Source organism: Armigeres subalbatus, chromosome 1, assembly GCF_024139115.2.
Source record: "Armigeres subalbatus isolate Guangzhou_Male chromosome 1, GZ_Asu_2, whole genome shotgun sequence".
Taxonomy (NCBI): Eukaryota; Metazoa; Arthropoda; class Insecta; order Diptera; family Culicidae; genus Armigeres; species Armigeres subalbatus.
Genome location: NC_085139.1, coordinates 232663313 through 232951670, shown reverse-complemented (window position 1 = coordinate 232951670; position 288358 = coordinate 232663313). Strand labels below are relative to the sequence as shown.

At 40.6% G+C, this 288358-nt stretch overlaps 3 protein-coding genes and 1 long non-coding RNA gene across 13 annotated transcripts in view; 2 read left to right on the top strand and 2 right to left on the bottom strand.

Moving 5' to 3' along the window:
- LOC134205863 (metabotropic glutamate receptor 1-like) overlaps positions 1 to 106667 on the top strand; it is a 143209-nt gene extending 36542 nt beyond the window's left edge. The window contains exons 2-12 of one of the 2 annotated variants that reach the window (XM_062681521.1): positions 2300 to 2721; positions 54534 to 54809; positions 54865 to 55174; positions 55617 to 55696; positions 55823 to 56158; positions 66287 to 66371; positions 74124 to 74293; positions 74387 to 74463; positions 90575 to 90737; positions 104687 to 104819; positions 104878 to 106667. In XM_062681521.1, coding sequence (XP_062537505.1) covers positions 2449 to 2721; positions 54534 to 54809; positions 54865 to 55174; positions 55617 to 55696; positions 55823 to 56158; positions 66287 to 66371; positions 74124 to 74293; positions 74387 to 74463; positions 90575 to 90737; positions 104687 to 104819; positions 104878 to 106523 — 3549 coding nt within the window. In that variant the 5' untranslated portion in view covers positions 2300 to 2448 and the 3' untranslated portion in view covers positions 106524 to 106667. Of the gene's footprint in view, positions 1 to 2299; positions 2722 to 7513; positions 7865 to 54533; positions 54810 to 54864; positions 55175 to 55616; positions 55697 to 55822; positions 56159 to 66286; positions 66372 to 74123; positions 74294 to 74386; positions 74464 to 90574; positions 90738 to 104686; positions 104820 to 104877 lie in introns of those variants that run through there. The other variant, XM_062681522.1, reaches the window with a different exon arrangement.
- On the bottom strand, positions 14809 to 16644 carry LOC134211746 (microfibril-associated glycoprotein 4-like). The gene is made up of 2 exons (XM_062688921.1): positions 15510 to 16644; positions 14809 to 15224 (listed from the first exon to the last, which is right to left on the bottom strand). Exons 1-2 carry the CDS (start codon positions 16475 to 16477, stop codon positions 15110 to 15112), a joined length of 1083 nt encoding a protein of 360 aa, XP_062544905.1. The 5' UTR covers positions 16478 to 16644; the 3' UTR covers positions 14809 to 15109.
- LOC134205868 (uncharacterized) lies at positions 94360 to 95044 on the top strand. Its single transcript, XR_009978220.1, has 3 exons — positions 94360 to 94640; positions 94719 to 94822; positions 94893 to 95044. It is a non-coding gene; the product is annotated as an uncharacterized LOC134205868 (long non-coding RNA).
- Positions 106668 to 126849: 20182 nt separating the features above from the next.
- On the bottom strand, positions 126850 to 287603 carry LOC134205861 (neuroglian). Of its 9 annotated transcripts, none has more exons than XR_009978211.1 (10): positions 287454 to 287603; positions 286564 to 286843; positions 204386 to 204630; positions 188815 to 188941; positions 146659 to 149469; positions 146267 to 146598; positions 145985 to 146195; positions 130295 to 130413; positions 128700 to 129369; positions 126850 to 128618 (listed from the first exon to the last, which is right to left on the bottom strand). XR_009978211.1 is itself a non-coding variant. In XM_062681520.1 (9 exons), the coding sequence occupies exons 3-9, from the start codon at positions 204468 to 204470 to the stop codon at positions 128488 to 128490; spliced, it is 3798 nt and encodes a 1265-aa protein (XP_062537504.1). In that variant the 5' UTR covers positions 204471 to 204630; positions 286564 to 286843; positions 287454 to 287603; the 3' UTR covers positions 126850 to 128487. The 9 variants fall into 9 exon arrangements, 1 of the variants encoding a protein (XP_062537504.1); XR_009978214.1 differs by having other exon boundaries at positions 128700 to 129366; XR_009978215.1 differs by having other exon boundaries at positions 130295 to 130395.
- Between the last annotated feature and the right edge of the window lie 755 nt (positions 287604 to 288358).

Here is a 288358-nt window from a genome sequence, read left to right as displayed (position 1 = left end):
AAAGACAGTGGTGGGCCGGGCACGTAGTTAGAATGTCGGACAGTAATCCGGTGAAAATGGTTCTCGACAACGGTTCGACGGGAACAAGAAGGCGAGGTACACAGCGGGTAAGGTGGATCGAACAGGTTGGCGATCAGGCGTGGTTGGCGACGTGCAGCCATGGACCGTGCTAAATGGAGAAGACTTTTATGTATTGCACAGGCCACTCCGGCCTTAGTCTGGTAATAAATAAAAAAAAACTTCACAGCTACGTATTTTGAGTCGTAGTCGAGTCGAGTCAAGTACGAGGAAATGAAGACGGCCTGTTACTGTTGAGGTCAAAATACGTATATGTAAAGTTACAATCAAGTGGTTCAACTAAATGTGATAGTAATAACTCGTCCTGTGAGAAGGGAAATTTTCAAAATTTCCAAGCCGCTAGGTTTTGATCTCAGTTCTAGTAATCCATTGAAAACAACTGTTTTAATCTACAAACTAAAATACTGCGAATAACACCACCATATCCAGCCTCACTCACCAATTCCAAAATCACTGCAAAAGGCAAAAAAGAAATCTTCCCAAAGCGTGCGAAACCCTGTGCATAAATCAGTGTAATTAGCACTTTAATGCCACCCGACAGCGAGCGCGATGATGACCGTATCTCCTCGCGAGTTGGTTAGCCGGCACTTAGCACTTGGCAGTGCAAAAAGCATCCATCCATCCTGCCTTCGTCCTTGTCAGTTCTACCGGGAGGATGCCGTGAACAGAAATGCGCTCAGTTTGACAAAAGCGCGGCAGCACAAATGCATACTTCAACTTTTTCGGAACTTTTTCCTCTCGACTATGATTTCATATTCTCCAAGAGGACAGGCAAGTTCTGTAACAACCCGCTCAGATCTGTTTGGAAAACTTGGCGGGCCAGCAAACTATGGCATTTATTGCCAGAGCGCTATAGCGAAAGCCGGTATAAATAACTATAGTAAATAAATTTTTCCCCTTTTTTGAATCTGATCCAACAAACAACCGTTGTTGGCTGGATTTGAGGATCCGGCGTGAAGCCTGCTCGAGAATATATTTGAGGTTAATGATAGTTTAATAAATGAAATGCGAACTTTGGCGAACTATGGCCGTCAAGTTGAGAGAGGTGGCTATTTAGCAAACTGCAAATAACGACTGCTAAAATGCAACGAAAACATAAGACTTTGAGCCGGAACAAACAACCAATCGCAGCTAATGAGTTCACGGAATGTTGATAAATGTTTATAGTATAGCTACCGCAACTTTGAGCAAAATGAAGTTTTCGGAAGTATATAGTTTCTCACCGCTTGTACAAACTATTTTCCAAACCATTTTTTTCTTTATTCACATTACATTCCCCATTCAATGTTTATTAAATACATAATTGTCAACCGTAGGGTTTCTAGGCAGAATGGAATTGCATTCGGTTGGGTATTTTGCTCAGGGCAGCACGGAGTGTACGACCATCATATGATAGGATAGGAAGGTTTCTAGGCCAAGTTACCATTTTTGTATTCGTTTAGCATGAATATGATGCTAATAAAATGATATTCTATCCCTTACTATACCCAGATAAGCCGAAAAGATTTCAAATCCAAATATTCACTACCTTCAGCATTCCCTTGCTTTGTAGCCTTGCGTCTTATCACAAGCAAGGCGAAGGAGAGGCCTAACTTTCCATTGTTCAATACATTTTTTGTTTTAATTTTTTCATTGCTTATTTCGTTTTCGTATTAGTTCTTTTAAATTTTCCCAGTTCTTAATTATGTTGTTCTTTCTTATTCCTTAACTTTTATTCGCTCATTCCTGCAATTTAGTTATTTTTTGAAAAGTTGAAATTGATACTCATTTTGTTGTAAAACTTTACATTGTTTGAGAATAATATATTTAAGATCACTAATGTATAGAGTCACTCAAGTGACTAAATTAAATAAAGTATTCTAAAAAAAGATTACTGAAAGTGAAAAAAATATAATGTTTAATTTGTAAAAGTAAGACTATAAGTGATATAAGAACATCCTGATTTGCGGAGACGAGCCAGCCTCGGGCTGAAAGTCTCTTTAATAAAGACACAAAAAAAAACATCCTGATTCCATATTATTTTGCCAAACCAGTGACACAAACCCAAAAAAAAAAAAAATAATGAATTCAACTCACCACTGTTGTTACATTATTCATCAAAGAATCGATTGATGTAATCATACAATGAACTGAATTATGCAGTGATTTAAATTTTAAGATGTGATCCACTATTATCAATTAGGACAAAAGTCAATAATGCCATTCATTTCCACCAAAAAAGGCAGCCAACATCCAATTTCGCAAGGATGACATTACATACAAATTCATGAGGTTTTCAATGAGCATCGAACATATATCTCAATCAGTTACGCAAGCAGTGAGTGAAATCGAAAGTGATAACAATTGAAGCAACAACAATCTGGAGAAATAATGCACTCGTCGTTACCGGCAGTCGGCCTCCCATCGCTACCAATAGAGATACTCACACTGTTCACCTTTGTCCTTCTCAACGCAGCGGTAGTGACGTTTGCCGATAAGCCACCAGCCACCGTTGCGCCACTGTCCGCCACTCTGCCGACCGAAGCATCCAAGCGTACCTCGGCACACATTCCGGGAGATTTTATCATCGGATTGCTGTTCTCGATGCATCACCAACCGCGGCAGAAGCGGTCCGGTCCGAACCATTTCCTGGCTTGCGGCGAGGTAAGTAACACTTAGATTAAAACACTCGTTTCGATTTGCCGAATGAAATGTGTATTGGATATTGTTCATGAATATGTATTCTTCCGAATATGGCGCCCTCGTTCTTATCAATACATTTGATGAACGATGAAGACGTCATTGAAGCTGCAAGGTGCTCTAATAGAGCCTCTAATATTTTTGCCTTTCTCGTACACTAAGTGTACCGAAAGGGTATATGTTCGTTCCAAAACCAAACTTTTTATAGAAGGTTCGGAGACCCATAATTTGATGTGATGATTGAGGTGATGTCTGTGTGTGTGTGTGTTTTGTTTTTCTTCCTAAGCAATTGAGGGGGAATCTGCTCAACAGACTTCCTGGGTTCGACGTCCACTAAACCGTTTCCATTGCCGCCAAGCCCATCGTCACTTTGGTACAACCAGAAAGTAATGCTTCAAAGGGGGGCCAGTGCACAACGCACCCTCGAGGTTAGCTGCGTGTCCTTGCAGCATCGAATATCGTGACTCGCTTTTTTAGAAGAACACCATGGTATCGTGCCAGCGAATTGCCGGCTTTCCAGGTGGTCTTACCACGCCCTATGTCCTCGGAAGGTGGGAAGGGTCGACTTCACGCCTGCTTCCCTCTGCACGACTGGTATCAAGAATGATGATGCCGCGTGCACCCCAAATTGACCTCTCTGCGATAGGGTCTGTTCGCCAACACACAGAGGGACTTGCTGACGCGGTGCCTACGCCTACCCCAGCCTTGACGAGGACCCCTTTCTGTCCTCGGGCTCGGAACCCGCCCGGTTGACCGACGCCGCGAAAGCGACGATAGAATGTTGTCGCGGCCACTTAAAAGGATCGAGTTCGACCACAGGGCATGACCACCGGTATGACCCATGAAGCCGACTCCGATCCCTTGGACCACCTCTTATTTGCACCTGAACTCGCCATCCTTGAGTCCACGCGCCACCTTCTGTGTAGCTCCGAGACGATTTGGACGATAGCCGATAAAACGGCGTTCCAGCCAACTTCATCTTTACACATTCCGCCGTTTCCTCACAAACACTCGGGCGAGGCCGAGCAAGCCAGCTGCGTTACCTGCACTGTGATTTTGCAGCACGCTTAAACGCCGGGCACTTCGAACCCCCCATGGGGTGCTTGCTGTTAACAGCTTTGCTGGAACAAATCAAACAATTGGGAGGGTTCGTGCAACATTGTGCCTTACGTCCCTCCAATCCACAGCGTCGGCAAAGATTGCTTCTGTCAGGGCCTTTGCAGTCCCATTGCTTGTGCCCCGGTTCCAGGCACTTGAAGCAAACTTCGGGTTGCTCATATATGCCCACAGGGCACACCGACCATCCCACCTTGACGCTCCCTAACTTGACTACCTTGGAGGCGTCCGCTGCAGATAGCCGAACCAATGCTACCTGCGTCCCCGCCGGACCTTTCCGGACTTCGGTGATCTCGTCCAGGTCTTTAACCCTTAGATTCACCTCCGTCGTGAGTGCCCTCATCTTGACCGTCTCGCCTAGGACTTCCTCCGCCAACTTCTTCTAGGCGGCGCCCTTTTGCGAGACGCCCCGCTTCAGCTCGAGGATCATCTCGCCCATCCGGGTACGTCTTATTCGACGTACGTCGGCGCCGAGTTCACCGAGCTTGACGTCACTCCCCATCACCTTCAAGGCGTCCGAGTACTTAGCCTCGTCCGTCTTGATGACTAGGGCATCGCCCCTGGAGCGATTGGCGCCTATCCTAGACTTCTTGCTACCCTCATTCGCCTGGGCCTTCTTTTCGGCTCTTGACGTCTTCGGTTTCCTCTTGTTCTTGACTAGGGTCCAGGAGGCGTCATCCCCCTCTATTTCCCTGGTCTGGGGCGGCTGAGAGCTCTCAGCCTGCTGTAACCCCTTACCCCTTACCGAATGTTCTGGCAACTCTGTTACTGGTTACTAAGTGCGATTTCTACCGGCTCTCGAAGTTCTTAAACTAATCTCCGTGAAAGTGAATTATAAATTCGCGAGTGACAAGTGTACTTAACTTTCAAGTGCTAGGAATCATACTCTGTATGTAAGTACAGAGATTATTGCAAATAATCATAAAAAACAGTTTATCTCCCAGAAAGTGCTTCTATTATAAAGGAGAAAACAAAAAAAAAGTGAGCAACAATTGCGAACAATAAATAGCATACAAAGTGCTTCGTGTCATTGCATGCAAGTTATGTTCATTTTTTGGTGAAAAGTGAGAACACATGAACACAAACAAACAAATCTTCTCGTTCCGATTCAGATTGCTTTGCCTGAACCTGGAATTTGTTGTGATTTGCCTAGCAATATTGCTACAACATAGCAACCTTGGCGTGTAATTAGTGTTAGATCTGTTTTTTTTAGACAAACTATTTAAATTGCATGCATAATTACCATATTATTCGCTCACTAATCCATTAAATAACAAGTTAGTGATTAACAGTGAGACCGATAAACTCACATTACTGCAGTATGGTGGCACATGATTGCCATCGACTGCAAATCATGCGTTGGGGAGACTGGACAAAAAATGCTCTTGTGAGGGGCATAAACAATAATAAAAGAATATAACACCTTAAATAACTACAATAAACTTTTATTTGAATATTTTGGTATTATTTCTTTACATTTTTTTTTTATCATTATTTTTATTTTTATCTCTTAATTATTTTATTGTTCTATTTTATTTTATTTATTTTTTTAATTATTTATCATTACACTGTATATTATTTATTTCCTTTAAAACGATAGAATAAAACTTTGGTCGGCTTAACTATTTTAATTACACCAATAACTCTCTTTTAATTGAATATCATACAGTGTCCGTTACCTTCTCGTAGTGAAAATATTTACAAGTTGTGACCATATTATTAATTAAAGTCTTCAGTTTTCTTTATTTTTTTTTTTTTTTTAAATTTATTTTCTTATTATTGATTATTTAAATAGATTATTTATTCTTTAATTGATGACCTCATTATCGTTTTTTTTTTGTTTCTGGAAATTGCTGTTCGTTTTTTATTTATTTATTTATTTTTTTTCTTTACTTTATTCTGAGTTGTGAGTGTTGTTGTGTACTTCAATAGCGTTTTTTTTTTTCAATAAATAAAGTGTTTCTTACCATTTACTAGTTTTTTTTTACCTTTTTTTTTAATTTTTTGTCATCTTTGTTCATTTTAAAACCCTTGCGTGTGTGTGTTTTGTTCTTGTAACAGTGATCAACGCAACAATGAGTGCATCAAAAATGGAAATCGACAGAGAAAGGGAAGACGAGATTCTACAGCTTCAAGGCGATTCCGTCGAAGATGCACTTTCCTGTTCATCGTCCATTCTGAACACGGATAATGATGGTGCCGAAGACGCTGATGATTACGATGATGATGATGACTTTGAAGATGGCATCAACGTAACATTATTGTCTTCACCACCACCAATTATTGTCCCAAATACCTCCGATGGGCAGAAAAATACACCATCTCAGGACAACGGCAGAACCACAAGAAAACTGAGCGGTGCTGGACAAAAGCGCATACAAAAACTGTTGGATCGTGGGATTAGCTATGAGGAAGCTTACCGTCTGGCTGAAAAACCACCTCAATCATCGGATCCCTCCAAGCGCCCAAGATAAATGGACTTGAATGGATCAAATACAAGCGGAAATCCAACACCCGCTAAAATTGCTCGTCGGAACAAGGGCAGTAGAACCCAAGCCAAGACCAGCTCAGTGCAACATAGAATCGACACGGCTCAGACAGGACACTCGGCACCTACAAAAAATTCCGAGGGTAAAGTCAAGCCGTCATATAGAGATGTTACGAATTATGTGAAGCTAGGGATACTCTCGACGGGATACCCTGAAACAGAGCTCACAACCGAACAGTTGAAAACTACCCAAAAAGCCATTCTGGCGAAAATAGTTGGGCAACGGAAGGAACAACTGAAACCAAAATTTGGTGACTGCCTGTTCAAATCTGGCTATTTAGTAATAGTCTGCAAAAACAAAACAAAAAACAGTAGACTGGCTGAAGAGCATACTTTCTACAATAACTCCCTGGCCTGGGGCTGTACCCACAGCGGTTGATGAAAAAAATATCCCGCAACCTGAAATATTGATCGGCTTATTTCCGTGGAGTACAGCAGATAAGAATGAAGAATTTCTGGCACTCCTGGAAAGCAAAACCGATGGGCTAGCAGTTGATGCATGGGGGATTGGGGGATACTACCGCGCAGCACCATTAGCCAAAGACATGTCGAACTAGTATTCACAGTCGATGGAGCTTCATTGAACTCAATCAAGCAATGTGAATTCTCACTTGACTACAAATTTGGGAATGTAACCCTGAGGAAGAAATTCCGCAGAAAAAATCAGCAAGAAGGTAGTGAACGACCAAAGCATAGGGATGAAAATGACTCTCATATGACACGAGAAGGAACTGGAGATGACAAAATGATCGTCGATCAATCTGTCCAGATCGCTGGACCGTGTGGAATAGAGAGTCATTATGCTTCTGGCCACACTGCAAGCACCGACGTCCATAAACAGAGCGAGCCTCGAACGTCAAACATGCGGATTGAATCGATGCACCGAGACATTAAAGTCCGAGTAGACAAAAATCCAATTAAAGGAGGCCGCGAAACCAAAGACAGGAAGATACCAAATCCCCATGCAAACGGTAAACATAAAAAGGACCTTCAATAAAAATATCAAGTTCATTCAAGTGAACCTCCATCACGCAAAGGGGGCATCAGCCGTACTTTGCAAAAGGTTCACGGAGAGCAAACTGGATGTCGCAATAAATAGTAGGATACTTGGAATAACTACAAATTTCAGTAAGCTAATTTACTATGAAGGGCAACTTGCACCAAGAGCTGCCATTTTAGTGAACGGAAAAATAAACATAATTCCAATTACAGAATTCATCAAAAGAGATATTGCTGCGGTCATGATGGAGGTGCCAACAGCCCATGGGACAACGGTAATATATGTTGCTTCAGCATACTTTCCCGGCGACGTGGGCGATGTACCTCCACCAGAAGTAGCAGCTTTCGTTTCTTATTGTAAGAAACAAAATAAGTCGTTCATAATTGGCTGTGATGCCAATGCTCATCATACCGTATGGGCCAGCACGGACATCAACAACAGAGGTGAGTACCTTTTGGATTACATTTCTAAAAATGAAATAGATATATGTAATAGAGGAGATGCTCCAACATTCATGAACGCAGTAAGGCAGGAAGTTCTTGACTTAACGCTGTGTAGTCCATTCATTTCGGACAATATAAATAACTGGCATGTTTCAAGTGAAGAATCCTTGTCAGATCATAAACATATCATTTTTGAGTATGAGGCTGGAAAACAACTCACACAATATATCAAAGATCCCAGAAAAACTGATTGGGAGCTATATAATTCTAAGTTAGATGCCGAAAAAAATAAATTTGTATCTAACTTAAACTCTTGGGATGAACTTGTGTAAGCGAAGCCCTATAAACAAACAGTGAATTGCTCACTGTAGAACCATTGCACAATAAATACATTCTCACTCTTCAACTCAATCCTCAAATTACATTCGCATCATATGCTTGCCATGCACTCCTCAAGTGCAGGTCATTAAATCATTAAATCATTGCACCCTGCCGAGTACATTGTACCCAGCAGAACCGAGCAAACAGAGGATCAAATTACAGACCTCCACTGTTGTCATCGAACTGCGCCTTATGCAGATGTTGCATCTTTTTTACAGCAATTACAACTTATTTACCGATCGCCGCTGATTGGTTAAATCGATGCTTAGCACCTCCTCCACTCAGGAACTATTATGTATTAGTATTTGGATACATTTGTAACGAGACTAGCTGTAAACTGAATATGAAATAAACCGACACTCTTGTCTTGAATCTAAAACGGTACGGACCTTATCAATGCCAATGTCCGAACAACACACTTGAGAAAAGCTCAAACCAGCTTTCTAGGCTAATCCAAAACTCTTTTAATGAAAGTTGTACCCTTAAGTTACGCTCTACAAATAGAGACATACCATGGTGGAACAACAGACTACAAAAACTGCGCAAAAGAACCCGAAAACTTTTCAACCGGGCTAAGCGAACACAACAGTGGGAACAATACAAACAATCCCTCACCGATTACAACCGAGAGATTAGGCGATCTAAAAGGATACATTGGAGGCATACATGTGAAAACAAAGGAAATACTCCAGCAGCTGCCAGGTTGCAAAAATCCTAGCCAAGGATCATTCTAATAGACTCGGTACTTTAAAAAGATAACGGCTTATTCACTACATCTGTGAGTGAAACTTTAGAATTGATGATGAACACTCATTTTCCGGGGTCTATTATCAGTTCAAATGAAGACCTAAATGCGAATGCAATAGGAACTGAAATCATTGAAATCAGCCATCAGATTCATGGAACAGTGAACGAAATGACTGAGCTAGAAAGATCCAGGAACGATGCACGTATTCTGGCCACACAAATTTTTACTGAAAGTAAGGTTGAATGGGTAATAGATTCCTTTGAACCTTTCAAATCACCGGGTAGTGATGGAATTTTTCCTGTACTACTGCAAAAAGGTAAGGCAATTTTAATACCTATCCTCACAAAGCTGTTTCAAGCAAGTTTATCGTTGAGCTACATTCCATCAGTTTGGCGACAAGTACGGGTGACATTTATCCCCAAGGCAAATAAAAGTCGAGTCGAGTCAAGTACTAGACACTTAAGACGACCTTACTGTTGAGGTCGATATACGTATCTGTCAAGGTACAATTAAGTGGTGGAATTAAATTGGATTGTTTGAACTCGTCTTATGACAAGTGAAGACTTTCCACTAAAAAGCTCAACATAATTTTCTTAACCAAATAAAAAGGATATAACCTCACCAAAATCCTTTAGGCCTATAAGCTTGTCCTCCGTTCTACTGAAAACAATGGAAAAAAATAATAGATGAACATATCAAGTCATCATATTTAACCCAACTACCGTTAAGCAAACACCAATTCGCTTATCAGGAAGGTAAGTCATCAGTAACCGCATTACATGCAGTTGTTACAAAATTAGAAAAATCTTTTGAAGCAAAAGAAATTTCCCTTGCTGCTTTCTTAGATATAGAGGGAGCTTTTGACAACACTTCTCATAATTCCATAAAAAGGCAATATCAAATCGTGGCTTCGATAAATGCATTGTAGATTGGATTAAAGAAATGTTAACAAAAGAGAAATATCAGCTAACCTTGGAAACTCTCACATTAGTGTTAGAGCAATCAAAGGGTGCCCACAAGGAGGCGTATTATCACCTTTATTGTGGTCTTTAATAGTAGATGATCTTCTCAAATACCTTATAGCCCAGGGCTTCGAAGTAATTGGTTTCGCTGACGATATTGTCATAATAGTACGAGGCAAATGCAATGACATTATCGCCAACAGAATGCAAACTGCTTTAAACTATGTCTCCACATGGTGCGATAGAGAAGGATTGAGTGTAAATCCGTCCAAAACCACTATTGTGCCCTTCACGCGTAGGAGGAAATTCTCACTAAACAACATGATATTGAAAGGTACACGATTGGAACTTTCAAATACAGTCAAATTCCTTGGCGTAGTTCTTGATAGCAAACTTAACTGGAACATGCATTTAGAACACGCCATTAATAAAGCGACAAATGCTCTATGGATTAGTAAACGAACTTTTGGTAGGAAATGGGGACTTAAGCCGAAAATGATCCATTGGATATATTCAGCTATAGTAAAACCAAGAATTACCTATGGTTCGTTCGTCTGGTGGCCAAAGACGAAGGAGAAGAGTGCTCAGATGAAGCTCGAAAACTTCAACGATTAGCGACTATCTCAATTACTGGTGCAATAAGCAGTACACCATCAAATGCACTAAATGCTTTACTATAAATGCTTCCACGACATCAAATTGTACAATTAGCAGCTGAAAAGACTGCTTTGAGGATCAGAAGATCCGAAAATCTTTTTGGAGGTGACCTTAAGGGTCATCTTAGCATTCTAAAAAACTTCAGTATAAACTCCCTAGTAATAAACAATGAGGACTGGATGGAGAAAAAATACAATTTCAATAGACTATTCAAAGTAATTGATCCTGGGCGCAATACATGGTTGAATGGAGGACCCACACTTCGTTCAGGATCAATTACGTTTTATACTGACGGTTCAAAATTGAACAACCATGTGGGAGCAGGAGTTACTGGCCCTGGGATAGACATATCGCTTCCCATGGGAAGTTGGCCATCCGTATTCCAAGCGGAAGTTCACGCAATTCTAGAGTGTTCTGTAATATGTTTGCGTAGGAACTACAGACACTCAAATATATGCATAATGTCCGACAGCCAAGCAGCTTTGAATGCTCTGAAGTCGGCAACATGCACTTCAAAACAAGTTTGGGAATGCATTCAGTCCCTCCAAAAATTGTCTTGTCGGAACCAAGTTAATCTATATTGGGTTCCAGGACACTGTGGAATAGATGGTAACGAAAAAGCCGATATGCTGGCGAGACTCGGATCATCAAGTCGGTTTACAGGACCGGAACCTTTTTGCAGCTTACCAACTTCTTCTCTTCGTATGGAGCTGAAGGTATAGGAATCTATGAAAATAGAAACCAATTTTAGGAACGCAACTAATGCCACACACTTAATTTTTTTCGCCGAGATCTCAGCATTTTTTGTTTATTTTCCCGAGGTGGGCACCGCCGAATTTCAGCAAACATGATTTTTGCCGAGATCTCAGTAAAAGTGACGTTTCAGTTGCTGAGATACAGCAAATATTTTGCTGAGAATCAGTAATAAACGAAATTTTCTACCGAAGTTCAGTTTTAAAATTTACTGAGCTACAGCGGTGCCCGATTTTGCCGAGCTCGAAATAGAAAAAGTTAGTGTGCAGGCAATCGAAACGTTTTATCACTCCGAATGTTTCCATGACTCGCAACATCTTAGAATTATCTAAAAGAGACCTAAGCACTTATACGGGTCTCATTACAGGTCATTGTCCGAGTCGATATCATTTGAAGCTTATAGGGAAACTTCAGAATGATCTATGTCGCTTCTGCGACATAGAAAAAGAAGATTCGGAGCATCTGTTATGCCGTTGTCCGGCAATTTTTCGAACAAGACAAAAGTTCTTCACCAAGGGGCTTATAGAACCACTTGGGCTTGGTAGAACAAATCCCAATTCGGTGGTGCATTTCATTCGAAAAGCTGAGCCGTGTTGGGGAGAAGCTGTTAGTCAAACAATGACGATCACTTCCAATAGCGATACGCCATAATGACATAGCAAGAAAAAAAGGGGAATATATTACAATAGATCAAAAAAATGGTCGCAGTAATAAAATATACCCGACAAGGAAAAAAAAACCCTTACCACCGTCTTTCCTGGGTGGACGGACCTTTCCAGGTCCTTCCTACCCCGATTTTGGAGGTACCTGGCCGGGGTTCAGCTTCCCAGCCACACTACCCATGTTCGGGGTAGTAACCCTCCGCGTTTTGGAGCGTCCCCCAGGGAACTCATTCCCTGGAGACTGTCTCCCACGTTTTGTGTCTGCTCCGTTGGAGCAGTCACCCCCGACATGCCCGCGAATACTTGAGCCTCAGTCTGGGTAGACTTGGGCACCACCGTCTTCGCTGGCACGCCCTCGGTCGATTCGACCTTGCCCGAGTCCGCGAATCCTTGGGCCTCAGTCTGGGTAGACCTCTACGGATTTCACGGGTTTACACTTGGCCGTCGCGACCGCCCTCTCCAGCTTGGCGTCCAACATCGACTTTCGAAGTTTCAGCAAGCTCCTCATGAGGTCCTTACTGATATTATGCTTCGATGACGCAAAGTCGATGATGGCGTCCAGCTGTTCCGTCGCCACCTCGAAGGCCGAAAGCCCATCGCGTTTGCGATTCATCGCTTTCACAAGCCATGGGCCGTCTATAACCTCTACCGGCGGAGCCTGGTAGATGGTTAAGTGACCCACGCTGGCGCTGCGCACTGAGCTGCTGACTATTGCCTCTGGCCTCCTAGGCGGAGACCTGAACAACCAACCTCTTGCGAAGGGGTTGTCGCCTACACTACTACCACTAATTGAAGAATTGACTTGGTTTTCCATTTTGGTCCCACGAGTTGCTCGGGAAAAGAGGTCCACCACGCCAGGGCCCAGCATGACGCGGTAAAGGACAATTACTGTGGAGGGTGCCCAGGTACCCCACAGGCTCCGTTAAAGGCCTAGCTTATTATTCCACCCCCCTGGCCATGCATCCCCTCGGTACGGATCGCTAAACGCCTTGGGATTAGGGGTTAGGGACGATGGTCCCCTTGGTCGCACCTACTCACTCTAGCTGATGTCAGAAGGACAACAGTGCCCAGGAAGACCCGTGGAAGCGTGAGATTGGAACTTGTGAGGACCAGAGCTGTGTAGGTCGCTCCTTCCCAGATGTCAGCTCACCATTTCGCAGCCCGTGCGTGTGTTTTTTTATTGAGTTATGACACTTTCGTCCGCACTTCCTCGCAAAACTGCTTAGAAACATTCACCATCTCCCCTTGCGGCCTGCTAGGGGGATTGGGCTCTGGGGATCACGCCTGCTAAGTTACCTTCCACAATTAGGTAATCTTGCTTCTATGGAAATTTGCTTCCAACGTGGTGGGAGGAAAAACCCTCGACTGAGGGAAAAAACCTCCTTTACTTGTGTTGTTACCTTGCTTCCCCTCGGACCGCAAGATAAACTGTCTACTTCATGGATTCTACCATTCGAACTTTCCATCATATTCGTGTCTTTGCCTAAACTTCTCCAGTTCTACCAATATGCTTTACTTCGGAAGCCCGTGTGTGCGTCACTAATTTTTTTGGCACTTATCTTTAACCGATTTGCTCGACGCGGAGTTCTGTCCCATTGTTTCCTTTTGGAAATTGGCCAGATCGGACTATGGGCTTCGGAGCTATGGCCAAAATACATTTTTTACATGAAAAATTCTCACTCATTTTTAGGTCCTTATCCTTAATCGATTTGCTCGCAACAAGTTACATTCGACGCAGAATCGTATCTTATTGTTTCCTGAAGAAAATTGGCTCGATCGGATTATGGGATCAAAAGTAATGACCAAAGCATTTTTTTTTGAACAAAAATCGCGTAAAAAAGGGGTCACTCATTTTTTAAGACACTTATCTAGTTTGCTTGCAACAAGTTGCATTTGACGGACGTATAATCCTATCCCATCTTTTTTGAAAAAAGAGTTTTTTCTATTTAAAATTGGCCAGATCCGACTATGGGCTCGGAAGTATTGGCCAAAATACTTTTTTTATGGAAAAATCGCGAAAAAAAAACAAAAAAAAAATTCAATGCTTCCCCGAGTAGGTCAAAATAATAGATTCACATCATGTCATGTTCCTGAGTTTAACAATTTTCCTAACAAGGTAAGGCTGTTTTGAACTTGAACTTCTAACAAAATTTCGAAACAGTATCAGTGTTGTTATATTTTTGTAAAGAAAAAAAAAGCCGATTCAAATTATTATAATTCAGTTATATCAATGATTGTAATAAATAACTGAAGAAGTTATTATTGTGTAACAATTTTGTTTAGCATCCTCTCTGATTTATACGATTTTTTCGTATACATTTGTTTTTTGGCCATAACTTTCCCATAGTCCGATCCGGCCAAATTTCAATAGGAAACAATGGGAAAACAGTTTGTATTGGAGCGATCCAATAGCCTTTACGTATACATAGTACTTAGTATACGAGAAAGGCAACAAATACACCAAGTGATTGGAATGATTTTGAAGGAAGAAGAAATGCCTTCAAGCTGATTTGATGACCCCATAAGTCCTATTTACAAGAAAAGGGATAAGACTTGATTGTGATAACATTCCTTAATACCGCCTACAAGGTAATCTCCTGAGCTCTGTTTAGCAGACTGCCTTCGTCCCTTTGCGGATGCCTTTGTCGGCGAATATCAAAACAGTTTCGTGAAGGACGATCAACAACGGACCAGATGTTTACTTTGCGACAAATCCTTGATAAATTCGCTGAATACAATTTGTGGACACATCATCTGTTTGTGGATTTTAAGGCAGCGTACGACTCACTGGAACGATACGAACTGTGGCATATAATGCTAGAACATGGCTTTCCGGCAAAGCCTATTAGGCTGGATCGTGCGACGCTGGTTGGATCCAAATTGAGCGTCAGGGTGAGTCATCCGATTCGATCGTAATGTTAAATGGATTGAAACAATGCGATGCGCTGAAATGGTTTTCGTTTTTAATTTACGAACAGGAAAAGATATTACACGTCAGTCAAAATCCGCTTGGTCCGGTTTGGCAGAATGCCGACCAATTGAAAAAAAAATCATGCCAGAATTGATTTATTTTCAAAATTTATCACATTTGACGTATCATCATTCGAGAGTATTTCAATCCAATGTGTGATTGTTTAATATGATACCAATTCATATACGTTTCACCCGTTCCATCTTTATATATTGCGTTAAGATTGCTACAAATAAAAAAAAAATCTCATTAATATATGCATTGTACCCGGTAGAAATCGTTTACTCATTAATGGGTACTTTTTCTCTGCTATCTCTTTCACTCTGCTGAAAAATTTACCCATTTTAGGAGAATATTAGTTGATTTACTCATTTAAATCAGTAGATCTACTTATTATCCCAAAATGGGTAACATTTTCAGCAGGGAGAAAGAGATGGCAAAGAAAAAGTACCCATTAATGAGTAAACGTGTCTCTCCGTGTAATGATACTGGAAATCATCCTTTTTCCTACCTGTAATAACAGTCGTTGAACCACCATGCACCCTTGAATTTCTGAGCACAGCTTTTTGAATGGGCATCATTATCCCTGTCCAGAGTAGAAAATTTCATGTTTCTATGATAATCCAGCGAATCCCCTGCAGACCCACTGTAGGTTCCCAATTTCCTTAATGCATAACTTTCATTCTCGCTTCCAATTCCGAATTCATCATACTGTGCATAATAGTATTTATCATCAAAGTCTCTCAACTGCACCATCAATTTATAGCGTCCTGCCTTCGTCAAACGGTGCAATGTTTCCAAGCCGATCCACATTTCTCCATCGGGACTCCCGAATCCATTCTTATACTCAGTCCAGTTTCGGTTGAAGTCGACTGATCCATCAAACCGATACTGAATAACAAGCCATCCTCCTTCATTAAAGTCTTGTTCACAGTACGCTTCAAACGATTTATCGAAGCCAGATGGATGGATGAGGTACTTCCCGGAAACCTCCGCTGGAGCTTCCGCGCATGACTTGTACGGTTTTGGAACAGTGGGGATCCGCTTCAAACAATTCAGCAAACTTTTGTCAGCAGCCATAGACAACATTGATTGCTTCCAGTTCTCATGATTGGAACAACTCAACTGCTGCTGCAAAATCTCCCACGAACGGCCCATTACGGTCGATAGATTGTGACCCACGTCTTGCTCAAATCTCGTCAGCATCCATATCACACCCTGATGAGTCTCCTCAAGACGGCTGTGATTGCGCATAAGCTGTTCGTTTTGTTCCTTCATTTCGATCCACATGTTCCAGAACTTACTCTCTAGATCTTCTAGTTTTGTTAGAAGCAATTCGTATCCGAAGCTGCCCTCTTTAGTGACTGCACAACCAGCGGTTACTGTTTCATTGGCCACTTCCGATGATTGTAGCGATTCATTACAACAGAACACTTGGAGCACATATAGAACGAACACAAATTTCCCTCTAATCATCATCGAGCAGCAATGGTGATATCAGACGTATTAGGAAGAATGACTGTCAGTCAATTAGAGCTGATGCATTTATATGCAAAACTTAGCTCGATTGCATACTGATAATAGAGTTTATACTATTTTTGTGGTTTCTGTTTTGTGGTCAACCTCTTGTTATCTACTGTCAGTATACGGTGAGGTAATTTTGATTCAAAATTAGGTAGCTTTGAAGGAGCAGAAAAATGTGGTGAATTTGGTGTATGGATCTGTTGGTAACGAATTTATGACAAAAGGTCGAAGGACTTAAGGTCGAATGAACAAAAGGTCGAAGGGACAAAATGTCGACGGGACAAAAGGTCGAATGGACAAAAGGTCGACGGGACAAAATGTCAAAAGGACAAAAGGTCGAAGGGACAAAAGGTTGAAATTACAAAATTGTTTAAAATTGAAGAGCCATAGTATTGCGAACAATACAAAGGAAAACTATGATGTAAGTACCGTCATCAGGGGTGACACTTGGACAAATATGGATCAGGATGGCCCATGTTTTCAAAAAATTCAGCACAAGGTAAATGTAATATAAGATACCTTTTTGAGCGATTCAGATAGCCGACCTACAGACTGTTCGTGAGAACGATGGCCACAACCTCTAATTTTTACACAAAACTCTACCACCAATATGCATAAGCACATTCATTCATTTATTTAGTTTACATTTAAACAGAAACCACTGAATCAACAATTTGACGCCACAATACACGAGTTAATAATCCGAGAACAAGGAGTTCTTTTTTTTTTTTTAAACTTAAACGCCTAACTACCATCACTGTTCACAACCAACTGATTTATTATCCTCAACTTAACTACATTACAAGTATGCTGAGTCTGCACTGCCTCGGTAGGCACAGGTTCGATGATCGCCCTCGATATCGTTCGCCTGGTTCTGCTCGAATGTGCTCGATTTTGCCAACTTTAAAATGCTGACACCGATGGGAACGTCGATGGAATTCCACAAAGTCCGGTCGGCAACGACGTTAACTCACGGTTCGAGGCCGCATCTCTCCATCCTCGAATGCGCCCCACGCTCGCCAAGTCGTTTTACACTTGGTCTTCTCACCTCGTTCGCTGTGCTCCACGCCGTCTCGTACCTGCCGGATCGGAAGCGAACATCATCTTTGCAGGGCAGTAGTCCGGGTTACTTGCAACATGCCCTGCCCATCGTACCCTTCCGACTTTAGCTACCTCTGTCTACTGGGTTCGTCGTAGAGCTGATCTAGCTCGTGGTTCATTCTTCGCCACCACACACCGTCTTTTTGTACACCGCCAAAGGTGGTTCTAAGCACCCGTATCTCGAATACTCCGAGTGCTTGCATATTCACAATTATGATTACATCCTGAGAGAGATTTTTTCGTCAATGTTGTACAAAATACAACATCACCCATGTCTGAGTGTTAATTAAAATGATTCGTACGGTTGAATCACCGAATAATGTGCATAATGTAAACTGTTATGTACGGCTTAAGGCCAGTCTTTGTGTACATGCTTCAGTGTTTATTTCTTATTTAAAACCAATAACAACGTCACGTTGAATTAAAACCAATGACATCCCCATCTAATACATGATGATGAGTGGAAAACGAATTTGACACACATTTATACAAGAGACTGACAATCTTTTGATTCTCCATGATCGACATCGGAATGTAATGTATAGGAATGTATAGGAAGTCGCGTTGGCGAAATAATTAATTATACGACACTGACTCAATAATACCAAAACCAATGTATTTCACTCAAACATGGACTCGAAGCGACCCGTGTTACGAGAGCACGATCTAACAAGTATTAAATTTTCAGTTCTCGTCCCGAGAACTAATCAAAATCATACAATGCTTGCCCTGGCTGCTGAATATTCACTGTAAATTGGTTAAAGAACTGCCCATGAAATAAAGAAGGAGGAATCTCTGGAAAATGTAGTAAGCTAGATTTTTTTTTCAGAAACATGTTTTTAATCTTGTCGTATATTTAGTATTTTTCATGTATACAGAATTATAGATTTTTAAATTTTGTCCATTCGACCTTTTGTCCATTCGACTTTTTGTCCCATCGACCTTTGGTCCCTTCAACCTTTTGTCCCGTCGACGTTTTGTCCCCTCGACCTTTTGTCCCGTCGACCTTTTGTCCCTTAGACCTTTTGTCTCTTCGACCTTTTGTCCATCGACCTTTTGTCCTTCGACCTTTTGTCTTTCGACATTCTGTCCCAAATCCTTGGTAACTGTGTATTTTATAATTTCGTAAAAAAATGTGTTAGAGAATGCGATGTGTGGCAGTCACATGTACCAATGCTGCTCCTCGAAGAGCCGGTCCTAGAAAGGCCCAGCATTACACAATAATGGATTTATATGGTAAATGTTCCAATTATTCTTACTGAGATTTCAACTATAAAAAAAACTATATACGCGCTGGATTTCAAATCCGGAAGTTTGTTTATAGATTTTTTTTGCTAATGGTAGCATATATTGTAAGCGAAAGTGGCCTCGGACTGGTCATGAAATACCAGGCAGTCTGAAATGGGTCACACGAGCTGCAGTAGAGCTAGCACCTTCTAATTCTCGGATCAAATCTGACTGTAAAACAGTCAGCTTTTTGCCTTTCTCGTACAACAAAGTTGTACCGAAAGGCTATCATTTCACTCCAAAATCGAACTTTTTATAGAAGTCTCGGAGACCCATGATGTTATATACCAATCGACTCAGCTCGTCGAACTGAACAAATGTCTGTCTGTCCGTGTGTATGTGTGTGTGTGTGTGTGTGTGTGTGCACACGAAAACCGAAAAACATTAGCCACTTTTTCATATAGTAATTCTTAACCGATTTTCTCGCAACAAGTTGCATGCGATAGGGGACAAAGCCTTGTTGATCACTATTGAATTTGATAACGATCGACCATTGCGTTTAAAAGTTATTAAGAAAATGGGATCGAACTATATAAGCGCCGTATAAGGTTGGTGTCTTGGCTAAATGCGAGAAAGGCAGTATCACGACTCGGTGAATTAAGTTGTTTTTTTTTTCATAACATCACTGCCAGCCAGTGGGAGTTAGAATGGAGACACACACAGACCTCTTGTTATCAGACCTGTCAGAGTTGGTAATTTATAAAGTTTTAATTTTTTTTATTCTTATTTTTATTATCGAATGGGGAGAAACCCGTTGAAGTGAAATCTTTTCGAGTTACTTCTTCAATGGGCATAAAACCCATATTTTTGCCTTTCTCGAACAACAAAGAACTTTTGATAGAAGGTCCGGAGACCCATAGTGTTATATATTGATCGACTCAATCGAAATTGTGGCAATGCGAGATTTTTGACATTTCAATTTTTTTCAAAATATTTTATAATGATCGAGAAAGGCATCATCACTGCTAGATGGATTAATCTGGGTTTTTTGTTTTTTCATTGAATGGACTCATCGATTCATTGTCCCATCCCCATGTCATACTGTTTGGTATGGTGGCTTTTATTGGACATGAAGGTAGAATGTAAAATATAACAACTGACCATTAAAAAATTTACTATTTTGTGCCAATAACGTACAAAAATCGAGCAAACCCTTTGCAATCATCCCGCACTTCCATAGCAAGGGGAGCACAATGGAGTTGAATGGTGGTTGCATGCACGAAATATTTTTTTGTGTGTCTTTATTTATGTGAATTTGATTTCAGATTTGGATCAGTTTTTCACTCGGAATCAGGAGATTTTCGCCTTTCATGGGCACTGAACTGCCTTTTTACGCATAATTGTTCCATATTACCTTTGATGAAAAAAAATCAAACTCGAGTCAACTTGTCCCACTAATTTAAGAATCGGTTGGATCTGAAAGTTTTGCCAATATTTTTGGAATGTTATTAGCGTGTTATGAATGTTATTATTTCCAGGACATGATATGGATTACTACTTACGTAAACGTATTTCAGTATCCATTATCATCAAACGACAACTTCATGTTGTTAGTGAGACAAATTGACTCGAGTTTAAGTTTTTTCATCAAACGTAACATGGGACAATTATGCGGAGAACGACAATGAATGTAGGTGAAGGCTACTGTCGGAACGAACTTTAAATGTGAGATTGCATTGTGTTATAAATTCAAACCTCTTTTCCGCCACTTATTGGGGCAACGTAAAAAGAATGCGAAGAAAATAGATTTTTTTCATAAAGATTTACTTGTTTTCCAATGATCTTTGGACAATTTTGAATTGTGTATCATGAATCATAGCAATCCAAAGCCCAAATTGGATATGTTATTATCACTTCCTGCAAGAATCCTTCATGCTGCCCGAGGTGTGCTGGTGATCATCAGGTGAATGATGTAGAGAAACGGGATCAGGAATAGGCCAAGCCAGGATATTCTTTACACAAACACAGAAATAACCGGATTTATAATTTAACGTTTTATTCCACCAGACTGCATTACATGCGTCCTACTAGTTTTGCTCTTCCTCACTGGCTAACTCTTGTTCTAGTTACCGCCTACTATTCTCTTCCCCTACAATCCTCCCTTACTTTAATTGAATTAATATTGAATATAGTCCTTATATTTCTTAGGTTCAGATCTCACTCTTTTTGTAGGTCTTTGTTCTTCCAGTTGTTCGAAATCACTTTGTTTGTCACTTAGTTCCGTATACTGTTCATTACTATCAACTTCTTCAGCGCATTCTTCTGCTTGCTTGTTTCTTGTTCCAAGTTTCTCTTCCACTGAACAACGGTTCTTCAATCCTCTGGTATTAAAATCTGCAGCTGTAGATGATTCGGGTTCACAATTCTGATCATTTGATTTTGTGGCTCTTCGCTCTTCATATTCTTCTATTGTTGTCACATTTGGTAATTGAATCTTCTTCAAATGTGCTACATTTCTCCTGTATTCTTTTCCTGTATCGTATGACCGTACTGTAGTATCCCCTCCAGTTTTACGAATGACTTCAAATTCTTCCGGTGAATAATCAGACTGCAACTTATGGATTTTCTTCATTCTTTTCACCACCACACGATCTCCAACATCAATGCCACTCTCCTTGGCAGATCTTTTCTTGTCAGCATACAAATTCCTCTTTTCCTTTTGTAATTTATCGCGATCACGAATTTCTTCGTCCATTAATTCTATGAGTGGTACGCTAGGTAGTTTGTTACGTATCTTCCTTCCCAACATGAGTTCTGCAGGTGATTTTCCTGTAACACTATGATTCGTTGAATGGTATGTTAGCAAATATTGTCGTAGTTCTAATCTCCAATCCTTTCCTAGCTCTTGTGCAATTCTTAGCCTTTTCAGTATAGATCTGTTTTGTCGTTCGACCTCACCATTCATTGCCGGCCAATACGGAATCGTATTTATGATCTTGATGGCATTGCTTTCACAAAAATCATTAAATTCAACACATTTTGCATTGAACTGTGGTCCGTTATCCGCGCGTAGTGTATCTGGCAGCCCATAACGACTGAACACAGTAGACAATTCCTTGATGGTATCTGCAGCTGTTATCTCTTTCATTTCACAAACTTCCATGTATCGACTGTAATAATCAATAATTACTAACAAGTATTGACCTTCCGGTAATGGCCCTAGGAAATCTACAGCTATGTCTACCCATGGCTGGTCTGGGAGTTCGCGCCGCGTTATTGGTTCTGGAGGATTTGGAGCTGACACCAATGTACATCCTTTGCAAAGCTTAACAAATGTCTCCACGTCATGATCCAATTTAGGCCACCAAACATTGGTCCTCAAATGACTTTTCATCATATTCACCCCTGGGTGTCCTTCATGTGCAATCTGTAGTACTTTTTCTCGAAGAGTTCTGGGAATGACAATTCGATCAACCCTCAGCAATACAGTATCAATGCAGCACAGTTCATTTGCTATGACTCGGTATGCTAATGGCAAATCTAGCTGATTTCCAGTTTCAAGAAGTAGAACGACCTGGGCGATTTCGGAATCCTTTCCACTTTCCTCTTTTATCTCGTTCCACTTCAGGGCATATGTTGTTCCGGCTTGAGCTGCTATTTCGTGGATGACAATTTCTTCTTCTGGATCAAATGCAGCAGATGATACAGTTCCTAATCGAGAAAGACAATCAGCAATATTCTGATTTCCAGGAATATGTACGACATGATAATCGAATGCTTGCAGTCGCAATATCCACCGTTCGATCCTAGCACACGGCTTCGAACGAGGAGTGAATAAGAACTCTAACGCTTTACAATCGGTCATAAGAGTGAACTGCTTTCCATACAAATACATTTTGAATCGTTCGACGCTCTACACTAATGCCAATGCTTCTTTTTCGGTCTGGCAGTACCGACGCTCCGTGTCGGTCAATGATTTCGATGCGAAAGAAATAACTCTGCGATCACCTTCTGAGTTTTCTTGCAACAACACAGCTCCCAACCCAGAGGGACTAGCATCAGCTACCACTATCGTTTTGTCTTCTGGATGATAAAATCCTAATGTTTTTGCTGAAACGAGCTGCCTTTTGATGGTTTTGAACGCCGATTCATGAACGTTTGTCCAAATGAATCTATTCTCCTTTTTTGTGAGATCCCGAAGAGGCTCAGCGATCGTTGCAAGGTCCGGGATGAACTTATTCAAATAGTTCGCAAGGCCCAAAAAACTTCGTACTTCCGATTCGTTAACAGGCGAACGAAATGAAGAAACAGCATTCACTTTTATATGCGATGGGCTTATACCAGATTCAGAGATGCGATGTCCTAAGAACTCAAGTTTGCAAACCCCAAAAGCACATTTTACCCAGTTTAACTCAACACCTCTTTCTCTCAGCTTATCAAGCACCTAAGAAAAAAATGAACAATCCAATGTGTTTATTTTAACAATTTCAAAGTTTTATTAAGCTAAAGCACTACCTTTTTAAGATTTATGTCATGGATTTCTTTAGTTTCTCCTTCAATGATGACATCATCGAGATACCAGAATGTTCCTTCGCATCCCGTTAGCATTTCCTCCATGATCCGCTGGAAAATCTCAGGTGCTGTCACCAGGCCAAACGGTAATCGCTTGAACCGAAACAGTCCTCGGTTAGTGATAAACGTTGTAGCATCTCTTGATTCTTCGCTTAACTCGACTTGATGGAATGCTTCGCGTATGTCCAATTTACTCCAGATCTTTCCTTTTCCCAGCCGCGCAAGGTATTCATCGACAACAGGCATCGGAAAGTGTTCCCGAACGACTGCTTGATTCACTCGCCGTAAATCCAAACAAATTCTTGGTTCTCCTGAAGCTTTTCCGACAACTACTAGTGGTGACACCCAGGAAGCTGGTCCTTTCTTGACTTCTATAATATCACGAACCAGCAACTGCTCAAGCTTGCTATTTACTGCTGCTTCTATCGGAATCGGTACTCGGCGTAATGGTTGAAACACAGGCCTGATATTCGGATCCATTTCTATTGTCGCTTCCACACCTCTGATCTTAGAAAATGGCTTGAGCTCTACGTTGACGTTATTCACTCCTACGCCTACCTTTAGCACGCCCAATTTTTTAGCTGTTGAATCTCCGAGAATGTCTTTCTGGCCACCATTGACAACGAAAAATTTTGCAACCGTCGATCTGCATCCGATAGTAACTTCTGCTTCAAAAGTTCCACCAACGTCAAGAGGTTTATTGCTGCCGTATCCTTTCAGAATACGAGACGATCCTTTAGCTGACTTCACAATCTTAATCTTTTTCTCTTTCAATTCCTTCCATGTTTCAAACCGCATCAAGTTTGCATCTGCACCTGAATCAATTAACACTTTCACCAAAATTCCTCCTATTGTGGCATCCAGAACGTTGCTTTCATTTCCGCCATAAAACGCATAATACACTTTCTCTTCGGTTGAAATATTTTCCTCATCATCCAGTTGGTCGATATGTCCAGGTAGTTTATCTATTTTATACACTTTCTTTGGATTTCCTTTCTTCGTGATGTTCGCGTTACGTTTTCTGCACACAATTTCAAAATGTCCCAACTGCTGACAACGACGACAAGTACGACCACGAGCTGGACATTCCGGCGAAGTTGAGAAATGTCCCAGCTGTCCACATGAAAAACATTTAGCTATTTTGCTGCTTCTTGCCAGTTGCTGTTGATTGTATCGACGTCCTACTGCACTAAATGGTTGGCTTTTCCGTTCGTCAGGTTTTGCAACCGCCGCAGTGGTCTTCTCACTTCTTCTGATTTCGCAAACGGATGCTTCGCGTATTGCATTGTTGTTCTCCTTTAGTTCTCTCATTTGTTGGTCGGTGTCTTCGATTGCCGCCGCAATTTCTTCAATTTCCTTAAGTTTGCGGTCCCGTTTCAAAATAGCCTTACGTAATTCATCTGATCGACAATTTTCAACGATAACATCAATGAGATAGATTTCCTTGAGTATTTCATTCACTTTGCCTGGATACTTCTCGAAACCGCAGTTCATACATTGTTGGCGAAGCCGAATAAGAAAATGAGAAAATTTTTCGTTTAGCTCTTGTTTCAGCTTACGGAGCTTTCTGCGTTCTATAACATCTTGCCTGCCTGCTTGAAAATATGAATCAAGCAACTCGATAGCCAAGTCATAGACTTTCGGATCAGTCGTAACCAGAGGTATTTTATCATGATCCGGTAAACTACGAAAAATTCGTTGGAGCTCAACTCCACCAAGATGCAGCAGCTTCGCACGCTTCATCTTCTGTTCTGTTATATTGAACGCTTCGAAGTAGCATTCGAGAGACCATTTCCAGGTTTCCCATTCTCTGGAAATTTTTCCCTTTTCAATGACATCACACCGAAACGGTGGAATTTGACGAGTTTCTTCCATCTGTTAATCCTCGTCGCCAGTTGTAGAGAAACGGGATCAGGAATAGGCCAAGCCAGGATATTCTTTTCACAAACACAGAAATAACCGGATTTACAATTTAACGTTTTATTCCACCAGACTGCATTACATGCGTCCTACTAGTTTTGCTCTTCCTCACTGACTAACTCTTGTTCTAGTTACCGCCTACTATTCTCTTCCCCTACAAATGAGTGCTTTGCTGATTATTTGAAATGTAATAACTGCCATGTGCTGAACACAAAACGGAGTTCCCCCTATGACCAACTGCTCGACGTAAACCACGCCTCTTGGAGTACTGACTGTCCCATTTTCGCCAAGCGACTTAAATCGGCACGGCAACGAATAGATTTTTCGACCTAGCAATTAGAAGAATATGCTGATAGTGGGAAGCTCCTTTATTCCGGTTATAAAGCGGCAGTGCATCATTCATCAGAATATCCTCTTGATCGGACACCGGGACGCACTCTTGCCTCCAGCCTTGTGGAAGGTCCCTGTCCGCTCATCACAGTCGAGCCAATCCAGCCTGCGATCATCAGCCGTCCCGGCCCTGTGTTTGAGACCGGTGAAGGGACCTTCCAACAGCAGTTATCAGGCAAGTACGCTTTCAATGCATTCAGTTCATCCTCCGAAAAGTCTCCTGTTTCCAGCCAATGCGCAGCGACGTTTCATTCATCAGAATATCCTTTTGACCGGACACCGGGACGCACACTTGCCCCCAGCCTTGTGGAAGGTCCCTGTCCGCTCATCACAGTCGAGCCAATCCAGCCTGCGATCATCAGCCGTCCCGGCCCTGTATTTGAGGCCGGTGAAGGGACCTTCCAACAGCGATTATCAGGCAAGTATGCTCTCAATACGTTCAGTTCATCCACCGAAAGGCCTCCTGTTTCCAGCCAATGTGCAGCAACGTTTCATTCATCAGAATATCCTTTTGATCGGACACCGGGACGCACACTTGCCCCCAGCCTTGTGGAAGGTCCCTGTCCGCTCATCACAGTCGAGCCTATCCAGCCAGCGATCATCAGCCGTCCCGGCCCTGTGTGTGAGGCAGGTGAAGGGACCTTCCAACAACGTTCATCTGGCAAGTTTCCATTCAACGTGTTCAGTTCATCTTCTGACAAGATTCCTGATTCTAGACAACTCGCGACCACGCTTCTTCCGTTTGAAAATGATGCTCCCCAACATTCCAGTACTCGTCACTCCCACATCAGCAACGAAAACGGTGGTCTGTACATCTACTATCATAATGTTCGCGGGCTTCGTACCAAAATCGACGATTCCTTTTTGGCGGTATGCGAAGGAGATTACGATGTTGTTGTATTAACCGAAACTTGGTTCGACGACGCCATACAATCAGCACAGCTTTTTGGACGCCACTACTCGGTGTTCAGAACTGATCGCAATCCTTTGAATAGCCGTAAAACCCGTGGCGGTGGTGTACTAATCGCAGTTTTATCTAAGTTCAATTGTGCTCGCGATTCTGCTATCGTTAGTGATACCCTCGAACAATTATGGGTTCGAGTCAATATGCCTGAATTCATTATCAGCATTGGGATTGTGTACTTGCCACCTGATCGTATGAACAATTTTGATGATATTCAACGCCATCTAGAATCTATCGAAACGGTTAATTCTACACTCAGGGCTAACGACAATGGCCTGCTGCTCGGTGATTACAATCAATCTGCGATTCGTTGGTGTTCGGTCGAGAGTTCTCACCCGACTGTTGACTTGATACGTTCTCGTCTATCAGAATCCAGTTGCGCTTTATTGGACGGATTCAACTTTCATGGATTGACCCAGATCAACTCAATCGTTAATTCAAATGGTCGTGTACTTGATCTCGTTCTGGCAAACGATGCAGTGCTGCCTAGTTGTGCAATACGCCCTGCTCTTGAACCGCTGACACCTGTTGATGTCAACAATCCTCCGCTTACCTTGGAGTTGTCGTATGCACCGCCAATTACCTTTGAGTCTGGACATGATTCGAGCAGTTATAATTTCTGAAAAGCAGAGTACTCTGCATTGAATGAAATGCTACTTGCAATGGATTGGGATTGCATCAATTCATTTGATAACGTCGACGGTGCTGTGGACTTTTTCACCGACAGTATCGTTCGTGCATTTGCTATCCATGTTCCGATTGTTGGAGCTGCATGAAAGCCCGCGTGGTTCAATCACAGATTACCGGTCCTCTGCACTTCGCCGGTCCTCTGCACTTTGGGGATACTGCAATTATCGTTCCACTTACAACAAGCAACAGTTCAATAGTGCCAGCAGTGTATACAGAAGTTATAATCAGTTTTTGTATTCCCGATTCATCAGTCTCACACAACGAAATCTACGTCTAAATCCCAAGCAATTCTGGACATTTGTTAGGTCCAAACGGAATGAAGATGGTCTTCCTACGTCAATGCAACTGAATGGTGTTTCTGCTGACACTCCAGCTGACAAATGCAAGCTCTTTGCTGAACAGTTTAAAACCTCCTTCAACGATTTCTCAGCTCAGCTATCTCTTGTCATCGAGGCTTCTCGTGACACTCCTCGAGATGTTCTGGACTTAGGCATCTTTCCCATCAGTGATGAAGATGTGTGCCGAGCGATCCGGAAACTGAAATTTTCGTTCTGCGCTGGACCGGACGGGATACCGGCTGCTTTGCTGCGCGGTGTTCGAGCGCTCTTATTAAACCGTTAGCAAAAATCTCCAATCTTTCCCTTCGAACCAGAACGTTTCCCATGCGCTGGAAGTCGTCATACCTTTTTCCAGTTCATAAGAAAGGAAACAAATGCGACGTGAGCAACTATCGTGGAATAACCACTCTCTCCGCTTGTTCGAAAGTTTTTGAAATAGTAATGAACGACACGCTCTTCGCCTGTTGCAGGCAGTACATCTCTACGGACCAGCATGGATTTTTTCCTAATAGATCGGTCGCGACCAACTTGATAGAATTTGAGGCTCTTGACAATGGGCGGCAAGTGGATGCGGTATACTTAGATCTTAAAGCTTCTTTTGACCGAGTGGATCGTCGTATTCTACTTGGCAAACTTGAGACGTTGGGAGTTTCCATTGCGTGTGTTGATTGGTTTCGATCTTACCTGACGGATCGAAAATTGCGTGTGAAAGTCGGATCATCTCTTTCGGATCCTTTTGTCACACCATCTGGTGTACCACAAGGGAGTAATCTAGGACCATTATTGTTTTCTATATTCGTCAACGATGTGACACTGGTGTTACCACCTGGTGTGAGACTGCTCTATGCTGACGATGCAAAGCTTTACATTGTTGTCAACAGTCTTGAAGACTGCATTCAACTACAAATGCTTTTAACCCGTTTAGAGGGGTGGTGCGTGCGTAACTGCTTGTCACTCAGTATCCATAAATGTCAGACAATAACGTTCAGCAGAAAACGAAAACCTATCATCTATAATTACACGCTGTCTGGGACAGTTCTTGAGCGAGTGAACCACATCAGGGATTTAGGAGTTACACTTGACGACGCACTAACCTTCCGTTTCCACTACGATAACGTGATTTCTAAGGCAAACCGACACCTTGGCTTTATACTGAAAATCGCCAAAGGATTCCGTGACCCTTATTGCCTGCGATCACTATATTGTGCGCTTGTACGATCAATTTTGGAATTTGCCGTCACTGTCTGGTGCCCTTACCAAACCACTTGGATTTCGAGGATCGAATCTGTGCAAAAAAAAGTTCGTGCGCTTTGCATTGCGCAATCTCCCTTGGCGTGATGGCCAACATTTCACTCCGTATGAAAACCGCCGTCGGTTGCTTGGACTGGATACCTTAGATGTTCGACGCCGTGTGGCACAGGCCATGTTCGTAGCGAAAATCCTGAATGGTGCTTTTGACTCGCCAGCAATACTTAACAGGATGAATTTTTACGCTCCTATGCGTCCGCTGAGGAGGAGGGATTTCATTCAACTTGGTGCTCGAAACAGTCGTTACGGTCAGCATGATCCAGTTCGATATATGTCGTCCAGTTTCAACGAAGTGTTCCATCTCTTTGATTTTAATCTATCGCCAGCTACTCTACAGCGAGTTTTTACAGCATACTTTCGTGACACAAACACAAATACACACACTACAACCATAAATTACTTAGTTCAGTTTTATTATAGTGATGTATTTCGTGTGTATTATGATTGATGTGTTATGTGTATGTTTATATATAATGATTAGATAACGATAATTTTTACCCTTTTACCCTTATAGTCATTGAGACAACAGATGTCAGATGACAATTGTTATGAAATAAATAAATCATAGGGCTGCAAAATGATTAACATCAAGGAAGGAGCATCCAATATAGCTCTGGTTGAAACCATCCAGGGGATATTCTCGAAATTTAACTTATTCGGTGACTTAGTCTGAAGTCTGTTTTCGAACACTAAAGTGTCTGTAACTCGGAATTGGGATAGAATTTCGCCTATCCCCACTGACAATCTCTTTGGAATTTATCCAGGAATGTTCCTAGACAATTTCGTGGACCGACTATTTGCCAAATTTGAATTAAGCTCTAAATACTGAACTAGTGAAATTTTTGCTTCTCAGTACCTCTCTCCGATGATTTGAGGCATAAAGAAACAGAATTTTGCAACACCCAAACTGACAAAAGTTTTGAAATTTTCCAATGATGTAGTAAAAACAACAAAACAAAGCAACCTCATTAAATTTCTAAGGAAAGTCTTTTTACTTCAACCAAGTTTTCCAACTTCCATACAAAAATTACCATTTAGGGAGAGCAACAAACAGCATATTTTCTCTCGGCGCACAATAAGGAAGCCCGGGCAGAAGCCATGAACAGAATAACAAAACATGATATGGACTTGATTGATATAAGCGATAATAGATCAGACAACAACATCAAAAATTTGCACCGAAATATCATTTAAATAGCAAAATATGCTATGGATAAGAACAAACTAATAGCACATGATAATCATCACTCAATACAAATAGCATAACTTGATATTTAAATGATATTTCAGTGCAAATTATTGATATTGTTGCCTGATCTTTTATCTCTTATATCAATCATGTCCATATCTCATTTTGCTATCTTATCAACATTTGATATTATTAAGCTATTTTCGTCTACTCGGGAGGAGCGGTGAGAGTGATTAATTTTGTATCTACCGTGACACTAGAAAATAGCACATTTACATTTGCAAATAAGAGTTTATCAAATATGTATACAATTTGAAATCAAATATAGGAAATGGTCGAGATAAAAAACAAGACAAATAAGACAAATATGTAAGACGAATAAGCGAGTAAGACAAACAAGACAAATACGGCAAATACAAACAAATAAATACGACAAATAAGACCAATAAAACATTTCTCCAAGAATTCTTTCGGACATTCCTCCAGGAATTCTTTTGGATATTCCTCACGGAATTTGTCCGGATATTACTCCAGAAATTTCTACGGACATTCCTCCAAGAATGCCTCTGGATATTCCTCCATGAATTCCTCCGGATATTCCTCCTGAAATTTGTTCAGTTATTACTCCAGGAGTTCGCCCAGATATTACTCTGGATGTTCCTCCGGATATTCCTCTGTATGATGTTCCGGAAATTCCTCCAGGAACTCATCCAGATATTCCTCCCAGAATTCTTCCTGATATTCCTCCAAGACATCCTTCGAATTTTCCTCCAGGAAACACTCCGAATATTCCTCCAGGAAATTCTCCGGATATTTCTCCAGGAATTCCTCTGGGTGTCCATCCGGATATTTCTCTAGGAATTCATCAAGATATTCCTCTAGGAATTCCTCTGGATATTCCTCCAAGAATTCCTCCGGATTTTCCTCCAGTAATTCCTCTGGTTATTCCTCCAAGGATTCGTCAAGTTATTCCTCCAGGAATTCCACTTGATGTTCTTTTGGTGATTTGTCCAGATATTCCTCCAGGAGTTCCTCCTGGTATTCCTCCAATAATTCAACCAGATATTCATTCAGGAGCTCTTCCGGATATTCATCCAGGAATTCTTCCGGCCATTCCACCAGAAATTCATCTGGATATTACTTCAGAAATTCCGCCAGATATTTTTCCAGGAATTCCTCCGGATAGTCCTCCAGAAGTCACTTCAAATATTCGTCCAGGAATTCAACCGGATATTCCGGACATAGTTCTTATTTGTTATATTTATTTTTTATTATTTATATCTTATTTGTTTTATTTGCCTGATGTGCCTTATTTGTCTTATTGGTCTTATTATCATTATTTATTCAGACTAAGGCCGAAGTGGCTTGTGCGGCATATTAAAGTCTTCTCCATCCGGCTCGGTCCATGGCTACACGTCGCCAATCACGCAGTCTACGGAGGGTCCGCAAGTCATCTTCCACTTGATCGATCCAACATGCCCGCTGCGCATCTCGCCTTCTTGTGCACGTCGGATCGTTGTCGAGAACCATTTTCACCGGGTTACTGTCCGAAATTCTGCCTATGTGTCCGGCCCACAGCAGTCGTACAATTTTCGCGGTGTGAACGATGGATGGTTCTCCCAGCAGCTGATGCAACTCGTGGTTCATTCGCCTGCTCCACGTACCGTACGCCGTCTGCACCCCACCATAGATGGTACGCAGCACTTTCCTTTCGAAAACTCCAAGTGCGTGTTGGTCCTCCACGAGCATCGTCCAGGTCTCGTGTCCGTAGAGGGCTACCGGTCTAATGAGCATTTTGTAGATTGTTAGTTTGTTTGTCAGTTTCGGCAGTCACCAGTGAGCCCAAGTATACAAATTCTTTTACCACCTCGATGTCGTCACCACCGATGCAAACTCGAGGTGGGTGGCTCACATTGTCTTCTTTTGAACCTCTTCCTATCATGTACTTCGTCTGCGACGTGTTGATGACTAGTCCAATCCGCTTAGCTTCCCTCTTCAGTCTGATGTAGGCTTCATCCATCTCCTCAAAGCTACGTGCCATAACATCTATGTCGTCGGCTAAGTCAAATAGCTGGACGGACTTATTGAAAATTGTACCACTAGTGTTAATCCCTGCTCTTCGTATTACCCCTTCCAAAGCGATGTTGAATAGCAGACACGAAGGATCATCACCTTGCCGTAATCATTTGCGCGTTTCAAAGGGACTCGAGAATGCCTCTGAAACTCGAACTACGCACATCACCCGATCCATCGTCGCTTTGATCAATCGTGTCAGTTTATCCGGAAATCCGTGTTCGTGCATTAGCTGCCAGAGCTGGTCCCGATCGATTGTATCATATGCGGCTTTGAAGTCGATGAATAGATGATTTGTGGGTACGTTGTATTCGCGGCATTTCTGCAGTACTTGGTGAATGGCGAACGCCTGGTCCGTGGTGTAGCGTTCGCCCATAAAACCCGCCTGGTACTGCCCCACGAACTCTCTTGCAACTGGTGTTAGTCGGCGGCATAAAATTTGGGAGAGTACCTCAGCAATGTGATTGCGCGATAGTTTCTACAATCCAGCTTATCGCCCTTTTTGTAGATGGGACACACGACACCTTCCATCCACTCCTGCGGCAAAACTTCCTCCTCCCAAATCTTGGTAATTAGTGCAGCGCTCTAGCCAGTGCCTCAACACTGTGTTTAAATAGCTCTCCGGGTAGTTGGTCAACCCCAAGAGCTTTGTTGTTCTTCAGCCGGCCAATCTCCTCCTGGATTTCCTGGAGATCCGGAGCCAGTAAAATTATGTCCTGCGCGCGTTCTCCCAGGTCACCATACCTTCCTCTGCCACATCGCCATTCAGGTGTTCTTCGTACCTTTGGATCACCTCACGTTCGTTCGTAAGAAGGTTCCCGTTTATGTCTTTCCACATATCAGGCTGGGGCACGTGGGCCCGTTTATAACGTGCCTCGTTCGGCCTCGTGCGGTGTTGCAGCAATCTCGCTCATGCTGCATTCTTCTCCTCAACTAACTGTTCACATTCGCCATCATACCAGTCGTTTCTCTGATCTGGAGCCACCGTGCCTAGTGCAGCGGTTGCGGTGCTTCCAATGGCGGATCGAATATCTCTCCACCCATCAGATTCTGCGCCTAGCTGCTCTTCCGTTGGGAGTGTCACTTCCAGGTGCTGCGCATTGTCTTGGGCTATAGTATAGCGTCTTGTAGCTGCCTAATGTTTAGCCGCGGTGGACGACTTCGACGCGTGTTGTACACCGTCGAGAGCTTTGAGCGCAGACATACCGCAACGAGGTAGTGTTCGGATTCAATATTCGCACTGCGGTAAGTGCGGACGTTCGTGATGTCGGAAAAGAATTTACCGTCGATTAGAACGTGGTCGATTTGGTTTCCCGTTATTTGATTAGGTGATTTCCATGTGGCCTTGTGGATATTCTATACTATCCGGTCCGCTGACCGGTCTATACATTTCCTCCCTTCTTACCTGAGCGTTCATGTCACCGATGACAATTTGGCATCCCGCAGTTTGCATCCATCGTATGTCTGCTCCAGCTGTGAATAGAACGCTTCTTTCTCGTCGTCGGATCTCCCTTCGTGTGGGCAGTGCACGTTGATGATGCTATAGTTGAAGAAACGGCCTTTTATCCTCAGCTTGCACATCCTTGCGTTGATTGGCTGCCACTAAATCACGCGTTGGCGCATCTTTCCCAGCCCTATGAAGTCGGTTTCCAGTCCGTTGGTGGTGCCACAGCTTTGGTAGAATGTAGCCGCTCGATGCCCGCTTTTCCACACTTTCTGTCCTATCCAGCAGATTTCCTGCAGCGCTACGACGTCGAAGTTGCGGGGATGTAATTCATCGTAAATAATCCTGTCGCAATCTGCGAAGCTTAGCGACTTCCATGTTCCAAGCTTCCAATCGTCATCTTTTATTCGTCGCCTAGGTCGTTGCCGATTGTATCGAGTCGTATTATCTTCTAAATCGTTCGTAATGGTTGTTTTTAAAGGCGGCTAATTGGGCCTGCGCAAACATCTGTCTTGTTGGAGAGCCGTCGTGTCAGGGCTGTTTAGCGTCCCACCTAACACCATGACTTGGGCTTGTGCGCTTTGAGCGGCACATGGTCGCTTTGGCGGAGCCTACTTGCGGATACATGCAGCTTTTTATAGAAGTTTAACAGGGCCCACTCTCAAACCCCACCACATCCTAGGTATACACCACAACTCGCAGATGGCCTGGAGAGGGATCATCAAGCCCTTGGACATAGTTCCTGCTGCCTGCTAATTCCTACCGTACCACAGTGGTTCCGTTCCCTTAGAAGGGCGGTCATAAATATAAATTACGGAAGTTATACGGTAAAATGGTGTATTTTTAATATTTTTCGGGTTAAACAGCCTATTTTTTAATTATTTGGTAGGCTCAGTCTACCAAAGTTACGGAGCCGATTTCAGTATTGTATGCAAAAATCCAACAAACAACGTTCAATATGCATTATTGATGAAGATGCGTGGGTGGGAAGATGCTTGTTATTGTGAAAGTAGTAAACGAAAATAAACCTGTTTTATACATCTAGCCGGTGTTAATGCCTTTCTAGTGCATATGAAAAAATAGTATTTTTGCCATAACTTTAAGACCCATTGTGCGATCTGACCAATTCTTATTAGAAAACAAATGGATATGATTCCACGTCGAACGCAACTTGTTCCGAACAAATCGGTCAAGTCTAGATCAACATTTGAAAAGGACGTAACAGCCATTTTTTTCCTTCTGATTCTTCGTCTTCATATATAGCTATATATGTGGACCAAGAATCAGAAGGAATAAATTTGGGCTGATACGCCCTTTTCAAATGTTGGCCTAGAAATATTGGCTGTTACGCCCTTTCCAAATGTTGGTCTAGAAGTATAAGTGCCTAAAAATAAGTGAGTTTTTTTTGCGCACATACATACGCACACATACACACGCACAGACATATATCATCTGGTATCTAATACTATGGGTCTCCGGGCATCTTATAACAGTTCGTTTTTGGAACAAACGTATAGCCTTTACGTATACTTAGTATATGAGAAAGGCAAAACAATTTAATATATCAATTTAAAGGTAAATATAATACTATTATACCACGCTATACTATTTAATAATCTGCACCCTGATAGCTCTTAAATGACAGCGTAAAATTTAAATATCTTCTCAGAGATGCCTGAGAATGAAAATCGGGGAGGAATATGCTTTTCAGTCTCAGGGGCCCTCCTTAGCCGTGCGGTAAGACGCGCGGCTACAAAGCAAGACCATGCTGAGGGTGGCTGGGTTCGATTCCCGGTGCCGGTCTAGGCAATTTTCGGATTGGAAATTGTCTCGACTTCCCTGGGCATAAAAGTATAATCGTAATAAAACATAATACTCGTGTTCATCAATTTTGGTAATTTTTTACCATCGATTATTTATTTCCAAGCTCAATCGCAGACTGTGGTAATTGAAATGCCATTTAGGCAGCAGCCAGAAATATGAATACACCTAAGGGTTATTCAAAAAGAAATTGAAGCGGTACACGATTGAATTGAGAAAAAATATGATATCTGTTAAACAAACATAATTTTGTTATTTGTTTACACTTAGCTTTCTCGTGGACGGTTGCAGCTGAAATAGCCTTTAGATGAAAGGTAGGAGTATAAATATTTACTCAGAGGATGTTTCTGGAGGGGATTTGAAGAGGAAACATACTTTCTTAGTGGATGAAGAAGATAACAAAATTGAGTATAAAATTGTGTTTTCGTCAAAGAAACATAGTAATGCTATTTGTTTACCATTTGCTTGGTCGCAGTTGGTCGCAGCTGAAATAGCTTTTAGACGACAGATTAGAGTGTAAATATTTACTCACAGGATGTTTCTGGAGGGAATTTCGAGGGGAAACATATTTTCGTAAAGGATGAAGATAACAAAATTTAGAAGAAAATTGCTTTTCCGTCGAAGAACCATAGTAAAGTTATTTGTTCACCATTTGCTTGGTCGCAAACGGTCGCAATTGAAATAGCCTTTAGATGACAGATTAGAGTGTAAATATTTACTTAGAGGATGTTTCTGGAGGGGATTTGAAGGGGAAACATACTTTCTTGGAGGTTGAAGATAACAAAATTTAGAAAAAAAATGTTTTTCCGTCGAAGAAACATAAACAAGTTATTTGTTTACCATTTGCTTGGTCGCAAACGGTCGCAGCTGAAATAGACTTTAGATGACAGATTAGAGTGTAAATATTTACTCACAGGATGTTTCTGGAGGGGATTTGAAGGGGGACATATTTTCGCAAAGGATGAAGATAACAAAATTTAGAAGAAATTTGTTTTTCCGTCGCAGAAACATAGAAAAGTTATTTGTTTACCATTTGCTTGGTCGCAAACGGTCGCAGCTGAATTAGCCTTTAGATGACAGATTAGAGTGTAAATATTTACTCACAGGATGTTTCTGTAGGGGATTTGAAGGGGAAACATATGTTTGTAAAGGATGAAGATATCAAAATTAAGAAGAAATTTGTTTTTCCGTCGAAGAAATATAGAAAAGTTATTTGTTTACCATTTGCTTGGTCGCAGATGGTCGCAGCTGAAATAGCCTTTAGATGACAGATTAGAGTGTAAATATTTACTCACAGGATGTTTCTGTAGGGGATTTGAAGGTAAAACATAAGTTTCATGAGGTATGCCAACATTTTCACGTATAGTTTATTTAACTGGATTATCTTCAATTCGAAGCCTTATACAGATCATATTAGCTCAAATTCTACAAAAATGACGATTGAATCTTATGTTTTATTTATCATCAGACTAAGGCCGGAGTGGCCTGTGCTGCACATAAAATACTTCTCCATTCAGCTCGGTCCATGGCTGCACTTCGCCAACCACGCAGTCTGCGGAGGGTCCCCAAGTCGTCCTCCACCTGATCGATCCACCTTGCCCGCTGTGCACCTCGCCTTCTTGTTCCCGTCGGATCGTTGTCGAGAACCATTTTCACCGGATTACTGTCCGACATTCTGGCTACGTGCCCGGCCCACCGCAGTCTTCCGATTTTCGCGGTGTGAACGTTGGATGGTTCTCCCAACAGCTGATGCAACTCGTGGTTCATTCGCCTCCTCCACGTACCGTCCGCCATCTGCACCCCACCATAGATGGTACGCAACACTTTCCTTTCGAAAACTCCCAGTGCGCGTTGGTCCTCCACGAGCATCGTCCAGGTCTCGTGTCCGTAGAGAACTACCGGTCTTATAAGCGTTTTGTAGATAGTCAGTTTGGTACGGCGGCGAACTCTATTCGATCGGAGCGTCTTGCGGAGTCCAAAGTACGTACGATTTCCAGCCACTATGCGTCTCCGAATTTCTCTGCTGGTATCGTTATCGGCAGTCACCAGTGAGCCCAAGTACACGAATTCTTCAACCACCTCGATTTCGTCACCACCGATAGAAACTCGTGGTGGGTGGCTTACATTGACCTCTCTTGAGCCTCTTCCTATCATGTACTTCGTCTTCGACGTGTTGATGACTAGTCCAATCCGTTCAGCTTCACTTTTCAGTCTGATGTAGGCTTCCTCCATCCTCTCAAAGTTACGTGCCATGATATCAATGTCGTCGGCGAAACCAAATAACTGGACGGACTTCGTGAAAATCGTACCACTCGTGTCAATCCCTGCCCTTCGTATTACTCCCTCCAAAGCGATGTTGAATAGCAGACACGTAGTAGTATGTAGTATACCATAACGTAGCTGTTTTGGGATAACTTGTTGAATTTCGATAAAGTCATGTTTTTGGATTTATGACCCATGGGGAACCACTGTGCGTACGTAGTGTATTTTTTTTCAATTTGAAGTGGCCATAAATTTGAAATAAATCAAAGGGCTGCCAGTCTTGCTGTCACTTGACAGCATGATTTGTAAGCTAATTTTTGACAGCAGTTCATTTGAGAACTGTCACATAATTTAATTGAAGTACTGGACCTAGGGAAGTATGTGCCAAGTAGTCAGTAAAATTTGCTGTCACAATCGTACCGGTTACTTCGATTGGTGGCGGTGCCGTGCGAAAACTTCTCTCTGTTAGTTTTACGCTTCTCTTACATAAGTAATGGATGGAACGGAAAGAAAAACATCAAGTTTTGATATATGATACTTGGAAGATTTTTTACCAAATTACTTTGGCTGCACTGGCGACCACCTCGTCAAAGCAACCGACTAAAAAACAACAAGCCTGTCTCAATTGCAATTAACCATTAACATTACATTATTTGGCCTAAGGTCATTCGACATGCAGGACACTTGAGATAATTAAGAACAGCATCAGAAAAATCATGCATAGGAAGCAAGCATTTGCTGGGTATAAAACAATCATAATTGTTACCCTTCATTGGAATAATAGTATCCCAGTGAAAGGCAATGATTAATGTGTTTGCTTCTGAATGGTGGATGTGTTGCTTCTATAAAAGTAGGCATTTGCCCGGAATAAGGCAATGGTGGGTGTGATCCCTTCTTTAAAAATATGTGTTTGCCCTGAATATGGCATCGATGGATGTTTTTCCTTCTTTAGAAAAAGACGTTTGCCTGGAGTAAGGCTTTTCAAACCCACGATCCCTTCTTCAAAATCAGTCAGTGTTTCCAAAAGCCTTCTTTTAATTAAATGATAAAATATGAATAAGTAAACACAATTACCCTGTTGACCAATTGGTTTTATCATTTATCATTTATCATTGGTTTTATCATTTTTAAAAGAAAACTGCAAACCAAACTGGCAATTCCGAGCAAGGCCGGGTACATAAAGCTAGTATAGATATATTTTTTACATTATTTAAAAGAAGTATTCGAAATTTGCAAATTTAGATTCTATTTTTTAGATTAATTTTTGATTAAAGCAGAAATTAAAGCCTGTCCACGTTAAATTTCGGACACCCATCTTCCAATGCGATTTTTTTTAAATTTTCACAAACCGCAGAGAAGATCAATTTTCGCATAGCTGAATCTATCCGCTTTATGTGATACATCTAGCACGTTTTCATCTTCGTCCAAATTGATAAAATGGCTGAAAAACGTTTGGATATTATCTCAGTGTCCGAAATTTAACGTGGACAGGCTTTAGTACTTTATTTGTATGGGAGAAGAGGAGGGGTCTAATACCATCATAAGAATCTTCATCGTTCCCAAAAACCTCTACATACAAATGTTCATGCCGTTTCCTAATCTATAAGGGCAGACAGACAAAAATTAATTCTTATGTGTATATATTTGGTTTTACGTAGTTTACGTTGAGCGGTCGTGTCTTGTACACAACCACCATGATTTTTTTTTATGAAACAAACATATCACGTAAGGACCGCAAAGAGCAAGTTGTATATTTGAAACTGGTTGATAGACTTTTGCTTACGACTCTAAGGCATTACAAAAGACAAAAGATGTAAATCTTGGCAGCGGACAAAAAGCATATAAGTTCCCTTCTCCAAAATGGCCAACAATATTCAAATAGGTTGAAAATGGTAAAAATTATGAAAATGTCAATATCTGAATACACTAGTACCCTATCTGTCATTCACGTCTGTTTTTTGTTGGCCGCATAAGGGTTAAATTTGTTTTACAATGTGTTTAAATGATTTTGCCTATCTGTCTACATGACATAAAATTGATGCCAAGGCTAAAAATTCATGTTTTGTTTTAAGCCAGTTTTGATAAATAATAAAGTTTGTTCCAAAATTGAGTGAAGCGAGATGAGCGTGCGGCCGATTAATATGAATGAATTTTACTACTGAAGGATATAAACAACCAGCATTTGGCACCAATACATTACCAGTTTTCTACTTCCATGTCTAGTTGCTAAAGGGAGCAAACTCATTGCTGATAATAGAAATTGCTATGCCAATAGAAGAAACGTTGACCTGTTGCTTTATATTAAATTGACTGAGTTTATGGTAAAAGCTGCTATATTTAGTGAATACCAATCATAAAAGAAAGAGCATACAAATGTATATCAGTTAAACTGTACCTGTGTTTTTGTGTAATTATTCATTATTTTTATCATTCAATTTGGTGAATGTCTTAGACTGCCAAGAATAGGTATTTTCCCCTAAATAAACATTATTTTACACTTTGGTTTTCGTTTTCTGGGAAATTATATTATTAAGCTTGACTTAGACTAGAAGTTTGGAGCCAAAACATTAAATATTTTTTCGTTAACGTATTAGCAGTACCTCTTCTATTTTAGTAGGGTCTCGGGTAGATGAAAATAGCAAAATAATAACTAATTTTACCATTAATATAGGAATAACAGAATAGCAAAATCTGATGTTAGTTTGTTTGATATAGTTGCTAAAATAACTAAAATAATAACAGACATTGCTCTAGCAAATAACTCATAAATAACTCATTTTGCTATTATAATATCAAACCAATAGCAAAATATTCGAAGAAAAGAAAATATCAAAATCAGTTATTATTGATATGTTGAAAATGAAAATGACAAATTAATAACAAACTTTGCTATGATTGCAAAATGTGTTCTTGATTTGCTGTTCTGCTTTTTCTCACAATAACATATAAATAACAAATTTTACTATTATAACAAAACTTGTTGTTGGGATGCTATTTTATGTTATTTATGAATAACACAAGAATAACATAATCTGATATCACAGCAAAATTTGTTATTATTATGTTGTTTGTTTGTTTTTCAGCTCTACCCGGGGTTACTTCTTCTTGACTTGTTTCTTATTGTTGGGATTTTTTCCAGCAATAAGCACGTATGTTAGCTAAAAGAAGCAACGAAATTGCTGCCTTATTTTTTGTTTGGGAAACGGAACAGTTCCCCTAAAATAGCACATTTTGCACAAGTATGAATATTTTATTAATAGAATAGCTTTGAATACTATCGTCAATAAGAAATCTATAAATTCCCTACATTTGCTAGAGTAAATAAGGGCTTAATAGTTAGAAACAAAGCATTTTTATGCATACTACAAAAAATCACAAAAAAATAATGTATTTAATTATTAGTTTTATTTCCAAAAGTTTTGAATAAACAAATAGCTAATAATTCTACACAGCATGGAAGCTGTCGTTTCCAATATCAATACCTATAATCAAACTCCATAAATCAAAAGTTAAATGTATAAATGTAAATGTTATACAAGTCCTACGTCTACTCGCGGTTATGTTAGAAACATTACCCATTGCTCGTTTTTATATAACGTGTATCAGATGAAACTGTACTTCTTTGTAGTTTTCTTCCCGAGCCATTCTTCGCATTTCCGTTATATAAACACAGAGAACACTTTTACGAGATGTGATATCTTTTACTCAAACTTTGAAATGTCCCATTTTCAACAAAAATCGGGTACGACGCAATTTTGAGTAGGCCCATTTTACACTACAATAAAACACGCTCGAATAAGCAACATGTGATGTTCTGGAAATCCTGCCCCATAGTGCGCTAGTGGCGCTGTTGAATCAAATTCGCTGAGTGTGGCATGGTCGTCAAAACTGAAACATTCCATTTCGGCGGGACAGAGCATAAAAGCACTTTGTGTTCCGTCGATGGCTTTTGTCTATTCGATGGATTCATTTATTCGTCTCTGTGCAAGAGCGGACAAAAGATTCGCTTTATCCGAAAAGCCAAGTTTCCACACGCAGCCATTTCCACTCCTTTCTTGAATTGTTTCGATGAAACGAATTCGGAAGCATTGAGTGATTATTATTGGTAGTGCGACGGGTGATTTTCCTTCGTATCAACGGGGTCACCATAACTGGGTGCTGCAAACGGTTCTCAATTGTTTTCTTTGTTTCGAGCCAAACTTTCTACCGATTGACACAAGAACATTTGACTGTTAAACCAATTTGGAGAACGATGCATTTCTCCATTGAAATGACTTCGTTGGTATATTCCGGGAATAGGGGAGAGTGTTACAGAACGGATAACTTTGAAGGATTTTCTAAACCATGTTTAGTTTTCCGCAATGATGCAAAAACAAATTTAATGATTATGCTTTTCTCATCCTACCTTTTTAAATGAGGTAATTTAAAAAACACATAGGTTTCCATAAAGAGCGATTTATAAGCAACCACGCGTCTCCTTGTTTCGATATTTATTTCATTGAGGCTAAAAAGAAATCGGTTTTAGACTTGAGAATGATTTCGAACTTCATAATGCTCTGTTTGTGTTGTTTTATATAAACGGTTCTCCCTCGTATGTTAACGCATGTTGGTTGTTTTGTATCCGATTGGCAAAAAAAGTGATATATCCAGTGCGGCTACCTATCGGTGTGCCCGTCCATTTCATTTCAGTTATGGTCAATCGGTTATCGGTCAGTTCTCAGTTACGTATACGGTGGTCATAACAAAAATGCAAACAGAAGCAAATCAATCCAATCCAATCCAGTGCGTTTGGTTAGCAGCATTGTTTTTAGCTGAAGGAAACTCGATTGAATGGAGAGCATATAAACTTTTACTGCAAGTGATGTTTCCATTCAGTCTGTCAATTCAAATTGAGCTAAAGTTGAAAACTACAAAACCGAGAAATACGAACAGAATTGTTCTTGTGGAAGTTGATTGACTTGGTCAAAATATAGAACACTTCAAATTGTTTAGCAGCTTGTAGAGGACAATTCATTTCATTTCCTAATAACTACAGAAGATGTATGATTGTGGAACGACCATAAACGAAGTGAAAAGGATAACATTGCTAACCAATTTCCAAAATCCTCCGGATAATAAAATATGCTCATAACAGCAATAACGGAAGAATTCCCAAAACAGTAATGCAATTGAGGCGCATACATAGCTCGTAGATTATCGTTATCTACTGTACCTTCTTAGACCAGTAAACTGCCGCGGTTTGCGGTAGCGAACAGCAATAAGGAAATTCCTGTTTTAGATTACGACGAACAGTGAGTTTTGATGTTATACACCTTGTGGTGGGCTCGTTTATTGGTGTACTGCGAACATCAAAGCACTCAAGTAAGCAGTCGAGACAGGGCGATTTTCCACGAGGCATAGATTGATGTACACATTTTGAGCCGTCGAGCCGCCGATGAAGCCTCAGGTGAATTAAAATATCACATGTTATGAATACCAGCAATTTACGAAGCGTCTTACCACCTAACGCAATTATGGAAGGTGAAATGACGAACAGATAGATCGGTTTTCCCACCATAACTCAGAGAATTCTCGTTTTCAATTAACGTTGCCAATGATTCATGGATGTGCCATATTGTATACCAATAGACCTTTGTTATTTTTATTAAAATATCTCACGACACTTCTAAAAATGTATTTTTTTAAGATTGGTAATTGAATTGATTTTAATATAGTTCTACATCTCGGGGTCTTCAGTAGCTTTGCGAGCAAAGACGTAGGATTGCCAATCCGGAGATGGCGAGCTCGATTCCCGGTCCGGTCTAGGATGTTTTCGGATTGGAATCTTTTTTGACACCCTGGGCATAATGTATCCATTGTACTTGCTACACAAGATACATACTCATGCATTGGCGGGCATGGAAAAGCTTTCAATTAATAACTGAGGAAATGCTAATAGAAAACTAAGTTGAAAAGTGGGCCAAATTCCAGTTGGAATGCAGAGCCATTGAAGAAGAAGAATTAACATTACCCATATTCAACCTCACAACATAAACTGTTAGGCACTTATCACGCAAAGTATCACCAGCAATATTAACATCAATCAACTTGCACGACCTTTCTTCATTGAATGGACATGAATCAACAAGCGACCACGACACTTCTGAGCTTCTGAACTTCCTCCACCATCAATCTGAACCCACCTTTTTCTTGCCGGGGGAAAACGTCGATTTCCGCCTGAATCTGCCTCCACTCGCTTGATTGAAACTTTTCCCCGTCAACACCATCATCACCTCGTTCGCTCTTCCTGTCATCAGCATGGCGGGGCCTTCATTCGCAGTCGGAAGGATGTGGCAAAAATAAAACGAATAATGAAGGAGTTTTTCCCGCGCGTCGAAGGTGCAAATTGAATGGTTATTCAGTTAAGGGGGCTTGTTCCGTTGTTTCTCTTGATCACAGTGGATAACGGCAGAGTGGCAGCGGATTATAAAGCCAAGACAGGCAAAACGGATGTTGGAGGTCAGCTATAGCAGATTGCTTTAGTAGGGATGAAGCAACTTGTTGATTCGACGGAGATTTTTTTTAGATGTTTGTGGTTGTTTATTATACGTCTATATGGTAGATAACTTACTCTTCACTACATTAAAATTTGTCTGCTCGTCAGTTAAGTCAATGTTCTTGACAAACGATGCATGGAAGTTTTTCGCCATCCTAAATAGATCTCCTAAATCAGTGGTGCTCAGCACTTTGGGCTTTTTTCCTTAATTTGCTTCTCACACAATAAAAATGAGGTTTGACCAAATTAGAACTTGGTCGAAAGCTTTTAAATATATCTATCAGCTGAGGGTGATAAAACGGATACTGGTGTTTAATTCACTCCGTACAAAACGATAAAAGCAAAACAAAGGTGCGGCCTGCGGGCCACACTGTAATTTTCCTGTAATTTTCCTTTGAATTTTTCTTATTCGTTTTAATATCCTCAGCTGATAGATAAACAAGTTGTGTGACCCCTTCTTGGTATATGCTTGCATTCCAAGAGGTTCTTGTTGTTGTCATGGGTTTCAGGTAATCTACGAACTTCATAGAGTTAAGGACTGTGGATCAACCACCATAATGGAGGCAGGTTTTAAAGAATAAACAACTCGTGCAACCCATTTTTAATATATGTTTGCATTCCAAGTAGTTCTTGTTGTCATTGTTTCCAGGTAGTAAACATACTCCATTCATATCACTTATACGAAGTAGTTTATGCCGTTAAAATGCAAAATGTGAAGAAGTTGGGACGAGATAACTTCAAGTCGAGAACGTGTTAAACAACGTGTTAGACAAAATCGGCGAATATCGAATATCAAAGCGCATGTACCACATTTAAAACCGGTTGATAGACCTTTAGTTACTCATGTCAATCTTTCTCCAGAAATATTTTGGATGACCATTAGCATGAAGATCTTGAAGCCTTACTCAAGGTGCTTCTGGCCATGAACACATTCTATCCTATGTCTTGCCTTGTCTTAGCACATGCACAGCCAGTATTGAAAAGCATCGTGGAAATGTCGGTTGTATTCCCGAGCATTTTCTTGTCTGCATTAATATTTGCAGCATATCATAAATATGACACAATATTAAACAGCCGAGCCCACCGTGCAGGCTTGACTTTGGGAGAAAATCCAGAAATCCCCGGCAATCAGATTATTTAGTCATAAATAACAGATCAACGAAGAGTTTTGAATATACGAAAGGAAGAAAGGGCAACGTACCAACCGTTTACATTCAAGGGAAAGATGATTGACGAATCGTTGGGAGTGACTTTGCTAAGAAGATAAATGTACACTCCATGGGTCCTCGACGTCTTGGGATGGGACACAATTTTTAGTCTAGTGCCCTGGATTATACACTGATGGGTAAAAGTATTCCATAAATTCAGATAGATTATTATGAAAGTATGACGAATCTTATGTACATCGATGTACATATAAACCTAGATTTAAGCGCCATTACTCGCTCTCTGGAACGAGAGAAAAAGAAACAAAAGCGATGAAAACCAAGAAAACTCAAGACGATAAAAATTATATTTTACTTACAACATCTCCATATTGTCCGTGCTTGGAATCGTTTTTTTTATTACTCCCGTCAAAACACAATTTATTGAAATTGCTTACCACAAATGTTTACGAAAAGTGAATGAGGATTGACAATGAAGAAACGAAAGAAAAAATCATCAAGAAAGCCGATTTTTGTTTATCTCCCGAGCTCATTCAAGAGAGAGGAATGTGTTTCATCACAAACTACGAAACATTCTCCATCGACCAGAAAATTGCAGAAATATACTTTTTGGGATATATCATTGTCCTAAAGACACTTTTACCATCTGAAGTACCATCTTAACAAAAATGTATATAAAAGAACAAGTTTGGTTTTCGTTTCAAAACTTCTCGTAAATTGGAAAAATAATCAAGAGGAAATTTAATAAGCCACAAAACTCAATTACAAATAGGTTTCAAACACTTCCAGGCCAAACGTTTTCAATTGCGATTATACGTGGCGATGTTCCAGGTATATTCTGACAAATAATAGACAGTTGTGAAGTCAAGACTCAGAATATCTTAATAATCTTGACAAAACTTATGGAAAAAGTATGGATTTTGTCATTTATTTGTTAACACAGGAGTAAGGGTTCACGTTTCCAATTTATCCAGTTCTCGTAACTCAATTATGGTATTGTGGTATATAATCAATGAGGTAGATTTCGAATTACATCCTTTAAACCTATTATCAATTGTTCACTATATTAAAATTGGAAATAAAATGCGGATTCAATATCACATTTGACTGATGTATATAATCAGTTTTTAATTTAAACATGGATAAAATTATTGTTTTTTTAGCCTTACGCATTACATGTATATGTGCATCGGTAACCGATTCAGTTTAAGGCAACAGAAATAGGTACATCGAATCTATTATTTACACACTGTCATATACATGAATGTGATCTGCGTAATTCGAGTTTCAGGGGCATTCTCGAGTCCCTTCGAAACCCGCAGAGGGTTACGACAAGGTGATGGTCTTTCGTGTCTGCTATTCAACATCGCTTTGGAAGGGGTAATACGAAGAGCAGGGATTAACAGGATACATGATAGGAAGAGGTTCAAGAGAAGCAATGTGAGCCACCACCGCGAGTTTGCATCGGTGGTGATGAAATCGAGTGTAGAAGAATTTGTGTGGGCTCTTTGGTGACTGCCGAAAATGACACCAGCAGAGAAATTCGGAGACGCATAGTGGCTGGAAATCGTACGTACTTTGGACTCCGCAAGACCTCGATCGAACAGAGTTCGCCTACCAAACTGACAATCTACAAAACGCTAATTAGACCGTAGTCCTCTACGGACGAGACCTGGACGATGCTCGTGGAGGACCAACGCGCGAGGTTTCGAAAGGAAAGTGCTGCGTACCATCTGGTGGGGTGCAGATGGCGGACGGTACGTGGAGGGGCAGATGAACCACGTCGCGCTGCAGCAAGGTACCCGGCAGAACGTGGACATTATAGACGGAAGCGGAGACTGCAGACCCGCCTTTTCCAGGAGAAGAAACGCCGCCTGGAAGAAGCGGAGTGCGAGGAGATGGAACAGCTGTGCCGTTCTCAAGATCACCCAAGTTCTATCAGAAGCTCAACGCATCCGCAAAGGCTTCGTGCCGCAGGCGAAATGTGTCGGGATAAGGATGAGAACATCTTGACGGACGAACGTTGGTGATCGAAGGTGGAAGCAGCACTACGAGGAACATCTGATAGCTGAGAGTACAGGCAATGAAAGTCAAGGCAGCGGAGGAGATTACGTCAGTTCAGCGGACGATGGAAGAACCAGCCCCCACTTGAGGGAAGTTAAGGATGCCATTCAACAGCTAAAGACCAATAAAGCAGCTGGTAAGGATGGTATCGCTGAGCTCATCAAGATGGGCCAGGAAAAGCTGGCCACTTGCCTGCACAAACTGATAGTCAGAATCTGGGAAACCGAACAGCTACCGGAGGAGTGGAAGGAAGGGGTTATATGCCCCATCTACAAGAAAGGCGGGGGCAGCAGGGACTATGTCCAAGGGCTTGACGATCCCTCCCCAGGCCATCTGCGAGTTGTCCTGCCTGGGATGTGGTGGGGTTTGACAGTGGGCCCTGTTAAACCTCTATAAAAAGCTGCATGTATCCGCAAGTAGGCTCCGCCAAAGCGACCGTGTGCCGCTCAAAGCGCACTAGCCCAAGTTTGGTGTTAGGTGGGACGCTAAACAGCCCTGACACAACGGCCCTCCGACGAGACAGGAGGTTTGCGCAGGCCCAATAAGCCGCCTTCAAAACAACTATTACGAACGACATAGAAGATAATCGACTCGATACAATCGGCAAAGACCTGAGCGACGAATAAAGGATCACGATTGGAAGCTTGGAACATGGAACTGCAAGTCGCTAGGTTCGAGGTTGCGACAGGATGATCTACGATGAATTACATCCAACTTCGATGTCGTGCGCTGCAGGAAATCTGCTGGACAGGACAGAAAGTGTGGAAAAGCGGGCATCGAGCGGCTACTTCTACCAAAGCTGTGGCAACCAACGAGCTGGGAACCGGCTTCAGTGCTGGAAAGATGCGCCAACGCGTGATTGGGTGGCAGCCAATCAACGCAAAGATGTGCAAGCTGAGGATAAAGGCCGTTTCTTCAACTATAGCATCATCAACGTCTGCCCACACGAAGGGAGATCCGACGACGATGGAGCAGACATACGATGGATGCCCACTGCGGACGTCAAATCGTTATCGGTGACATGAACGCTCAGGTAGGAAGGAGGAAATGTATAGACCGGTCATCGGACGGATGATCTCATACCGTATCGAACGACAACGGCCAACGATGCATAAACTTTGCAGCCTCCGCGGAATGGTAGTCCGAGCACTTTCTTCCCCGTAAGAATATCCACAAGGACATGGAAATCACCTAATCAATAACGGAAAACCAAATCGACCACGTTCAAATCGACGGTAAATTCTTCTCCGACATCACGAACGTACGCACTTACCGCAGTGCGAATATTGAATCCGACCACTATCTCGTCGCGAGTATGTCTGCTCAAAACTCTCGACGGTACAACACGCGTCGGAGTCGTCCGCCGCGCTAACATTGGGCGGCTACAAGACGGTAGACTAGCCCAGACTACGCGCACAGCTGGAAGTGGCACTCCCAACGGAAGAGCAGCTGGGCGCAGCATCTCTTGAAGATGGCTGGAGATATTCGATCCGCCATTGGAAGCACCGCAACCGCTGCACTAGGCACGGTGGCTCCGGATCGAAGAATCGACTGGTATGACGGCGATAGAGGCAGTTAGTAGAAGAAAGAATGCAACATCGGGATTGCTGGAACACCCACGAGGGCAAACAAGGCACGATATAAACGGGCGCGGAACAGACAAAACTCGATTTTCCGGAGGAAAAGCGCCAGCAGGAAGATCGAGACCGTGAAGAGACGGAGGAACTGTACCGCGCTAATAACGCACGAAAGTTCTATGAGAAGTTGAACCGTTCACGAGGCCACGTGCCACAGCCCGATATGTGTAAGGACAACGAGACCTTCTTACGAACGAGCGGGGTGATCCAAAGGTGCAGCGGCACTACGAAGAGCACCTGAATGGCGATATGGCAGACAACGGTGGCGGTATGGTAATGAACCTAGGAGCACGCCAGGACATGCGACTTCCGGCTCCAGATCTCCAGGAAATCCAGGAGGAGTCGGCCGACTGAAAAACAACAAAGCCCTGGGTTGACCCTACCAGGAGAGCTGTTTAAACACGGTGGTGAAGCACTGGCTAGAGCGCTGCATTGGGTGATTACCAAGGTTTGGGAGGATGAGGTTCTGCCGCAGGAGTGGATGGAAGGTGTCGTGTGTCCCATCTACAAAAGGCTAGATAAGTTGGATTGTTGCAACTACCACGCAATCACATTGCTGAACGCCGCTTACAAGTACTCTCCCAAATTTTATGCCGTCGACTAACGCCAATTGCAAGAGAGTTCGTGGGGCAGTACCAGGCGGATTTATGGGTGAACGCTCTACCACAGACCGGGTGTTCGCCATACGTCAGGTATTGCAGAAATGCCGCGAATACAACGTGCCCACATCATCTATTTATCGACTTCAAAGCCGCATATGATACAATCGATCGGATCAGCTATGGCGGCTTGCACGAAAACGGATTTCCGGATAAACTGATACGGTTGATCAAGGCGACGATGGATCGGGTGATGTGCGTAGTTCGAGTTTCAGGGGCATTCTCGAGTCCTTCGAAACCCGTAGAGGGTTACGGCAAGGTGATGGTCTTTCGTGTCTGCTATTCAACATCGCTTTGGAGGGAGTAATACGAAGGCAGGGATTGACACGAGTGGTACGATTTTCACGAAATCCGTCCAGTTATTTGGTTTCGCCGACGACAGATATCATGGCACGTAACTTTGAGAGGATGGAGGAAGCCTACATCGAACTGAAAAGCGAAGCTAAACGGATTGGACTAGTCATCAACACGTCGAAGACGAAGTACATGATAGGAAGAGAGCTCAAGAGAGGTCAATGTGAACCACCACGAGTTTCTATCGGTGGTGACGAAATCGAGTGGTTGAAGAATTCGTGTCAGGGCTCACTGGTGACCGCCGATAACGATACCAGCAGAGAAATTCAGAGACGCATAGTGGCTGGAAATCGTACGTACTTTGGACTCCACGGCCTTCGATCGAATAGAGTTCGCCGCCGTACCAAACTGACAATCTACAAAACGCTCATTAGACCGGTAGTCCTCTACGGACACGAGACCTGGACGATGCTCGTGGAGGACCAACGCCACTGGAGTTTTCGAAAGGAAAGTGTTGCGTACCATCTATGGTGGGCAGATGGCGGACGGTACGTGGAGGCGAATGAACCACGAGTTGCATCAGCTGTTGGGAGAACCATCCATCGTTCACACCGCGAAAATCGGAAGACTGCGTCGGGCCGGGCACGTAGCCAGAATGTCGGACAGTAATCCGGTGAAAATGGTTCTCGACAACGATCCGACGAGAACAAGAAGGCGAGGTGCACACGGGCAAGGTGGATCGATCAGGTGGAGGACGACTTGCGGACCCTCCGCAGACTGCGTGGTTGGAAGCGCAGCCATGGACCGAGCTGAATGGAGAAGACTTTTATTGCAGCACAGCCACTCCGGCCTTAGTCTGATGATAAATAAACAAGAAAGGCGACAAACTGGAGTGTGAGAACTTTCGAGCGATCACCATCCTAATCCGCCTACAAAGTGATATCCCAGATCATCTTCCGTCGTCTGTCACCATTAGTGAACAGTTCGTGGGAAGTTATCAAGCCGGCTTCGTTGACGGCCGCTCGACAACGACCGAATCTTTACTGTACGGCAAATCCTTCAAAGTGCCGTGAATACCAGGTCCCAACCACCATCTGTTCGTTGATTTCAAGGCGGCCTACGACAGTATAGACCACGTAGAGCTATGGAAAATTATGGACGAGCTTCCTGGGAAGCTTACCAGACTGATCAAAGCAACGGTGGATGGTGTGCAAAACTGTGTGAAGATTTCGGCGAACACTAAGTTCGTTCGAATCGCGCCGGGGACTGAACAAGGTGATGGACTTTCGTCTGTTGTTCAACATTGTGCTAGAAGGTGTCATGGGGAGAGCCGGGTGTAACAGCCAGAATTTTCAACAGATCCAGTCAATTTATTTGCTTCGCGGATGACATGGACATTGTCCGAACATTTGCAAAGGTGGCAGAACTGTACACCGCCTGAACGTGACAACAAAAGTTGGACTGGTAGTAGATCGTCAAAGACAAAGTACACTTGTGGGCGGAACCAGGCGCGACAGGGCCCGCCTGGGAAGCAGTGTTACGATAGACAGGGATACCTTCGATGGTCGAGGAATTCGTCTACCTCGATCCTTATAACGGCTGACAACAACGTTAGTCGTGAAATACGAAGGCGCATCATCTGTGAAGTCGCCTACTACGGGCTCCAGAAGAAACTGCGGTCGAAAAGATTCGCCACCGCACCAAATGTGTCATGTACAAGACGTTAATAAGACCGGTTGTCTTCTACGGACATGAAACATGGACAATGCTTGAGGAGGACTTGCAAGCACTCAGGTATTCGAGAGACGTGCTAGGACCATCTTTGGGTGCAAGAAGACGGTGTGTGGCGGCGAAGAATGAACCATGAGCTCGCCCAACTCTACGCGAACCCAGTATCCAGAAGGTAGCCGGAAGGGTACGATGGGCAGGACATGTTGCAAGAATGCCGGACAGCAACCCTGCAAAGATGGTGTTCGCTTCCGATCCGGCAGGTACGAGACGGCGTGGAGTGCGCAGGCGAGATGGGCAGACCAGGTGCAGAACGACTTGGCGAGCGTGGGGCGTATCCGGGATGGAGAGATGCGGCCTCAGACCGTGCATTGTGGCGTCAATTTGTTGATTCAGTGTTATCTGTTTAGATGTTAACTAAATAAATGAATGAATGAATGGGCACTACACTTCTATTTGATTGAAGATCTGAGGCCCTGTCTCAAGAACGTTTTGGACGGGCTTCAGTGTATTGAAATGAAAAAGATCGGTATACCGTTTCTTGGCTGTATCAACGATTGGAAGGGTATTAATAGCTGTTGAAAATTTTTGGAGCCGTTGTTTCGCATTCTAGAATGTCATTATGGGGCACGCAGAAAAATTTCCAATAAGTCATTTGATTTCTTTGAACTGAGCAGGATGACCTGAGCTTGATTTGAGACAAGCATTGTACTTCTACTTGATTGTAGATCTGACGACCTGAACTCAAAAACGTTTTGGATGGGCTTCAGTGTATTGAAATGCAGAAAGATCGGTATAACGTTTCTTGGCAGGTATCCAAGGATCTGTTGGGAAAGGTTTTGATAGCTGCCGAAAACAGCAGACAAGCTGAACTTCAGAACATTTCGCGCATTCTAGAATGTTATTATGGGGCACGCAGAAAATTTTTCAATAAGTTATTTGATTTCTTTGAGTTGGGCAGGATGACCTGAGCTTGATTTGAAACAAGCATTGCGCTTCTACTTGATTGTATCGCTGACGAGCTGAATTCAAGGACGTTTTGAATGGCCTTCAGTGTATCGAAATGCAGATAGATTGGTATAACGTTTCTTGGTAGGTATCCAAGGGTCTGTTGGGAAGAGTTTTGATAGCTGCCGAAAACATTTTGGAGGCCGTTGTGCGTAGATCTTACAAGCTGAACTTCAGAACATTTCGCGCATTCTAGAATGCCATTATGAGGCCCGCAGAATTTCTTTCAATAATTCATTTGATTTCTTTGAACTAGGCAAGATGACCTGAGCTTGATTTGAAACAGCCATTGCGTTTCTGCTTGAGTTTAGATCTGACGACCTGAACTGAAGAACGTTTTGGATGGCCTTCAGTGTATTGAAATGGTTGGACCACGTCCTGTAGATGGGCAGAATCGAGCACGAAACCGGTCGACAAAAAGGTAATTAAAAAAAATCCTTTTTTCGTTTGTAAGAACCATAAGTGTTGTGTCCAGTCTCGCGTCGCGTTTTATGTATGCAGAAAAATTGGTTTTACGTTTCTTGGCACTTATCTAAGGATCTGTTGGGAAGGGTTTTGAAAGCTGCCGAAAACATATTGGAGGCGTTTGTTGTGTAAATCTTACGACATAACTTCGGAACATTTCGCGCATTCTAGAATGTCATTGTAGGGCACGCAGAAAATTTTCCAATAAGTCATTTGATTTCTTTGAGCTGGGGAGGATGACCTGAGCTTGATTGAAACAACCATTGCGCTTCTACTTGACTGTAGATCTGACATCCTGAACTCAAGAACGTTTTGGATGGCCTTCAGTGTATTGAAATGCAGATAGATTGGTATTACGTTTCTTGGCAGGTATCTAAGGATCTGTTGGGAAAGGTTTGATAGCTGCCGAAAACATTTTCAAGCCATTGTTGCGTAGGTCTTACAGGCGAACTTCAGAACATTTGCATTGTTCTCAGGCACAATGGGGCACCAGAAAAGTTTCCCATGATATATTTGAACTGAGTAGGAGGTACTCTGAGTATTTTTATGTGCACATCATATTTTTCCCTCCTGTCTGGTACAATTTGGTTTATTTCGTGATCAGATTTTAGGAAATATGACCACAACTCGTAAATCAGGAATCTGGCTTTTAATATCGGTAATTACAGTAATCAGATAACTTGGAAACGTTCAAAATAACTTCGACTTGATATATTTCATGTATCTACTTTATTTTATGACAAGAACTTTATTGCACTTGATTCTGATAAATTTGGCCATCATCAAAAATAAGGAAAAACACAGACATTTCCAAAACTCATGAACGCGGGGAGGGTTCTGGCAGGGGCACCTAAGTCAAAAGCGCTACTAATCCCTTTGAGAAAAGTCCGGGGTCATGAAATTTGGTCACCGTTTTACTGAGAACGAGTACTTCGAAGGAGGTGACTGTCGTCCCGGCCTTTTAAGGGTTAACATAAAATAAAATTATATAATATTCATATTGTAGAAATCTGACACATCAGAAGAAAAAATAAATCTAAACACCAAACAGTCGCCATCGAAGAAATATGATCTCTAATACCTACATATGAAAAATATCCCAAATCTTGGTATTGATTGAAATTAACTTCGAATTGTTTGTACAACTCTCCAACAGATTCGCGAACACTACGGTATTCAAAGAGCTGAAGTAACGTTCAAAACGATAGACGAAATCAATCAAAACCCAAACTTGTTGCCAAAAATCACCCTCGGTGTGGAAATACGAGACTCCTGCTGGTACGCACCGGTCGCCCTGCAGCAAAGTATCGAACTAATCCGGGACTCCATATCGCCGCCCTCCGGTGGCAGCATAGTTTCCCCCCGCAAAATCCCACCGGAAGGCAAGCCACTGATTGGCATGTCAAATCTAGTCGAACCGGATACGTGCATGGTAGGTGCCTTAAGTTCTGACATTGATTACTTCTAATTTACTAATTCAACCACAGGCACTGCATCGGAACATGTCGCTCATCTACAGCCACCACGGTTCCACCCATCCACTAAGCAAGTACCGTCAAACGTTAATCGGCGTAATCGGGCCCGGATCCAGTTCGGTGGCCCTGCAAGTTCAAAATTTGCTTCAACTGTTTTCAATTCCGCAAATTGGCTACTCCACCACTTCGAAAGATCTCTCCGATAAGGCACGATACAGCACGTTCATGCGGGTGGTGCCGTCGGATTACTATCAGGCCCAGGTGATGGTCGATGTGGTGCGGCAGTTCAACTGGACATATGTGTCTGCCATCAACACCGACGGTGAGTGCTTGAGACATTACCATAAAGTGCTGTTTGATAAGGAGGGGGATGTTAAGGATGCCAATGAAATGACATCGCGTTTGTCAACCAAGGAGGAACGGCCAAAAATAGCGTGATACTGTCAGGGTAATGAGAAGTTTGATGATCCTTAAAAAATGGTGATGCCTACGAACGGATGTCGAATTTGTTCAGTTTTTCGTGACTGAATTAATGGATTTTTCCCAATAAAAATGTTTATTTAGCAATAAAGAATCTTCCAAATTCGTACTCGATACAATAAAATTTGGGGATCATTTTTAGAATCCATTTAGATATTTTGGTGAAATTTGATATGACATGAATTTGAAAACATTATGCTTATGAGTTACATATTACCAGCAATGTTGCGCTAAATAATGATAACAGTCATAAATTTACCTCTTTCCTGAAACTTTTTAAACAGAAAACTACGGCCAATCTGGAATCCAAGCATTTCGAGAGCTTGCAGAAAGAAACGGCGTTTGTATTGCTCGAGAAGATTCGGTAAGTTTATGAACTTATGAATACACGTCTATTAAGTTTAATTACTTTGAACATCGCAACGATTATTTTAATAACGATATTCGCAGAAGTTTAATTCAATTTTATCTCTTCACTTTCCATCGGCAGATCCTGAGCAACGCAGACGACGAATCGTTCTCGGACGTTCTGCGGAACATTGTCCAGGACGCCAGCGCCAAGGTGGTGGTTTGCTTCTGCGAGGGGCTTACCGTTCGGGGTTTGCTCAAGGCGATGAAAAACTTGAACATGACCGACCGCTTCCTGTTGATTGGTAGCGACGGTTGGGCCGATAGAGCTGACGTCGTGGAAAACTATGAGCGTCAAGCGCTGGGGTCAATTTCGATTCGGATCCACAGCCCGTACGTCAAGTCGTTCGATGATTACTATTTTGGCTTGAATCCGTTCACGAACAAGCGCAATCCGTGGTTTAGGGAGTTTTGGGAGGTAAGTCAGCATATTATTTTAATAATTTTGTAGATCTGTAGATGTTGAAAATTGAGAAATTCTCATTGACGCTTCAATAAAAACCTAAATATATTATAACCATTTACAGAGGATCTAAATATGTTTTACAAGTCAAACTTCTAAACAGATTTTGTGATTAAATTTGACTCACACCTCTTAATAAAGGTGAAGAATGTGAGGGAAAGGGTCGAAAGAAAGTCTTGTTCATGACTATATTATTTATTCATATTGGATAGCTACCCGAGCAAAGTTTGACATCATATTGAGAACAAATGAAAATATGTTTGAATTTGTATATTCTACGAAGTGTTGATTTATTTTATCCGTTAATGGGTGACCTCAAAGGTCGATTTTCCGAAAAATATCATTTTTGTCATAATAATACTCGTACAAACATAAAATGACGTACAAACAAATAATTTACAATCAACTTAGATAAAAAAAATGTAATAATTTCGAAATTAGAAAATATGATCGCTTAAGCATAGCGGCGATAAAAAAAATCAAAATTTGTATCACGCTACAACGCAAATTGAAAAAAATTAGGCTTCATTTAGGACATATTTTCCTTAATCAAAATCAAATCAAATTCGATACAAACACTAATAAAATCCAATTTCAGTCCAAATCCAATCAGAATCCAATACAAATCCAATCTTAATCAGATTGAAATCACATCTAAACCAAATTTGATCAAAATCAAATCTAAATTCAATCTTATTTTAACGCTTAACTTTTCAAAAGGACCTAAGTAACATTTTGTTCACGAATAAATTTGAGTAATGCAATCAAAAGCTTTCATGTTGTTCCGTTGATTGCGCTGTTCAAATTAATTCATGAAAAAAATGTAACTTATGTCCTTTTGAAAAGTTAAGCAAGAATTCATATCCAATACAAAACCAATGCAAGTCCAATCAAAATCAAACCAAAAGCCAACCCAATCCTAATCAAATCCAAAGTCAATCCAAATTCAATCCAACCAAGGCAAATTAAAATCCAATTAAAATTCAATTCAAATACAATCCAATCCAAATACAATTCAAATCCAATCCAAATTAAATAAAAATCCAACCCAATTATAATAAAATCCGGTTCAAATATAATCCAAACCCAACACAAACCCGATCAAAATCCAAATCTAATCCAACTTCAAAATCAAAATCTAATCACAATTCAAGCCAAATCCAATCCAAATCCAAATCCAATCCAAATCCAATCCAAATCCAATCCAAATCCAATCCAAATCCAATCCAAATCCAATCCAAATTCAGTCAAAATCCAATCAAAATCCAATCCAAATTCAATACAAATCCAATCCAAATTCAATCCAAATCCAATCCAAGTCCAATCCAAATCCAATCCAAATCCAAATCCAATCCAAATCCAAATCCAATCGTTAACCAATCCAAATCTAATCCAAATCAAATCCAAATCCGAATCCAATCCAAATCCAATCCAAAACCAATCTAAACCAATCCAAATCCAATCCAATTTAAATCGAATCCTAATTCAAATCCAACAAAGGTCAATCCAAGTCGCTATATAAAACCAAATTAAATCTCAATCCAATCCAAAGCCAATCCAAATTCAATCCAAATCAAATTCCAATCGAAAACCAATTCAAATCCAATCCAAATTCAAATTCAATCCAAATCCAATCCAAATCCAATCCAAATCCAATCCAAATCCAACCCAAATCCAAACCAAATCCAATCAAAACCCTATCCAAATCCATTTAAAATCCAATCTAAATCAAATCCAAATCCAATCCAAATCCAATCCAAATCCAATCCAAATCCAATCCAAATCCAATCCAAACCCAATCCAAATCCAATCCAAATCCAATCCAAATCCAATCAAAATCTAATCCAAATCCAAACCAAATCCAATCAAAACCCTATCCAAATCCATTTGAAATCCAATCTAAACCAAATCCAAATCCAATCCAAATCCAATCCAAATCCAATCCAAATACAATCCAAACCCAATCCAAATCCAATCCAAATCCAATCCAAATCCAATCCAAATCCAATCCAAATCCAATCCAAATCCAATCCAAATCCAATCCAAATCCAATCCAAATCAAATTCAAATCCAAATCCAATCCAAAACCAATCCAAACCCAATCTAAATCCAATCCAATCCAAATCCAATCAAAATCCAAATCCAATCAAATCCAAATCCAATCCAATCCAGATAAAATCCAAAACCAATCCAATTCCAATCCAAATCCAAATCCAATCCAATCCTAATTCAATCCAAATCCAATCCAAATTTAATTAAAATCTAATCGAAATCCTATCCTAATTCAATCCAAATCCGATCCAAATTCAATCCAAATCCAATCCAAGTCCAATACGAACCAAATCCAAATCCAATCCAAATCCAATCCAAATCCAATTCAAACCCAATCCAAATCCAATCCAAATCCAATCCAAGTCCAATCCAATTCCAATCCAATTCCAATTCAAATCCAATCGAAATCAAATCCAAATTCAATCCTAATTCAATCCAAATTCAATCCAATCAAAATCCAAATAAAATCCAAATCCAATCTAAATCCAATTCAAATCCAAATAAAATCCAATCCAAATCCAATCCAAATTCAATCCAAGTCCAATCAAAACCCAATCCAATCCAATCCAAATCCAATCTAAAACCAATTCAAATCCAATCCAAATCTAATCCAAATTAAATCTAAATCCAATCCAAATCCGAATCCAAATCCGAATCCAATCCAAATCCAATCCAAATCTAATCCAAATCAAATCCAAATCCGAATCCAATCCAAATCCAATCCAAAACCAATCCAAATCCAATCTAAACCAATCCAAATCCAATCCAATTCAATTCGAAGGCTAATCCAAATCCAACCCAAATCTAACAAATGTCAATCCAAGTCGCTAAATAAATCCAAATTAAATCTAAATCCAATCGTAATTCAATACAAAACCAATCCAATCCAAATCCGAATCCAAATCCGAATCCAATCCAAATCCAATCCAAATCTAATCCAAATCCAATCGAAAACCAATCCAAATACAATCCAAATCCAATCCAAAACCAATCCAAATCCAATCTAAACCAATCCAAATCCAATCCAAAACCAATCCAAATCCAATCTAAACCAATCCAAATCCAATCCAATTCCAATCCAAATCAAATCCAAATCCAATCCAAATCCAATCGAAATCAAATCCAAATTCAATCCTCATTCAATCCAAATTCAATCCAATCCAAATCCAAATCCAAATCCGATCTAAATCCAATTCAAATCCAATCCTAATTCAATCCAAATCCAATCCAAATCTAATCCAATCAAATCCAAATCCAATCCAAATCAAATCCAAATCCAATCCTAATCCAAATCCAATCGAAAACAAATCCAAATCCAATCCAAATCTAATCCAAATCAAATCCAAATCCGAATCCATTCCAAATCCAATCTAAACCAATCCAAATTCAATCCAATTTAAATCGAATCCTAATCCAAATCCAACCCAAATCCAACAAAGGTCAATCCAAGTCGCAATATGAAACCAAATTAAATCTAAATCCAATCCAAATCCAATCCAAATCCAATCCAAATCCAATCCAAATCCAATCTAATCCAAATCCAATCAAAATCCAATCCGAATCCAATCCAAACCAAATCCAAACCAAATCCAATTCAAATCCAATTTAAATCGAAATCCAATCTAAATCCAATCCAAAACCAAATCAAATCAGATCCAATCCAAGTCCAATTCAAATCCAATCCAAATCCAACCCAAATCCAATCCAAATCCAATCCAAATCCAATCCAAACCAATCCAAATCAAATCCAAATCAAATCTAATCCAAGTTCAATCCAAATCCAATCCAAATCCAATCTTAATCCGATCCAAATCCAATCCAAATCAAATCCAAATCAAATTCAAATCCAAATCCAATCCAAAACCAGTCCAAACCCAATCTAAATCCAATCCAATCCAAATCCAATTCAAATCCAAATCCAAATCCAATCAAAATCCAATCAAAATCCAAATCCAATCCAATCCAAATTCAATCCAATCTAAATCAAATCCAAATCCAATCAAATCCAAATTCAATCCAATCCAAATAGAATCCAAAACCAATCCAATTCCAATCCAAATCCAATCCAATCCTAATTCAATCCAAATCCAATCAAAATTCAATTAAAATCTAATCGAAATCCTATTCTAATTCAATCCAAATCCGATCCAAATTCAATCCAAATCCAATCTAAGTCCAATCCAAATCAAATCCAAATCCAATCTAAATCCAATTCAAATCCAAATCAAATCCAATCCAAATTCAATCCAAGTCCAATCCAAACCCAATCCAATCCAAACCAAATCCAATCCAAAACCAATTCAAATCCAATCCAAAACCAATCCAAATTCAATCCTCATTCAATCCAAATTCAATCCAATCCAAATCCAAATCCGATCTAAATCCAATTCCAATCCAATCCTAATTCAATCCAAATCCAATCCAAATCCAATCCAAATCTAATCCAAATTCCATCCAAATCCAATCCAAATCCAATCGAAAACCAATCCAAATCCAATCCAAATCAAATCCAAATCCAAATCCATTCCAAATCCAATCTAAACCAATCCAAATCCAATCCAATTTAAATCGAATCCTAATCCAAATCCAACAAAGGTCAATCCAAGTTGCCATATAAATCAACATTAAATCCAAATCCAATCCTAATTCAATCCAAAACCAATCCAATCCAAATCCGAATCCAATCCAAATCTAATCCAAATCAAATTCAAATACAAATCAAATCGAAAACCAATCCAAATCTAATCCAAATCAAATCCAAATCCGAATCCAATCCAAAACCAATCCAAATCCAATCTAAACCAATCAAAATCCAATCCAATTTAAATCGAATCCTAATCCAAATCCAACCCAAATCCAACAAAGGTCAATCCAAGTCGCTATATAAATCCAAATTAAATCTAAATCCAATCCTTATTCAATCCAAAATCAATCCAAATCCAATCCAAATTCAATCCAAATCCAATCTTAGTCCAATCCAAAACCAATCCAATCCAATTCAAATCCAATCCAAAACCAATTCAAATCCAATCCAAATCTAATCCAAATTAAATCTTAATCCAATCCAAATCCGAATCCGAATCCAATCTAATCCAAATATAATCCAAATCCAATCGAAAACCAATCCAAATTCAATCCAAATCAAATCCAAATCCAATCCAAATCCAATTCAAACCCAATCCAAATCCAATCAAGATCCAATCCAATTCCAATCCAAATCCAATCCAAATCCAATCGGAATCAAATCCAAATCCAATCCAAATTCAATCCAATCCAATCCAAATCCAATTCAAATCCAATTCAAATCCAAATCAAATCCAAATCCAATCCAAATCCAATTCAAACCCAATCCAAATCCAATCTAAATCCAATCCAATTCCAATCCAAATCCAATCCAAATCCAATCGAAATCAAATCCAAATCCAATCAAAATTCAATCCAAATCCAATCCAAACCCAATCCAAACCCAATCCAATCCAATCCAAATCCAATCCAAAACCAATCCAAATCCAATCCAAATCCAATCCAAATCAAATCCAAATCAAATCCAAATCCAATCCAAATCCAATTCAAACCCAATCCAAATCCAATCTAAATCCTATCCAATTCCAATGCAATTCCAATCCAAATCCAATCGAAATCAAATCCAAATCCAATCCAAATTCAATGCTAATTCAATCCAAATTCAATCCAATCCAAATCCAATCTAAATCCAATTCAAATCCAAATCAAATCCAAATCAAATCCAAATCAAATCCAATCCAAATCCAATCCAAATTCAATCCAAATCCAATCCAAGTCCAATCCAAACCCAATCCAATCCAATCCAAATCCAATCCAAAACCAATCCGAATCTAATCCAAATTAAATCTAAATCCAAGCCAAATCCGAATCCAATCCAACTCCAATCCAAATCTAATCCAAATCAAATCCAAATCCAATCCTAATCCAAATCCAATCGAAAACCAATCCAAATCCAATCCAAATCTAATCCAAATCCGAATCCAATCCAAAACCAATTCAAATCCAATCTAAACCAATCCAAATCCAAATCCAAATCCAATCCAATTCCAATCCAAATCCAATCCAAATCCAATCGAAATCAAATCCAAATTCAATCCAAGTCCAATCCAAGTCCAATCCAAAACCAATCCAAATCCAATCCAAAACCAATTCAAATCCAATCCAAATCTAATCCAAATTAAATCTAAATTCAATCCAAATTCGAATCCAAATCCGAATCCGAATCCAATTCAATCCAAATCCAATCCAAATCTAATCCAAATCAAATCCAAATCCAATCCTAACCAAAATCCAATCGAAAACCAATCCAAATCAAATCCAAATCCGAATCCAATCCAAATCCAATCTAAACCAATCCAAATCCAATCCAATTTAAATCGAATCCTAATCCAAATCCAACCCAAATCCAACAAAGGTCAATCAAAGTCGCTATATAAATCAAAATTAAATCTAAATCAAATCCTATTTTAATCCAAAACCAATCCAATCCAAATCCAAATCCGAATCCAATCCAAATCCAATCCAAATCAAATCCAAATCAAATTCAAATCCAAATCCAATCGAAAACCAATCCAAATCTAATCCAAATCAAATCCAAATCCGAATCCAATCCAAATCCAATCCAAATCCAATCTAAACCAATCCAATTCAAATCCAATCCAAATCCAATTCAAATCCAATCCAACTCCAATCCAAATCCAATCCAAATCCAATGCAAATCCAATCCAACTCCAATCCAAATCCAATCTAAATCCAATTCAAATCCAATCCTAATTCAATCCAAATCCAATCCAAATTCAATCCAAATCCAATCCAAGTCCAATCCAAAACCAATCCAATCCAAATCCAATCCAAATCTAATTCAAATTAAATCTAAATCCAATCCAAATTCGAATCCAAATCCGAATCCGAATCCAATTCAATCCAAATCCAATCCAAATCTAATCCAAATCCAATCCCAATCCAAACCAATCGAAAATCAATCCAAACCAATCCAAATCAAACCAAACCGAATCCAATCCAAACCAATCTAAACCAATCCAAATTCAATCCAATTTAAATCGAATCCTAATCCAAATCCAACCCAAATCCAACAAAAGTCAATCCAAGTCGCTATATAAATCAAAATTAAATCTAAATCAAATCCAAAACCAATCCAATCCAAATCCAAATCCGAATCCAATCCAAATCTAATCCAAATCAAATTCAAATCCAAATCCAATCGAAAACCAATCCAAATCTAATCCAAATCAAATCCAAATCCGAATCCAATCCAAATCCAATCTAAACCAATCCAATTTCAATCCAAATCCAATCCAAATCCAATCGAAATCAAATCCAAATCCAAATCCAAATTCAATCCAATCCAAATCCAAATCCAATCTAAATCCAATTCAAATCCAATCCTAATTCAATCCAAATCCAATCCAAATTCAATCCAAATCCAATCCAAATCCAATCCAAAACCAATTCAAATCCAATCCAAATCTAATTCAAATTAAATCTAAATCCAATCCAAATTCGAATCCAAAGCCGAATCCGAATCCAATTCAATCCAAATCCAATCCAAATCTAATCCAAATCCAATCCCAATCCAAATCCAATCGAAAATCAATCCAAATCCAATCCAAATCAAATCCAAATCCGAATCCAATCCAAATCCAATCTAAACCAATCCAAATCCAATCCAATTTAAATCGAATCCTAATCCAAATCCAACCCAAATCCAACAAAAGTCAATCCAAGTCGCTATATAAATCAAAATTAAATCTAAATCCAATCCAAAACCAATCCAATCCAAATCCAAATCCGAATCCAATCCAAATCTAATCCAAATCAAATTCAAATCCAAATCCAATCGAAAACCAATCCAAATCAAATCCAAATCAAATTCAAATCCAAATCCAATCGAAAACCAATCCAAATCTAATCCAAATCAAATCCAAATCCGAATCCAATCCAAATCCAATCCAAATCCAATCTAAACCAATCCAATTCAAATCCAATCCAAATCCAATTCAAATCCAATCCAACTCCAATCCAAATCCAATCCAAATCCAATGCAAATCCAATCCAACTCCAATCCAAATCCAATCCAAATCCAATCTAAATCCAATTCAAATCCAATCCTAGTTCAATCCAAATTCAATCCAAATCCAATCCAAGTCCAATCCAAAACCAATCCAATCCAAATCCAATCCAAATCTAATTCAAATTAAATCTAAATCCAATCCAAATTCGAATCCAAATCCGAATCCGAATCCAATTCAATCCAAATCCAATCCAAATCTAATCCAAATCCAATCCCAATCCAAATCCAATCGAAAATCAATCCAAATCAAATCCAAATCCGAATCCAATCCAAATCCAATCTAAACCAATCCAAATCCAATCCAATTTAAATCGAATCCTAATCCAAATCCAACCCAAATCCAACAAAAGTCAATCCAAGTCGCTATATAAATCCAAATTAAATCTAAATCCAATCCTAATTCAATCCAAAACCAATCCAATCCACATCCAACCCAAATACTAATCCAAATCTAAATCTAAATTCAATTGAAACTCAACAAAAATGTAATCCAAATTCAATCCAATTGAAAATTCAAATTTAATACGAATAGAATCAAATTCCAGTTCAAACCCAATCCAAATAAATAAAAAACAACCGAAATACAATCCAGAACCAACCTAAATTCAACAAAAATCCAATCCGAATAAAATTCAAAATCTATCCAAATAAAAATTACATCCAACTCCAAGTCCAATCTAAATCCAATCCCATTTCAAGTCAAATCCAAATCCAAATTCCATTCAAATCCAATCCAAGTCGAAATTCAATCCAAATCTTATCCAAATCCAATCCAAAACCAAATGTTATATACATCGCAACCTAATCTAATGCTTATCTAATACAAATCCAATCCATATTCAATCCAAATCCATATCCACATCCAATTCAAATCCATCTCAAAGCCAACACCAATTTAATCCAAATCCAATTCAAGTTTACTCCAATCCAAATCCAATCCAATTTAAATCCAATTCAAATACATCTCAAATTTAATCCAAATCCAATAAAAATTTAATCCAAATCAAATACAAATCCAATTTAGGAGTAAATTCAGATATGATTTCCAGGTACAATGTAAAAAATCACCATGTTAATCTTAATTGTTTTCATTTTGAAACCACAAAATTTGATTTGTCAATGTAAACCTGAATAACCAAAATCTGCAAATAATCTAAAAATCATGTTGAATTATTTACTTTCAACCATTACTCGGGTACCCATCCTTCCGACCGCTTATTGTGTTACGTTAATTAAATATCTGTAATTTTACAAACGAGACAAAGAGATACTTAGAAGCGCGATTTCCGGGGGAAGAAGAGGACAATCCATTATTTTCGGTGATCCCAATCCAATCGACCGACCCATAAATCCCTGCCCTGCTGGTTCAAGCGCGATGGATTATGTATGGGAAGCAATTATTTTAACCGCCGTTTGTGGAATGGGCGAACGAAGATACCGAGCGCAATCGACGAGCGCTTTGTTCGCCTAAGACCAAGTCCCGCCAATTGATAAACAATTCAAAAAACGCTTCCTGGTAGCCTATTGGGATAATGGCGTAGGTGGATGAGGTAGAATTTAAATTGTATTTTATTGCTTATAATGGAAGCGATGGACTCGAAAGTCAAAACGTTTATAGTTTTCGCCCTACTTGAGATGAACGAATGATGTGACCGATAAGTGCTGCTTTTAATTATTTTTCGGAGTGCATATGCCGAACACAACGCCTACAAAGTAACAAATTTATAAGTGGCCGTTGAGGGAATATGAGGGAAAGATCCTAGCAAATTTATTATTCGTGCTATATTCTGGATGGCGGCAGCGTAGGAAACCTACAGCTTCCAGCATGATGATAGCCGTTTTTCATACAAAATTTCTAACTTTGGAGATCTGGATGTCGGTTTTACTTTATTTTGATTTAAATTATTTCATTCCAGGTCAGATTCAACTGTACCCTTCCAACTAACGATGCAAATCCAAAAGAGCTAAAGCATTCTAGTGAAGGAAAATCTTTTTGTACCGGTAAGTATTTAAACTACATTTTTTTAAAGAAGGATAATAACATTTATCTGAAACGATTTGATGGTACTCCAATTAAGAAAAGTTGTGGGTTTGGGATATGATCATCATCTATTTTATACGCCAAATGTCATCATGCCTGCATCATCCATGGTGCAACTAAACTAAACAAGGACAATTTTAACTGTAGAATGGCTTCATGATATGGAAGCACCTTGTTGGTTTGGTGTTCGGATGTGGTGAAAGTTACCACACCCACATATTCATATGTATAAAAAGCAAAGGCACACACAGAGTTTGGTGATAGCGCCAAGGTGAGGAGCAACCGGCCACAAACAGCCTCGGGGGAACATTTGAATCTCTACACAACTGGAATGTTGGGTTTCGCCAGTTGTAGTCGGCATTCATCAGTTTTTAAACACAGTTTCCTGTTTTTGCGGAAACGAAAGGTAAAGAGAACAGTTTCGTGTTTTATTGGAATGCATCTACTGGGTGTTCCGTTTGCGTTCTGAGGTCACTATCTGCTGTTCCTTCCCGCTCAAATCCTGTATGACCTACTGGCAAAAGCAGAACATGCATACTATTTGAATGGGATATGTCCTTCATCTGGATGTAAGGTTGCGAATGGTTCTGGCAGAACTAAACTTCTATTGTGCGGAAGAATGTAAATCCAAACTAAGCGCTCGCTCGTCAATTGATACATGTTTGGCTTGAGTGATTTTTGCAGGTCAGAAAAACAGCCTCTATGTCGAAGAAAGTTTATTTGGCATGAAGGATTTATACCCGAACTTTTGAAAATAATAAACTTCTGAATATCGATAATTTCTTGTAAATTTTCCAACTAGAAAGCTCTTAATTAATAACTATGAAAGTACATTTAGAGAATACTAATTATCTTAAAGGTGAGAGTCGGCTATAAGCTGAATGCCGTATTTGGTTGTATATTATGTCTAGTTGCACAGTAAACCATGACTATGCCGATTTACATTTTGTGAAATGTTTTAACTCCCTCAAAAGTCGAATTGTTGTTTCGTCATGTCTGACTGCTGGGTCAGTCCTATTCAAGCAACAGAGATACATCCAACACACTTATGACATCGGCATCGGAACCCATCGCAAAACCGAACCCCGCAGGCTAGAATATGATGAATGAAACATGTACCAACGTCTGCCTATAGTTCAGAGAGCTGAATCCTTCGGGTCGGCTATGTGTCGAAAAGTAAGCACACTGAGCCGCCCATTGGCATATCATTAAAGGAAATGCAAACTCCGGACGAACCGACCGAGATGAAAAGATGTTAAACAACGCTTTTGAGTATCCAACGACCGACTACGACGACGACTCCGCAAACCGAGACCACATGCAGCAAGCAGCGTTGGTCTTTGGATAGTAGCAGTTCATGAATTATTTCTGAATTCAGCACCGTCGCCGACGGCCATTTAATTGATATTTATGCTGATGTAAGGAAGTACGATGACACTCGCCGACTGACGACTAGCCTACAATTTTTCTCTTTATGTAGTTGGGTATTGCTCAGAGCTTTAAAACAGAACGAGGTACAGGAATCCAGACAACTGAGCTTGACTTTTTACTACATGATTGGCGATCTAAATTGGGGTTAGATTTGTGTTCATATTTCAATTTTTTGAACATGAATTACGAGATTTTTTGACGTAGGATTACGTCTTTCCGGAACATAGGGGGGTCATTCTGCAGTTTCAAATCTGAGACCGTCACGAAAAGTGGTCAGGAAGTATGGGTTAATAACTCAGCCGTCTTTCAACCGATTCTAAAGTTTTTGGTGTTAATCGATCGACGAACTCTTTAAGATTTTGCTCAACTATCGAAAAAATGCATTCAATGTGCTAAACTATTGAAAAATTGAATTTTACTAGGCACTGAAAAATCGGTAAACCAACCAATCGCGTATATGCATCGCAAGCACAGACATCAAAATCGTGCAACTCCAATCCTCAGTTCAATTAAATTTTCTTGGAGAGCGGGCACAACGCTGACGCCTGTAGCAACAGTCTCAGCAGAAAGCGGAACATCGAGAGGCCATCGCCAAATACAACAATCTTCGGACTATCGTTTAGTTACTATTAATGGCGCATTGTGGAAAGAAAATCGGTTCTTCTCAGGACCAAAATTTCATGAGAAGAAAGAGTTGATTGCAAAAATGGCATCGATTACGGTCCCCGGATACCAGTGGCGCGGCGTCACTGAAAATGTTTTCTTAATAGTGGCTATTTAGCAGAAAAGTGAAATTTTTACGCAAGGTACGGACGTTTGTTTACTATAGACCTATGCAGAAATTCATCAAATTCTTTACCCGATTGAATTTGACATTTGAGCGAGTCGTCCACTCGAACAAAAGTTCATATGCGACCCGCTCAAACGTCATAATTTCTTGGGGGAGTTCATTTTGCGTTAGTCTATGAATGATTAGAAAGGCGCATTGTGGATCAAAATCGATTCTTGTCAAATCTACCATTGTACACAAGAGAAGGGTAGTACTGGGATGTAGTTCCTGGGGGAAACGATGGTGGAGCCCAAGGGAGTTTAGTCGGTATTACCGGTATGGTCGAGTCCGACACTCCAGTATACTTCCGTGTGGTAGTTTGGCAACTACAATGCACGTGTACTGGGTTAGTGTGTAAATGCATTCTCCCTTGTAAAAAAAAAAAAAAAACACAAGAGAAGGTAGAGCCGAAATATTTTCTTTAAATTGCACATCATAACCGCTTGGTGACGGTAGAAAGTTGGAATAGATAGCAGTAAAAGTGCGGGAAGTAAACAATGATGACGTCTCACACCATTGAGTTGCGTTGGCAGTCAAATGAGATTTTCCCAAGATTTTGATTTCGGTATACTTGCTGTTTATTATTGAAAAGGCGCGTCATTGGAAACAAAATCATCTTTTTACACGAGAGAAGGTTGAGCCGAGACAAAAATCTGCAAAAAATGCAAATCATAATCACTTGGTGATGGGCAAAATTCTTTGTCGGTAGCAGCCCATGCGCTCCTTGCATGGAGACGTTGCAAAATAATGTATTAGAATGGATGACGTCTATCGTGTTCCAGCGGCAAACCATAAATTGGCTGACAATGGCATCAGTAGTGGAAATTCATTTCAAAATTTTGATTTTCGGCGTGCGCGGTACGAAAATTCCTCTCCTCTTTGAGTGGGACTGTGGCCCTGAAAAGGGCAGTTTTAAGTAAAGCTACTTCCTCGTTCATTCACTAGGAGCTGACTTACTTGGTGCCGACTTTGGAACCCTCCGAAACGGCGGGCTTCGCCAGCTCGACACGCACGAAGATGTCGTTTACGAGGCTGTTTATAATGCTCGACGCCTTCGATGAGGCGCCCTTGATGATGTTTCTCTGAGCCTTGCTGCCGCCGCTCGTAGCAATTATCGTTGCTGCTACCGCCCGTAGCAACCATCATTGCTGTTGCCTTCTTCGCAGCCTTTCCTCCGCCGGTGATGTCCGGTTGGCGCTGCGCTCCTGTCGATTTTCCGAGAAAACCAGACTTCGGCTGGTCAGAATACGTTTGCATGGAGTCCGAGGCCCCGCCCCTTTGGGAGCCGTATCATTGGCATCGGCTTGCTTGCTCCGCCTATCTTTCATTCGATGCCAGTGCTTTCGTACATAACCAGGGCCTCTTCTTCTTCTTCTTCTTCTTCTTCTTCTTGTACTTCTTCAAAGTGCAAATTATGGTCGCTTGGCATCGGCTTGCTTGTTTCGCCTTTCGTTCTTTCGATGCCAGTGCTTTCGTACATAACCAGGGACTCTTCTTCTTTTACTTGCAAGCGCTCTTCGGAGGGGGATGCTGCGAAAATTGATTCGCATGGATGGTGTCTATCGCGTTTTAGCGGGAACTTATCGAGTGGCTGACATTAGGGTCAGTAGCAATGAAATGAAATTTTCTCTAGATTCTGCTTCGGTTTTGTCGCTGCTTGTGATTGGGAAGGTGCATTACTGAAAACAAATGGGTTCTTTTCAGAATCATAATTTCACACGAGAGAAGATTGAGCTGAGACAAATATTTTTCAAAGTACAAATCATAAGCTGTGTTGCTGCTTGTGATTGGATAGGCGTATTGTGGAAAACAAATTGGTTCTTATCATAACCATCATATTACATGGGAGAAGTTTGAGCTGAGACTGAGATAGTGTTTTTTGTATAAACATATCCTAAACACATGCTACTTGAATGTTATACTATTATGCTATTGTTGTTTATAGTAGGCTTGGCCATAATTGTTCATTTAATCTTTTATGTTTTTACATGTCTTATTGTACTTGGTACAGTCATTTTAAATGCGAATGCATCTGTCAATTATGTATATCTGTCTATTGACATATTGACATAAGGATTAATCTTCCCGTGTTACAATTACTTCGAGTAGAATTCAACTTAATCCGTGCTGATACGGTCGTAAACTCTAATCATGAAGATTTCGACGCCGGTGAAAATGTTGTGATGCAGTCCGCAAGAGCAGATGTCGATGATGAGCGTGGTGACGTTGAAGAAAACGTGTCTGCTGTCGCTGATGATGGCAAACATATGTGGGGTAAATCACTACTTGGGCCTATGGACCCGGTTCCCGGCTCACTACACAGAAAACTAATGATTTATACTGTTTGGAAGCCGTAGGTTTATGATTGATAATTTTTTAAAAGTCTCCCATTTCTTTTTCACAATATTCAATATCTTTCAATCACTTGTTTTACTCCTAATTGATCCAATTATAGAAAATAAAAATGTAGATTTCAAAATCTCACTCTCCGATGCCACACCACTGAGCCGGAGTGATTCTTTCCACTTTTACAAAACGGTATCATCAAATAAACACCTACCTGAAAATCGTCCTAGTGCTCGTTACAATCATTGCTTCAAGCTTTTAATCACCACACCATAATGCTCCACACGCACTTCAATCTAATCACTAGAACGTATCACTAGAACTTATATAAACATACTAGAATACATTTGAAAATGTATTCTCAAACCGAACAAAAATTCACCTCGGCCCAAGAACTTATAGCCGCACCGTGCTGCCAAAAGGCCAGGATTATTAAAATGATCCTTCATCGTTAATAGGAAAACTGTCTAATACGTTGACGCTATCATGTTATTTATAATTCTCTCGATTTCAAAGGGTGAAAAAATATTGTTTTTAAGTATTTGGAAAAAAAATTGGATGAGCAATATATCTTCTCAACCAAATAAAAATGATTATGAATAATACCATCTGGCATCTTGTTGTGGAACGTGCATATTTTTGTTTACGTCGCATTTTCTACCGTCCCGAGAGAGAATGAGAGAGAAATGTTGAGAGATTGAGTGAAATTTTGCTTAGGCCGGGAACTGGTTTTATGATATGCCGAATGGAAATCGCTATGACTGAAATGAGTGCTGCACCTCGTTAATTTAAATCAAATAAAAGCTTTCTTGAACGATATTTAGCACGAATAGCTATTTTTTAAGCAGAAGTGAACCCCAATGCAGTATTATACAGCCCACAAAATTCAGGAAAAGTTGCTTCCTGTCATAAATATCAATTGAATAATGCAGTCGTACGCATGTTAGGCCGGGAATGGGGTAAGAAACCCTATTTCTTCGCTTTTAACACAAGACAAACCCAATTTCGATCGGGCTGATCGGGAGTTCCAGAAACGTTTCGTGGAAAACGATTTCGGTTGCGCTTGTGATGTGTGTGCTAGAATCTGGTTCAGGAATGATTTGAAACCAATCTCCGACTCAAATGCTGCCGTGTTAATGGCGACAAATTATTTCGAAACGGTGGAAGGATTTTCGGCGTGTGCTACGTGTCGAACAAGCCTGAACCGCGGATCAATTCCCACATTGTCGCAATCCCAAGTTTACGTCCGCTTTACATATCCCAAATTTCCGTCCAATTTGCCTCCGCTGGACCCACTTACCACAAGTTTGGTGTCTCCCAGGATCAATTTCATGCAGTTTTGTCGTTTGCGGCATACTGCAGGTTTGTGGAAAAGTTATTTTACTTAAAAATTTACTACATCAAATAAATATATGATTTTCCAAATCTATTTTCATTAACATGCAATAGGTAGTTTGGCAATAATCGGCCAAATTATCAACATTCCAGTCGACGTGGCCCAGAAGGTAGGCGAACTTCCCCGCCAACTGGATGACGACTATGTTATCAACGTGTGCATCAAGAAACACTTCATATTACACAAATCAAGTTAGGGGGAAAGACGGCTTTGGCAGGTTTTGTTCTATTATTGGCAGGGGGGTTTTTGTCGACCAAATTTTATGAAATTTGGCCACAATATTCTTTGATATGCAAAGAATGTTTAGGCCAAATTTGAGCATAATCAGTCATAAAAAAACCCTGACAATAATAGAACAAAACCTGCCAAAGCCGTCATTCCCCCTACTTGTCCGGCTACGTGAAGAAAGGTACCGTTAAAGTATGGCTATCTGGTTACTACACCGCTCTACAGGCGGAATGGAATTGTTTTCAATGAAGAAAACTTGGCTGCGATCGGACAAACAGAGCAGACGGATATTTCGGAGGATGGTAGGGCAGTATTCCTTAAAGTCGTCGACGAGATGAACGAGGTAGAAATGATGATTGGACAACAATATACACTCATGTGGAATGAAGACAAGTGTCTGGAACTTGCACCGGCACAAAATCAGAAACCGCTTTCCATTATCTATGCTGAGTTAGCTGAGGAGCTGTATCAGGACTTCCGAACCGAAATTTCTACCGAAGTTTTATATTGATGCGTTGTTTAACGCATCTTTAGGCGGATCCAGCGCACTACTTCCGGAGTTGGGAAAGTTGCCTGTATCTGGAGAAAAATCCAACTTCGGTATAAAAAGCGTTCTAACTTTGTTCCAGATAGACAATATTTATCTTGGACATCCGAGATGCTTCAACCGTGAAGTCCATGTGACAGCGTTCATGATGGCTACTAGCGAGGTGCGGGATCGACGGGGCGCGAGACCGGAGCATATTTTGTATATGGCCATGAAAATCATGCGGCTACGGGTATCGGAAGGATTAAACGATACCTTTAAATGCATGGGCACTGCTAACAAAACAAGGGCGCAGTCCGCAACACCGCAATATCAACACCAGGGAACATGTTCAGAATTGCAAAATAAAATCTTTTACACTTCACGTAATCCTACGTCCAATTGGCGGTCGTGTCTCGGATACAACCTTCTACTTTTTTTCATGAGATAATAATAATAGCTTTAAGTGAGATAATTCGCGCACCCCGATTTTGTGCTACTTAGTGCGGTCGAAATAATGAAATAGAAATCTGGGCAATGATAGCAGTCGTACACACAGCTATGGTCCTCACAAGTTCAAATCTCAAGCTTCCACCGGTCGTACGTAGGGTTACGCACTTAACTGGTAGTGCAGTCTGAGCATAATTGTCGTTCTGATAAATATTAATATACTTAATAAAATTCTTCCAGAACTTCATGGATAAAAAAATAGCTTTAATACACAAACAAACTTATAGATATCAATGTCTTACTTTGCCATTTCAACTAATAAGCCACCAGTGAAGTGGGTATTCAAATCAATGAACCCTCTTCAATTCGCATAATCAACGGACCGTGTCAGCCTTTACCAATTAAAACTTTCAACTTGAATTATGACTAAATAGAATCCTAGTTCAGGCTCCGCACTAACCAAACTTCCGTTTCGTTTCATCTTTCGCCTAACATCGAAACTATAGGAAAGGAGAAACTGTCGGACCGATACAAGCAGGAACCCAAGATGAGCTTCGTCATCAAGGCAATCTACACGATGGCCAGGGCGCTGGAGGCGCTGCAGCGCGATTTATGCGGCCAGAACAGCAGCGGAATTTGTGCGGCCATGTACCCGTTCAACGGAACGCAGTTCTTTGTAAGGAAATATGCGCCGGCGTGCGAAGGGGGGAGGAAAACTATTCTCGCTTTTCATAAAATTTCTATTTTTCTTTTTTTTTCATCGGCGCAGAACTACCTCATGAATGTTTCCTTTTCACACGAGGGCGACATTGTGGAGTTCGACAATAGGGGCGACCCACCCGGAAGGTAAGGCTATAGGTTTTATTGTTAAGACAGAAGGTAAAATTTTCATAAATTTGGATACATATGGTAGATACTGTGTGTTATGTACTATCGTTAAAACTTTACTTGAATATTAACCACTATAGGCATAGAACTTAAAATTGAAGGCCGGAATGACGAACAGTACTTTACTGTTGTGAATCCGATCTGGAACACGGTTTCGATTTCAAACTTGTTTGATTCTTTTTCTCATTTTCTTTAGTGTACACAAAATTCATCCTACATATTACATTGAATTCGATTAACTTGTTTGAAAACATGTCACTAAAAATAATTCAGCTTTCTATTCCATATGGTATTTTTACATTCAATTTTATTCAAGTTTTGAGGGACTTCTCGTCATATAACATTAGATATTTGATCACTGCGGCGTTATTGCATAGCAATAACCTATCTGAACAAATCAAATATAGAAATCCTTTACTACTGCATGACAGCAAACATATTCATACATTTCGCTGCCATCCAGTTCAGCGTACCAACACGATTTGAAAGTAGGCATGGCATAACTTTGGCACTCATAAATGTCTCCCATTCACTGGTAGAGTGCGCCTCTTGTTTCTACAGGTTTGAAACGAGTACGCTCTGAACGCAAAAAGGCTCGATGGAAGCAATATGCATAGGGAAGCGTGCTATCAAATGCTACACCTTGGAAGGTCAGCTCATTATTGGAAATATTCTTTGGCACGTGATATTTTTAACATAAACATGACCATTTTCGTACAACAAAGTTGTACATATTTTTTACTGAAAGGCGCAACTTCACTCTAAATAAAAACTTTCTAGGAACATCCTAAGACTTGTCCAAAATTTATTACATATATTTGTCAATATTGGTATAGGCTCAGAACACATCGCAAAATGAAAACTTTCAAAAGTCTAAACTCATTTCACGCTGCTGGTCATTATTTTAAGTTTAATTAAGTTTACATGACAATAGGCTGATCATGTAAACTACAATAGGTAGAGGAAAAATACTGATTTCTAGGGAATCAAGCCCGACATCGTCTCTCATTGTTTAACCCGGTGGAGACGCATGGTAATTGAAATGTATAAAAATCTATACAAATTAAAAAAGATAACTTCGAACAACATTCACTGACAGTATACAGTGACACGAACGGCCAAATTTTCCACTCGCGTTGGCTAAAAAACACGACCGCAGAGACGATGGACATCGTTGGACAACGTAAAGATATTATTGTATCCAGGATGGTCAGTGGATATTTCATTTCAAATTCACGGGTATTTCCGGTTTCTTCCGATTTATTAGTTTCAAATTTTATTAGAGTCATTTTTGTATTGAAATAAAAGCTTATGATAAATTATTCAGCGAAGAGATTTTTTTCTCAATCTTTTATGAAGATAAATTGACTCTCTATTTACGAATTGAATACTTCTGAAAATAATTTTTACTCAAATTATACTGTTCGAGCACATATGTTAATAATAGCTATTTGCTTGAAATATAAACTCAAATATTATCCTTTTCACAGACTTTTGCACTAAGGCTTGTTCGCGACAAAATCTGGACAAAAAATTTTAAGAATAAAAATAAACTGCTGTTGGTTTATTTCGGTACGTTTTTTACTTCAAATGGCTTCATTCCTTATCGATGCTTCGATATATGCACGAAACTTGGTGACATTTGAATTTTCAAAGAAATAATACGTGCCGAAAGATCTGGCATCCTCAGAAGAATTTGTTTCGAGCTCGTATCCTTCTGGTGGCTCATAAAATCCGTTTTGTTCTACTCTCTAACGTTTTTAGATGTTGTCAAACAAGCATCGACAAATTTTAAAACGCTTTGAACAGTGTTCACATGAAAACAAAATGTTTTTAGTCAGTTTCTGGATCGAGAGACTCGAATTTCAATTGAGACTGCACACAATTCTTTCCGAACCTGCAATCCCTCCGACGCCATCTTTCACTACGTACTTGTAACACTTATGAGAAATATATTTTCAGAAAGTACAGACATACATTCATCAATCTACGAAATAATTCACTTGTTGATGAGCTATTTCAAAAGTTATACGTGTTTAAAGGTGTCCAGATTTTGTCGCGTACAAGCCTTATTTCCCGTATGACATTATCTTCATAAGAGATCCTAACACCTTTTCACGGTGTTCTAACACCGAACTCCATTTTTTCGCGAAGAAACCTTTCCCGAACTCCTGATTTTTTTTTTTGAACTGGACTTTCTAAGTGGAGTTATTTTATTTAAACATAGATCTCGATTCTCGATTCGTGCACTGGTGACGAGCATCGAGGTGTCTAAGGGACAACCCTTAATTGGAGTGTGCGGTACGCCGGATAGGGAAACCTAGAAAGCGCGAATTCCAAGAAACGGGTTGCTAAGACTGACTTCGGTAGATTCCAGAGGTGACCCAAAGAGCACAGAATGCTTTTGAATATTCAGAACTGACCCCGAGCTTGGAAAAGCGCACGGTATTTATAGTCTATCCGAGTTCTGAATTTCATAATGATTTTTTTCATGAATTGCATTAGACTGGACTTTAGACCCTACGAAAGGTCCAAAGTTCCCTAAATAACGTAACAGAGTGATTCTCGCTGAGACCGGGCCACTATTTGCACGAGGTTCTTAAGAATGCCTAAATTTATATTCATTCGAAAACTTTCGGCGAGTTTATTACGGATCCGAGTTAAAATCTTCAGAAAGATGACCTCCTCGTTAGTTATACACGAAATCATTTTAATGGACCCCTCGATTTTCGTCAATTGTTGACTCACCAAAACTGTAATAACTCCAACATTCCTCAACCGATCATAGAGATCAGCATACCGTTGGAAATAGGAAGAGTCTATCCTCAATTTGCAATTACAAAAATAGAGGCAGCCATATTGAGTTGGCGGCCATCTTGGATTTCATTTTGAAAACTATTTTTTCGCCTGGTTGGCAACCACCAATTTTGAATGTTCATACATCGATGGAAAGCTTAGCTTATATTGTGCATTGTGTCCAAAAATCTCAGGTGTATGTTTTCTCTATCAAAAGTTATGTACGATAGTATAGTATGTTAAATTCTGAAGAATTTAACTCGGATCCGTAATATACTCGCCGAAAGCTTTCGAATGAATATGAATTTAGGCATTTTTAAGAACCTTATGCAAATAGTGGCCCGGTCTCAGCGAGAATTACTCAACAATTTTCCTAATCCCACATTTAACTATTCCACCTATGTGTTTTCAATTTCAACTTCGTAAATATCCTCAATCTTGAGCTTCGATTCATTACAAAACTCCGCACTCATTAGGGATGCTCCCAAGAATTCTCTTGCACGAATTGTGTGATTAGCTATTTGCAAAACCCATACCTAAATGCCGTAACAATTTCCTTTCAATCTCTATCTTCATAATAACAATTTAATTTCTTGTCTTGATTACCTATTTCCATCCTAATATTTGGGCTTCCATGCCTCATGAAACCTCACCCCCTTTTTGGATAGTCCCTTGAAAATTCTCCTGGGAACTATTTTTCGTTTTTTGTCTAAAACTCTCTTTACTCAAGCACACATTCAAACCGCTACTTCAATTTATTAATGTATAAATTTTCTTAACTCTCTTTGTATAAAAATTTAAAATTTTTTGAGACCTGCTCCTCTCTTTATACACCAACTTGGATATCATATAGCATAATATTCTCTAAGTACAAAATGTATTATTCATGTTTTTCGTAATCCATAAGAGGAAATGTGAAAACTTCCGCTTAAAAGTCTACATTCGAACCCAGAATGGGTTATTCGTAAAAAAGTGCATCATACCTCTGAGCCTCATAAAGCTCCCACTTGTATGTGTGAAAATTTATTCTTCCAAGATTCTAAGGCCGATACAAATATTTAAAAACTATTTTGTCCCCCCCCCCCCGGATTTTTTTTGCCAAAAAATAATATTTTGAGGGGGCAACAAAATAAAATTCGGACAATTTTGAGGATTTTCAAAACATTCTTTAACAAATCCGAGGAGTTTTTTTTAATTTTTTTTTCATTTTAATATTTATTTTTTATTATCCCCCCTTGACCTTTCGAAGACCAGTAGGACAAAATGTTAATTAAATATTTGTAACGGCCTAATTTGTATAAGTTTAACAATGTATTTCGTAATTTATTTTGCTTGCCTAAATCATTCATTGTAATCTTTGAATAAATAAAGCCTATTTAAAATCTTTCACTGTCATCAAAATTTGCAATGTTTTAGGAAAGTGTCGGCACATAAGGCGGCTCTGCAGGATAATAACGAGATTAAATATTTTTTGCAGAATTTGATCATTTGTCAAAAAATTCCTTTTTTTTAAAAGCTGTCTAACAATTAATCGTTTTTTTTTGTCACAGATCCAGGATTAATGAAATAAATATCACATACACTGAATTCTATTTTTACCTGATGTATATTTGAAAAGGGCGTAACAGCCAAAATTTATTTCTTCTATATTGCTATATATGGAGACAAAGAATCAAAAGGAATGAATGTTGGCTGTTACGCTTTTTTCAAATGTTGGTCTAGAATTGTGCTCATCCTAAATATTTATCACATACTAGAAGAACCTGCCCGATCTTGCTCGGGTTGTTTTTTTTTTCGACCTGTCAATCTTTTAGTTAATTGCAGCGTCGCACTCTAGATCGATTTCAGTTCGAGTTTGATGGTTCTTTTTACATCTCATGAAAACGTAGTATTTTTAGATTTACTCGATTTTCCCAGCAAAATGTTCTATTTTTTAATATACATAAACACAGCTCATCATGGAAAATGTTCTGATCACGCATTTTTTTTCTAGCTGATAGCTGTGAATCTTAATACAGTTGACTCTCCGCATCTCGATGTTCTATATCTCAATATCTCTCCCTATGTCGATGGTTTTCTCGACCCCTTCAATCTACAAATATTCGGGTATTCTACATCTCGATAACCTCCCTATATCGATGTGTTCTTGTCATATTTTGTTCAGAAATCTCTCTCCCTATGTCGATGTATTCACATTTATTGGCTACTAGACCATTTTTGGATAATAACAAATCCATAAACAACAAGATATGACATTTGTTTTGTTGTCGCTTTTCATAGCAACGAGCTTTTTCCAATCTAGTACCTATTTCAATGTTCCAGAAGGCAAAACCGGCCTCCACTAGCTATTACGAAAATTCCTTGGGGACCTATTCCGTTAAGCCAATAAAATTATGCAACAAAAGTGCAATTACCGTTTTGATTTTAGTTACATGTAACTACTCATCTACTCAATTAAAGGTCAAGGTAACATGGGATTTCCACTACCCCTTCCCACTGGGTTTTTAAATCTTTTTCCATAATTTTCAAGTGAAATGGTATGAATTACCGCACAGTTGGTGCAAAATTTACTGTTTTTGATAACCCATTTTGATTGAATGCATTTAGATCATTTAAACTAGTTTTACACAAATTCAAACATGCACTATCGATTTTTCCTACTTCCCCCAGTGTACCTTACATTAAAAGATTAAATACCTGATTTTTCTTTGATTTATTCTGGATTTTTTGAAACATATTAAAAAAAATGTGGCAACTAAAAGGGGTGTGGGTTGTGGGTTCGAGCCCCATCGAAGGAAAAGTAGTTACCTCTAATACATTTTTCAATTCTAAATCTTCCACATAATGTACATATTCACATCCAAGTTTTCAGAACATTGTAAATTAATGTCCAAGTCGAGACGAGCCTGGTAGTCATAAGGCTATCGCTTCTGCCTCATACGCAGGAGGTCGTGTGTTCAATCCCAGGCTCGTACAATTCTTCCTATTTTGTATCACTCTCTATATTTCTCATGTTCTAGCAATCGTTAGAACAAGAAATCGGACTTCCATACCATTTCTATTTCTGTCATATACCTTCACATTGACATTCTAGTAACTGCTAGATTTATGGAAATGAACGGAAAAGCTCGTTTCCTATATCCAATTAGAATTCCATCAATTGCTTTCTCCTATCACATTGACAACTCGTTAACCAAGACGAACCTCTGCCCGTCAACCTCAACCAAAAACTCAAAAAAAAAATCGCGTGGCAAGTGCAGAGCTATATTCGGCTTGCAGTGGGCGAGTGATTGCATCATCATTTCCTCTCCTTTCCTACATTGACTTGCATTCTGACGTGGCAGGCGCCAGTGTGACCTAACACATGATATCACCAGTACTTGTACATTGAAGATGTGTGCTAGTCCTAAGCAAACAGCTGTTGGTTCCCTGTGCAAAAACAGCGGATCTGGAGGATATTGGAGTAGCAACTACGAACAGTCAATCAAGCTCAAGCTCATTGTAAATTAATGTCCAAGTCGAGTGGTTTAATACCCGGAACATAGGAAATTAAATTTGATTGAACTAAACATAAAGTAATCAATCGATCAAAAACTTTAAATCCCAGCATTCGGCAACGGATAACACAATTCATGGAAACAGACGATCGAATCTACAATACAAATCGTGCAATTTAAAATTTTGTAATTCAAATATAGATAATATTATCACAAATTTGCATTAAACAAAATTATATAAACTTTTCAAAATGGCAACACAGCTTATTCTGTGATTACTTAGGAAACTTCCCATGTATAATCTTGCTAATTATTTTAATTCAAATTGATTTGTGTCTACCAATGCGTTATCAGAAGTAGGGTCTTTCAAGACTGAATTTGCTATACAATTGTGAACAAATCCGAAACTTATCTCACATTGCAAATTTTTTGGAGGGATTTATAAACAATACACTGCAAAGCTGCAATAGCATTCGTTTATCAAGTAAGGGGTCGTAAACTAATTACGTAAGCACTTATGGTGGGAGGGGGGGTCTGCCATTTTCTTACGATCCATATAAATAAAAAATGATTTATATGGGAAAAATCTTACATGGGGGAGGGGGAGTTGAAAAACCCAGAAAAATTGCTTACGTAATTAGTGTACGGCCCCTAACAACAAATGTACGATTTTGGAACATCCCCTCTGTATCGCATTTATTCAAATCATTCGTCAATTTAAACTCCGCTTACAAGGTACTTTCCCAAATTTTATCCCGTTAACTAACACCAATTGCAAGAGAGTTCGTGGGGTAGGACTAGGTGAGATTCATGGGCGAACGCTATAGTAGCTAATGCACGAACACGGATTTCCGGATAAACTGAAACGGTTGTTCAAGGAAGGATGGTTAGTTGGACACCTACTTAAGAAAAATGCAGAGAACTCTACGGCCTCTCATAGGTGCCACGGGAGCTTTTTTTTTGGAATGACTAGTGTGGAAGATTATAACAGTAGGAATCGTTTTGGTAGTACGTGAAACACAGAAGGAACTAAGATAGACCTACAAAGTAGGAAAGGGACGAGCCTGGAATTGAACCCACGACCTCCACTACTTGATTATGGTTCTAATTTTAGTTACCGACGGAAAATCTCTGGCATCGCCAAGCGAAACTTTCTGCCTAACGGATGCTTTAACCACTATCTGCTTAGGAACTGCCCATATACCAAGTGTGGACAACTGCTCATATACATTTTCAAAAAATGTATGAACCATGGACATTTGCCATACAGAATACTCGTTAAATAGAAAAAGTCTTCGCAAAAAAAAAAATCATGTGGAATATTCCCCTCCCCCCTAAACTGTCCACGTAGTATAAGGATAGCCCCTTAACTACAGAAATATCCGGACTGTTTTTCGGATTTGGCGTGCCTTATTTTGTAAACAAACATTTGAAGCGAATATCTACTAAAGCAAGCATTCCCTGCGAGAACCACGGTATGGTTCCCACAGAATAAGCTTTTCTCTATCAAGATATGACATTAGTTTTGGAGAAAAACGCTTGCAATCTACGGGATCCATGAAACAATGTTTATTTACAAAAAAGTTCGCTTGACTTTCTGCCATCGCAATTTGAAGTGATGTTTATCAAAATTGCTTTTTGGTACGGCTGAATTGCCGAACAATATGCAAATAATTTTTGTGAAATAATGAGTGAAATGATGCGTTTAGGCATGAAAAATTCAAGCGTGATGCATTCCTTTAAAATTGCAGACGATTTCGATCGCACGGGAGCGCTCGCGATTGAGATTTATGAGTGATTTTACCAACACTGGTGATGGCACCTAAGAAGAAGAAGAAGATAGCTGAGGACAAGCTAATTCTCGCTTAACTTTTCAAAAGGTCCTAAGTCACATTTTTTTCATGATTTAATTTGAGTATTGCAATCAACAGATTAACATGAAATACGTTGATTGCATTATTCAGATTAAATCATGAAAAAAATGTTACTTAGGACCTTTTGAAAAGTTAAGCGAGAATTCACACACACAAAACGCGACGCGAGACTGGACACAACACTTATGGTTCTTACAAACGAAAAAGGATTTTAAAATTTTTCTTTTTGTCGACCGGTTTCGGGCTCGATGTTGCCCATCTACAGGACGTGGTCCAACCAACCAATCTAAAAAAAATGAGACAAGCTAATTATTGAAAGGGGTTTTGGCATCTCGAGATGTGGTGGAAAGATTTCTCAGGGAATACGACCATTACCGGGATGTCGGAGAAGTGTTCGTGCGGCTGGAAATGATGAATAGGACAAACAAGGAGCTTTTGCACGTGAAGTCTGAGATGGAGATGCTAGATGAAGAGGAGAATTTCGTAAGGCGATGCGGAATGATTTTGAATGTTTTTGTTGAAAGGTATCTACCTGGTGAAGCTAGATTGGGATCATCCTCTCATGCATTCGACAAACATGTTGACATCGACACAGCTTTCATCATCGTTTGTCGAAAATCGACTTGACGAAGTTTTCTGGAGATGAATCGCGAGGGATATCGTTCCGAGGCCATTTTTTCTTCATGATGCACGGCAGTAATGACATCCCAACGGTGAATAAGTTGCAATATTTGTTGCAGTCATTGGAAGGAGATGCCAGGAAGCCATTTTAGTGTGTCGACATACAAGCGGAAAACTACGCGTTAACCTGGTATGCCCTCATGAAAAGGTACAATAACAAGCGGTTTCTGCGGAAGGAGTTATTTACGCGGTTATTTGAATTTGCACCGATGAAGCGAGAGTCAGTACACGAGCTGAATAATTTGGTCGACGATTTCCATCTCCTATAGTTCCGGAAAAAACACTACAGTCAAGTCCGTTGTTAACAATGCCACCAACGAAGTCAAGCCAAATGTTCCACAATATCACGCTTGTTCGCAGCCTAGTCCAGTGTCCAACGGTAGCCAAACTAAACATCGGGCAACATCGTGAACTAATAAACCATCGAAGTTTATGTTGGAATTACTTCCGTCCCTCCGCCAAAGCTTGTAAATTGAAGTTTTCGTGCAGAACGTGTTACGCTTAACACCACCCCTTACTGTACGACCAAGGTACACTCTCCAAACCCACGTTATTTCCTGCCGCCTCGTCGAATGCGACTGCACGTCGGCGAACGTAGGGACCGAGGATCGTCGAATCCAACCAATGTAAATCTCTTCGTCCAATCAAGTATTAGAAACGGTCATACTATCCACCGTCGACAAGCACGGCAATGGGCACGGGCATGATCCACATAATAATTGGCGGAGAATATTAGCATGAAATCCACACCGGCAACCGTTTGTCACTCGGTGAAGGTCTGCCGTTCCTAGTCGACTCCCTACTAGGATGAACAGTAGAGTGATTCAAATTTTGACTTTTTTGCTCCGCTATGCTTAAACGATGGCATTTGTCATTTTAATAATCGTCCTAAATTTTTAGCTAATTTGGATGTAATTTGACTGAGCACAAGCAGTTTGAAACTTGTATGAAAATTACTATTAAAACAGTAACTTTTGTGAAAAACCGTTCCCCATCATTGCCCATTAAGCTTTAGGAATGTATGAGTACGTTAGCAACATAGGAAATTTAACAAGGGAAAATATCGTCGTTGTTGCTAAACGATTTGATGCTGGCAACAAAAGTTATTATGGAATTACTGAATTGTGGGAAATTCAATTTAACACGTAAAAGAATAACATCAATATCAATAATGAGCCTTTCTGTTTTCTTTATAATTTTGCTCACAAAAGTCAGATTGCCTCGCAACAACAACTGATTTTCAGCTTAGGATCTATTCTATGATGACGATGCGTTAAATATATTCAAATATATTCTGGGCTGCTTCACGAAACGATCCTTTACATAAGTGGCAATTCTCATAGTAATTTTCATATAACCTTCAAACGGCACGTGCACAACCAAATTACATCCAAATAAGCTAAAAATTTGGGAGGACTATTAAAATAGCAAAAACAATCGTTTAAGCACAGGGGAGCCAAAAAGTCAAAATTTGAATCACTCTAATGTACAGTATTAGGAAAAAAAAAACTATCATTAATTCCCCCGCAACGCCACTGGTCTGCTACCTATCAACTGTCGATCACGGTTCAACGTATTCCATTGATTGAATAAAAACGATGCAAAGAAATCTATGGCAATACTACCACCCGAACTCACTCCAGGAGGTACGTCATACGCCCTCCTCGGTCCGAAGATCCGTAAGTCACCCTCCACGAGCAGCGCAAGTCAGACAAAAGTGGTTACAACAACTTGATTATGACTGAATCCGGTCACATATGAGTTTTTTTTAAGCGAGACACCTGAAATTATCACTCAGGGAATGGGGTTGGCGCGGAAGGCAGAAGCTGGATTAGTCATAGGCTTGTGGCTTAACCCTTAACCCATATTACCTCTGCACTGTATAAATAGGACAGCTTTTGTAAGCGATGAGCGAACTTTGCAAAACATCCGAGCGTTAATGGGTTAACTAGCTGCCGAATGTCATCGGCAGACCCGTGAAAGCTTGAGTATTGACACTTGAAAGCTTCTTACCGGTTGTCTACTAACTATTTCGTAGTCCATATTCAGCAACGACCTTTTTGGTTCGATACACCTTTTTCGTCATTCGATTGATATAAAACACAATTACGGATCTCCGAGCCATTGATAAAAAGTTCATAGCTACAAGCCCACCATATAGGTATTCAGCTTCTGGAATGAAAGTATTTAAAAATGTGATTCTCCGGGCGACGAATAAAGAAACTATTGCTTCAACTTGACTTGATTATTTTATTGCCTCCGAGAGGCACCGTGCCAGCTCGGAGGTTACTTTCGAAACACTATACAAACATTGAGTCTAGAGTCGCCTTTTATAGGCGACTCTTAGTACGACAAAAAAGATACAATAATTTGGGGACGTGAGCAAAACAATTCAAATTTTAATCTAATTGGACTATCTGCGCGCCAAACTATCAGTGTTGCCGCGTAGGTTGAAACAATACACAGAACAGAAAATAAAAAAAAAGATGCACGCTGCTCTGTTTGGCGCGTTCTTCTCCATAGCCAGCAGCACAGCACAGCGACGATGACATCGGCACGATGTGTGATCGGACACATTGTAGGGGAAGAGGCCCCAAAACGCCCCCCGGAGCAAAACGACTTTCGGGTATTCACTTATATTTACCATGTTTGAGATAGCCTTAATAAAACTAGACGTGGAATTATGTAGGTTAGGTGAAACAAGTTTCAAAATAGTGTATGGAAAGGTCGGAAAAACTGAAATTTTCCACATTTTGATGAAACATATAACATTTTGGCGAGTTTTGATAAGAAAATTATTTTGAGCTTTTTAGTGGAATGTCTTCACTTATCATAAGACGAGTTTATACAATCCCATTGAATTCCACCACTTAATTGTATCTCGACAGATACGTATTTCGACCTCAACAGTAAGGCCGTCTTCAGTGTCTTGTACTTGACTCCAGTCGAGTCAAGTACAAGACACTGAAGACGGCCTTACTGTTGAGGTCGAAATACGTATCTGTCGATATACAATTAAGTGGTGGAATTCAATGGGATTGTATAAACTCGTCTTATGACAAGTGATTTCGGCGAGGCAAAACGCCCTAGTGGAACTATCCTACAATGTACTTGCGTCTCCACGCACTGTCCATACCAGAATGTTAATGTGCCGACGCATTGTAGGGGAGAACGGTCCAAAATGCACCCCTTAAGCTATTTCGATGTTTTCGCCCATATAAACAAAAATATTCAACGATTTCAACGTATAGGTGCAAAATTTACAAACCCAGCTACATTTCACAATGATCTCCTATTCAAAACAATAAGGTTTTCATGACTTTCTAACGCATTTAAAAAATGTTTTAAAAATAGGCCTGGGGCAAAACGCCCGAATGGTGGTCTAAAATGACTCAATTGCATGTAAAATGATGGTGAACGCATGGTTGTTTGTATTTTCTTAATGGATTGAACGGATGTGGTGGAAGAATAGCAAATCGTTAAATTTGAGTGAATATGAAGGGATTTTGCTAAATTTTTCCCATGGATCTCAATGATGGATAATTAATTATGAACTGTAATGGTAATATTCGTTCATAAATGTACTACAACTGATTATATGAGTGATTTTATGAGTGAGGCCATTTTGCCCCAGGGGTGCATTTTGGACCATTCTCCCCTACATTGTTCCCTAAGAGCTGCCTGCTAAAAGGCGTTTTGCCTCATGAGTTTTCCGGCAACGAAATATCACCACTTTTTTGAAATTTGAATATTATCAATATGATTGAGATTTTTTCTAATTTTATTATGGCATCAGCTAGCTATATTGTTTAACTGTTGCGTGAGGTAGAAACACCCATGGAAATCGTTTAAGCTAAGGCATAAAAGCAGTCTATGCTTAGCTAGGGCATATTGCCCCATCTTCCCTTATTTGCGATGCTCATGTGTTGTATTTGTAGTTCTCGACCTCTAAATTACACATAGACTAGATCATAAGTATTTATTGTACTAAGTATAATTGGTCTACATTTGATTGGCTGCAAATAAATAAATAAATAACACCGACTGGTTGCTGGCGTTTTTTGTTTGATTGGGAAAACTCCGAGAATAATTGGTCACAAAACTGGAAAAGATTCATTGCTTTAACGGCGTTGAAGTCACTTGGATGGTTACATGATTTCATGTTTATATACGTTCAAATACTAAGTTATTACGATAAACTAAGTTATTACAATACCTGAATGTCCACATGAGTGTTTTTCAGGCAAATATTGGCCTTCCAGGGGAAACAATAAGTAAGGATTTTGAAAAGTGTTTAGCAACATATAAGAATAAAAGCATATGGAGACGCATGGTACATTTGTGCGACGTTTCATCTTGTGGCTTAACATTTTTTTGCTAATTTCATCACATACTTTTAATAAAATAAATGAACAAGTGTGCACGCATTTCTATTGAACTTGTATTTTTTGTTAGGGCGTGGAACCACTGCGTCCATTGTGTTGCAACTTAATTATTTGCATCTTGTTCTTGTAAGTTGATCACCATTTATAAAGTAAACAACATAACGTCAACGCGTCTTTTCCCAGTCTGACAAAATTGAATTAATAAAACCCACTACCTTTCCATGATTTGCACTCCAATTTTTTCCTGGTTGCATAGACCTACTATTTAGGGATTTAGATCTATACTTGTACAAAGCGTCTCAACTGGAAAGCAGATGTACCGAGGTTTCACGTTCCATGTTACAGAAACGACAAATATCATTCTGAACCTAGGTCATATTTTTTCAAATGATATCTACTCGGGATAGGGGCCCTCCTTAGCCGTGCGGTAAGACGCGCGGCTACAAAGCAAGACCATGCTGAGGGTGGCTGGGTTCGATTCCCGGTGCCGGTCTAGGCAATTTTCGGCTTGGAAATTGTCTCGACTTCCCTGGGCATAAAAGTATCATCGTGTTAGCCTCATGATATACGAATGCAAAATGGTAACCTGGCTTAGAAACCTCGCAGTTAATAACTGTGGAAGTGCTTAATGAACACTAAGCTGCGAGGCGGCTCTGTCCCAGTATGGGGATGTAATGCCAATAAGAAGAAGAAGATCTACTCGGGAAATGTCCGGTTATTAGACCAGTAAAAAAGCAAAGAGCTTTTTGGTTACTGAAACATTGGGAATTATAAATCTCTTTGATTGAACACACTTTTTGGCGACCAACCAGTTGGTCATCAACTTGTATTAAGGGAAACCTGAACCTAATTGCATGTTGGGTAGAACATGTTATTGGTTAACATGTCCTATACTACGATCAAAAAATTATTAGAATCATGATTTCAAACAGCAGGATCCCATGCATTTTCTAAGCGATTTTCACAATTCTGTCAAGGATGTCTTATCCACCTAATCTAGTTTCATTTAATTGGCTAGTTTGTTATATTCCTAGGGATCCTTTTTTTTATTTTGCGAAATCAGCTGGAATTCGGATGCTGTTATTTAGAATGCAGACAATTACAATTTACCAAATTCAATATGAGTAAAATTTATCGATTCAGAACAACTTCATAACGAGAATCATCCGAGCTTATCCATGCAAGCCTCTCAAGCTATTGCGTATTATATTGGTTTGACACAGATGTTCTAGGTTCTCTAAATTGTTCCGGAGTTCAGATCAATTAGTCTTCCAGGTAAAATCCGTCCGGTAAAAAAGTGATGAAAGTTTGACTTTTTTTCTTCCCAATGCTTAAACGATTGCATTTGCCATTTTAATAATCCTCCTACATTTCTATCTAATCCTGATGTAATTTGAGTGAGCACGCGTGGTTTGAAGTTTGTTTGAAAATGACTATGAAAACAGTAACTTTTATTAAAAACCGTTTTCTAACGCTTTCCATTAAGCTCTAAAATATATGAGAACATTGAAAACATAGGAATTTCACAAGGAAACAGGCCGTCTTTGTTGCGAAACGATTTGAATCAAATTGCAAGAAAAATTATTAATGAAATACTAAATCGTGTGAAATTAAATTTAACATGTAAAAGATTAACATCAATATCAATAATGAGCTTTTTGTTTTCTTTTTGTTTCATAATTTTGCTTCCAAACGACAAATCGCTTCACAACAACAACTGCCTTTCAACTTAAGAAATATTCATGGGCCACCCCACGGAACTGTCTTTCACAAAAGGATCGATGACTGTGAAATCATTTCCATACAATCTTCAAATGACGTATGCACAATCAAATTACATTCTATTTTGCTAAACATTTAGGAGGATTATAAAAATGGCAAATGCAATCGTTTAAGCATCGGGAAGCAAAATTTGAATCATTCTAATATTCATATAAGTTTGACGCAGATGTTCTTGATTTTCCAAATGGTTCTGGTATTCAGATCAATTGGTCTACAAGGTCAACTTCACCTGGTATCCATCCAATCGAAATCAACCCAGCTTGCCCATACAAGTCCCTAGAGCCCTTGCGTATCATGTGCAGTCCAAATAATTATGTTCCTTGCACAGAGTCGAAATCCTGCTTCAAAGGTGAACAAATTCCAAACAGCATCATGTAACGTCTTCCCCTTATGTTGGGATGCTGTTAACCAAAATCGACACGGTCTTCCGTTGCTGTTCGTTCATTTTTGTGGTTCGCCATGATGACATCATCGGAAGGTACGGATTGTTCTACCAGCTCTACCAGCATTCTGGAAGATATTTTATGAAAAATGTATGCCTCCACTCTTTCAAATCGTTTCAATCAACTGACGATGGCATTCGAGCGCAATCACTCGACTCGCTCATTCGTTTTCAAAGGGTTTCCCCCTCTGGTTCTGGTATGCCTTCAATTCGAAGATAACCCTATTGCACCGATTATCATCTATTACTCCAGAGGCAAATGTGCTTTCGTTAAAGCAAGCGAATTTCGATATTCAGTGCTCCTAGTATGTAGTTTTCGACAGAACGAAAGTGAACGCAGATCCATCGACTACCGATGACGATGATTCGATGGTTATGAACGATTTTCTTCCTTTGCATTGTTGGGTTCTGCATAACTGGACTCATCTGATTGATTTACTGCATGTTTTGAACCGTTGAGTGATTGCATCAGCAGCACTCGTTGTTCTGTTTGTCCGGTGGCCTCTTCAAATTGATTGAGAATCGTTCCGATGAACGATTCAGTTCCTTTGATTAATATCGACTGCAACTTGTGTCACTACTCTTAATAATACTGTCTCACTTTGTTCACAGATATGACATCATGAACTATCAGTTCCTAAATGGAAGCTACGATTACGTTCCGGTAGGAGAATGGAATAACGGTTCGCTGATCTTCACTCAAAGCCTCCAGCCGTCGCCAGCTGGTCCAGTGGAGTCCGTGTGTTCCCGGCCTTGCCCGCCCGGTTCCTACAAGGTAATGAATGCATCTACTCTACACGATTGAAGCGTAGTGATGATTAAATCAACTCTCGCTCACACCACCTCATTATCCTCGTGAATCCGTCCCTTTCAATTTGCGTGTTTGCGGTTCCATCTGGTCAATGAGGGAAAAATGGGAAGAGAAAAAACCATTCAACTTTTGAATCAAGAGCACCTCTGGGAAATGGTGAAAAGTAAGCTTTTTATTCAACGCCTTTAGTCGCAATAGCCGCCATAAATCCAACATCCGTCGATGTGACGGTGTAGAAAAGCGTGTGTAAAGAATCTACTTGCGGTGACTTAATTACTGCAAGCGACAACACACCGCGAAGGTAAAAAAAAGAGGGAATCTACCCGGAATTGTCACATTAGTAAAAGAGCATAATACGATAAGTGATCACCAGGGAAGGAGTAAAGTGGTTTATGGAATGGTGTGATAGACCATTTTACGAAACAATTTACTCATATTATCACTAACGTTACCATTATCAAACGCATGCATTTGTAGGAGATGCTTCATCCAATAATGCCGCATTATTGCAACTCCGAATAACACAACAATTTGTAAACACCCGCGATATTCGCTTATATGTATAATTAAATTTGTATTAGAATTAGCAGAAACTGCACTTACATAAAGCACAGAAAGTATTTCAATTAGGGCTCGTTCAATAATGAAGTTACAGGTTTTAGGGGGAAACTGGTCTAAGATTTTTATTAATAAATTAACTTTCGAATGATCGACTGTTTATTGTTATTTTAACTTTAAACGGCTGTCTTCTTCTTGGCATTACATCCCCACACTGGGACAGAGCCGCCTCGCAGCTTAGTGTTCATTAAGCACTTCCACAGTTGTTAACTGCGAGGTTTCTAAGCCAGGTTACCATTTTGCATTCGTATATCATGAGGCTAACACGATGATACTTTTATGCCCAGGGAGTCGAGATAATTTCCAATCCTAAAATTGCCTAGACCGGCACCGGGAATCGAACCCAGCCACCCTCAGCATGGTCTTGCTTTGTAGCCGCGCGTCTTACCTCACGGCTAAGGAGGGCCCCTTCCACAGCTATGCAGTCTTTAAGTATTAAAACAAAACAAAATTTATATTTGTACAACGTTTCGACACGGGGTTGGTGTCTTCATCAGGTAAAACTAAATTAAATTAAAGACAGTACATTAACTAGGTACACAAAAAAGCGTGGATGGGGGTTGGTTTGAAATCTCAAAAAGTAGTGGACGTCATATCTGAATCACCCCTTATATGGAGATAAATTTTAAATCTTTGACAGACATTTCCCTGAAAAAGGATGTCTTAGCTTGGAGAGTTACAACCCAAGGCTGGCTCGTCTCTATAAGGAAGTATCTCCCCCAGGTTGATAAATCTGTTTTATTAGGTTTTCTGTTTTCTTTCTAGGAAAAACATATTTTCGATTGAATACAAATTATAACGAATTTTAATTGCATGTTGATTACAATGTCAATTCGTTCAAACTCGTTTATCCATCAGGAAGGCATTATCCGACGTGACATTGTACTCTATTCATTATTACAACATGTCATGCGGACCATAAAAGAGAGCTATCCCAAGCGTCACAAATTAATAGTGTGTTCGCCCTCTTTCATCCGCGCTCCCGGAAGCTATATCTCATATAGGAGATAGATCCGTGCCGCGCCACGACAGACAAAAGCGAACCGGAATCCCTTTCTTCCTACGCGTAACAAAAAAGGAGATAATTAAATCATTTGCATATTTAAAGCCGACTTTCCGTACGTACGTACCTCCCCCACAGCCGTGAGGGAGAGGGAAAAAATGTAGTTCAGTGAGGGGCCGTGGGAGACACGCGGTTGCACACGTTAGTCAGCTTTGTCTGCACACCTTTCCGTTTGTCCTACAATAAATCCAACAGCTAGTCGACACTTCGTTTCACTTTTCACACCCGAATGCCCTGCCCATAGACGACAGGAGGATTCCGACGTGACGTGGCGTGACAGGATGGCATGTGAGGGCATTGATGGGAGATTGCCACATCCGCGCTTTTCTGTAAACGTGTACTTCTGAAGAACCCATTTTACGTTGGCGTGAGGTGTGTCGTGTGGCTCGTGCCATTGTTAAATGGAGCAGAATAATCGTCCTGCAGAAAATTTCGACAAATTATTTGTTTGCCTTTTGACTTTTGAAAGTTGAGGATATTGTACTTTGAAACTATCCGCAGTACAAATAGTACGTGTTATTAAAGAATTCATCTCCTCATCCTTCATACCACGTGGCGACACAATTTGCAAAAAATTTTCAAGTGGCATGTTGGAGCATTTTCTTTGATGGCGCTTTACCTGGCGCGTTTTGATGAATTAACCGCTCAAGTAGATTTTTGACAATTTCACAATATTAAACATAATCATTATTATGTATTACTTTAAAGATAATAATTATTAAAAATATTATCAATTTCTAGATTTTTCGCCTATGTTTAATAGTCGCAACATTCTCAAAAAATCAAAAAAAATACTTTATACATACATAGTTCAGACAATTTCATCTTCCAACTTCCACGCCAAGGGACTATACTCTAACTACGCAAAAGATTTTACTTGACTTTTCACCTATAGCTAGTTATTAATAAAATAAATTGATGAAAAATTCAGATACACACTTCACCAAAGATTTCTTGTTGAGGGAGTTTTCATTCCACAATCCACACTCTAACTATTTCAAGAGCACTATATCTCACTCAGGTAGCCGACGGGCTCAGCCCTTCGCGACATCTTTGCTGGCACAGCGACAACTTTAAGCGCTCTCCATAACTTTCCCCGTCGAGCCGGGATGGGCGCGTGAAAAAGTAGCCTTAAACAGCACCCGTGTGAAACTATTCTGTGTTCTATGGGCGACTGGGTTGCAAAAATACTCCCACTCTCACAGAACCTTTGGAGTCTATTTAATTTGGCCGCTGTTAATCTGCAACACCTGGCCTGCTGCACCATAGGTGATCAAGTGGACAGAAACAACTTTTCAGGAAACATCTGTGGGGTTTATATTGTGGTCATTCCTTTTCTACTTTACTTCATTATACACGTTAAACTTTTTTTTTTTGTCTTTATTTTTGTGATTTTTTATTGGCTAATAAGTTCATCACATACATACACGTTAAACTTTTTTTTTTTTTTTTATTTCTTTATTATAGAGGTTTGCAGCCCTGGGCTGGCTCACCTCTAGGACGTTAAACTGTTTTTTACTACTACATATAAACTTCAAAAATTCTAATTTTTGAGTATAACAATTATTCTGACGCTGTATGAATCACAATAGTACCATGTCCGATTAAATATACGTACTTGCAGTGGCGCCGGGAGTGGGTAGGACATGTCCTACGCACACAATTTCCTGGGTGGGACAATCAAGGGATTGTCCTACCCATGATTTTGGTGACATAGCATCCTCGATATCATCGGTTGTTATTTTAGTTACAATACTGTCTGGTAGGTCTGATTTGTAGATCTACACACTTAAATCGAGAATTTCAGCTCGGTAATATTTTTTACTGATTTTATTCGGTAAAAGAAGAATTGAACCGAGAGCTCAGTTGATTTCAAAGATTTAACTGATCTCTGTAATCATTTTCACCGATGTTTCAGTTGTAAAAAATAAAATACAGAGTTTCGGTAGATTGAATTACCGATCAACTCTGTTCTAAGTAAATGTCCTGCACTTGTCAAAACATTAACCGATCACTCAGTAAAAATAAATTCACTTTACTGAACACCTGGTAAAACAAGTACCGAGTTATCAGTTCTCGACCAGGTACCGCATGTTTCGACGCCATATTTATTTGCGAGTCAGAACGAGTTTGTTTCAGTCGAGATTAATGCTACCGGTGGAAATTTTGCTTTATTGGATATTCAGGTAGGTAAAGTTCAAACACGTTTACCATCATGTATTTTATGCGCTAGTTTGCTAAAGATTTATATGATGGATTTCCAGGACAAATATGTTTAAAATGTATCATCAGCTGGCACAGTCCCTACTGCTATCTCCAACATGCGTTGTGCCGATTTTATGGAACTCGATCTATAATAAGACATCAGGTATGTAAACTCAATAAAATAACTGTTTCCGTAAAGGATTTTCTCGATAAAAAACGTTCTTATTTTCTAGATATAATAAAACGAATGAGGTTCCCTGCGTCCATCTTGGTGATAGCTTCCTGGGCGATAATGGAATTGCGCTAGTGCTACAGCAATGAGACAGCAGCAAACATATTTTGTACAAAGTTTTCTGACTCTAAAAAACAATAATAAATATAAAAGCCTCAGACTGCATGTGTTTTTTCTCATTATCAATAAGAAAAATTGAAATTAAATTACCTTTTAGTCAGTACTATAAATTACTGAAATCGGTAATTTTTTTTACAGATTCACCAGTATTTTTTACCGACTGCTCGGTATTTTTTTGACAGTTCGCTACCATAAATGTTGAACCGAGAGCTCGGTAATTGAATTCGGTTACCGAGGTCACTACCGAGAGCTCAGCTGTTGAGAAATCGGTAATCTATTTACCGAGCCCGGTGAATAGAATTAAGTGTGTAGAAAACTTCATAAAAGATTGTTTAACGTTATACGAATTTCTGGTAGTGGATCGCTACGACAAATGAATAAAAATAAAATCTTTAATTTTATACACTGAGACTGTAGACGGGGGCAATAATTTTATACTTATATATTCCTCTAGTCTCACGCAGTGAAGTTGAATAATTAGTGCTTGATGAATCATGCACTTTTAGAACGCATCGTTTCTGTCAAAATAAGCGGAATTTTTAACAAGTAACTGGAGTGTGTGGAGTACCCTGAAGTCGGTTTTATACGGGGTACGTTCCGTGTAGAACAAAACGTTTAAATAACAAAAACCGCATAATAATCCGAGTATATCCCAAAAACCGCATAAAAAACGACTTCGCGAAAATAGATTTTTCGCGGTTTCCGTTTGTTCTCGGACCTTTCTAAAAAACAGCGTAAAAAACCTTGTTGAAAAATCCACGTAAAACAGTCGCGGTTTTTGTCTCTAGGTCTTGAAGTAGCATCGTAATATGAAACAATTAGTCGCTTCCCAAGGCGATTTTCTGTACATTACCATCTATCTTGTAGCAAAAATTGTTGAATAATTCTTTAATTCTACTTTTTCTACATTGAGTATCGTTTTGATTGAGCAGGAGATCGAAGTAATCTGTGCGCGAGAATGGCAGCTCCAAAATTTTGAAGCTTCATATTTTCCTAATTCCACTTTGCATTCCGCGATAGATTTGAATTTAGTAAAAAACTTGGTTTTTGCTTTTTAATCAAAATCAATATACTACATAGTGCTCCACAACCGTTTAAAATCGACCACGTTCTAATCGACGGTAAATTCTTCTCCGACATCACGAACGTCCGCACTTACCGCAGTGCAAATAATGAATCCGACCACTACCTCGTTGCAGTATGCCTGCGCTCAAAACTCTCGACGGTGTACAACACGCGTCGAAGTCGGACGCCGAGGCTTAATATTGGGCGGCTACAAGACGGTAGACTAGCCCAAGAATACGCGCAGCAGCTGGAAGTGGCACTCCCAACGGAAGAGCAGCTAGGCGCAGCGTCTCTTGAAGATGGCTGGAGAGATATTCGATCCGCCATTGGTAGCACCGCAACCGCTGCACTTGGCACGGTGCCCCCGGACCAGAGAAACGACTGGTATGACGGCGAATGTGAGCAGTTAGTAGAAGAGAAGAATGCAGCATGGGCGAGATTGCTGCAACACCGCACGAGGGCGAACGAGGCACGATATAAACAGGCGCGGAACAGACAAAACTCGATTTTCCGGAGGAAAAAGCGCCAGCAGGAAGATCGAGACCGTGAAGAGACGGAGCAACTGTACCGCGCTAATAACACACGAAAGTTCTATGAGAAGTTGAACCGTTCACGTAAGGGCCACGTGCCACAGCCTGATATGTGTAAGGACATAAACGGAAACCTTCTTACAAACGAGCGTGAGGTGATCCAAAGGTGGCGGCAGCACTACGAAGAGCACCTGAATGGCGATGTGGCAGACGAAGATGGCGGTATGGTGATGGACCTGGGGGAACGCGCGCAAGACATAATTCTACCGGCTCCGGATCTCCAGAAAATCCAGGGAGAGATTGGCCGGCTGAAGAACAACAAAGCCTCTGGGGTTGACCAACTACCAGTAGAGCTATTTAAACACGGTGGTGAGGCACTGGCTAGAGCGCTGCACTGGGTCATTACCAAGATTTGGGAGGAGGAAGTTTTGCCGCAGGAGTGGATGGAAGGTGTCGTGTGTCCCATCTACAAAAAGGGCGAAAAGCTAGATTGTAGCAACTACCGCGCAATCACATTGCTGAACGCCGCCTACAAGGTACTCTCACAAATTTTATGCCGTCGACTAGCACCAACTGCAAGGGAGTTCGTGGGGCAGTACCAGGCGGGTTTTATGGGCGAACGCTCCACCACGGACCAGGTGTTCGCCATTCGCCAAGTACTGCAGAAATGCCGCGAATACAACGTGCCCACACATCATCTATTCATCGACTTCCAAGCAGCATATGCTACAATCGATCGGGACCAGCTATGGCAGCTAATGCACGAACACGGTTTTCCGGATAAACTGACACGGTTGATCAAGGCGACGATGGATCGGGTGATGTGCGTAGTTCGAGTTTCAGGGGCATTCTCGAGTCCCTTCGAAACCCGCAGAGGGTTACGGCAAGGTGATGGTCTATCGTGTCTGCTATTCAACATCGCTTTGGAAGGGGTAATACGAAGAGCAGGGATTAACACGAGTGGTACAATTTTCAATAATAATGATAGGAAGAGGTTCAAGAGAAGAAAATGTGAGCCACCCACCGCGAGTTTGCATCGGTGGTGACGAAATCGAGGTGGTAGAAGAATTTGTGTACTTGGGCTCACTGATGACTGCCGAAAATGACACCAGCAGAGAAATTCGGAGACGCATAGAGGCTGGAAATCGTACATACTTTGGACTCCGCAAGACGCTCCGATCGAATAGAGTTCGCCGCCGTACCAAGCTGACAATCTACAAAACGCTCATTAGACCGGTAGTCCTCTACGGACACGAGACCTGGACGATGCTCATGGAGGACCAACGCGCACTTGGAGTTTTCGAAAGGAAAGTGCTGCGTACCATCTATGGTGGGGTGCAGATGGCGGACGGTACGTGGAGGAGGCGAATGAACCACGAGTTGAATCAGCTGTTGGAAGAACCATCCATCGTTCACACCGCGAAAATCGGAAGACTGCGGTGGGCCGGGCACGTAGCCAGAATGTCGGACAGTAATCCGGTGAAAATGGTTCTCGACAACGATCCGACGGGAACAAGAAGGCGAGGTGCACAGCGGGCAAGGTGGATTGATCAGGCGCAGGACGATTTGCGGACCCACCGCAGACTGCGTGGTTGGCGAAGTGCAGCCATGGACCGAGCTGAATGGAGAAGACTTTTATGTGCAGCACAGGCCACTTCGGCCTTAGTCTGGTATAATAAATAAATAAACAATTGGTAGTATGGCCCGAGAATGATGGGTTTCCCCGTAATTGTTTACGCTTCAAAGTCCCGGGATGTTTTCGTTCTGATTTAATATGAATCATTATATCATCGCCAGTATCTTTAAATGTTTTACAAAATAACGGTTAGCCCTATACCACATAACATATAGGCATCTTTGCCGTGGAATGTGGCCCTTCAATAATTTTGGAACGCTAGCGAACCTAGCGGTGGAAGTCAAGCTTCACTGAACAACGCACATTAGACAGAGCAACATTGCATGTTTCGCTTTCTCTTTCTGTCACCCTGGATATACGGGAGTGCCGTTCGTCGATTGTTGATACACAAAGAGCCTACTTTGAGATTTGCAGTTTGTTCTATGATGTCTATCTGTTTTGTGCCTATACTCTGGTCTTACACTATCTATTTTAAAACTCATTCGTTTTGTTTTACAAACAAAATAGGAATGATTATATTGCGCTTTTTGCACTTTATAAGAGTTCTGCGAGATTTTTTTTCTCACAGTCATCTTTTTCTCACACTCAATACACTCAAAAAAGTATGATTTTCCGTGTATAATATTTATGTGTGAGTGCTCAATTTGAAAACAAATATTGACATCAATTTCATGGTGGGAATCGATTTAGTGTACACGCTTACATGTGACTAACGAGTAATGGGTTATAATTGGGTAATTTTCAGTAACAAAAATCGACCAACCCGAAATGAGAGTGAGTGTGAGAAAAAGAAGCGGGCAAATCACAATCTACTCATAACTCTTCAAATTGGTGAAATCGGCAATATAACATTGAATACGCCAAACCACAATGCAATAAAATGAAATAAAATTTAAATATATAAAGCTTAGAGGAAAAAGGTTTCGAGGTTAGACTTTGCTGACGATGTTGTCATCATAGTGAGGGGGAAATTCGACATTGTCATTTCTGAGAGAATGCAGAACTCTAAAATTTACCCATTTAAAACTGCAAAGGTTAGTGTCCATTGCTATGAGGGAAACGATACGAGGCACCCATTCATCTTTTTTCTGAACATTTTTTTTATTTGAGAAGATCAAAAAAAAATCCTTCTAAAAATTTTGTGTCTGGGGGGGAGGGGGTTATGTCCAAAACCACCCCCATGGCTACGCCACTTGGCCACATGAGTATCTCACAAAATTTACGAGTGGTGAATATGAATGGAGACTGGATGAAACATGTGGAGAACCATGACATTCCTTATAGCATATGTGAGGCATCACGTATGGATTGGGAAGTTGGAGGACTCACTGTTCGAGACAGTTCCATAAAATTCTATACAGATGGCTCAACAATTGGAACAGGAATATATTGGGATTTCTGTTCCAAAGGAATTAAAATGCAACAGTAGTTTAATTAACGAAACTTGGAATATATTTACTAATATGAAAAACAGTGTTTACACAGCGAGAGCACACTTGAATTTGAAAATGTTATCTTCTTGCGCAAAGGCGCGAACACTTTCCTGCTGACGTGTCCTGTGTTGCCACTGCTGATGTGCTTGCAGGGATGCACACGCAAACCACATATATGAAGGGGTGGCACAACTGTTGCAACTCCAACACTCCTCCTCAACCTTTGCTGCCACAACTTGTAGACAATCCCATCATCTCTGAGAACTTCCTCTGCTTAACTGTACCAAGAGGCTTAGTCAAAATATCTGCAGCCATATCTTCAGTCGGGCAATACTTTAACTTAAGCACTCCATCTTGGCACAACTCTCGAACATAATTCTCCCGCGTCTCAATATGCTTCGAACTTCGACTCACACGTTCAGACCTGGCAAATGTTATACACCTCTGGTTGTTCTCCATCACTGTTGCAGGTCCCTCGTTTGCTTCACCAAAATCATTGAGTAGCTTCTGTAGCCATACCAATTCCTGGCTTGCTTCACTTAGTGCCACATACTCCGACTCCATCGAAGACAGTGTGACACTCGACTGCTTTCTGCTACACCACGATATCATTAGGGAAGCAGGCGCGAAGTCGACCCTTCCCACCTTCCGAGGACATAGGGCGTGGTAAGGCCACCTGGAAAGCCGGCAATGCGCTGGCACGATACCATGGTATTCTTCTACAAGAGGGAGTCATGATGTTCGATGCTGCAAGGACACGCAGCTAACCTCGAGGGTGCGTTATGCACTGGCTCCCCTTTGAAGCATTACTTTCTGGTTGTACCGAAGGGACGATGGGCTTGGCGGCAATGGAAACGGTTTAGCGGGTCGGGGATGCAGTCCTGCCTCCCTCGTTTGCTGTTGGAGGTGGCCCCTAACCCCGCACTTCCTGGGCAACCCAGGATGTCTGTTGAGCAGATTCCCCCTCCATTGCTTAGGAAGAGAATAAAAGAAAACACCACGATATTGCACCGCCAGCATACAGGTACACAAAACTGGTGGTTGATTTCCTGGAATGAATATCACCAGCCCAATCTGCATCAGAATATCCGACCAGATCATTACCAACTTTGTTATACTGCAACCGCCAATCCTTTGTTGCTTTTAGGTAACGAACGACTCGCTTCGCTGCTACCCAATTCGCGAATACGAAGGTAATGCCTCTACTCACTCTTATGGCTAAAACTCATTGCTATCTGTCAGACTGTGCGTGAAACATGGCCGCCGATCACCCTTTCTTGTCCCTCTACAGTAAAATCCCATAAGGAACTGTCAGACTGTGCGTGAAGAATTTACCTTCGTAGTCGCGAATCCGCCTCGGTAGGCGCACTCACCTTTCGTCCAAGTATCGATGCACTCACAGCTACATCCGGCCGGGCACATACCGCTACATACAACAGTGTACCAACTATACTGCGAAACTTATTTTGATCCAACAAAGCACTACTTTTGTCTTCCTCTTTCACGTATCCCGTTTCCATGGGAGTTTTCGATCCTTTGGCATCGCGAAGTCCTAACTTTTCAACCACTCGATCAATATATCCTTCTACCGATACATTATACCCGCATGCTTCTTTGCGAATTTCCATGCCGAGAAAATAACTTAAGTCACCGAGATCAGTCATATCGAAATGCTTCTTAAGTGGTTCATACACCATGTCAATTTGCTTTTCGTCCACACAACCGACAAGAATGTCATCAACATGCACATATTTCCCATTAACTTTCTTCGTGTACAAAAAGTTATCCGCTTTGCTCTGCCTAAGTCCCAAACTTTCCAAAACATCATCCAGTCGCTTGTTCCAGCATCTTGCAGACTGTTTTAGCCCGTAAATACTCCTCCTCAAGCGACACACCAAGTTTTGTTTGTCTTCGATCACATGTCCGGGCGGCTGCACCATGTACAACTCCTTATCAAGTTGGCCATGTAAGTAGGCGGTTTTAACGTCAAAATGCTTCAACACCATTCCCATTTAGCAAGCCAGCGCCAAGAGAAGCCGAACCGTTGTGTGTGGTAACCGGAGCAAATACCTCGTCGTAGTCCTCTCCGAACTTCTGAGAGAAACCTTGCGCTACCAAAGGCTACCTTTGTGTTTCGTTACCTGACCATTACGCGTTACGTTTCAACTTGAAGACCCAGCGGCAATCAACAGGCTTTCGTCCAGCAGGTAGGTTTACTAGTTCCCACGTTCCGTTTTCGGAGTGCGATTTCAGTTCGTCTTCCATCGCAGCTATCCACTCTTGCTTCCGCCTACAAGTCAATGCTTCCTTCAGATTCTTAGGCTCCACTTCATCTTCCAAAACAGTTTCAGCTGCCATGATTTCCTCAATCAGCCTGTTAGGTGGAACACCTTTCGTTGAACGACGAGAGCGCCGAATGATTTCATCCAGTGGAAATCCGGAAAACAAGTTTTCACCATCCGAAGCATTACCATAAAACGTATCATCCAAATCTTCTTCAGACATTACACTATTTTCTTCCGACAACTCATCTATTTCTTCTTCCAGGGTCTGTTCACTCTATGGCAGTAAAAAAGGCATATCAAAAATTCCTCCTGAAGCTACAGGCTCGGCACGAACGGCTTTCTTTACACTGCACAGTTCAAGAAACTTGGCCTCTCTACTGATGGTGATATGGCCTGTCTGCACATTCAAAAAACGATATGCTTTTCGCCCTTCCGCATAGCCAACGAACACTTGCTTCATGGATTTCACATCAAGTGCCTTCCGATTCTCTTTCGGAACATGTACATACGCCTCACTACCGAAAATCTGTAGTGACTGTATGATGGCTTCTTCTTAAACCACAACTCATACGGCGTACAAACTATTGACGACGACGGACACCGATTTTGCAAATAGTTTGCAGTATTGATCGCCTCACCCCAAAATTTATTTATCAAGCCCGATTCCACACCATTCTGTTGCGGCGAATATGGGGTCGACATTTCCTGAAAAATTCCATTCCATTGCAACACGACTGTCTACCAACACTATGTAGTAGCGATTCCCTCGCGGTGTTTGAACCTCTATCGGACCGCCCAAATCGCTATGCACGAGTTCACCAACTTCACTTGTTCGGCTCTTCGATGCCTTCGGAAACGAGTCTCGACTCATCTTACCCTCGCAACACGGTCCGCACACTGATTTCACGTTACAAGCAGTGATTTCCAAACCGTGACCAAGCTTTTCACGCACTATTTTCGACACAGCTCGCGAATCGCGGTGCCCCAAACGACGATGCCACAGGTGACCCAAATCAGCAATCTTACCAACAGAGAGCAAGTTGCTAGCAAGCGATGGAGCATGAAAAACGTTCCCGAGATTCACTTTTACTAGCGCACCATTACCATTCACACAAGAAATCTTCCCAGAACCAGCACCGGTCGATTTGATGGTTTTCCCATCCGCCAAGCAAATAGATCCCCCTGGGATCTGTCAAGCTCTTCCAGAAAAGACACGTCATCCGTCATGTGTGAGGTGGCACCTGAGTCAAGGTACCAAACACCTGATTCACCTGGCTTTCCAGCAGTCAAACACATTTCGAACTGCTTACCGCGTTCGGCAGCCACATTGGCCTTTTCTTTTTCACGGCGATCCGATGCAAGCTTGCGACAATCACGACGGAAATGACCTTCCTTCTTACAATAGTGGCACACTTTATCTTTCACTGCCCTCGGCCTCGCACTTGATGGCTTACTATGCCAAGCCGGTACCGTAACGAACACTTTTTCTTCTTCGGGATTCTTCTCCATTCGACGACGGCCTTCATCTTCCCTTTGACGAAATCGACTGTGAGATCGTCATCTGGCCGACTCTCAAGAGCCATGATCAGGCCATCATACGACGCAGCAAGACTTGACAACATCAAAGCCACAACCAGTGATCTTTGACATCCTCTCCCAAGGCAGTCAAGCGGAGTCGTAACACCGTCATCTGCTTGAGGTGCTCAGTCATGTTCCCACCTTCCGGCATCCGAATGGACACCAGTTGCTGCACTTGGGATTCAAAAATTGATTGGAAAATAAATAAAATATTGAGCTCATATGTGGATAAGTACGTTATGTGGAAGATATTGATTTGGAAAATGCATTGCTTCGTAGCTTAGTTGGTTAAAGCACCAGTCTAGCGTACTGTAGGGTCATGGGTTCGAGTCCCATCGAAGGGAAAGTGGTTACCTCCAATACATTTTCCAAATCAATATCTTCCACATAACGTACATATTCACATATGAGTTTTCATAACATTGTAAATTAACGTCCAAGTCGGGTGGTTTAATCCCCGGAAATAGGCAATTACCTTTGATTGAACCAAAATATTGAGCTTTTTTTTCAAAAAATTGTTTAAGAAAATTGACTTACTTACCATCCCCTTCGTTATGCAAAGACCAACATGACAAAAGAAGGAATTCATATTTGTTCCGGCCTTATTACATGGGAGTAGCAAGCAAATTTATGCGCATCAAGACTTCTTGCTTAACTTTTCAAAAGGACCTTAGTAACATTTTTTTCATGAATTAATTTGAATAGCGCAATCAACAGAACAACATGAAGGCTTTTGATTGCAGTACTTAAATTAATTCATGAAAAAAGTGTTATTTAGGTCCTTTTGAAAAGTTAAGCGAGACTTCTTCACCGGGAATGAACGGAGAAGTCCTGAAACAAGTTTTGAGCCTTCCCTATATGAAAATCTCCCATTGTTCGAAATCGCTTTTCTTGGGTAGGTGGATTTTTCTTCCTTTCCCACTCATCACCGACCATGTTTCACTCATAATTAATGAGACATGGACGCGATGAGCAGTGTCGCAGGTAATATATAGCAGGGACTAGAGCCACTATATCCAGTATCTAGTATAAACAGTAGCATGAGGTTGATGCACTTCTTCCTTTAGATGAGACGGATGAAAGTATGCATTAATGATCACATCAGAATAACTAGCTCTTTTTGTTTGTTTGCTTTTTTTACGATATAGAATTTACAAACCGGTGGGCAGGAGAAGCAGTGCTGCTGGGTATGCGTACCGTGCGAGAGACATCAGATTCTATACAACGAGACTCACTGCCGGAATTGCGATGCAGGACACTGGCCGAATCGGGCAAAAACTGGTAAACCATGTTGAATGATACAAACATTAACGATCGACTTATATAAATCTTTTTACAGAATGTCTTCTGATACCAATCGAACATATGCAGTGGGGTGACACCGAGGCGATTGTAGCAATGTCCTTCGCTGTGATGGGTTTTCTGACGACCGGATTGGTTTTCGTGGTGTTTGTTCGGCACAACGATACACCAGTTGTGAAGTCTTCGACCAGAGAGTTGTGCTACCTTATTCTGGCGGGGATGATCATTTCACACGGATCTATCTTTGCCATCCTTTCCAAACCAACGGCGATTTCTTGTTTGATAAGCCGAGCTCTTCCAGGAATTTCGTTTTCGATGATTTATGCTTCACTTTTAGTTAAGACTAACCGAATCGCGAGAATTCTAGCCGGGTCCAAGAAACGCTTTCCGACCAAGAAACCAAGGTTCATGTCAGCAGCTGCTCAATTAGTCATAACCGGAATGTTGATATCTGTGGAAATCGCCATTGCCGTGTTCATGCTAGTTTTAGAGCCACCAAGTACAGAACATCAGTATCCTAACAGGCAGCGAACGGTTCTCGCTTGCAACACTACCCGCATCGGAATCATGGTACCATTGGCCTTCATTTTCTTACTGATAATACTTTGCACCTTGTACGCTTGGAAGACTCGAAACGTACCGGAGAACTTTAACGAAGCCAAATTCATCGGATTTGCCATGTACACAACTTGCGTCATCTGGGTAGCTTTCGTCCCCATCTACTTCGGTTCAGAATCGAAGATCATCACCATGTGCATTTGCATTTCACTCTCGGCTATGGTCACTCTAGTCTTCCTGTTCTTTCCTAAACTCTACATCATACTCATCCGACCGGAGAAGAACATTCGTGCCCTTTTCACCACCTCCAAAACCATCCGATGCCACATTGGTTCCCGAGTAGCCTCCGCCATTTCCCACAAAACTTCCTCTTCCTACTCCAGTGGACCAGGACCTCCAGATGATTTTGGTGACTACAGTTTCGACGCACCGAAACCGATTATACGATCCTCTTCGTGCCAAACTTCACTAGAACTTCTCAACAAACTTCTAGAACTACACTTCTTCGAACCGGAGAAACTATCACCCAAAACCACACAACCCCGCCAGCGAACCACCCTTTGCTCCACTCTGAAACAGGTTCGCTACAGCCTCTCCCCAATGAAGTCATCCATTAAGAAAGCATCGAATCTCGATCAGCATCTCCTCGTGCCAGAGGTCGACCTTCTGCGCATGAGAAACGATAACACCACTAGCGATAGCAATAATCCTGCCCCAATCGACCGACGCACGGTCACGTTTGATTACTCCCGCAAAGCCTCCATCAGCGACCCGAGCGATCTGTCGGAAAGCTCGTGCTACCACTGCGCCCAGATGGACGCGGTTCGTCACAAGTACGACCTGATTATGACCAACGATCATCATCCAGCGGACGAATCACATCAGCCCAACGGTTCAGTCTACACAATTCATTCTGGTTTGAATGGGGGAGCGCCGGGGGGTCTGGGGAAGGCGTACGGAGCCAGCAACAAGTTCGCCAAGACGATGATCAGCGAGGAAAGTCTATCGGAATGCTCCATCAGCACCCTGTCGGAGTCGTGCGATTGCAAGTACAAAAGTATTACCATCAAGCTACCGCAGCCGAACGCAGGTCAACAACAACAACAGCAGATTATGTATTTTTGATGTTCGAACGGTGAAGTCATACGAGTTATTCTCCAATTGAAGTTTTATAATTAGTAGAAGTGTTCAATTAATTGGTAGTAGACAAGTAGTGGGCACAAAGTGATACAATAATAATTGTCTTCAATGCTTCAGATCTTCTACCGATTCCTATCGATGTCAATAAAAAAAAGATATTTATTTTAGAAAAGTTTGTAGCACAATGTCGATGAAAGAAATTCCCTGGGACAGCTGTATCAATAGAGGATACTTGATGGGCTACAACTCTTCGATGAACCTACGCCGAATAAAGTATCCTTCTGGACTCGATCCTAGGCCAATCGCTTCCAGTCGCCCTGAATGTTGAGCGTCCTCAGGTCCTCTTCAACTGCAAAAAGCCATCGTGTACGCGGCCTTCCACGAAGCCTGTGGCTTCTTTCGGGTTCTCCACTAAATATTATCTTCGCTTGACGTTCTTCCGGCATACGAACAACGTGTCCAGCCTGTAGTGTTAACGAGGAGGTATGTAAAACAAATTGATAGACATTTAGGACAAATTCATTAGGAGCACCGAGGAGAAAAAGAGCACCATCTCCACTTCAGCAGCGAGTAAGCGGGTGGCACCGCCCTCTGCTAGCTGAAGTGTCGAGCAGCGGATAGCCTTTATGGACAGGCACATCGTGGCAGCAGTAACAACAACAGCTCCGCTCCAGAAGATGAGCAAGCGGGTGGCACCGCCCTCTGTCTTCTGGAGCGTCGAGAAAGGTAGGAGCAGGAGCATCATCTCCACTTCAGCAGCGAGTAAGCGGATGGCACCGCCCTCTGCTAGCTGAAGTGTCGAGCAACGGATGGCCATTATGGCTTAGCGCATCGTGAGATGTGCGGTCGCGACACAGCCCACCGTAGTCTGCCGTGTTGTATAAGCTTAACAATGTCCAGCCCTTTATACACCTGGTACAACTCGTGAGTCATGCGACACCGCCTGTAACAAATGAGTCGTATTCTAAATTTGAATGACAAGATTTATTTTCGGCATCCCTAATCAGTAGCAAAGGAAATACTGTAATAAAGAGGAGTGAGAAACTATAGTGTCGATAGATCGGTCGATAGTGTCAGGATAGAAGCAATTGCCTTCACAATAATGCACCGAATTTGTAAGTAGATTTAAGTATGTAAAACTATGTTTTTAATAAATCAAACTTACAGCTTCACCACTGAATTAGACTAAATCATCGTCTTCAAGTCTGCTGTAAGAGTCGGACCAATATTGCCTGGCACCTCGAACCGCAACACCGCCAGATACCGTTCTCCTGTTTCCTCCTACGGGACTTAGGCTGGTTACGAAGTCCGTAATAAGCCCGATTTGCAGCTTCAATACGCCTTTTCACCTCGCGGGTAACATGATTATCGCACGTCACTAATGTTCCAAGATACACAAATTCTTCTATCACTTCAAATTTTTCACCATCTACCACCATTTCGTTACCACCACCAGTAATGAACTCACGTTGACTGCCAGCGACCGTGTACTTCGTTTTGTTGGTATTGATCGTGAGTCCAATCCTCACTGTATCCCTCTTAAAAGGCACAAAACCCCTTTTCCACGGCACCTCGATCAATCAAGATAATATCGATAGCGTCCGCAAATCCCAGGAGCATATGCGATCTTGTGATAATGGTACAGCTTCTTAGAACACCACCTCTAATAATCGCTTCCTCGAGCGCTATATTGAACAGTAGATTCGAGAGTGCATCACCCTGCTTTAATCCATCTAAGATAACAAATGACGTCGATATTTCATCCGCAACCTTTACACTTGATTTCGATCCGTCCAACGTTATACGAATCAGCCGTATCAGTTTCGCCGGAAAACCATGTTCAAGCATAATTTGCCATAACTCATTCCGTTTCACTGAATCGTACATCGCCTTGAAATCAATAAACGGATGATGTGTCTGCAAGTTGCAGTCCCGGAATTTATCAAGGATTTGTCTCAGGGTAAACATTTCATCCGTCGTTGATCGGCCATCACGAAAACCTGCCTGGTATTCGCCGAGGCCGACGACGTACTCATCAAGCGGTCTCAATCTGTTGTACAGAATACGGCCACTGTTTTGTACGCCGAATTGAGGAGAATTATTCCTCGGGTATTGGCACACTTCAGTTTGTGCCCTTTTCAAAGAGTGGGCAAATGAGGCTGTCCAACCAGCTAGCAGGCAATTTCTTGTCTATCCATATGTTCGACATAATATGGTGCAGAACTTTATAAAGCTGCTCACTGCCATGTTTGAGAAGTTCAGTCGATACTTCCCCGAAGCCTTATTGTTTTTCTCTAATATTTTTTCAACATCCTCTAGTGTAGGCGGCTCTAGAGCTTGTCCATCGTCGTTAATGTTTATTCTGTTCACCAATGCACCGTCACTTCCACTGTCCAACAAACTCCTCCTCTGATTTATTCAGGCTTTATCTCGAAGCTTCTTTCCGGAATTTCCCCGGAAGTTTTTTCAGATATTCCTTAGGAAATTTCTTCAGGAATTGCTCTTCCTGAAGTTACGTTCGGAGCTCGGAAGTTCGTTAGGAAAGTTCCGAAGTTCCTTCAAAAATTCCTTAGGAAGTTCCTTCAGAAAATCCTTGGAACATTCCTTCAGGAATTCCTACTCAAATTCCTTCAGGAATTCCTCCGGAAGTACCGTCAGGAATTCATACGGAAGTTCCTCCAGAATTTCCTCTGAAACTTCCTCCAGGAATTCCTGCAGTAGTAACTCCAAAGAATCTTCCGGAAGTTCCTCCAGAGATTCCTCCGGAAGTTCCTCCAGAAATTCCTCCAGGAATTCCACCAAATGTTCCTCCAGGAATTCCTCTAGAACTTCCTCCAGGAATTTCTACGGAAGTTCATCCAGAAATTCCTCCGGAAGTTCCTCCAGAAATTCCTCCAGAAGTTCCGCCAGAAATTCCTCCGAAAGTTCCTCCAGGAATTCGTCCGGTAGTTCCTCCAGGAATTCCTCCGAAAGTTCGTCCAGAAATTCCTCCGGTGGTTCCTCCAGGAATTCCTCCGAAAGTTCCAGAAATTCGTTCGGAAGCTCCTCCAGGAATTCGTTCGGAAGTTCCTTCAGAAATTCGTCCGGAAGTTCCTCCAAAAATTGCTCCGGTGGTTCCTCTAGAAATTCCTCTGTTGGTCCTCCGGTGGTTTCTCCAAGAATTCCTCCGCAAGTTCTTCCAGAAATTCCTCCAGGAATACCTCCAGAAGTCCCTGCAGAAATTCCTTCGGAAGTCCCTCCTGAAATTTCTCAGGAAGTCCCTCCAGAAATACCTCCACACATATTCCTGGAGCATCTTTCGGAGCAATTCCTGGAAGAGCTTCCGAAAGAACATCCGGGGAAATTCTTGGAGGAACATCCGAAGGAATTCCTGAAGGAATTTCCGGAGGAATTTCGGGGGGATCTTCTGGAGGAATTCCTGAAAGAACTTTCGGAGGAATTCCTGGAGGAACTTCCGGAGGAATTTCTGGAGGAACTTCCGGAGAAATTTCTGGAGGAACTTCCGAAGGAATTTCTGGACGAACTTCCGGAGGAATTCCTGAAGGAACTTCGGGAGGAATTCCTAGAGTATTTTCCGGAGAAATTTTTGGAGGGACTTCGGGATCCGTTCTTGGAAGGAATTTCGGAAGAATTTCTGAAGGAACTCTCTGAGAAATTTCTGGAAAAACTTCCGGAGGAATTCTGGAGAAAATTCCGGAGAAACTTTCGGAGGAAATTCTGAAGAAACTTTCGAAGAAATCGTTGAAGGGACTTCCGTAGGAATTTCTGGAGAGACTTCCGGAACTCCGGTACTTCCGAAGGAATTTCTGGAAGAACTTTCAGATCAATTCGGGAACGAATTTTCGAAGAAATTTCACTTCCGAAAGAATTCTTGAAGGGACTACCGGAGGAACTCCTGGATAGACTTCGGGTGGAATTTCTGTTGGGATTTCCGGAGAAATAATCTCTTCAGGGACTTCCAGAAGATTTTATGGAGGTATTTTTAAAGGAATTCCTGGAAGAACTTGCAGAGAAATTCTTGGAAGATTTTTTTTAGGAACTCTCAGAGGAATTTTCAGATGAATTTCTGAAAAAATATGAAGGAATGCCTAAAATATTGCTCTAATGCATTCCTGGAAGAATACGCAATGGAATTTCTGGAGAGACTTCCGGAACTCCGGTACTTCCGAAGGAATTTCTGGAAGAACTTTCTGATCAACGAACGAATCGAACGGGAACGAATTTTCGAAGAAATTTCACTTCCGAAAGAATTCTTGAAGGGACTACCGGAGGAACTCCTGGATAGACTTCGGGTGGAATTTCTGTTGGGATTTCCGGAGAAATAATCTCTTCAGGGACTTCCAGAAGATTTTATGGAGGTATTTTTAAAGGAATTCCTGGAAGAACTTGCAGAGAAATTCTTGGAAGATTTTTTTTAGGAACTCTCAGAGGAATTTTCAGATGAATTTCTGAAAAAATATGAAGGAATGCCTAAAATATTGCTCTAATGCATTCCTGGAAGAATACGCAATGGAATGCAAACAAGACTTCAAGTAGAGATGTCGTAAAATCCCGATTAATCGATTAGTTACTAATCGATTACTCTTGATTCTTGTCGATTATTGAATCGATTAATCATTGTATAGTAATCGATTCAAAATTAATCGATTATCACAACGATGAATCGATTAATCGAAATAATCAATTAATTTTCGACATCCTTATGATGTCGTAAAATTCTGATTAATCGATTAGTAACTAATCGATTACTCACGATTCCTCTCGATTATTGAATCGATTAATCGTTGGGTAATAATCGATTGAACATTAATCGATTATCACAACGATGAATCGATTAATCGAAGTAATCGATTAATTTGCGACATCTCTAACTTCAAGGAGGAATACCTGGAAGAATTATGAGAATTCTTTGAAGTATTTCCGAATGATTTTTTTTGAAGCACTACTTAAATAAATAATTAATGGGGGAATTTTCGAACAAATTGCAAATGAATTATCGAATTTTCATAATATGTATTTCCGTTTAAAACAAATTCTCCTGGGATTACTGAAAAAAGTCCTAAGGGAATTTAAATATAATGCGAATGTAGACAAATATCATAGGGAATAGAAAATTCCCGTAAAACGGATTTAGATGCGCATTCTTCATTAAATGCACAAACAGTTTCGTTTTTACTCTGGTTTGTATTTTCCCTCGGTTTTGAGTTTCCATATGGTTTTGAGAGTTGAAGTGCTGTTGTATTGGTGAACCCGGTGCGAAATTGTGAAACAACCAGGGGGAGAAGGTGGAGCACTGAATCCCTACCCCAACATGTGCGACATCTGGATTTGGTTCTAAACTGTAAACAACAGTGTTAATTCTCTACCACCTTTTTGTTATGGCGAGGCAATTTTTATGCACACTTTTGTTTTCGATATTTTATCAAAATTAAACACTCAATCATGCAGCAATATTACGATGCGGTATGCTTGAGATACCTGCTTGATTATAGGGACTCGAAAAAGAATTTATTTGCAGTAAATAAACGAATATAAAAATGTTCACATTAACGATTGCGCCCTAACACCGGTTCTAAGCTTCGATGCAGAGTACACGAGCTTTGTTCGCCAGTGACAGGCGTATGAGGCCCTTGGAAACAACACAGTGCGAACCCGACAGCTTTGGGGTTGGAACTAGTGCAAACCTAATTCTAACCTGAGTGAATAAAACAACGTTTTGACAGTAGATAGGTTGGAACTGGTTCCAACCTAGGTTGGAACTTTTTAAAAACGAATTCGACATTAGTGTGTGAGAAAAGTAAAAATGAACGATAATTTTTACATTGACGGTGACTTGGTTAAATATTCACCGTATTCATTAACCTGGGTATGTTTGCGACTTGGACGAGTGATATGTTCACTATTAGTAAGTAACCATGTCCCAACATCGACTCTTTTTTCTTTCGGTATTGTTTATTCTCATGTCCGCTCAATATATTTTTTACTTGAATTGTTGTTTTTGAAGTCGGTAAACATAAAAAAGTACGGATGTATTTATTTTCTGATGTATATGTTTGGTTTATATGTGCATCTATTTGTTTCGTTTCACGATGAAGGATTTCCTCTGTCTACTTCGTTAGAATAAGCTATTGTCCCTAAATCTAACTAGCCAGATGGTAGGAAAAAGAATCGAACTGATTACCATTCAATGCTTTGATGTAAAAATCTCCTGCTGCTGCCGCTTTGCATGCTTCGTCTTTATCATATCGGCTCAAATGTATTTTTGTTCTAATTTTCATTTCCTTTAGTTTTATCTAAGCTTGTTTCTAGAACTAGGTATCAGCGTTTAGTGATAATTGTATGCTACAAGGTCCTGTTCAAATGTTTTTTTTTCATCGAAAAATACGTTCATTGTTCTGTTCGGGTTTTTGTTCCGTGGGTTTTTCTCTTCCTGTCATGTTCTCTTTTTATTAAATCAAAGAAGAAAATACTATCTTTCACTGATTATTTGTCTCCATCTATTATCGATCCACACGATTCGATACAATTTACCATGCTTTCGTTCCACGTCTACAGATCGTTGATCTGCTCAATTTCCGGTGTATGTAAATAAATCTGCGCTCTGTCTATCCATTATTTAGTTAACAATTACATTGATTTAGGTTGCTGAATTAGACATTAGTTGTGTGATTTATTTTCTGCTAGTGGATGTTATATGATTTTCATGATCATGAACGACGATGATTAAACTGAAGCGAAACGGCAGTGCGAATTCCGTTGATTTTCACGTGGATGTTATGAGATGATGCTTTTTTTTTGCTCTATCGCAATAAGATGATACTTTGTTTGGACAAATATTCGAGATTTGAACCAGAATTTACCGGGTACAAGGTATCTCACAATTGAATCCTTCATTAAGGTTGGAATTCAGGGTTTACACATAAAAGCATTCTTTACATTCTTTTCGTTTGTTTTCAATGACGCTGATTTCAAGGTTAATTCTGCAACTAGAAGTTGTGCGAAAAATCACATTCTCAATATACAGTTATCTAGTTACAGATAATTAATTGTATCTTCATTTGTCTGCTCATAAAAACATTCAACATTAAATTTAGACTGATTTTTAAATGCTAGTTTAAACTTTTAGTTTAGTGCTTTTATCATTTTTGTGTGCTCGTTACAAGAGAAGTGCTGAAGCGAAAACAGGTATTTGAGACTATACACGGTAGTGACACCTTAAACTACATCTTGGTTATAGAGATAGAGCAAACAAAACTAGAAATCAACATGATACACTTACATAGAAAGTTCGAATAATAAGCGCGCAACTTTGGTTTAATCCGAAAAGTGTTCCCTTAAAAGCACTTGATAATTTGTTTTACCGACCGATAAAAAATATTTTCTCGAAAAATATCGTTAATTGTCTGAAAAGCAGCAAAGTATAACAAAATACTTTTTGTTATTTTCGTATTTCCTCTGTGCTGATTCTGATCGCATGTATATGGCGGATTTATGTATAAAAAGCACCTCTTTCTTCCAATGTTCTTCTGGCATATGCCACTCATTCATTTTTTGTCCTACTTATATAAAGCCTAGCATAGTTAATTCTTACCGATCTAATAATTCTTTCTCGCCCTCCTCTACTTAGTTATCGATACCTTTTTTTTAACTAAGCCATTTTCTTTTTTTACAACAAGGCAAAAGCAAAAGCCTTCTTTTAATTGTATGAAAATTTTGCGATGCCGTCCAATCAATAAATTTGTGATGATCATTTCCATTTTTTCATCAATTTTAAGGAGTAATATTACAGAGTTTAAGTGTAACGAAAACAAGCTTTTTTTTTTAAATTTATCTCGTTTTGTCTTATGTTACGATTAATACAATGAAAGCAAACTTAATGGTCATAGTAGTAGTACTATATAGACAATGTTTTTCATCAAAGGTAATATTTGGACTAAGACCCTGTGTGTTCTTTCATTCGTTAGTTTCTATCAATGGAAAATAAAAGGAATCAAAATAAAATAGAGTTTTTAAATCAGCGATAATAAATTAACAGCAAAGTTGTCTCTTGTCTCACTGTGAAACACATCAATTAGGATTGAACTGGATAATAAATTTACAGAAATGCGCCACATTTTTTCATATTAATGTAGATGGGCAAGACCTTTGGGAAAGCAATTAACGCCAACTGAAAATAGAAACTCTGGTTCACTGTCAAACTGTCACTGTACAAGTGTTAAGGCGATCAACATGACTCATATTCCGAACACTCGTGTTTTATAGTCCTAAAAATAAAACTTTCAACAATTTTCCGCACGGAGGATCAATATTGCCAACGAGTTGAATATCCTATGCGGCACCTAAGCGACTTCAAATTGGGTGAATACATTGCACTCCAAGCCCAACGGTGCTCTTAGAATTCAATACCAAACACCGAGCTCTATCGTCGTTGTCGCCAGAGGACGATAGGAACTGAAATTCGAAATTTGAAGTGAGATTGAGTAGGATACACATTAGGGAAGAAATCTGCTAACAAGCGATAGTTTGGAATACAGCAGCCCAACCGCAGCAAAGGCAGACCTAGAGCCTCATTGCTGCGTAAGCTCCACATAGATACAAAAGAAGTATATCATGTTATCAGCATTTTCCTCGTGATTTTTCAAAAATATGCTTCCAAAAAAATTGTGAAGGATAGCGGATTTTATTGACCACTTTTGAATCACCCAAATATATTGTGATACTCTACTTATTCTACTTTGCCTTTCATTATATCATGTTGCCTAATGAACTTAGGCAACAATTCTCAGTAGTTTTCCATACCATTTCCATCACGGTGTATGTGGGCTTCAGAAAAAAAAAGTTCGCTCACTGAGTAGATGCAGCACTTTTTTTCAGATGTATAAGTTTGACCTTGTGGCCTTGTGTGTACCGTGATAATGCACTGTTTCCCAGAAGAGAGACATCTTCACAAATTTATTTAATTTTTTGGAAATATTTTCACTTTACAACAAACAAATACATGCATTGAAAAAAACAAGAAATCAAATATCTTTTCAGTTTTATTGGATTTCCCGTTATTGTAGAAAATGCCCTGACTTATCAGATCACTGATTAGTGTCAATAAAGACCCAGCGATGCCTTCCTATTCATTAACAAACGTTCCTTCTCGTGATCTTTGTGGAATGTGGACACGCAGAGGTGAATATGGTCTGTAAATTGCAAAGATCATTTCGTAATATTTCATTTTTTTTCCTAACTGACAGGACTTATGACGGCGCCGTATTTGATCTTTTGATTGTTTGTAATCATTGAGTGCCTGAAATTTGCCCAAAATGTTTGATGGACTCCTCGACCAACACCAGACCGACCCTGTTCATATTGCAATTTCATTGATTCTGGTCAATCACGGAGAAGATTAGAATCAGAGGCCGAAAACCAAAACCGGCGTTAACCGGCCACAAGCGTAAAAAATAGGCCCATGTTCTCCTGCCCGGCCCATCCATCCCGGTGCTTTACAGTGGCCTGTGGGAGACTTGCGCGTTGGCAGTGTAACGAAATTTTCTCTCCAGTGCACGGTACACGAGAAAGAAGTGTGCGGTAGTCGAACAACGAACTATTTTCGAAAGTGTGAAGGAGACGTACGGTACCAGAGAAAAAGATTTACGCAGTGGCCTACCCTCTCGTCGGTATCGCTCGTCCTTCAGTATCGGGTGACAGAGTGCAAAAACTGTTTTCGTCTTTTCGTCGCGGTATATTCTTGCGAGACCGGGACTACTAATGCACCAGTGCCGGGCGGGCGGCGGCGCACGAGGTTAAAAATGGAACTGGTCGAGGGCCACTTTTTCCGCTTAGGGGACCCAGGAGCCCCAATAATAGCAGCGTGAACAATCAAGTTGACGGAGAATTCACCGGGAGGAGGCTTCAAGACTTCGGGAATTACATCGCTTTCAGAGCAGACCGCCGGAGGGTAAGCTAATAAATACGTCGACTACTATCATAACCCTTACCGAAATGATCATCCGGTGTAAGACGCGAAATTACCCGCCGAATTCCATGCGTTGCTATTGCTACTACTGCTGGAGTTCGATCATATGAACAAGCGATGTTCCAGCTCAGCCCAACTCTTCGGCAACTGTTCACCGCATCACTCTGTTGATAATTCCATGTGCACAGACGAAGCCCATAACGTCTAAGCCAATCGCCCACAATGTCCTGAATGTGCCTAGTTCAAGTTCTGCAAGAGCGACAACCATTTCACATCGATCAGGAAGTGTCCTGTCCACACGAAAGAGGTCGAGATCCAACACATCCTAGTCGACCAGGGCACTCCTTACGGCCAAGCCCGGAGAGAGCTGGAACTTCGTACTGACCTACGTCAAGTGTCTTCATTTGCAAACATGGTAAGTTCCAACAAGGACAAGGACATTGTAAACTTGAAGAAGAACAAACTCCAAGGCAACTTTGACATCAAAAACCAGATCATCAGCAAATTGCGAAACACAACAACGAAAATGTAGGCCCGTCATTGCGCAAGCTACATCCCTACCGAATCAGCCGACAACCTCCGGCACTCGGATATAATCCCTACCGAAGAAACCTTTCCTCTGCTACACACTTAACTCATTTCACAGTATTCGGTAAAATTTATGGAAATCTCAATAGCAGATCTGTTAGGTAATTATTTTACAGATTTTTTGTAATTTTTTCCATTGTTTAACTGTCCGAACAGTTCTGCTGTTGAGATTTCGGTAAAATTTTACCGAATTCGGCGATTTATTTTAAGTGTGTAGGCTTAGAATTAGTTTCATCAACACTGTACGACAAGATCCACAAGCTGAGGTACAGTCCGAATGCCTTCATTAACCCCGACCCATCGGGTCTCTGCACCACAATCCGAAGAACAACAATCTGTTTCCAACTAGAGATGTGCGCTGGTCTGAAAACCGGCGACGGTGTCGGTTGTCAGAATTTTGGTTGGCGTCGAGGGCATTTTTGGCGCCACGCTGAAAGTCATTTTAGCCGGCGGCGGCGTGAATCGGCGTGGAGATTTTATACGCTCGTTTCTTGAAGATTTTTTCCTGCATTTTTTCAGGATGTTTTCAAGACTTCAACGGGAGAATCTTTGGATGTTTCGTCGGAAAAATCTGATGCGCTTCTCCCGAAAATTCTCTGTGCTTCTCCATCATATTCATTTGAATATTATGTTTGGATTTTCCATGGCAACTACTTTGAAGTTTTGAGAAATCTATGGCATTTTCAAGGAATTTCCAAGGAAAATTATTTCAAGAAAATTTCATTTGGTCCAACGGCCAAATGTTGATAACTGAACGGGTAATATGGTCAAAAATATCCATCTGTTTGGCCAAATAACATTTTTGGCCAAATGGCCTTTTTGCCAGACGATCATTTCGGTCAAATGACAATGTCCATTACAGCTAAATAAAATTGCTGGCCAGATGGGATTTGGCCTAATGGTTTATTCGGCCAAATGACATATTCGACCAAACGCCTTTCAGCCTTGTGTCTGTCGGCCAAATGGCCCTACCGGTTAAGTCATTCGTCGAAAAGCTATTTATTCTAATAACAGGTTAAGCCAAAAATTAAAAACGGTGTAAAGTCGGAAATGATTTGATCAAAAATTACATTTGGCGCAAAGCGACAAACAGCAGAAAGACTCATTCAACCGAATTGGTATTTTGACCGAAAAATTTGTTTGAACGACTAGATTATTTGGCCGAAAATGCCGTTTTGTAGAAATGGTCGTTTGGCAGAAAGAGTTATTTAAACCGATTTTTTTCTGCAAAACAAACATATCAGTTGAACGGCATTTTCTGCCAAATAAACTGTTCAGTTGAACGGCTTTTGAACAAAATGACCAATTCTGCCGGAAGACACTTTCGGCTGGATGCCCATCTTGGCCAAATGACCCATTCGGCCAATTGAGCTATTCGGCCAACTGTTTTTTAGCCAAAGGAACTGTTCGACCAAATTTCGGCAAAATTATTTTCTACCAAATCTGGGTTCTATTTCAACGATTTTTTTTTATTTCAACGGGAAATCTTTCTAAATTTACACTCGAAATGTCTTAGTTTTCACGGTAAGATTTTCGAAATTTCAACGGAAAATTGTATGGTATTTTAAAGGATATAATTGATATTTTAACAAAAAGCTCTAACGTGATGTTCCAGCAATCATTTTGAAAAAATCTACGGCAGTTCCATTGGATCGTCGGAACTTCCACGGAAAATTCTGCAGACATCTTCAATTTTGAGTTGACGCGCAAAAGACCACCGGCTGCGTGACAAATTTCAAACAACAACCCCTCCCCCAACTCTGTCAATGTGGGTGGCAGATTCTCAACCTCAACTCCGTTGAATAAACCGCTGGAACAATAGTCTCGATCTAAGCTAAACGGGTGCCGCAATAACTACAGCGTCCTGGAGCTGCTGGTAAATGGGACAAACTTTGTAGTTAGTGCGCTGCGGGACATCCGGCCGCTATGGATCGTTCGTGAGGTACAAAGTATTGATGGCTCACCGAGGTTGGAAACAACGTAAACCAAATAGTCGTGACCGGCATTTCTGACGGTATACCTTTCACACATATCGTCGTCGATGCTGAAGTTCCGGTAGTTGAAATGGTCCTTTACTGTTACCATCGTTTCCGTATATCTCCCTAATGGTAAAATACACAACCTGCGGAATAAACTCCGGAGAATATTCAAAGATCTGCCGACGTCGACGTCGCCTTTCTGTGACATCATCGGCTATAACCAGGTGTGGGATAGCCGCTTCAACATCCACAGAGGAGACGTAGTGTTCAGAACAACCACCGTCCTGAACGATGGCTCACCCACCTAGACAACTTAGCGCTGGAACAACGAGCAGCGAGCAGGCTGATTGGCCCATTTATAAAGCTACATTGATCGTGACCTGAACTGGAACCTTCCGGCCACCGTCGTTGAACGGTCAGACATTATACACGCAAAAAAAAGCGTTCATGAATTCGTGAACTAACGAGTAGCCGTAGCCGACCACTTCCATCAACAGTCGTCCTGTCGGCTATACGCGGAACATTTTCGAAAAAAGAACCCGGACCCTGCAACAGAGATACGAGCGTTTCAGATTCACACCGACAACAATCAGGATTATAATTCAGCTTTCGATAAATCTGCAAGCCTGGATCTTATCGTCTATCCGCCGTTAAAGTGTCTACCGGCGAGTGGAAAGTTGGCCCTACTTGAGGGAATTGATAATAAATGGACGTCAGGCACCCACCTCGAATAACCATGGCTTTCTTTGCGACGCCGGGAGCTGGGGTAAGCCCATACGACATAATGTTTGGCATGAGGCCGTTTGAAATAATGTCACATAACGAGTTAAATGTCTAAGGGCCATTTGGCATAATGTGTTAGTTACATCGAGGACATTTGGCATAATGACCATTTGACATAATCGTTGAAAAGGAGTGGTTAATACAATTGGCGGTTTGGCATAGCGACCCTTTGGTATATAATGTCTACAAAAAAATTTAGCGTATGAATAGTCAGAAGTATGAGTTTATCAGGAATAAGGCGAAAAGTAGATGACCAAAGAGCGGGCTTGGTAGTCATATGGCTACTGCTTCTGCCTTATACGCAGGAGGTCGTGGGTTCAATCCCAGGTCCGTTCCATTCTCCTACTTTGTATATTTCTCTTTATTTCTCATGTTCTAGCAATCGCTAGAACTGTAAATGGACTTCCATACCGTTTCCATTACTATTCCTATACCTTCAACTTGAGTATTCTAACAGTAATCTGCTAGAATTGGAAATGAACTATATAGAGCTCGTTTCCTACATCCAATTAGAAATTCCATCAGTTACCTTCTCTCCTATCTATCACATTGGCAGCTCGTTAACCAAGACGGACCTCTGCCTCTCCAACCTAACCCAGGAATTCCAACAAATTCCGCATGAACTCGTGGCAAATGCAGAGGTATATTCGGCTTGCAGTGGGCGAGTGATTGCATCATCATTTCCTCCCTCTTCCCTACATTGACTTGCATTCTGACGTGGCAGGCGCCATTATGACCTAACAAATGAGATCACCAGTACTTGTACATTGAAGATGTGTGCTAGTCCCAAGCAAACATCTGTTGGTTTCCTGTGCAAGAACAGTTGATCTGGTCATAATGGAGTAGCAACTACGAGCAGTCAATCAAGCTCAAGCTCAAGCTCAATAAGGCGAAAAGTAGATGACCCCTTCTTCAAAAGTACGAAATTGTACGGAGTACTGCGAAGAGTGTATGTTTTCTTTTGCCCGTGTGAGTTGTTGGTTGCACTGTGTATTACTCCGTGTTTATTCGTCGGTTTATGTTACAAAACAACATGTGAAATGTGAAGAGGCTCCAAAACGTCTTCAAAAGTACGAATGTGCCCGGAGTAAGGAAGAACTACAACTTGAAGCAACTTTCTAAAGAAATCTTCATCATCATCTACGCCGACGACATTCTTCTGATCGCGATCGGCAATTACTCCAAAGTGCTAAGAAGAAAAATCAAGTCCGCGGTAGTAGAGTAGATGGTCCCAATTCGCCGGATATGTTATGGCTGCCAACAAATGTGCACGTACCCACGTTTGCGCATCACCCCACCGACTTCCCAACCGACCCTTTCTATTCGATGGTATCTCCGTATCGACCAAAAACAGCGTGAAACTGCTAGGCGTGACGGTGGACAGACTCCTCTCCTTCGACGAACATCTCAAGCGGACCTGTGAGGCCTGTAAAGCCAGAATCAACATGGTGAAGTAGATATCCCGAAGAAGAACCAGAAGCGACCGTCCAACGCGAATCCGAGTAACTGATGCAGTCATCACCAGTTGCCTCATTTACGGGCTGGAATTGACATCGATGAATTTGCCAAAGTGACCCAAACACTCGCCTGGCCTACAACCGTGCGATCAGACTGGTTTCCGGCCACCTGCCTTCTACTCCGGCGGATGCAGCCTATGCTGAAGCCGGCGTACTTCCTTTCCATTTCAAGGCCACAGCAGCACTATGCTGTAAGTGTAAATCCTTCATCTACCTCGAACGAACCAAAGCCAACGACAACTGCTGCACCTGCGAAAAAGAGCGAATCATGCCTTACAAGAAATTCGAAGCAAGAACCTCCCTAAAATAGCTGACTTCCACATGAAAAAGCATCTGAAGAAGAAGCCGAACCCCGACCAAGCCCAACCGCAGCCAAATCGAGGAAAAGTATCCTGAATCCGAGATCCACTCACGGATGGGTCTAAAGTCAACTGAAAGGTAGGTATTGGTATCTCCCTTGGCCTGACAGAAGAATCCTACCGACTATCGGATCAGAGCTCCGTTTACTCAACTGAAACTGCCTCTATTTTCCAAGCAGTAGCAATATCCAGGATAAAACACACGCTTGTAGTGTACGACTCTGCGAGCGCATTAACGGGGGCTGTAACCACATGAGGGTAACGTCACTGTCGGCGATGGCCTTCACCGCCTGGATCCACGAATGTTTACGTGGATCCAGGCGGTGAAGGCCATCGCCGACAGTGACGTTACCCTCATGTGGTTACAGCCCCGCCCCCCTCCCTATTCCAGTATCCGTGACACTCTGGCCAACATTGGACGTAACAGGAGTTTCCTGAGCCGAAAAGTTCCAGCTCCTGATGCAAAGCTATGGGTGAATTAGGATACTGCAGCCGCATGTGCCTCCAAATGGCACCAACAGAGAAACTTCTGCCGGACGATTAAAAACTCCACGCTGCCCGGCGAAGATCTTAATAGCCGGCGTGAACAAGTTGTCCTCTCCCACATCCACACTGGGCGTGTGCCACAACTTGGGCAGTGACATTTTCTATCATTCCTGCGAAATCTGCAACTGTAGAGTTTCTATGAATCACATGTTCGACGTCTGTCCAGTTTTTTAATCGACAAGGGCAATCAACAACATCAGCAACGCCAACACAGCACTAAGCAACAACGAGCTGGATGAAAAAAAAACCAGAAACTTTCTCAAGGTCATCCACCTCTACAACCGAATTTAAAATATGAAGACCAAGCTACAAAATTTGACAACTCTGTGGAATACACGACCCCGAAATAATAATTATCGGCTCCGCAACGAACGTGACCAGCCATGGAAATCGCAAAATCTGATGACAGGCAAGGGAGCTTCCATAAATTACATGACGCTTAGAGGGGAGAGGGACAATTCATACAAAAATTTAAGATGCTTCATACAAAAAGCGTGACATAGGGCGGAGCTCGGGGCGGAGTGCGGGTTGAAAATGGTATTTTTGCGTTACGTAATTAGTGGATCTTCTCCAAGTAACTTTATTCAAATTAGATTTGATTTGATTTGATTTACTGGACTATAGGCTGTAAGCCCGTTACCCTACTTACCCTACTTACCCTACCCTACTAACAGCATTGGTACCCCTCTGGTCCGAGCACACAATTCTAGTCTAGAATAACAAAATCCCGGTACCCTTCAGGTCCGTCCAACAATTAGGGTCTGTCTCAATTGGATAATTAAACTGAAATTAAACTTAAAAGTGACATTTCAATAATTATCAAATAACCCTGCTCGCAGAGCAAGATTACTTTTGACAGATATCGAATCATTTTCCATCGATGTCCTATTGGAATTGCTGGGCAGCACCAGCCATTCTTATAACGGGGTGATTTTTTAATTCTCGAACTGTCACTTTTAAGTTTAATTCTCCAAATGAGACAGACCCTTAGAATAACAAATTTGCTATCGGCATCCCTATGGGCCGACCAAAACCATGTTCCCGAACAATGCAATATAAATACGTTTTATTTTTCTCGATACAGTTCCTCGGCCTCGTCAGCCTAGGGCTGAATATCTCTTCAATAAAGACAAAAAAAGTGTTGTATGATTCTTTCATATCTACATGTTTCAAATTATTGTCATAATTCACCATTTCAAGTCGCACGCGTACAAGTCGTAATTTCGCATTCGCCAGGAATAAGTCAAAGCATACCTATATGCTTCCTTTTCTATACGTACACACACTTAAAGGCTCCTCCAGACCTAAGCGATTTCATCGCCGCGACGGCGACAACTGGTCGCCGCGATTTTATCGTTGAGTCGCTGCAGGCAACGTTCTATTTATGCTTCCATACCAACAGATACATACCATACAGAATCGCTGTCGCCAAGCGATAGAATCGCGTCGTGACTGTCGCGTCGCGTGTATTTGGGGGAACCTTAAAATAAATCACAGATTTCTGTGAAATTTCACCGAAAGCTCAACAGCAGAACTGTTCGGTGAATAATTTTACAAATTTTCGGTGATTTTGACAGTTTAACAAAGGAAAAATCGCAGAAAATTTGGTGAAATAATTACCGAACAGTTCTGCTGTTGAGATTTCGGTGAATTGAAGCAAAATTCACCGAAATCTGTTAAATGTTTTAAGTGTGTACGCTCAAAATAAGGCAAATGAGCAAGTGATTCCATCTTTTAAAGCACGCTATTTTGTCTTATAACACGAAAGAATAAATAACTCATTCTTCAAAACAAAATGTGATAAGTAGATCATTCCTCCATTTGAAAGCACGCGTTTGCCTAGAGTTTTTGTAATTCTTATAATTTATATGTCAAATGGTCAATATGCCAATTAACCCTAACATCGATGTGCTTATTTTTGTTTTTATGACCAACCGTCGTTATGCCAAATGATCTTTATGCCAAATATGAATAGCCCCGCCCGATATGGCTACGAGTCGTCAACGCCATTGCTGAATCGCCCGGATTTACACACGACACTTCTCACGTCGACACAGACGGACGCCGAATGGGCCGGAACAGACGTGCGCCCATTCCAGCATTAGGCCACTACTGCCCTCTGCAGCAAATCAATCAGTTATATGCAAATAACCAAGAACAGCTGCTGTTTATGCGATCGAATTAACAACGCACTCAGCGACTTTGGCCAAAAAGCACCTTCCCATGGCCGCCGTAGGATCAAGAGGCTGGCGGAGGAACGGCCCCAAAATGGGCCTCTTCCAAAAATAGAGTTTCAAGAAAAACCCTATCCATACACAGGGTTAGGCCTTACTCAAAAACCTTATTTCAACCATAAATCCGGATTTCAAAGTCCGTCTCAAGGACGGGTCAAAAGCCGAAGGTAGTGTGGGGTTTGAGTAAAATGCCTCTAGCGTGCGTTTATAGATTCATACCTCAGCGTATCAATCGGCGTGCAGCAAGCCATGACTCCCTCTTCTGGTCAGATCACCGCGGCGTGCATCCACGGAGAGTCGCTGTCATAATTTCGTTCCGGCCACACATTTTGGCGATCCTGCCAGTCTTTTTTTTGGTTCCTGTCACTGATTTCATGAGTTGAATTCAAGTGGTTAAATTGTGAAGAGTGATATATTTTAGTTGCAAAATCACAAGACGCGTCTGGAAGACCGTCGGAAAATGGTTTGCGGTTTGCGAAATCACAAGACGCGTCTCCAAAACCGTCGGAAAATGGTTTGTGGTTTGCAAAATCACAAGACGCGTCTCGAAGACCGTCGGAAAATGGTTTGTGGTTTGCGAAATCACAAGACGCGTCTCGAAGACCGTCGGAAAATGGTTTGTGGTTTGCGAAATCACAAGACGCGTCTCGAAGACCGTCGGAAAATGGTTTGTGGTTTGCAAAATCACAAGACGCGTCTCGAAGACCGTCGAAAATGGTTTGTGGTTTGCAAAATCACAAGATGCGTCTCGAAGACCGACGGAAAATGATTTGTGGTTTGCAAAATCATAAGACGCGTCTCGAAGACCGTCGGAAAATGGTTTGTGGTTTGCGAAATCACAAGACGCGTCTCGAAGACCGTCGGAAAGGTTTGTGGTTTGCAAAATCGCAAGACGCGTCTCGAATATCGTCGGAAAATGGGTTGTGATTAGCAAAATCACAAGACGCGTCTCGAAGGACGTCGGAAACTGGATTGTGGTATGTACAATCACAAGGCGCGTCTCGAAGACCATCGGAAAATGGTTTGTGGTTTGCAAAATCATTCGAGACGCGTCTCGAAGACCGTCGGAAAATGGTTTGTGGTTTGCAAAATCACAAGAAGCGTCTCGAATATCGTCGGAAAATGATTTGTGGTTTGCAAAATCACAAGACGCGTCTCGAAGACCGTTGGAAAATGGTTTGCGGTTTGCGAAATCATAAGACGCGTCTCGAAGACCGCCGGAAACTGGATTGTGGTTTGCAAAATCACAAGACGCGTCTCGAATATCGTCGGAAAATGGTTTGCGATTTGCAAAATCATAAGACGCGTCTCGAAGACCGTCGGAAAATGGTTTGTAGTTTGCGAAATCACAAGAAGCGTCTCGAATATCGTCGGAAAATGATTTGTGGTTTGCAAAATCACAAGACGCGTCTCGAAGACCGTCGGAAAATGGTTTGCGGTTTGCGAAATCATAAGACGCGTCTCGAAGACCGCCGGAAACTGGATTGTGGGTTACAAAATCACAAGACGCGTCTCGAAGACCGTCGGAAGGGATTGTGGTTTGCAAAATCACAAGACGCGTCTCGAATATCGTCGGAAAATGGTTTGCGATTTACAAAACCACAAGACCGTCGGAAAATGGTTTGTGGTGGCGCGTCTGAAAGACCGCTGGAAAAATAGTTTGTGGTTTAGAAAATTATAAGGCGTGTCTGAAAGGTGACCGGAAAATATATTGCAGTTTGTGAAACTACAAGGTTCGTATGGAAGACAAACGGAAAATGGTTTACGGTCCAGAAAATCTCAAAGTCCTGCGAGCATTGATTTTGTTTGAAACAAATTTAGATTTTATGTAGCCACTTGGCGGGGATAGTGTACATGAGACTACCAATTAAGCTATGATATAACGAAATCTGAGAGAAATGGAGAAATATTCTATTCTGCACTGTTCGAAACTGTTCGGAAAGGCAAATATGTTATCTGGAAATTGATCTTGGAGTGTACTTACTTAGTAGCCATAGCGGGATTATCTGTAGGATCAGATATTTTGGAATATGCCATTGTTGTCTAGCAGTACTAGTTTACACGTCTTTCATTTGCACCATTAAAGCTTTATTTCTACCGTCTACCGAACCATCGCTTTTTCATTTCAGCGGAAAAGAACTGAAATCGACTCCGAAGTGTTTCACGACGTAGCACAAAGTCCACAGATACAAAAAGAGACAGACTCATTGCTTTTGAACAAATAGTCATGCAATATCGATAAATGCAAGGGGAAAAAATAAACTAATCGAAATGAATCTTCAAAACTAAAACAAATAAAACGTGACAACCATAAGAAGCAACGCAAGGAACGAAACTTAAGTTTAATTGTTTGTAAAGAATTTCTTTATTACAAATAAAAGTTTGTGAACATTTAGCTTTGATTTTCGCACTAAACAATTAAAACTAGTAATAATAATAATTCGAAGGAATTCGCGCGATACTTTTCCGTCATGTGTTCAGAGTTCGTCTGTTTGACTAAGTAGAAAAAAAACAGAGAATTGCATTCTAACGATTTTTTGTTTGCCTTCGTCTTGCGGTACGATCTTCCCTCATATCCGTAAAAAGAGTAGATTTGCATTTAGAGCAAAAAATATAAAATATATAGCTTTTTTTGTTGTTTTCTAAAAGTAATAATAGTAGCAGCACTTGTTGTTTTGTTTTGCTTTATATACAGACACGATCTCTCTCTCTTTCGCTCGATTTGTGGATTTAGCAGATTCTGAGGGGTTTTAAGGTTGTGATGTTGAGATTCTATTCGGCTGCCAAGTCGTAAGTCAATCTGTTTGTGCTGTCCTGTTTTTTCTACAAATTCTGCGATCCTTCGTACTTCATTCTTCATCCTTTCAATTTGTTTGCACTAATTTTATAAACGGGTATAAAATTAACAACAACCTAAGCTATAGAGACGTTTACACATCTTGGCAGCTCTTCGCGGTATGATCAATATTACGAGCAGTGCCGAGAGAGATGATTATTTTCCTTTACAGGTTTCTTAAGCAACTAGTACAACTAAACAAAGAGATTCATATTTACTGGACGAAATTGATTCTTGAATTATGGTAGTTGCTAGATTCTCTTTTTCTCAGAGACGGGGGGACGCCAAAAATAATCAGATCTACTAAGCGGTTTGCAAGTCCCGACAAACAGTTTGTTCACTATTTAAAAGCTTGTAAAAGCCAACTCGGAACTGATTGATTGCCGAATAAACTGTTATACAGCATTGGATGTTTGTAGGACGTGACGGTTAAACATAAACGAAGGAACAACGTAGAAATGAAATGGGGAAAGTAATCCTTATCTGGGATCGGACTAAGATATCTCGTTAATATTTTTAAGAAGATAATAATTAAGCAGATAGCTGCTGCAACCGGAATCGATCCAACTCTTTGAGAGAATCGTCGGTTGCGATTAGACGGTCATCTCGTACATTATTCGCCGGTATTAAAGCACGTTGAGATAGAGAGAGAGCTCCGTAATGCTAAAAGGGAGCTCACTGCCGAAATGGAAATTGTTGTAGTTTGTACTGAGATTGTAGTAGTTGTTGTAATGGAGTGATTTTTCTGTCTCTTATTAACGAATGGTGATTTCCTGTTAGATGCTTGAGTTTGTTTTCTGTTTAAAAATTTGCGTTGAACACATTTGTTTTGAGTTACATTATTTCGCAAGACAGAGTGATGGAATCAAAAATGTATGATTTTATCACGTTGATCAATATGAACGAACTGCCTTAAACATTCGAGCTGGTCGCCAGCTACAGTCGTACTTAGTCTATTGTGTTTATACGGTAATCAGATAGCTCAGAAAAGAACGATAAAAATTCTCCAAAACAAATTTGCAAAAAAAAGTTGTACGTGATGCATGTTGTTTTTCTCACGGTTTGCTTTCTCCAGCGGTTCTGATTTGATCATTCCGTGCAGCTTTCCGAACGAATGGGATGCAACAGTGCGGTTAATTTAACTTAGACGTACGTGGCCATACCGGCATTAGCTCCTTGCAGTGAAGGATTCTGCGGCGTCGATTGAGCACTGACGGGCGGCTTGCCGGGTACATACTGCCCAATGAAGGATCCATCTTCAGTGAATTGACCGCCTAAAATTACGCAAAACGATTACTTTTTGAATACAGACACATTTTACATAGCAAAATACATAAACTCAAACGTTAAATTACCTTTCAAACAAAAGAAATTAAAACTGCATCCTAATGTCATAAAACTGCATGGTTGGAACAAGAAAACATAATCCACTCCTCTTTTTCTCCAGAAAACAGCAAACTCACAAGACGTCGAATAAATAATTTATAAACAAAATTGAAAATAAATTATACTGTTCAAAATTTCAAAAACTTACTTTATCAATAGCTCTAAAACAACGCTTCTTGTAAACATAAAAAAATACGTTCCGAATTGTCCGCGTACTTTTGTGTTTCCTTTGATTTTTGCTCCTACACAATACAAAAAAAATACTCGCAAATTTTAACCCTATATCTCATATAGTTCAAATACATTTCTGGCTAGTGTTTTTTGATTAACCTGGTCCTAAAACTGCACTGATTCTCATTATTATCATCGTCATTGTATAATCATACAACTGTATGTTGTACCGAATGCTACTGTTTTCCTAAATCATGATAACAATTCACGATTTACCAAGTTTTCTTCCATCGTTTTCAAACGACCTTATTCTAAGCGATCGTTTCGAATAAAATAAAATAAAACACATTTGATTGTTACTCGCTTCTAAACACTAAACTAAAGTCGCAAACGCCTGTGAGTTGCTGTCCGCGTTCTTGCCCTTCCGGCCATACTGTCCGATGAACGAACCGTCTTCATTCATACCTTCTAAAATTTTTGTGAAAAAAAAAGGAAATTGGAAAGAAATAAAAACAATAAAATAGTAAACCATGAATAAGCTCAAATATTATTTATAAAATTATAGAGATAATAAACAAAAGTGTATTTAATGAAATAGAATTTTATAGCAGTCGTATTAAGGTCCTATTATATTAAAAACGAAATTTCAAATATTTACTGTGGAATTCAGTTTTAGACGTATTAGATATTTTGAGCTTTGAACTCTACACATCATATCTAAATGCGTCACTTTATGTTTACTATCACGATTCACGCTCTATTAGCAATACATTTCGACAACTGATACAAAAAAAAAAACAAAATAATTCGCTTTTTTTGATTCCATATGAATGATGTATTCATAAGTAATCCACTAGTTAACGTGGTAGTGATTATTATGAATACACCCGATTCTTTTTTTACACGGGGGATGCGTTCCGTGTAAAAAAAGTTTTCAGTTCAAAATTTGAAAATCCGTGTAAAAAAAGTTTTATGATTTCTCGACGAATCATGCAAAATGGAGCAACTTTGCAAAAATTTTGTATGGAATTTTTTTTACACGGCCGTGTAAAAAAAATCCGTGTAAAAACAGAATCGGGTGTATAGCACTGACAAGCTTAAAATCAATCGACATAAATTATTATTTATAGGCCAAAAAAAGAAAAATAACGTGAGCTAAAATAAATAATAAACAAATTATACATAAAAAAAAGTAAATTAAGACTGGTAGCTGCCAAGAAAACAAAAAAAAACTGCCAAAACACTCTTCAATCCTGAGTTATAAACTATTCTATATAGAAAACAAGGAAAGGATTTCGGGATGGAATGAAGCTGACAGCGCATTTTTCAAAAGTGGAAACTCTTTCAAAATAATAAAAGGGGTAAACAATGAGAGTAGCATTTATTGTATTACCTGTATCACCTTCACCATATTCCGCCATGGAATCAGTATCACTTTCCGGTCCGACTTTTTGCGAGCTCAGCGACTGCCGACCCTGGCTTTTATTGTCCAAGCTGTAATCACGCAAAACACTAAACTCTTTTTTGTATCCTCGATCCGGACGGAGCCGCTCATGGCTATTGCTTTCCGAGATTTTTTTTTTTTTTCATTATCCTGAACCCACCACTTTCACCTCGATGCTTAATCCTTGTTCGAAACAAAGCATGTTTGACGAAAGGATTTTTTTTGGAAAACAAAGAGAATTTGCTGACATTCGAACATTCTATAAGCCGGGGCTCGTCCGTTTTATTTTAGTTTCGAATAAGGGGATTATTGAATGATGGTCATTGGTCATAGATAGCGGAAATGATTTTTTTTTTTGATAAGAAGTCAGGTGTGATAATATGGATGGAGGACTGCGGTATGTGTGAGTTACACAAACGAAAGGCGTACCACATTTAGTGTATGGCGATATGACGAAACTATTGTGCCTCACGTTAGATCGCAATGAATTTGAGTGAGGGGGAAATATCTATTAAATTAAACAAACGGAACCTGGAGCCATTATTTACAAGTGGAATTACCATCGAAGCAAGAAAAGGAGTGTAGTAGTTACCCTACTTGTTGTGGTTTAATTAATTGCCCTGCCAGGAATACATAATTATGTACAGGAATTTAAAGCCATTAGCGCGCCAACCCTTCTTTCTTGGTTGCAGACCAACACGGTCGTTAGAATATGTGTATTTACAGCCAATTTGGGTTGGTTTTCTTTGAAAGTGATGATCTGTTCCATAACGAAATGTTGCTATCGATTAGATTACACATATAGAATCGCTACCATCCGAGAAACCCCAACCGTTGTTAGTGACGGGTAAGAAGAGACCTAGTATAGCATGCAAATACTTGAGAAGGATGATGAAATAGTTGTAGATCTGAGAACTGAGAGTAAAATGTTGTCAAAAAATTTTTAGATTGTTACGTAATAAGTACATTCTTGTAAATTTCGAGAAGACTTTTGGGTTTTCTAAAATATTTCTATTACCTGAAAACAATTATAACCTTCGAGGAAAAATAAATGGATGTTTGATCCTTGTAACAATAACAAAGTTCTAACAATTCGTGTAAATTAGAAAATTCATTTCTCCAGGTGATCTCAAGGAGTTTCTATGACAGGGTGGCAACATATTTTCAAAATAAAGAATCCCTGATTTTCCAGGGTTTTCAATAAATTTCCAGGATTAAAAATTACGTTCAATACACTCATAAAGTTTTCAAGGTTTTAAGTTATACATGTTCCAGATGATTTTATTTATTTTTGAAATAAGGTATAAATTGGTTGAAAGATTTGAAATTAATAATTACAAGGCTGAATGGCGCCACCTTAGTAAAGTTTAGTCGCTTCAAGGCCCAGAGTTATGGTAATGGTGGGGCACCCACAATTCTGGCGTATTCGATTCATTAATAATTTGGCGTCAACACTTATCAGTCAAAACTATAGGGGGAGATCCCCCAGGCATTTAATGAAAAACTCTCTAAGCATCCGGATTATGATTACTTGTATACCATATATACAAAATATGATTATTGATGATTCATACAAACTATATTTGATCATTTAAACACGTTTTTGGGAGGTGTATTTTGATGATGAATTTTGGTGAAAACTTTCACGGTTCAGAAAAGTGTCCCCGAGTACCGGACATTCGGACACTATTGCATCATGTGTAAATATGACCAAGTTCATATTACAAGATTGAAGACATCATTTAGAATAGTAATGTGATTGGCAGCCAATCAACGCAAGGATGTGCAAGCTGTGGATTAAAGGCCGTTTCTTCAACTATAGCATCATCAACGTGCACTGCCCACACGAAGGGAGACCCGACGGCGAGAAAGAAGCGTTCTACGCACAGCTGGAGCAGACATACGATGGATGCCCACTGCGGGACGTCAAAATCGTCATCGGTGACATGAACGCACAGGTAGGAAGGGAGGAAATGTATAGACCGGTCGTCGGACCGGATAGTCTGCACACCGTATCGAATGACAACGGCCAACGATGCATAAACTTCGCAGCCTCCCGCGGAATGGTAGTCCGAAACACCTTCTTTCGCGTCCAATGGGTGTTGTGTGAATGTCCTGTCCGTTGGATAATGCTAGGTGTTAAGTATTCAGTCTGTGCGGCCTCTGGTCGAAGACGGTGGACCTGTCTTTTTTTATATTAGGTAGAATTTGGTAGACCTGTCAGCTTCGTAGAATGAAAACTGCCAAAAGCGCTGCTCTCAAGCGCTTTTCCAAACACGGTTCTTTCTCGTTGCGAGAGCACTACAAAAAAAAGCTCTGCTTCAGTGACGGGAAATGTCAAAATAATGGCGTGGGCTTGCAATTACTAATTTGCTAATAACTTTTTTCAGAAGTTATTAACAATTCGGATTTTTTGATCAACATTTAATGCTTGAAAGATCCTAGAGCTCTGTCGAACAGACCATTGTTCTAAATACAAAGTGTGAGGCATGATAATGAATTTAAAAAAATGTCACGGAACGTCATGACATTAATGTCATTTGACACTAATTCGGCTCTCACGCCGCCATTATCAGATTTAGAGAAATGACCTATCAGAAAAGGTTTTTTTCTTGTTGGGTACATTTTCCACTGCGACCAGTTGGTTGATCTGTTGTGGCAGTTTAGAACTGGTTACAGGGGCCTTTGTGGGCTACATGTTTGTAACGTATCTTAATTGTGTATAATGCGTGAAAAAAGCTCTGAGTAAAGTGGGCCCATGACATCGAAATGGAATTTCCCATCGCATTTTTGAAAAGGCACATCGAACTAAGGCCGAAGTGGCCTGTGCGGTATATAAGAGTCTTCTCCATCCAGCTCGGTCCATGGTTACACGTCGCCAACCACGCAGTTTACGGAGGGCCCGCAAGTCATCTTCCACCTGATCAATCCACCTTGCCAGCTGCGCATCTCGCCTTCTTGTGCCCGTCGGATCGTTGTCGAGAACCATTTTCGCCGGGTTATTGTCTGACATTCTGGCTACGTGCCCGGCCCACCGCAGTCATCCGATTTTCGCGGTGTGAACGATGGATGGTTCTCCCAACAGCTGATGCAACTCGTTGTTCATTCGCCTCCTCCACGTACCGTCCGCATCTGCACCCCACCATAGATGGTACGCAGCACTTTCCTTTCGAAAACTCCGAGTGCACGTTGGTCCTCCACGAGCATCGTCCAGGTCTCGTATCCGTAGAGGACTACCGGTCTAATGAGCGTTTTGTTGATTGTCAGTTTGGTACGGCGGCGAACTCTATTCGATCGGAGCGTCTTGCGGAGTCCAACGTATGTACGATTTCCAGCCACTATGCGTCTCCGAATTTCTTCGCTGGTATCATTTTTGGCAGCCACCAGTGAGCCCAAGTACATAAATTCTTCTACCATCTCGATTTCGTCACCACCGATGCCAACTCGCGGTGGGTGGCTCACATTGTCTTCTCTTGAACCTCTTCCTATCATGTACTTCGTCTTCGACGTGTTGATGACTAGTCCAATCCGCTTGGCTTCCCTCTTCAGTATGATGTAGGCTTCCTCCATCTTCTCAAAGTTACGTGCCATAATATCTATGTCGTCGGCGAAGCCAAATAGCTGGACGGACTTATTGAAAATTGTACCACTCGTGTTAATCCCTGCTCTTCGTATTACCCCTTCCAAAGCGATGTTGAATAACAGACACGAAAGACCATCACCTTGCCGTAACCCTCTGCGGGTTTCGAAGGGACTCGAGAATGCCCCTGAAACTCGAACTACGCACATCACCCGATCCATCGTCGATTTGATCAGTGTCAGTTTATCCGGAAATCCGTGTTCGTGCATTAGCTGCCATAGCTGGTTCCGATCGATTGTATCATATGCGGCTTTGAAATCGATGAATAGATGATGTGTGGGCACGTTGTATTCGCGACATTTTTGCAGTACTTGACGAATGGCGAACACCTGGTGCGTGGTGGAGCGTTTGCCCATAAAATTCGCCTGGTACTGCCCTACGAACTCCCTTGCAATTGGTGCTAGTCGACGGCATACAATTTGGGAGAGTACCTTGTAGGCGGCGTTCAGCAATGTGATTGCGCGGTAGTTGCTACAATCCAGCTTATCGCCCTTTTTGTAGATGGGACACACGACACCTTCCATCCACTCCTGCGGCAAAACTTCCTTCTCCCAAATCTTGGTAATGACCCAGTGCAGCGCTCTAGCCAGTGCCTCACCACTGTGTTTAAATAGCTCTCCTGGTAGTTGGTCAACCCCAGGGGCTTTGTTGTTCTTCAGCCGGCCAATCTCCAATTATGTCCTGCGCGCGTTCCCCCAGGTCCATCACCATACCGCCATCTTCGTCTGCCACAAGGCCATTCAGGTGCTCTTCGTAGTGCTACCGCCACCTTTGGATCACTTCACGCTCGTTCGTAAGAAGGTTCCCGTTTATGTTCTTACACATATCAGGCTGTGGCACGTGGCCCTTACGTGAACGGTTCAACTTCTCATAGAACTTTCGTGTGTTATTATCGCTCACAATCAATTGATTTTCAATAAATCGCTATCCAGTGGTTTTTTTTTCGTACGCGTGGGAAACCGCTACAATGTTTCCCGTGTACAATAATCGAAAAGATGTCAACAATTATCGCGGCATCTCATCTTTGTGCGTTGTATCCAGATTATTCGAGCTAGTGATAACAGAATATATAATAATCTCTTTGTAAGCAACATTTGAGTGCCGATCAGCATGGGTTTATCTCAGGCAAATCGACGACTACTAATCTCTTGTGCCTAACTTCGAGCATTTCCGACAGCTTCATGCAGAAATCACAAACGGAAGTTGTTTATACGGACTGCAGTTTTCGATAAAATTAACCACGCTATTATGGTTGCGATATTGGAAAGACTTGGCATAGCTGGTTATCGGGACTCTAACAAAAGGCGGAAAAACGGAAGGCGGAATCATAGAAGGCAGAATCTCGAAAGGCAGACTTTCTTATACATGTAACAAAAGGCAGAATATATCATAAGGCGGAAATACGAAAGGCGGAATTTCAAAAGGCAGAATTCTATCATTTCTTAGTTTTACACAGGCGCCTGCTTAAGGTAAAGGAGGACATATTTTATTCTTTGCAGGCTCGCATCTGCCCGGTCTAAGTTGAAGGAGGATATGATTCCTTCTTTAAAAGCACGCCTCTTCGTATTTTTATCTAATTTCTATCGGGGGTAAACCGTTTGCCATAAAATAATTTGGCTTAATAGTTGGTATAATGGTCGTTTGGCATAATTGATTAAAAATAATATATACTCAGAAAAAATTACAATTCCTTTAGAATAGTTATTATTGGCATTTATATAAATTATAATTACAATATGAGATTTTCCCTCATCTGCATATAGGCTGTTCTTTCAGTTCAGGTGGCTACACGTTAATATTCTTATCAACGATTTAGGTTCTTTTCAATTTCGCAGAAAACTGTCTGTCGAGAAACGTATTCCATTTGAATCTTTTTCCCAGAATATATTTACCAATTCCAAGCAGATCTTCCCTCAGAACGTATTATTTGCCAAAAAGTGAAGGTAAAAGTAATTCTATGACTTTATGCCAAACGGGGTAGCCCCTTTCTATCTATTGAAATCTCATTTCACAACTGAAACACTAACAGCCTCCTAGCTTAGTATCTATTAAGCCAGTGGCGTAGCCACGGGGGTGGTTTTGGGTATAAAACCCCCCCCAGAGACAAAACTTTTGGAAGGAATTTTTTTTTTCGAAAAAAAAAATGTTCAGAAAACCCCCCCCCCCCAGACCAATTTTCTGGCTACGCCACTGTATTAAGCACATCCAGAGTTTTAAGTGTACGATTTAAATGCTTCGGAAAGGCGAGAAAATTTGCAACCCAAAAACAGACCGTTAAGAGATTCGATTTCAGTTACCTTCAGCATGGTATGCTTTGTACAAAATATGTCTTATCGCTGAGCTACAAAAGGTCTCCCCACTAAACAACAAGAAAACATGCATCTGGCCGATCAACGGCCAAAGTGTATCTTTTTGTAGCGAAAGGAGAATCACGCCATTTGATCTGTTGGTTTAGAATGTCCGCATAAGTTAAAACAGCCTAATGCAATTCTGCCTTTCGTGATTATGCCTTTTGTGATTCCGCCTTTCGTGTTTCTGCCTTTTGTATCGTTCCGCCTTTCGTTCATTCTGCCTTTCGTATTCCGCCTTTCGTGTTTCCGCCTTTCGTAGGATAGCCGAAATTGTTTATACGGACTGCAGTTTTCGATAAAATTAACCACGCTATTATGGTTGCGATATGGGAAAGACTTGGCATAGCTGGTTATCTTTTGCGCTGGTTCCATTCATATCTTACTGGACGGGAAGTGTATGTTACGGTGGGTGATTCCCAATCCACCAAATTTTCGGCGACCTCAGGCATTCCTCAAGGAAGCCATCTTGGTCCCTTGATATTCCTCTTGTATTTCAACGATGTCAACAATGTGCTCCGAGGACCGCGACTATCGTATGCGGATGATTGAATTTCTATGCATTTCTCCGGCCAATCTCTGATGCAATGGACCTACAACAAGATATTAATTCATTTGCCGCTTGGTGCCAATTGAACCGAGTGGTTGTCAATCCTAGCAAATGCTCAGTGATCTCTTTCACTCGTGTACGTCAGCCAAGATTTTCCAACTATGAGCTCAACGGATCTGTGATGCAACGTGTGGACTGCGTAAAGGATCGTAGATAAAGTAGATAAAGGATCGTGGATACGTAGCTAACATTCAAGTATCATGTCTCTTATGTGATGGAGAAGGCCTCTAGAACATTGGGATTCATCTTTCGCATCGCCAAGGGCTTCACCGACGTTTTTTGCTTGAAGTCACTGTACTGTTCGCAGGTTAGATCTACGCTGGAATATGGTTTCGATGTCTGACATCTTAGTTACCAGAACGGATCAGCAAGAATTGAATCCGTTCAACGCCGTTTTATTCGTTTTGCTCTTCGGGTGCTTCCATGGCGAGACCCAGTTACAGCAGCTGTTGTCAATTGATTGATTTTGAAAGTCTACAACTGCGGAGGCGCAATGCACGGGCAATGATTACGTTCCTAGGCAGAAATGACTGCCCTGAACTTCTGGAATCATTAAACTTGAACGTTCAACCTAGGGCACTGCGAAATAACGGAATGCTGAGGATACCTTTTCGTAGAACAAACTACGGACAACGTGGAGCGCTGGTGGGTCTACAACGGACATTCAACGAGGTTGCCCTAGGTTTTGATTTTAATCTATCCCGACAGACGATTCAATTGATGACTTTTATTAGTATTAATTAGGATAACCATCATTGGAACCTAGTCGTCTGTCGATGCAACAAACAATAAACAATATGATTTGATAACATTGACTGCATAATTACTTTCTTGGCTCAAGTTCAGGCCCACATATGGAGAAAAATGTTCGCTCTTCGTAAAACACTTGGTGGTGTTATTGGGTTCTTTCAGGGGGTAAACTTTCTACGTTTCTCGAGTAGGGAAAGAGAGCATATATGCACTACAAACTTTTTATTATCATTTTCGACACTAAATTATGTACTGCTATTGCTGCTGCTGGCGCGAACTTGTCGGGGGCATGGTTAGGTTGACTCTGCTCTGTTCTTGTCGTTGCTGAAGGAACTATGAAAATAAGGCGAGTGCGGCGCTCACTGGTCGGTGTGCTTTTTATTCTTAGCTGGTTTGCTTCCGACGGTTGGTAGACGGAACATACTCCCCCGGTTGAGAATACTCAACAATCATGTTCAGCGATAGGGACGTTGTCTTCGATGGGTAACACGGAGATCTTGTTGATGGGGCGACGAAAGGTTACTCCTTTCACAAGCACGTCGACAGCTCGGACTAAGCCATCTTCGCCAGGGTAGACCGCGGTGATGCGACCCATTTTCCAGTATAATACAGGTAAATTTCGATCATGAAGAAGAACGACCATTCCTTTCTGAATATTCGGCAGGGTTCGAAGGTTCTTTTTTCGAGGTTGTAGCGTGTTGAGGTATTCGCGGGTGTTCGCCCATGAGCTGGAGATGCTGTCTTTACATCTTCCAAGGATGGTTCGACCATGGCCGTGCGTGGACGATCGATCAGATAGTGGGCCGGCGTAATCATCAGCGGGTCGGCTGGGTCATTAGAGATGGTGAACAGTGGAGAGAGTTTAACACGACTTCGATCTCAACCAAACTTGTGTGAGTTCCTCGAAAGTTAACTTGACGTTGCTCACGATGCGGATGTGGATCACGTGGATCTCCGCGGACTTGACTGCGGCCTCGCAAAGGCCGCCGAATTCCGGTGCATCCGCTGGAATGAAATGCCACTCAATGTCATAGGCGCGGCAAAAATCTTCAAAGGGGTCTAGATTTTGTTGATCGTAAATTTTTGATATAGCCTGTTTAGTTCGTGATGTGCCTTCTCGGAAACTGGTAGCGGCTAGTCTAGTGGCTGAACCAAACCTCGTCGACCAATAAACCGTTTCGGGGACGCTAGGAAGGCATCAGTACTTGAGTCGGATACAGCTTCGAGGTGAACGGATTTATTTGTTACACACACGTAGACGGAGACGTATAATTTAATCAATGCTGGAAGCCGTACTCATTGCTTGATGAGGACCGGTGACGGAAAATGGAGCGGAGGGTACCACTCTTGCCGTTGGAAGATTGGCCATTAGCTGTCTGGTGTTGGTTCGGTTTGGGCGAAAACATGTCACACACACATTAGGAGCCAGTAACGTTGTCGCAAGGCATTTATTAGACCGATCTGGCCGACGTGTAGAAGTTCGACATACGTCTGCTAAATCAATAATCGCACGACGGGATCTTTATTGGACAAAATTATGAGATGACGCCCTTCAAATGGTGGTAGGGAATGATCTAAACGACCTCGCACACGAAGTAGTCGATCGAAGTAAATATATCGTCCTATAGGACGAAGGTTTGCGAGTCTTTTACATGGTTCATTGGCGAGTGATGCTTTATTTCATCCGCCAAATGTATGAGTTGGATTACATGTATGATGACTTGATCGACGTAACTCGGCTTGTTTCGCGTTGGATCGGTAGTTTTCCAGTATTTTTTACGAATCGCAGTACATAGCTCATTATGCGTTGAATCGTGCTAAAGCTACTGTATTTCGAGAAGAATGGAAATGGTTCGATATTTACGGCTGGACTTGCTATAGCTATTATAATAGCTCCCCTGAACTTTGATAGTTGATTCTCTAGGACGGGTTCTATCGAATCGGTTTCGTAATCGACTCTATGGTGAAATTCAGGGTCGTCCCACCAGAGACTATTGTGCATCAATGCTTCGGGTAGTTGACCTCAGGAAACGATGTCCGCTGGGTTTCGTTGGAATCGGACATATTCCTATTTGTAGTCACCAGTAAGCTCCTGGATTGTAGCGGTTCGGTTTCGCACGAATAATTGTTGCTGGTTCAGTTGTTTCCTTATCCAGGCCAGGACAATCGTACTATCGCACCACAGGACAGCCTGCCGGAACTTCATATCCAGGGCTGGTAACACCTTCTGCACTAGTCGAGTGAGCAGAAGAGCGGCGCACAACTTTTTCCGAGGAATGGAAACATTATGCAGGGGAGCCAGCTTCGATTTGCTCGTGAGGAGTCGTAATTTCGCCGAACCATCGGCAAACAGGCTTCTCAAGTAGATGAAGGCCCAGTACGCCATAGTTGAAGCATCAGAGAAACCGTACAAATCATACGCAATCGTTTCGTCGATTATCGCGCATCTTGGAATACCGATGTGGTGCAAATATAACAGGGAGTTCTTGCCACTCTTGCGCGGTTGCTGGATAGTCCCACCCGACCTTGAGCTGCCAAAATCGTTGAGTCAGGAGTTTCGCCGGTCTGAAAGTCTCGCTAATAAAGACAAAAAAATGATTTCACTATATGAAATGATGAACAAATATTCTCAATTTCACTGGTTCAAAGTGATTTAGTTCAAAAGTTTTATCAAACGATTCCCATCAGGTACTACATCCGTAATCAATCGTTTGAATAATTTCCGGAAGGCCCTTTTCCGTTAATAACTGATACAAGTATCACAACGTCGGCACAGAGAGCATGTTCCCCTTAATTTGGGAGATTTGTATCATCGCCTTCTCTGTCTTATTCATCATTTACCTGACAGAAAAGGAAGTTAAATAGAGAGACAGAAAAGGCCATTGGAAAGATACATGGAATAAGCTTCTGAGGAAGGAGCTCTAGATAAGAACTTCAATATGCTAAAGGAGAAACACAGAGTAGACTGTAAAAAATGGATCTCTTGAATCTATATAAACTAGTAAAACTTTAAACAAGGATGAGTATTTGAAATGACGGTACTCATCTAACGGCATGACGAATACGAGAATCGGAATCTAGGAATTTCCGTAATGATGGTAACTGACCAAATTCAAAGTTGAAATTAAAATCAACCAATAAAATCAACCAGTGCCACCAAGACCAAAACGATAGAGCCATTCCAGAAAGTTATGTATTTTGATCCGAATAGGTCTAGAAGGTCCAGTTTTTTCTTGATACGACTTTGTCCAATCGCTATTAATACCAATTCACTACAAAGCTGAATTTCATTGAAGGTCAATAGTTCTTTCAAATTACCGACCAACTCTACAGTTGGAGTTTATCAATAGGTCTAATGACGATTCCGAAGGTCCTTTAATACACTCCGAAATAGAGTTCTTACTGATGCGACTGGGTCCGACAGCGACCCAGCCATCGACTGGCAGTTGGATTTTATTGGCTTGATCCACTACAAGTGCGTTAAATCACGACAACATTTTTTAACGATTTTTATTTTGGCATGGATCCACGCAATGGATCCAGTCTTTTTATTAGCGTCATTAAAATCGTAAAATTCCTAAAAAATAGATTCTTCTAGATTCTGGTCTTTTACTAAACCTTACTTCCTATCTATAGGAGATCGTCAGTTGCATTCTAGCAAAAATTCCGCTTGAGGTTCAAAAATTCCGCTTGGAAAACAAGTCGTAGGTACAAAAAATCTAAAAATTATTTGTTGCTTTTTGACCTAACTTTCATATTGATGCGATGCGTAGTTGATGAGAACGGATGATTTGTCCATACAAGGAAATTCATTTTACTTTAAATGTTGTGGCGCCATCTCGTTCAAACAGCACCTTTGTCTTTGCCTTATTGGAATAATGCAATATGCAGATTAAAAGGCAGGAATTAATGACGTAAAAGCTCACTAAGTCCACAACGCAGAAAAAAAAATCTTTGTTTTGAACATGCAAGAAAGTGAGGGGCGCCCAATAAAGATTTCGCCAAGGGCGCTGGGAGTCCACGCTACGAGTCTGCAGTTGCTCCGTTCAATTTGGGTTGACAAGCCAGGCTTATTGTACCTATCCATTCCGCGCGCACAATTAGGAACAGAAAGTAAATTTTGTGCCATATTCTGCGCAACATAAAATGCTTTCTATAAGATAGATATTACACTCTGGAAGCCGATTTTCATCATATTGAAGCAACAAATAATCTGCTTTTGCACTCCGCTTTAAAAAAATGAGTCCAAATATTTTTTTTGCTCAATTTTTTACGTGCGTTTTAGCGCTGCTTACATAAAAAATGGAGGCCATTTTTCGTCATTTTTCGATTTTACCGATTTTGTTTTTCTTCATATTTCCATTATCAACGCTAAATTATTGCTTTATTATCTGCGCATGACAACAATAAATTGCCAACTTTTTGATGACATGTAAGTAAACATAATAATAAAGAAAATTTCCCACGGCGATTTACAGCTTCCCACGGCGATTTAAGGTGAAAGTGACAAAATAATTGCCTACCCAAAGGCGGATGTCATGGGTTGAGTGACAACTCAACGAATGATAACGTACTGTACATCATGCTGCCTATCTATAAGGCGCTCGTCGGATTGAACAACTATAGGAGATCGTCAGTTGCATTCTAGCAAAAATTCCGCTTGAAGCCCTTCCTAAATATTTTAACAACAGCCACTACACCTGATGGTATAATTGCAATATTTCCATTATCAGGCGACAGGTGGTGTTGATGTGTATTTGTATCAATGTAATATTGCATATACACTAGTGACATCTGCTGTTCGATATCGTAAGCTTTCAATGTTGCTTCCACACACACGAGGTGGAGAACAGTCTTGAAAAAATTGAAAGTATACAGCTAGAATTTAGTATGGAAGTACAATGAAATCTCTTTTATTGTTTAGAACTGTAAAACAAGTCGTGGGAACAAAAAATCTAAAAAATATTTGTTGCTTTTTGACCTAGGTTTCATATTGATGCGATGCGTAGTTAATGAGAACGGATGATTTGTCCATACAAGGAAATTTATTTTACTTTAAATGTTGTGGCGCCATCTCGTTCAAACAGCACCTTTGTCTTTGCCTTATTGTGACATGGTTGGTAACTTTCGTAACGCTGGTTACATATATTGTACTCGTAATTTCCAGAGACCTCGATATTATTTAAAGAAGAACTAACTAAATCAGTCATTGATCGGAGCGAAACTCAATAGCGTTCAATAATAACATATATTTCGCCTTATGAATGCCTAATTTGGTAAAACTAAACTTGTTCAATACCTTAAAAATGAGCGAGATTTTTATGGTAGAAAATTTCAGAATTTGCACACATACGCACACATACATGCATCCAAGTGATATATTAGTGTCTCAAAACATGCTTACATTTGCTATCTAGCTTCCACTAAAGAAATTTTTGAAATCCTTTTCAATTTTTACGTTTTTGCTTTTCTGAGAAGATTTTTTTGAACATGCTTCTATATGTTCCTCAATTAAAATCGTTTGTTTCTTTGAAACAAATCAGAAAAATAGGCATAATTCCATATCATATCATTTGTTATAATTATATTTTCAATGTCAAAGTGAATTTGTTTCGAATACCATACATTTTATTTAAAAATTCAAGAGATTTGTGATAGATTAATACGTAACACACCTGCGTAACGCATACAAAGTGAAATTATAGACACTTCCGAAGGAAGGGTCAAAAATGTTTTAGTGTCAAAGTGCGCAGAATTAGGAGCCGCGCACAATTTAAACTTTCAGATGACACCCATGACTCTGGGGAAGAGCGTTCTGATCACTAAACAGCAGCCCAAGCATACGACGACTGACAACGCACGATGATGGATCACCCAAACGAAAAACTTTCCCCTTTCCCTCTCAACAATTGATGAAGACTGTAAAATTGAACAAAAAAAAACTGGAGTATTTAGAATATGTTTATCATAACGCTATAAGGAAAATTGCACAATTAAAAACGTACAAATTCTCCACTTCTAGTGGCAATGAAGACTATACGCTAATTTGTATCTTTGTTTATAGTACGCAAACTTCAGGTATTTTGCTCTCAGTTCTCATAATCTACCATATTCCACCAAATTGTTTCCAGAAGCTATTAATAAGTGGAAACCAAGAAGCCAAGGGTTGGCATTCCCCTAAGTAATATAGACTCTACATTAGCAAGAATTCTCTTATTTAAGTCAGCACTGTCGTGACTCGAGATTCGACCAGTGTTGTAGGATACAAAAGTTGACCAATCTAGCAGTTAACTATGTGGGAACGGTATTACTGATCGGAAGACTCCTACATGTATACACTATGACCAGGACAGAACAGACACGACACGAGGATGAGAGTAGCATGTGGGGGAAATGACACAGAAAACAATAGCATAGAGTGGAATGGATGTTGTTGTATGTTGTGTGTTAGATTTTTGAAACAGTAGTGTCAGCCAAATGGAAGTGTTGTATGATATGAGTCTGTTATGTGTGTTCATATCTATTAAATATATTATATCAGGTTAATACGTTTCTACAGTTAGACTTACTTATCACCTATTAGGTACACAATGCTACAAGAGATAATGGAATTAGTAATGAGGTGGAACGGAACAGAAGAGTACAGGACTTCGTTTAATTAACGACTAATTGATTACGACCGGTGCCCTCGAGAGACTAACCGCACCAAGATTGCATGTGGTGGCGAAATTAGGAATGAACCGAAAAGCATGTAATTAACTGAAAGTTTTAGAATGAGTATGAATATGTGGGATAAACGAACGAACAAATAATGCCCCGATAAAGGAAAATTTTGGAATGAGGATTGTACGATTTCTGGAAAATAACCAAACAATTGGAAGGTGGTGATGGGAAATAACCATTATACTTAGCCTTGAAATGGGTACGTGCATGCATTATTTGCTCTCTGTGTGTGTTTTGGTTCGGGTGATGTGAGGCGCGACATCGGGATATTGTTGATTCAACCGTTTTACCCTTCACCTACTCTATTGGTAAGACTACGAACGACAATGCCGGAATCGGGGAAGCTTTGTCACGGTGGCAACGTTTCATAATCTAGCTTACCCTTTTGCTTCCACACTAATGTGGGTGTGTATTATCCTCAGTGCGAGTGGCTCTTTAGAGAGATTCGGTATTTGGCGGGATGGGTTTTGTTATGCAAGGGCGGCGCAATGTTAGGAGGGGAGGTATGGTTCAGGAAAAACAATCTAATCTAGAACACTATAAGTAGTGGAAAATTGAAGGCAAACTGTTCGCACCTGCACAATTTGCAAGGCAAGAAGGATGTATATTGTTGGTAGAAGGAGGCAGGTTAGGCAAGAAAGTGTGGTTATGCACAAGTACACGCACGCACACACACACTCCAACCTTCACACAAAACACAGGGAAGTGGGAGACTTGTTTGTCCTGTTGAAAAGCTGTTATTGTTGATGAAAAATGCTTAACATATGGCAATTGGCGTTTATGATGATAACGAAGGTGAAGGTAAATGTCGAACCGGTGATCGTTGTGGAAAGGGTATGCGATACAGAAGAGCTACTTTAATGGTGTTTCATTTATATCCATTCTTAAGAGAAGATTATGTCTCATAAGGGAGAATATGAAGTTAGGGTTGGGAATCGATAAAATATTGCCTCCACAAGGCAACTGTACGAAATCATCCCGCTCACAAACACCTGCCGTACCAAGCATAGTTGTTCCATATCGTTTTTAATTATGTCATTCCCACTGTGCTGGCGCCTGCCGGTGTTGCATTTGCTCAGACAAGTTATTTTTCTATCAGACACCAGCTTGCCAGCAATCCTTTCTAGTTCTTAAATCCATTGATGTATTGTTTTATTGGCCATCAGAGCAGCAAGAAGGCCATCAACTAAAAACGACATGGGACAACTATGCATGAAACGGCAGTCAACCTATAGTACAGAATTTCAAAGTAAAAAAGGACTTCTTATCAACTAGATATCTGAATTCTAAACAACAAATAGATTTACCAACCACAACCACAACGACCACGCTTCAAGATGTGTAAGCGAATGAAACACCACAGGGTTAGTAACCAAAACCCAAGCCATTTAGCTGGACACTAAAACAAAACAGGTAAACTACACAAGTTCAGGTCAGTCTTGATTGATCGGTAGGTATTATGTAGTGCTCCGCGAGCGGTAGATGTGGGAGGGTTTCAAGAATTATGAGGGTTGTAGGTATAAGGTCGAAAAGGGTATTTAGAAAATTCCATGCATCCGGATACTTACGGCTGGGAGTACTCGGGGAATCCACCCTCCTCGGTGTAATCGTTCCGACCGTTAGCCAGCTCACGGTCGTGCACGTCGTACTTGCCGCCTCGGTTCCGCTTGATAATGCAGATGATGATCAGCAGCAGTATCAGGAACGCGATGGCCAGCATCATTCCGATAAACCACCCGGCCGTGGCCACATTTTGACTCGGTACCTTGATGGGGGTATCTTCAGAAATCGAAAGCAAAACATCAATACAACCTCGAATAAGAAATTTACGACAAATGTGACACACTTACCGATACCGGAGGTGTCCACTTCCTGTGAAAACGATTCCGTCTGAAACTCGCCGTCCACGGACACGACGCGGAACTCGTAGTTGGTGTCCGGTTCCAGCCCGTGCACGGTGTGGTGGTTCTCGTACAGCACCGGTTCCGTCATGAGCCACTGGTTCTCGCCCTTGATGCGATACTTGACGAAGAAGTGCGATCCCGGCTTACCCTCCAAGCTCGGCTGCCAGATGACCTTGATGTCCGCCTGGCCGTTGTCGTTCGGTTTCTGCTCCCACGCGAAGTAGGGCTGATCGGGAATGACTGCCGCTCCGGTGCCAGTCTTCTGTTCGATGTAATAGCTGTGGAAGAAGATTGATTTAGCAGGTTGAAGCATGTTCAAACGGTTAACAAAAACTTACTCTTGTCCCTCTCCGGCTTTCGTTGTTCCAACAACGTGCACTCGATATTTGGTGCTGGGTTTCAGTTTTCCCAGTTTGGCTTCGGTGATTTTCGGGTCATGGATGTGTGGTTCACGCTCCATCTGAGGTCCGAATGAGGTACCCTTGACTTCCTCGTAGTAGATCTTGTATCCGGTCAATTTTCCATTCGGTTGCAGTGGTTTCTTCCACTTCAGAAGGAAGGCCGATGAACCCAGAGGAATGGCATCGAGGGTTTGAATCGTGTTGGGGACACCTTCGGGGGTATCGAACGACAGTGTCGTACTGGGAGGTCCATTGAATCGTCCGTTGTAGGCGAGAATTCGGGCATAGTTGGTAGAATCTGGGATGAAATCGGTAACCAAAGCTTGTTTTGAATCAGATGTGACGAGAATTTCCCGCAGATTTTCTTCGCCGTCGGCATCGGTCCAGGTTTGGATTTTGTAGCCCTTGAAATGGCCTCGAATGCTTTCCTCCGTAACCGGGTTCCAACTGAGGATTGCCGAAGTGGGGGCTGTGACCTGAATCAGTGTGAAATTGGAAGGAGCTTCCAGTGGTTTGTCTTCACCGGAGTATCCGATAACTTCTTTGGGTGCGACATTGGCTTCACCAAGTTCGTTGATGGCCACAACCTTAATACGATACCTTCGGAAAGTTTCCTGATCCCGAACGACCAGCTCTGACTGGCGCCAATCGAAAATATCTTCCGTATTCCAATGATCAACTCCGGTGTCCAACTGCCAGTAGACGCGGTACTGGAATCGTGGTGCATTGTGTTCGATTTCGGACATCGGAGTCCACCGGATGACTAGATTGTTCGGTTCGGTACCTTGGCCTTCAACGTTATCCGGATTCTTGAAGGGAACGCTGGGCTGCGTGGTACAGACCTCACTGTGCCCTGATGGTTGCGATGGGCCGACTTTATTGATGGCAATCACTCGGAATGTATAGTTCGACCAAGGGCTCATATCCACGCTGTAGGTGAAATCTGTTGCAGGGACGTCTTTAGAGGAGATCTCCCAGGTATCCGGAGTAAATGAGGTATTGAATTCGATTGTGTAGTGCAAAATTGGAGATCGGTTATCACCGTTCGGCTTCCACGAAAGTGTGGCCAAAGTTTGATGGCATTCAACTCCCATCAAGGAAGGTGCGTTTGGTCGATCGTAGACGGTAAGCGTTGCATTGGCCATTACTTCGTCCAAATCTGTCCGCGCAAAGCATGTGTAGACACCTGTGTCCAATTCGATGGTTTTTGAGATCGTTAGCGAGTAATCGTTGGTCATGACAAATCGAGGCTGGCTATCAAAATCGATAGGCTCGCCATCAGTCATCCATTCGATGGTTAGTTCTAGCGAACTGTCTGCTACCGCATTACAACGGAATGTTGCTTGGGTTCCAGCAACAACTTCATAATCTTGAGGCTCGTCAATAATCTTCGTATGTTCCTTAACAACCAATTCCCCTGAGGCAGATTTTTCGCCAAGTTTGTTCACAGCATTACACGTGTACTCACCGGCATCGGAGAATTCGACCCCACGTATAAACAGATCTCCATTGGCTTCGATCTTGAATTTACCTCCGGTTAGCTCACGTCCATTACGGATCCATTTGACTTCTGGCTTGGGAGCACCGAACACTCGACAAGTCATAGTAACGTTGCGTCGATCCACGGTGTATTCCAGCTTTGGTGGTTCCGTAATTTCCGGTGCCAGGGCCAGCACATTCAGGTACACATCTTTGTAAACATAACCCAAAGAGTTGGTGGCGTTACAACCGTAATTACCGGTGTCACCCTTCTCCAATTTGGTGAAGTAGATTCGGTTCGATCCTACTTGTCGTCTGGGATTAGGTTTCGATTGGTCAATTGGCTTTCCGTTATGAATCCAGATAATGTTCGGCTTTGGCACACCTGATGCTTCGCAAGTGAACTCCGCGGTTTCATCCTCGGCGGCGTTGACGATTTCTGGTTCCTTGGTGAAATATGGAACAGCTTGCACTTCTAACCGAATCGAGTACGATTCTGCGCTACCCACGCCGTTCGACGACTCGCAAGTATACGTTCCCTGATCCTCAAACGATGCGTGCTTTATCACCAACGACTTACCGTAATTATTTTGCTGTATCTTATCACTCCACTGAATCGGTCGACCATCCTTCGTCCACACCACCTGCGGCAGCGGCGTACCTCCGTAGATACAGAACATTTCAATTTTCTTACCTCTCAGTGCCACCTCGTTCTTCCTGGACACGTACTGCCTCTGGGGACGATGTTTATTCTGGGCAGCCGAAATACCGGTCTGCTTAACCTGCAGCAACACACGGTTACCGATTTTGTATTCATTTCGGAACAGCGACGAAGCCGCACAAGCATAGTAGAAATCATCCGAAGCATCCCCGCGCGTCACGTTGGAGAACCACAGATTACCCTCCGGATCCAGCGTCATACGCGAATTGTTAATCGAACTGATGCCACCGTCCATATTTTGAATCAACCAGTAGACGTTCGGTCGGGGCCAACCATCCGGCGGCTGGCACTGCATCTTCAGCGGTGAACCCTCGTCCACGTCCAGCGTTTTGGCAGACTCGTCTTTGAACGAGTTCAATTCGGCTTTCCGAACAAACACCGAATTCGATGTGGCCGTGCCGTGCTCGTTCTCGGCGAAACACTGATACTGGCCGAGATCCTCGTCCCGCGGGGACTTGATGACCAGCGTACCGCGACCCGGCTGCTGCGACATTCGGTCGTCGTACGTTTGCCATTCGAACTTTTTGCCGTTCTTGATCCAGCGGTATCTGTGGAAGACGGAGAAAAGGGAAATAAGATTAGTGGAATGGCTTCCAAGTCAAACGCCGGCGTGGGTATTTTCCCCTGCACGATGTGATGTGTCTACAACAGGCAGAGACGTACTTCAAAGCAAGTTTGCCACTATCAAACATCAAACGATTATGGTCCAGACTGCGACGGAAGTCAGTAGGTGCGGCCACAAGACGCTTTCCAAGTGCAACAGATTAAGGATGTTTTCCACTTGGGATGACTTTCCGTCTCTTTGATGATTGAAAAGCTTCTTCATTTTGCAGTTTGCAAACACGGATTGAAGTTTTGAGAAAAGGGATGACTGATAATAGTTCTTGTCGTCGTCTGGACGTACACAAACTTTCTGCAAGTTGCTTCCAAGATGTTTTTCTCAAAAGGAGAAAATTACGTCACCGTGTCTGGAAAACTACGTCCCTCGTACCATGCATCGATTTGCATACTAATGAAACGAATGTTCAGGATTTGAATCATTGAATTTGAATTTGCGCATTTGCATACCCCCACCCACCATGTACGTGGCTACGGCAGCACCGATTCTACAAAGGATGTGATCCAACTAACGCATTTGCATATTTAATAACAACAAAAGGATCACATCGATGCAGAAGACAAAACGCTGGAGAGAAATTCAGTACTGCTACGAAATATTTCTAGAAGTTCATGCAATTTGTAACCTGCAAGTCAGAACAACTTTAACAATAGTCAACTCGAAGAGCTGAAGCATTCTCAAGTTTAACAATAGGGGAAGGGGAGCAATGTGCCCTAGTTAAGCAAAGACTGCTTTAATATCTTAGCTGTAACGGTTTTCACGGGTATTTTTGCCTCATGAAACAAACAATATAGTTAGCTAATGCCATCTTAAAATTGTACAAAATCTCAATCGTATTGATAATATTACCATTTTAAAAAAGTAATGACATTATGCGGCCGGAAAACTCATTAGGCAAAACGCCTTTTAGCTGGCAGCAGTTATGGAACAAAGTACCATGCGTCGGTGATTCAGAATTCTGGTATGACAAGCGCGTGGGGACGCGTAGGACATTGTAGGTTAGTCCCACTAGAGCGTTTTGCCTCGCCAAAATGTTTAATGTTTCATCAAAATGTGGAAAATTTAGGTTTTTCTTATCTTTCTATCGATTATTTTGACACTTTGTTCGCCTAAGCTACATAATTTCAAGCCTAGTTTTGCCCCGAACATATCAAACAGAGTAAATATGAGAGAATACCCAAACGACGTTTTCCATGGCGGATTGGAGGAGGGGTGTGCGTTTTGGGGCATCTTCCTTCATGTACCGCGCTGTGCCCTCATTCCAATCAGCGCCTAATTTCGTTCACGCAAGACAAAATAATAAATAATGATGATTTTCTGTCAAATAACAGAAAAATATCCTTGTACTTTTCTATGGTTTATGTACGCATAAAATGCAATGGGGTGCAGCGTCATTTTTTGCGATTATTAGTGAACATTTAAACAAAATTAGTTGGTCGTCACTACAGGCGCCATTGTGACTGTTTTCATTAAACCACTTGCTAAGAACGTTGATTTTCTCAAAGAGAAGAAGATCGACATGGATTCTATCAAGAAAGCCTATCACTCAGCGAACTGAACTATCGAAATTCATAACTGGCGCCTTATGAATCTTTGACTGATTATCCCACCAACAGTGCTTCTTATACGCAGTTACCTTCTCGAGTAATCAAGCGTCGATGGGCGTGTGGTCTACATACCGGCCTCACGACCCCGACGTCCATGGTTCGAACCCAGGCTGCCGCACTTAACTTTTTTTAAATGAAAATCATCATATCTAAGGCTACATATTGAATTACAGATTCCTTGTGGCAAATTTCCATAAAGGGTTTGATTGAAAATCATACGTCCATTTTCCTTAGTGTATCTCAAGCCAAATTTGGGTGTAACACATTCTGGAATTTCTAACGAACTAATTTTTATAGAAAATATCATACTTCTGTACGCAATTTCTTGTAGGATGGCAACCTACCAATTGCGCACAACTACCAACTAGATCGTCTAGAAAACTGCTGATTTCGTTGACATTTTGTTGACTCACACAATATTGAACAAAGCATCATCAATTCGTATCAAGAACCGCCGCTGAATGAGTTACTGGCTAATATCAAAACCTTAAAAAGCATGGAGGCCACAGGTATTAACAACATCTTTGATTCTATCCACCTTGCGCTGATCTGAACCAGTAGTGCCTTCAGATTAACTCATCAATTTTCAGATTCCCGGCTTTTTCCCGGTTGGTCGGACTGACACTAATATTATCATATTAGCAGATTGCATTAGAAATTATCTTTTATTTTTTTTTTCATGTATTGCATGACAGGAGGACTAAATGTAATATCCATATTTGTCATATCTGAAATGGGAAAGATTAATTTTAAAAATAAATTCTTCCAATAGCTCCAGATTGTGTTGGAGAAATGGTCGGGGTTCTGCCAAAACACACCAAGCGCCAACAAAAAAGCCTAAGCTTTCGTTTAGTGGATTTAATTGATCGTGAATCGTATCGAATATTCCCCAACCCCATAAATGAGGATATCATACATCAAATATTCGTATAAATTGATATGAAATGATTGCCGCTTTCCTTGTAACAAAATATTACAAGTCAGTCAAAAAGCCGCTTGGTGCGGTTTGGTTGAACCCCGACCAAATATTTAAAAAAAACACAAAATAAAAAAATGTGCAAAAGTTGCACCAAAAAATTTCCTACATGTTATTCTTTAAACGCAATTTTCACTCTAAATTCTTCAAGATCTGATTTGCCTCAAACATCTCTTTATCAATTCAGCACCAACATTTCAAAAGGGTGAAACTGCTTTTGTTAACAAGAGCTTCTCATGTCACTGGTGGGCTAATTAGAGCCACGCAATATAACACCCCTGCAGCGAATCCTCTTATTTCATTCAATGGCGCTGGATTGTGTGGGAGGCACACATTAGCCCACCAGCAACGAGAGAAGCTCTTGTTTACAAAAGCAGTTCCGCCCTTTAGAAATGCTGGTGCCGAATTATTAGGGTTTACGTTTCTCAGCAAGATATATCTTCAAATATCTTCTAAAGATTATCCGAAGAAATTAAAAAAAACCTTCACAGTAAAGTCTGCTTATAAATTCTTTTAATTCACAAGGGAACTTTTGTAGTAGTTTGTTATGACATTTATTTAATAATTTTCAATAAGTATTCAATTAAACAAGAAATTATACTCTAATCGGTAATTCTCTTGGGAAGAAAACGCCACAACGCCGAGCAAGCCAGCTGCGTTACCTGCACTGTGATTTTGCAGCACGCTTAAACGCCGAGCACATCGAAACTTCATGGGGTGCTTGCTGTTCACAGCTTTGCTGGAATCAAACAATTGGGAGGGTTCGTGCAGCATTGTGCCTTATGTCCCTCCAATCCGCAGCGTCGGCAGAGATTGCTTCTGTCAGGGCCTTTGCAGTCCCATTGCTTGTGCCCCGGTTCCAGGCACTTGAAGCAAACTTCGGGTTGCAAACAGGGCATACCGACCATCCCACCTTGACGCTCCCTAACTTGACTACCTTGGAGGCGTCCGCTGCAGATAGCCGAACCAATGCTACCTGCGTCCCTTCCGGACCTTTCCGTAGCCGAACGGCTGCGGTGGGCGTCTCCACTTCACACTGTCGCCGCAGTGCCGTGACGAGCTCTTCGACTTCGGTGATCTCGTCCAGGTCTTTAACCCATAGATTCACCTCCGTCGTAAGTGCCCTCACCTTGACCGTCTCGCCTAGGACTTCCTCCGTCAACTTTTTGTAGGCGGCGCCCTTTTGCGAGACGCCCCGCTTCAGCTCGAGGATCATCTCGCCCATCCGGGTACATCTTATTCGACGTACGTCGGCGCCGAGTTCACCGAGCTTGACGTCACTCCTCATCGCCTTCAAGACGTCCGAGTACTTAGCCTCGTCCGCCGTGATGACTAGGGCATCGCCCCTGGAGCGATTGGCGCCTACCCTAGACTTCTTGCTACCCTCATTCGCCTGGGCCTTCTTTTCGGCCCTTGACGTCTTTGGTTTCCTCTTGTTCTTGACCAGGGTCCAGGAGGCGTCATCCCCCTCTATTTCCCTGGTCTGGTGCGGCTGAGAGCTCTGCCGTAACCCCTTACCACCGTCTTTCCTGGGTGGACGGACCTTTCCAGGTCCTTCCTCCCCCGATTTTGGAGGTACCTGGCCGGGGTTTTGCTTCCCAGCCCCACTACCCTTGTTCGGGGTAGTAACCCTCCGCGTTTTGGAGCGGCCCTCAGGGAGCTCATCCCCTGGAGACTGTCTCCCCCGTTTTTGTGTCTGCTCCGTTGGAGCAGTTACCCCCGACGTTCCCGCAAATACTTGAGCCTCAGTATGGGTAGACTTTGGTACCACCGTCTTCGCTGGTACGCCATCGGTCGATTCGACCTTGCCTGAGTCCGCGAATCCTTGGGCCTCAGTCTGGGTAGACCTCGACTCCACGGATTTCACGGGTTCACACTTGGCCGTCCCGACCGCCCTCTCCAGCTTGGCGTCCAGCATCGACTTTCAAAGTTTCTGCAAGCTCCTCTTGAGGTCCTTGCTGATATTATGCTTCGATGACGCAAAGTCGATGATGGCGTCCAGCTGTTCCGTCGCCACCTCGAAGGCCGAAAGCCCATCGCGTTTGCGGTTCATCGCCTCCACAAGCCATGGGCCGTCAATAACCTCTACCGGCGTTTTTTTTAGCCGAGAGAAAGGTTAAGTGACCCACGCTGGCGCTGCGCACTGAGCTGCCGACTATTGCCTCTGGCCTCCTAGGCGGAGACCTGAACAACCCACCTCTTGCGAAGGGGTTGTCGCCTACACTACTAACACTAATTGAAGAATTGATTTGTTTTTCCATTTTGGTCCCACAAGTTGCTCGGGAAAAAACTCCCGTATGAAGAGGGAGGGAAGTGTATCAGTGTAGAAGCATCCGATAGTTCGTTTTCGGAGAGAAATTATAGCCTTTCGGTTCAACTTTGTTGCACAAGAAAGGCAAACAGTATTTTGGCCATAATTTCTAAAGTAATAGACCAATCTGACCAATTTTCAATAGAAAAAAATGGAACAGTATTCCTCGTCCAATGCAATTTGTTGTGATTGTGAGTAAATCGGATGAGAGTCAGTGCATTTAAAATGAGCTAGACTTTTCACGCGCTTTTTTATAACATAAAGTATTTTGACCATACTTTCTGAGCCCATAGTCCAATTTGTCAAATTTGCAATAGGGAACAATACGACAGGATTCCGCGTCGAATGGAATTTGTTGCGCGTAAATCGATCAAGGTTAGGTGACCGAAAAATAAGTGAAATTTGTGATTTTTTTATAAAAAAAAGATAGTTCGGCCATAATTTCTGACCCCACAGTCCGACCTGGCCAATTTTCAATAGGAAACAATTGGACAGTATTCTGCGTCGAATGCAACTTTTTACGCGATTTTTTCGTAAAAATTTGTATTTTAGCCATAACTATTGATCCCATAGTCCGATCTGGCCAATTTTCAATAGGAAACAATGGAACAGGATTCTGCAAAGAATGCAAATCATTTAAGGATAAGTGCCTATTATAGTTCTGTTCAGATAGCTATGCAGCTATTAAAGCTCTCGCTGCGGACAACTCAAGATCGAAGTTAGTAATGTCGAACTCAAATTGAGTAACTGAATTCAGTTAATACTCTACGAATTGGCTATTCTTCCATAGCTGGAAACGAATAGGCTGATGAGTTAGCTCGCACTGGAGCATCACAAGACTTTCTTGGTCCTGGGCCAGCTATTCCAATATCTAAGTGTTGGATGAAGCGTTTGATTAGATATTGGGCCTCCACGCAGCACAAACGGTATAGTAGTAGTTTGGATTCACGTCGACAAACAAAATTGTATACATATACGAGAGTCATCTCCAATAGTAGCAAACTATTTAGCTAATATGTCTAAACAGAATTGCAGTGTCTTAGTCAAGGTCGTCACTGCCAACTTAACTATCACATGGCAAACATTCAACGTGTTAAATCATTTGTTTGTGATAGTTGTGAATCCGATGATGGAACTTCATCTGATATATAACTGCCCAGTTTATGCGCATCTGCGTTTCCAAATATTTGATAAACACTTATTCAATGAAATTAACTTTAGAAACCTGAATCTTCAAAGTATTATGTTGTTCATAACCCGTTGTGGTAAGGAGTAAATAGGTAAGGAGTAAATTTCCCATTTTCCCATCCAAATTCCTTTCCTTTTTGTTCACTTCCTTTTCCGTCAGACTGTGCAGGCGATGACACAAATTACCCAAATTGAGGTGAACCTGGAACTGACGTTCTAATACCTGGTACCAGTGCCGCGAAAAGTTGATTTGCTCTCGTTTACTCACTTCTTTGATACTTTTCGTGCCTTCACCAATGCCAACAAGAGTGGCTTTTATGGAACAAGTAACCTATCCGCAATAAGCAGTCGGTGTACCTAACGTAACCTATTACCCAGTGCCATTTGGGTTGGTGTTCTGTGTTCGAATCCCGTTGTGGTCATATTTTTTTATAAATGCCGACCGAGCATTTTTGAGAATATTTCCAAAAATACGATGCTAATTCTGTAATCATAGTTAGATTCTCGAATATTTCCATAAAAGCAGAAACTATGATAGCATAAAACCGAATTTGTTGTAGAGATAGTGCAAAATAACAGGATGAAAAGTTAGCAACAACTGTCTTCTTTTTTGTTGCTGACAAAAATGTTCGGATCTTTGTCATTATTATCTCCGACAAAAACAAAGCTTTGTCCTTGGTTCTCTTTTGTCACTTGTTTCGCATGCGCATCCAAGAAAAAATGATTCCCTGATCAACTTACAGTGAATGATTAGCTTGCGCATATTTGCACTTTAACGAGAACGCAGCAATCAAAGTTTTCATGAAAGGTGTGGTTTTTATTCTCTATACTTTTTGATGATTAGTCGGTGGGCTTTGATCCCACTTGGTTGGCATGTGTACAAAAATACATACGGGAGAGTTAATTTTGCAAATGTATTGCGAGAGTTCGGCTGGTGGCCCGGTGCTGGAAATTTGGTTTCATCAGTATCCGCTAAGCTGCGGAGGACGACGGAGGTCCTTCGTAGCTTAGTAGGGAAAGCACCTGTCTAGCGTACTGGGGTCGTGGAATCAAAGCCCACCGAAGGGGCGGTTACCCTCCAATACCTTTTCCGAACTAAATCTATCACATGTTGTGCATATGCATAATCGAGTTTCAGACATAGTAACAAATAATCTTGCCAGAAAATTTCACTTTCCGCCGATGACAGCCAAATCGACGAAGACGCTAATACCTCTTCTTGGATAAATAGTTTAAGTCCTGAAAAGAACTATGTGTAATTATTTCTTAAAGTTCTCCTCACTTTGCCACGTACGTTCCCATCGCGAGCGAAAACCAAACGTTGCAAATAAATGTATTTACGTTTGGTTTCATGCCACTTCTGATTCTGCTTATTCCTCTTTTATTTCGGACATTTTTGAGGAAGGTGTCTTCTAGGACTGTGATATCCTCCACTGAAAGCCAGTCGAGTGGCTTCAGCGGCGATGCGGCGATGAGTTATGTTAATTCCATGGTTAGAGACTAAAAGTCCATCCAACTGGGAGCAACTATTCGTCTTCTTGATTCAGTTGACCTTCAATCAGCTTGCTCAATGTAATAAAGAGACAAACATTATTATGGCAAATACCATCCATTTCATATAGCTACGTAGTCCTACGTCACCTTCGAACTCGCCATCTCCGGATTGGCAATCCTACGCCTTTACAAGGAGACCTACGCAAGGCTACTGGAGACCCCATGCGATCAGATAGACAGCTCGAAATTATTTATTTTCTACAAGAGTTTTTGGTAATATTCACAAATTTATCTGCCGAGCATTTAAGAACAATATTTTATGTTTTAGATGAATACGAGCAAATTATGCTTAAAAAGGCGGGCTATTTATACGCTGAATTCTGTTTTTACACGATTTACATATTTTCAATTTTCCACTCATCCTAAATGTTTAACGATCAAAAATACAAGCGAAAAAAAATCGTGTAAAAACAGAATCCTGTGTACTCAACTATTTCATAAGAATGATATAAATAATACGTTGAAATTCGACTCGATCTAATAAAGCCACTTGCACAGTGGATTTTTTAAGCTTAGAGTTTGAACTCAAGCGCTTTATGTTTTATTAGCCTTATACAAACATGAATCAAACGCCAAAAAGACAAATAGCGGTAACAGATCAAATACCTCGGATGGCAATTAACACTTAATTTTAGAAATCATAACCCCAACGATAATCTGCTGATAAACTGCCACTTCAGCGAATTAAGCGAAAGCATCTTTACGTTAAACTTTACAACGCTCTCGAAGTTACGCGCCATAAACTAGCAAAGTCTCGAATCGTTTGTTGCCTTGTTGTCATAATGACTCGGCTTCTTGCTCGTGTAGACTCCACTGGCTGTCGAACAAATCTTAAAGCCGGATTATTCCGTAAAAGATTCATTCTACTTTATTGCCACCGGTAGGGCGAGAGAGGCTGCTTCCATTAATAAAGCTGCGCAAAATTACACATCCTTCTCTTCATCGCGTTGCTACCAAACGCTTTTGAATGATAACAAAGATTATCAAAATGTTCGTTATTTTCTTTTATCACCACCCGACCCTGCCACGAGGTGGGCGTATTTCTTCTCCACCATGCATACATATACTCGGCGAGCCAGAAGTTCCATCATTATCATAGCCCCTTTATTTCCACTTGCCCTCATATTGCACAGTGCTGCTATCGCACTCGTCAATTGTCAATTATATTGTCATTATGCATGCATAAAATCGTAGAACTTCTCGACGACGGGTAACATATGTGTGAAATGAATAATATCTCATTAAATTTTTCTGTTATAGGTCGGCCAATTTATTCTACCCGGACATGACAAATGGCACAACTTTCTGCATTGTGTTGATAATTATGCGGAATACGGTGTCCTGCTTTGCAACATTGCATCCCATCGAAATTGCGAACTCTTTCGTCAATTCCGCTGGCCTCATAACTAATTAAATTAAATCAATTATGGCCAAATAAGTTTTCAAACCAATCGCTAAAATTTCAAACACCCCGCATTTAGCAAACGAGTACTGATTTTCGGTCAAACGCCATCGAAGCGCCATCTAGGAGTCAACGCCGCCAAAATCCGATAAGCCTCTTTCCGGTGGGTGGTTCTTATGCTATGCTTGTGTTCAACGGTAACAGGTTTCCGAGTCATTATGTCGGGTATCGCATTTTCCCAGCTTTGGACTCATTGTTGCGGTGCGAAAACTCGGTTAACGCTCATTAGCATGGGAGCGGAGCAGCGGAGCGCACGGTGGCGAAAATCGATAAACAGCCGGAGCGTTACCATCCCCATTAAAAAATAAGCACTCGCGGTCCTGACTGGGGACGGTTGTTTGTTGCGTTTCATGTGATGCGTATGTAAAAGGAACCGTGTAATGTCGGGATGGGTAAATTCGGGGTGCGACTGTTGTTGGGATGGTTCTTTGTAATGGGTCTGCATGGTCTAAGGTCATTGGCAGCGGATGGATGAAAATCTGAAAGGTTTATTACTTTATGGACACGTTGCGTGATGGGAAGGCTGAATGAAAATCACGAAACGCGATGAGCTAGGTTGGGATTGGTAGTTACACAAACAAAAGAGAAACATTGCAAACATAAATTTTGGTAATGTAGGGGAAGCAAAGGTGTTGTGTTGAAACTTATTTCATAAAGGAAACACAAATATATACAGGCCTGTTTTGGTAAGCGCAGTCACCCACTATACTTCCACCCAAGCCGTTCTCGAGCAGAAGTTAGACAGAATGACAGCTATTTCAGCAATGCTGTTCTTACGATTGGTTCACTGTTCAAAAAAAAAAAAAATGTTCAAATTCTGATCGCTTCATACTTGTCGCTTACTTGCGATATCTATCGTACTGCCCCCACAAGAGCTGTTTCGACTTTTCAAATGCGTGTTTTCAATACATTTATAATGAACAAGAAAGGCATTATCAAGATTAGGAGGGTTAATCTTATTATCTCTTGGAAATTAGACTCACCAAAAAGTTTTAATCATACTTTCACTCGTTGCAACATATTCGCTCATTCGTGCCGTGTCCAAGCGCATCCAATCGAAAGACCGCTATCACAATAAGCTGATCGACCCCCGGGAAAAGTGACCATAAATTGCACTCTTGGCCGATGTGGTGATACGACCCTCGGTTCAGCTTGGAGATCGACAATAAATTCACATTGTTATATGCTTGTTCGGCGTCACGACCGTCGGTTAGAACCGATTTTCGATACCAGTCGCAACGCGTACTTTCCAATGCCACACGACGATGGGGGAACGCAATGATGTTATCATCGAGTACCGAAATTACGGTCTGTCATGGTCACCGGCGACGACGCCTCTGGAATTGGTGGTGCTGGTGCAATCTGCATCATTCAGTGGCAGCCAGCAACCATAATAGTTTGTTACGCTGATTGTTATGCATGACCACTACGTCCTTTCTGGCCACCATCCAGGTGGTCGTTCCGAGATTGTACAATCGAAAAGCAATTCCCACGTGTCGACACTAACAATCCGGTGTCTGTTCTGCAGTCAAACAAATTACCGTTTGAAATTTTCGGCCCACACATGAATAAATTATTTCGGTTTTTTACAGACGTGTCACCCCGGTTCAGCTGACCTCAACACGGGACATCCCATAAAAACTATACCCGGTAGCATTAAATCTGAATTTTATCAGATGACACAAAGATTTTCCAATCAGGAAAGGAACATGGTGTTTAAATCAGGAACATCCCGAAATGAAAATTCAATACCGCTATTTCCCTTTTCTCCTCTTCTACTCCAAACATAAACAAAATTAGGAACAGGGCAGAAAACAGTAAAATAACGGAAATCGACACAAACCATAAGGTGTCAGTCCATGTCATGATTGTTGTTGTTTCTTCAAATAGCCCTAGCCCTATAGTATTGCCATAGCGAATTCATTCTCCGAACATTAACCATTCATATGACTGGTGGTAGGACATGTAATCCGTCTAGAATCGCCTATGTTTCGGTCAGCCAGAAATAGCCATGGAAAACGTTTCAAGGATGTTTTTAGCGAAATTGAGGGTGGGCTAGTCAGCTGAGCAACTGTTACCATTCGTATTATTGCGTGCCTCATACATATTCATTCAATTTGTGTAAATGCTACAAGAGGGTAGGGATTAAACAAAAAACGTTTTTCTAGTATTATGAAAGGGAAATTTTAGAAAACTGAAGAACTTCTATCAATTATATTTGCATTAACGACGTATGTTTTTCATCATGATAAAACTCTCTTCATTCACGGCCACAACTTTACTCGCACATTCCATCTCTCACTAATGGAATAAGAATGTAAACAGCTCATCTAGCTCATTATGGAGGAGATGGGTTTTCTCGTGCGACGCTTCCATTTTAACCTTACTCCAACGTAAATCCCTTAGGCACTCCATCCCCGCCCCGAGAGCAGCTTACTCTCAATATCGTTGCCACTGGATGTGTCTGTAAACAAAAACCGTAGGTATTGAAATTGTTCCCTATTTATAACTTCTCTGGGTCAGAATCCAGGGCACGTAACCTCGAACACAACGAGATCCTCACGTCCGAATGCACATAAAGTGAATCAATTTATTCGCGCTTCGTTTCACCATCGGCGATGACCGGCTGACTCATTCCCGGCACTCCCTCCTTCTCAGTCCACGAAGCATCTTGCGCGTTTATAATCACACCGTTCAAGAACGAAGGGAACTGTGCTGGAAACAAAACCGTATTAATGAGGGCACCCAACCATCACTCACTCATTTTGTTTATATCGTCGCTGCCGGCGGCGGGTGCTAACTGACTTCCGACAAATGCAATCGATTTCCCTGCCCTTTCAATCGAGCGAGTGACTTGGCTGACCTCTCTGCAGCGCCACCGCGCTGGTTGCACGGAAAGGTAATCGCTGACCATTGGTTGCCAAGACACAATGCCTGCCCGCCCGTTCTTAAGAATTGGAACAAATTGCACAAAGTTGTGCAAACTGAATGGTATCTAACTAAATGTTTTTTTTGCTGGTGGAGTGAAATATGAGATACCTTAGCTTGATTCTAATTCTCGGTATTACCGTGGTTCGAATTTCCAAACAGCCCCATTTCAGTGGTTCAAAGCGGAACGAAAATCACTGAATGGGCTGTTTTACTTCGTTTAAGCGCCGGATAATGATATTAGAACACATCCTAGGGCTGATTTATTATTCTTGCTTTTTAAATTTTTCTGGTCTGGTCAGTCCAGATATCGAAACACCACCTCTGGCTAGGTAATACCAAATCTTTACCGGTTATTTGATGACATGAGCTGGTTTTATAAATTGCTAATATTTTGAACATATTTAATCAATTCAATTTCTAATCTGTTCGAAGCTTCTGAAACCCTAATAGAAAATTAATTCAGTTTATATTTCGGGTTATAGTCTTTCAAAGATTCAATGTGTAGTCCAAAAATCCTGATTGCTCTACCTGCCGGTGTCTATGTATATCTAATGCATTAGATATATTGAGAAATTTGAGTGAGATTTCCCTAAAATCTTTTTGTGGCCATAACTTTTGATCCCATAGCCCGATATGGCCAATTTTCAATAGGAAACAACGGGAAACAATTCCTCGTAAGAATGCAATGTTGCAAGCAAATCGGTTTAAAAAAAGTTTCAAAAATATGAGTGAGTTTTATTTTGCGCACATACATACACACAGACAGATCTCATATTAATTCATCAAGCTGAGTCGATTGATCTATGGGTCTCCGGGGCTTCTATCACAATATCTTGTTTGGAGTGAACAATAATAGTAATTATCCATTGAGAAGGGCAGGAATATATGAAATGCATTCAAAATATTTGGATCCCCTTGCAAACTCAAATTTTTCTTCGATTTCGTCGGACAAAAAGTTTTTGATGAATTGAAGAAGGTTCCTGGCAATCCCTCCTAGTTTCCGTTTCTCCAGGATTTCTCAAGGCCAGGCTCTGTTATAAGTTTTGGCTATATCGAGAAAAACGAGCTTCACATGGTTATCCCCACTCCTAGCATCAATCAAGGGACGCAAAGTGTGTGTTGGTACCGCGCCCAGAATGAAAGGCATGTTGCTTGTTATCGAAACAGCCAGTTCCCTCCAAGAAATCCGTAAGCCGTCTGTTGATCATCTTTTCCAAGATCTTCGCAGTGCCGTTCATTGGTGAGCACTGAGCAGGCACTTCAGCATAGGGACACCTATTTCGTTGGGTCCCGCAGATTTGACCTTACCTTTACGCAAGGCGAAGTCCATCTCATCCCCGGAAAACGGCTGATTGGAGTCTTGGCCAGTATCCTGCAGGAATCTGGGGTGGCATTGTGCATCTCGATTTAAACGAAATTCTGTCGAGTCGAACATGTTTGGCATTACGGCTTTCGATTCGATCTCGAAAACCACTCATCGTTCGAGAATGCTCGAGGAGGTACAAGAATAACGAGATGTTTTGGCTTTATGGATACTCGATAGCACACTGGAAAACGACTCAAGTCGAATGAAAAACACTCGTCACCTCTATAGTTTTCGAATGGTGTTCGAGAGTAATTTTTTGCTGAAAGTTTTTAATTATATTTGTTAATATTTATCTAGGGGAAGGAAATAAAGGTTTCATTATTGTATCTTGAAGGGATGGATCTTTAAAGATAGACAGAATCACCGTCTTCGACCAGAAAAACTAAATGCTCAACACCTAGCATGAGACAAAGGACAGGACAATTACACAACACCCAACAGTGGAGAAATTTTCGTATCAGGAAAATGTTTCTCTCTACCTGGGCAGGAATCTTACCCACACTCTAGACCAGCGGTTCTCAACCTGGGGTACATGTACCCCTGGGGGTACCTTCGCTGGTCTCAGGGGGTACCTCGAACAAAAATGCGTAATGGCGGATGTATTATAATTCCAATAACAACTTACTGATAAAGTTTTAATATTTTTTTATTCTAACAATTAATTATTTTGTACATAATATGCATGGCTATCGATAAACAAAAAAAATGAATCCAATCTACCACAAGCAGTAGAGTGTATGAAGGGCTGTGGGAGAAAAGATCAAAAAGACCAAACGTCGACTGAACACATTTTAAAAATCTTTAATGTAATCGGATCTAGGCAAAATATTGAATACTAATATGCTACCGAACTGAAATCTAGAATCTAGAGGTTCGGAAGCCTCCATTTGAGCGACATGAAGGCCTTTTTCCGAAAAACTTGAGCTTCGTTGCAAGAAGTTGGAGTTGGAAGCCTCCTTTCAAGAGGCTTGGAAGCCACCTTTCAAGAGGCTTGGAAGCCTCCTTTCAAAAGGCTTGGAAGCCTCCTTTCAAGAGGCTTGGAAGCCTCCTTTCAAGAGGCTTGGAAGCCTCCTTTCAAGAGGCTTGGAAGTCTCCTTTCAAGAGGCTCAGAAGCCTCATTTCAAGAGGCTTGGAAGCCTCCTTTCAAGAGGCTTGGAAGCCTCCTTTCAAGAGGCTTGGAAGCCTCCTTTAAAGAGGCTCGGAAGCCTCCTTTCAAGAGGCTCGGAAGCCTCCTTTCAAGAGGCTCGGAAGCCTCCTTTCAAGAGGCTCGGAAGCCTCCTTTCAAGAGGCTCGGAAGCCTCCTTTCAAGAGGCTCGGAAGCCTCCTTTCAAGAGGCTCGGAAGCCTCCTTCCAAGATGCTCGGAAGCCTCCTTTCAAGAGGCTCGGAAGCCTCCTTTCAAGAGGCTTGGAAGCCTCCTTTCAAGAGGCTTGGAAGCCTCCTTTCAAGAGGCTCGGAAGCCTCCTTTCAAGAGGCTCGGAAGCCTCCTTTCAAGAGGCTCGGAAGCCTGGCTTCAAGATCCTTGGGATTTTTTCATGAGGCTTTCTTTCAAGATCCTGTGAAGATACTCAGAAGCCTTCTCTAAAGATGCTCAAGAGGCTTGGAACCTTCCTTTCAAAAGGATCGGAAGAAAAAATAGGGGGTACCCCAATTGAAGCACAAGTTCGAAGTACCTCTCAAGAAAAAGGTTGAGAACCGCTGCTCTAGACGATCGAATATCTAAAATGTAGTGGGTTTTGCAACCAGTCGGTGCATTTGAGCCAGCCACCATCAGTATGGTCTTGCTTTGTAGCCGCGCGTCTTACCACACAGCTAAGGAGGCCGACGAATGCATCATTCAACTTGAATCCTTCAAGAATAACCCAGCGGATGTAGTAACTGCAATTTCGGAATCGATTAATGAATCTTTGGCCGAATTGAAAAATTACGTTCTAAAAACCAAGGATCTGGCCAAGTCACTTGTGGAAAGTAATAAGAAGACTGATCCGTCGGGACGAACTCCTATCCGTCCGTGGCCTAGCACTAAGCGACTCCGTGATACTGCTTCTAGGAACACGCCGATAACTCGCCCTCGTGATGCGTATTAGGTTTGTGGAACGCGATCCGTTGAAAAGGGCAGCTTGACTGATCCACTACTTATCAAGAATTGCTCCCCATGTGAACGAGGATGATATTTCGGATCGGCCTACAAATTGAAGATCAAGTCGATCTCCGAAAGCTAGTTAGAAAAGATGCTGATCTCAAGTAATTTGCGCTCACCTCTTTCAAAGTTGGAATCAACAAAGGAATGATGCCCACTGCATTGGTTCCATCAATTTGGCCGAAGGGATCTTCTTCTTTCGCGAATTCGAGAATCTGCTATCTGAACGGGATTTTTGGGGACCAGCCAAAGTTCCGCGACTGGACAACGGACTCCCATCGTTGGATGCTTTGGTAACCCTCTCGCAGTAGGAGTTCCGGTAATTTTCTGACAACGAAACGCACGTCATATAGCAAGATGGGAGCCTGCAAGCTACCCGACACAGTTGAATATTTTCGCCATATATACCTGCAAAGTCGTTGTGTTCAGATCTGGTGAGGGGGCTTTCCAATTTGTTAGTTCAGGCAAATATTATGACACAAGTACATTTTCGAACCCTGAAGCTCGTTCCAATTGCAGGGTTAATTCGATAAGAAAAACGAACAACATCATCTGCGCCTTTACGAGTAACTCTGTACATCAACAACGTTCATCGACAACGGAACGCAAAATTAATAGCATTATGGGGGCCCCTGAGTCGCCCGTCACAGTCGAGTCTTGCCTGTTTCGATTTGGTGATGTTTATTCCTGCCTACCGAGTCGTTCCGTTCCTGTGTACGGAGTTGGCAAGGGAGCTTCCCACCTAGCTAGCTCAGGTCAGTAGACTCTTTCAAACCATCCCGGTAACAGCGTTCATTCCGCGAAACAACATAATAGTGGATGCATGCGTTAAGCACACATGCATCCACTGTATTAATGGAAGTCTATCAACTACGGAACCCACTTCAAACAGCCTTATGGAAGCCTCTAAACCGTCCGACATAGTCGAGATTTGTTATTTTACTACTCAACCTGAGTCAATTGAGTCATTCCGTATCTGCGTTCGGAATTGGTGAAGGAGCTTTCGATCTGGCTTGCACAGGCAAGTACAATGTATTGAACAAACCTTCGAACCCTGAATCTCGCCCTGTTCGTAGCGATGACCCGCTTGGAGATGATAGCAGCATCAACGGAACGCGCACCAAACAGTCTTATGAGAACCCCTAAGCCACCCGTCACAGTCGAACTTCTGCATTAATCAGCTCCTGATGCTGTATCCTGTTATTCAAGTAGTTCCATTCTTGTGCTCGGATTTGGTGATGGGGTTTCCCACCTTGCTGTCCTAGGCAAGTACTGTAATCCCAGAGCATTAACGAGCTCTGCTATTCGTCCCGTTTGCAGTTATTCCTCACCTGCCAATAGTAGCAGCGCTACGCTACTTTAATTCGAGCCTTTTAACAATTCACGACAAAGCATCGTTAGCAACCAATAATCAAGTGATGACAAGCAATGCACCCCCGACTGCCTCGGCTATGGAAGGCGGCATCGCAAATGTTAGCCATTCGCAGCGGTCTGGCGAAACCCCTTTAGCTGGGTCTAATAGAATTATAGATGGTCTTCTGGTTTACTCCCAAAATGTGCGTGGATTACGAACCAAAATTGATTACTTCTTTGCGGCTGCTACGGTTTCTGAGTATGACGTTGTGGTTCGCATTGAAACATGGCTCGATGACAGAATACATTCCGCCCAAATATTTGATAATCGGTTCAATGTATTTCGGAATTATCGCAATCCTTTAAATAGTACGAAGGTACGAGGAGGTGGTGTTTTAATTGCAATATCTATACGACTAGATTGCTGCTTGGACACCGCTTTTATTAGTACATCGTTTGAGCAACTATGGGTCAGGATTACAGCACCCAATCGTAAGATTAGTAAAGATTCAGTTTATCTTCCTCCAAATCGTATATATGACATGGTATACATCGTTAATCACATCAATTGAGTTGATAGCTAGTTTCGTTAACTCATATGTGATAGATGGAAGAAGTCGCATATCAGCCTACGCTGTTGATATTGTTCAACTCTGTCAAATGGTCGGTTAGAGAAAAAACAGAGAGAGATTTAATTACAGACAAACAGACGTAACAGCTTGAACATTTTTCAAGAAAATTCATCGTTCAATTCCTTTACCACCATGCGAGCATGTAACCACAGACAAACAGACATAACACATTGAACATTAATTCAGCAAATACATCGTCGTTGAAACACTAACGACATCTGTTGATTTCAGTTAGTTGGGCAAATCACCAATCAGATAGCGGTAGTGGGCAAACGTCAAACTCGAGCAAATCCGATCCGTTTCGTATGACATTGTCACCAGAAGGCGTTGGAGTGAAATTTCAAACTCGAAGGATTACGACGCTAGCGCCTCTAGTAGTGGAACACGCAATCAATCAAATACAAATTGATCGTGGAAGTCATGGTCGATGGTAATCTCTCTAGTGTTACGTCTGTTTGTCTGTGGTCCAAACATCAATATTCAGGAATAACATAAAAGCTTGAATCACATAATATCTGGTCGCAATTTGCTAGTTTGCTAGAAAATTTCTGATTGGCAGCGATTCGCAGCTGTTGACAAAAAAATATTTTTTTTGTTACAAATGAGTCTATGAACTCGAAGTTCTGCATGGAAAAGACAGATTTTGTTGACTGTTACTACAATCGAGAAAAACTACTGCGGTAGAGATAAAATAGCGTGGATTTCATAGAAAATGTATTCGGAAACTACAAAAGAATTTGAAGAACATTTCAATCCATTCAATTGCTTTAAACTTTGGTAAGCAGATGATGTGAAGAAATAGAAAAGTTACTCGGGATGCTACAAAAATCAAGAAATGGATTAATAGATGAGCCAAGCTCGGGCTGAAAGTCTCGCTAATAAAGGCTAAAAAATAAAGAAGAAATGGGTTATGAAATGTCCACTCAAGTTGACGAATGAGTGTTCAAAATTAATTACCTACTCTTATCTTTCATTTGTCACAACTTTCTTACATCTCATTGGATTTGAACAAAATTATTATCCCTAAAAACGAAGAACTTTCCAAACATTTTGCTGTGCTGAATGCATTCAAAAGCGGATCATTAGGAACACTGTAAGAAGACAAACAGTGTGTTCAGATATTAAGTGACTCGAGTTTAGGTAGCTTTCCGTTAACAGATTTGCAACTCAACTAGTCTTTTTGTTGATCTAACTTTTGATTTACATCTATTTCTTCGTAATGCATAAAAAGTCAACAATGTGTTGGATTTGGGGCCCTCCTTAGCCGTGCGGTAAGACGCGCGGCTACAAAGCAATATCATGCTGCGGGTGGCTGGGTTCGATTCCCGGTGCCGGTCTAGGCAATTTTCGGATTGGAAATTGTCTCGTCTTCCCTGGGCATAAAAGTATCATCGTGTTAGCCTCATGATATACGAATGCAAAAATGGTAACCTGGCTTAGAAACCTCGCAGTTAATAACTGTGGAAGTGCTTAAACACTGGGGATGTAATGCCATTAAGAAGAAGAAGAATTGGATTTCAATTTTTCCATCGAATAACAAACAAATATATTTTACGAAACTGAACCATGAGCTCGCCCAACTCTACGGCGAACCCAGTATCCAGAAGGTAGCTAAAGCCGGAAGGGTACGATGGGCAGGACATGTTGCAAGAATGCCGGACAGCAACCCTGCAAAGATGGTGTTCGCTTCCGATCCGGCAGGTACGAGACGGCGTGGAGCGCAGCGAGCGAGATGGGCAGACCAGGTGCAGAACGACTTGGCGAGCGTGGGGCGTATCCGAGGATGGAGATTTGCGGCCTCGAACCGTGCATTGTGGCGTCAAATTGTTGATTCAGTGTTATCTGTTTAGATGTTAACTAAATAAATGAATGAATATTTTACGAAACGTATAATGAATAAATTGGATGTAGCATGAGTCCATTCGACATTCGCATCAGAACGCTTGATACCATGCCATAATGGCTGACTGATTCTCGCCCTCGGATGGACATTTGATAGCAGCGTTGCGTGAAATTAGAACGCATTTAGGTAAAACGATCAGCAGACCGGCGACCAAACAGTAACAATGGACATCAGCGAATGGGAACCTTCTTTTTCTCCTTCTGTAAGTCTGTTTTGTTTTGTTTGCCAGAAGATGCATTACTCCACCCCTCTTCTCTGACATGTTTGAGGATGCTCCAAATGTTGTTGGATACGGGGTATTAAATTTCGTATGAAAAAGCAGAAGCAAAATTGTGAAACTAGGTTACTACGGAATTATAATGTCAATCTTGGGGGTAGATTGTAACGATTTTAAGTTGAATGGCATAAAGTTTTGTTATGATATAGACTTCAAATATTCGTAAATGATAATCCAGGAATCAAATTCTATTGTGTTTTTCTACCAACTATTTATAAAACTTCAAATAAAAATTTAATTTGCAACTGGATCAACATTGAGCAGATATCAGAACAACATATTGAAGTCAATTTACTGCTGTTTGAACTTTCAATGGCCAACTCGACCACCATCCCATAAATTTGTAACCAACCCTCTGCAATTTCCACAAACGACATGTGGTCCACTAGTCGTCAAGTCCATCGTGACGACAAAGTAGAGACGTCGTAACACTACAAACCATGGAATGAAGATGGACAATAAATTACTCCCCTTTCTTTTTGCTGGGATCACCTGCAGTTGGCGAGTTGCTCTAGTTCTGTCCATCACGTCGGAAGGCGTACGTGTCCCACGTAGGTAATCAACATCGCTAGGATCATCGCATTCTCCCCTATGCGGGCGACTGGCAACTCAATCAAAGCCTCGAACAAATATGCACCCCCACAACTCGCTTGCACGTTTTGCGAAGTAGAGTACCCTTGAAGTTACACTATCTTGGAATTCATCAAAATAGGAAGCACGGAAAAATGCTGAATATCAAGACGATCGATCTAACAACACAACCACAGACAACGACGACGACGACTATGGCGATGACGATTACCGCACGACGGGAAGACAGAAATCCAATCTATTCCTGCACGGGGACCCCGCACACAGGGACTCGGTTAGAACCCCACGTGCCACATGATGTTGTCGTGTTCTTTATGTTACTGCATCCTGCAGCAAAGCTACTGGTGTATCTCTCTCGACATGAATTTTCCTGCAGTAAACAAATTCCCTCAGGCGAAAGGGAGGCTGCTACAGCGTCATCACCTTCGACGGCGCTTTTTCTCGTCGCCATCACCGATGGAGAAAAAATGTTATCGATTTTTCCTACATCACCCCCAATTCCGCAGAAGGAACATAAACGAGCAAAACTCTCGTTTTTGTCGGACAGACAAACAAAGCCGGTGATTTGCACACGTGTGAGGTGCGCAGCCATTTCTCCGGTTTCAGTCGTCACGAGCCGAGGTAATCGGTCGAACCAACCAGCCGAAAGTCTCGTGCCTAGCTCAGCTTACCGACATGTCAAAATAGCTTCACAAACCAGGGTGAGGAACATAACGTGGCGCAGCCAGGGGCGAACCTTCACCGCTAGGGCATGCTTTCTACACTCAACTCTTGACATTTTTGACCCCGCGTCGTCGGTCGCCTGGATATTCGTACATTTGTATGCCATAGAAGACAGAGAGTTACGACGAGTAGCGAAGGAACGAACGACAACGGCGACGACAAAGGTCGTGCACCATTAAATCGTTTTTGCTGCTTTTACAACGCCCCCGCGCCGTGGACCACCCCACTACCGACGATAGTTTTTTTTTCCTGGCTGCCGGTTGCTTTGTGGCCAAATATGTGCGGTTTCATGTGTCATAAAGGTGTGTGGCTCTGGCAAACACCAACCGTTCCTACAAGTAGGGACCCGTTTCAGCGATGAGATGACTAAGAGGTGAGTAGGTAGATGACTTGGGTCTGGCAAATTGTGTTATAAAATCTTTTTACGACCTTTTAAGTTGCGTTTGTGCATCGATAGTTTGATGAAACAAACTTAGGATTCAAAATGTTGCATCAATTTATTTATCGGTTTCTACCAATTACAATGGTTTGCATGAACCACTTCTAAGCATTCACCCTATTCATCAGTCAACTCATCAAACTAATTTTACCAGAAATTGGTGGCGGAATCGAATATCCAATTAGGAAACGGAACACCATCATTCGCCGACTACAGTTTTGGGATCGGACGCCAAAGTTCCTGAAATCATCGGAGGGACCTATGTTTACACAAGGGTTTCGATACAACAAGCAGAATGGGTTCGGCTGGTCGGTCCCTTCGTCCCTATCCATATGTATATCGCTTTTCGAACATGACCGGCAACGAAGAAAAGTGGAAGACAAAACAAATTTTTACCACCGACCGAACCGTTGCAAACACAATCATTCACCCGGATGACGGAAACGAACGGTATCGAACAACAAACAATAATTCGTATCTACCGATAAGGGTCCGATGCGTCCAGCAGCATTAACCAACCAAAAACGCACTCAGGGCATTAACGAAGGCACAGGGGTATCGATTACTCGAAAAACGCTTAAAAGTGCCCCTAAAACGGAGAGGGTAATTAATTCCCAAAAAAGGACAATTGAACACGCGTCAACGACAGCTGCTAAATGAGACCCGTTGCCGGTGCCCGTTCCGTTTGTTTGGGATTTCGGTTGAGGCTTGTGTGAAAATATTATGATATGTTCGGAGAGGTTTGTGTTCGTTGGTGGTGGGACGAGCGATTCCTCGTCAGATTGGCATAAAATTCTATGTTTATTATAATGGTATGATGCTCTCAGCAGGATTCTGGGATGGTCTTTTGAGCTATTTTGAAATGCGTTTTGTAAATAAATATACCCATTTAGGGTTTTGGTTTCAAACAAAAATACTGTTGCGAGTTACGAAAGTAAAACCTAACCAGTATTCGGAAATATTACACTGGTCGAAAGATATAAATTATTGCTACTCAGTACACAAATTAAATACAAGAGTAAAATATTCAGTATATGAAAAAACGTTTGAAGATTCTATGGTGAAAATCCAGAACAAAATATTGAAAAAAAATAAGTTTATTTTTTTTCGGGTGTGAAAAAACTTCTAGAGGAGTTTGCGGAAGAACTTCAGAAAATATATTTTCGGAAAAGCTCTCTTAATTTTTGTGTGGTAATTCGGGGAGAATTTCGGAAAATCCTGGATAATCTTGCGAACTACTGATAACATTTTGGACTATCTTTCTTGCAGCAATTTATGAAAAAATCTTGGAAGACGAAGAATTCCTCATGGAACATTCTGATAAATATGAGAAGATTAAGGAAATCAAAAAAGCTTCAAAAAATAAACATTGAAGGATTTTCCATACATGATTTGTGTCTAGTTTTTGAAAACGTGCGAATATCTGTCTAATGAAATTATGAAAGAGTTCAAAGGATTTTTTGGGAATATTTTCTTGCACAGGAATGGCACGGTTTCTTAAAAAACCTCAAACTTAAATGAAATTTCTTGACAATGTTTTGGATGAAATTTAAAGCCTCTGAAGCATATTCATATGGGAAACATCGGAAAGATTTTTATTGGCGCGTCAGGTCTTTTCTACAAGGTTTTTAGGCATGGAGAGACGCATCTTTTGAAATGAAAAGTTCAGTTATTAATCATCCTATAGTTATCAAAATGCGTATATTGTTGGCCCACATACCCAAATCGGGATGAAAAGTAATCCTCATATAACGCTCATGTTGTACAAAGTTTCTCCTAATAAAATTTTCATCTCACTTTTAGGTGCAATAATTATCGAATTTATTACATCAAAAGATGTGTATTTTCATTTTTAAGAACTTAGTAGAAGACACCTAACATACAAAATCAACGGTTTATGAGTTCGAAATCGAGCATTGTGAACTAGAGTGATTCAAATTTTGTTTTTTTGCTCCCCTATGCTTAAACGATTGTATTTACCATTTTAATAATATTTTATTAGGTATAGGTATTTTATTAATAACTTTACTAATTTTAAACTGCTCGTGCTCAATCAAATTACAACCAAACTTGCTTAAATTTAGGAGGAATATTAAAATAGCAAATGCCATCGATCAAGCATGGGGAAGTGAAAAAGTCAACATTTGAATCACTCTACTGTGCACACCGTATCCAATATATTCTCATACACTTTTTCATCTCGTCGTAGTGGTGAAGTTATTTGAAGCGCGCAGGGTTTCGACTTTTCGTTTCAATGAGACCAAAGCAAGCGTTTTTCGGGCCAAAGGAGAATCTTTTTTCTTTGTTTATGTTGAGGATCATCTTTCACCCATCAATCTTTCTCCAGAATTAGCCTGGGAAGATAAACGAAAATAATCTTGCCTATTAGATGAAAATCCTTTTTCGTTTCATCACTTTAACCCTCTCACTCACTTTTCGCGAGAATTATCGCAGAACAATTTCAAAATTGTATGGCCGCGCCGGGATTCGAACCCAGAATAGTAACAATAATAGCTGTGGGGATGTGCTTACTTAAGTTACATCACCACGTTATCTGTATGAAAGCGTTAAGTTATTTGGTCCACATAAGCTACTATCATTTGCATTTATGGTGCCACGAAAAGACTTGAATATGAAAGAAAAAGAACAAACCAACGTTTGGCGGCAATCGAAGTGAGCGAAAAATGGTTATCACTCTCCAGGCTTCTTTTCCGAAAAGCGATTTCTCCCCGAAAATTTTGGCGAGGGAGCATCCTGTGCTCCTGAGATTGAGTGAGCATTACGAACCCTGGAAGCGCGGCATGCTACAGTTTGTTTTTATCGAGCATGGCGTTAAGATTAATGCTTTCTATTACAAAATGGAAGTGCAACAGAATGTCGTTAGGCCAAGTTTAGAGAAAATGTACGGAAAGGACGATTTGTATTTCAGAAGGGCGCAGCGGTTTCTCATACTTTGAATTTGCTCCAAAAAGGCGAGATACGAAAAGCGATGATGAGAGAAACTAAGAACTAAAAGAAAGAAGTTTACGCTTGAAAAAATCATGACATTTGGATCCCAGAGATTGATTTACAAATCTTGAGAAACATTTAGATACATCTGCCGTCGAATATAAATTGATTTTCACCGAAAAAACTCGAACATAACCTTTAATTGCTAAATAACATCTCTTCAAATCAACCAAACATGGGAAAACTAACAACAAGCTGCCTTCCGGAAAACGCACCTCCACCAATCGTAATCGATCGTCATTTTCAACCAATCAACAACAGATACAAATTTGACATAATATAGCCATTAGTACGATTTATCATGACTAATTGACGCATTTTATCCTGTATTGCACGACATATCGACGCTTTGTTTACATCGCGCCTTTTGTACTACTTTTGTAATCGAATGTTAGCATTAGCATTGAGCATTTCGCACAAATTCGTAGGTGGTACAAGCCAAGATTATTGTATGAGAGTAGCATCACTTTCATACGTTACCACAGATATTGATTTGGGACTAATCACTACCTCTTAGATGAAAACAATGCACTCTCTAATAGTCGAGATCTGTTCTGGCCGTGTCCTTGCGAATGCTGAGGAAGGGGAAGGATGGTTAGTTGGACACCTACTTAAGAAAGATGCAGAGAACTCTACGACTTCTCATAGGTGCCACGGGAGGTTTTGGGATTGTGTGGGAGGTTATAACAGTAGGAATCGTTTTGGTAGAACGTGAAACACAGAAAGAACTAAGATAGAAATACAAAGTAGGAAAGGGACGATCCTGGAATTGAACCCACGACCTCCTGCTTATAAGGCAGAAGCGGTAGCCATTAGACCACCGAGCTCGTCTCTACTTTTGTAATCGAATGTTATCGAAACAAATGGATAACAAACAGTAACGTAGTGATGTTCTTGTCTTGTTCCGAGCTGGAATACGGCAGAACATAGTTTGTGAACTTTCCGATTTTTTGTCTGCAGAAGTTGTGTACACCATTCAATCAAAAGGTACAAGGAGACCGGACGAACCAAATAACAGTGAGGCCACTGATGAGCTACTGTATTGCGCATCAACATATTCAGTGCCACTAAACTGGTGGAGGATCTCAACGTATCGGATCGAAGTCTCCGTCGGGTGCAGAAAAGTAAACTATAAGACCAAACTCTACAAGATCCGAGAGGTTTCGATGAGGCAAAAACAAGAACGCCTAAAAAGAGTGAAGGCGCTGCTGATGAGGGCCGCGAACTGAAGGTTGGAGAATACGATATTAAAGGCTTGCAACTCTTAACTGCACAGCAATTCAACCGAATCAATACGGATGGGTCATATATGACCCAAGACGAAAATCAGCTGTGAAAAATCAGTTTTAAGAGATAGAGCCTTGCTTTCTTCAGCAAAAATGTTCAAAATTAACAAAATTAACAGGAAAAATATTGCACAGGTCAGGTGACGAGCACTATGATGATCTGGAGCATCCAAACTATGCTTGAGTTGTAATTTTGAAGTTCTAAGAAATAAACACCGTACTTTACCATACTCTGGTCAAATAAATGAAATTGAAATGCGTTATGATAAAATCCTGCGCCTGACCAACACTACAACAGATCTTTTCCAATATCTACGGTACTCCAAACAGTCCTTGAATTCAGATCCTAATATTCAAATCGATCAACAAGAAGATCTACGATGTTCCCACTAGTTTTATTAGATGAAATAGCTCCACGGTATTTCGTTACACCATTACAATCACACTTCATAAATGGTTTGGGTTCCCAGTAGCCTTGAGAGCAAAGGTGTAGGATTGCCAATCCGTAGATGGCGAGTTCGATTCTCGGTCCGGTCTAGGATGTTTTCGGGTTGGAAACTTTCTCGACACCCTGGGCATCCATTGTACTTGCCACACAAGATACATACTCATGCAATGGCGGGCATAGAAAAGCTTTCAAAAAGATCAATTAATTCAATCAATTAATAACTTTCAATTAATAATAAGGAAATGCTAATAGAATAGTTGAAAAGCAGGCCAAGTTCCAGTTGGAATGTAGAGCCGTCAAGAAGAAGAATACATAATTGGTTCCACATATACGACAATCCAAATTGTTGTTGAGCTTAATGTTAAAATCGATTAACATGAAGGTCTTCGATATGTGAACTTTTTTATGAGTTGGAATAGCTCCACGAAACTTCGTTACACCATTATAGACACATTACAGAATTTGTTTAACATCTATGACACTCCAAACTGTCCTTGAGCTCAGATCCTTATATTCAAATCTATCAACAAGACAATCTACGATGTCCCCACTATATTTTATTAGTTGGAATAGCTCCACGGTACCTCATTACACCATTACAGACACACTACATAATTCGTTCGACATCTACGACACTCCAAACTGTCCATGAGTTCAGATCTTAATATTTAAATCGATCAACTTGAGGACCTACGATATCACAACTACTTTTATGAGTTGGAATATCTCCACGGGACTTCGTTACAACATTATAGAATTCGTTGAGCATGTACGACAATCAAAACTGTCCAAGAGTTCAATTATTTATATTCAAATCGATCAACAACAAGATCTCCGATGGTCAAGCATGAATTCATCGCCAAAAAATTTGTATGGCGCACCTAAGATGTCTTAGGTGATGATTTCACAACTAAAATGAAAGTTTTACTGAAGCGTCTTCTGTTGACGATCTCGCAGAATCACATCAAATTGTTGCAGAGGAAATGAGAGATAGGGTTTTTTCAGCCAAATATTTTAGCTATTACATTTAATTCATTTTGGGATAAGTATGGTGAAAAGCATTTGAAGTAAATTTTTATGAAATTATTCATACGTAAAATTACTTTACTCTTACATATAAATGTAAGTTTTAATAACAACCACTTTCGTACAATACTGAAACCAACTATATTGTCGATTGAACGTGTTGCGGGCTTTACTCAGTTCTAGGTACGCAATCCTCATTTATTGGTTAGATTGTCATCTCATGATACCCCTTGGTGGATTCAATACTAATAAAAATGGTAGACGTATCGTACATCGTACGTGATCTTATAGAACCTTAAGCTCAAAACTCAATTGCAGTTCTGATTGGGAATACTGTAATATGTACAAAATATATAATACTAGTCGACCCGGCAGACGTTGTCCTGCATAGTAGGCGAAAATGCGCGTTCTGAACTGCCTATGTGAAGTTTCGATACGATTCTTTATTTTAGGTTTTGAGGATTTACTCAACTTTACTCGTGATTTTCGCATGCGAAAATATCATATAAACCCGTCGGAAACGATATCGGACATATTTGCTGAAGAAATGAAGAAATCCGTCCAGCCGTTTTCGAGTTATGCGGATACGAACACAGACCATTTCATTTTTATTATATAGATTTATAAAAAGTATGAAGCAAGTAAGTATGAGAGTGCCAACGCCTTCGGGGTGCAACTTACTCAAATTCTAATCGATTATGGAGCAGCAACAATTCACATGTACAGCCGGTCATCAAGGGACGCCACGGTCCCCGTAAACCAAGCTTTATTCTCTAACACAAAAGACGATAAAAGGAACAAAAAAATGTGGATGCGATGTTTGAGATCATAATCAGGGCTGACAATAGTCATCGTCATAGCACGAAATGCCACAGTAGCGACGAGTTGCAGTGTCTTCATTGCTGCTCTACACATCGTCAATGACGCGAACGACGTTACCTTTTGTCGTGTAACCAAATCGTCATGACGACATCGAAGAACGAAGACTTCATACCGTTATTCTTCAAGCGGCAGCTGCCATGCGAAGATTTTTACTAATCCTTTGTAATAATGAATTTGAAGCAACGTTTGAAAGCTTTATGGATGTTATCGATACATTTATGTTACCAAAGTTCCTACTATTTGTTTTTTGAGACGCTATTATGTTTTTAACCAGTTCGTCTATAATGACGTGCAATCAATTGTGTGAAGAAGTGACGACGAAAATCGTCATAACTTTTGGCTGCGCGACTATCGTCGTGGTACGCATGCGGCGCGAAGAAAACGAATAGGTGTTGCGTCGTGCAATGTTATGACGAAGACTAATTTTTTTTCGCTTTCTTCATGCGACGAGAATGACTATTGTCAGCCCTGATCATAATAACACGTTTTGCCTTTCTCGTATACTAAGTATACGTAAAGGCTATATGATCACTCCAAAACTTTCGATAGAAGGCTCGGAGACTCATAGTGTTATATACCAATCGAATCAGCTCGACGAATTGAGGTGATGCCTGTTTGTGTGTGTATGAGTGTATGTGTACAAAATTTTGTAGACACACATTTTGAAACTTATCGTTGACCAAATTACTCACATCAAGTTCCATTCGAATTGAGAATCCTGTCCCATTGTTTGCTATTGAAAATTGGCTAGATTGGACTATGGGATCAAAAGTTATGACCAAAATACTATTTTCTATGCGCAAAACACGCTAAAAAGCACTCACTAATATTTTTTAGTAGTTTTTTTTTGTTGCACGAGAAAGGCACCAACAACGCTAGGTGGATTATTCAGGGTTTTTTTATATGTACGTATTGTGTAATGATGTCCGTTAGAGCAACTCCAACTAACAAGCAAGTTTGGGAACCTATGCATCACTTTGTTATATAATTCTGGAGTTCCGTAATTGTTCTGGGAATACTGTAATTTGTATATAATAGTGTAATGATGTTCCATGATGCTCTGTTGGTCTTTTAGACCTCCAATATCATAACTCATGTATAACACTCTGTTGATCTTGTAGATCCCCAAGATCTAATTTCAAGAATGATTTGGAGTACCGTAGATATTCCAGGAATATTTTATTTTGTATATACTGGTGTAATGATGAGGCTTCCCCAAATAACACACAAACTCGGAAACCAATGAATCACCCTGTTGGTCTTGAAGACCCCCAATATCTGAACTCAAGAATGATTTGGAGTACCGCAAGAACTCTGGGAATGTTGTAATTTGTATATACTTGTGTAATGATGTCCCATGGGGTTTCTCCAACTAACACACAAGCTCAGGATTAAATCTACCACTCTGTTGGTCTTTTAGACCTGCAAGATCTGAACTCAAGAATTGTTTGTAGTACCGTAGATATATCAGCAGAGATCACACAGAAACTGCAAGTATTCATCAACCATTTTGTATTTCGGGCTTGGTGGCCTCACAACTGGATATGGACTGCTGAACTCCATCGAGGATGCCATCAAAAACCGATATCGACAGAAATTCGAGAGCGTAAATGGATATGGGTCGGCCACAGCACACGCTGGACTGGAATCCGGCAGGACATCGACCCAGAAGCTCGTAGCGACGTAGCCTCAACAAAGAAATAAAGGAAGTCGACAGGACTCTGATCAGGGCCCAGGTCAAGACTAAAGAGAGCAGCCGCCTAGGATGGAGATCTTTTACGTTGGCTTTTTATACCCCTAGGGGTGCTCATGATACATGAGAGAGTGAGATGGTAGCGTGAGGGCCCAAAAACCGTACAGCACCGCTATCCGTCCACCTCATAAGATGACAATGAATAAAAAAGGGTTTAAGTCAATTTATTTATAATTAATTTATTATATCCTGTTAGTTCATATGCCTGACAGTAAGCTTTTTGGTCACTGAAATGGGAAATAAGAAATAGGTAGCTAGGAAAGTAGGTGTAGAGCTCCTCGTGCACTTGTATAAACGACAAATGTTTTACTTGCATTCGATTGGTATTTTCAAAAGACTTCTTCAAATACTGAAGTGCTTAATCCTTAAATGCACAATGTTGTTTTAAAACAACAAACCGAAATTACGTTTAATGTTAATGATTTCAATGGTTATTTACAGGGTTTGAATCCAAAGGAGAATGCGAAAATCTCTCACTTATCATGTCTGTATACACTCTCGATAGGTAGCATATCGTGAGAGACGATTTTCGGTAGCTGTTACGATAATGAACTGATTCGGGGGGCTACAACCCATGATAAATTTCTTTTAATAAGTGCCAATTGCGCCGGTTCTGATGATACAATTCAACTTGTTTTACTCAACTGTGCGAAAAAAAATGGTCCCCAACATAAAATGAGCGAGAACAAAGCGTTTTATCAAACACCCTCGGTGGGGGCCGCCTATCCGAATCAGTTTTTTTCAACTTGTATACTGCCGTCATACGCATGTTTGCTGGGATTTCCTATGTACATGGGACAATTATGCGTAGAACGGCAGTATACAAGTGCGATAATTTTGTTTTCATTGCTTGTTATGATTCGAAGAAATGTTTGCCTCTCTTTTATTGTTGTACGTTATCTATTGAGAGCAATTTTTGCAATACCTGGTTATTTAGCTTGAGCTTGAGCTTGATTGACTGCTCGTTGTTGCTACTCCATTATGACCAGATCAGCTGTTCTTGCACAGGGAACCAACAGATCAGTACATTCAAAGTTAATTGCCTATATGCCGGGTATTAAGCCACCCGGAGTGGAAATTAATTACTATGTCTGAAACTTGATTATGCATATGTACAACATGTGATAGATTTAGTTCGGAAAAGGTATTGGAGGGTAACCGCCCCTTCGGTGGGGTTTGATCCCACGACCCCAGTTCGCATGACAGGTGCTTTCCCTACTAAGCTACGAAGGACCTCCGTCGTCCACCGCAGCTTAGCGGGTACTGATGAAACCAAATTCCCAGCACCAGGTACCAGCCGATCTCTCGCAATACATTTTCAGAACTAACTCTCTCAAATGTCTCCCTTTACACAATGTCAACCAAGTAGGATGAGTATTTAATATTGTCCGGCTCCTACACACTTGCTTCATCAGCAACGGCGCTCAATGAAGTAGGGTTGTGTGAGGTGTGCCAGTTTGGTCGTCAGATCCCAACACGACCACACAAGCGAAGAGAGATCGCCACTCGAGATCAGTACATTCAAAGTTAATTGCCTATATGCCGGGTATTAAGCCACCCGGAGTGGAAATTAATTACTATGTCTGAAACTTGATTATGCATATGTACAACATGTGATAGATTTAGTTCGGAAAAGGTATTGGAGGGTAACCGCCCCTTCGGTGGGGTTTGATCCCACGACCCCAGTTCGCATGACAGGTGCTTTCCCTACTAAGCTACGAAGGACCTCCGTCGTCCACCGCAGCTTAGCGGGTACTGATGAAACCAAATTCCCAGCACCAGGTACCAGCCGATCTCTCGCAATACATTTTCAGAACTAACTCTCTCAAATGTATTTTTGTACACAATGTCAACCAAGTAGGATGAGTATTTAATATTGTCCGGCTCCTACCAACCAACAGATGTTTGCTTGGGACTAGCACACATCTTCAATGTACAAGTACTGGTGATCTCATTTGTTAGGTCATACTGGCGCCTGCCACGACAGAATGCAAGTCAATGTAGGGAAGGGGAGGAAATCATGATGCAATCACTCGCCCACTGCAAGCCGAATATACCTCTGCACTTGCCACGAGTTCATGCGGAATTTGTTGGAATTTCTGGGTTAGGTTGGAGAGGCAGAGGTTCGTCTTGGTTAACGAGCTGCCAATGTGATAGATAGGAGAAGGTAACTGATGGAATTTCTAATTGGATGTAGGAAACGAGCTCTATAGTTCATTTCCAATTCTAGCAGATTACTGTTAGAATACTCAAGTTGAAGGTATAGGAATAGTAATGGAAACGGTATGGAAGTCCATTTCCAGTTCTAGCGATTGCTAGAACATGAGAAATAAAGAGAAAGATACAAAGTAGGAGAATGGAACGGACCTGGGATTGAACCCACGACCTCCTGCGTATGAGGCAGAAGCAGTAGCCATATGACTACCAAGCCCGCTGCAATTTTTGCAATACCTGGTTTTTTACGTTAAAAATATGAGAAATCGTTCTCAAAAAAAAAATCGCCTTGTGCCTTTTAGGGTTAAGTGTACGGATTTCGATTCCCCACGGTACCTAAAACAAGGCTTTAACAGTATGGTGCGGTAAAAACATTCTCATACTGTAGTGTCGTCTTTATTACAGCAAAGATTATTCGTAGAGTGCTTCCGAAGTAATTTTTTTCTCCACCACGCTTATTCGACTCCGTCTATTCGGATCATGTGAGCTGTTTTGGTTAAAAACTGACTAAGCACAAGCCCCTTCAATTATGTATGGAAATTAGTATGAGATAATTAAATTTTCCATGATTAATAGCGATATACCATTTGACGATGGTGAGAAGACCAGACACATAATTCTAAGGAATACTCAAGAGTTTTCACTCAACAAAAACTGCATCCAAGGTGTCTTAAATGGAAGTAGCTACCGCGCCTTATTTAATCTTTCCAATAATTATTAATCGGTTATAATCTAGTGAAGCGTAGTGGATTATTTTATCTCTACTGAAGTGGCGTAAACCGCACACAACATTATAAAGTTGTTACTTCAAACAAGTGATTGGGTAAAACAAAGTCCATCAGCATCCCATCAACATTTCCGAATGCTTCTGTGCGAAAAAAGTATTTGGAAATATTATTTCAGGTGCGCTGTGAAAATAAGAGAAGTGAAAGCATATTAAAATGGCACTAAACCGCTGGTTTATGCTAAAATTTGAACCGATGTAGGTATGAACAGGTTAGTATATTGATGCGTTATAGGTAGAAACAGACCCGGCAAAGAATAAAGGACAACGATTGGAAAGTCAGATCTTGGAACGTGAGAACTTTGAATAAATCCGCACGTGTTGGGCAGCCATCGAGGAAATACAGTGGCCCAGAACTGGAGAACGTGAATTCCGGGCGGTGGATCCCATAGCGAACACTTTATTCAAGTACCACATCTACTATAGCGGCGGTGACAGAGCAGAACATGTAGTTTGCCTCATGGTGATCGGGAAGCAGAAGAAGCGTGTTATCCGATGAAAGCGAAGAGAGTGTGATAGCTGAAGCGCATTAGAAAATGGATAGAAACGATATGCGGAGGTTTTACGCACCTGTCAATGGAGCGCGGCATAAGACTGCGCCAGTGCCCGCCATGTGCAATGACCGAGAGGGAAATTTGTTGACTGACAAGACAAGGTGGAAGGAGCACTTCGAAGATTTGTTGAACGGTGAAAATGAAGGTGTATTAAGGAGCAGAATGGACATAGTCGGCGACGGTCAAGCTGAAAAACAGTAAAGCTGCTGGGAAGGACGAGATCCCGGTCGAGCTTCTCAAACACGGAAGTAAGCAGCTGCATCAATCAATCCATCACGTTATCCAGAAAATATGAGAGGATGAAGAACTGCCTGCTGGCTGGTTGGATGGCCTCGTATGCCCAATCTGTAAGAAAGGGCACAGACTAGAATGTGCCAATTACATAGGCATCACCCTTCTGAACTCGGCGTACAAAATCGTGTCAATTAACAGACTGAGACCGCTTGAGGAGTCCTTTGTCGGCGAATGCCTGGCAGGTTTTCGTCAGGGCCGATCAACGACGGATCAGATGTTTAGCCTGCGGATGATCCTTGATAAATTCCGGTAGTGCAACTTGCAGACTCACCATCTGTTCATTGATTTCAAAGCAGAGTATGTTTCAGTGAAAATAAATAAGCTGTGGCAGATAATGTCCGAACATGGTTTTCCAGCAAAACTGATTAGACTGATACGTGCAACCCTGGATGGCTCGATCAAGTACTTGGATTGGACGAAGTGTCAACCTCGTTTGTGACCTTAGACGGATTGAAGCAGGGTGATGCACTCGAGGGCGCTATTAGAAGATCTGGTGTGCAGAGGAACAGAACTATCATCATACGGTCCCATATGCTCCAGGGCTTTGCGGACGACATCGACCTCATTGGAATCGATCGCAGAGCAGTAGTGGAAGCTTTTGTTCCACTGGAGAGGGAGACGGCGAAGATAGGCTCAAACCTTAACTCTACTAAGACAAAGTACATGATCGCAGGTAGAGAAAGAGAAAGACCTAGTGTTGTTGGTGCTGAGTTAGTGCTTGATGGGGATGTGTTTGAAGTTGTTGAAGAATTTGTTTACCTTGGAACGTTTGTGACATGTGACAATCACGTTTCCCGTGAAGTGAAAAGATGTATTGCTGATGCGAATAGTCTTTTACGGATTACGTAACCAGCTTAGGTCCCGCAACATGCAGACGGAAAAGAAATTTGCTCGATACAAAACATTGATTCTACCGGTGGCCCTTTATGGACATGAAGCATGGACCCTAAAAGAGGCCGATCGGAGAGCTTTTCGGGGTTTTCGAGCGAAAAGTGCTGCGTACAATACTCGGAAGGAAACTAGAAAATGGTGTGTGGCGCAGACGCATGAATCATGAGCTGTATCAAGTATACAAAGAAGAAAATATTGTGAATCGTATAAAATACGGCAGACTTCAGTGGGCTGGTCACTTAGTGCGAATGTCGGAAGAAAGAATAGCGAAAACAATATTCAACAGAGAATCAGATAGGGGCCGGCGACTTCGTGGAAGGCCACGAACACGCTGGCTGCACGCGGTGCAATCAGACCTGGGGACCCTGAACGTTCGGGGAAACTGGAGAAACATCGCCCAAGACCGACGATTATGGAGCTCCACAATACCCTAGCCATAGGTGTATCGACGCTGTAGCCAACCAGGTATCCAGGTAGGTACTTAATTAATAGCAAAAATGTTATTACAAAACTGCAAAAAAAAATAGAAATCATTCTGAAGAATCAGTTTGTTAACTAGATAAATTGTGTACGCAACTAATTGTATCAGAAAATTGATCAATTTTTGGCGAAACAAAGTTTGCCGGGTAACATTTACCAGCACAGTTCATATACACTTACAACAATTTAAAAAGGTTAAAAATGTATTGTACTCGAAAGAGTAAAAACAATGTTGAATGAACAAACCAGAAACTATTTTCAACACTAATATAAAGCACACAACACAACACAACTAACAGAAATATGTATGCAATTATTAAATATTTATTCAGACTAAAGCCGAAATGACCTGTGTCCATGGCTGCACGTCACCAGCCACGCAGTCTGCGAAGGGTCTGCAAATCGCCTTCCGCTTAATCGATCCATCGAAGCCCAAGTCCTGGTGATATATGGGACGCTAAACGGCCCTCCGATGAGAAAGGAGGTTTGCACAGGACCAGCAAAACCAGAAATTGCAAACATGAAAGTTTTAAACGGAATTGATATTACCGTCTTGTTTTCAAGAAATTTATTTAGCTCTTTTTTAGTGGAATGTCATGTCTTGTCAAGTCAAGTACAAGACACTGAAGACGACCTTACAGTTGAGGTCGAAATACGTATTTGTAAAAGTAATACGAAGTGGTGGATATAAATGGAAATGTGCTAAACTCGTCTTATGACAGTTAAACCCATTACATGTTACACGTTTCAAGCAGTAATTAGTATTCCAATGAAAAGTTCTCCTGGCCATTCCGAGTGAGGAACACCTGTGCGTTTGTCCCACAAACCAAATCCGTTCCCATTCTATTGTGTTCCATTTGTGGAGCCGAACACCTTTTCTAGATTTTTCCATAACCATCATCGACATTCTCCAAAATCAATTCCAAATGTTTAGAGCAACTTGACAGACTTACGCGTGATGTAACCGGTCAGAAAAATCTCAAGCTTCATCACACTAAGATCGGAAATGGTTTCTGTTCTGCGCGATGACGCGATGAAGTGTGATGTCACCCAACCAACCAACAACATATGGCCCCCAAGGTTTCCGCTTCTTCTCTGATCTTGTACCTCTACATATTTGAATCCGCACCGAGACTGTGTCAGGTTGGTTGATTCTACCGCACCACACCGAGCAGTGTGATGTCATATGCCACGGTGTGGAGACCCTTTTGCTCGGACTGGTTTCTTCCACTTTAATACTTGCGAGCCGAACTGTGTCATTCAATTTATATTCAATTATTACCGAGTGATGGTGAGTTCGAACCGGTAAGCGTCTATCGAACGAAACCTGTACGTACGTACATATAATGGGACGAATTGGCATTCCATTGACATCGTTAACCCATGAGCTCCTAAATAGCGCATTGGAAACAATTTTTATGATCAGCAATATGGCCTTTCAAATGGGGCACTTTATCAAGATGTACGAAGAAATATAGCAGCGAATGCCACCTTTCGCGATAGCATCGCGGTCCGCCGTGTACGGCAGCAACAGAAAGAATCGATCCTTTTGCACGAGTGAAATCCTTACCGGCCGGGTTTCCAGCGTAAATAAATTATCATAATTGCTTTAGGATTTCGTTGTAAACTTTTACTTCGCAAATCGTTTGTCAGTATGTTCCGTGTAATAGCGCGGAAAGTAGGTCAACCTTTCGTCGGCCGGCACACTCTTCAGTGTTTCCTGAAATTTCTAACATAAGTTTCGACCGGCGATTACTTTCGGACCGGGTTTCAATAATTTAGTGGAGGTTTTAGCTCGAAAATGGCCAAGTTGGGTGCTTTTATTGGCTTTTTGGGAAAACGGAAAGCATAGTTTACCTGAAAGGAAACCTGTCACCGTCGTTAGAAATGGATTAGGCTTTAATTTTGTGATGAGGATGTAGCGAAAGCAAAACACATATTAAGGATCGCTGCTCACATTAGGTGAACATAAAAGGGCATAGCTGCAAGTATTATTTGTTGTATACTTCCACTTGTAGTGCTGATCATGGTAGAAACATAAATGGTTTCATTTTATAATCTTATAGTTATTTCCTCGAAGCAAAATCAGAAAATCTACTCATTCAAACCGAACCATGATCGAAATGCACATTACATCACTCACCAGCCAGAAACAGAACCCAAAGCAATGTTTGCAATTTATAGTGATTCAGCGTTGGCAAACGTTTCGCCCCCTTCAATCGTCGAAGCAGATATTAGTCATTCCTGCATTCGTCTGGGCACATCCCATACACTCAGTGCGGATCCGTAGACCCCATAGCTACTGGTGTGGTTGGGTACCATCGGCAGAGTGCTGGCACCATAGCGCAACTATTTTTCCCCGGAAACCAATCTGCTTTGAGTAAACTTGTCCTTCTGGGAGTATGTTGGAAAAAAAAATAGAAAAATACAGACCCGTCTGCTCCGACCGTTGGAACTATTGGATTGCAATGCAGAAGCGGATATAATGGAAAATAGTTTTCCACGAGGCATGTTATGCTTCTTATGGGAAAAGATAGGATATATGAATTTCTTCTCAAAACAAAGCTAACTTCACAAATGTTCTTTAACTTTAAGCATTTTAAGTATTGCGGTCAATCCAAGGGACTTTGTATTTTCTAATCTTTCGAATTTTTTGGAATGGTTCAAGATTGGTCACCATTGCTCTTCCGTTGTATGCCGCATCACTATTCAGGTGCCCCTCTGAGTCCCCTCACACTGAACTGTGAGATAATTTAGTGTTTAAAAATTTAAACTTTTCGTAAAACTTTTGTTCGTCTTTAGCCTATAGTATAGCTGTCCCAATGCTTCATGGTTGGGATCTTGTTGGTTGGCTTTTCATCGCTAACAAGTTTTGTACGTGACCGTTGTGCAGTGCTTTGCTCGCCTTCGAGCAGTGGTGCAGAAAACTCTCCAATGCGGCAATTACTGATAACAACCGTAATCATCCACACTCATAGTTGGATTGCTCCGATTTCCATCCCGCTGCAATCCTTTATTGACAATAATGATGATGTCGGTTGCTAGTGGTGACGAGTGAAAATCTGCCTAAGCCGTACCAAACTACCCAGCTTGGACCAATTTCCAATTCGAACCATGCAAATCTAGCGAGAAAAAATGCAGTCAGACGGTTGGTCGACGGTCATGTTTTTCCGTTGTTTTCCCATTTCCATTTCGATTGTTTTGCCGACGCCGGCTGCCAAAGGCACTTTTGTGTTCTCATCGGAGACAGACAGACAGCCAGCCAGCCAGCCAGCCAGCCAGTGAACATCGATTTGCCGCAAGCCGCAGTCAGTCGGTCGGTGCCTTCCCACTTCGCATCGTGCTGATCACAATGATGATGGAAGTACTCGAACCACAGTACAAAATTGGATTCATGCTATTGAGTGAACTATTTTTAACCAAATGTGCTATAATCCTCCGACATCGGGAACAAATCGATTTTATCGTTTCACCCCCACGAACTGATGGTGTTGTACGACATGTCCATTAGGAGGTGATTTGCATGCGATCCCCCAAAATAATGCAACCACCATTCACCAACAAGTTTCTTTTCCAAAATCTCCCTCATAATAACAGCTCCTTTTACGTAGAATCATAATACTCCCAGGAGACCTCGCCCCACGCCCGACCAACGTCAACCACAATTTGAACAATTCATAATCCCTCATAAAACCCTCCCAGCCCCTGAATCTATTCCATTCCCCTCCCATCAAAGCAAAATGCGATTCCCGGAGTGCAAAATGCGTAAAATTGTAAACAACAACGTCGCCATCGTTGCTGCCATACGGACCGTTGTTGTTAACGCTAATGCTGCTGCTGCAGCATCATCTTTTAACAAGATCAACAACGACGCGCCGTTTGTGGGTTGCAGCAATCCCATTTTAATTAAATTAAATTTCGATCATACCCTTACTCCTTCTGCCGGGCAGCGAGGTGCCATGATCCGTGAAAAGCCACCGGGATCCAAATTCAATTGACACTCACACCCAACCAGACCGGAGCCGGTTTTAATGTGAAGAAGTGTACGTCTACCGCCCCCAGGCAAGCTAAGAATTTGAGATTCAATTATCACCAGCCTCGACACTTGGAGAGTTCATACTGAACCAGCAGTGCTGGGCATTTGCTGGACTGGAAGGATTCTTCCTATATAGGAAATTATTGATAAGCTTGTCGGTACTTACTTCGGTGATGGTTCGCCTTCGGCTTCGCACTCGATGACGAAGGGCTTGTCGTTTTCACCTGGCTGTGCCACCTGGAACAGCATCTCGTCCGTTGGCGGCTGTTTGATGATGCGGGGCGGTGAGTGGACTGAAACAAACAAGCGATGATGTAGCATTAGTGTCGGTGTGAGACTTGCATACCGGTCAATATCGGAAGGCTGACTGGAGGAGATGGCGAGTTGAATATTGGATTGTCGGAATTTTGCTTACGTCAATAACCGGTAGTGCTTTGATTGATGACTGCGTCGCAATGCAGATGCTGCCATGTATAAATTATGAGTTAATGCAGAGATTAAACTCGCTACAAATTGGCTACAAACGTCTGATTCAGTGCTTTGATACAAGTTGGTTACGCTCTCCATGGCCAGGCCATGTTGTACTGAATATTTGCAATGAAATACAACAAACTTTCAAATATGTTTTATCCATCATATCAACGATTCAAGTATTTTAGAATGCAACGGAAAATGGATTGCGATGGTAAGCTTGTTGCGGAGTTACTACAAATATTAAACGTGGTATTTATATTCTCCTCCCAAAATAATAACATGCCTCGTGAAAAATATTGTTCAATTAATTGCATGCTATTCATTTACGGCTAGACAATCTTTTAGAAAAACACAGTGTTTCCCCGCACAAAATATTTCAAAATTCGGCCACAGGAACGATTGATTTGAAGATGAATCATACTCTTGATCAGCTACCTTGAATCAAATATATAAATTAAAATAAGTTTATCAGAAAAAAATTCTTAAAAAAAACTGACTATGCATAAATGCTTTAAAAACTCTTTTAAAACATTGCATCTAATGGTGTTCAACATATGATTGATGCAGTTGCAAATTATTTTATTCTTGTTTAGCTTGAATGATGGTGTAGCTACGAATTACACTTAACGAGGATAAACTTCATCTTGGTCTACATCAATTTGAAATTTTTTGTCAGATACAACCTGATTCTTTATCCTCTGTTGCCCAAAAACCATAATTAACCAACAACTGTTAACTTAGTCTATTTGATTCTCTGAATTAATTCATTACGGTGGAGTCGAATTTCGATTCGAAAATAAAACAAAATCCATCTCTTTTACACAAGCCGGATCACTATCGAGAAGCATTATCAACGACTTGTTTTCCGACATTCTGACTCCGAGTCCCACTAATACTCATTTATTCATTTTTTTAAAACTAAGATCGAAGCGGCCTGTGTTGTACAAAGCGTCACCAAAAACGCTGTCTACGAAGGGGTCGCAAATTGTCTTCAGTCTGGTCCATCAGACGCTATCAAGGGTCATTTTCACCGGGTTCCCCAGTCAACACAATATTATGCCGTATAACATGCTTAAGTGGAGGCAGTATAGGTACTTCCCCTTATAACATATACGTATATCGCCTCCACTTTAGCATCATAAGATTTTGTGTTGACAGGGTCGACATTTCGGAGGCAGACATAAGCTTTTCCAGAAACACGGCGTGACATTTCGGAGGCAGATGGAAGCTTTGCCAGAAACGACGCACATCTACAAAACGATCAACAACATGCGCAAGAAAAGCGCAGCGGCACAAGCCATGATCAATGTCAGCTCTGGAAATATGTTGACAGACCGAGCAAGGGTGGCTGCACGGCGGAAGGGGAGCACTTTCGGGTAGAGAGGGCACAAACAGAATCAGGATTGAGGATGATTCAGTGGAGCCACCAACGAAAGACGAAGTGAGTAAGGCTGTTCGAGAGCTGAAGAATGGTAAGGCCGCTGGGACCGAAATTGGGAGAGACCGGCTAAACGAAACAATCCACCAAGTGATTGAAATGAAATGCCGTAGAGCTGGCTTGATGACCTCATATGTCCTATCTACAAGGAAGGGCAGAGATTTGATGAGCGGTTTTTGAGAAGAACGATCAACAACGGACCACTAAACATCTGTTTGCGAATTTCAAGACAGCGTACGACTCAGTGAAACGGAACGAACTGTGGCATATAATGCAAGAACGTGGCTTTCCGGCAAAGCTTTTTGGGCTGATTCGCGCGACGCTAGATGGATCCGAATAAAGCGTCTGAACATCTAGTGAGACATCCGACTCGTTTTTGACGTTAGATGGATTGAAGCAGGGTGATGCATTCTCTAATCTGCTATTCAACATAGATCTGGAAGGTGCAATTCGAAAATCTAGTGTGCAAAGAAACGGAACCATCATCAACAAGTCTTACATGCTCCTTGGTGTTGCGGATGACATCGACATCATTGGTGAAGATCGCAGAACAGTGGAAGAGACTTTTGTGCATATTAAACGGAAAACTGGAAGAATAGGACTGATAATAATATTCAAAATGTTATCTGATAGGTACTATAACTCTTCGGTTTATCACGGACAAGAAGACGTCCCGGACTCGGGCAAAATGATTCGGCGGATTTTTTAAATATTCAATTGACCATTACTCTGTGAAATATTAACTGGTTCCTTTGGTTTTGGCATAGTTCGGTAGCAAATTCAGTACATTGCTCACTTTACCCCCCGGTAACATGACCAATTTACCCCCATATAGTAAGGGTAGAAGCACTCAATTTTGCCACACTAAGTGTACGTTTATCCCGCGAATTATCGCAAAATGCAAAACAAAATCGAATTACAGTCACCTCTCCACATCTCGATATTGAAGGGACCATCGAGATAGGGAGAGATCGAGGAATGGAATAAAAATTGAAATGGGTACTAGATCCAAAAAATAAAGTTGTTATGAAAAACGACAACAAAACAAAAGTCATTTCTTCTTGTTGATGTGTTTGTTATTATCTAAAGATGGTCTAGTAGCCTAAAAATTTGAACATATCGACATAAGGAGAGTGAATCCAGAGCAAAATATGATCAGAACATATCGAGATAGAGAGATAGGGAGGTTATCGAGATGTAGAATGCCCAAATGTATGTAGATTGAAGGAACCAAGGAAACCATCGACATAGGGAGAGATATCGAGTTATAGAACATCGAGATGTAGAGAGTCGACTTTATTGTGGAGGTGTCGGGATTATTATGTAAAACTGGTCCTTACCTAGCAAATCTGATTTAATAATGACGATTGAAATCACCAAATTTGATTTGCTAAATTGCGCCACCTTTTATTTAACCAAATTAGGACAAAAACATGAACTCATTTATATAAAACCGTTAGTAATCGCATTTCTGAATAGTTCTTATGATTGTGTACGCATATTGGTCATAATTTTGAAGGTTTGATCAGTTTTTTCTGGCTTTTATTTATTTTGGCCTGTTCTTCAAACGAACAAATTCATTTTTCGTCAGTAATCGTAGATTTATAATAATAACATTTTTAGTTTACGTTTGCATGTTTACTAGAGCTGTATGATTGTTTGTAAAATATTGCACTACAGCGTTAAAAAAAACTATTTGTTTTACTAAGGTGGCGATATATAACATTAACACAGTGGCGAAATATGGTACATCTACCCTATACGTTTTTCAAATCAGACCTAAACTCAGAAAAAAATTAAAAAACTATTTTACAGTACAGATTCATAATAAGCAAAATAAATTATGTAAACGATATTTTGACTCGGAGCTACTAACTTAGAGTTTCCGTGGCTTAAATGCCACAGAGACGAAATTACATTAAACTTGCATTTTGGGAAAGCGCGCAGACTTTGACTAAAATCTTTCTGTTAAAAAGTTATTTCATGATTTAAAATTGCTCGGAGAGCATGGAATGCTTAAATCATGGTGTACACACTTAAAATAAATCGCCGAATTCGGTAAAATTTTACCGAAATCTCAACAGCAGAACTGTTCGGTAAATATTGTCGATGCAGATAAAATCAAGAACATGTATGAACTTGTCTCAACTATGTCGCTCGACTGAAACGTCGCTGGTCGCTGGCGACCCTTTCCAGTAAGTGCTCCAGCGACGCAGGCAAATTCAACGCGTCGCCACAGCACCAAACTGGAAAGCGCTCGCCGGTTGAGCGACGCGACGGTCCAGCGACGTTCCAGCGATGACCCGCATAGACAATAATATAACTGATTTTCGGTGATTTTGACAGTTTAGCAATGGAAAAAATTACAAAAAAAATTGTAAAATAAATTACCGAACAGTTCTGCTGTTGAGATTTCGGTGAAATTTACAGAATACGGTGAAATGAGGTAATTGTGTAGCATGGAAAATAATCTTCTTCTCCTTCATTCAATGGTTCTACATTCCAACTGAAACTTGGCCTTCTTTTCAACTTGGTATTCTATTAGCATTTCCTCAGTTATTAGTTGAAAGCTTTTCTATGCACGCCATTGCATGAGTACGTATTTTGTGTGGCTAATACAATGGATATACTATGTCCAAGGTGTCGAGAAAGTTTCCAACCCGAAAACATCCTATACCGGGCCGAGAATCTAACTCGCCATCTCCGGATTGGCAACCCTACGCTTTTGCTCGCAAGGCTACTGGAGACCCCGAAAATAATGCGAAACTAAAAAGCTAGCTTCGTCAATACCAGCGGCCATTGTTCCATCAACTCCTTCAATTCTAATTCCATGATTTTCAAATTACTTAGAGTAAATAGTGGGGCCCTCCTTAGCCGTGCGGTAAGATGCGCGGCTACAAAGCAAGACCATGCTGAGGGTGGCTGGGTTCGATTCCCGGTGCCGGTCTAGACAATTTTCGGATTGGAAATTGTCTCGACTTCCCTGGGCATACAAGTATCATCGTGTTAGCCTTTTTATTTATTTATTATCAGACTAAGGCCGGAGTGGCCTGCAGTGTGCTGCACATAAAAGTCTTCTCCATTCAGCTCGGTCCGTGGCTGCACTTCGCCAACCACGCAGTCTGCGGAGGGTCCGCAAATCGTCCTCCACCTGATCGATCCACCTTGCCCGCTGTGCACCTCGCCTTCTTGTTCCCGTCGGATCGTTGTCGAGAACCATTTTCACCGGATTACTGTCCGACATTCTGGCTACGTGCCCGGCCCACCGCAGTCTTCCGATTTTCGCGGTGTGAACGATGGATGGTTCTCCCAACAGCTGATGCAATTCGTGGTTCATTCGCCTCCTCCACGTACCGTCCGCCATCTGCACCCCACCATAGATGGTACGCAGCACTTTCCTTTCGAAAACTCCAAGTGCGCGTTGGTCCTCCACGAGCATCGTCCAGGTCTCGTGTCCGTAGAGGACTACAGGTCTAATGAGCGTTTTGTAGATTGTCAGTTTGGTACGGCGGCGAACTCTATTCGATCGGAGCGTCTTACGGAGTCCAAAGTACGTACGATTTCCAGCCACTATGCGCCTCCGAATTTCTCTGCTGGTATTGTTATCGGCGGTCACCAGTGAGCCCAAGTACACAAATTCTTCTACCACCTCGATTTCGTCACCACCGATGCAAACTCGTGGTGGGTGGCTCACATTGTCTTCTCTTGAACCTCTTCCTATCATGTACTTCGTCTTCGACGTGTTGATGACTAGTCCGATCCGCTTAGCTTCCCTATTCAGTCTGATGTAGGCTTCCTCCATCTTCTCAAAGTTACGTGCCATAATATCTATGTCGTCGGCGAAACCAAATAGCTGGACGGACTTATTGAAAATTGTACCACTCGTGTTAATCCCTGCTCTTCGTATTACTTTCCAAAGCGATGTTGAATAGCAAACACGAAAGACCATCACCTTGCCGTAACCCTCTGCGGGTTTCGAAGGGACTCGAGAATGCCCCTGAAACTCGAACTACGCACATCACCCGATCCATCGTCGCTTTGATCAACCGTGTCAGTTTATCCGGAAAACCGTGTTCGTGCATTAGCTGCCATAGCTGGTCCCGATCGATTGTATCATATGCGGCTTTAAAGTCGATGAATAGATGATGTGTGGGCACGTTGTATTCGCGGCATTTCTGCAGTACTTGGCGAATGGCGAACACCTGGTCCGTGGTGGAGCGTTCGCCCATAAAACCCGCCTGGTACTGCCCCACGAACTTCCTTGCAGTTGGTGCTAGTCGACGGCATAAAAAAAGAACAAGACATAACATTCGGTTTTGCTCCGGACAACACGGAGTGTAGGATCATCAAAAGTAGGATTACTCCTAGACTCCTAGATAACCTGGATTATCCACGACAGACTACTTTCAAATAATCCTGGAGTTCAATGGATGTACTCCGACAACAAGACTAATTTACTGTCGACATCAAACCATCCTAAACAAACAGGCTTTTGTGCCTTTATTTATTAGTTGATATTTTGATATGTTCAACTAATGTGACCTTGATACTTCAAATCGTTCCGAAGTTCAGACCAATTGATTAACTCCGTCAATCAAGACAAATATACCTGGATTTGCAATCTCCGTATGATGTGATTCGCTTAGTTCCTAAAGGAAAGGATGACTCGAACATGTCGTTCGTTTCATTCAAAGTTGGTCTTGAACCGTCACTGAAAGAACAGGAGTTGCTAGCATCGAGTTGGCTGGACGGACTGGTCTTCAGGGAATTTATGGACCAATCAAAAAACGCTCGACGACCATCCTTCAGAACGGTGGACATCAATCAGACACCTGTTTAATGCGTTATGCTGAGGACGGTGGGAACCCTAGAGGCGAGTATTCCTTTTTAAATTATTCTTCCCACACACTCAACCGTGCTGTATTGCAGACCTTGAGGGAAGTTAAGGATGCCATCCTACAGCTAAAGACCAATAAAGCAGCTGGTAAGGATGGTATCGGAGCTGAGCTCATCAAGATGGGCCCGGAAAAGCTAGCCACTTGTCTGCACAAATTGATAGTCAGAATCTGGGAAACTGAACAGCTACCGGAGAAGTGGAAGGAAGGGGTTATATGCCCCATCTATAAGAAAGGCGACAAGCTGGAGTGTGAGAACTTTCGAGCGATCACCATCCTTAATGCCGCCTACAAAGTGATATCCCAGATCATCTTCCGTCGTCTGTCACCATTAGTGAATGAGTTCGTGGGAAGTTATCAAGCCGGCTTCGTTGACGGCCACTCGACAACGGACCAGATCTTTACTGTACGGCAAATCCTTCAAAAATGCCGTGAATACCAGGTCCCAACGCATCATCTGTTCGTTGATTTCAAGGCGGCATACAACAGTATAGACCGCTTAGAGCTATGGAAAATTATGGACGAGAACAGCTTTCCTGGGAAGCTTACCAGACTGATCAAAGCAACGGTGGATGGTGTGCAAAACTATGTGAAGATTTCGGGCGAACACTCCAGTTCGTTCGAATCGCGCCGGGGACTAAGACAAGGTGATGGACTTTCGTGCCTGTTGTTCAACATTGCGCTAGAAAGTGTCATGCGGAGAGCTGGGTGTAACAGCCGGGGTACGATTTTCAACAGATCCAGTCAATTTATTTGTTTCGCGGATGACATAAACATTGTCGGCCGAACATTTGCAAAGGTGGCAGAACTGTACACCCGCCTGAAACGTGAAGCAACAAAAGTTGGACTGGTGGCGAATGCCTCAAAGACGAAGTACATGCTTGTGGGCGAAACAGAGCGCGACAGGGCCCGCCTGGGAAGCAGTGTTACGATAGACGGGGATACCTTCGAGGTGGTCGAGGAATTCATCTACCTCGGATCCTTGCTAACGGCCGATAACAATGTCAGTCGTGAAATACGAAGGCGCATCATCTGTGGAAGTCGGGCCTACTACGGGCTCCCGAAGAAACTGCGGTCAAAAACGATTCGCCACTGCACCAAATGTGTCATGTACAAGACGCTAATAAGACCGGTTGTCCTCCACGGACATGAAATATGGACAATGCTCGAGGAGGACTTGCAAGCACTCGGAGTATTCGAGAGACGGGTGCTTAGGACCATCTTTGGCGGTGTGCAAGAAGACGGTGTGTGGCGGCGAAGAATGAACCATGAGCTCGCCCAGCTCTACGGCGAACCCAGTATCTAGAAGGTAGCTAAAGCCGGAAGGGTACGATGGGCAGGGCATGTTGCAAGAATGCCGGACAGCAACCCTGGTGTTCGCTTTCGATCCGGCAGGTACGAGACGTCGTGGAGCGCAGCGAGCGAGATGGGCAGACCAGGTGCAGAACGACTTGGCGAGCGTGGGGCGTATCCGAGGATGGAGAGATGCGGCCTCGAACCGTGTATTGTGGCGTCAAATTGTTGATTCAGTGTTATCTGTTTAGATGTAGACTAAATAAATGACATGAATACACCTGCTGATTGTTTGGATATACTGTTAACCACCAAAACTTATCTTGAGTTCGGGTCTTCATATCTATTGCTACTAAAAAGCTTTTTCCGTTACATAAATTTTCTGTATGTATTCAACCATGAGTATTACATCTCCTGGAAGGTCATCAGACACCGGAAGGCAGTTTTGGAATTTTCTAGGTTATCTAAACTGTCTTTTAGCACAGAACCTACGATCATAAGCTTTCAAAGTAGCGTTTCTTGTCACACAATATCTCGAAATATGTTCAAGCCTATTCATCCCATCTATTGGAAGATTAAAAATACCGCCGTTCTGGGATAGTCTGAGTAATCCAAACTGTCATTGAGTTCTTCAGTTGTTGACAGTAGCTTTTTTCGTTACACATCATTTTGATTCGTCATCAACCGCACCCATTACATCCCCCAGAAGTATAACATACATCGCCAAATAGTTTAGATGTTCTGGGTTATCCAAACTATTCTTGATCAACAGTTGTAGCAGTGGTTTTTTCACTACTCAAACTTTTAATACGTATTCAACTATATCTATTGCTTTTCCTTGAAATACAGACACCATAAGATAGTTTGGGATATTCTGGCTCATCCAAACTATACTTTTATTCATGACTACAAATCTACAGTTGCCAAACAATACTTTCTCGAAGTTGCTATATGCATGTGATTATTAGGGGTAGCGGGGGTAAAGTGGGTAACGGCTTGTTTATCCCCTGTTTATGGATTTCTCGTATTATTTTCCATGCTACACCATAAATTAAGCATTTCATGCTCTCCGAGCTATTTCAAATCATGAAATATCTATTTTGCAGCTAGATTTTAGCAAAATTCTGCGCGCTTTCGCAAAATGCTAGTTTGATGTAATTTCGGCACTGTTGCATTTAAGCCATGATAACTCTGAGTTAGTAGTTCTAAACCAAAATATCGTTCACATCGTTCATTTTGCTTGTTATGAAGCGGAACTGGTTGATAGAAGTTAGTTTTTTTAATTGTTTTTCTTAGTTTAGGTGTTATTTGAAAACTACATGTTTTGGGGTAAATTGGTTATGTCGCCTGGGGGTAAAGTGAGCAATGTTCTGACAGAGAAATGGAGACAAACTAGCTCAATTTTCAACCTTAATCGGTTTCGTTGACAGTGGGATCATCAATCAGGGGGTGAAGAAAAGGGGGATTTGCGCTACACATACACATTTTCGTAAAACTTCTACATTCCTGAGCGAATATTTCCATACAACGCACCTCGTTCACATCCAAACATCCATATCTCAGATGTTTGTCATCCGATCTGTGATATACATATATCAATCAAAAAAGCTCTAGTTTCTGTAAAAGAGTATAATAAGGACCAACATTCCATCCATTTGAATAATATAGGCGCACAAAATCTAGCATTTTTGAGTTGCCCTAAAATAATGCAGAATTTCTCCTGCATGATTTTTCACCCGTTTTTTAAAACTAAATGAATTTCCTGCCCAACCATGCCAAAACCAAAAGAACCTTGTAATATTTCACTGAGCAATGGTGAATTGAATATTAAAAAAATCCCGCCCTTTAATAATAACCAAGCCCGGTACGTCTGTTTGTCTCTGATAAAACGAAGGGTTTATACCTGTCAGGGAACATTTTGAATATTATTAAAAATATGTATTTAGTTCAAAATATTTTAATCGAGTTATTTGCTTTATTTACAATATTGTTCACTTTACCCCACCGCCTGATCATTTTACCCCGCCCAAAACAAAATTGAACTATTTTGGACTAATTTTAAATGATCAAAATAACATATTTAAATATTTTTTCAATTTTTTTATCACGACGGGCTTTGTTAACCAATAAAATAAGCTTCAACACACCTGCATTGAACAATACAAATTCTTCATAGCCACTTGATAATCAGCAGCAGTTTTTCGGGTGCCCAATTTACCCTCACCACCCCTACAGTTAAATATATTGAAGCTTTGAGTGACGGGAAACCCAAGTAACCATTAGCACTATATTTCGCTTTTTCGGCAAATATAAAGCTATTATAGAGCCAATATGAAGCATGTTTGCACTGTGACAGCGCTATAGTCACGATAAACAGTTTTTCAAACGCTTACGGTTACCTGGGAAATCTACTGCTGTGGTTGTAGATCGCAAGTTCTGGACTCAACGACGATTTGGATGACCCAGGATATCCCAAAGCCATCTGACCATGTTTCTTGATCTTCAGGAATATGTTATGGATATAGTTTAATACATATCCAAGCTTGGAGCGTCGAAAAAAGCTAGTGTCGTAGCTGTAGATCGCATGTTCTGAACTCAAGGACGGTTTGGATGACCCAGGATATTCCAAAACCATCTGAACATGTCTCTTGATCTTTAGGAATATGTTATGGACATAGTTGAATACATATCAAGACTTGGAGTGAAGAAAAAGCTAATGTCATAGTTGTAGATCGCAAGTTCTGAGCTCAAGGACTGTTTGGATGACCCAGGATATCCCAACACCATCTGAACATGTCTCTTAATTTTCAGGAATATGTTCTGGACATGGTTCAATACATATCCATGCTAGGAGTGACGAAAAAAGCAAGTATGGTAATTATAGATCGCAAATTCTGGAGTCAATGATAGTTTGGATCGCAAAAAATATTTTTCAACTTCATTTGTCGTAAGACGAGGTACAACTGAAACCCCTTTTCTTGAATCAAACACAATTAGTTTATTCAAGTGAAGTAAAATATCTAGGTGTCATACTCGACGCAAAGCTTAATTGGAACTCTCATCTCCAATCAGTTGTGCAGAAAGGTCTCAATACACTTTGGGTTTGTTCAAAAACCCTTGGTAAAAGATGGGGCCTAAAACCAAGTATGATCATGTGGATATATAAAACCATTGTCCGTCCCAGGACAACTTACGCTTCCCTTGTCTGGTGGCCTAAAACTAATGAGGCTGCTGCAAGGGCTAAGCTCAACAAAATCCAACGCACCGCTTGCATAGCCATCACTGGTGCAGTTCGTAGTACACCCACTTTGGCCCTAGACGCAATGCTTCACCTGCCCCGGTTAGATCAATTCATAAAGCTGGAAGCGGAAAAAAGTGCTCTAAGGTTAAAGAGAACAAAAACACTGCTATCGGGAGACCTTACGGGTCACCTAAGCATATTAAATGAATTTGCCATAAATCCCGCAATAGGAATTTGTAGTGACTGGATGGAAACGGTAGTCAATTATGACTTACCTTACGATGTGTTCATTCCTTCCCGCCAGGAGTGGGAAGGAGGTGGACCCAGCGTTCCAACAGGCTCTATAAATTTCTTCACAGATGGTTCGAAAATGAATAATCTGACAGGATCCGGAATCTATGGCCCTACAACAAAAATTTCTGTCCACTTAGGACAGTGGCCCACAGTATTTCAGGCGGAAATATATGCAATATTAGAATGCGTGTTATTATGCCTGAGGAGAAAGTATAGATTTGCAAAAATATGTATTTTCTCTGACAGCCAAGCGGCACTTAAGTCGCTTAATAACTACACTTGAATCTCAAAGCTAGTGTGGGAATGCATTCTGGCTTTGAAAAACTTATCCATACGCAATCGAGTCTACCTATATTGGATCCCAGGACATACGGGTCTAGAGGGAAACGAGATTGCTGATGAGCTAGCCAGGAATGGATCTAATGAAAGGTTCATTGGCCCTGAGCCCTTCTGCGGGATCTCAGACTGCTCTGTAAAAATGGAACTGAACAAATATATGGTCAGTCAAATCACATCAAACTGGAATGCACTTCCCCATACGAGCCAATCCAAAAGGCTCGTAACGATTAACCCAAGAAAACCCAACAACTATTAGGTCTCAACAAAGGGATCTCAACATCTACACCGGTCTAATAACTGGACACTGCCCCTGCAGATACCATCTACAAAAGATCGGAGCAATCCAAACCTCAAATTTCCGCTTCTGTGACGAGGAGAGAGAAACATCAGAACACATCCTCTGCTATTGCAGTGCACTCACCCAACGTAGGTTCAAAGTTCTCAGCAAGCCCTTTTAGGGCCTGCTGACATATGGATCTTATCCCCAAGGACGTGGTTGGCTTCATAAAGCTAGTCTCGCCAGAATGGGTGAGTCACATACTGTAACTCAGGATCTCTATTCATCAATAATAGATGGTCTTGAGTTCAGTCGATACCAAGGTATCTCAGTGACAAACATGTTACTGAGATAACTTGCGTATTTCACAGCAAAAGGGTATATCACAATAGTCCTAAAATCTGGACGCAGTGATCTTCACCCGACAAACGAGGAAAAAAAAAAAGACGAGTTTGTACTTTCCCATTTAATTCCACCGCTTGATTGTACCTTGACAGATACGTATTTCGACCTCAACAGTAAGGTCGTCTTCAGTGTCTCGTACTTGACTCGACTCGACGAGTCGATTAAATTTGGCAGGTACAAACTCGTCTTATGACAAGTGAAGACCACGGAAAAGCTCAACATAATTTTCTTACAAATTTTTTCAACTTGTTTTGTCATTTCTCCATTATTAATCACGAAAAAAATGGTATCTATCAAATTTACTGGGTAACACCGTAAAAAATTATCTCAAAATGGAGTGGGACCACCCTATTGTAACAAACTTCTAAATAAGCTTTAACTTTGCTGAGGTCACTTTGTTCCTAGAATATCATCTCCAAAATGATTTTTTTTTTCTCCTCTCCTTTTTTTCCCGCCGTGGACCATAATGCACTCCTTCAATTCTAATTCCATGATTAGCAAGTTATCTAAGCACGTTCCTTCACTATTAATTGAATTTATACCATTTTGTCGAATGACATTTGGTCAAAAGGACGTTACATCGAATGGACATTTGGTCGAAAATGTATTTTAGTTCACCAGAGTCGTAGGATATTTGGTCGAATGCAGATTTTGGAATGAATAATCTTAGTACATTTCGTCGAAAGGTCATTTGAAAGGAAGAAACTTTAGTCAATAATAACTAAGACTAAATGATTTATTTGCGGTGCCTAAAAAAGTCAAATAATTATTGCTCTATTATTGACCAAAGAATAATTTCTCCAGAAGTTCTTTCAAGACTTCCTTCGGAAATTCCTTCAGCAATTCATCTGGAAGTTCCTTCAGAAATTCCTCTAGAAGTCTCTTAAGCTATTCTTCCGGTTGTTCCTTCATGATTTTTTTCCGGATGTTCCTTCAGGAATTCCAACGGAAGCCCTCCCACGCGGTCCAAAATCACTGTTGGAAACAGCGACTCTTCTTCCATTCAATGGCGCTGGATTGCATGAGGGGTACAAATTAGCCCACCAGCGAATTTTGTTTACAAAAGCAGTTTCACCCATTTGAAATGTTGGTGCCGAAGAGTCAATAGATTTTTAGTTAAAAGTGATTAAATTATCAAGATACATGGATGAACTAATTGGAGGAATTCAGTGGACATGACGAAGTTCAATTAGCAGCGAAAGAAACGAATACGGAATCCAATGAGGATATTTTGCCTGAGTAAGCGAAAGCTTCTGGAAACCTTGATGGTGTATAGACAAATTCTAGACCAACATTTGAAAAGGGCGTAACAGCCAAAATGTATTCCTTCTGATTCTTCGCCCACATCTATAGCTCCATATGTGGACGAAGAATCAGAAGGAATACATTTTGACTGTTACGCCCTTTTCAAATGTTGGTCTAGAATTGATATCATACAAAAATAACTAAATATTAGGTACCGATGGCTCTATTGTATTGTTTGGCACAAGCTCAAAAACCAATTATACCAATATTTCATCGTAGTCGGCTTTGGGACATTTTGTTAATTGGAATTTGTTGGTGCCGAATTATCCATTTTACTAAATTACCTATTACCAACTTATGCTAAAATTCACTTCAACATTCGACTGAATATCCTTTCAATTAAATGTCCTTCTGAGTAAATGTCTATTCGACTAAATGTCCATTCGACCAAACGTCATTGGACTAACCGTAATTCAACGAAATGTCATTCGACGAACTATACCAAAGCTCTTTTAATTTACAGTGTACTGAAAACTCAGATGTGAAAATGTACTTTATTTGTAAGATTTTGATTTGAAAAATGTATTGGAGGTAACCACTTTCCCTTCGATGGGACTCGAACCCACGCCCTCGGTAATTTTTAATTTGCGCAGAATTATTCAAAAGCTCATGTCGCTTACCTTGGATATGTATTCGAAAGCTTTTTCCATCTATGTAGTCCATGTATCCCGCCCTAAAATAATTATTGGTACCTACACTATTCCAATAGATACAGTTTATTTTTGGTTCCTTCACATAGTTGCGAATCGTACTGTGTTATATATTACGAGACTTGCAACTATAGAAACACTACATCAACAATTGGGACACAGGCGAAAATTAGATGAGATATTTTGTAAATATTTACAAGCTCTTGAAGCTAATCAATGCTGTTTCCACCTGGTTCATATATTGACATATATTGACACTGTTGACCTACTACCACAACTATAGGAAGGAACACCCACCCAAAATTCATCATTTAATTCCACCTCTTGATTATATCTTCAACATATACGTATTTCGACCTCTACAGTAAGACGTTCTTGACTCGACTAGACGAAGTCGGCAATAACGCTATGACCTTTGACGAATACTACGGCGTCGTCAGGAGAAAAAACACTTCAGGTTATACTAACGTAAAAGCCATTTAGAGCATTTGATTTACTAAGGATTTTTTTTAACATGCTCCAATCCATTGTAACATCGATACGATACATGTTGCAACCGTCATTTAAGAGTTATCGAGCTGGCATGATTTACATATACAATGTTGCCCTCAAATTTACTCAAATGCATGCGAGAGATGGTTGTTACGTCAACTATGAAAACATGGGAAGTTTAATAGCCGCTCACTCTCAGCTATCAACGTTTAGTCTAGCAATCCATCGATTTAATCCAAAATAACATTTCATACAAATTTTGATATTGACATTACACATTCGATTTCGTATGGCGTCTGTCAATAACAATTACGATTGAATGCTATTTTAAAGTAGCACCATTTATGCGGTTTCTAATATTCGATTTCATCACTCGTTCTCGAATTATTGTGATTTAAGGATATCAGTTTCAAATCTACCGTCAAATGCTAATGGCATCCATATTCGGTCTTTGATGTTAGCACCGCCATTGCGCGAGTACGCTTGAATTCCATTTTTTTCAACCACAATAGTTTGCTTTGTGCCTTATAGAGTTATGCCAAAAAACTTCATCGTGAATTCTAATATTCGTTCGCTAGATGAATCACCACAGCCAAAATAAAATCACAATTATTAATTCATTTCGAATACTTACTCAAACTCTGCACGGCGATCACATTGATGGCAGCTACCACCAGTAGCAGGACGAACCCGCCGTCCCTACTACCGAATGTCCACATGATTCGAACTTCACCACTGGCACTGATTATCACCTAACTCGCTATTACACACTTGCCCAAACACTTAACTTCCTCCCCCTGTCGAAAAAGCCCCCCAAGGTCCTTATTCCAACACCGCTGCTTGGCGGCCTAAACGTCGACTGCGGCTCCGATCGTCACGCTGAAAATAGAACGATAAAGCGAGAAAAAAAGGAATCAGTAACGACAGCAACATCAGTTGGTATAAAAATAAATTGGCATTGTTTGGATTATCATCAATAGAGGAGAGCGATATCAGTTCGTTTCGTGCACTGATGGTTGGCATCTCGCGGGTAATCACCACACAGCGCCTTACCTCAGAACCACGCCAGATATCAAGCACAGTGCAAAACAGATGTGTTATGTGGGGGAAGTGGTTTAAGTGAACAACAACGCAGCAATGAACTTGACTTGCGGCGAAGACGACAACGACGACGACGGATGAGATTGAGTTGAACGAGAGCCAACAAGACATCCCATTACTGACTACTGAAACACACTCAAAGCTTGCCTGTTATGCAAATCTCGTTAACTGGTTCTGGCCGTCGCATCGTCGAGGAGAGCGTAGAGTAGAAATTGTCCGGATGTTCAATGGAGTACCTCATTGAGTCGCATTTAAGAGTTAATGTGTTTGTTTGCGAGACATTCAATTCTGCGGGCCGTTCCATTCAAAGCCGAAAGTTGCAGTTTTCTTCGTAGCGCGAAGAATATGACATCATCCCGGGGGCCGTCCACAATGTATGTTTGCCCGAAAACACGACTATAATGAGATCATCAGACTCACAGAACTATTTGTATGTTGCCGAAATCCCTTTTGAATTGTCGGAATTCAAATGTCCCCCACACATCACCACTGACCGTTATGCAAAGCGATGATTGAACAGCGAACAGAACTTTGAATGATCCCAAGGAATCCGTACATGACCAAATGTCTCCGCCACCGATTTCTTTCGTCTAACCAGAAACTCTATTTTATGAACCCTGACCGTACAGGGGGACCACAACAATATTTCTGTTCAATAAACAGATGCTCAAAACATGACGTACGACCTTCCGTGTCTTGTTGTTTTATGCATCAGCAATAGGGTGGATCAACGCGAATTTTTAAATGCGTTCCCTAAAATAAATTATATAAAGAGAAAAAATGGGTCAATTTAGCTTATAATTTTTACGAAAAAAAATGCAGCAAATGCGATACGCTATTCTTTTTGTTATAATCAACACCACTGGGCACAAATATCGTGAGTCGATTCGATACCCCTGAGCAAAAATATTGCACGGAAGTTTTGACGGTGCCCATCAACATTCAGCACTCCTCGGCAGGCGAACCGATTCGAACAACACCATTTGAAAAGCAAGAGAAAAAAATATTTCCAATCGTCCAATATATAAAAAAACTGAACGATCTCTTGCATTAATACAGTAAAGTTAAAAAGTAAATCAAAATGCAAGGCAATGATATCTGAAAGGATCTCAACGCCGTTCAAAATGAACTCGAAACATTGGACGAGACCGCTCTTGGCGCTCATCTCAAGGAACGTGTAGATTTTGAATCGTTTCACTTTAAAGTAAATTCCTGCTTTTGATCAATTAAAAAGCAATGTCGTCGCCACGCCCACCTATAACTACTATTCAATTGCGCAAGACCTTTTTTGCCCGAAAACAAACTCCCAATTTCATCCAGCCAGTTAGATCTATGACTAAATTTCTAGGATGTCTTCGTTTTGTTCCACCAGCTACACCGCTTTCGTGTCTACGAAAGCTCAACACAAGTTAACCTGCTTGTTTGGCCGAAGGCCGCCATTGACTCGCATTCTACCTCTTTTGAGAACATTCCACCGGGAACTGGCAGATCTTACCTTCAATCGAAGCTACCAGTTCGATCTTATCATCTTCGATTTGATCAAGGTTTCGGGTAAGATTCCGTTTAGGATACGACTACCAACAATCAGCAGCATACCATTTATCATATCAAGCAGAAACACTCTGAAGTCCAGCAGACACAACTATCGTTGCCAATGTAAAGAGCAGCCACCATTTTTTTCTGATGCCTCTAGAGTAACAAGAGGTTCAAATTTAAATAAATCCCATTGTTATGAATGAGGTACCATTCAAATGATCGGGGGTCCATGATATTCGTGAGAAATGCCAAAAACTAAGAAAACTTCAAGCAGAAAGCCATTTGACCGAAGGCCACAAAACCAAAAGTTGTTCTACTGAACATATCGATTGATTGCCGAAGCCCATCTAACCAACAGTTATTTATCCGAAAATGTTATTTGGTCTAAAAAATCGGTTACCCGAATAACCCAATTGGCCGAAATAGTCGTTTGGTAGAAAGGGCCATTTGGCCGAAATGAACATTCGGCCGAGAGTATTGTTCGGCTGAATTAACCGCCGATACTTATTGACATACGCCGACGATACAAAAATCACGGTATGCAATGCGTTTGCATATAACGAACCAAGGCAACATATCAGGCATTAATTAAATAGCTTTTATACCATTAGCAGATTTGTTTGCTTTTATCTCTGTCATTTTTACCCGGAATAACCTCATTCTGGTCGCATTGGGTGGTTCATCATCTTTTTAAAGGATTTTTTAACTCCCCTGGGCATGGAGTTTCATTATGTTAGCCTCGTGATATGCGAATGCAAAAATGGTAACTTGGCTTCTGGAGCTGCAGCACGTGACCCATCAAATAGAACATTTCCTTCACGCCTCCTAGTACTAATTTCCAGAATTGTTCTAAAAAAGTGGTTTTGATTTATTTTGACAAACCGTTCCCAAAGATTTTTTTGGCTTTTCTTGAAATAATTTCTGAAGGAAATCCCGGATGAAGTTCTGAAGGAATACCTGAAGAAAATTCTTAGAGTCTTGAGGAATTTATGGATTTATCTCCATAGTAATTTATGGAGAAAATTCCGAAGGAATTCTTGGAGGAAATTCAAGAATGTCGGTAATTTCTTCAGGAGTTTCTTTGGAAATTACTCTAGGAATTCGTACAAATTTGTACAAATTTTTAAAAGTATGTATGAAGTTATCCACCATCCTGGCTTGAGTCTTGATCTGCATACGGCTCCACCCAATAGTACAGTTGAACTTAATTACCATTCTGCTTTCAATGCACTGCAGTCTGGAGGGCAAAAACAGAGGTGGCGGACCTGTAAGCAGAGAAACTTACGCCAAACCCGTGGGATAGAGAGAATCTCCTTTTAACAGGCTACATAATAAATTGATTCGCAATCCTTGTTGAGCTTTTCGAGGTATGGCTTTTTTGAAAGAGGGCGCGTCAAATCTATTACAACTGTGGGGAAGTGTACCCATCTACATGGGAAGGAATTTTTTAAACTATTCCAAAAAGAATTTCTGAAGGAATTCCTGATGGAATTGTCAGAATTAATCTTAGAATAATTTTTGAACGAATTTCCAGAATAATCCGAAGCATAGAAGTTAGAAAGTTCCAAAGCAATTCCTGAGGAAAATTAAAAAAAAAACCTGGTTTCATTTGTGGAGGTTTTTTGAAGAAATTCCTGGAGAAATTGCAAATCGAATTCCTGGCGGAATTTCTGAAGGTATACTAGAATGAGTTTCTTGAAGACTTACCGAATTTATTGCTGAATGTATTTCTTTGGGAATTATTTATAGTATTGACGAAAAAAAATCTGTAGAAACTTTCGAAGGAACTCCTGCAGTAAATTGCCAAGGAATTTTTGATAATATCCGAATATCCGAAATCTCGCTATTTTAGAAGTTTTTCTTGGCATGTAGTCTTGATTCTAGAGCCAAAAAAGAATTTGTTTTAGTACTGTCCAGACTTTCAAAGAAATTCCTGGAGACATATAGGAATTTCTATGTAAATTCCAATAGCTATTTGTTTGGAAAATCCATTAAAAATTCTTTCGTAATTTTTTTCGGAATTCCTTCGGATATTTCTTCAGAAATTCATTTAAAAATCCTGTTCCGAAATCTTTTTAGGTTACCTTTCGATTATTCCTTCAAGAATTGAGTAGGAAATTCCTTCAGGAATTTCTTCGAACATCTCTTTAGAAAAGCCACGTACTTTCCTATGAAATTATGTATGTGCTGTGATGCGGCAATGTCGCTGTGGAGATATAATCTATAGCCATTAGGATTGTACAAAACAAAAGATATTTTAGTTACCAGATAAAGATTGTCGCTGTCCGGAACATCTTTTGCTGGCGAGGATAGGTGATCTAAATGTCAATGAAGGAAAAATACATACGATTTGACAGTTAGGTACACACACATGACAGCAGAACAAAGGGAACCGAAGCGACAATCTTTATCTGGTAACTAAAATATCTTTTTTACAAAACCCCCTAAGATTCATTAAAAGTATGATCTGCCCTGCTGAGTGAATTTTTTTCTCAGCTCAAAATTCCTCACGCCGCCATTGCTTACGGCGTGACGCCACCGTCGCCGGTGTAAAAATGGCTTTACTCCGCCGCGTTAAGCCGAATAGGTCATTTGGCAGAAAATACCGTGTGGTCGGAATTGTTGTTTCGCAGAAAGGGCATTTTCGGGCCAAATGGCTCTTTCTGCTAAACGACCATTTCTACCAAATGGCGTTTTCGGTCAAATGATCCATTCGATCAAACCTGTTTCCCAGCCAAACGACCATTTCGCCCAAACGGAATTTTTCAGCCAAATGACCTGTTGGGGAAAACAACTTTTTCAACCAAGTTACCAGTACGGCGGAATGTCCCTTTCGACTGTATGTCGCTTTCGCTTTCGGTCCCTTTGAAAAGTTAAGCGAGAAATGTTTTGCAAACTTGAACTCGTGGTCGTGCGGTTTGCAGCGCCGGTCATCTGAGCGTATGGTATAGTATGTGTATGTATATTGTGTATTATGAGCTGAGGGTTTGATTCCTACTTCAGTCGTGGAAATTTTTCGATAAGCAAAACATTTTTCACTGGTCTATTGAGTATTGTCCATTGTCCTTCATCTTACGTAAGTGTTCAGTCTGGAAAACCATTGAATAGACGGTGAAGCTGTTTTTTTTTTCAATTCTTAAGTACTTCAGGCGTTTTTCTGATTGATTTTACAGATTTTTTTATCTTTACAGATCTAACTACAGATTTTACACATTTTCTGATATACCGATGTTCAGATCCTGGAATAGTCATGACCTAAATTCTTCAGAATATATTGGCATATCCTTAATTTCGTGTATCAAACTAATTTTCAATTTTCCCACATTCTCTAGACCCTTAAGGTTTTAAATGTTTTTAGGATTCTGGGATTTTCTACGGTTTTCAAAGTCTCTCAAATTCACTGTCTGGGACTGTCCCGCATAATACGAGACGTCTGGTCACTTTAGGATTGAGGAGAGGCCACATTTACGATCCGAATTTCACTAATAATATACCGCAATTAGCACAAATAAGTGTTGAGCGGCAGAAAATGAATAATTGGTATTTTTTATTCGAATTAAATACTTAGAAGATTATTACGAAGAAAATACGTATGATTCAATTGAGGTTTATTAAATTTAAAAGGCTTTAAATCGGGTACTCGATTGATTCAAGTACTTCAATTCGATACTTACTTGGTATCGGGTATCAAATTATCGATTACAAAAGTTCTTGGTATCGAATCAAAATCAGTGTTGGGAAATGTACATTAAACACTCTGACTATGCGAATATTGACATTTAATCCAGTCAAATATCATGCACCAATCGAGACGAAACGTGACATTTTTTTCCCGATGAGGCAAACTGTTTGTTTGCTGCTACGTTAGAGTAGTGCCGGCGTGCGGTCAGCATTTGCATAAGATTTTTTTTTCGGCTCGTGCGCAGCGCAAACAGCACAGAATCGAGTTTATTAACATTAGGCGCAAAGCCTAGAAGGTGAGCTATCCGTATTGTTTATATTATATATTATTATTAGAGATAAGGACCTCTAAAATTAGCAAGGAGTAATAAAATGAATATTTCCCACCAAAAACGGTTTTACGTTGTGAAATTATTGTACGAAAACATTAATTGTGGGGAGAGAAAATAGAAAAAAAAAATCAGCTGGCTGTCGTCTGCTTGACGTAGCTGCTGCTGCGGCTGCTTTTATTACGTCATAGTTGCTACAACATTCGCACAGACAGCATAGGGTCAGCCCTGAACACCTCCGCCGACAGCCGATCGACCTTGGGGACCTGTTTAGATTTCATACTTCGGATGGCTGCTTTTTGAAGAACACTAGCTGAGACTTGAAGAAACTGTTCAAAGTGCTCGAACCAACATTTCAGCGGCCAGGTCAGCGAGTAATTTAGGAAATAATCTCCGGTTGCTGCAGCAATCCTTTCTTCATCAGTCAGGAAGTTCATCCATGCCCGTTTGTCCTGTCTGCAGCAGCTCCCGACTCCCACTTACAGAGACATACTGTTGACGGGACTCGTACTTTACTCCTCTGATTCTCTGAACTCCTCTGAGCTCCTCAATCTTTGCTTCTCTAAGCTCTTCAATCTTCCGTCGGGTTACATCATCTGTAATCCATTCTTTTTGCTGAGGGCGCAGCACACCCAAGTTGTTTTCGCCGGTTGCGATGAAAGCATTCTTCACCGCCCACTTCTCTTCTACTCTACCACCTTCCAGAATATCCACTATCCGAGTTCCAAGTTCTTCAACGAATGATCTCTTGACAGCTGGATCTTCTAGTCATCTAGTCGGTCTATTTTGATTCTTCGTCCGTGTCTCTCCTCCCGCCGCTGAAACCGAGAAATGCGATGTCGGATCTTGCCAATTAGAAGATGATAAATAGTCAAATGCGATGCCAACGCTGCGGTTATTACGGACTCAAGAAGGCTCCGTCTCTCCGTCTAGTCCTGCCAACTAAAAGTAAGTCAAACGCTGCTGGCTGCAGACGGGAGTAGCAGACGCAGGTGGAGGAAGCCGAAACAACCGGCGATAACCCAAGTAGCGCATTTTGAACAGACTTGGTGGCACCAACTTAAATGCTACCAAATTCGGTCACAGATAAGTTGCAGCAACTAACTTGGGAATAGCCTCCTCTACGACATTTCACGACGCAGGATTGGAGCAAGGAAAACTCCGTAGATGCCAGAGAAAGACGCGACCTAGGATAGGATGTGCCAAGTAGTCATTAAAAATCGTACCGATTTTCTGTCACAATCGTACCGGTTGCTGATTGGTTGAAAATGACAATCGATTACTTCGATTGGCGTCGGCGCGTTTTTCGTAGGGCAGCATGTTGTTATGTTGTTTGTTGTCCAGTCAGCATGTTGTTAGTTTGGCCGTGTTGCTGGTTTGTAAAGTTTATATTATTCAACATACGTGAATGTTTGAGTTCGAGTTTTTTTGGCACCAAATTTATTTATATTGAACTACAAACAAAATTGAACCATATAAATTATACTAAAGGGTTGCAAAGGTTTAAAACTGTTGATTTCAAGCATTATCATTCAATTTTCTGTTTTTTTCGATATCAAAGCCATTATTTCATTAGCGAAAATGTCTCTCTGTTAGTCCTTCGCTTCCCTTACATAAATAATGGATGAAACGGAAAGAAAAGCATCAAGTTTTTACACATGATATTTGGAAGATTTTTTTTTCCAAATTAATTTGGCTGTACTGGCGGCCACCTCGTCAGAGCAACCGACTAAAAAACAACAAGGCAGTCTCAATTGAATTGTCACATCCTATCCTAGGACGCGACATATCAGTCACTTACCGATCCAACTGAGGGGCCGTACACTAATTACGTAAGCAATTTTTCTGGGATTTTCAATATGTCCTTCCCCCCATGTAAGATTTTTCCCATACATATCATTTTTTTTTATTTATATGGCGTGTAAGAAAATGACAAACCCCCTCCCCCAAAAGTGCTTAAGTAATTAGTGTACGACCCCTGATCAGCGGAAGCGTTGGCTTGACCACTTAGGACAAGTTCTTCAAGTTTTGACGACATATCCTAATTCGGATATAGGAAGAGGTTAACAATTCTCCGACGGCACCAGGCAGGATTCCACCACGATCATGTGAGAACCATCCTATCACGCTTTGCATTATCCTGGAGCAGGTCAATGTATTTGGTTCTGATTGACCACGGAAAAGCCTTCGATCGTCTGAATCACGAAAAACTGTGGGGCGTCACTAGAAGCAAGGGAGGTCTAGACAAAATCCAGAGTCCTGCACAATTGAATCGAAGTCATGGATCGCTCTAGCACCACCGCCATAATGCAGTCCAACGACCTCAACCCATATGATGATACTGAATTACCAACGTAACAGCGCTCTACCACGTAAAGTAAACTTAATGACCTGGCCGTACGCTCCCTTTTATCAACGCCAACAAGACCGAAACGTTGGATGTGCACAACTTCAACACCACGGTAATCGGGCAAACAGTGGAGAAGGTCGAATACCAAAGCCAGGCAATATCGGGCGGCGGAGCAAGATCAGCATAGAACATAGAGATTCAATTCAAGACAAAATTTTCAAAACGACTTATCTGATTTTGTAAACAAAGATTCAAACGTCGATTTGACGAATCTGATTGCACTTCGAGGCAAACCAACGCCATCAACAGGTAGCCGAAACTTTCATTTACCTATTGATAGCGTTGGTTTGCGTGGGAGTGCTATCAGATTCGTCAAATCGACGTTCGAATCTTTGTTTACAAAAGCAGATAAATCGTTTTGAAAATTTTATCTTGAATTGGTTCAGGCAATGCACCAATCCTCGAATACGCAACTCTAACGTTAAATCTGTGATGTTAAACGCCAGTGGGACTTGGAGATCACATAGATTTGCAAGTATTCATCAACCGATTTCAACGTCCATCGAAATCCGATATCGCCAGACTCCACAGTGTGAATGGACGTAGGCGGAGACGAAATCGTCAATCGTTCAATAATTACGTAAGCATTGTTTCTTGGTTTTTGGACACTCCTTCCTCCCTTGTAAGATTTTCCCATACAAATTATGTTTTGTTTATATGAAGAGTAAGAAAATGACAGACCCCCTCACCCATATATGCTTACGTAATTATTGAACGACCCCCAAGCAATCGCTGGACAGGAATCCGGCAGCATATCGCAGCAACGAGACAGACCTAGCATCTCCTGGCGACGAAACCCTAACAGAGAAATACGAAGTCGATAGGAATCAGACTTGGGCCGAAGTAGAGGATGGAGATCTTTTACGTTGGCCCCATGTACCCCTAAAGGTGCTCAGAACACAAGAGTGCCGTATAGCCAATGAATTGTGTAACTTTGATTAGCTATTTTTACAAAGTAATAGAGATTTATTTTAGAACATGTTCGGAAAAATGTTTTATGTTTCATAAAACTGTAACTCTCAAAAAGCAAGGTTATTTTCAGTGTATCGTACCTTTGCTTGGAGTAAGGTAAACGACAATCTGCAACCAGACTCCTGCAGCAACTGCTGTGCATGTTTCTTGTATGGATGAGTTTTGTGTCCATTGCATCCTCTCTACGGGTTTGTCCGAGGTCGCATCTATGCCGCTAACAAGTAGCATGGCATTCCAATAATTTTAGGAACGTGGATATGCTGATATGACGTGCTCCACTGATTCTACTTCAGACTTTACTATGTATTCCGTATAGTCCGGGAAATCTGCAATTCCGAACCTATGCAAGAACTTCAGCAAACAGTCATGTTCAGACAATATATCTATTATTTCAAAAGTACATCTGACTATTGCCCCTATTGATTCACCCAGTTTGAGTTTCATATTGGACTTAAAAACAAGCTTCTAATTCTGACAGTACTTCAAAAATTTTGGTGTTATTTAATCAACAGTTTAGAGTCAGCATCAGCAAAAATAGCACTTTTTCGAAAGAAAAAAAAAACAAAATATTCTACAGAAATAAGTTTAATAAGTTTCAAATTATATAAAGTTTGTACTTAATTCACTACTGGATAAATATGTAACCATATTCTTTGCTTTCTCTAAACATTCTTCGCTATCATATTCCATAACAATTTTTGAATTTTTCATGGAATAATTGCATTTGGGATTTTTTTCGCTTCCTTGTTATTTTTTTTTATTCCCCCTCCCTCGTACTTTCCAAGAGCTGTCGGACATTAAATAAATTTCAAATTTGTATCGGCCTAATTTGTTTTCATGAGTCGATATCGAGTCATAGAACATCGACTCATGGAGGTTTGACTGTATTTTCCTTGGGAACTCCAAAAAGCTTCCCTTCCCCTTCCTACATTACGCTAGATGCATGCATTGCATGAAAAATCATTTTGACTTGGTTTCTTAGCAGGAAGGCTCTGCAATAAAGTAGGTTCCTGAATGGACTTACCTAATTTCGCACATTAGACGAACGGATAACAATCACACTATTTGAATATTCATTTTAAATTCACAATTTTCAGTAGTACAGCGACACCAAAACTTTCTAGTATAATTTTTGGAGCAATCGTTGCTAAGTTACAGCTTACGGTTTTCATTTGAAACAGCACTTTATAATTGCCTACCTTACAGCATTTACAAACAATTTATAGAGAATAAGAAAAGAAAAAAAAAAAGAAAATTAACGGGACATAAAGTAATTTCTCTCGAGACTTTTGATGACTTAAATAAGAGATTTTGCACAATAATTGTTGTTATTGACTACTTGGCGTAATAACCAAAAGTAAGCAAGCCGTCCGATGCCATAATTTTGGAAAGAGCTTCAATATATAAAGATTTACAACGATAAATGTGCTCAATCACAGCATATTAGGCTCAGGTTTGAGCAATATACCCTATTAAGATCCATTAAGTCATCACGCTTTTGCAGAATGTGTCACTATTCCAAAACTTGTCGATTAACTTGGCGGACCAGTTTCCAACGTGTTTATTGTTATTATCTAAGGCTCGAATATTTTTTAATGTCTTCCTAAGAACACCCTAACGCTTATTTTTCACATCGACGTTCGTCGTCGTCGTCGCCGTCGTCTCGGAATAGCAGCCGGTTGGTGTGGTCATTTGTTTTTGGGCGGATGATCGCGTGTACCGCGTGGTAACGGTCATTTTTCTTTGAAAACAACACCAATACATTGGCGGAGAGGTGCACTGCCGCCGCAGCAGATTGGGGAGCGGAATCGTGGTCGACGGTCGGTGGTGGTCGGGTGAAGTGACTCGATTCAATGCGCTTCGAAAAGTTGGCTTAAGCGAATAGCAAAATGATGATGGGGTGTTGTTCGAGGTTTGTCGATTTGAGTCATAAATGCAAAACTGTTGATGATATACAAATGTTATAATAAACGAACGAAAGTGACATGTAATATGACAAATGAGGGAACGTAGTGTAGACAAATCATCATTTTGGATCATATTTCATAGATTGGCAATTACTTTATAATGTTACTATTAACACAGTTCTTATTTAAAAATACACACCAAAAAATTATGAATATTACAGGTGACGTATTTCAATAAAATGACACAAAATCATATGCCATAAACTGAATCGTATATTTTTCATTGTCAGGTGATTTAAAATTACATGTCACGAACCTAAACACAGCACCCGATGCGACGCACCTAACGCACAAGCAGTCGATTACTTGATGCAGTGAAATACTTGTTCAGTGCAAATCGTTTAACCTGTTTTACTTCGATCACCCCTCTTTCAAGAAACGAATGCATCTAAGTGGTAACGTGTTGGGCTCTCACTCAGCGGGCTTATGTTTGAGTCTTGTTTCAGACCGTTATTTTTTTGTCAATAAAGTTGTGATGTAAAATTAAAGTATCACCTAATTTCACGTCAAAAATGACGCTCGTATATGTCAGCGTCACAACACCTAAAATTACATGAATATTTTTAGGTGTGTAGTACTAAGGGCCGATTTCTTCACCTCCGCTTAACTCTTAAGCGGTGCTTACCCATACGATTAAACCTGGTTTAAGCACTAAGCACTAAGGAATCAGCCCTAAGAATAGTACAGTGTTCAATCGTAATGAATCAATCGGCTCACATGTGATTACCGGTTCGTTATTTTATTAGCAGAATTGTTTTTTTTTACAGAGAAGATGCTTCCGGCCGCATTAACCCCATAATACCGATCAATCTTTCACACGTGCTATCATTAGCCAGCGATCGAGCCGATCAGCGAAAGCCAAAATCTAAACGGAAACTAATCACCTCCGTCATCACTTCCACCGGCTTCACCGAACCCGGGCCGGGGCGAGAAGTTGATTCAGCAACACGAACAGCTTTCTCCCTAAAGACTACAACAAGTCAAACTCACTTCGCAGTTTGAAAATAAACCATGACAGAGCCGGGCGTCCTCGAGAGATACACTCTGTCGCTATCTCAATGTGACTGCAGCAGGTCAGCAGCAGCGGTTCCATCAGTCTCGCGGTGCTCGTGTGCAGTAGGTATTTGTGTGGAGTTTCAATCGTCAAGACGACTACGATGATTTCATCACCTACAAGCATGGGAGGTGATCGTTCATCTGACGGGGTGTGGCGATCGTTCATCATCTTCGTAATACGATTCTAGTGAATCGATCTTATTTTCTTTTTTCGACACCAATCTGGAGCGCGATCATCGTCATAAATTCAGTTGTTGAACTTGAGCACCACACCGCCAGCAGGAAAAACAACAAACGCAGATTTCTCCGCGGTGCGTTGTCGCCACCGAGTTTCTGCACGCATTGAGACAGTTCGACGCGTAACATCATCGTATTGGAGCAAATTATTAATAGAATCCACCAACGACGACGACGAGAACGACGACACGGTCAGCGTTGGATGCTGTCATCGGCGCGCCATGCTGACGAGGTGTGAGTCAAATGCTGGTCAAGGGCGTTTCGCAATAATGGGACGCGGCCCATATTCGACGAGGAGGGAGACATTGGACCATCATCATCATCACCGCCGAGAGAACGGCACGGCGACACGTGCTTGTTTTTATACGCCCCAAACAATATTGTCGCCTGGTGTCGATGGAAAATGAACCTGAAGATGGTGAGACCTTTTCTGGTGGGACTGGGAAGGATGTACTTCTGATCAGTACAACGACGGTTCCGAGGGAGGTAAAAGTGGACCGGTCACGTTTTGTCTTTTCCAGGAATTGTCACCCCAAAATGGAAGGAGGGGGGACCTCCTGGAACGGCAGAAAATGTTCACTTGAGTGACATGGAACAAGGCACAGTGGGGTATTCTTTTGGTCTAGCTATACAAAATCAAATTGCTGTTAAACAGAAGATTACACAATGGTCGGGCTCCATACAAAGGGACAGCCAAAACTACCAAACATTATCTACTTTAATAGTCATAGGGGCTTTGGCAGGTTTTGTTCTATTATTGACAGGGGGCTTTTTGTCGACCGAATTTTATGAAATTTAGCCACAATATTCTTTAATATGCAAAGAATGTTTGGGCCAAATTTGTGCATAATCAGTCATAAAAAACCCCCCTGCCAATAATAGAACAAAACCTGCCAAAGCCGTCATTACCCCTACTAAAACCTTCCCATAGCACATTGTACATTCATAAAAAAAGCTTTTGTTGTTTTTAGCCACATGATTGAAAATTTCTGAAAATTCGACGATTTTGTCAATGAAAAAAGTCTTTTTTCGCCGCATGTCGCCGCTACTTTACATATACCACGTTCAAAGAATTTCCATTCACGTTTATTTTGTATTCCATGCTTAACTCCCGGTCATACAAAACTTGTTGCGAGCAAGTCGGATGAGTATAAGTGCAAGAAACGTGTTTTTTCTATACACTTTATAAAATTATAGTATTTGAACATAATTTGTTAACGCGTTGACCCATTTTCCAAGAGAATCACTGGAAGAAGATTCTCCGATGAATACATCTTCTTTTGTGAGCGAATCGATTGAGGTAATTTTTATGCTCATGTATACATACATACATACATACTTACATACAGACATACATTATCTCAATTTATCAAATGCTATTCAGCCGTCGGCTTACCAGGCCTTTTATTAAAAAACAGTTTTCGAATGAACCCCTCGATGTCTCTCCAAAATACTCCGATTCTGCAATTCTGCTGTTTTTTTTTTCTAAATATCCCAAAATAATTCTATCGCAGTTTTGCATACTTTTTGTATATCTAAAATCATTTTCTTCAAATGTCCAAAAATTTAAATCATAAAAAGGACAAAAAAATATTTCCATAGATTTTTTTTTTCGACCATTGTGGATTGGTTTAGTATCATTTAGTCAAATGTTTGGCCGAATACTTGAGAGTTGTTTCCCTAATAAATGTGTTGAGTGAGAAATAAGAGAAATGATGAGATGAGAAATAAGATGTTTTAGAGAGAAGTGATAAGTGAAAAGTAATAAGTGAGAAGTGAGGATTCATAAGTGAGAAGTAAGAAATTAAATGTTTGATGTGAGTAATTAGTAGGTAGTGAAAAGTGGGAAGTAAATACTGAGAAAAAAAGTAATAAATGGGAAGTAAGTAGTAAGATGTGAACAGTGAGAAAGGAGAAGTGAGTAGGGAAGCGTGTGAAGCAAGAAGTAAGCAGCAGGAAATGAAATGTTCGTAGAGATGAGTAGTGAGAAATGAATTATAAAACGTGAGAAATGAGTAGTGAGAGATCAGAAGTCAGAAGTGATGAGCAGTCATGAAGTCAATGAAGTGATGAGAAGTAATGAGCAATGAGAAGCGAGAAGTGAGAAATGAGAAATTCCAGTTAGCCTTGGATGTTTTCGGGTGGGAAACATTCTCGATTCCCGGGGCATAGTGTATCCATTGTACTTGCCACACAAGATAGGGGGCGATCCCCCAGTGCCGGACACATAAGCCATTTAACGAAAAACTATTCCAAATTCCCACTTTTTTCATTGACATCCTCAATTTTTGTTTCTGCTTATTTATGTGACTTTCTGTTTACATTAGCAAGAAGCAACAACTGAAATGAACAAGGGAGAAGAAAGCAGTAAACAGGAAGAAGGGAGGGAAAAAGAAGGAAAAAACGAGAAAACAAAAAACAAAAAAAAATTTCTGATTTCGCTTCTGAAACCTGATTCCTCATTTCTAATTTTTCACTGATTTCCAATTCTTACTTCTAATTTCTCACTACTCATTTCTCGAATCTCATTTCTCACATCAAACTTCTCATTTTTTTACTTTTAAATTCTCACGTTTCACTTCTCATTTGTCCATTTATCACTTTCAACTTCTCATTTATAATTTCTCACGTGAAGTGATGGTCATGGGTTCGATTCCCAGCCCCTCCATCAAACCCTCGTCAGTCACCGGATCCCGGATTCAGATGGGTCATTTTCAGAGATTCGAACGAATCTCTTTCAGATATTGGAATATTGGAACGGATCCCTTAACGTTACGTTAATTTGCACGTTATTATAGCCTATTCAGATTACGCCATTAATGACATAATAATTGGCGTTTCAGGCTAAATACGCTTTATGATGTCATTATTTACGTAATATTCCATACATTTTGCGCTGTCAAAAGATACCCGCTAAAAAAAGTCATAAAGAACAATTATTACAATATACGAACAATTATTACGAGAGAGCTTTCGTTCCAACTGGGATACAGAGAGAAATTCAACAAAACAAAACTGACAAGCGTCACGCTCTCTTTGCCAGAGAGAAAATTCTCTCTGTTTTCATTTCGTTTCGTAGTTGATAGTCATGCTCTTTCTGTCGCAGCAGGGTCGAATGCATGTTAGATGGAAATCTTCTGAGCGCTGAAGAATAACTCGGATTGTGATGGTTTTGTGGAAAGCATTTTATATGATGAAAAATAATGATGATAATTATTTATTCTCCACTTATTCAACATGAATTGTTTAAAAAACAGATGCTCTCTAGAACAAATCGAATAAATTTTCAAAGTTCAAGGGCCAATGCGGAAGACAATTTAAAACGTAGGAATGGTTGTAAAACGAATATATTTGATAAATAAACATGATTTCATAAATTGTTTCAATTCTGCTCCTTGAATGGCTTAATATACTTTGGATTTCAACATTTTTCACGTGGGACAACTGTACGATTTGAATGGGATGTATATATAAAGTAGAATAACCTTAAATAAAACATGGATTGGTAATGCATTAATTCATTCAAAATCCAGTTTAAATTGTATCACATTCACACGATTCGATTTTGTTAGAAGCTGTATCATTGATTGTCGAGTAGAACGCAATGGTTCAGTTTCCATTTTGAAAAAAATAAATTGCTGAGTTGCCCTTCATACATGGAGATACTGGTGGAAATACATTTTAGTTCGATAATATTTCTTGAAAATTGGTCCAATCGTCCTTTTTTTATTTATTTGTGAGAATTCCCAAAAGTATCTAAATTTTTCTATCAAATCTCCGTTCGATCATAGTACAGAATCAAAATACTTTTTAAACTTAAAAATAAATTGAGGAATAGTCTGATTCCCCGAAGAACGGCGCACCCAACTAATGAATGTAGCTTCGCTCATTATCCTTAATGAGAGCTTCACATATTCTTCGAAAATCCCTTTTCATATTTTTTTTTTTATATTTTTTTTCGTAGAAACTTTGTTCGGAAAAAAATGTTCGATTGTCTCCACACGAATGCTTGATTTCGCAAATTAAATTTTAAAACTCTCCTTGAATTCAACCCTGTATTAGCGTGCAAATGAGGAAACATGGAAACGTCAAGATATATTATCTTGCTGCAGTCTGAACACCTCGTAATAATTGGATACCCTCTCACTTAACAAAATCATAAATAGCCCAATCTGAATAGGCTATTAATGTTAATTTGCTGTAAAATGACTGGACAATCGATTCTTCCTTGTATAATATCAGCGATGGTCAGTGCTCTGCTTAAATCCTTACAGATACGCGACGGAAGAAGGTCGATCAGCTGGCAGCGGTCCTCGTAACTAGGAAGGCAAAATGGGTCTCTCCGTGGTAGTTTGCGCAATGCAAAACGTACAAAGCGGCGTTGTATTGATTCGATGCGCTCCGATCCGTTGTTGTAGTAAGGATACCAAGACCGCCAAGCAATATTCCAACGTTGAATGGACGAGAGAGCAGTAGAGTGCCTTCAAGCAATGTACGTCGGTGACATTTTTCGCCACCCAGAACACAAGGCCAAGCGTTCTGGCCGCTTTATTGACGACAAATAATATGTGCTGGGTAAATGTTAGTTACGAATCCAGAGGAACTCCCAAATCTTTCACGCAATGCACTCGGTTGATGGTCGTGTCGAGAAGAGAGTAACTAAACCGGATCGGCTCCTTTTTTCGTGAAAAAGTAATTACCGAACATTTCGCCGGGTTGACCACAAGTCGATTCAGAGTATACCGGATGGCAAACACAGTGATCTGGTTTTGGAGGTATTGATGCGGAAACTATCTGAGCGACAATCGCCTAAAGCAACCACCACCTGGCGGTCAGATATGATCGAAACCAATCGAGGAGATCTCCACCGACTCCAAGTCTGTCAAGTTTGACGATTGCAATTGTATGGTTCAGCTTATCGAATTCTGCAGAAAGATCCGTGTAAATCACGTCCGTTTGAGTGCGTGTAATCATGCTATCCGTTACGTACGATGTTAGGCACAACAAGTTAGTGGTTATTGAACGGCCAGCTGTAAAACCATGTTGGTCGGTCAGCAAAAGATATTGTTTACACTTTTGCAGTAGGCATGACAACCAGTTCAAAAAGCTTCGCTATTGCACTAAGCGATGTGATACCCCGGTAGTTGTTCACATCACGCTTGTTCCCTTTTTTGTAGACCGGAAACATATCTGCAGTTTTCCAGCAAGATGGGAATGTGCCGCTGGATAGAGAGAGTTGGAATAACAGGAGAAGAGGTTCAAGCAGACTGGTAATATTCTTTTTGAGAATCATCGATGGAACACCGTCAGGACCAGGCTTAGATGATGTCTAAGGCTAAGACATCGCTCTTGAGATGGCTTCCACATTCACCTCGATATCACCGAGCGATTGATTCGCTAATGAGACGGTGCTGGAAGCGGTGGTTACGACATCAACAGGTAGTTGTTCGTCTTCAAACACACTGGCAAATTTAGCTGAGAACAGGTTGCATATACCTTGTTGGGTGCTTGTCAGATCGAAAGGACTTTTCGGGGCATGCCTGTCGATGATGTACACCATGATGTAAGAAAAAGTTTCTGCAACAGAATTAATGGCCACTGTATCGAGAATGTGTTCCCAATCGAAATCGTACGATACTACGGCTGGGGGGTTGAAGAAATCACGCATAACATTATCTTCGACGGCAATCACTAGAGGGCGATGGTGAGCAACATTCTTAACTAAGGGTGCAGGAGCCAAACAGATGCAAGCACGAGGTCACGACCACTCATGAAGCAGAGGTCCAGGGAGCGATTATTCTCGTTAACCTCGCCATTGACTTGAGATAGCGTTGCGATACTGTAGTTCTTCTTCTTCTTCTTCTTATTGGCATTACATCCCCAAACTGGGACAGAGCCGCCTCGCAGCTTAGTGTTCATTAAGCACTTCCACAGTTATTAACGGCGAGGTTTCTGACCCAAGTTACCATTTTTGCATCTGTATATCATGAGGCTAACACGATGATACTTTTAAGCCCAGGGAAGTCGAGACAATTTCCAATTCGTAAATTGCCAAGACCGGCACCGGTAATCGAACCCAGCCACCCTCAGCATGGTCTTGCATTGTAGTCGCGCGTCTTACCGCACGGCTAAGGAGGGCCCCCGATACTGTAGTTATCCAGAAGTTTAACGGCACTGGCGTGGAACATGGTGCTTTCAAGACCCGGACGGAAGAAGCCGCTGTGAAAAGGAGTCCATGCAATGCTCGTAAGGTTGAAGTCGCCCAAAATCACAACCTTATCACAAGGCGCGGCCATATCTGAAGCACAAGATACAGCTCGGCAGTGTGTGTCAATGAGATCCAAGTCGCGAGTCCGATCCGGAGGGATGAACAGCGCAGAGGAATAGTTGCCACCAAGCTGAATAACAACCCATACTTGCCCCACGGTGTTCCAAAAATCGTCCTCAACATTTTTTGCTTTCAAGATGGAGATGGGATAACTGCAACAAGTACGTCACCTCCGGTAGTTTTCCTGCTATTCGTCGTGTTGCGATCACAGCGAAAAACTTCGTAGCCGGATCGCAAAACGTAGCTCGAAATAGTTCGAGAATCAAGCCAGGTTTCAGTAAACACTATGACGTCGTAGTTCTGATCCAGAACAGCTAGTCGGCGCTTTCCGGATTCCCAGAGGTAGGCCATATAGGGGAATCAGCACTTAAATTTGTCGAGCGCAGGATACTGACAAGTGGATCGGCATCAGACGTCGCAGAAACGAAAACTTCATTGTATTTGCCTGCCGTCGCAGGCCGGAAGACCCCAGATCTGCAGCTAGCGTCAGGACCAAGTCGACTAAGGTGAGCGCAGGTAGCAAAAGGCAGTACTGAGCTAGAGGAGTCGGGGGCTTCCATAATGCGTTCAACAATGCGTCCCGGTTGCGAAGATAAGGAAGAGTTGACAGTAGCCTCACATGCAAAAAATGTTCTGGTCAGAGCTGCATCACTACCGGATCTGACGCTTGAAGGTACAGTGGAATTGAAAGTTGCACTGGAACACGGAGCGGATCAGGCGAAGACATATTGTCACGGTTTGCATACTTGCCTGAGAAAGGTGGTTGGGAGACCCCCACACCAAACTCGATAGCAGAGCTAGAACGACTCTGATGGAAGGAAACAGTGCGATTATGCAGGCAGGAAACAGCTAGCGGTACTGAATCGAGTGGTTCGGGGTCTCCCATAGGGCAACAGGCAGTGCGTTCTTGCGATCAGAGAATGGGTCAATTCAGAGTGCGATGTTACAGCTAACAGGTTGCGCCGGAGGCTGCTTGCGTTTAGCAAGTCAAATCTACTCCGGACGCAGGAGTCGAAAACGGCGAAGTTCCAATTTCGTCGGAGATCATGATCATAGAAGTGTCCGGACGAGGTAGCCACAAGTTTTTTGAGGAACGATCCTCGAACTCCCGGAACAGTATTTCCTTAGGCCAAGTATCGATATTTAATGCAATTTCGCAGAATCTTGGATCGATTCCGATTTTGTACGAGATAAAGGCCATACGACTCGTGTGGCTCCTAGTCGTACCAGCGCCAGCGGGATGGCCTTAATAGTATCTGCACTAGGGCAGTTCAAATTTCAAAAATGTGCGAAAATTCCAACTCCCATATGTCTATTAGCATCATTTTGATAATATAGGAGTCCTGGCAAAATTTCAGGCAATTCGGTGGCCATTTAGGGGTGGCGCGAAGTCAATTTATGTTTGTATGGAAATTTGTACGGGAAAAACTTAAAATTTATTCAAGTCTCCCTACAACTGTCAAATCGCGATGAATTCAAATAAACATCCCCAACTTCCCTTTTTGGAATCTATTTAAATGAGACCTCCGGATAACACATTAGTTATGAGTGGATTGAACGGTTCTATTGACAGTGTGAATATGGGATAAATGGCTAAAATGGTGTAATTAGCCTCAAAGTAGCAGTGGAAATATAAATCAAAATTAATCAGTTACTCACTGGTTGAGCTCAAATAGATTCCAAAAATGGAAGTTGGGGATGTTTATTTGAATTCATCACAATTTGACAGTTGTAGGGAGATTTGAATAAATTTTAAGTTTTTCCCATACAAATTTCCATATAAACATAAATTGACTTCGCGCCACCCCTAAACGCCCACCGAATTGCGTGAAATTTTGCCAGGACTCCTATATTATCAAAATAATGCTAATAGACATATGGGAGTAGGAATTTTCGAACATTTTTGAAAAGTGAACTGCCCTAATCTGCACCTGACAGACATTCCTTTACCGTTTCTCGTTCAACGCTTGGATGGATACGAGAGAGGTAGACCCAAACCAACTCGACGGGTTCAGGAACAGTGATTACACTGGCTTCCGTCACGATCTTAGTTCCACCAAGCAGCTGCTAATGGTTAGGCGCCATCGTCACGGCGTCTTTTCAATGGAGGTTGCGAGGAGGGTTGTCGGAAACTGTCAAGTACTCTAGCCGGAGTCGATGGCTAGATGCGTTTTGACAGTTGCGCGATCGGTTGTCCTTGTCTAGCCAGTTGCTTTTTGATCTCGTTATAAACAGATCCTTGTCTATCAGTGATCGCATTGATTGCGGCACCAAATGACGAGACGGCCGATTTGAATCTCATCATCTTCATAAACTTCTTCTCCTTTCTGTAGATTCAAACGAATCTTTCTGGTTAATCGGACAATTCCGCTTTCACACTTCCGGACGAATCCTTTTAAGAATTTCGGCTGAATCGAATCCCTTTCAGAAATTCGGACGAATCCTTTTCAGTGATTCAGACGAATCCATTTCGGAGATTCGGAAGAATCTCCTTTCAGAGATTCAAACGAATCTCTTCCGGAGATTGGGATGAACCTTTTTTAGATATTCAGACATTCGAACGAATCCTTTTCAGAGATTCGGACGAATTCTTTCCTGAGATTCGTATAAATCATTTCCAAATATTCGAACGAATCCGTTCCAGGATTGCGAATGACTCATTTCCAGAGATTCATGCGAATCCCTTTCAGACGTTTGGACGAACCTTTTTCAGAGATTCGGACGAAATCCTTTTAGAGACTCTGATAAATCCCTGTGAGATATTCAGAAGAATCCCTTCCAGTGATTCGAACGAGTCCCTTTAAGATACTCGGGCGGTTCTATTTCAGAAATTCAAACGAATGCTCTTCAGGGTGCGAACGAATCCCCTTCAGATATTTAGAGGAATCCCATTCAGAGATTTGTACGAATCCCTTTCAGAGACTCGAACGAATTGTTTTTATAGATTTGGATGAATCCCTTCAGGATAATCAGACGAGTGCCTTTCAAAGATTCGGATGAATGTTTTTTGGAAATCCGAACGAATCCCTTTCAAAAGTCGGACGAATCACTTTCAAAAATTCAGACGAATCTTTTACAGAAATTGGGACGGATCTCTTTCAGAGATTTGGATCAATCCCTTCCAGAGTTTCGGGAGAATTTCTTCCAGAGATTCGAATGAATCCTTTCCACATATTCGAACGAATCCCTCCCGGAGATTTAAACCAATCCTTTCCAGAGATCCAAACGAATCCTTCCAGTTAATCGGACAAATTCCTTCCAGAGATTTGGACGAATCCTTTTAAGATACTCGAACGAATCTATTTCAGAGATTTAAAAGAATGCTCTTCAAAAATGCGGAAGAAGACCCTTCAGGTATTTGGACGAATCCCATTCAGAGATTGGTACAAATCACTTTTTGCGAGATTCGGACGGATCTTTTTAAGAAATTCGGTCGAAACCCTTTCAGATATTCGGCAGCATCCCTTCCAGTGATTTGGACGAATCCTTTTAAAATATTAGAAAGAATTTCTATTTCAGATATTCAAACGAACGCTCTTCAGGAATGCGGACGAAGCCTCTTCAGATATTTGAAGGATCCCTTTCAGAGATTCGGACGAATCCCTTTTAGAGATTCGAACGAATTCCTTTGAAAGACTCGGACGAATCACTTTCATAGATTCGGACGAATCCCTTTCTAACATTCGGACGAATCATTTCCAGAAATACGAACGAATAGCTTCCAGGGGTTCAAACGAATCCCTTCCAGAGATTCGAACGAATCATTTTTGCCTTTCTCGTACAACTAAGTTGTACCGAAAGGCTATCATTTCACTCCAAAATCGAACTTTTGATAGAAGTCCCGGAGACCCATAGTGTTATATACCATTCAACTCAGCTCGATGAGCTGAACAAATGTCTGTCTGTCCGTGTGTGCGTGTGTGTGTGTGTATGTGTGTGCGTGTGTGTGTGCACAAAATGCCATAAAAAACATTAGCCAAATTTTCACATAGAAACTCTTAACCGATTTTCTTGCAACAAGTTGCATCCGACAGAGGCTAAAACGCTGTTGATCACTATTGAATTTCATAATAATTGCAAATTGCAAAAAATAGATAATATTAAAATAGTGATGAGACATAGTCACATAGAACAATAATGTGTTATGAAAAATGCCTTGTATCTATGAATATTTTATCCGTGGCTTCCCATTAAGAGTTTCATCGTACTATAAAGATACTCGTGTTGCACGCATTTAGGCGTAAGTATGCTCTTCGTTCAGTTTCATAGTACTATGAAATTGTCCGAAAGTCAAAATTCGAATATAGGAAATTCGAGAAACTTTTGGCAGCGCCATCTGTCGTCTACTAGTGTAAATTTTCTATCATAACATTAGACGGTGTAACTGTTTTGCCTTTCTTGTACATCATCGAGGTGTAAGCGTAAAGGCTACATTTATTACCTTTTTGCGCGAGAAAGGCGAAATCACCGCTAGGTGGATTAATCTGGGTTTTTATATTGAGATGGAACCCTTTCGAAGATTCAGATTCAGACAATTTCTATTCAAGCATGCGGACAAATCCATGATGATATTTGGACGAATCGCATTCAGAGATTCGGACGAAACCTTTTCAGAAATTCGGACCAATCCATGTCAGATATTCGACAGCATCTCTTCCAGTGATTCGGACGAATCATTTTAAGATATTTGAACGAATCTATTTCATAGATTGAAACAAATGCTCTTCAGGAATGCGGAAGAAGCCCCTTCAGATATTTGGGCGAATCCCATGCAGAGATTCGTAGAAATCTCTTTCCAAGATTCGGAGGAATCTCTTTCAGGGATTAGAACGAATTCCTTGGAAGACTCAGACGATAAGACGTTTAAGATTCGGGCGAATCCACTTCAAAGATCCGGGCGAATCCTTTCCAGGGTTTCAAACGAATCCATTTCAAAGATTCGGACGGATCGCATTCAGAGATTCGTAAAAATACTGAGATTCGGACGAAACCCTTTCAGAAATTCGGCACAATCCCTCCATTGATTTGATGCAAATTATTTTAAGATATTCGAACGAATCTATTTCAAAGATTCAAACGAATGCTCTTCAAAAATGCGAACGAAGACCCTTCAGAGATTATAACAAACTTTGTTCCAAGATTCGGACGACTCCCTTTCAGAGATTCGAACGAATCCTTTTGAGAGACTCGCACGAATCCCTTTAAGGATTTCCAAGATTCGGACGAATCCTTTCCAGAGATCCGAACGAATACCTTTCAGTGATTAAAACGAATACCTTTCAAAGATTTGAACGAATTGCTTTCAATGATTCGGAGTATCCTTTTCATATATGGGGATGGGAAAAATCAAATTTTCGAAAAATCGAGTGTGATCAAAAATCACCTTACTTTAAAATTATCAAGTGATAAAAACTCGCCAGCGATTAAGAATCGTTTGAAAATCGTATCTTGATTTGAAGCATTCACCGTTAACTCTTTTTCCTTACTACCATGAAACAATAACGTGCAATAACGCCAAATAGAAGATATAACGGGACCGTTGACAATTAGCTGATATTAGTAAAGATTAATGTTTGAATGAAAATTCTGTGTTTATCATCATTTGAGTACAAAATTGGAGAAGTTGTCGCCGGCGACAACTCGCCTACTGTTTTCACATGAAATTTTAATCATTATCGTCTGATAATGATTTAGCACAGCGGTTCTCAACCTTTTTCTTGAGAGGTATTTCTTCGTGATTTTGTATTAATTGATGTACCCCTTATTTTGATAAGCGTAGTTCATAAGATTTTCTTTAAAAAGTGCTTTCGAACCTATTGAAAAGATACTTTTGAGCATCTTGAAATGACGTATCTGAACCTTTTGAAAGTAGGCTTCCAAGCTTCTTGAAAGAAGAATTCCGAGCCACTCGAAAGGAAGTTTCCGAGCCTCTTGAAAGTGGGCTTCCGAGCCACTTGAAAGGGGGCTGACTGAAAAAATAATTCCGAACCCCTCGAAAGGAGGTTTCCAAGCCTAATGAAAGGGGTCTTTCAAGACTCTTGAAAGGAGGCTTTGACTATCTTAAAATAACGTTGCTGAGCCTTTTGAAAGTAGGCTTCCAAAGTTCTTAAAAGTAGAATTCCAACCCCCTCGATAGGGTTTCAGAGCCGCTTGAAAGTGAGCGTCCGAAGCTATTGAAAGAGGGCTCCAGGGTCTTTTAAAAGAGAGCTTCCAACCCTCTTGAGAAGGGGGCTTGTAATCCTCTTAAAAAAGGAGGCACCTGAGCCTTTTTAAATCGAAGCTTCCTATCTTTCTGAAAGGGGCTTCCGAAATTCCTGAAAGGGTGCTTCCGACTCTTGAAAAGAGGCTTCCGAACTACTTCAAAGGGAGCTGGCTGAAAGAAGAATTTCGAGCCCTCTTGAAAGGAGGTATTCGAACCTCCAAACCAGCTTCCAAGCAGCATGATAGAGGTATTTCGAGCCTCTTGAAAGAAGGCGCTGCTCATCAAGAAATGACGTTGTTGAGCCGTTTGAAAGTAGGCTTCTAAACTTCTTGAAAGAATGCCGAGCCACTCGAAAGAAAGTTTCCTAGACATTTGAAATGGGCTTCCGAGTCTCTTGAAAGGGGGCTTCCAACTCTCTCGAAAAGGGAGCTTCCGAGCCTCCTGAAACTGGGCTTCTGACCCTTTTGAAAATAGGCTTCCGAGCCACTTGTGGGTTGGCTGAAAGAATTCCGAGGCCCTCGAAAGCAGGTTTCCGACCTTTTTAGAAGGCTTTCGAGCATCATGAAAGGGGTCTTTCGAGCCTCTTAAAGTGACGTTGCTGAGCCTTCTGAAAGTAGGCTTCCAAGCTTTCCGAGCCCTCAAAAGAAAATTTCTGAGCTACTTGAAAAGGGGCTTCCAACTCTCCTGAAAGGGGGCTTCCGACCTTTTTAAAAGAGGCTTCCGAACCACTTGAAAGAAGGCTGGTTGAAAGAAGAGCCCCTCGAAAGGAGGTTTTCAAGTCTGTTAAAGGGGGACTTGAAAGGAGGCTTTCGAACCGCTTTGGAAAAAAGCTTTTATGCCTCAAGGCTTCTGAGCCTTCAAATTGAAGATTTTAGTTAAGAAGTATATTCTTAACATATTTCATAATTTTGTTTCGATCAAGTAGATTGCTTTTGAAGATTTTTTTGTTCTTTTGTCCCACAGCCCTTTATACACTGTGTTGGCTGTGGTGGACATGATTCGATATGTTTTGATTTACTATGATTGCTATGGATATTATGTATAATACAATGTCTTGCAATATAAATTTATACAGTAAAGTCCTAATTACCAATATTTTTTTATTGGAATTATCAAACGTCAATATGCCATTACGCATTTTCGTCCGAGGTCTTAGGATCAGCGAAGGTACCCCCGGGGGTACATGTACCCCAGGTTGAGAACCGCTGATTTAGCACAGCACAGGATGGATTCCTTCCAGAGATTCAAACGAAACCCTTCAAGGTATTCGGACGAATCTATTTCAGAGATTCGAACAATTTGTTTTTAAGGATGCGGACAAATTCTCATCAAATATTTTGACGAATCGCATTCAGAGACCCGAACGAATCCCTTTCAGGGGCTCAAACGAATTTCTTTCAAAGGTTTTTTTCACGATTTTTTCAGACATTGGGACGAATGTTTTTCAAAGATTTGGACAAAGCACTTTCAAACATTTTACAAATGAATTTCAGATATTCAAAGGAATCTATTTCAGACCTATGGACGATCCCTTTCAGACATTCGGAGGAATTCCAGAGATTTGGACAAATCCCCCTTCAAGCTATTCGGGCGAATCCTTTCAGAGATTCGTACGAATCCTTTTCAAATATTTGGACGATTTTTTTTTTCAAAGATTCGAATGCATCACATTCAGTTATTTGGACAAATTCTTATACTATTCAGCAAAACGACCCGTTCGACCAAATGCTCAGACACCATTTTATTATGCATGATACATTGAATGGAACAATGCATTAGGAAAGTTAAAATCTCAATCATCTTTTTTAAATATGTCAAAATTAAACACAATTTGGAGATCATAAGGTGTAAAAATAATTAACTTACGCGTTACTTGTTGTTACATGAAGGGGGAAGGGGTTCAAAATCCCGTTTTTTTTGCGTTACGTAATTTGTGCACTAAGCCTTATGCTCATTAATGTTTAAATGTTTGCCGCTTACGCAAACGTTCTGTATTTGGCGTCAATCTTGGGTAGCCTAAATGCAGGCAATAGATTTATAAACAGCGAAGGATTTTTCAAGCTCTGATAGAACTAATTATGACATGGCCAAATAACATTTTGAATAAAGAATCTTGCTGTTGGCCAACATTTTCGCCACCCAAATCAGACAAGTACCTATCTGTGTCTATTAGTCGGTGGAGTGGGTCATGACCCCCGAGAAGAAACATCGAGATGCGGAGATACCAGTGTGACAACTTTATTTTAACGAGGGTCGATAAATTATGCGGGTGGGTGGTTGGATCTCACTCGAGGAGGTGCGAGGGAAAATAGCAAATGAAGCTGGCTGAGGGGAATGACAAGCAGCACTTGGTGTGTTTAATTTATGTCTGTGTGGAAAGGCAAAAAGCGTACTACGACCCGTCGATTGCCCGGTTGAGAGAACTGGAAACTGAATAACTGCACTTCCAGGAGTGATTTCAACCTGCTCCGAAGCATTAGTCACCGTCGCCGTTCCACTTGCAGTGTACGTAGAGAGACTAAAGAGTTGATTGCTCATTGGAATTAATCGTGCTTGAAGCGAAACAGCAGCGAAAGAGACCGTCGTCATCGCCATGGAGCCGATGCTAGTCTGCATGACTATTGAGTTATTACTTTCAAGGATGGGATGAAGCAGCAAGCACGTAGTCGCCATTTATTCGGGCGGAAATGCAATGCTGGGAAATAAATGTGAATCGTAAATATAGCACGCTGTATTGTATTTTCCTAGAATCAACCACATACTTGATTCCAGCAATTCGAATATGAGCGACAATAACTCAAACTGGGTGTAAAATTTACGGTCAGCGAGCGTAAACATTTAACGATCAAGATCAATTGAGTCAATCACGGACAATCGGAGGCATTGATTGCAGTTCAACATATTTACACAAACCTAAGTTCGCCCTATGAGGTAACAGAATTTGTTTCACGACGTACAAAAAATGTCTTGTTGTTCTCAATTGAGCGTCGGAATGAGAAATGTTTACCTTCCCGAGTCGTGTTCGTCCCTTACAGTACTGACAGTCAGTGATGAACAAGTAAGAAGCGAAACATAAAATTTCAGCTGACGAATAGGACGAAGGGCAGCCTCAATCAGATCAACTTAAACAACATTGTTCGAGTAGAATGTCGTCGTGATTGTAGCAAGTGGACGATTTAACCAGCTCGACAAGAGTGGCGTTCATGATGATGATGATGGCGTGTGTATGTCATTAGCCGGGAATGTGGTTCGATTGCAATTCATTCAGCACCGGTTGAAAATGGGTTCGAGTTGAGACAGGCCGGTTTTTTGTTCTATAACTGGATTCTACAGAAACATGAAAAATGCGAAAGGTTTAGAGCTGTTAGGGAAATTCAAAAACAAATCAGCTTAGCTTCGAACGACTGTGTATGTCAAGCGATACTACTGCGTGATTGTTCGGAAATTATGTTCATTGCAATCAGATCCAAATGAATCGGAGTTGGAAGTTGGAACTCTCTACATATTCTCAAAAAACGTTTCACAATTTCTGCATGAAACTTTATTCTTTAGAGCACCTGATCCATTATTCAAAAACACAGCTCTAATTATCATTTCAATTCAAAATCATCTCTTCATCCGTCTACTCAATTATCTTCTAATTTGTCAAAACGTGACAAATATTCTGTGACAGAATAACTCGCTACTCACGCCACTTTAGAATGCCTACCATACCAACCAATTTGATGAACCAGCTTTTCCAGCCGGTTGTAAATTTGATTGACAACCGGCGCCACACCTTTGCAACTTGCTGCGCTCCCTTTTCTCCTTTTGGGACTTAATCCCATATCCTTCCCTTCGTCATTCGCGATATTTTTTCGGGATTATGACTCACTACGGGTTTATTTTTTCTTCTCCGTCGGGCATTCGTCATCCATCTCCCCAATTGCATGCCCTGCGGCCGCAATTTCATTCGGTACACTCCCCCGCAACGAATTCGGAATGCGAAACCGAAAAAAAAACGAGAAACCGGAAGAAAGCGGAAAAGCAGCTTCGCCGAATTTAACATTAGCTTCATTGACGGGGAAACCCAACCGTGCGCTCCTGCATTTCTGTCGCATTCAACCCGCGTGGTGGTTGGATCCGAAAATCCAGACGTTTCCGTGTTTTGCCCTTTTTTTGCACCGTTACCGTCGCTTCTGTTCATCAAAAGAGGCGCACAACTCCACTCCAGGAACTGTGGGGGAAGTTCCGTCGTTGGAAAATGGATTTTCCATAACTCTCTTGCCGCCGTCGCTGACGGACGGCCGTAATGGAATATTCATTACATTTACTAAACAAACTTCGCGTCCTTCTTGTCACCGGCGGTGAGAGACTGAAATGCGACGTTAAGAGCATTCCCAGCTTGTATCGTTTAATATTTCATCCCTGAACTAATATTTCAGCAACGAGAAAGCAAATATTTAAGAACGAGCAAGGATCACCAAGTCTTAGCAATACTTGACGCGGATGCTCTAAAGCAAGGATAATGTAATCCCATAACCAAATTCGGGACTACAATAAGAAATAAGGTTTGCTTTGCGAATTCTTCTTCTTCGGCGGCGTGACGGTGACGGTTGTACTCCTAAAGCAATTTGAAATGGAACATCAACTCAATTGGAGCTCCACGTCGGATCGGAAGGTGGGACGGAATCGGGGGAGTGAATAATTCATTCCTGCCAAGTTATGACGGTGCTTTTCACATTCCCCGACGCAACGAGTCAACTTCTCTGAGTGGAGTGCAGAAATAAGTGGGCGAGTTAGGTTCAAGTTGCTTTCGGTAAAGCTTCCGGTCTAAATTGGATTGAAAATGAGCCGAGGAAATGGTCGTTTTCTGGAAGCTAATTGGAGGAACATCTGGTTGAGAACGAGCCAAGGAGGGCAGTATCGTGGAAACCTGTTGAAAGTTTTTGTTTTATTCTCATTGGTTGGATAAGTTCATATTGCCAGTAAAAAGATGAATATAGGACGATGCAATATGTTCTTTATTCAATATTTTATTGTTTAGCGATAGCATTAGATAATGTTTGCTCATGGCAGAGTTCTATAGCACGCTGCAAGTTACAAGTTAATTATTTACAATGCACAAACATTAGAAATATCAGTTATTGTCATTCATAATGCCAAACCATAACAAATAAAATTAAGACAAATGATAGATGAGTTGAATAAATATTTGAATGATATGACAGCATTAAATTAAATTAAACGTTTGTAAATACAGTGGCGTCGTGTAACCTCACTTTTTACCTGTGCATTGCCCCAAAAAAATGAAAATTTCAATGTTTTTACAGCCCAAATAGATTTTTTTATCAGATTCGTTTAAACTAATCAAAATTTAGTTATTCTATGCATTTCTGCACATTTTTATTTATTATCAGACTAAGGCCGGAGTGGCCTGTGCTGCACATAAAAGTCTTCTCCATTCAGCTCGGTCCATGGCTACACTTCGCCAACCACGCAGTCTGCGGAGGGTCCGCAAATCGTCCTCCACCTGGTCGATCCACCTTGCCCGCTGTGCACCTCGCCTTCTTGTTCCCGTCGGATCGTTGTCGAGAACCATTTTTACCGGGTTACTGTCCGACATTCTGGCTACGTGCCCGGCCCACCGCAGTCTTCCGATTTTCGCGGTGCGAACGATAGATGGTTCTCCCAACAGCTGATGCAACTCGTGGTTCATTCGCCTCCTCCACGTACCGTCCGCCATCTGCACCCCACCATAGATGGTACGCAACACTTTCCTTTCAAAAACTCCAAGTGCGCGTTGGTCCTCCACGAGCATCGTCCAGGTCTCGTGTCCGTAGAGAATAACCGGTCTTATAAGCGTTTTGTAGATAAGCGTCAGTTTCGTACGGCGGCGAACTCTATTCGATCGGAGCGTCTTACGGAGTCCAAAGTACGTACGATTTCCAGCCACTATGCGCCTCCGAATTTCTCTGCTGGTATCGTTAACGGCGGTCACCAGTGAGCCCAAGTACACGAATTCTTCAACCACCTCGATTTCGTCACCACCGATAGAAACTCGTGGTGGGTGGCTTACATTGACCTCTCTTGAGCCTCTTCCTATCATGTACTTCGTCTTCGACGTATTGATGACTAGTTCAATCCGTTTAGCTTCGCTATTCAGTCTGATGTAGGCTTTCTCGATTTCTGCACATAAATGCTTTAAATTTGAATACAGTGCTCAGGTAGATTGAGGTTAAGAAAATGCCGCTGTGTAAATAGATCCTATTAAGAATGTTTATAAGAAAGTATTATGCTATGTTCGAATGCTTATACTAGTTTTGGTGTGCAAAAGATTTCTGCGGTACAACCTTACTAGCCGAACAAAATCAAATCAAATAATTGGACAAGCCAACCAACCAAGAAATCTGCCATATCTTATACACTGGCCCGCCTAAGGTTCTAAAATTGATTTTTCAGTAAAAACAAACTGAAATACGCTTTTATTCGAATAACTTTTTCAATCGATTTTCTACAATTATCAAATGTTCTACACAGCGCCATAAAAATACACGTTTTGATTAAAAAAATAAAATTGTTATCTCTTAGGGTAGATCCATTAATTACGTAACGCAAAAAAAATGTAATTTTAACCCCCCCCCCCTCTCTATGTCACACTTTTTGTATGAAGCATATGAAATTTTATATAGGTCGTCATACTTCGTTACGTTACGTAGCGTTACGTAGTTTGTCAATGTTCCCTTATATCTAAAGAGATATTTGATATTTTCTAGCATACTGCGTGGCTGGCGACATCAAACTGACAGATCCCGCTTTCTATTTCTTCGAAGCAGGTCTGGTTAGCAAAGGCGAAGAATCGCCAATCCGGAGAGTTCGATTCTTGGTCCGGTCTACGATGGGATGGTTGGGAAACATTCTCGACTCCCTGTACTTGCCACACAAGAAATCATTACATGGGTAATGGCGGGCATAGAAAAGCTGTCAATTAATAACTAAGGAAATGCTAATAGAATACTAAGTTGAAAAGCAGGTCAAGTTCCAGTAGGAATGTAGAACCATATAAGAAGAAGAAGAACGCTATCTGCAACTCTCATAAGAGGAAAAACGATGTGAGGGTCTATTCCAAAATACAATCCAACGAAATCATGAGGACAGATCTAGACCAACATTTGAAAAGGGCGTAACAGCCAAAATTTATTCCTTCTAGTAGACGAGAAATCACTCAGAAAGAATAAATTTTGGCTGTTACGCCCTTTTTAAATGTTTGATCTAGAGATATACGGCCATTCTTCCAAAGGAAAAAGGCGCTATCAAACGGTTATCTGATGCTCATGAAATTGCGATTCGGCGTCTTCACAGTACAAAAAGGAGGCATCGAACAGTCCCAAGGCTTCGAAGGGACGCAATCAATTTGAACTCGTACCCGCCCATCACAATTCTTAGGCAAATCTAGACTGGATGCTGAAGAAGACAGTTCGCAGCAACAAATAAAACTGTAGAGCAGGGATTGAATCCAAAAGAGAATGAAAAAGTCTCTCACATATCCTCTCTGTATACATATACGATATGTAGCATACAGCGAGAGACTTTTTTCGCAAGTTGTCTGTTGCCTGTCCGAATCTGTTTTTCGCACTTGTATACAAGTTTAATAAATTTATTATCATGGCTTGTTATGATTCGGAACAGTTATTGCCTTTCTCTTATAGTTGTTCGTTATCTATTGAGAGCGATTTTGGAAATCAAAAATTTAAAGATACCCCTGGAGTCAAAAGAAGCCCTGCCCGCTTTTTTTCTGCTGAGAGCGATAGTTTGTCAGTATAATAGTTTTCCCATTGGCGTAACAACAGGGGAGCTAGGGGGGCTATAGCCTCACCTAGAACTGAATTAGCCCCCCCTTGAATTTTTGCCACTTTGCATGAATATTGTACTTATCTAGCTCTCTGATCATATATAGGCGTAACTGCCAGGAATGAGTTCTCTTCATTCACATCTCTCTCTCTACGAAACATTGAATCTATTTTAACAAATTTTCAAACTTCGAACAATTGTTATATCTTACGATAGGAATGTTAAACACGAAAAATAGTACGCTCTCTTGATTCTCCAGCGCCAGATATCATTACTTTAGGAAATTGCTGTAGGAACAGTGGTTCCATGCTGATGCAATGCTGATTGAATAAATAATAAAAGCAATAAAAGCAACAATTTCAAAAATTTTGATTGGATAAAGACACTTCTAGTGGCATTCTAAACTGTCTGTATGGTCTTAATTTTGACACAACATAAAATATTGGACAAATTGTTTAAGGAACAGAAGATTCTTAGCTTATCGGCATATTTCTAAAAAATCTTGATTTAAAATTGGTTTTCTCAGCAAGTATTTATTCTTAAAATATTTTAAAGTTTTTTCAGAGTTTTTAATTAAACTTAGCGTGTTTATAGTTCTTAAAGATGCAGGACCTTTCTAAAAGAATAATCAAAAGAATCCTTCCGAAAAAGCGAGAGCTAAATACTACGTATCATATATCTGTATTGATCCAGATATTTTGAAAGCATTTCTTTCTGTAGCTTTGAATGGTAATTTGGGGGATTTTTCTGCTATTTCAACTTTGGGTTTTCAAAAAGAGGTAACAAAAATTTAAATGAGGAAGAAATTGAAATTCTTTCAGATGGATAAAACTCCACAGGTGTCTTACTATAAGCCCAAATGTCTTTCTAATCGCATGAAGTTTTTCTGGAATCTGACGACTGTAAACTCGTCACTCACGCTCAACCTCCTGTGAATTGATGGTTCTGAGACGAACCGACAAAATGCGCCTTTCCAATCACAGGCAAAATCAGAATTTTGAAAGAAAATTTCTTTTGTCTACTCTGACATCAACGTCAGATGATTTGCCATCCATGGAGATAAAACCTCTGCAGCGTCGCCAAGCGATTATGATTTGCACTTTGAAGTATGTTCGTCTCGGCCCAGCCTCCTCTAGTGTATCTGAAAAAAAAACCGATTTTTTTTCAATAACGTTGCTTTCCAATTACAAACGGAAATAAAATCTGAATTTTGAAATAAAATATCACTTGACTGCTACTGATGCCAACGTTTCTGCAGCGTTGCTCTCCGACGAGCGTTTGTGATTCTGATACTGACGGAAACTTCCTTCAGTAACGCGGGAATGCAACCGACGCCATTGTTTGCTATCAACCCTTTCTTTTCATAAAATGCTGATCCTGAAAAGAGTCGATTTTCAATCCACAATGCGTTTTTCGAATCACTCACAGCAATCAAACGTTAATCCGAACCTTGCGTTAAAAATTCACTGCTTCTGCTGTCGAGGGCCACTCGATGATTTTCCGCTAAGACGCTAAGAATTAAAGTTCAGCACCGCCACTGATATCCCAGGACCGCAATCGACGCCTAGAAAGAACAGATTTTCTTTTAACAAAGCGCTTCTCTAATCACTGATAGAAGCGAAACGATAGTCTGAGCATTGCGTTAATATTTCTCTTGTGTACTGCCACTATCGGCGACGGCCAGCGCATTCTAATCCATTGTTTTTAATAGTTTGGGGAAAATCTTAAAGAGTTCGTCGATCGATTGATACCAAAATCTCGAAAATCGGTACTTTACGTGAAGGTCTCAAATTTGAATATGCAGAATTACATCCCTATCTTCGCAAAGGACGTAATCCTACGTCAAAAATTAGCCCCCCTAGAATTTTTTGTTAGTTACGCCAATGAGTTTTCCATACACACAAAAAAATGTTGCGGTCGAAACTACCATTCCGAGGGTTAATTTCAGAATACGCACCGACGATTTTCAGCAGACAACAAACCCGTTTGATTTTACCATGCGTGCAGTAAAAATCAACTGTGGTCGTGGTGGAATGTTGTTAAATGAACTGAATCAGTGGTGAATTTGTCCGAATGCATGGTTAATTTAACTGAAAATTTGTGGTTGTTTTAAAAACATGGCGTAGTCTACAAAATAGTAATTGTTACCATGGAATTTTTCTCTGTGTAGTTACATAGAAACTATCATCAGAACCTTTGTTGCAATCTCACACCTGCACAACATTTTGGTTCAACAATCATTAGCATTAGCATTGTTACAGTGTAATTCGTAATTTTGATTCCAGTCTTAAACAAAAATAACAAAAGCATGAGGATTGCTACTCCGAGCTACGCCCATCTTCACTGTAACTAGGGAGAGGAAGGAAGTGTTAAAGTGGTACTTACTTGACGGGAGGCCACCGACTTGAAAACACCCTCATAAGTACCATGGAGTTGGATAATGAGGAGGGTATTCGTTGGGTCAGGATTTGCCTGTAGCTGGCAATATAACCGTGGTAGATCTTACCCCGTAGCACACCACGTAAAGGTGTCTACCCAGAACGTAGCTCCCGTGAACAATCCATCCAAAACGGGTCTTAAGGCTCTAAAAATCGTAATCAAGCCGATAATGACGACGATTTTATGGTTGATGAGAGCGAGGATGAGAGTGAATAGATTTTCTGCGTTCCTGTTTAGTTCGAGAATGGATTCCTCCGGAAACGTACTCAGAGGAATTGCTGGATAAAATCAAAGAGCAAATCCTAATGGGAATCTTCAGAAAGTTTACGTAGGATTTCGTGAAGGAATTCCCAGATTATCCAGCAAGTCCTTCGGCAATCCCTCCAGGAATTCCTCTGAACATTCCTCCAGGCATTATTCCAGGAATTTCTCCAGGAAATTTTTAGAAGGAATTCCCGAAAAAATTACGGAGGAATTCCCGAAGGGATTTCCAGAGAAATTCTTGAAGGAATTTCTGGAGGAGCTCTTGGAGAAATTTTTGGAGGAATTCTTGGAAAAATTGGAACTCACGAAGGAACTCACGGTGGAATTCTTGGAAGAAATCCCGGAGGAATTCTTGGAAGAATTCCCGGAGAAATTCTTGGAAGAGTTCTTGGAAGAATTCTTGGAGGAATTCCTGGATAAATTCATTGAAGAATTTCCTGAGGAATTTAACTGCAATTCAATAGTTGCAACAGTTTTGCAGTTATCGGACCGCTAAACTTCAAAAGGATGTCAAATTCATGTCCAATTGATGTACTTTTATTGCATCTGACGTCGATTGACAACCGTTTGACGTATAAAATGCGTTGCAGTTATCGAACGGCTAGTGTACCTGGATTTCTGGAATTTCTGGTGGTATTTGTGGAGGAGTTTTTGGAGCAGTTTCCGTAACAATTCCTGTAGCAATTAAAGGAGAATCACTAGCGAAAATTGCGGAGAAATTCTTGGAGGAATTTTAAAAGCAATATTTGAAATAATTGTTGTAGAAACTTCTAAAATTATTTTATTTCTGGAAGAATTCCTGGAGGATTTCTCGAAGTAAGTCCTGGAAGAATTCCCAGAGGAATTCACGTAGGAATTCTTGAAATAATTCCATGAGAAACTCCTGAAAGAATTTGAGTTGGAAGAATTATTTTCCGGATACACCCGATTCTTTTTTTACACGGGGGATGCGTGCCGTGTGAAAAAAATCCGTGTAAAAATAATCCGTGTTATTTCGAGAATCCGTGCAAAAAAAAATCCGTGCTATTTCGAGAAACCGTGTAAAAAAGCCGTGCAAAAAATATCCGTGTAAAAAAAGTAACCGGGTCTTTGTTAATCTGGGGGATGCGTTCCGTGTAAAAATAAATCTGAGTAAAAAAAATCCGTGTTATTTCGAGAATCGTGTAATCGTGTAAAAAAAAATCCGTGCGAAAATAATCCGTGTAAAAAAAGAATCGGGTGTACATTTCTGTGAAACTTTCTGACTTGATGTTGATAAAGCAATAATTTTCTACAAATCAAGTTCAAAATATGCAACTAACCGAGATAGAAAAAAAAAATCCTGAAAGTAATATTTTTCCTAAATGAGTATTGTTTAATAAAATATTCAATTGAATTAATAAATAAATTAACTAAAGTTAATGTAGAACTAAAGATGTGAAAGGCGTAGGGGTAGGTCTTGCAGCTGGTAATTAAAAAGAAAAGGTAATTCTAGCACTTTTTGTTATAGGCATTCGCTAAGAAGAATTCTGAACAAATTCTAAGAACTCCCGTAGCACCGATTTTTTTTCGGAAAATTGTTAGAATGCATTAAAATTAATGTTAATAAATGTAATTTTGTAATGTAGGAAAAACGCATTTTTCCCGACTTTTTCCCAATATTTTCTGAAAAAAATCCCGCTATAATTTTGAAGATTTAGAATAAAAATATATATTCATGTTTCGAAAAAAAATAGTAAATGATCATATTTTATTTTAAAAATGCTTGTCCTTTTCCGCCAATTCTTGTTTCAGTTTGGAATAGGGTAAAATGCCCAATAGGGGGCACTATTGTAGCGGAATTTCGCTCTTCCTGCTATAAGGAGTAGAAATTTTCAACATATTAATTTCGCGTGATATCCAGAGGCGTCGCGTCCGCATGTGCAACCTGTGCACTGCACATGTGGCAATTTTATCCCCAACATTTAAACTCTAGATAGATTTCTTGTCTTTCTAATCCAAGCATATATTTGAATTATAAGCATTTGATAGATGATTTAATGATGATTGCAAATTTGACTATTAGATACATAAACGGAAAATATGCATGTTTTTTTTAAAGGCGGCATGTGATGTGAGGCAACCAAATGCTGCGATGGGGACGCGTTATATTTTTCTCTACGATACCGAACCGACCCACCGACACCACATGTTGTATCAACACCATCAACACGGAACTTTCAGCCGAGAACGGTTTGTCATGCATCATACACGCATTATTTTGTATGTGTGGATCATCTGCTCTAACCGCAATCGGCGATGTATAGGTAGTCAAAGCGTTGCTCGCAGGCAGTGCACGGAATGGTGCCTATAGAGAACCGCTTCAAACAGCGCATGCGCGATTCGGTGAAGAGAGCGCGATCGGAACAAAATCGAAAGAGAAGAGTAAAGCGCGCGCATTTCTGCTCCCTCAAAGCGTTCCATGACGAAAGTTCCGCTTTGTATAAGGACCGCGAAGCAAAAGCGCTTCTGATATTTGATATTGAATGGAATGGCCCGTTTGCATATCCACTAGAGTGGGGCGTCAAGGTCATTTTTTCAAATCAATGGTTTTTCGAAGCCATTCTGGGTCCTGAACAACTGTGCAGAATTTGGGACCGATTGGTTGCTTCCTCGCTTTCCGCATCGCGTTTGAAGTTTGTATGGAAATTAATATGGGAGAACGTATATTTTTGCATTTCTACTACTAGAGGTTTCAGTTCATCGTAAACCAAGTTGCACATTGCATTAAAGTATAACCCAAAGGATGCCAAAAAACTTTGCTGAAGAAGGCACATTGCTGGAACGTCCACGAAAAAAGTTATAACGCCTCGAACATTGAGTGTTCAAACCATATGCAAAAAATCGTTCATTCTGCCAGCACTGCCGTACTACGTAGACCAATAATTTAACTGAGTGTTATTTCAAAATAATTGGTCTTATAAAGCTTTAGAGCTAATGGGAGCTATCCGGAATTATTTCACAAAGAAAAAAATCCGACAAGAAGAAAGATGGGTTTTGCCCTTCGATAACTATACGTTGTCCGGTAGTGCTGGCAGAAATATTGATTTCTTGCATATGGTTTAAACAATCAATTTTCGAAACGTAATAACATTTTTTGTAGACCTTCCAGCTACGTACCTTCTTCGGCAAAGTCTTTCGGCATTTTTAGACTATATGCTTACGTATTGAGTCACGAGATTGATGATAAATTGAACCCGCTAAGAGTAAAAATGTAAAAAAGTACGTTTTCCCATACTAATCTCCATATAAATTTAAAACACGATGCGGCATGCGAGGTTGCAACCAATCGAGTCCATATTTAGGCGGCGTTCAGCAATGTGATTGCGCGGTAGTTGCTACAATCCAGCTTATCGCCCTTTTTGTAGATGGGACACACGACACCTTCCATCCACTCCTGCGGCAAAACTTCCTCCTCCCAAATCTTGGTAATGACCCAGTGCAGCGCTCTAGCCAGTGCCTCACCACCGTGTTTAAAAAGCTCTCCTGGTAGTTGGTCAACCCCAGGGGCTTTGTTGTTCTTCAGCCGGCCAATCTCCTCCTGGATTTCCTGGAGATCCGGAGCCGGTAGAATTATGTCCTGCGCGCGTTCTCCCAGGTCCATCACCATACCGCCATCTTCGTCTGCCACATCGCCATTCAGGTGTTCTTCGTAGTGCTCCCGCCATCTTTGGATCACCTCACGCTCGTTCGTAAGAAGGTTCCCGTTTATGTCCTTACACATATCAGGCTGTGGCACGTGGCCCTTACGTGAACGGTTTAACTTCTCATAGAACTTTCGTGTGTTATTAGCGCGGTACAGTTGCTCCGTTTCTTCACGGTCTCGATCTTCCTGCTGGCGCTTTTTCCTCCGGGAAATCGAGTTTTGTCTGTTCCGCGCCTGTTTATATCATGCCTCGTTCGCCCTCGTGCGGTGTTGCAGCAATCTCGCCCATGCTGCATTCTTCTCTTCCACTAACTGCTCACATTCGCCGTCATACCAGTAGTTTCTCTGATCCGGGGCGGTGCTTCCAACGGCGGATCGAATATCTCTCCAGCCATCTTCAAGAGACGCTGCGCCTAGCTGCTCTTCCGTTGGAAGTGCCACTTCCAGCTGCTGCGCGTATTCTTGGGCTAGTCTACCATCTTGTAGCCGCCCAATGTTAAGCCGCGGCGTCCGACTTCGACGCGTGTTGTACACCGTCGAGAGTTTTGAGCGCAGGCATACTGCAACGAGGTAGTGGTCGGATTCAATATTCGCACTGCGGTAAGTGCGGACGTTCGTGATGTCGGAGAAGAATTTACCGTCGATTAGAACGTGGTCGATTTGGTTTTCCGTTTCTTGGCTAAGTGATCTCCATGTGGCCTTGTGGATATTTTTGCGGGGAAAGAAGGTGCTTCGGACTACCATTCCGCGGGAGGCTGCGAAGTTTATGCATCGTTGGCCGTTGTCATTCGATACGGTGTGCAGACTATCCGGTCCGATGACCGGTTTATACATTTCCTCCCTTCCTACCTGTGCGTTCATGTCACCGATGACGATTTTAACGTCCCGCAGTGGGTATCCATCGTATGTCTGCTCCAGCTGTGCGTAGAACGCTTCTTTCTCGTCGTCGGGTCTCCCTTCGTGTGGGCAGTGCATGTTGATGATGCTATAGTTGAAGAAACGGCCTTTAATCCTCAGCTTGCACATCCTTGCGTTGATTGGCTGCCACCCAATCACGCGTTGGCGCATCTTACCCAGCACTATGAAGCCGGTTCCCAGCTCGTTGGTGGTGCCACAGCTTTGGTAGAAGGTAGCCGCTCGATGCCCGCTTTTCCACACTTTCTGTCCTGTCCAGCAAATCTCCTGCAGCGCCACGACGTCGAAGTTGCGGGGATGTAATTCATCGTAGATCATCCTGTCGCAACCTGCGAAACCTAGCGACTTGCAATTCCATGTTCCAAGCTTCCAATCGTGATCCTGTATTCGTCGCCTAGGTCTTTGCCGATTATATCGAGTCGCATTATCTCTTATATTGTTCGTAATGATTGGTTTTCTAGGCGGCTTATTGGGCCAGCGCAAACCTCCTGTCTCGTCGGAGGGCCGTCGTGTCAGGGCTGTTTAGCGTCCCACCTAACACCAGGACTTGGGCTTGTGCGCTTTGAGCGGCACACGGTCGCTTTGGTGGGGCCTACTTGCGGATACATGCAGCTTTTTATAGAGGTTTAACAGGGCCCACTGTCAAACCCCACCACATCCTAGGCAAGCCCCACAACTCGCAGATGGCCTGGGGAATTGAAAGTGCCAGCTCAATAATTTCCGAATAGATATATGTCTTATTTGTCTCATTGGGAACGATTGTGATTATAATAATTTTTAATTTTACGAACTATCACTTTTAAGCTTAGTTAAGTTTGAGTTAATTCAGAAAATAAGAAGTAGCTAAGAACCAGTTAGATGCAACAAAATAAGCAAACATATTGAGAAACGCGTTGGAAAATGACTCGTTTATCATTTCAGGTCCCTTTTATGTCGTGTCTGGAACTTGATTATGCATATGTACAACATGTGATAGATTTAGTTCGGAAAAGGTATTGGAGGGTAACCGCCCCTTCGGTGGGGTTTGATCCCACGACCCCAGTTTGATCCCACGACCCCCACCGAAGGGGCGGTTACCCTCCAATACCTTTTCCGAACTAAATCTATCACATGTTGTACATATGCATAATCAAGTTCCAGACATAGTAATTAATTTCCACTCCGGGTGGCTTAATACCCGGCATATAGGCAATTAACTTTGAATGTACCCTTTTATGTGTTTTTCGAAATGTTAAAATAGTGCACAGGTTAAAGAATTGATCACGCGACGCCTCTGGTGATATCTAATAACAATTTCTGCATCTCCCCTCCACGATACATACATAAAACTCTCAAAAACACTACGTTATGCGTTGGAATTATTTTTTAAAGTCTAACTGAATTTGCCCTATAGTAGACCCTTGGGGGGTTCATAATAGGAAATTGCTTCCATATAGTCGACATTTGATTTTCATGTTCCGTTTCAGGATGTTCTTCTTCCCTGTTATGGACCCCCCGAAATATTCCTTTAATGAACGCTGTGTTTATTTTTTATAAAATTGTAAAAAAATCATCTATTTTTGCTTTTCATAGCATTTCAAATGCATGTAATCAAATCATAGGATTGTAAGGTAGGTTCTCCCGATGGAATTTTAAAGAAAAATATTTATATTATACTGTAATCATGTAAATATGACTGAAGAGTACACTATTGGTCATTATACCCTATTTAAGGAAAACTTTCCTAAAAAACAAAAACTTTTTCTTCTGATAACTATTTTAAAAATCGAAAGTTGACCTTAAATAAATAAAAGAATCGTTTGAGTGAATAAAAATGTTGACGTAAAAGTTTTTTTTATCATTGTGCATCTGTCAATATTTTGGCTTTCATATTTTGCAACACCTTCAACAAACCGAAAATACGTTTAATGTTAAAAATATTTTCGACGATTTCTAAAAAATCGCCTTGCGCCTTTTAAGGGTTGATTGTACTTTTGACAAGACCGGATAGTTCGTCAATTAGTCATTCTTTTTAAAATTCACGTACAACTGGTATTCCACGGACGTCACCGATGTTACAAAAAGTTAGTTGAATACTTGAAAATTGTACATGTTGGCAATGCTCGAACGTAAAAACATTTGTACGCATTATTTAAAGAAAAACCCAGATTAATCAACCCACCGGTGATGATGCCTTTCTCGTTTATTTTGAGTGAGTAATTTCTACGTACTTTTGGTAGCCCCCGATCAGGCCAATGTTCAATAGAAAATAATGGGACAGGATTTTGCGTCGAATTCAACTTGTTGCAAGCAAATCGGTTAAGGGTAAGTGCCCAAAAAATGGGCGAGACTTTTGGCGCACATACATACACCCACATACACACGTAAAAAGGCCTATGCATGTGGACTTCATGGCCGTGCGGTTAGCGAGGTCTATCGTCTAGACGCATGTGCTATGGAGTGTGGGTTCGATTCTCGCCCCGGTAAGGAGGAAACTTTTCGTGATCGAAAAATTCTCCACTGGTCCACTGGGTGTTATGTGTCCTGTCCGTTGTCTCAAGCTAGGTGTTAAGTGTTGGTCTGTACGACCTCTGGTCGAAGACGGTGTTCCTGTCTTTTTTTTTTAAATAGTAAAACATGTTTTCCATGTTTTACACTAGAATAAATATACATACATGATCTAATAAAATACCATAAAGCACCAAAATATTAAATTTGATTCAAAACTGCATTAGAATTAGTGCAGATTCGAATAAAATCCACGCGTTTTTCAGACCGATCGGCCGATGACATACTCACGCGTGTGCGTGCGCGAACGCGTCCAAGACAAAAGAATTTCTCTTGTTGATATTCTGCATTACGAGTGCTTGGACGCGTTCCGCATCGCCCCTCGCGTCAATACGCCATCCCATAGGCATGTGGAGTTAGAACCTCGTACGATTCGAATAGAATTCCAGATAGATGCTTGTATGTGACATGAGAAACTTATAATAACTAGTAAACGAAGTTGTAGCTTCTAAATAGTAAACCATCAGCCAGTTTGTAAGGTTGAAATGTATTTTTCTCGGAAGAAAACTCCACTTGTACTCTTGCGAAAAATTTTACCCATTCTTCGGATAAAACCTGTCTGTTTCAAGCAGCGCGCCATTCGAAATTCTTGCAATCTTAGTTCTTCCATCAAAGAATATTCCATTAGTGAGAGTTCCTACCGTCATTGACGAAAGCATATGCTAGAACCATCGGATTCGTCGAACCATGGAACAGGAACACCACTGGAGTTGATCGGCAACAAGGCAGTGTTTTTTCGGACTGGATGACTGGTTTTGTTGTTGGTAGAGGTGGCGTAAGGACGATTTATATGTATACACCCAAAAAACAAATCTTAAGATTATTGTCTAAAATCTTGGCTTATACATTACAATTCTGCAAGGTTTTAATACAAAGAATGTAAACTTTTTATAAAGATTCTGTATTAAAATAATACAAAATTGTAGGATTTCAATGCAATGATTGTTTAAATACAAACGATTGTCGCTTTTTGCAGAATCGATTCGGTACAGCTCCAATTCCTACGTTTCGCTCTACGTAAGCTCCCATGGAGGGATCGTTTCCCAAGCTATGAATCGCGATGGCAGTTGATACATTTGGAACCGCTTCGACACCGTAGGGAGATAACTCGGGCTCTTCTAGTTGCTAACATCTTGCAGGGTCGAACCGACTATAGCCAGTGTTGCAGAAATCGCTCTCAATAGATAACGAACAACGATAAAAGAGAGGCAAAAACTGTTTGGAATCATTATAAGCCGAGAACACAAGCTGATCAAACTTGTACCGTGAACCCCTGGTAATATGACCGTTTTTAATTCGCGAAGTCGAAGCAAATTCTGCTCTTCCCTACTATGGGAAACCCCATTGCTATCTGTCAGAGTTTGAGTGAAACATCCTTCTCCTCCTCTCTGTTGCTGTACTGTAAAAAATCCATAAAGAACTGTCATTGTTTGTGTGAAGAATTTTGCTTCGACTTCGCGAATTTGAACCCCGTTGGTTTGAACATCGTTCAAATTGAAAAGTGTTCAAACGTCATTGGCACGTGGGATCGAGAAAAGCATGACGGAATATTGTGAAACGGAACGCAGAAATAAAACAAAACAGCAAAGAGAGCAGCCAGAAACCGGTTTGTTTGATGCTCATAGAGTTGGCAGCCCCCAAAGAGAAGGTGATGATGAAACGCATTGTTCTCGCTCATTTTGTGTTGGGGACCATATTTTTTATATTTTTTGCGCACAGCTGTGTAAAACAAGTTGAAAGCTTTGTTCTCAGATTTGTTCGATTTTAATATTCCTCGACAGACGCTGCACCGCCGTATTTGTATATACAATCGGAAAATTGCCTAGACCGGCACCGGGAATCGAACCCAGCCACCCTCATCATGGTCTTGCTTTGTAGCCGCGCGTCTTACCGCACGGATATTATTGCAAATAAAATGCTTAAAATATTATTTTCATCCAAATTTAAGTATCATCCTTAGTTTAGCTAAGATGGCTGTTTTCTCGTTTGTTTCACTTATCATTCGATATTTGTACGAATTCTACATGAACATTGATGCCAGCTGCTCAGTAGCATTACGTACAACAGAAAAGCACAAATACGATTCCATATCGAAGTTTTTCACCTTATCATCAACGTAATTATGACTAGAGCCTGGATACTAGGCCTTTAGCCAAAACAATGTCTCTGTGTGTTTGGAGCTGTCCGTGTTCTTCGGAAACCCTTTCTTAACATTGTCCAGCAACCACTTGACAATTCGTCATTCACCATCAACTAGAAAAAACTGTGTTTTCCCGGCATGAGCTGAAAAACGGTCTCATAACCTTATCGCGTAGAGTCGTAAACGGAATTCCTTTCGGTCTGGTTGCTTGCAAGATATATTTTCTAAAGTTTACCATTCATATGGCTTCATGTACGATGTACTTTTTCTTGCTCATAGATTATATTCTTACAACCGGAATTTTCGGAATCCACCCTTCAAACCCAGAGAGCGGAATAAGGAATGAGTATATTTAGTTGTACCCTTATTCCGGTCAAGATATTTTTCACTTTTCAGCATTTTATATCAGTAAAATACAACAACGATTTGGTAATACTCTATAATGTTACCTGTTATGTCTTGTTATACTGCTGTGTTTGAAATTCAGGGCGAATTTTCCCCTGAAAATGCTTAAATATTATGACAGACGTTCTTAGCAAGTGGTTCAATGAAAACAGTCAAAATTGCGCCTGTAGTGACGACCAACCAATTTTGTTTAAATTTTCACTAATAATCGCTAAAAATGACGCTGCTTTCTATTGCAATTCATGCATACATAACCATAGAAAAGTCCAAGGATATTTTTATGTTATTTTTAGACAAAAATTCTTCAATATTTATTATTTTGTCTTGCGTGAACGGAAGAATTGAGCGCTGATTGGCGGTATCGAAATTGTATATGCCAAAATATTATACAGTTTTGTAAGGTTCTTATGCAGAACTGTATTAAAATCTGACATCCGCTGGTTTGGTGTATGGACATTATTATAAGAAAAAATGTCAAAATTAGTTTTAACACCCGCATAACCTTCAAATTATAATGAATTCAAATGTACAACCCTAACTTGTTGAATAAAAAATAAAACCTTTAATACAGGGCTGCCGGATGCGGCCCTCTGCTCCATTTTTTGTGGCCCGCGGCATGTTAGAAAAATAATCTCATGATCAGCCCGCCAGCTTATTATTCATTATTCAATATGTAAGTTTTAAATCATTTGAATTTGAATTGAAAAATAATATTTTACATACCGTGCAAATTCATATTTCGGTCGCACACAAACTTCGGACACCCAAATTTGCATGGAAGATTTTTTGAAATATTTCACAGAAATGTTTCAACTTTCTCGTCCGGGAGGCTACATGTTTGGAAGTAATTTTGTGATATTTGGAGCACAGTTAGCCATGTCGTTTTGAAGCAATTGTTTATTTCAAAGGCAAACAGAATAAATTAACGAGAAAAATCAACCTTTGCATTAAACATTATGTGAAAATTAGCTGTCCGAAATTTGAGTCCAACGTGTTCGAAATATGAAACAGTGCGAGCGTGTGTCCGAAGTTCGGTTGTAAAAGTAGTCGAAGAATTCTAGCTTTAGTGCATTTTATAGACTGCGACGAAGGAATATTACCCTGAGAATCGAATGATTTGGCCCTTGCCTATCGGATTGAACTGTACTTGGATGGACATGGTTAGTAGCTTGTGATTAAATTCTTAATTTGTCTAAAAAAGTCCTTAAGTGTCCGAATTATGACTTTGCACGGTAATTAGAAATGATTGCATAAGTAACCTAGACACAAAAAGTTGATGTGGAACATCGCGTTTCCAATAAAGATTGGTCAAAGTAGTTAATGTTCACGTTGAAAAAAAGAAAATCCGGTTAGCTTAATTTGTCCGGAAAGTTTTGCTATATTGAATGAATAAAATTTGAATCCAAGCATTCTATGAAATATGATATTTGAAAGGGCAAAAGGAAACAAAAGGATAGAATTTCAAAGGTTTCAATTCAAATTTATATTTTTTGATTCAAATTAATGGTACAATGGATTATAGAAGCAACAAACTCTTTTCACTCAAGCTAATACAAAATCAGAAATTGCAGTACGGGCCAAATTTGCTGTTTGTAAGATTTTGGCCAAACGGATGATTTTTTCCAGGAAGGAGAACTTGTTAAGGAATGCATTTCGGTTGTTGTTGGCATCGTGTGTCCTATATAAAAAGCCTCCTTCAGTAGCATTAGTTTGCGCGGAACACGCAGAAGATTTGAAAGCTACGTAACGTGAAAAACCCGTCACTTCATATTCTACTCTTTCTCAAGCGATGAAACCGTCGTGAAAAACGTGGCAAAGGTGACTGTCTTCATGGTCATTTTTGAATGACAGAGAAATTGACAGCTTTATTCCCAATGCAGGGAACAACTAACGGGGAAAACCTGTGGGCTGTTAAGAACTGTGTAAAGAAACTTTTTTCTCCTTCGAAAACGTGACCTTAAGATTGATACAGCACCAGCAATGACAGGAAAGAACAATGGCGTTGTGACAATTCTGAGCAAGGAAAAGGAATCACATAGGTATGGCGATATTTCCCTGCCATTCCATATTCACCAAAAGATTCGATATGCGAAAACGATCAATATTCCTCAAGTATAAGACAATCAACTTTATCAACGTTGGGGAACTCATCCCCCACCAATTATAAATGATGTTGACGGAAATAAAAGCCGAATACGGAGACTTGCTGTATTATTGTGAATTTCATTGACTAAGCCTTGGCACCATCCTTGATAGATTAGGAAATAAGGAATAAGGAAAAGGATAAAGGAAAACCACAGCCCGAGCTGAATGATCCTGAATAGATGAGTGACTTATTGGTTTTCTTGCAGATATCGCCAAACATCTCAATGATTTGAAATCTGGTATATTTCTCTCATCCTGTTGAAAAAAGTGCATGCAAGTCTGTTCAAGAAATTTACTTTTTTTAACACCCGGTAATCGGTGTGAATAGATTAATTTAATGTTTCAAATGGATACCTAATGCAACGACGAAAACAAAATAAACAAAAAAGATTGTTTTCAATCGTGTTCAGTTGTTCTAGGAAACGAAAAAAAAATAAAATAAAAATAAAAAAGTTATGTACACAACATTTTTTGGCCCGCCAGCAAGTGTGAACTCTAAAAATTGGCCCGTGGCTTGAAAAGGTTGGGCAGGCCTGCTTTAATACGAAGCTCATTCGAGTTCACATCGGACAGTGTTTCAAAGAAAATCATTACATTCAAGTTCAACGTCTTACACTAGAAGTAGCAGAGTTATTACAAGCATAGCAGAGAAAAAGGTTAATTACCTTAATTCTGTAGAACTCCTACGGACATCAAAACCAATTTAGCCACTCAAACAAACCACGAAGAGCTAAGTACGCCCGACTGGGCAAGGATGACGGACGACCATCCGTCCAATAATCTAGACTGTTAGCGAGACGGCATAACGAAAAAGAAAGGCAACGTCTCGCAATGGGGAGAGCAACCCACATCACAAATAGCATTTTTATGACCCTTTCAGGTGCCCTTTCTTTCCGCCTGGACGGTGAAGCCTCAAATATAAATGACATTCGGTACACATGTATGAGCGTAGCACCACCCGTCATCATTACCGCGCACCAAACAAACACGACAAATCGTCATCCAAAGCGGGTTATGAGTGTGGCAAGAAATTGTTGCATGCTGAATTAGTGCCGAGAGCTCGGCTCGGTTCGAATCGGAATGGTTCAGGTGGGAGCAAAGGGCGTGCATAGCGGGAAAACTATGAACGAGCATTAGCAAGCAACCGCAAACATAGAGCAATATCAACAACATCAATACTACTATTTTAAAAACGACACGACAGCAGCTTAATGGGCGTCGGCTCGTCAACTACGTCATCATCATCGTCGTCGTCGTTGCAACTCTTGAAAGCATGGCAAATCACGTGTAGGTTCCAGACTTAACAATGATGCTGCTGCTGCAGCAGCAGCAGTAGTTGGAGCGCGCGGTGTTACTTTCGGATGATATCCATCTGGATCAGCGTGTTACAAACTGCGTATTGCGATCCATTGGAATTATGGGTAGCAAACAGATATTAACAAATGCGACAAATGCAAAGGCGTATACTCTAGCAGAACGAACCTAATGTGACATGTAGGCATGTAAAAGTTTGAGAACCCACACCCAGTAAAATCCACAGAAGGGAATGCGTTGTATGCAAATGGGTCAAATAGATACGGAAAGAGCTCGTCTCGGAGTTGAAACCTACCAATTATGTTAATTGATAGCACTAATTAATTTATCCATCAGAGGTTGGGTCAACGAACTTCTCATTCCGCAACATGGAAAGGTTGATTGTCTGCCAGTCAGGTCACGAGGGAATTCAACAGTGTGATGAATTTAGGAACTGTCAACATCCGACAGGTTCCTACCGGAAACAATTATCTGCCTTCCGTAGTCATCGTCATCATCGTCCGACGACGTCGAGAAAGGGATCTGTTCGGGAAAATCCTTCCATGTTTGCCTCAACGTTGGTCTTCCCGTACTTGCAAACTTCAACGTCTACCAATACAACGAACGCTACAAATATAATTAAGATTTATGTCTCCAGGCGGTCGGTCGAACCCGACCGCCGCTCAGTACTGGCAAGTTGACCAATAAGGCACGTCTCAAACTCACAAACAGTCATTTTTCATACTTGAATGTGCGCATTCGATTGTATAGTGCGGGCCGGCACACGCCCTCGCATCCAGTCGGAAGAACGGCCGAACCCAGTCAGTGGGCATTTACTCACACCGACAACCATGGTGACTGCCACTACTGCCATTCAGCTTCAAGTAGGGTTAACTCGTACAGTTCAATAAGCCGATTGAGACTTGGCGTGGTGTGACAGATCACAAAAGGGAAACAAAGTCTATTTGATTGGACAGTCGGAGACTCTTCTAGTCGCAGCGCGAATCCGCTTACAATTCCCAAAACAAATCAATTCCAATGGTTGGTTCCTTTCAGCGCGAATCAAGGCAATTGAAACGTCTTTTTTAAATTCCATAAGTTACTTGATTAAAGCGCCGCGATATCTGTCTCTTCAGATAAATGGAATGTTTGTCACAACTAATAAGACTCAGTAAAGCATTCTCGAGTGTTAAGTCTGTTTGACGTTTCTAACACTAGCAATTAATTGGTCAACTCTAAATCAAAAACAACATGTGGCCACTGAATTCCGTTCCGAAGACGACAAAAAAAAGACTATATCATAACAACCTGTCGTCGCAGTTGCCGAAAGGTGCAGCAAATGTTCCATCTGGGCGCGCTCGGCAAACATTTTTCTTCGTCTTTGAAGTTCGCTCATCTCTAGGTCACCACAATTTAGAATCCAACATCGTCCCGGTATCCGTCGTCATGCGGCAGAGGGTCGTCGTTTATGCCCAATTTATTAATAGACGTAAATCCGCTTACAAGTTGTACGGTGTACAACTTGTCGTACTTATGCCTTGGTGCATCCACGACGACGACGACGACGACACCTTGGTTTGGCTTGGAGAGGAAGATGAAAGTGGGAATGCGCTGCTGTCGAATATGTAGATGAAGGTGTTTCGACGTGAGGAATGGGAAACATCTGGTGGGACACGCGTGCGTATCATCAAAATGAATGTGGCCTTGGTGAAAGATTTCGACCACCAGCTCGAAAAGAGGATCGGTGCTAATGAGGATGGACATAAAACTTACGGAGTTGTTTAGCTCAGTGACCAGATTAACTGGTGGATGATGTGTTTTAAATAACTGTGCGGAATACGTACCTGCGAAAGAAAAAAAAAGGAAAAAGACTAAAATTAGTTTAGTTGCACATAAACTAAAGATATGAAACTTATTAAATATAAGATATAAAATAAGATTAATTACTACAAACGAATCATGTCAAGAATGATCTTTCAAGAATCAAGAATGTCTACAGGAATTCTTTTGAGAATTCATCTATGAATCCATGAGACAATTTTAACCGAAGTGTGGAGTTAAAAGTGAGGAATGAGACTTTTCACACTTATCACTTCACATAAAAAAGGTGAGAAGTCGAGAGTGTCAAATGAGCAGTCGGGAGTGAGATACGTGAGAAATGAAAAAGGAGACATGAGATATATGGGAAATGAAAAAAAGAAGTAGAGAATTAAGAGGTGAGCCAGCCTAGGGATGAAAACCTCTCAAATAAAAACAAAAAGTAGAGAATCGAGAAAGTGAGAAGTAAGAAATGAGAAATGGAAGAAGAAAGGGAAAGTGATACGTGAGGAGTACGACGTGAGAAGACAGAAAAGGAAAATTAAAGATAATGACTAAGAAACGTACTTCTCGCTATTCACTTCACATTTCGCTTCACTTCCTCTTTCGGTTATTAGGCCGAAAGAGAAGTAAGAAGTGAAATATAAAAAATAAGAAGTGAATAGTAAAAGTGAGAAGCTAGAAATGAGAAGTGAAAAATGGGAAGTGAGAAGTAAGGATGGAAGAAGTGCGAAGTGAGGAGATAGATGGAAGAAAATAAGACTAGGAAAAAAGAAAGAAAACCTTGATTAATCCACCTAGCGGCGTTGGTGCCTTTCTCGTGCAAAAAAATATAAATGAGTATTTTTTTGCGTGTTTTGGGCATAAAAAATAGTATTTTGGTCATAACTAGTGATCCTATAGTCCGATCTGGCCGAGTCTGTTACTATCAAAGTGCGGTCACTGGAGAGGCTGATGGAAGCTTAGAAAGCAGCAGCTGCCTTGGCTGAGAATATTGACACGCAGTCTGGTAGGCTGAAGCTTTGGTCGCCACATCGTTTGGAGACTCCAATACCAACGGCTTTAGAGGCATCCGAGAAACGGATATCTGCAAGGTGGATTGGATTGTAAACGTTCTGCTCAGGCTTGCTGGAACCACGACTTTACTGTTGGTTGCATCGTTAGGATAGCGTTAGGTTATGCGGTGACCGCCTTTTTCTAAAGATCTTTTGGAAATAGTGATCAATCCGGATAGGTCAAGCCTGCCAGCTCCGAGGACCGATTCGGTGTGGAGTCCTGTAACCGGGGGGGGCGGTGTAGGGGTGACACCGGCCATCGTACTTACGGATCGGTTCATCTCTCTAAGAAGGAAGGGCGTCGACCCGTCCGGTCTGGATTTTTCTAGGAAACCAATGGTTCTCCATCCAATATTCAAAGGAACTCGGTATTTAAACGAAAGTACTCCAGCCTCCATGCAGGCGGAGAGGGCAGAAGTGGATGGAAGAAGACCGGAGCACAGCCTAATTGCCTGATTGTATGTCGGGCTAAATCGTTTCAACATCTCAGCTCCGGCGCTACAAGAAATATCGACCCCACATAATCGGCTGGTAACAATGGCGTCAGCCACCCGCAAAATAACATACCGAGTTTACGGGTGGCAATTGGGCAGGCATTGATAGTGATGGGAAGTGATGAGTGATGAGAAGATGGAGGAAGCCTACATCAGACTGAAGAGGGAAGCCAAGCGGATCGGACTAGTCATCAACAAGTCGAAGAGGAAGTACATGATAGGAAGAGGTTCAAAAGAAGACAATGTGAGCTACCCACCGCGAGTTTGCATCGGTGGTGACGAAATCGATGTGGTTGAAGAATTCGTGTACTTGGGCTCACTGGTGACCGCCGATAACGATACCAGCAGAGAAATTCGGAGACGCATAGTGGCTGGAAATCGTACGTACTTTGGACTCCGCAAGACGCTACGATCGAATAGAGTTCGCCGCCGTACCAAACTGGCTATCTACAAAACGCTTATAAGACCGGTAGTTCTCTACGGACACGAGACCTGGACGATGCTCGTGGAGGACCAACGCGCACTGGGAGTTTTCGAAAGGAAAGTGTTGCGTACCATCTATGGTGGGGTGCAGATGGCGGACGGTACGTGGAGGAGGCGAATGAACCACGAGTTGCATCAGCTGTTGGGAGAACCATCCATCGTTCACACCGCGAAAATCGGAAGACTGCGGTGGGCCGGGCACGTAGCCAGAATGTCGGACAGTAATCCGGTGAAAATGGTTCTCGACAACGATCCAACGGGAAAAAGAAGGCGAGGTGCAGAGCGGGCAAGGTGGATCGATCAGGTGGAGGACGATTTGCGGACCCTCCGCAGACTGCGTGGTCGGCGAAGTGCAGCCATGGACCGAGCTGAATGAAGAAGACTTTTATGTGCAGCACAGGCCACTCTGGCCTTAGTCTGATAATAATAAATAATAATATTTGATCTTTTGTGCTACTTTGCTTTTGGTCGCTCGGATGGTCTTTGCAGCACTAGCCACAGATGCGGACAGGGTTGGTACATCGCCTGCAGGTGTATCCATACTCAAAGCAGCCGAAACACTGCATTGGTGATGGGTAGAAGTGGCTAGTTTTGCATCTTGTCCATCCGAAGGAGATGTACCCGGGATGACTATTCCTCGGATGGTCAAAATAATGTTGGCCGTATTTGCGCGTGTTCATTCCGGAGTTTGTCGCGTAATCATCCGTACCTCCTTCACGCCTTGTGGTGCAAACTGCTTCTGGAGATAATCATCGCCTAGCCCCTAGCCCAAAGACTTCTTGATTGCTGACAACGCACTTCCTCTGAAAGATGAGCGTTCGCTAATCCGGATTGGTGTATTGTCTTGTAACATATTTATACGGAGCTGTCGGCCGACTTGCTCTTGGCTCCGGACCTTAAGAACATAGGAGGTCCCTCGATTTTCCTTGAAATCCGCGAAATTTTTTGTTAGCCGCGAAATTTTAACATTTTCGCGAAAAACCGCGAAATCAACCTTTCCGGTCAATAATTTTATTCCAATCTATTGCCTCAGTCGATTTCTTGACCTAGTCAATATCAACTCGACAAACAACGCAATTTTTGACGTCCCGATTTTTTTTAAGTGCAAAGTCCGAAATTGGTCGAATGTTGAGCTAAAATTAAATTAAAAAACAATTTTGTTTTTATTTCAAATTTTAAAAATAGTTAGAGACGTAAAAAATATGGATTCTTAAGGAAAGTTTATCCTAAATAAGTGAATTAATCGATTGCACCAATAAAATTGTTTGACGGGAAAAGTCAATTTGGCCGAAGCGTCGAATAAGATGAAGCAATACTACTCGCCACCTATACCTCACGATTCTGCCAACTGGGTTTAAAGTTTTTACGATGGGTCTGATTACTGGATTCGCAGCTAGCGAAGTTTTTGTCTGTTGATGACCTGTTCGAGTTGACGGAAAAAAATTTGGCCAACCAAGTGCTTTTGACCAGTAATGCAAAGAAATAATAAAAAAATAATTTGAAATTAATAAACCTAACAATTTAAATAAATATGGAATCTACATTGTCTTTTTTATTTTTTGAGCCGAAAAATAATTTACTGTGAAATTGCCGTGAATTTTCAGAATTTCTGAATTTTGAAAATTTTGCCGCGAATTTCCACCACCCCTATTTATTGTCAATTGATTTTTTGTTGATCAAACTTTATAAAGTTCGGCACAAGATACATTGATATACAAATGTCAGATTTGATCTTAATTGCTTATAGATAAACTTGACAAATAATAGAAAATCAGCCAAAACCGTAATTTCTTCTGAAGTAAAAAAATATGCAACTTTGTTGTCTGTTGGATACCGGGTCACTCCGGAGTCTTAGGCAATGAGGAAGCGGATCAAGCAGCAGAACGAGGTCGAAATGCGAGGCCACTCTATAGATCGGTACCGGCAAGTGATGTGATACGATGGATGAAAGGACTATTTCGAGACAAATTTCAAGTCAAGTGGGATTCACACCGTCCAACATTCCTGCAAACCTGTAAACCATCTATCGAAAAATGGAATGACCGAACTGATAGACGCGAGCAACGTCTTCTCACTCGACTTCGTATCGGTCATATCTTGATGACGAAGAAGCACCTATTTGACCATATTAGCTTGTCAAACTGCGAAACGTGTAACGTGGAACTCACGGTCAAACATCTCCTACTCAACTGTATGAAATTTGAAAATATTAGAGAAGAACTAGGCTTAAGTAACAACATACAGACTGTGCTAAATAATGACCCAAAGAACGAATCAATACTATTGAAATTTATTAAAAAATGTGAAATTGAAGACATTTGAAATTGTAATTATAACAACGACTGTAATACACATATTTCAGCAGAGGTGAATGAACAACTAGATTTAAAACCTCTTAAATAAATAAAAAAAAAATGCAACTTTGTTGTAATTATTTATCACAAGACAAACTTGCGTAGAGATTAAGGAATTAGACAATGCAGCTCCGGTTTTAAACAAAACTTTTGCTCAAGCTCAGTTGATTTACCAGTCAGAATCCTGATTTGAAGCGTAAATTCCTTCGGAAATTCCAGAGGAATGTTTTCAGAAATTTCTTTTAAAATTTGGCGGAATAATTTGCATAAACTTTAGCAAAAATTAGTCTGTTATTTGTTTGTTATTACACCTTCAATTCTTGTAACAATCTTCTCTAAGTGTTGTAAAACGGTTTTGCAGTTCGGTTTTCCCGGAACTCGACTGGAAAAATATATGTTTATTGAACCGATAATTAATGCAGTAACTCATTTTCAACTTACAAATTAGTTTCCTAACTATTCGAATAATCTAATGTGCATACCAGCTCCAGTTTCTAAGGTTAGGTCAGCTATTAACATAATGTTTCATTTATGAGTTTGACTCTTTAACTTTAACTATTTAATAGTATATACTTACATATCCGTACTTATTAGGTACTAATTTAGGACGTAAGTTCACTTTCGTTTAACTTATCAATCGAATTCACTGTAATTTTAGGAATAAATCATAGGGACATATTTATCGCATGTTTGTACATGGTTTTCACTTGCAAGACCTCATTAGAATAAGTATTATAATTAAAGTTGCTTTACTTCATTAGAACAACCAAAAATAAGAAATTTACTGACCTCAAAAATAGTATTTAGGATTATTGAATTAAACAACATAGAATTAATTAATTGTATAAAAACAGCAGCTATTCCGCCAAACCTAACTTTCACATAGGAGTGTGTTCATTTGTTTTGCTGGTGTCACTTTTAGATCTGTCAACAATTCAACGATGCGCGTGGATATTGCGCGCCGCTTCACTGCACTGCAGATCCAAAGGGCCTATCTCTCGTATTTCGTAACACTAAGAGTCCATGCATAAACTCCGACAATATTTTAAGTGGAAACTAATTTACAATTTTTTGACCGTCTCTGAGAATATCTGCGAAAATTTCTCCGAGAATTCCTGCAGAAATTCATTATTCGTTTGTAGATTCATCCCAGAAATTGCTGCGATTAATCCTCCGGGAATTCTCACAAACATTTTCTGGGAAATATTTGCAGAAATCCAACTGCTCTCGGATCTGCTGCAGAAGTCGCTTCATAAATGTACAAAGCTCCCATGGGAAATTATTCGGAAATTCATTTGGGGATTTTGACGTAAGTTCAAGTAAATTCTGCGAAAAATCCAACAACCTGCGAAAAATCTTCAGAGCCTACTTGCGAAAATCTCTTCATGAATTCCTGCAGAAATCGCCTTAGAAATGTTTGCAGAAATTGAAGAAATTCCGCGAATATTCCGCCAGAAATTTCTTTACTTATAACTTTTCGGATTTTAAATGCTACTAACTTTTTTAGGCTGTATATATCCGATGATATAAGTATCATGCTAAGTGGTTCATTGTAAAAGAAATAATCATTTAGAAACTGACAGATATCTCGGAATTACAAAAGAAATTAAGAAGGTGAAATTGGGTGTTCATGTCCTTTAAGGTCACTCCTCACCAGTGGCGTCTCGTAACCTCACTTTTTACCTGTTCATCGACACAAAAATTGAATGTTTTGATATTTTGACATCCCGAATAGGAAATAAAATAATCAGAGTCGATTAAGCTTATCAAAATCTACTTATGTCATACATTTACGCGTAGAAATTTCTCAAATTTGAATTCGTTGAACAGGTAGATTGAGGTTAAGGAATCGCCACTGCCTCAAGGAATCCAAGTTTCAAGGTGCTCGCGTTTTCGGGGGCACACCACTCGATACGGAAGCAACGCACAACTGTCATTTTTATTTTTTCACGCATGTTGCGACGCAGCAAAGCTAAATCAACAAAAATGACAGTTGTGCGCTTCCTCCGTATCGAGTGGTGTGCCTCCGAAAACGCGAGCACCTTGAAACTTGGATTCCGTGAGGAGTGCCCTTAATACAGAGATGCGTCGGTGTTCTTAGTTTTGAACTTTTGAAACGTTTTGAACACGAACACGCGTTCTCGTGTTCAGATGCATCTCTGCTTTAATAGACATGATTTGTGATGTTTCAGAATGGATTAAAAATGGCAACAAGTGGTGTCCCGCTCCTCATAACATATGCTTTAAAAATACTTAAGAATACAATACAAGTTATTCAATTAGGACATGAGCGAATTCGAAAAATGGTGTTATAGCCTTCAAACGTAAGTTTTGATCTCAACAACATCTGCTAATGAAAGATCCAGAAAGACATAAAACTAGTTTTTAAATACACGTTCTAGATCTAGCATTTTATTTATTGTGCCGCTCATAAAAAAATCTACTCCTCCGCTTATTTTTAATCGCAACAAAATATGAGCGCCAGATAGTCGCCTAAGAAAAACATACCTACTACTTTGATATTTATTGAAAATTCGGCCGCCACGTGGTGAATTGTGGCGATGATTGCTTTGATAGCACGTGCTATTTGCTCTGCGGATAAATTATTCACATATACAGGGCTGGTAGCGATGAATGCCGTTCAAAATAGTGACTTTAGTGACCAACTATGACGAAAAAGTGACCAAATAGTAACTTTCAATTGCAGAAAAAGTGACCAAATAGTGACTTTTGTATGAAGTTTTTAACCAGAGATAGAGCTACATGTTGCATTAGCATTGTTATGATACAATTCGTAGATTGCAAACTTGTGTTTTATTTCTGAGATCCTTAGAATGCTATCAGGAATCAAGAAAAGAACAAGGCAAGAATAACAAAAGTGTGAAGATTACTGCTGCTGGCCATGCCCATCTTCACCGTAGGAAGGGAGAGGATAGAAGCAAGAGGCCAGTGACTACAACACTCTCATAAGTACCACGAAGTTGGATATTGAGGATGGTATTCGTTAGATCAACCAGAAGCTAGCAAGTTGACCATAGTATCATATTAAGCAGGGCTGGTAGCGACCAATGCCACTCAAAATAGTGACTTTAGTGACCAAAGCTGACGAAAAAAGGGACCAAATAGTGACTTTCAGTTGCAGAAAAAGTGATAAAATAGTGACTTTTAGTTTCAGTTGCAAGTTTGATGAGACGAATTCAAACGTTTTTGGGTCGAAGGAGAATCTTTTTTCGTAATTTGTGGCGGAGAACAACTTTCACTCACCACAATCTCATAACGAACTCAGAAGAGAAACGTAAATCGTGCAAGCTAACTTTTATCTACTCAGTTACCAAGTAAAATTGTATTGGCCGCTCTTTTTTTTATCCCACGGAAACTAAATATCAGTCAGTCAGTCAAAAGCAGGATTACCCAAAATTATTAGTAGTCCTGCTAGCAAATCAAATGTTTGTGCCACTGGAAGTGAACGAAACAAGGTTATCACTTATAAGACCTGTGTTTCTTTCCCGAAAAATGATTTCTCGGCAAAAATACGTGAAGGAATATTCTCTTCTCGTGAGAATGAGTGAAAATTACGATCATTGGATTAGCTGAACACCTACTTAAGAAAGATGCAGATTTGTCATATGGGCCATGGATTTTTTTGGAATTGTTGGTGCAAAAAAAAACAAAAGTACGGATCGTTTTGGTAGAAAACGAAACAACGAGCCAGGGATTAAACGCTCGACCTCCTGCTTATAATGCAGGACCATCGGGCTCGACTTATTCAAAAGTTATCAAAAGCTAACAAATCTAACAAAATCTAAAAAAAATCACACTTTTTCATATTTGAATCTTTTACATTTATGTCATTTAAAATGTACAAATTATCATCATAATATATTTTGAAAAATTCCAAAATATTGATCGAAGTTGATGTTGGGAGAAAAAAACGGCTTTTTCTCATGTTCTTGCAGCAAAACTACTGTGGGATTCCTTACATATTTAATGTACCTCCCCTCAATTCGATTTCAATACAATCATATATGCAAATATCATTATTTAGATTTAAAAATATTTATTTTTATTCTACCAAAATATCACGCGCTGCTGTCAAAAGTCGAATTTGAAAATATTTGGAGGGTATTGCTCCTTCTCCAAGAACTTGCTTTCATGAAAGTAGAAAAGTGCTCCCTGAACTTTTAAATATTTTTCCTTCAAAAAACGTAGATTTTTCGACTTGCTGTGCATATTCATGAATGATTTTTGCTATGGAATTCGACAGCGTATGCAATCTTCAAAATTGGGGAGAATCTTCAAAATAGTTGAAAATAGTGACTTTTTGCGAGAAAAAGTGACTTTAGTGACTTGAGGTCGAAAAAAGGGACTTTTTAGTGACTTGCCCGAAAAAAGTGACCAAGTCACTAAAAAGTGACCTGCTACCAGGCCTGTATTAAGGCATCATATTAAGTAGCACAACACGAGAAGGTATCTGCCCGGCGTCACGGTAAAAGGGAGTGAATTACAAGTTGTTACACAAAACTATGTTGATAATTCATTACACCATTTGTTGTTTAATATGAGCTCGAAGTCTTCTGTATAACAACAAAATAATGATATAAAATGATCTAATTGATTCCTAGACGGTGAACTATTTTGACTCACAAGGGTTATAAATCTTTGGTAGGACCATTTGTTTGAAAAATATAAAGTAATTAAAATAATGAAGAAATTTTAAAAATACGAATTTACCAGTTATTAAATTAGGATTTAATAAAAAATTTAAAAGAAGTTTTTGAGATTTTGAGCTCGTCGTGGCATTCTGAGGAAAAATTTTAATATCCAATAAAACTATGGCCTCTTATTAGAAAATCCAGAAATTCTAATAAACTATTATGGCAGACTTTAATATTAAAGTTAATCAAAAAATGGGTGGTCAAATATTATAAAATCTTTTAAATCTAATTAGTTTGTAGTTTTATTTGAGATTTTAAAAATCCGACCTCCACACTAGTACTTGGGTATCTATTCTTCATTGGTAATGAATTTTTTTTTCTAAAAATGAGATATTTCAAAATTAATTAAAAAGTTTTGAATTACACCATGATCCTTTTTAAGGCGATTTTATTCGCGAGTTTTTTTCATACGCACATGTTCTTTACAAATCCTACCGGAGTTAGGAGCACTAAATTACAGTAAAAACTAATACCCTTGTTAGCAAAAATGATCGGCGTCGTTTTATTTTGTTTGTCTTTTCGATGAAGCATAACCAAGCATTTTTTTTCCTTCACGGCTTCCTGCAAAACGCCATCTAGCCTGATGGCTTGTGCCAGAATTACTTCTGACATAACTTGCTCTATAATTTCTTTTTCGAGACTTATCCTGAAGTGTCGCAAGGCGGATTTAACAATCATAGACAGATTTAACAATCATAATGTACTTTCTGTCATCGACGTCCTAGTTGTCCCAACGCGAGTCAATTTGTCCCACTGAAAAATGATGTTATCATCTAACGATAATGTAGGCTGGAAAACGTCTACATAAAGTGTGATCCATCTAATATTCCAAAAAAAAGTGTTTGCTACGCTCATTAGATTCCAAAAATATTGGAAAACTTTTCAAATTTATTCGATTTTAAAATTAGTGGGACAAATTGACTCATTAATAATATGGGACAATTATGCGTAGAACGGCAGAATAGGAGGTACAAATGATTTTTATTTTTTAGTTTTTTTACAATAGGCAATGCAAAAATAGTGACTTTAGAGACTTATGGATGCAAATAGTGACTTTTTAGTGACTAGACTCAAAATAGTGACCAAGTCACTAAAAAGTGACTCGCTACCAGGCCTGCATCTATGAAAGCCTTGGAAAATGATCACAAAACTTGTCATTTTGTTGCAAGGCACAATATTAAATATTCACCTAAAACTAAATTCGCGCCAAATCCGCGCGAAATCCTAAAATCGTTATGTAAATCCGCGAAAATAGCGAAATCCGTGTAGTCGTAACAACCCTGAACATACCATTTTTGGTCAACTTTCATTTTCATGTTTTCTTAGTTTCATATCTTCTTTATCAAATACGTTTTAACACTTTTTCTTCGTTCCTTGTCTTTTGATTTTATTTTTTCTTCATCTTCTCCGTTCGACTTTTCTGCTTTCTTTGATTTTTTTTACTCTTCTTCCTTTTCTTTGTTTTTCTTTTGTTCTTCTTAATTTTCTTTTTTCTCTCTTTTGCCTTTTTCACATTTCCGCCATTTCTCTACTTTCTTCCTTATTCCTCCTTTTTGCTTCCTTCACTCTTTTTTCGTTTTCCTATTTCCATTCACCCAACTTACACTTCATTCACCTTCTCTGTCTTCCTTCTTATTTTTCATTCTCTTAATTTCTCCCTTCTTCTTTTGCTTTTTTCCCTTCTTTTTTTTTTATCACACCAAAACCGAACTTTTGTTAGAAGGCTCGGAAACCCATAGTGTAATATATTAATCGACTCAGCTCGACGAACTGAGGTGATGGTTGTATGTGTGCGGGCGTATGTGTACAAAAATGTGACACAGTTTTGTGTTCTAAGTATTATCCTATTTATTCGCAACAGGTTGCAATCGACGCGGAATGTGGTCTAGTTGTTTCCTATTAAGGAATTTCCTAATCGGCCATTGCATCCCAGAGTTATTGACAAAACAATGTTTTCTGCCAAGGATCCCCATGGAAAAAAAGAACTGAAATTGCCACAATACATTGAAATTGCCGCAACTATATATACATTGATGGAAAAAGTGAAATCAGTCCCCTTTAAGAGTTATTTCGATATCACTAATGTATTTTCCTTATGTTTATAATGCGGTAGAAAGGCACCACCGACAATAGGTGGATTAAGCTGGGATTTTTTATTTTTGTTGCTTATTTAACTTTTTTCAGAATTCAAACTTCTCACGTCTTACTTCTGGCTCCTCACTGCTCTCTGTTGGAAATGAGAATAGTAAAAATTGTCTCAATTATTCGTCCTAACAACATTCGATCAAATAACCCTAACCCCTTTTTCGCATTTGAAAATGGATTGCAAGCGAATGACAGATAAACTCTCGAAATTATAAGAAGAGCTTTGCTATCTTGACCACAAGTATGGGTTTAAGGTGATTTCAGTTGGTTCTGCATGATAATACAGCCGAGACAAGTTCCAAACACGTTTGATATTTAACAGGCTAATTTCGGCATCTCATTAAGTAGTATACAGTTGGATATTTTTTTACAAGGAAATCCCTAGTTAACCTGCTACTTGAGAAGATGGACCATGATGCTTACAGGATTGTGCCAGGAATCTTTACCATTTGGTCGAAAAATATTTAGTCGAATGACGTTTCGTCGAATGATATTTGGTTGAAATTAGGTGTTCGGGTAATCATTAACGGATTATGGTTGGAAGTGAATTTTATACTAAACTAACTCTTGATGGTGTTAATATTAATTGAAAGAAAGATTAAGAAAATCTATGCTGCAATTAACTTTGGACCAAATGTCTGTCTAATTTTGAGAATTAAACTGAAATTAAACTTAAAAGTGACATTTCAATAATTATCGAATAACCCTGCTCGCATAGCAAGATTTCATTTTTCATCGATGTCTTATGAGACAGGCCCTTGATTGACAACGTACTACCGCGGATCGAACCGAAATTATTACGTACAGCAAATCCAACTTCGTCCTAAAGATGACATTTCCCCTTCCAATGAATATTTTTCGTCATCCGTGAGTCGGTGAAATTTGGAGCAAAACATCGGTTACGGTTCAAGTGATACTCACTCAATGCTACAGTAGTACAACTTTTAATATCACTTGTGACTAAATGAAAGGTGTCACAGGATGTGCATTAGAGTGATTCAAATTTTGACTTTTTTGCCCCCCGATGCTTAAACGATTGCAATTGCCATTTTAATAATTCTCCAAAATTTTTAGCAATTTTGGATGTAATTTGACTGTGCACACGTCATTTTAAGTTTGTATGGAAATTACTGTGAAAACTGACCCTTATGTGGAAGACCGTTGTGTGAGGTGGCCCATGAACTATTTAAATATAATCAACACATTGCCTACACAGAATACTTCTCAAGCTGAAAGGCAGTTGTTGTTGCGAAGCGATTTCTTGTTTGGAAGCAAAGTTATGAAGAAAACAAAAATGCTCATTATTGATATTGATGTTATTCTTTTACGTGTTAAATTGAATTTCCCACGATTCAGTATTTCCTTAATAACTTTTCTTGTGAGCATCAAATCGTTTCGCAACAAAAACGACCTGTTTCCTTGTAAAATTACTATTACTATTATATGTTGTTAGAGTTTTAAGGGAAGTGTTGGGAAACGGTTTTCCATGAAAGTTACTGTTTTCATAGCAATTTTCATACAAACTTCAAACAGCGCGTGCTCATTCAATTTACATCCAAATTAGCCAAAAATTTAGGTGGGTTAATAAAAAGGCAAATGCAATCGTTTAAGCATCGGGGGGCAAAAAAGTCAAAATTTGAATCACTCTAATGTGCATCCATGCTATGAGTTCCTCTATAATTTAATACAATTCAGGGTTAATGTTTCAGTAGCATTTTGGAAAAGAGTACAACTTAATCAAAGGGGATGGCATCTTTCGACTCGAAGTCGGCAGTCGACTGATACACAAAGCACAAAAAGGTGTATTGAAGAACCGAACGATAAAAAGGAAACAGCACTGTAATATCATTTCTCCATCTGTATGTCTTCATTTAAGCTCTACCTTCCCGACAGCACCGTTGCAACGGTAGAATGATAAAAAGAAAGTTAGATGACGGTCGAACGACAACGGCGACGTCTGGGACACGAAGAAAATATTCTTTTAATTACTTCCGTCGGAGCATCATTTTGTCTCGTGTTTCTGCATAATCGGACCGCACTGAACTAAATTCAAACTTGTTTTCGCTGTTTCTATTACTTTGTCCACATATTTATGTATTAATGCATTGAGATTAGACTAAGCAACATTTAAAATAAATCTACATAACAAACAGAAATTGGACGCATTATTAGATGTTTTACCAACCTGCTATTTATTGCTTATTATTTGTAATTGGGGCATAAATTACCAATTATTCATGATCAACACTTTCACCACTAGGTTTACCAAATGTTAGAAAAGTGAAGAATTATTCATCACCTTCCACTCTGGGATTAAATCCGACGAAACGAATGGCAACCCCGAATCGCCTTAAACAGCATTCGCAGATCATGAAAAGAGAAGCAGGGCAGCAAACGAAATTGCGCAACTAATAAACCTTCGCCCCCATCGAATGGAGCGAAGATTAGGGTTTGCTACGACAGTTTCTCCTCCGTCCATTACTAACTGTCGTCCAGTCAGCAACTAGGTATTACCTACCTACTATGAACTAGAGGAATGGCGCTTGACATTGCGGGACAGCGAGAAGGTTGAATCTCTTTTCGCCAGCGACGTCAATTACGGTAGCAACGAAAGAACACTAGTAGTGAGATTGAAAAAGGCATGATGAGAAAAAAACGCGGTGGCAGGTTCGATTTTGAAAGGGACCCATCATCGGGTTGGGAATTTGATTGATTTCTTCCCCAATCAACCATTTTCTTATTATTTTGTATACAAAACATGTAAAAAATCTTGGCATAATTAAACAAAACAAAATTCTAATAAAAATTTGGCTATATTTGTAAAACAATCGAGCGATTTTGTATACACTGGTTGGGAGTGCGATATACAATATTGACTTGCATTGGTGTTGCCATCGAAAGCCTCCATATAACAACTCCATTTGAAAATCAAGGTTGAGAGCCAGCAATGAACTGTGCACCTAAAATAATATACGTCCAAATATCAGGAAAAAGAAATGAAGACCATTGACGCGCAGTGATATCACTGGATCGTTGATCGACAAACGTTGGCATGATTCTTCTTGGTTAGTCTAATCGTAAAATTCAATTGAGTCGAATTGACAGAATGATGCAATTCGGAACAATCATTTCTATAATATAAGATTCGTGCGATCTTAACACAAGTACTATGCAATTTCTGTTTATATCGGTTTTGGCATCGTCGATGGAGCTCAGCATTCGAGATCCAGTTGTGAGGCCACCAGGCTCGAAATATCGATAGAGTAGCACTCATAGTTCCCGTAAACTACGTAAAATAGTTTGGTGTATTAAGCAATGTTGTGCCATCATGCATGAATATTAATATAATTCATTTGATTTCTTATGTCACTGGTCCAACCAGGACTGGTGTAGCTTAAAATATGAAAATTGTTAGATACTAATATAATCTAGTCTAATCGTACACAAATGCAGTCAGTACAAAGCAAGCATCCTGGAAAACCATCGAGTTTGATGAGCCCCAACAATTTCCTTGTCAATAGTGCCGTCCAATGAGCAGCTCGAAGTAGCTCGAAGTTATTCCCATCCCTCTCATGTCCATTTGTTGACAGTAAAGAACGAACAGGGCGGGAACAACTTCGAGCTACTTCGCGCTGCTCATTGGACAGCATTAATATTAAGGCTTACGGTAACAGCATACTGTACCTAATACCTCTCCTATTTAAACCAGGCGCTATAGACCTGTGCAGGAGTTCATAAAATTCGCTCACTCGATGGATTTTGACATTTGAGCGGGTCGCCCACTCCTATTGAATCCTATTTCCATAAAAAAATAACGAAAAAAAAGGTTGCGATTCAGTCTTAATTTCCACAAAAAAAAATTAGAAAGGAAAAATGGAAAAATATTTTTTTAAAATTTTGCTGCGCCACGCCACCGCCGCAGATGGTTTTTGGCATCACGCCGCCGACACTTCTGCATCAGCGGACTGCAACTACAATTTTGAAAATTGTTCATGTTTTTTGAAAATGTAATGAGAGATCATGTTTTTACGAAATGTAGGCAATGAACTGTGTATAACAAGTTTTCAACAGTTCCTGACGATATTCAAATTTTCAATAGTTTAGCGCCTTTATTTAATTGTTTCTAATGATTGTGCAAAATCTTAAACAGTTTGTCGATCGATTGATAAAAAAAAATCATCAAAATCGGCTGAGTTATTAGTTCATACTTCCTGACCACTTTTCGTGATAGTCTTAAATTTGATTCTGCAGAATGACCCCCCCCCCCCTATATTTCACGTAATGTTGCCCAGGATTTTGAAAATAAATTTTAGAGATTGTGTAAAAAAAAGTCAGCTGGAATTTTTTTCTAATTTATACTGGGAATTCTTCGGAATTTGATGTTTATTGGAATTTTCATCGTAAATATGCATTTCGGATCCTTCTACGGATTCTTCTAGTTCTTCAAAATTTCTACCGAACATTTTTCGGAACTCTTCCACAGAATTTCGGAAAAAATGTCTTTAAAATTCTAAAGATTTTTCCGTTGAAACTCCAAAGAATTTCTAGTCAATATTCTGAAGGGTTTCCCTTGCTCCCTTGCTCCCTCCAGAATAATTATTCTTGAAAATTCATTAGATTTTGGAATTTAAAATTAATCCAACAACAAATGTAGGCAATAATTTAGGCTTAAGAAGCCTAGTTTTTATGATATTGAACAATTAGGATAATTGATCGAAAAATTTAATAATGCACTTAAATGTTCTAAATGCACAAAATTCTAGTAGTGCGTATGAAAAAGGTTATGACATAGAGAAGCTTGCATTTAAAAAATCAACATGAAATTCTAATTAATAATAATGCTTTCTAAATTCATAAAAGGGTCTTAGAACTAAGGATATTCCTGCGATATCTCAACCCAAACAAATCTCAACCCTTTCAGGACGGATGGGTCATATATGCCCAGCGTTTTAGATTGTCTATAAAATCTGTAGTAGCTTGTATAAATAATTATTGAAGTCATATCAACCCAATGGACCTACCGGGATATTATATCATACATCATTCATACATTGGTTAATTGGATAAATCAAATGATCCGATAATAAATGGTCTATAATACATTCATTACTCTATGAGTCGCTTATGAAAGGACCATTGACTAAAGCATATTCGATATGTGGAATAGAAGTTCCTGTGAAAATTATTCGAAAGAACCATCAGAGTAACTGAGAAAATATGTTTATTATGACATCATTGGCTTCCACGAGTCGATATTAAAATAAAATTTCAATGGAGAATTAAAAATTTTGACACATGAGCCAGCTCTGGACTGAAAATCTATTTAATAAAGAAAAAAAATAGAAAATTTACATAATAAAATAAATTTACAATAAAGAAATCAGGGCATGAGTATTAAATAGATATAGAATTTTCTATGCAAAACAGTAAACAGTTGAAAATTTTCCACAAAACAATAATAAATTAACACTTGTAAAAGCAAAAAATTGCAATTATAAAATAAGAATTTTCCATATAGAAATCAAAATGTTCCACGAAAAAAATAACAAAATTTTCATGAATAAATCAATATTAGCAATAAACAATTACAAATGTTTCCAGAAAAAAAATATTCTTTTCCACAAAAAATATTTTTTTCCACAAAATATCTTCTATATAATAAAAATGAGTTGAGATTTCCTTCCTGACTATTTATATCGCAATCGGGTTGACCGATATGCAAGATTTTTCCCTAATCGATTCGTGTTGGGATCCGCAAGGTTTGTATGTACAAAAAGTTGGCGAATTTACCGGGGAAATGTAAAAAGTCAATAAAATACTATTTTTAGTCAGCTGTTGAGGAAAACAAAACAAACGCACGGAAATTGATCTAGAGTGCGATGCTGCAAATAGTTCATTGTGACATTTGCAACACCTGGGCAATGCTGGGATTCTTTCACATCAATATACTGCCTATGATCGCATATTTGTAACAATCGACAAAAGTAGGCATGGGAGCAATGGAACGATGAAGTTTGTGATATGCAAAAGTATGCAAATCTAAATGATTTTCTAAAAATTCCCAAAAATTACACAAGCACTTTATCCAGTTGGAATCTTCGGTAGAAACATTTCCATTACTTGGTGTTTGAATGCAAACTAATTTCGAAAATTTTTGTACACAGCACATGGCGTACTGGCGAAAAAAATGTCCAGTGTTACGGTTATGCGGTCACTTTGCTTAATGTTACAAAACAACTTGGTAGTTTTTTCGAGTTTTTTAGAACAAACTTTCTTAATTCACCTGGTCAGCCGGAAGAACTAGCGATTTGTAGATGTTTCATGAGCTTATTTTAAAATCGACAAAAATGCAAATGTTACAAATATGCGATCATGGGCAGTATAGAGCAATGAAAAATAAGAAAATTTACATTGAGAAAATACTAAAAAGCAATCAAATTGATAACATTTTCCATGAACTTCAAACGCTTCTAAAGAAGAGGTAATCTATGGAAAAATGCTCAAATTATATATTATTTTATATTCTTTAATGGAAAATATCCTTTTTTTAATGCTCTTTATTGATTTTTTCGTGGAAAGGTTTTAATTTTTGGTAAAAAAAAATATTTATTTTGTGGAAAATTTTGTAATTATTTATTGCTAATACTGATTTATTTATGTAATGATTGTATTTTTTTCCGTGAAATATTTGGATTTCTTTATGGAAAATTCTTCTTTCATAATTGCAATTTTTGGTTTTCAAAGTGTTCATTTATTTTTGTTTTGCGGAAAATTCTTAATTGTTTATGAAAATTTTGCATTATTTGTAGAAAATTTAATTTTTTTTTTATTGTTCATACCATGATTTCTTTATTGGAAATTTCCTAATTGTTATGGAAAATTTTTATAATTTAGTTTTATAATTTAAGCAGGATTTCAACTTCAGACGATATCGTATCTTAGAACATCGACTCATGGAAGGTCTATTGTAGCTTGTGAAAGTAATAAATGAAATCGAAAGTAAATAATGAAATGTACGGATACTAAGCGGTATTTCGGAAAATTTCGTTTCAGGTGGTTCGAAACGAAATTCCGCGGTCTTAACTCAAAAATTATGTTTACAGAAATTTATTAATATTTTAAAAGAATTTTTTTTTTGATAATTTTAGAAAATTATACCAGCATTACAGAATTTCCAAAATATCAAAATACATTCTAAAGCTAAGATATTAAACTGGAATCTTAGAAGTATATCTGAATTTAATTTTTTTTTTTTTTCGAACGCTATGGTGGTCTGTAAAACCATTAGCGATACTCCATTTCTTATAAAATGCTTTCCCTAAGAACATCAAGCATTTTAAAATCCGCTTTGAAATTCTCAGAGAAATCTGACAAAAATATTTCTTGAGCTGTCTCGTTTTTGAATAACGAACGTTTGACGTTGAACGTTGAATAATGAACGTTTTGAAATCATCTATTTTTTCTTAAATCAATCCTATCTCAATTTCCTAAAGCATGTTATTTTTTTAACTTGATAAGACGTTATTTTGAGCAAGTTCATAACAACGGAATACGAATGTCTTGAGCTCATATTGAATAGAAGTGCTTTATGATATGAAAACATCTCTCATCTTTAACTTCCTTTTTCGGCAGTTGTAATTATTTTTCTGAAGAACGCTTTAATGTTTTTTCAAGAAAAATATTTTGCTTTAAAAATCTTTGATATATTTAATCACAATTTGGATCAAAATCATATAATGAGCTCGTTTATTTTTCAAATAAGAATTTACAATGAAAAATAATTTATAGCAATGCTTCTATCACTTATCAGAGATTCGTTTTAATTAACGTGTTGCCAATGGAATCAAAAAGAAAAAACGAATGCAGAAATAGCTTTGATTCTCTTCTAACAGTGATTGCTAGAATGGTCAAGATGAAGGTACCTATAGAATGGAGAGGAAAACGATCTGGAATTCAACCCATGGCGTATAGAGCAGGAACGAGCGGTTGCCTTATAACTGCCAAGCCTGTTACTGAAAAAACGTCACAGCGGAATTTGCTTAACGGGCGGTTTATTAACACATTACCTTATTGTTTTATGTGATTTATTAAGGATATATTGTAATACAATTCCACAGATTTTGATGGTGAATTTAAGTCAAATAAAACGATCGAAAAAATGACGCGTAAAACAAGGACGGTTGTTCCACAGATTGATTTGTCAAAGGAATACAATACCTCATTCCTCGATCATATCTTTTCTCGATACACTTGCCGGGAAAGTTCAAAAATTTGAACGGGGAAAAACCGAGAAAAAACCGGGAGTCCCAAAATGGAAATTGAGTGGCCACCCTGTACAACGAAAACCAGTTTGGCCAGAAATTTCATTTGGTCAAAGCACTCTTCCCCAATACGTCATTTGGCTGATATGGTCGTTTGGCTGAATAGGTTATAAGGCCGAAAATGTCGTTATGCCGAAATGGATGTTTGACAGAAAAGGTCATTTGGTCAAAAATGTTGCTTACTGTACGGTAATATGGTCAAAAATATCCAACAGTTTTTTTTTAGCTGAAAATGGTAGTTTGTCCGAAAAAGACATTTGATCGACTAGATCATTTGGCCGAAAACGTCATTTTGTGGAAATGGTCATTTGGCAGAAAACGTCATTTTGTGGAAATGGTCATTTGGCAGAAAAAATCCTTTGGTCCGAAAATGTCCTTCCTGCAAAACAAACATTTCAGCCAAACAGCATTTTCTGCCAAATAACCAATTCAGCCGAGCGATACTTTCGGCCGAATGCTTATTTCGGCCAAATGACCCTTTCGGCTAATTGAGCTATTTGGTCATTTTTTTTTCAGCCAAAGGAACTGTTCGACCAAATGACATTTTCGGCAAAGTAATTTTAGACTAGATGTTCAGCCAAATGTAGTATATTAGGCCAACCAACTTTCGGACTTACCAACAAACCACTCAAGCTCTAGCTGGATTAAAGGCGAATGTCGCAAGAGAGGATTCTCTTCACCGACTTCCACTCTTTTGAATAAAAGTGACAAGCAGGGGATTTCTTTGAAGTTTATCACCTCAGAAAACTAGAAAACAGTGAGAACTTGCATACTGAGGTTATAACCCGCAAATAAATCTTCTCCTTGTTAATTTTATTTAAAAGAGGGGTAGTCGACGAAAAGAAGTCTCTCTTGCGACATTCGCCCTTTTGCCAGATAGGGCTTGAATTTTAGCAATACAGTCGACTCTCTACATCTCGATGTTATATATATAGATATCTCTCCCTATGTCGATAGTTTTCTCGGTCCCTCCAATCTACATACATTCGGGCCTTCTACATCTCGATAACCTACATTTGTCGATGTTTTCTTCTTCTTATTGGCATCACATCCCCCACTGGACATTGACGCCTCGCAGCTTAGTGTTCATTCAGCACTTCCACAGTTATCAACTCCGAGGTTTCTAAGCCAAGGTACCATTTTTGCATTTGTATATCATTAGGCTAACACGATGATACTTTTATGCCCAGGGAAATCAAGACAATTTCCACCGGGAATCGAACCCAGCCACCCTCAGCATGGTCTTACTTTGTACCCGTGCGTCTTACCGCTAGGCTAAGGAGCGCCCCCTATCGCGATGTGTTCTGATCATTTTTTTTTCATGTTTTTTAGACCATGTTTGAACAATAACAGTCACATAAGCGCTTCAAGGTTCCCCCAAACACACCCGACGCGACAGTCGTGACGCGATTTTATCGCTTGGCGACAGCGATTCTGTCTCCGTTGGTATGGAAGCGTAAACAGAATATTGGATGCAGCGACCCAACGATAGAATCGCGGTGACTAGTTGTGACCGTCTCCGCAATGAAATCGCTTAGGCTTGGGGGAGCCTTTATTCTCCTCCCTTGGGTATTCTTGTATTCGATAAAATGGCTATCTGCAAACGACTCTTTTCCGTTCAAAAAATCTATTTCAACGATATTTTTTTTGGATTTCAACAGGAAATCCTTTGAAATTTACACTCGAAGTTTATCTTACTTTTCATGGTGGGATTTTCGAAATTTCAACGAAAAATTGTATGGAATTTTTAAAGATATTGTTGGTATTTCATTGAGTCTCCGGATTTTCCACGGAAAACTCTGCGGATTTCTTCAATTTTGAATCGGTGTGGAAAAATATAGACCACCGGCATGACAAATTTCAAACAGTAACGCGCCGATGCAAAAATGTCGGCGGAGGCAGCGTGCCAAAAACAGTCGGCCGCGGCGGCACACACCTCTAAATATGAAGTATGCTTCAGCATATTAATGTACATAACCTTAAGTGAACTAGGGTTTTAAACGAAATTTGAATCCGTATATGAAAAATCCCACAATTTCTATATTTTTATGTAGGGTAAATCACTACTTGGGCCTAAGGACCCGGTTCCCGGCTCACTGCACAGAAAACTAATGATTTATACTGTTTGGAAGCCGTAGGTTTATGATTGATAATTTTTAAAAAGTCTCCCATTCATCTTGCACAATACAAGTTTTACTTCTAATTGATCCAATTGTAGAAAATAAAAATGTAGATTTCAAAATTTCGCTCTCCGTTGCCACACCACTGAGCCGGAGTGATTCTTTCACTTTTACAAAACAGTATCATCAAATAAACACCTACCTGAAAGTCGTCACAGTGCTCGATACAACCATAGCTTGACGCTGTTAATCACCACACAATAATTCTAAACAAACGCACTTCAATTCTTCCTATTTGATCGTTTCACTAGAACTTATTTAAACTTATTAGAATACATTTTAGAATGTATCCTCAAACCGAACAAAAAATCACCTCGGCCTAAGAATTTCTAGCCGCACCGTGCTGCCAAAAGGCCAGGAGTATGAAAATGATCCTTTATCGTTAATAGGAAAACTGTCTAATACGTTGACGCTATCATGTTATTTATAATTCTCTCGATTTCAAAAGGTGAAAAAAATATTGTTTTTAAGTATTTGGAAGAAATTTGGATGAGTAAATATATCTTCTCAACCAAATAAAAATGATTATGAATAATTCCATCTGGCATCTTGTTGTCGTGTAACGTGCATATTTTTGTTTACGTCGCATTTTCTACCGTCCCGAGAGAGAATGAGAATAAAATGTTGAGAGATTGAGTGAAGTTTTGCTTAGGCCGGGAATTGATTTTTTGTATGCCGGAATGGGAATCGCTATGACTGAAATGAGTGCTGCACCTCGTTAATTTAAATCAAATAAAAGCTTTTTTGAATGATATTTAGCACGAATAGCTATTTTTTAAGCAGAAATGAACCCCATTGCAGTATTATACAGCCCACAAAGTTCAGGAAAAGTTGCTTCCTGTCATAAATATCAATAAAATAATGCAGTCGTACGCATGTTAGGCCGGGAATGGGGTAAGAAACCCTACTTGCTGATATAAAATTGATCAGGTTCAGGAGCACACGCTCCACGATGAATTCCTTTGAAAGCGGCACAAATGCTGGGGTATTGCCTCATCGCCAATGTTAAATGCGGCGAGAATGCGGCGATTTATCACAGACTGCCTCTTCTGTTATTATAACTATAAAAATAGTTATTTGACTTCGAAAAAGTGAAACCAGAATTGCGTAAAACCATTTTAATAAAAATTCAGCGGAAAAAAAATTAAAATTTCGTTTCGTTTCGAAAAATTTCGAAATAAATGAACCTTGATTTCGTATCGTTTCGAAGTCTCGAAAGTAAATCTATATTTCGTTTCGTTTCGATCTGAATCAACATAGACATTTTAAATTTCGTTTCGTTTCGTTAGGAAAAAATGTGTTATCGCATACGCTTAACGGATACATCGTTCAGAACTTGGTTGATCGGGTCGTTTCAAAACTCCGTAATATCATGTCTCATGATTACAAAGATATTTGTGGATATATTCTCAACTTAGGACATTTTGTTTCTTGGCATGATTTTTGATACTTTCAAGGATATGTACTTCAGAGCAGTTTGGCCTATGACACCCGAAAAAAATACGACTTTTCAGTTCTTACTATACTAGTTTTGGCAAGATCGAGTGAAAAACCCTAAATAGGGGAACTGTTCCGTTTTCCATCTCACTGTACATATATTCATCTCATAGCGAAACAAAGAAATTCCGCACCAATTTCGTCGCTTCTTTTTGCTAACATGCATGCTCACTGCTGAAAAAAATCACAAAAATAATAAACAAACAAAATACCTTTTCATTGCTTTGTTTTTCGTGAGACCAATATCGGAGCTATGAGATGAAGTCCAGGAGCAGTAACCCTATGTACGTTAAATCCATGTAAAAAAAATCGTCCTGAAAGGGTTAAATACCAAAATATAACAATAAATTCTAGAATACCAAAAGGAACCCAAAGATATTAGAGACTGTAGATATAAAATGAAAACTAGCATTTAATTCCAAAAAAATAAAAAATATAGGGATAATTTAAAAAGTTTCTAAGCCATTAGAAATTTTTATTGAAATTTTTATAACATATTCGCGAGTCCACATTTTTTTGTATCCTGATGCATCGAAGGTGTGCGAGTTCTAGATATCCTAATACCTGATACAGATTACAACATGATAACATCATCAAAATGTAAGAATTCATGAAAATTTATAATTTCCATGCTGGGTTTAGTTTGATTTTGAATCAGTTGAAATTCCTGTTTTTGTCCATCTTCAAAATTGATCGGGTTAACCATATGTTTTAGTTATATAAGTTTTTTTTTTTAATTTTTTGGTTTTTGAAAAACCACGTGGTCATAGGGGGTAGGGGGGGGGGGGGTTCTGCCAAATGACCACGATAAGCCACATGGAGGAAGGGGGGGGGTGTTGAAAATCTTCGAAAATATGACCACGTGGTTTCTGGACGGCCCCTTAATGGTGTTGGTTTGCGTGGGAAAGCAACCAGACTCGTCAAATCGTCGTTTGAATCTTTGTTTACAAAAGCAGATAAGTCGTTTTGAACATTTTGTCTTGATTTGTCTTATTTGTCTTATTTACACCAGCACCACTGTTAGTACCCAAATCCTTTTCAAAGCTTGTGGTGAAACCTTGTACAGAAATCATCTCACGATATTTTCTAATGTTGTTCTAGAAACGGCTAATGTCTCGGGTACTTATTCAAAAGGACGTATGTGATTTTGTAAATAAAGATTCAGACGTCGTTTTGTCCGATCTGATTGCCCTCCCACGCAAACCATCACCATAGACAGATAGAGGGAGGCTTCGGCTACCTGTTAATGGTGTTGATATGCGTGGGAGTGCCATCAGATCGTACAAATCGACGTTTGAATCTTTGTTTACAAAATCACATACGTCCTTTTGAATAAGTACCCGAGATGTTTTCATTTTCCAAAACCTCCTGGAGTTTGTTTACACTGGAGTCTCTTCTTACGCGGGTCGCTTTTTACGCGACTTTTTTACGCGATTTTTGGGATTTACGCGGTTTTAATTTTTTACGCGATTTTTCGAAAGAGTCTTGAAATCACTTTAAAATTGTAAAAAGTTGATTTTTTATCGATTTTTGCAAAAGTCGTTTTTTACGCGAATTTCGAATTTCATGCGGTTTTTAAAAAATATTCTATGTCCTTTTCAAGGGAAAACACTTGGAGTATTTAATGAAGGTACGATACTGGGTCATTAGAGCGAAGGCCGTCAGCCCCGAAGGTCATTTGGCCACAGCCGTAAGGCCGAATGAGAAGTGAGAAGTGAGAAATGAGAAAAAAGGTGTAATATCTGAGATGTGAGAAGTGAGTAGCAAGAAGGGAGAAGTGAGAAGTAATAAGTGAGAAGCGAGAAGTGAATAGTGAGATGTGGGACGTGACCAGTGAGAATTAAAAAGTGATATGTGAGAAATGAAAAGTGACAAATGAAATAATTTGTGAGTTGTGAGAAGCAAAAAGGGAGAAGTGAGGAGAGTGAAGTGAGAGAGCGAGAAGTGACAAGTGAGAGCCGATAAGTGAATGTGAGAAGTGAGTAATGAGATAAACATGTGAGATGTGAGAAGGGAAACTGAGAAGCGAGAAGCGGTAAGTGAAAAGAGGAAAGTGAAAAGTGACAAATGAGAGATTAGATACGATAAGTGAGATTTAAGATAGAAAAAGTGAGAGGCGAGAAGAGAGAATTAGGAAGTACGTAGTGAAAAATGAGAAGTAAGAAGTGTGAAGTAAGTAGTGTAAAGTGAGAAGTGAGGAGTAAGAAGTGAATAGTGAGAAGTAAGAACTGAGAAGTAAGAAACGAGTGGTGTGACCCGGGAAGCAAAAAATGAGAAGGGAGAAGGAAGAAGTGAAAAGTGAGATGTGCGAAGTGAGAAATAGGAAGGGAGAAATGACAAGTAAGAAAACGGTAGCGAGAAGTGAAAAGTGAGATGTGCGAAGTGAGAAGTAAGGAATGATATGCGAATAGTTAGAAGTAAAATGTGGAAAGTGAAAAGTAATTTTTGAAAAGTGAAAAGTGAGAAATAAACAGTGAGAAGTGAGATGTGGGAAATCAGTGAGATAGGAGAAGTGAGAAGTAATATGTAAGATGTAAGAAGAGAGAAGTGGGAAGGCAGAAATGAGAAACTGGAAGTGAGAAGTTAGAAGCGAGAAGTGAAAAGTGAGACGTGGGAAGTCAGAAGTGAGAGGCGAGAAGTGAATAGTGTGAAGTGAGAAATGAGATAAATATGTGAGATTTGAAAAATGAGAAGTGAGAAACGAGAAGTGATAAGTGAGAGCCGAGAAATGAGAAACTATAAGTGAGAAGTGAGATTTAGAAGTGAGAAATTCGATACGAGAAGTGAGGTGTAAGATGTGAGAAGTGAGAAACGAGAAACGAGAAGTGAGAGCCGAGAAATAGGTTGGAGGCGACAAATGAGAAGTGAGAAATTCAATACGAGAAGTAAGATGTGAGAAGTGAGAAGCGAGAAGTAAGAAGTAAGAAGCCAGAATTGAATGGAGAGAACTGGGTTGTGAGAAGTGAGATGGGAGAAGTGAGGAGCGAGAAATGAAAAGTAGTAAGATGTGAGAAGAGAAGGCAAGAAGGGTGAAGTTAGAAGATAGAAGTGGGGAGTGGGAAGTAAGAAGTGAGAATTGAGGAGCGAGAAGTGCAAAGTGAGAGGTGAGAAGTGAATAGTGAGAAGTGAGAAATGAGATAAAAATGTAATATGTGAAAAGTGAGAAGTTATAAGTGAGAGCCGAGAAATGAGAAGCTACAAGTGAGAAGTGAGATTTAGAAGTGAGAAGTGAGACATTTGATACGAGAAGTGAGATGTAAGATGTGAGAAGTGAGAAACGAGAAGTGATAAGTGGAAGCCAAGAAGTGAATGGAGAGAAGTGAGTTATGAGAAGTGAAGAGTGAGAAATAAAAAGCAATTTGTGAGATGTGAGAAGTGAGAAGGGACAAGAGAGAAGTTAGAAGGGAGAAGTGAGGTGTGTGATGTGTGATGTGAGAGGTGAGAAGCGAAAAGTTGAGAAGTGAGAAGTGAGAATCGCGAAGTGAGAAGTAAGAGACGAGAAATGAAAAGTGAGAAGTGAGGTGTAAAATGTGAAAAAATTAGATAAAAATATGAGATGTGAGAAGTGAGGAGTGTACTATGCGAATTTGACGTCACACGCTTCATTGCTTGGATTGCAATCGTGGCGTCATGCTCGTTTAGCCACACTAGTTGAGAGTAGAGATGCACCGGATAGTGGTATTCGGTGTTCGGCCGAATACCGAATATTTCAATTTTAGTTATTCGGCGAAACGAATATTCGGCCGAATAATCTTCCCCTATTCGGCCGAATAATCTGTCTTTATTCGGCCGAAAAATCACTCATGCTCAATTGATACCAATTTCAGTAGGTTTATTCTACAAGGAAATAAATATGTTTACCTCCTAAGAAATCAAACGTAGGATTTCTTTTGATAGACTACTAATTGTTTTCGAAGAGAAGAACGTTTTATTTCTAAAACATAACGATTCATATAAAATGAAAATAGGATGTGGGACATTAAGACTTGTCAAAGCTAGACCAAAGCTAAATAGGTTTTGAGACGACTGCAAATCAAATGTCGGCAATTACTTTATTTGGAACGCTTCACGTAATTCCAGAATATGTTTGCGACCAAGCCAAAAAGTCGACAATAATTATATTTGTGCTTGTCTTATCGGGAAAGCCGATTTAAAGAGTAAGAGCAAAAAGATGTCGGATGATATAATAGGTTTTAAAAACCCATAATCAATAAAAACGACTTAAATGCCAGATTCATTAACATTTTAAAGTATATTTTTGTATACCTGAGTAGTGTTATCACTATAGATAGTGGAATATATAGATGAGCGAAGATATATCCTCTGTCTCCAAACGAACTGTCAAACGTGTCTCCAAACGAGCATGACGTCACGATATCAATGAAAGCGTTAAGGGCTGTGACGTCATATGCGCGTCAGCACGGGCAAAAAAATCGACTCACCCATGCTTTCGCTCATCTATAGATTCTACTATCTATAGTTATCACTTGCTCTCGACTGAATTTCACTATGAATTTTTCATGTATTTGCCAGTAGAGACCGGAAGATAAAAAAACATTTTTTTTTATAACCATGAAAATTTGATCCCAACATGTTCGAAGGTGCAACACTTTGAATCCACGTTGAAATAATTCAAAGAATTTAAAATTAATTCACAAATTGTGTAGTGGAGCTGGGGTCTTATTTTTTTAAGCTTCACTTTGTGAGGGATGACATTACAAAAATATCACAGTAGAATATTCAAACATTTGTTTCAGTAACCAGTAAACTATTTTTTTGTAGATTTTGAATTTATTTAACATATTCGGCATTATTCGGCTTATTCGGCCGAATATCGCGATTTAATATTCGGTGAAACGAATATTCGGCAAAATGAAAATTTTACCATTATTCGGCCCGAATATTCGGCTGACCGAATATTCGGTGCATCTCTAGTTGAGAGTTCGTTTGGCTACCCTCGTCTTCGCCTTAGCTCGTCTGTAGAACCTACAGTGTCTATAATCTAAACTACTTTCCGATTTGGGTACAATATTTAGACCACTACCCGGGATGTGGGTGGTCGTCGAGTAACTCGATAATATTATACAGAAGTGCGTGGCAGGTCGGAGGAGCCGCCCATCGAGATCAAGATGGACGAAGTTACCATGACCACAGAAGTTATGACCAGTCACAAGAAGAGCGGAGGCCAGGAAATGGACGTAATCATGTGCTTTCTGGACAACGGCGGGAAGTACAGCAAGCACTTTAAGAATTCCGTGTTGAGCCTCTGCAACATGGTTGTAGAGGCAAAGCAAGATTGGAAGTCCTTGCTGCAGGCAAGTAAGGAGGCGGAACAAAAGTCCCGCCAACTTACCGAGGAGAAAGAGTTGGCAGTGTGCCAAGCGGTGGAGGCCAGGAAGGAAGCAGATTCGAAGATTCGAGTCCTTACTGAAGAAAAGCAGCTGGCAGAGAGCCAGACTGCAGAACTCCGCAGACGCATGGCTGTCACTGAAGCAACTCCAAAGCTAAGTAAGGTCAGTATGGCGACCAACCTGAAGGGAGCTTGCGCCAAGCCGGTATTGCACAAGAGGAAGGCTACTAAGATCCGTCAGAGAAGGATGGGTAGGAAAGACGGAAACCAGTTTTTTCTTCTACGAGGCCTACCGAAGTTCGCCGGGAGAAAGGCCTGCTCTATAGGGAAGTTGTGAACCCCAAAAAGCCGAAGAAGGAGCGAAAAGCGGCAGAGGATGCGAATCCACCAATGGCCAAGAAGGGGAGTGCCGGTAGAGGAAAGGGCATACCTTCTAAGGCTGATGACATACTGGGAGCGAAGAGAAGCGAAGCGAAGAGGTTGGTGATAAGCAAAGCGAAGTGAAGCGGCAATCAAAGCGAGGTATGACATACTGAAAACGTTTTTCAGAGTGTTGATCTCGCAACAAATACAAGTGTGAAAAAATGGATTTCCTCAGATGATGAATATTTTGCTTCTCCAAGCATATTTAGCACAAAGAGAAAAGTGTTGGGGAGATTTATAGAATGTCGCAATTAAAAACCGAATTTATGATGTGAGCGATAGATTATCACCACATACAAACAGACGTAGGGCGTAGCTATGGTAAATCTTTTCGGGCCTTGTTTTATTCCTATTTTACGTTTGCTCCTATGGAAGATCCATTAATTACGTACGGGAAATTTTCAACACACCCCCCCCCCTTTTGGTGTAAAAAATGGGAAAATTTTGCATGGATCCTCACACTTCGCCGACAACACCCCTCCCCCTTCAAGCGTTATGTAATTTATGGACGTTCTTCTTACAACATTTCTCTACACTGAAGTTGATTTCTCGGGAGATACGAACATCATGAAAACAACTTCCACAAAAATCGTTTTGTCTCGGCAACCTTTTTGAAAAACGGCGTAAACAAACGCAAATCCCAAAAATCCGCAGAAAAAAGGGAAACCATTTCCCACCAATGGCCGGCAAAAAATTGGGACAACAATTTCCTTATCTATCGGATTGTTCCCGAAATTTTAATACGCGGACATAAGCTAAAATTGCGCAAACCCGATTTTCGTTGAAGTTGAAGGGCTTTTCAAAATACACGGTACGTATCTCCCGCGTAAAAACCGACTCCAGTGTAAAATCAAATATCAAAGCGATTGAACACAACAATTTCATTCGATTCAAACGCGCATTACAGATGCGTGAAAAATTTATCATTTGAAACTAATCCTAAATACGAGAACGACATGAAAAAAAAAAAAGTTCAACATCCATTTGTCTGTGGTAACATCAAAATACGTGTGTTTTGTTTCAAAGTGTTTCTAAATGTATGGACTGCACCAGAATATTCCCAATTTTAATGAGTACCGCTACTATGAAATACTCATACACATGTAGCTAGAACCATACATATTTTAATGTTTTCATTAACCAAATTAACAAAATAAACAATGTTGCTTTCCTTTCCCGCAATACTTTTCACCCACAGCCATTTTACACAACTGCGAACGAGGGTAAACTCAAATCAACAAACATACAGAAGCGATCTCGCGCGGCAAAGCACTCTACGAACTGCTTCGCCTCTTTGGCAACCGCTTCTCGCCTCTTCTCATCGCTTCCACTATGACAGGTATAAGCGATTTCCATATATCGCTCATTGAGGTAGCTTTCACGCGGACGCTTCGCTTACCTCTCAACTCTTCTAATCGCTTCTCTTCTCTCCCAGTATGGCATCAGCCTAATGGTCATGGCAGGAAGGACAGAGGCGAAGCAACCATCGTCAAGGCTGATGGTAAGAGCTATGCTGACATTCTGAAGGTTTGCGGGGTGCTGAAAAGCTCATTGGCCTGGGTTTTTGATTGGGTGGGTGTTTTCGTGTAGCGGCTGATTTTTTTTAAATACCTCTTCGAACAAAGGCAAAGGTCCTGATCGGAGTCGGATTTTCGGAGGTGTGGAGCTGAAGGTCACAAGCCCACAAAGCCCACCGAAGGGGCGGTTACCCTCCAATACCTTTTCCGAACTAAATCTATCACATGTTGTACATATGCATAATCGAGTATCAGACTTCTTCTTCTTATTGGCATTACATTCCCACACTGGGACAGAGCCGCCTTGCAGCTTAGTGTTCATTAAGCACTTCAACAGTTATTAACTGCGAGGTTTTCTAAGCCAAGTTACCATTTTTGCATTCGTATATCATGAGGCTAACACGATGATACTTTTATGCCCAGGGAAGTCGAGACAATTTCCAATCCGAAAATTGCCTAGACCGGCATCGGGAATCGAACCCAACCACCCTCAGCATGGTCTTGCTTAGTAGCCGCGCGTCTTACCGCACGGCTAAAGAGGGCGCCCCGAGTATCAGACATAGTAATTAATTTCCACTCCGGGTGGCTTAATACCCGGCATATAGGCAATTAACTTTGAATGTACTAATTATTATTATTATTGTATTTTTTTTTCAATAAAGGACAGGGAAACTTTAAATCACACAACTTTGCGTTGCGTGCTAGTAACAGCCATCAAAATAGTGCTGAATTTTATTTTGTTCATAATTTGCCATCAATCAAACCCTTTCAAAAGCGAACGTTTTGGGCGAAATTAGCTTTCTGCCTGTGCCAATTGACTCCAAGACGTGTTCGTAAAACTTTTGAACACGACACCAGTCCGTGAAAATCTATCCTCTTCCGCTGTTCCGCACTCCGTTCCAAAAAGACCCAAACCCATGAATCGAGAAAAAAATCGATTTTGTTTGAAGGTGAAAAAATGTTACCCACCACAAAGGATCTCGGTAGAAATTTACTTACGTGTATGGATTAACCCGACGAACTATCTTCCGGTCTACTTCCGGATTCTCCAAACCGGCAGCAAGCAGTTCCGGACCGATTCTACCTCTACAGTAAAATAAAATCGATGAAAATGCACACTTTTTTCCTCGTCGGTTACTTCTTCGCTTCGGTTGTTTGTTTCCCCCCACGCTTCACCAACCAAATCTCGCTGCTCCACCGCTGCTCACTCACACACGCACTTCACTTCGCGCTATGGACACTATTTAGCTCGGGCGGGGGTCAAAATGATGTCATCACACTAAAATTAACACCGAAGAATTATATTTAAATACAAGAACAATCAGTTTCGAACTCTTTTCAAACAAGAAGGAAAAGTGTTGAAACAGACACCTCGGAGAATATCAATTTTGAAACAAAACAAATTTTCCAAGCACTGGAAAAACAAAGATGAAAAACGAAAATATTGACACAGTTTTGACGGTTCGCTGCAGCACTCAAGGCTTCACTGAGGAATTCCCATCTGGTGGTTGTTAAGAACAACACTGCGGCACAGTCAGCGCTCCGGTCTCGCTGGAGACCCGTTATTCAGTTTTCTCCACCCGTTGCTGCAGGGGGGGCCTCTACCACCAATCGAAATTCCGCCGATTGGAAGGTCTTTCTTCTATTGGGGGCTGCTGCTTCACCACACTATCACACAAGAAAAGCTCCAACCAGTCTTCTTTCTGGGTGCGGCGCCTCCGAAACTAAGCTTTGGATATTCACACTTTTGGGGTCCGTTTCGGGGGATTCCCGTCGAGAAAAACACTAAACTGAACTGAAAAGGAACCAGTCTGCCACTTTGCAGTAAAAATTTCACATTCAACACCGTGGAAAAGTTGCAAAAAGTAAAACTCAAAACCAGCTACCACCTTTCTTGCTTCAACACGACGACGGAACGGCGCTACGACGACGTACGTTCGGCCATACTTTTCACTAGCGAATGAATGAACACGACGAACTGTCCAGGGCAAGAACGCAACTTGCACAGTCGTTTTCTCAACACATTCACGCTGGTCCGAGAGCTGGCGCGTGGAAAACCGTGTACGGATACGAAGTTTATATTCCCATTCAGGTTTGTGTAGGTGCTTGGAACGGTTTTGTTTTGCCCGAAGTATGGGTGTGTGGGTGCGAACCAAGCGGCAAACGGTAAACTTCGTAGTGCGAAGACGGCAGGCAGGGTGTGTGCGTGAAACATGTGGGAGTATACTTCGTGCGTCGCGACTCGCGAGGTTGACAGAACATTGGGCGACTGTTGAGGCGGCTTGACTTCCCTGAACATAACCAATATTTTCTTGAATTTTAAATAAGTACTAAAATCGAAGACTACACGCAAAAAAATATTGCAGTCTAAACTACCATTCCGAGGGTTATTTTAATAAGGGCCTGACCCCCACCCCCTATATTTTGCGTAACAAATCGTAACAAAAATAAAACAACCCCCCACCCCCTATTGCGTTACGTAATATTTGAACAGACACTAATATGCACCGACGATTTTCAGCAGATAACAAACCCGCTTAATTTTACCATGCGCGCATTAAAAATCAACTGTGGCCCATGCGGAATGTTGTCACATGTACTGAAACAGTGGTGAATTTCTCTGAAACCATGAAAATTTACCGAAATTTCATAGTAGTTTTAAAAACAGAGCGTAGTCTACAAAATAGTAGTTATTACCACGGAACTTTTTTCTGTGTACTAATAACAAGACACACAGCTCCCTCTCTTTTCCAGTAATGCCACCTTGTCCAGACGACCTCAATTTTGGGTGGGC

Coding starts and splice junctions, on each gene's coding strand:
- LOC134211746 (XM_062688921.1), bottom strand. CDS start 16,477: ATGATGATTAGAGGGAAATTTGTGTTCGTTCTATATGTGCTCCAAGTG. Junction 15,225..15,509: donor TTCAACGACTGTTATTACAG/GTAGGAAAAAGG, acceptor TTTTATTTGTAG/CAATCTTAACGCAATATATA.
- LOC134205861 (XM_062681520.1), bottom strand. CDS start 204,470: ATGTGGACATTCGGTAGTAGGGACGGCGGGTTCGTCCTGCTACTGGTG. Junction 149,470..188,814: donor GAAGGCGAACCATCACCGAA/GTAAGTACCGAC, acceptor CGTCTTCCACAG/ATACCGCTGGATCAAGAACG. Junction 146,196..146,266: donor AGTGGACACCTCCGGTATCG/GTAAGTGTGTCA, acceptor CGATTTCTGAAG/ATACCCCCATCAAGGTACCG.